The following is a 288,358-nucleotide window of genomic DNA, read 5'->3' as shown; positions in this document are numbered from 1 at the left end:
CACCAAGCCACATCTTTTCATGACAGAAAGACTGAATAATAAAGACTATTTTGAGGTGGGATGTAACCAATTGGTTTGCTTAATGAAATGTACTGCCCGACATGGAAGAAACCACATAGAAGTCATTCTGCAGAGTCCAGTGGACACACGTAAGCTGATGGGTTGGTTGGGACATAGACTGCCCCTAAGATCTAGCCAAGGTATTCAGGGAACATGCCAAGGAATAAAAACTACATGAGAAAATAAGGTCAGTCAAAGGGAAGAAACGAGAAGCACTTGCTTTGGACTGTTGGGGCAGTCCTTTGGGAAGGAGGAGATGTGAGAGACCAGGCTTTTAAAGAAGGATGAGCATAAAAAGGAGGCAGCTACACCAAGCTCACCTATAAAGATTTCTTGTTCCTGAGAACTAAAATTCACAATAATTCTGTAGTTGCCACATGAACTTTTCCCTAGTTGGTACAAAATCCAAGGACCAGAAGCTGTGCTCTAGCTTAGTGAGAAGCTGCATTGCCCTAAGGGAGGAATGGAGGAGTCTGTTACTGATTGAGTTCACTCTGGGGGGAGGGGCCAGATGTGAAAAACATCTGTCCTGGCCAGCAGAGGCCTGAGGCCCTTCAGGGAGGGCCTAGCCAGGGAGGAAGGCAAATAGCAGAGCCACTGAGCAGCAAAGGTCGGTGCAGAAGCGGTAGCAGAGAGAGCAAAAGGCCTCTAAGATCTAGAAGAGCAGCACAGAAATTGCTGACATGAGAAAACATTCTGAAGAGATTATAGTTCACCTGACTTGACCAGCTCAGGAGAGGGGAGATGACCTAGGATGGTCAGGACAAATGATAGCCAGAGAAAGATAGAAGAGGTGAGGATACATGTTAACTGAACACCCAAGTTTGAATGTCTTTCCAAACCTCGGGGTGAAATGGTTATTCAGAAGACAAAAATGCCTATATTTTTATCACCTTACTGAACATTCTGGAGAATCACATACTAAATTCAATCAGGAAACCAGTGTCCAATTATTTTCCCCCATAAAGCCTGATTCTGATTGTCTAATATCCCAGCAGTAGTTCTAAACTTTGCCTAAACTTTAGAAGCACGTGGAGTGTTTTTTTTTTTAAATACTGATGCCCAAGGTGCATCTCAGATTAATAGAGTAAGGATTTCTGGGGATGCCACCTAAGAATTCAACATTTTAAAAACTATTCATGGTGATTCGTTTTTTCATATGTAGCCAAAAGCCAGTGACCAGTAAATGTAATTGAACGTGATATTATGATCTAAAATGAAATAAGCATAGAGAAATAGAAATTAACTAAGCAAAACTAGTTGTTATTATTCAACTTGACTGCTTTGCATGGAATTGGTTCTTTTTTATTTTTTGTCACTTAAGAAAGTAAATATTTGGGAGAAGACAGGAGTGCCCCCACCTGGTCCAAAGAGAACACTTCATGCTTTGTTGTTTTTAACCAAACAACAGTTTGGGATGACCCTTGGGATAAAACTTTTCTTTTTAGAAATGTGTTTATCTCTGGTTATAGTAACAGAAACTGGGTAAGACAGAGATAGATACTTCAACGACCATTATCTGATCATTCTATATTGTGTGCATGTATTGAAATGCTACCTGTACCCCATAAATATGTATATTTTTTCTGAGCCAATTAAAAGCAACAGTATATTAACAAAAAGAACAGACAATATTACCTTAGTATATACATATATATGACTGCATGACTGATGTGATTCTACAGCATGTACAATCAGAAATATGAGAAATTATGCCCAATTTATGTATATCAAAGTGCATAAATGCATTCTACTCTCATGTCTAACTAATTAAAACAAATTGAAAAAAAAAGAATATCCCTTGGACATACTTAATGGGAACTGAACACAAGTTAACAACTCAATAATTTTAGAAAATTTCTTCCAGTGAACACTGTTTTTACTTGATTAATTTACAGAATCCCCAGTGTACTGTAGAAAACCAGGAAAATTAGGTGGTTAAGAAAGGAAAGCTGGACCCCACTGCCTGCCACCACTAGTACCTTGGGAAGTTACTTAGTCTCCATCTTCCTTAGTTTTATCCTCTGTAAAATGTGGATGAAATCAACCTACCTTACAAGGGTATTGTCAGGATTAATCCTAATGTAAATAATAAGTGTAGGACAGTGCCTGCCTGGTGCAATGGACGTCAGTTATCATCATTAAAGGGATTTGTTTTAAAATATTGATGTTTCACATGACCCAGATATAGATATACCACTCCATAGTGTTTATCCTATAGAATTAAAATCATCATACTATAGCAATATATGCATACCCATGTTTATAGCCGCACAACTGACAGTAGCCAAACTATGCAACCAGCCTAGGTATCCATCTGTGGATGATACACACACACACACACACACACACACACACACTGGAGTTTTATTCAGCCGTAAAGAAGAGTGAAATTCTGTCATTTGCAGGAAAATGGATGGAATTTGAAATCATTATGTTAAGCAAAACAAGTCAAACTCAGAAAGTCAAGGGTGGTATATTTTCTCTCATATTTGGAAGCTAGAGAGGAAAAAGAAAAAGAAAGGTAGGGGATGGTCTCATGAAAACTGAAGGGAGAACAAGAGAGGAAAAGGACCAGAGGGAGGAAGGAAGAGAGGGAAAGGTATATACTGGAGAATGATATTAACCAAATTATTTTGTTATATTGAATGCATGTATGACTATTAACAACAAATCCCACCACTATACACAACTATAATGCACCGATAAAAGTGTGGAGAAATAAAATACAGATGTTTCCATGAGCATTTCTTATTTTTTATTGTGCTAAGGAGCACATAATATAGACCTTACCATCTTAACAATTTTAATTGTCCATTTCTATAGTTGTAAGCATTTTCACATGTTTATGAAATACTTTCCCGGATCTTTTTCATCTTGCAAAACTGAAATATTATACCCATTACATGCCTACACTTTATTCTCTTCACCTCTTTCAATCCTGGACAACCATCACTTTCCCTTTGTTTCTATGAATTTGACTACTTTAGATACAATTGGAATCAAAGTATTTTTTCTTTTGGTGACTGACTTCTTTCACTTAGAAAGTTCATCCATGTTGTAGCATGTCATTATTTCCTTACTTTAGAGGCTGAATAATATTCCATTATATGTACATGTTTTAGTCAGCTTTTTTTTGCTGCTGTGACTGAAAGACCTGACCAGAACAACTGTAGAGGAGAAAATGTTTATTTGAGGACTCACAGTTTCAGAGGTCTTAATCCATAGAAGGTCAGCTCCATTCTGGAACTGGTGAGGCAGAACATCATGGTGGAAGAGCGTGGCAGAGGGAAGAAGCACACATGATGATCAAGAAGCAGAGATCATTGGTCAGCTATGTACTCCAAAGCCATGCCCCCAATTCCCACCTCCTCCAGCCACACCCTACCTGCCTTCAATTACCACTCAATTAATCCCATTAGGTGATTAATTCACTGATTGGGTTAAGGCACTTACAACCCAATCCTTTCCCCCTCTGAACCCTCTCACATTGTCTCATACATGAGCTTTTGGAGGACACCTCACATCCAAACCATAACAGTACATGACATATTTTATTTATCCTGTCATCTGTGGATGAACATCAGGATTTCTTCCAACTCTTGGTGATTTTCATTTTATTTGAGTCCATGTAGTGAGGATATTGGTGCAGAAAGAAGTTTGTCCCTCCAGTCTGATCTAGTCACCAATTATTATGTTGGTCCATTCATTCATTCATCCAAGCACCCATCCACCCATTGATCCAAGCAATCTTTATTCCCTTATTCGCCTTCATTTTTATATCAATCAGAATAAGATGGGTGTTGCTACAATAACAACTCTAATCTCAGCAACTTCACACAACAAAAAAATAATTTATCATTTATACATGTCTAATGTGTCAGTGAAGAGTTTCTATTCACTTGGTTGGGTAAAAAACCCAGTTTGACAAAATCTTTATCTTGACCTCTGCTTCCATGATTCCTCCATCAGTGGGGAAGGAACGTACCAATTCGAGCACTTGAAGTTTCTGCCTGGAGATAACATGTGGCATCTGTGTGTGCCCTTAGCCAAGGAAAATCATATAGCCATATGGCAATGCAAATAGTGCAGGGAAGTCATCCTACCACTTGCTCAGAAAATAAAAACTGAAAATAGCTGTCAAATGGTACTAATGACTACAACTACCCACTCTAATATGCTCATCATATGTCTTCTTTCTCTTCCTCTCTGCCATAGTTAATTCTGATTTCTACTTAGAATAACAACATGAAATACAAAAACAATTAGATGAAGATTAGAATTTGTATTCTTGCCTTCATCTTTTATTAGTCTGGAACATTACTAATTTTTATGAATCCAGTTTGCCTCATCCACAAAATGATTTTCTCAAAATTATTGCCCTGTCCTTTTCACATGATTCTAAAACTCAATGGACATTTTTAATATAAAAATAATCCATCTAAAATTTCTATTTACAAGAAAAGGGGAATTCAAGATATTATTCTCCTCAATGAGATATTTGTGCCCTCTGAAGTATTAATAATGGCAAGTGCTTTAACCAATTCAAAAGAGAAAATTTCTATTATTTTTAAAAATGTTTGCTGTTCTAAAAACAGAATTTTAACATTCATTGTATCAATTAATGACCATGATATGGGAGGGCATTAGAAGTACCATATTTACTGTGGACACTTTCTTCATGTGAGACTGATGATGTGGAGAAAATGAACTTAAAGCAAAACTAAACAGTGAGAATAGAGAAGTGAAAAAGAATAGAGAAGAAATATTATAAGAAAAGCTTGGATAAAACAAAACAAAAAAAATTTTAAGTCACAATTGCAACGAAATGCTCCAGCCTCATTAGCAATATTTCATACATAGACTTTCCATATTTTAGGATTTATATTCTATATGCTGGAAAACTTTTAAAATCTTTACACTGGAAAGTTGGATTCCATAAAAAGGATATGACTAAGTTTAAAATATTTTAGGTTTAAAATGACTCACATACTCTTAAGATTAACAGAACCTTACACTGTATTATGATTTTGTATATTTGCACTTCAAAATTCTCAAAGGATTTAACAGTCTGAGACCAAAGGCTGAATTTTTCCAAATCACACAGAAGCTTTTAAATCCAAGTTTAGTCTAATTAAAGGATGAATGCGGTGAATTCCATGAAACTTTCCAACACAATCATGTTGTGCCAACTGAAGAAGGATTAGTGCAAGACTAACACAGATGTTTCCAAATTCAGTAAAGTAAGGGCAGGTCTGAAGCAAGTCAATAACTCTTTTCCAGGCCCCTAAAGTTACTGGTTTAGCTTTTTTGTAAATCTTTCGTTAACTTGTGTGAGAAGTGTCAAGTTAACAACAAAAGGTGTTAATTCCATTGGAATTATCAGCAGTGTTATTTCCCTAGCATAATCAGACTTTGCTGAAACAACCTGGATGACATTCCACCCTCTATTTCATGTGATTCCCCAGACAGACATGTTGTGTCTAAGTCTAGCACGGTTGTGTGGGTCGCCATCTACTATCAAACCAGAGCCTGTCTGGAGTCTCCCTTCCAGACTTGGGATGGGAAATGATTTGAGAAGGTGGTGAAGCACGTCTTTGGAGCCCCTCTTGCCTTCTTTTTTTTTTTTGTAGCCTTGGGTGACTTCCATGTTTCCTTCTCAGGTATTAAGCTCCATCCTATATCCCTTTATTTATTAACACTGAAGTTTGTTATTAGCTTTTTTGTTTTGTTTTTGTTTTTCTAAACTTATCAAGACTCTAAGCAATACAGAACAGAGTACATGCCCCGGTCATGCCAGAATTTCTGTGCAGTATGACATTAATAATAAAGAAACTATGTTTTTTGATGCAGCAGTACCTAATGATAAAAATTTATTAGGGAATTTTGGCGTCAGAAATATACCTAAGGGAGTTGGTGATATAGCTTAGATGTATAGCATTTGCCTAGCATGGACAAGGCCCTGGGTTCCATTCCCAGCACCACATAACAAAGAAAAACAGAAAAAGAAAAGAAATACACCCAGGGTCGTTAGTAAGGTCAATTGAAGTGCAGAGAAGTTTTCTAAAATCCCATCCATCCTCCACAAAGGCGGCTCTATATTACCCTCCATCTCAGACTGACCCAAAGGGGCCCTGGCTGAACACTCGAAGGCCCCATTTAGAAATATAAAAGTTACTGACGTATTAGTTTGCCTCTTTAGGCTTGTCTGTCTCACAAGCATGATTCCCACCCTGCCTTCAATGTTCAAAACTACCAGATTCCAAAACACATCTACCCAATGTTGCTTATCCAGCCCCAATTACAAATCTGGAGTATTTCCACTCTGCTTCCTTCCAGGGCATAGCCTTAATCCTAGACCTCTGGAAGCCTAATGGAGCTGCCTATCCTGCTGCTTCCTGCCTGGCTCCTGGCTGTATCTCTTGGTGTCTCTGACAAAAAAAAAAAAACTGTCTTTGTGATTCCAGTCTGTTCTTGTCTCTCCCTTTCCTCTTTGGTGCCCATCACTCCACCTTTCCAGTCCCTAGTCCAAGGCACCCCCTCATTTCATCTTCTTCCTCTTCTTTTCATAACCTTCCCTCTAATCTTTCATGTTCAAAAGAGCATAAGTGATACAGGAAGCCTTTCTTCTGGATGCATTTGGATTTTACAGGGTATTCAAGCTCAAGAACTGAATTATTAATAAGTAATTTCAAATATCACCCATCAGTGGGCTCTATCCACCTAGACAAAAATCCTAAAAATTACAGAAACATCATTTCCCACCTCTCTTTTAATATCTTGTTAGATTGGGTTTTACATCAGTTTTGATAATTAAGTTGCACAAAAAGAGATGGTTGTAGTGATATAGAGCAGACAGACCCAGTGCATATTGGGTATCTGATAAAAAGATCAAATGTGAACAAACTTCTACACACTCAAGAGGAAGAGAGACATGTAGAATAAATTCATCAAGCAGCTTAAAAATCCTCTTCTGATTAAAAAAATCAGCATTTGGCAAAGATAGTACTTCTGTGATCAGAAGCATCCTTTCTGTGTTCCCAGACAAGAAAAGAAATGATTACAAAGCCTTGAGCAAGCCAAGACTTGATTATGGGACGGTGATGGTTTGGTTTCCCCCGCCCCTATTTCAAGCCAGAAGCTTGTAAGAGTTACTGGGGTGGGGAGAAAGAACACAGGTATTTGGGTCAGATCTAAATTTCTACCCCAGTTTTCTCTTTGTATGACTATGAGAAAATTACCAGTGATCCTCTGTTTCCTTATCTGTAAAATAGCAGTTATGAGGGTACTAAGAGGATCAAATTACTACATCTGTGCTCTTGGTATGCGGTAGGCATGCATGCAGTTGACACCAGGTGACTTCTGTTGTATGTCCTTCTCCCTCCCCAATAACTTACAGCAGCTTTTCCAGATTTAAGCCCTTTCTTTTAGAAGTTTAGAAGTTCCCACTGAATGGCTTCTCTGTGTTGTCAGAAGTGAGGCTACCTACGAAGGTGTGAGGAGAGTAGAAAAGGTTCAAAATGATTGGCAAGGAGCTTATGGAATTCAACCAACCAGGAAAACGTGGAGCTGGAGGGAACAGAGTTGAGGACACCACTGTGACCAGGGATTTAGAATGGCACTAACTTGGGTGTTTGAGCTATTTTCTGAAGAAAGATCAGACAGCCCCCAAGGCCACTTCCAGCCTTCTTACCAGTACTTTGTGCCTTATCCCTGAGATATCATGATCATTTGTGTCTGGAGAGTAAAATTGGCAATAATATAGGTTAGCTTATTGAAATTAAACCTATATTCCCCAAGAAAAGTACATTTAATCTGAGAAACAGCAAAAAATAAATACAGTATAAGAATTGTTAAAAAGATCAGATTGATTTTATTCTCTTTTAAAGCTGAGTAAAATTCCATTGTGCACATATGCCACATTTTAAAAATCCATTCATCCACTGAAGGGCATCTAGGTTGGCTCCACAGTTTAGCTATTGTGAATTGTGCTGCTATAAGCATTGATGTGGTCATGTCCCTGTAGTATGCTGTTTTTAAGTCCTTTGGGTATAGACCGAGGAGAGGAAGCACTTGCAAGCAAATGGATGGTATTGGAGAAAATAATGCTAAGTGAAGTTAGCCAATCTCCAAAAAACAAATGGTGAATGTTTTCTCTGATATACAGAGGGTGACTCATAGTGGGGTAGGGAGGGAGAGCATGAGTAGGACTCCATGGCAGTTATATTAATTATTCCTAATTCTAGATAGGGGAGAGGGGTGGGAGGGGAAGAGAAGGGGAAGGGGATTAGCAAGGATGGTGGAATGTGATGGACATCATTATATGAAGTACATGTATGAAGACTTGAATTGGGTATCAACATACTTTATATACAAACAGAGATATGAAAAATTGTGGTATATATGTGTATTAAGAATTGTAATGCAAAAAAGTACATGTATAAGGGCATAAATTGGCATGAACTTACTTTATATACAGATATGAAAAACTGTGCTCTATATGTGTAATAAGAGTTGTAATGCATTCCACTGTTGTCGTGTATTTAAAAAATGATAATGAAATCAATTTAAAAAAGATCAGATTCAACACTGGCTCATCACTATAAAGTTAATGTTAGATGAATACATAATTCTCTTCTCTTTCCATCACATAAGGTGATTTAGTCAGCCGTGGGGCCTGCCGCAGACAGGACCAGACCATTCATTCCCTCAGAAGTTTGGGATAGAAGCCTAGGTGGGGTCAGAAGAGGGAACACAGAACAAAAGGGTTTGAAGTTGCAGAGAAATAAATAAGAATTAATATCGAAGAACTGTGGAATACTGCAGATCTGCTGCTTGTCCTATTGACCAAGTTATTAGATTGGGTAAATAAATCAGGACTGCTTTGCTGTAAGATCTGGTTCTTAAATAGAAAACAAGGGGATTCATTTATTTAGGAGTAATTGTAGGGATCCCAATAGTCTTGCTGACACCACCTACTTTTCCTGTCTTTTAGGGCCACCAAGGAGGTGTCTAAAGCAGAGAATAGACTAATGGGTAGGACTCCATGGCAGTTATATTAATTATTCCTAAATCTATCTGCATCCAAACTCATCTCCAAGCTCTGGTCCAGTCACTCCAACTTCCTACTAGTCATCTCCTACCAAATGCCCCAGGGGCAACTCAGCCTGTCCTCTTCTGCAGCAGAAATTATGAGTATCCACCAGGATAAATTCCCATTTAGGTGAATGTGTATCAAGCAAACTGAGCCAGGTTCTCCTCTGATTCATCCCCGCTAATACAACAAGTAACAAAAGTGTATATGTACCACCTCCTGAATATCTGTCTCCTCCAGATACTACTTCTCAGCATTTCTATTTCCAAGGTATAGATGGGTCTGTGTGTTTCAAAGTATAAATGAAATGGTTTGGGTAGAAAAGCCAGGAAATAAAGCAAGACTGTCTCTCAATCAGAGCAGTTGGGAACCACAGACAGAAAAGGTAGAGATCAATTTCTGAATTTAATCTAGATGAAATGTTTTTCTGGAAAGGGAATCACTTCAAGCATGGAGAAAAATCACATTTTAATCACATGGAAGGTGCATAAGCATACTAGCTGATCAAGTTCCTTTAGAAGTTGGCCTAATTTTTAGATTTCATTTAATTTAAATTTTCTAATATGTAAGTATGCTACCTTAATAACTGATTAATTACTAAAATATAATTAAAATGTTTTATCAATAACTCAGATAATATACCCTTGAGAAACTTCATTGACAGACTTGTTGGGAAGAGCTAAGATACCCCAACCACCTGGAGGGACGTTACCCACATTCTAGACAAGGCACCAGAGGGAAACAGCATATCCAAGGGTAGCATTTAAAGTTCAACCCATAAAATTGTGGCCACATCACAAATAGTAAGTAGTCCACGTAGGGTTGGAACTAATAACAGTTGAGGATGTATGTGAACTTATGACATTTCTACAAAGCTATCCTAAAGAAATAATCCAAAATTTGAGAAAAGGACTGTACATCTATTCTTGTTTTTTTTTTTTTCTAATATCAAAAAGTTAAAAGCATTTTGTTCAGTGACAGAGGCTGGGCATTCAAATTGGTGAGCCACAAAGACTGGAGAACCATAAAAATTATTTTTGACTTAGCATGTCAAGAAAGCACACTATGAGTAGTAAAAATATAATTGTAAATTTACAACCTAAAAGATGTCGGGCACACGCCTGTAATCTCAGCGGCTCAGGAGGCTGAGGCAGGAGGATCTGGAGTTCAAAGAAAGCCTCAGCAAAAGCAAGGTGCTAAGCAATTCAGTGAGACCCTGTCTCTAAGTAAAATACAAAATAGGGCTGGGAATGTGGGGTTGAGTGCCCCTGAGTTATAATCCTCGGTACCCACCCCCCAAAAAAACCACCCTAACAGACAAAGATTATAAGCAGATTATATTCTATTGCTGAGGGAGAATATAAGCATTATTTTTAAAATTTCTGTGTTTTATATGTCTATGATGATTTTTAATTTCAAAAATGTTTGCCAATCTGATTTGTGATCAAATACCAATTTCGTTCTTATCCTTTGGGTTTCCTATAGAGTTCTCATAATATTCCCCCGCCCCTATTAATTTCCTCCTAGAAGGTTTATACATAAGCTATTGTAAACAAGCATTCCTTCCTTTTGACTGCTTTTGAGGCCACTGGCCAAGCATGGTGGCACACTCCTGTAATCCCAGCTACCTAAAAGGCTGAGATAGGAGCACTGCAAGTTCAAAGCCAGTCCGGGCAATTTACTGAGACCCTGTATCAAAATTTAAAAATTTTTAATGTGCTGGGAATCTAGCTCAATGATAGAGTACTTGCCTAACATGTGAGAGGCCCTGAGTTCGATTTCCAGGAAGAAAACAAAAAAAGAAGATGAAGGAAAAAAAAAAAAAAAAAAAGAAAGTCATCTGGAACAGTGAAAGGAGCCAAAGCCACCTGGGAAAGATATGCTTGGCCACCAATCACCAACTGACTAGATTGTTTTTGAAGAGTTACATCACCTTCTCAGACTTTCATTTGCTTAGGTGTAAAATGAACTGATGAGTCAAATTACTAAGCTCCTTGACAGGTTCCACAATGTCGATGGTAGGTACTTGGTTTGGGGGGTGGCGGTATTCAGGCCTCCTGGGCACAGTTGGGTTAAGGGCTGTATTAGTCAACTTCACATCACTGAAATAAAATGCCTAACACAGCCTACTTATGAAATAAAGAAAGGTTTATTTGGGCTTATGGTTCTGGAGGTTCAAGTCCAAGGTCAGACAGCCCCATTGTCTTAGGCATCTAGTGAGGACCCTGGATAGCAATGGTGGGAGCCCATGTCAATATCTAGAGCCAGGAAGGAGGGTGACAGGTGGGAAAAAGTGGATTCCCACAATCCCTAAGAGATCATGCCCCCAGTGGCTTCAGGACTGCACAGCGTCCCTAATACTGCCACTCTGTAACAAAGCCTTTCTACACAGACCTTTGGGGGACACACAAACATAACAGGGGCCATGACTATGCAGGACAATGAGGGAGCAAGTGCCTGACAAGGGGAACCCAGAGGGAGCTGAGGGTCCCAGGAGGGTGATATGGGGTGACATCAAAAGGACCAGGCTTCTTACATTCCTCAATTGAGTGATGGAGATGGCCTGATTCCTTTACTTCATGAAAGAAGTTTTGCTGTTGACTCAGTGATGGTTTATTCACGAAATATAAAAAATTTATGGAGCAATATTCAAGTCTGTACCATAAAATTTCTTTTTGTATTTTATGTTGCCTTCATTTAGTACCCAATTATCTCATTTAAAGATATTCTCAGATTGAAAGATGGTCTTTCCTATCACTTTCTTATCAATCACCCTATGCCTTGCATAAACACTAGATATACAAAAGATGCTTAATAGACACAGAACGAACAATCTTTCATTTTTACATTTCTAGCTTACTGCAAAGAGGTAAAGCCTCCTTCATCCACACTTTGACAGTAAATATTATGTCATACTTCTAGGTGGAAGGACAACACCTTCTTTTTGATATATAAGGGAACAGAGATATACAAATAAAAGTTATTGTCCTCAGAATCTTTTGCTAGTGAGAGAATAGAAATGGATTCCTATCCCCTAACTATGGTCTCAGTCTTTGTCTTAACTTCTCTCTGAAAATCCACTCTGGGAACACTACAGAATCTGATGAATTTGCTTTAGCCTAGAAATTTTTATATTCTTCTAATGGTCATTCCCACAAACCATCTTTACAAAATTACTGAATTTTCAATTCTGAAGGAAATGAAACTAGATATGCTTACTGTAAACTGTAGTAATGCCTGAGGCTTTGGGGGGATCAAATATCTCAGGTGAGAAAGACTAATTCATAGACATTTAATTCCTTCTCAGATACCATTTCTGAGATCAAAAGAACTTTAACTTTCTAAAGTATAAGAAAAGGGGAAAAATTAAACGGGAAAAACACATTATTTCATATACCGAGAGGGAAAACCCTACACACCTTCACAGAAATCTAATTTGACAAAGTATAGCCAAGAGGGAGTTTTGTAGCTGCTTAGTAAACAGCTGGAAGGAGGAATCAGAAGGGAAGGAAGAGAGAATATTTGTGTTCTGTTGGAATACCTGCTAGTCAGCTTTCCAAGTACTGGCACCGTGGGGCTTGCAATGTCTACCCAGTGCCACTATTGTCTCTCTTGGCTGTCACTTTTTATTACACACCCACATCTCAAGGCAAACCTCTGCAGGAAAAAACAGGGAAAAGGACAATCAGTTGCTTGTGGGTAAAACAAAGAAAATAAATCCAAGACAAGGGGCTGCTTCTCATCACCAAGAGGATGAAGTAAAGTCTTATTAAATTATCTCCTTCCCATGAGACCGGGTTGCATACAATTTTGCAAATCCCATGATTGCTCACCAACTCTATTATCCAAACAGACCTAATAGAATTCCTACATCTTCTGCTGATGATTCTTAAATCCTAACTTTTTCTGGGCAGAGATAAGAGAGGAAAGAGGTGAGTGAAAAGAATGGGTTACAACACATGATTATGAGCTATAACACAAGATAACAACAAAAAAATAGGTGATGTATGAAGAAAGTCAAAGGTATTTTTAAGTCCATGGATGTCTTTCTCCTTAGGCAAATGTATGGTTACCAATTCCTGGAGAGACTTGTTTACATTAATCCATCAAGTATCTCTGGTTTCACAGTCCTGGAACCACTTCATGGTGACCCACAACGATGTCCCTCTTATGAAGCTTCCATGTCTAGCATCCAAGCTTCCCAACAAGCCCACAAAGTATGACAGGAGTTACTTGCTCCATACAGGACTGAGAAGAGGAAGATTCACAAGAGTTGGAATGGCACTAGAACTAGTGACTTCTCACTAGAACTTGTCCTACTGCAGTTTTCTGGTAGCTGATGTATTAAGTTGATATTTTCAAAGTTTCGTAAAAAGAAACAGAAGCAAAAGATTAATTGAGATGCAAGGTCAACACTCAATAAATACTAACTTATTGACTTAGCTCCACGGATTTGAAATCTTATTTCTCAGACTACTGATAAAACAGTAAGGTGACTATGTGAAAAACAAGAAGTACCTCCTAGAGAGATTGGAGGGAAGAAACCAGTCCTGTGACACACAGGTGATGTGCTGAGAAAACTTTCAGCTCTACGATGGCCAAAGTCAACGACCAATCAGTGTCATGCAGGGAGAGTACAACCTGTCGTGAACTCCTCTGTTCCTCCCACTTGGGGAGAGAGGAAACCCTTTTTATTAAAATCTGGTTTGTTTTTTGTTTGTTTTTGTTTTTGTTTCAGTGCTGAAGATTAAACACAGCACTTCTTGCACTTTGCTAGCACTCTATCACTGAGATCATCCCCCAGTCTCCTTATGACTTTTAATTTCCTGAATTTCCCATGAAATGCATTTCAACCACATTCAGTTTATTAGATAATTCTATAGAGTTCTTTTGACTTTACTGTGTGCCACTCACCTCTCTCAGGTCAAATACAGAGATGCAGCTCAAGCTGAAATTTCCTCAAGGAAGGGATTTGCTCCATGCTGATAGGAGGGAGGAAACACACACACACACAACTTACAGTGTTATACACACACAGACACACACACACACACACACACACACACACACACACACACCTTACAGGGTTACAATGCAGGGGCAGGGGACTGGAGGAAGGCATCCAATTCCTTCCTAGGAAATGTTTATAGCACAGCACAACCAAAACACAGCTGGCAGGATTTACCAGATTCTGCTGCTAACACAGCCCCTGGAGTTGGAATGAAGTTGTAAGTGGAAGGCAGGTACATAGCAAGTCTGCACCTGAGAAATGCAGATGTCCCTTCTCCTTGTCTCTAAAGCACAACCCTCCCCAACTCTTCTTGCCTGAAACAAAATTTATACCCAGAAAAATTGAAATAGGCTCTTACAGCAGATTGTAATATCCTATTAAAAGTGAGAGTTGCATTTATTAATGCGACTCAAATAATTCCTCCTTTGGCTGAGCACAATGTTTTATCCTCACAATCCCCTTGATCCTCATAATCTCTCTTTCATTTTTGTCTCTGCAGGTAGCCAGCTGGAGGTGTTGGTTCAGAGTTTGGATTTCACTACTGGGCTCTTGTCAGTGCTGGGTCACCTTAGAATCTGCCTGGGAAGAGATTTCTGAGAAGTCCTCAGCAAGTTGGAAAACATGAGTTTTTCATACTGTGCAAAAACCAAAGAGTTACACTAAAACACACAAGTGTACACTCACTTAAGCCAGTTGCAATCCTTTGTTATTTAAAATGATTATCATTAAGAAGATAGCCCCAAGGTAGAAGAGATTTGGGTTGTAGGCCAAATTTAGTCAGTTCACTTTATCTTTTCTCTCAGATTTTTATTCCTAAAAGAAATATCACTAGATATGCTTAGCAACTTTAATAATGCCCAAGGCTTTTTCAGATCAAACATGCTATCTAAGGACCTGAGCTTAGCTTAGCTTTTCCTAGGAGACCAGTATAGTGGTCACTAGAATTTAACAAATGCATCTTACAGGGCAGGTATCCAGAAAGATGGTCCTGTCTGGGACAAACACTGGCTAACTGCTCATCCAAATGTTACCTCCTTCTTTCTAGCTATTTTTCTCAAAAGTTAGAATTTGGTTCTACTCAGAGAATGTGGCCAGTTGAACCAATGCCCTTTCTATGAGGCCCCTTGTTATGGTTTGGATGTGAGGTGTCCCTCAAAAGCTCACATTCGATAAACTACAAGAAGGTTCAGAGGAGAAATGATTGGGTTGTGAGAATCTGAACCCAATCAGTGAATTAATCCCCTGATAGGGATTAACTAAGTGGTATCTAAAGTGGTAGGGTGTGGCTGGCTTGGGGGGTATATATTTATATCTGCATAGTCGTCTCTCTCTCTCTCTCTCTCTCTCTCTCTCTCTCTCTCTCTCTCTCTCTCTCTCTCTTTGCTTTCTGAGTTGCTTTTCTCTGCCACACTCTTCCACAATGATATTCAGCTTCACCTCAAACCCTGAAGAATGGAGCCAGCCTTCTATGAATTAAGACCTATGAAGTTATGAGCCCTTAAAACTTCCTCCTTCAAAATTGTTCTGATTAATCTGGGTATGGTGGTACACATCTGTAATCTCAGAGACTCGGGAGGCTGAGGCAGGAGGAACTCAAGTTCAAAGCCAGCCTCAGCAAACACGAGGTGCTAAGCAACTCAGTGAGATCCTTTCTCTAAATAAAATACAAAATAAGACTGAGGATGTGGCTCAGTGGCCAAGTGCCCCTGAATTCAATCCCTGGTACCCCCTTCCAATTGTTCTGGTCAGAAAGCTGACTAAAACACTCCTCTTTTCCCTTCCTCAGCAATTATGGCACTGTGGGCAGAAGATGTTAGAACTAGGAGATCTAGGACCCCCCCCCCCCGCCAAGTCACCACCTAGAGCAGAGTTGCTCCTCAATCATGAACTTTACAAAATTTGTACTTTATAAAATTTCTTCTAAAATTGGGGTTTACCTGTTAGAACAGCTACAATCACTATAATTTGCATGCTATCTCTGCCTTAGGCAAAAGGAACTTGGTAAACCTCTGGGGTGAGGGCAGGGACTGAACCTGTGAATCATCTTTTATTCATCCAAAGTTTCAAAAAGAAGTAAATTAAAATCTCAAAAGGAAATGATAGCTACATGATTTTCTACTCGTGCAACCTTTTAGGTGTAGTCTGGGTTTTGTTGAAGTTGTTTTTGTTTGGTTTGGCTTGGTTTGGTTTCCCTTATATGACCAGGGGAAAAAAAATTAAGTCTTGAAACTCTAAATTACAAAACCAGGGGAGATTTTCAGTGTCCTGCGTGAAAGCAAAGAAAAGAGGAGGGACTCCTCCATCTGCATGTCCCAAGGAGTCATCCAAGGTCCAGAAAACCCAATACCTCTTCTGCAACCTTGCTCCTCGCATGATGGGGCAACATCAGAGGTCCTCTTTCTCCATCTAGGTATAGCTCTAGATGACCTGGAACTGAACCCAGAGTGAGTTGGTTTATACTGTCCCACAGCAGGTGCGTTCTCTCATCTGCCCAATTTAAGGCAGCAGTAAATCTAACACAGATACATACTTTAACTGGGGCAGTAGCTAAATTAAAAATCACAGTGACATCAGGAAGTTCAGAGACACACTTGGGTAAAGTCCATCCCAAGGCCTAGGGCAGCTGTTTCCAGTGTACACACAAAAAAAGCACAAACTGGGACCGTGCTCCCGTGACACTCATGTTTTTCTTTGTCTGATCCATGAGAATGTAAACACTCTCAGAGCAATCTTAAAGTGTACAATTTTCTAAAGGGCACAGGCAAAACCTGGACTGAAAAACTTGTGACAAATCTGTGACCACTTATCAACAGTAAAAATATTCCTTCTACAGGGTGAAGGAAGCCATTCAGCAAACACTTAAGTGACACCTCAGGAAACCATAGGGTCACCCCCATCCTGTGCACCCTATGTCCACATGCAATAACAATATAAGATGGCCCCCCAAACAAATTGCTCATGAGTTATATTTTCTGCATTGATCATTTCTCCCTTAACACAAGGGAGTATGAAATGTGCCTTCACAATGCAATCATCATGCTTTTTATTAAAGTTAAACTAGTTGCTCTCTATTGATGACATGCATAACTAATGTCTCTTTCATCCTAGCAGGAAAAAAAAAAACCTCATGATATTTCACCAGAAAATATCAAAATATTAATGAGCTCCATTAATGTAAAAGAGCATGCTTTACTTAAGCAAATACCATGGAAAAGAATAAGATAACAGGATTTCTGAGAGTGTAGCATATATACCAATCTCATGATAATCAGAAACTTTACAGTCTCCAATTAATTATTTCAGCCTGATGCAGGCATTTCAGTGTTTTGTTGTTGTTGTTGTTGTTGTTTTATTTGTTTGTTTGTTTTGTTTTGTCAACAGCAAGCATCATCCAAATTGAATCTGTACCAGAGTCTTCCAGGAAGTTCATTTTTCCTTATGCCAGCTCACCTGTCTGCTTGTTAATAAACTACCAAGTGACAGATTTCACACCTGCTGAGGTGAGTATGTTTCTTCATGGCTGTGATCATTTGCACAGGACAGTGACACCCATGCTGGAGAAGTGGGCTTGCTGGGCTGTGCATGACAGTCTCTCTTCATACCCACTCAGACTTTTTGGTTCTCAGGTGGGGGGTGCTGCCAGAGGTGGCCAGCCGGTCAGTGAGCTGTAGCTGACTGCTTGAGTAGTGCTCAGCCAGGTGGCTTCGAGAGACTGAGGGCTGCTGCTCTGACCTAGCAAGGCCTTTGCTCCTGGTGTCCTGGGTGACTTCTCTGTGGGAACTGCCCCCAGGCTCTTTGTGAGCCATGGCCAACCTTTCACTGGCTGAGGACATCACTTCACTCCCATCTTCATCGGGGGTCTCCACCTGCCCCAATTTACTGCTGGGGCTGTTGGCATCCTGCCCTCTGGTGCACACACCAGGGAGAGTGGGCACCCCCTCTTCCCTCCATCTGCCATCCTCATCCATCTCACCTAGCCTCTCCCCCAGTCTCTGAGAGGTCTCACATCCCTCAGTGTGGTGAGGAGGCGAAGTCATGGCTCCACACTCCTTCCTGACAGGGGAGGAGTGTCCATCCCTGGGGCTTCCCTTCCTGCCCCTCCGTTTCCGAACACTGCAGATCAGGTCGATGACACTGAAGAGGAAGGAGAGCACACTGACTGCCCAGATGAAAAGCATCATAATGGATTTCTCTGTGGGCCGAGAAACATAACAGTCCACCACGCTGGAGCAAGGAGAGTGTGTACAAGAGAATCTCTTAGGGACCAAGAATCCAAAGAAGAAGTAATGCAAGGCCCCGAAAGCTGCTTCCATCAAGGTCCGAAAAAAGAGGTGGATGACATAGCCAGAGGAGAAATCTGGCACACTCAGGCTACACCCCGCCCTGCAGGGCTGTGGGCAGTGCCTCTCCCCAGGGGTCAGGTCAGAAGGCTTATGGCTCATGGCAACTCCATTCGACCAGCAGGCTCCTTGGGCTGCAAGCTGGGCTCCTTGGTGGAGGACATAGACACTGAAAACCACATAAGGCAGAAGAACAGACACACTCTGGATCAGCCAGAACCGTAGATGGGACACAGGGGAGAAGATGTCATAGCAGACGTTGGTACATCCTGGCTGCAGAGTGTTACAAACAAATCTCTCCTGCTCATCCTGGTAGATGGGGTACCCTGCCAAGATGAGCACCACCATCCTCAACAGTATCATGAAGATAAGCCAGATCTTTCCTGGAAAAGAGAAAGCAAGAATGGTCTCATCAAAATACAAACTCAGTTCCTCTAAACTATAGTTTTTAAATACTGCCTGGGGCTGAGAATGGAGAACTGATAAATCAATAGATAGATATTTAGTCAGAGTAACAGTATCAGCTAGTTTGTTCATTTGATAAATAATTACGGAGCATGGGGAATGTACAAGAATTATTTGCACTTGAACTCATTTGTACGATGCTTCCAAATGAGCAGATTTTTAAAGATCATTATATACCAAAAATGTTTCAATTTGACTCAAATTTTTGGGCATAGCTCTTGGACTAAAAGGCCCAGAAAGAAAATTTGGCTAAGCAAATCAATGATGTAAGTAAGATCTTATTCCTTTTAGAAGAATAAGCTTTTAAAGGGTTTTAGCATATTCCTGTAACTGTGTTGAGCAAATACATGCTGCTAATTTCAGTATCCCCCTTATTTACGATAATAGCTCACAAGTTTGCCATTCAATCAAAGGGCTTGTATTTAATGTGCTCTGTGGTCCTTGAAATTAAATTTCTTTACTAATACTCATTTTTTCAGTAATTTAGAATTCCTTTCTCCCATTCCAGTCACTATAAATTAAAACGAAGCTTGTCTTTCTTTAATTTAGCATTGATGAATGAGACTAATCTAGGAACCCAAAATAACTTTAAAGCTATACTTCCATGATATGGATAAACTATTTTGAAACACATTTAAAACATACCCAGGATAATTTATAAATATTGTGTTTTGTGAAGAGATAGAGAAAACATCACCTGACATCAGAAAAACAAAACTCAATTATAAGAGAAGGCAGTTAAATTCAAAAAATATTATCATTAGGTGATAAAGTCATCTGCTTAACTTTTAACAGATTGATTTTCTTTAAATTTTACAAAATAATGAGTAAGGAAATTATCAATGACATCTCAGGCATATATCAGTCCTTTTGACAATCCCTTTTGCTATGATCCTCGCACCTCTCTGAAAATTTAATTCAATTGCATCCAGTGCAGACGTCTCTATTATTTCTTTTGTTTAAAGAATAACTAGGAGGCTGGGAGAATAACTCAGTGGTAGAGTGCTTGCCTCCCATGTGCAAGGGCCTGGGTAACATTCCAGTGTTGCAAAAATGAAAAAAAAAAAAAAGTAACTAAACTACACTGCATGTGTGTGGGGGCGAGGGCAACAACTGGGATTTGGTTTAAAATGTGTAAGAGAAATTACTAATCTTTACAAATTAAGCTCCAAGGATAAAATTGAAAAAGATAAATGAGAAAAAAGCATAATCCAGGCATTATTTTCTCATGAGTTCTTACTGAATTGTTTCTTTTCCTAGCAATGAAGAAGGGTTATACAAAAATACCCCCATCCACCTGCTTCAGCCTTCAGATTCAACACCCACCTGTCAACAAGCAGAAACCCTGTGATAGAACAAAGCCCTCACCCAACACTTCCTTCCATGATGGTGGAACCATGGAACAATTAGAGGAAAGCTGGTACCCACAGCTCCCTTACCTCTGGTCTGAACAGTGGCCTTTCTTTGGGGAGTGGGCCAGGCAAACTGAAAATTAGGATACACACTGACCCTTTAAGAAAGATTCAATGCAAACCTAAAAACAAAAGCAGAACAGGAAGGGTTTCCCAATACTCACCCACGATGGTCACATTGCAGTTTAATGTGATGATGAGGAAGCCCAACAAGTCCAAGTTCTCCATGCTTCCAGAACGCCACCACGGACTCAAGGCTGCTGGAGATGTGGAGGCCGGTGTTCACCAAGGAGGTGGAAAGTTCTTGCAGAAATAAATGTATTTTAGCTACAAAGGTGAGAGTTGTAGCTGTGAAAGGAAAGATTTGAGCCCAGGCTAGGAAGCAAGTCTCTGCCTCCAAGTTGAGACAGCCCTAAGCCACTTGCTTGCCTCTGAGGCACAGCATTCCTGACAACTGCAGGGACCAGAACGGCGGGAGTCATTTCTTATTATGGCTATTCTTACCCTCTTAGGATATTCCAGGCCTGTGGCTGTACTCAGATGTCTCTACCAGGACAGCCAGACGCTTCAGGATATAATAGAAGCACTACTTTTAGCCAAGAAAAAAAAAAAAAAAACGAACTTTTGTTTTCTAGCCAAGCAAGTTTCTCTATTAAAAAGCCATTTCCTCCTTGCAAATATTTCCACAACCACTTCGTTTGTGAAAGAAGCCCTAAAATGTTTATTTTGTCTTTTCTAGGAAGCATAACCCACCCATCATCACACTCTCATACAAAGATCTTGCCCTTATTCCGAATTCTTATGCCATCAATGCCTGCATAAATCTGCACCTCAGTTGTGTGTCCCCATTGTGGATGTAGACTCTGACTCTGTTCTTCTCTGACTCCTTTCTGGGCAGGTAAATGATAAGAGCTTTTCACTGAGAGACTAAGGGCTTGGTGCAAATCCCAGGGCATTGAAGAAGTCACTAAATATCTCATAGATATTCTCATCTTGCAATAAGAAGTATCAGCATTCATGAGAGGCACAAATCAATTGATGACACTGGCAGCGCCTTGCATATGTGTGTGGGGGTGAGGGCAACAACTTACATCAGTAGTCTTCCAGTCCCTAACTGGCCTATAAAACCTCCAATAGAGTACATTTTCCTTTTGCATCTCCTGGCCTTATCAAATTCTAGGATTGCTCCCATTGAATCTGCTTAATAAATATCATTAAGTTTATAAGAAGATACCATCAACTGAACTTGGTGACATCAATCACAGCTCCAACAAGATCTTATCAAGGCAATTGCCTTTATACCTAGAAATGAACCCATCTTGCAAGGCCGGGGATCTAGCCTCAGTGTAGAAGTTGTAGACTTTAAAAGGAATGATTTCAATTTTCCATGAAAGCTAGTCTTTTATCCCTATCTATTCTTCATTTCTGATCTATTCTTGACTTTAGTAATATCCCTAGAAAGAGTCCCAGAAACGGAGCATAACAAAACTGCTTTTATCTTCACCCACATGACTGATTCCCTTCATGACCCCCTTGAAATGATCAGTGGTTTTGCTATATTTTAGTCAAATGCTTTGACGTGATCAATAAAATTAAAGGCAGTTGTAGTTAATAGTATTGAAACAGATATGTGGTATAAGTTTTAAAATAAAGGAGAACTTTTTTTTTTTTTTTTTTTTTTTTTGCCTTGTAGACTGTTCTGGACACTGGCTTAAAGATTGAAAAACTGAAAAATTGCTAAATTTTGCTACATGATAAAAATAATCTATCCCAAATGTGGAGTACATTAAAAATGCATGACCTGGAGCAGAACACTAGCAGGTTTCATGCTTCAATTTTCTGATCAATAAAATAGAAAAAGAATGTGCCTTTCACATATTCATAGTTATGATATGCAAAATAAGATTATAGACATGAAAATTATTTTAAAATATAAAGAATTACATAGGTCTTATAGACACATCTCGAAGCCTGTTGCTCTGATTCCCATCCTTATCTTTCGGTTTGCCCCAGTATCTCTTTTGGAGCAGCCAACCCTGCCTGTCCCCACCCCATCCTGTTGCTTTTGCTATTCTTCCTCCAGGTCCATTTTTCTCCCCATTCTTTGTCTTTCTTCTCTTTCTCTTCTTTTTATTCTCTCTCTCTTGGCAGGAAATGTTTTTTTGCTTTACTTAGAAATCTTGACCCCAATGGCTACCAGAAGCAAGATGGGAGCAAGAAAAGAGATAGAGGAGAATGTGGCTGGAGCACCCAGCATCTGGCTACCTCCTATAAAATTATCCCAGAATCAATAGGGAGGTTTCCACTGGGCAGCTGTTGGGAGTAGAGAGATCTGGGAGAGTGCTGTGCAGAAGCCAATGTAAAAGAAACCCCCGGGCAGCAGGGAGAGACCGATAGGGCTGAATTGCGCAAGATGCCAAATCAGGATTAGTTCACAAAATGGAAGCAGTGATCCAAAAGGAAAGAAAACAACAGGACCTCCTACTATTTGGCTTTGGTTTTACCTCTCTCTTCCTCAGTGACATTGACAAATTATCTAGGCCTCAGTTTTATTACTTATAAATTAAGGATAATATTACTTGATTTATAAGGTTGAGAATTAGGGTCAATTTAAATAAGCACATTTATTTTTTTCCTATAACAAACTCTTAGACTGGGCATAGTGGCACACATGTGTAATCCCAGTGACTCAGGAGGCTAAGGCAAGAGGATTGCAAGTTTGAGGCCACCTCAGCAACTAACAAGACCCTGTCTCCAAAAATGTTTTTATTAAAGGGCTGGCCTTGCAGTTCAGTGGTAAAGTACCCCTGGGTTCAATCCCTAGTTGGTACCACAAAATAAATAAATATATATCTCAATGGTCGATTCTCATTATTTGTGGTAATTAAGCTCTCTAAAGTTGTCACAGACTCTGAATTAGTGAATATTATGAATCCTTGGGGAAATACAATGTTAGGTTCTATGTTAGCCAACTTTCCATTGAAGTGAAAAAAAATATTGAAACAATAAATTTAATAAGAGAAAATATTTATTTTGCCTCACAGTTTCAGAGGTTTAAGTACATGGTAACTTGTTCCTGTTGTAGCAGAGTTCACCACGGTTGGAGGACATGGCTATAGAGGCCTATTCACTTCATGGTGGCTGGGAAACAGAAAGAGAGAGGAATATTCCCTTTAAGGGAACGCCCTCGATAATCTTATTCTACAGGCCCCACCTCCTAAAGGTTCTACCACCTTGCAAAAGCACCACAGGCTGGAAACCAAGCCTTCAACATATGAGCCTTTGGAGAATATTCAAGATTCAAACTATGAACTGTTCCTATGAGCCCCTGGTCACAACATTTTCTTACCAGTCAACATATATCTGTGTGTGTTTTTGTTCATCGACCTTATTTAGTATATCATATAACTCATGGCCATCAGCATTATAACTCATGTGTGAATGAAGTTCATCAAACTCATATGCCTCAGTTTTCTTGCACCTAGAAACACTAGACAAGAGGTTGTGAAGGGAATGGGAAAATAAACAAGGAGAGAAATGAATTACAGTAGATGGGGTAGAGAGAGAAGATGAGAGGGGAGGGGAGGGGGGATAGTAGAGGATAGGAAAGGTAGCAGAATACAACAGTTACTAATAGGGCATTATGTAAAAATGTGAATATGTAACCGATGTGATTCTGCAATCTGTATTTGGGGTAAAAATGGGAGTTCATAACCCACTTGAATCTAATGTATGAAATATGATATGTCAAGAGCTTTGTAATGTTTTGAACAACCAATAAAAAAAAAAAGAAACACAACATTTCAGCATTATACTTGGGGCTGTTTAACACAGCAAAATCACCAACAAAATGCACTAAAGTGAAAAAGACATGGCACTAAATAAACTATTTGGTTTATTTACTAAAAACTCATTTATAGTGTAGGAGGAGAAATAAGAAAGCACAGCCTCATCTGTTCAGCTTCAGCTGCAAATATGTATATTGGGTGATGCCAATTTTTCACTGTACTGTTTGTGTCCAAAAATGACTTTGACAGCACCACAAATATTGATTTGGGGTTACAAATGAACTTCGGCAAGAAGGTGAATTAGCGAATATGGAATTTGTGCAAAATGAGGTCTGAGAGCATTTAATAATAGGAATCTACTAGAGAGAAGCTCAGACAAATGAAAGGGCAATTTGGAAAAGAGATGTGTCCTTAGGAGCCCGAGCTATGAAGACTCAAGAGTTATAAAAGGTGGGGTGAGTGATGGAAGCTCCAGACCCTACCCACTCCCACTCCTCCTTCAGTCAAAATATTTCCACTTCTATTTGTTATTATTTATGCTTTGACCAAGTCTCACCTTGCATAATGGTGTTTGCATTGAGAAAGAAGTGTTACAAAACATCTGGTCTTTGAGACAGTAATTATGGGTAGCATAGATTATTAAGGCTAAGGGTACAAACTCTGCAGTCTGATGGCTTGGATCACACAGCTTTGTGACTGTGTGATCTTGGAATTTCCAGTTTCAATACTAAAGCCCTGGAATGATTGTGAGGTATAAATGAGGAACTACCTAAAACATGTAAGACAATACCAGACAATCATGTTTCTCAATAATCATTCTGATTATTTCCAAGAATAAAGTACCAGTGAAAGTTGAGGAGTACAGGGTCTCCATAACCTGGATTATTCAGTCCAGAAAGCTCGCAGGAGAAAAATATTTCCCCCACCTTTAAAATGCCAAATGGCACCAAGGGAAATAGAGTTCAGTTTCTGGAAGGTTTATAAATGATGGTATGTCCTGTTTTGCTCTGTGTTTGTGTTTAAAAAATAGCTTAATTATCTCATTTCAAAAATGAATGCTTTTCTTGTACTTAAAATTTAAATGACTTCTTCAGTACTGTGGATAGAAAACAAATGTTCACCCACTGCACCAGCAGATGAATCATGCATAGAGTTGTGTTCCATCTGCATATGTAAATCTACTAAGAAAATACATTATAACGGATTCCTTTCCTGAGAGTCTAGTTGACCGCAGACACGGGTGATCTAGGGTGAACTGCCTCTGTGTAGTTCCCCAGTCCCAACCCACACACACTAGACTTATAGAGAAAAATCAGCAACTGGGACAAGAAAGAAAGTGCCCTCAGCTGAGTCTTTTTCTTCTCCTAAGGTCTCACCATCATTGTTGGACTGCATTTTCAACATCAGTTCAATTCAACATTACAGCTTCCCAATGTCTTTTGCCCTCCAAAATGGCATCGGTCATCTTGTTTTTATGGCACTTGGACTGGGTTTTTATAAGCAGAGGGGTATGGCTTCTCTACCAAAGGAGGTAAAGAATGTTCAAGCATTGTTCTCATTTAAAATAAGCTTAGGTAAAATCTCTTTTTTTTTTTTTCCTTTTGGTGTCAGGGATTGAACCCAAGTATACTCGATCACTGAGCCACCTCTCCAGACCTTTTTATTCCTTGACAGGGTCTTGCTAAGTTGCTTAGAGCCTTTCTAAGTTGCTGAGGCTGCCATCAAACCTTTGATCCTCTGGCCTCAGTCTCCTGAGCCACTAGGATCACAGTTGTGCACTACCAAACCCGGAACTGGTTAAAAATTTTAAGAAACGCTGAAGAAATACAAATTCATCCTCTCAATCATAACACAATGACGCACCCTCTCCAAGCCAAAGGAGGGCATGCTTACCAAAGAAGCCCCTGCTTACAATCTTTAAGAACAGTAATTAATTAAACATTTGGCTTTGAGATGCAAACCTACCAAGCCAATCACTTCCGAGGCTGCCCGTCAGTCCACAGAACTACATTACTCACAAGGCAAACTGGCTCCGTAGGGAATGCATAGGACGCCAAAATTCCATTTTCCACAGAACTGTTGAGCTATGCATCTTTGGAAATGAAAGTTTCTTTAAAATCTATTTAGTCTATCTTTCTAATTACAGATGAAATTAAAATGTGGCCAAGACCACCCAGCCTCAGTAGAGAGCTTAAATGATATTTGGTGTTCCCTCTCCTAACCAGAGAATTTTTGACACAAACCATATTAAAAATGAAGAAAAAAATTTTACCTGTCGAGCATGTTAAAGAAATACAAATATCTGAATAGCATAGTGTTAGCCCTTTAAGTGTTTGACAGTCTTCAGAAACTGAGCAGACAAGCAAGGCAGATCTTGTAGGTAGAAGGGGAGCACAGGTACCTAGCAGTCTCTCAAAATTTTGGATTTTCTTTGTGAAGAAAGCAAAAGACTCCACTTTAGCTTGCTTTTTGTTTATGGTCCTGGGCAATGTGTGAGAACACACTCCTGTAATGTCAACTGAAATCAAATCCAACATATTTTCCCACCATTCAGGCAGACAAAAAATGATCCCCTTCCTTGTCACTGTATCTATCAATGTCCTTTGACTTTCAATGCCTTCCAAAATATTATTAGTAGTACAAGGAACATAGTTCACTTAATAAATATTTACTAAGCATCTACTATTTCTCAGGCACTGTTCTTGGCACTAGGGAAATGGCAGAGAATGAGACAGAGATAAAAATCCCCTTGAACATGTATTGTAGTGGGAAGCTTTAACAATAAAGGAGATAAATATCTTCAGCAAAATAAATTAATTAGATGGTGATAAATACTAAGGAGAAGAATAGAGCACAGAAGGAGAGAAGTGAACATCTGAATTTCATGGGGTGGCCATTGGCAGCCTCCCTAAAGGGGCACATTTAAGGAAACATTAAAGCAGGTAAAGGAGGCAGCCACACAATTATCACAAGCCACAATCCCCTCCTGGCCAATTCCTACCCTCTTTTCTAACTCACTTGGACCCATGGCCAGGTAGCAATGTTGTAAGAGTTATAAAATGAGTTATGCGCATATGGACCAAAATACCTTCCTGTAGCCTCTCAGGAACACCACTGAGAATCCTGCTCACAGGTAGAAGTAGTGGAGGAGCCCCACTGCAGACAAGGACTTAGTGGAAGTATTCTCAGGTATTAACAGTTTTCTCATGTGAACTGCATAAGTGTTCAGCAGCATTTTCCACACTTGCTACAAATAGGCCTATTCTTTTACTGATGGAATATTTAAAACTAGAATAAAATCAATTAAAAATTAATCATCAAAGCAATAACTGGTAATCAAAGAGGTAATAGGGATGAAAACAGCACAGACTTCAAAGTTACAGAGAATGGGATTTAGTTCTTGTTCTGATTGCTTATAGTGTTTGAGCAAATATTAATCTATCTGAAATTTTTGTGTCTTTGAGATGAAAAGATGGTGCTTACTTTAAGGAGTCATGAAGATTCATTGTATTAATGTATTAAGGCCCAGCTAAGAACTCCATCACGTCTTGGAAACTCAATCAAGAAAGAGTTAGATTTTTTTACCTTCAAGAGAAAGATAGGGCTGGGGATGTGGCTCAAGCAGTAGTGCGCTTGCCTGGCATGCGTGAGACCCGGGTTCGATCCTCAGCACCACATACCAACAAAGATGTTGTGTCCGCCGAGAACTAAAAAATAATAAATATTAAAAAAAAATTCTCTCTCTCTCTCACACTCTCTCTCTCCTCTCTCACTCTCTCTTTAAAAAAAAATAAGGAAGACTATTGGAAAACATTGTGTGTCATTACTTACATTAAAAAAAAAGAGAGAGAAAGATAGATTTTAAACCCAGGGGCACTTAGACACTGAGCCACATCCCCGGCCCTATTTTGTATTATATTTACAGACAGGGTCTCACTAAGTTGCTTAGGGCCTTGCTAAAGTGCAGAGGCTGGCTTTGAACTCACAATCCTCCTGCCTTGGCCTCCTGAGCTACTGGGATTATAGGTGTGCGCCATTGGGCCCGGCCAGATACTTGTAAAATGCAATAAATGAGCATGGGGTGGCTGAAGTTTAGGGAAAGTATGGAGTGTTGCTTTATGGGAACTCAAGAAAAACTATTCAACTCATAAGTGATTTAGGGACGATCTCCTGAAAGAAGTAGCCATTTTGCTAGGATCTGAAGTCAAGCTGTGACACAGTCACCAAACTCCTCCCTAATTTAATGTTTTGCCCTTATTATTTTGGAAAAGTTAGAGGAAAACTGGAAAACAAAAGTGGTCCTATCAGCATCAACATCCTAGAGCTGAGCAATTGATGGTGGGCATTGAGCAGACAGACCCAAAGGGGCCCAACTTTGGCTTTAACAAAGAATTAATTAGACTAAACTAGATAACTCAGTGTTCTGTCTTGAAGGAAAAAAAATAAAGTTGCATCTTAGACACAAAGTATATTTAAATATTTCTTCTTTTTTAAAGCTCTCCAGAATCAATAAGATGATTTTGGCCTCTAGTATATTTAATATAATTAGAATTTTCAGGAAAGCATTGTGTGGGAAAGTAGAGTGTCAGCTCCAGTCTGGACATTGCTTGGAAAGCTTACACCTCAAATGTACATGTCCAAACCAATGGCACTTTCCCATGTTCTCTCTCTAGATATGTGACACCATGTCATCTAAAGGAAAAACTGGTACTCCATCTGCTTAGAATACTTTATTAAAATGCACTGCTTAAAGTTCATCAGCAGCCACCCATTACCTCACTGAGACTTGAACTCACCTTGACTTTCCTGCTTCATCTTCTAGTCTCCTACCCTGTACTCCACCCTCTAGCAGAATTAAACTTCTTGCCTCTGAGACCTGCCAGGGCTGTTTCTTCTAATCCAGGTACCTGATCTTCTTTCAGGATGGCTTCTAGTGACTTTGTTCTCCTTCGCCTGAGGCCATTGGATGTGCTATGCTCACTATGACATGTACCACCAGGCAGCCTCAGTTTAGCATCTTCCCCTGCCAGCCACTTTCCCCTGCCACCCTGGCCCCACCATACCCCTGTCGGGCTTAGATCTCATCCCTGTCTGACGACCCTTTATACTCACTACTTCTCCGCTGGGAGAGTACTTTCTCTACTCTTCATCAAGAGTAGAGAAAATACAATAGAAGGGTGTGGACTTGAGCCTTAGTCCCATCAATTCACTTGGGTCTTACTTGGTTGCAAAATGGAAATAATAACAGCACTTAGTTCTCAGGGTTGTTAAGACAATGCCTGGCACAGGGGAAACATTCCATTAATGGAAGCTATAATTAAGTTCACCTTTTCCAGTCTCTCCCTGGCTCATTACCTATTTTTTACATAGAGTGCTGGCCTTTTGGGTATGGCCAATTTATGGGAAGCAGTCACAACACACTGGATGCCATTTCTCGAATCTTTAACCCTTTCTGACTCAACTTCCCTTGGAATTAGAACTGCAATCAACCACTTGCCGCTACCTCTCTGTGACTCTAACAGTTTCCGAAGTCCAGAGGTATAGAAGGCCAGACATTTTGTCCAAATCTTAATTACCTAAAAACAAAATATATTGCATGGTTTGTCTTAGAGAACAGTTTACATTGCCCCCAGAGCACACCTCCCCATGTCCCATGGAAGCTCCAACTGTCACTCTATGTTGGCTACTCTCGTATGGTGCTCTGCAAGCCACAGCCAATGTGCTTTGCAATCACAGGTTTCACCTGTTCCCGTGCTGTGTGTGTGGAGATGATGCCCTCTCTATTTGGGACTAGTATATAGGCTTTGTTTTTTAAAACATTTGAAGGTATACACATTTATGTTTGTGTTTTTCCAAGTAATAAAAACAGATGAAAAAATAGAGCATTGTATCAATTATTTCCCTCCCTGGATAACTCAAAGGCAACTTCAGGGGCCCTGGGTAGGACCACCTGCTTTAAAACATCTCATGTCTAGCCTTAAATGTTAGCTGATTGAGATTCTTTGACTTTTAAAATGGATCAAAGTGAAAATGCTTATGAGAAAAGCAACTCACTGGTTTTTATCAGTCATCTTCACTATGAAAAACCATTCCTTAAAAGCAGGACTTTTTTTTTAACAAATGGGATTTTTATTTGTTGGTATTTATCTGAATTTTAAGCAGATTCTTGGACTGGTGGTTCATATTCATCATATTTCATGTCCTGTCTCATCCCCAGTAGCTTTTCCAAAACTACCACCTTCACCAATGAAGCTCCGTGAGTTTTCCCAATTCAAACTTGGGCTTCTTCAGCATTTTTACATTTCTAACAAAGACAGAACGAAATAATCTGGCAAACCTTTTCTGTGTCGTTCCCAATGCTGTCTGAAATCAATTTACTGATAGCTTTTTTTTTTTTTTAAATACTGGGAAGTGAACCTAGGGGTGCTTAACAACTGAGCTAAATCTGTAGCTCCTTTTTATTTTTTATTTTGAGACAAAGTCTTCCTAAGTTGCTTTGGGCCTCGCTAAATTACTGAGGCTGTTCTGAAACTTGTGGTCCTCCTGCCTCAGTCTCCCGAGTCGCTGGGAGACGACTAGCTATTGTGTCTGGCTATTGACGACTTCTTGCAAATCAATTTGTCTGCTCCTCCCAGGTCATGATTTCCATAATCTTCTTTTGGACTTGGTAGACCTGATGGTACTAAATATAAGAGGTCTTCTATATCTGATTATTGTAATTTTTAATAAAATCAACACAGAACAGATGCAACAAGTAGTCTTGACATCAACATGAGCTTCAATCATGAGCTGCCTTTTTTTTTTTTTTTGACCAAGAAACGAATTTTGTCACAGATAAGATCCATGACATGGAAGTCAGAGCAGTTTTTTTTTTTTTTCTCCTCTGAATGTCTTCAGTGTCCTCAATAATTAGCTTGAGTTTTCTAAATGCAACTTCATCATTCTGCAGATCAGCAAGACTCAATTTTTATTTATTTACTTTTTAACAATTTTGAACCCAGGATCTTATGCATGTCAGGTAAGCTCTTGACCACTGAGCTATATCCCTAGTCCAGCAAGATGTACTTCAAACACATGACCCTTGAGACCCTCAGATGCAATTTTGGTTCTTTGAGACATTGTGACTAATGTTTTCTCAATATTTCTTATGTTGAATATAGTTGGTGCTTTCACATCCTATCAATCTTTGTTAGAAAATGGATCAACCACAGTGAATTTCACCTTTATATATATCTATAAAGCACTAATTTATAAAAAACTAAAACAAAAGGAAGGCCAGTAGAGTGGAGGAAAGGAAATAGGGGAGAGCATGGAGGGAGGGGAAAGGAGAGGTACTGGGGACTTCACTGGAGTAAATTACAGTCCATGTTTTTATGATTATGTCAAAATGAACCCCAATACTATGTATAACGATAACACACTAACAAAAGAAAATGGATTGACCACTTTATTTTGGGCTCCCTTGCGGCCTTTTGTAGGTGTGTTTATGATTACCAACCATCATGGTGCTGCTGGAAGAGCCAAAAGGCTGGAAGCAGGATTTTATGTGAAGGTAAGGACCTTGGTTAGGGAAAGGGGGGGCCAGTGAGTGTCTGCTACTTTCTCATTTTGCCAAATTCCAGCCCTTTAACACACACAGTCCAAGGGCCAAATCTAGGTTTAGTTATTCTTCATATTTACCTCTTATTTGTTTGTCTGTTTTAGGCAAGAGCAGAAAGACAGAAGGAAAAAGAGAGAGAAAGAGAAGGAAGGGAGACAAAAGGGGAGGAGGGGGAAGGAAGGAGGGAAGGAGAGAAGGAAGGAAGAACCGTGGGTGGCTGTGACTGCAGTGACTTCAGCACTGGGCGAGGGAGTCTTGTTAAGGACAGATCGTGTCTTCTTTGATATAATGAGAGCAACTAAGGACAGAGCAGGGAGGAAGAGCAGGAAGAAAAGATTAACATTAAACAGAGACATGAGGTGGGAGGGAAAGGGACAAAAAAGGGAAATTGCATGGAAATGAAGGGAGACCCTCATTGTTATACAAAATTACATATAAGAGGAAGTGAGGGGAAAGGGAAAATAAACAAGGAGAGAAATGAATTACAGTAGATGGGGTAGAGAGAGAAGATGTGAGGGAAGGGGAGGGGGATAGTAGGGGATAGGAAAGGTAGCAGAATACAACAGTTACTAGTATGGCATTATGTAAATATGTGGATGTGTAACCAATGTGATTCTGCAATCTGTATACGGGGTAAAAATGGGAGTTCATAACTCACTTGAAGCTAATGTATGAAATATGATATGTCAAGAGCTTTGTAAGGTTTTGAACAACCAATAAAAAAAAAAATACAAAAAAAAAAAAAAAAAGAAGGACAGATCAAGCTGGGCACGGTGGGGACGAGAGGATCTCTTCAGCCCGTGAGTTGGAGACCAGCCTAAGCAACAACACAGTGAGACCCCACCTCATAAGAAAGGGGGAAAAAAAGGGGCTGGGGATGTGGCTCATGGAAGAAGACCTTGTTGATCCCTAGCACTGTAAAAAATCAAGAACAACCCAGTTTGTGATCCCATTATATATGTTTTTCTCTCTCTCTGCCATGAAATACTAGAAGGGGAAGGAAGGAATTGGATCTATTTTTAAAACTCACAACTGTGACACACTCACCCTCCAAACATTCATGACCACTTTGATTTGGGACAAGTGATAGCCTGTTTGTCCCAAATGAAGGATATATTCAGAGGACCCAGACACTGGTATTTCAAAGAGCCACTGATGATTCCTCTCTGAGCTAATGTCCCACCCTTTATGCCAGTTTGTTTTTTTGTACCAGGGATTGAACTTAGGGGCACTCAGCCACCGAGCCACATCCCTAGCTCTATTTTGTATTTTATTTAGAGACAGGGCCTGACTGAGTTGCTTAGCACCTCGCCATGGCTGAAGTTGGCTTTGAACTTGCAATTCCTGTGTCATCCTCCGGAGCCACTGGGATTAGAGGCGTGTGCCACTGTGCCTGGCTGTATGCCAGCAATTTGAGAGACAGGAATCTCCTCAAGAGGTCTTTTTAATTCTTGTTTTCTCTTAAGGAATGAAAAAGGAAAGGAAGGTAGGGGACATCCCGTTGTGTTTGTTGAGGTGAAGTTGATGCAGACTGGACCTCCACAGAAATTGGCAATGCAGGTACCAAGCTCAATTTCCACATGAAAGCAAAGACAACAATGAAGCAAAAAAAAAAAAAAAAAATTACACTTACATAGGAGAAAAATAGACAAGAGTTTAAAATAGAATGACAGGTGAAAGAATAGAGTTGGATCAGGTGACATCAACTGTCAGAAAGATAACTTTTTTTTTTTTTTTTAAACAGCACTGGGAATCAAAACCTAGGACCTGGAGCATGTTAGACCAGCTCTCTACTACTGAGCTGCATCCTCAGCCCCAGAATGATCACTTTTATATCTAAGAGACTGATCTGGGTAGGAGCAGGGACAGGAGAGGGACAAAAATGCTCTGTATCTCTATGAGCCATTTACTTGATGGCTCAAGTTTACCCACCTGGTAAATGGAGGAGCTGGCACCCAGCTAGGTGCCTGATGTTAAAGCTCTTCACCCTGCATCCCACAGAAGCGCTGTGGCCTCAGTTTCTGCTGTAGTTTGGACCTTAAGTATCTCCCAGATGTCCATGTGGTAAAGGTTTGATTCCCAAGGTGGCACTATGGGAGGCAATGGAACCTCTAATAGGTGGGACTTCCTGGGAGGATTTTAGGTCATCTGGAGTAGGCCCTTGAAAGGGACAGTGAGACCCTGGCCTCTTCCTCTTCTTTTTTTTATGTTTCTGATAAAGAATGAGGATTTCTTTCAACGGAGTGTTTTAGTTTGTTATCTAAAATGTCCCACAAAGGCTTACAAGTTGAAGGCTTGGTCCCCAGCTGGTGGCACTCTTGGAGGGCGATGGAAACCTTAGGAGGGGACCTAGAAGGACGAAGTTACGCCACTGGATGCATGCTCCTGAAAGATTCATTTTGTTCCTAGCCCCTTGATCCCCCCCCCTTTTTTTTGAGAGAGAGAGAGAGAGAGAGAGAATTTTTAAAATACTTATTTTTCAGTTTTCAGTGGACACAACATCTTTATTTTTTTATTTTTATGTGGTGCTGAGGATTGAACCCAGCGCCCCGCGCTTGCCAGGTGAGCGCGTTACCGCTGGAGCCACATCCCCAGCCCCCCTTGACCCCTTTCTGCTAGTCATTAGCTGACAGCTTTCCTCTACCACGCCCTCTTTGTTATGATGTTCTACCTCACCCACAGGCCTAGAAAGTGGAGCCAGCCATGATCGGAAATATCTGAAGTGGTGAGACAATATATATTTTTTTCCTCCTTTAAGTTGATTTTCTCAGGTATTTTGTCACAAAAACAGAAGACTGATTCAAACACTGAGCTTCTACTTCATGCCAGACAATGTGCCAGGACTAAGAGCACAGGTGAATAGACAGCCTTTCCCGGAGGCAGACAAGTATATTTCTAACAGTGAGAACACTGACCAACTTTCCGGACCCCAAGAGTCAGACATGGTCATGTGATGAAAATAAATAGCAAAGCCTATAATAGAGTTATCAGAGATCATTAAGGAGAGAACTAATATTTATATTATATACACACACCTGTAAGCGAGGCAGATCATAGGAAAGGATATAAGGCTTCATGAGATTTCAAAACTGCCTAACATCACACAGGTTGGAGGTGGCAAAATTGGGATTCTATCCCAATTTATTTAACTCCAACAAAACCTGGCAAAGCTATAAGGAGAAGCTCTCCTCATCAGGCAAGACTACAAAAGATCTATCTTTGGAGGAGTTGTTTTTCCTTTCTTGGAATCAGCTAAAATCTAAAGAAAGAAATGGCATAAATCAATTCAGTCATTTATTAAGGGCAGCAAAGAGCCCTGCCTATTAGCAGAGTATGTGTTTTTTAAAAAGGAGTAATCCATTATAATTCTAACACTACCTCCAGGGCGGTTTCCTTGGGAAATACAACCAAATTTTAAAAGATTAAGTAAAGTGGATATTTTAGAAAGATTTTTTCTAACTAATAACAATTTTTTAATCCCTAAATGGGTTTAATTAGCAGTAACAAGTGTGAATCATACTGAACCCTAATTTTTTAAAGAAAAAAAAACGTATTCTCAGAATGCAAGTGCATTGACAGCTCATCGCTTGTTTGGAGAATGGGTAGAAAGCAGGACAGGGGACATGCAACAGCTCATCCCAAGACTGACTGAGACCCTGAAGAAGAGCACTAGTTTTGTAGAATGTTAACAGTGATCCTCGACTACACTTCCAATGTTATGGGTTCCACCTGAATCAGAATAAGGGTCATGGAGCCATGTGGGCCTAGCAGGGATGGCTAAGAAGCTCTGTGACACTTGTGAGGCCAAGCAGTTGATACCTCAAGATGGAAAACAGCCAACAATAGCTTAATAATTTATTTGATTCAAAAACTGAGAGGTGGAGTTTAAGGAAAAAAAAACATATATCTTTTGATCTCTTAAATCTGTATTTTAAGCTTTTTGTGAACTTCTTGAGGCCAGAATCAAATCTGTTAAACTGCTTTCCTGTCAGATTAATGCCCTAGTTTAGTATCCTTTCCCAATAAATCTAGCTGAAATGACTTGGAAAATGTCTGTGTAGTATTTTCCTTTTTAATTTAATTTAGTCGTGGGGAGCAGCTGCTTGACAGTAGGCTTCTCCAGTCTACCTCTTGACTCCCTTCCTTTTTAATTTAAAACAACAGGTATAAATGTTGTTTCCAGCCAGATGGTTTTCATGTATTCTGAAATGTTGTTTCCAGACTGATGGTTTTCATCATCTGAAATGTATGTAGCTCCCTCCTCTATCTTACCCTACACATTTCAGCTCTGTTGATCTCCCTAAACTTTGATCTGTGGCTTTGTCAGAGTGGATCTAGGTTAGCCCTATCACCAGAGTAATACAATTGTTGAGTTTTTTATTACTATATTTTCATATATTCTGAAGTTTTGTTATCAGATGTGTACATTTGGGAAGTTTTTGTCTTCTTAATGAATTCATCTTTTTGTTATTATGAAATGTCCTTGCTCATCTCTAGAATATTTCTTGTCCTGAGCATATTTTTCAGATATTAATGTAACCATTCTTTTTATTATATATTTTTAAAATTTTTTGGAGGAAAATTCTTTTTGTTTGTTTTTTGTTACTGGGGATTGAAGCTAGAGATGCTTTACCACTGAGATATATCCCCAACCCTGTTAATTTTTTTATTTTGAGTCAGGGTCTTATTAAGTTGCAGAGGCTGGCTTTGAACTTGTGATCCTCCTGCCTTGGCCTCCCTGTTGCTGGGATTACAGGCCTGTACCACTGCATTTGGCTATGTATTTTCTTTTAAATCCTTAAATATATTTATAGTAACTTGTCTGAAAGTACTTGAGTGGGAATTCCATCATCTAGATTATTATATCTGAGTCAATTTAAACTGATTGATTTATCTCATTATGGTTCACACTTTCATTCCTCTTCATGTGTCTAGTTATTTTCATTGGATACTAGGTATTGTGTATGTTATATTGTTGAATGTCTGGATTTTATCTTCCTTCAAATAGTTTTGAATTTTGACTTGACAGTCAGTTAAAAGGCTTATTTTAGGCCTTGTCAGAGTGGATCTATGCCGGAGTATGGCTGCAGCAAAATAACCGGGGGGTGACGAACAACTTGTGTACGTTGATACAGCAGGAGAGGGAGCCATTTATTGTTAGGACCGGAGCGATATTTATACATTCCACACAGCTTATCTTAATTAGCATAAACTAGATACATCAGTCAACCAATAAGGAGTCTCCACACTTAATGGCTCGCTGGCGTTACTTCACAAACCACTTCCTCTGGCATTTTGCCAGGCGCCATCCAGACTTGTTTACAGACTCTAACAGATCTAGGTTAGCCCTACCACCAGAGTAATACAATTGTTGAGTTTTTTATTAAATTTCCCAAGTGTTTAACAAGGTCTATGAACTGAGATTGGCCAGTGCTTAAATGTCTCCCTGCTACACATAAGACCTATGAATTATTTAGCTTAACATTTCCTTGAAATCCATCATTTTCTGGCTCTATGGAGTTTCACAGTTTGCATAAACAGCTTAATATTCGCTAAAGACTCAAGGGGACATCTACGAAGATCTTTAGATTTCTATGTAGCTCTCTCCTCTATCTTACCCTACATATTTCAGCTCTGTTGATCTCCCTAAACTTTGATCTGTGTCTTCTCAATTCATTCAATAATACATCCATGCTCTTTTGGGTTGCTTTCTGGGATCAGTTCTAAAAGTACCTCCAGGTAAAAGCTCAAAGCATTATAGAGCTCACTTCATTTGTTTATTTTATATCAGACATTATGATACATTGCTGCCTATTTTCAACGTCTGAAAAGTTTTGCTCCAAATTATTTTTTAAAAATAATAGCACTGCAAGCAAAATATATTTTTTCTTTGACTAGAGTTATTATTTTTTGACCTTGCACAAAATACTGTTTATCTTACTACCTTCTATTTTTCAATAAATAATAAACCATATTGATAAAGTCGGGTCTCTTAACCTTTACTGGTAAGGAGTTATATTTGTAATTTGACACCGAATTCTCTCCTGTGCCAAGATCCTTCTTACAACACAGGTGTCATGTGGTGCCTCTAATTTGGGCCTTCATTAGACACAGATTGGGAAACTCCTTACTGTGTCTCCTGTAAGAATGTGAACTTATTGTTCATTCCTCTACAATGAACCCCCTTTCTGCCGCTCCGATTCAAATCAAATTTGACAGATTTTTGTGATGTGAAAATATTTTAACTTAAGAACTCAAAAAATGAGAAGTTCTCAATGAAGACAGTAAATCTTGGCATTGAAGTGATGATGTATGTTGGAATTCTAGGTGTGCTGAGAACCCAGTTAACACATTATAGTTCCTTACGACTTCTGCAGCAAATAGCTTTGCTATATGCAGTTTATGACATCAGTACATGATTCATCCCCAAAGCAACAGGTGCTGAGTTCTCATTCTTCCTTATATTCCAGACTTAGCTTTTAAGAAAGAAACCCTCACACTGTTGCCAGAGTTCTTGAAAACTAAGGGTGTGCATTTCTGATAAAACACAGATGGATTGAAATATAAATGTGTTTTTCTTGTTGAAGTTGTTGTTTTTGGTTTTTAGCTGGGGGAGGAGGAGCCCTTATTTGATATTAAAAAAAAAAAGAAAGAGAGAGAAAAAAAGAAACTTTAGTAATGGACCAAAATAGGATGGGAATTGCACAGAATTTCTATGATTTCTTAGGAACAACCCAAATTTAAAATAGTTGCTTTCTGTTTTTTCTTCTTTTCTGTTAAATTGGAATATTTTGGCAGACCAGGAGCTAAAGATATCAGAAGATATCTCAAAGTGTGACTGTTTTAATATGGTGGTTGTGAACAACTCAAGTGACCAAGTATTGTACACACATGAACTTCAAATAGTAACTATGTGAATGCTTACTTTATTTGGATCTGAGAGAAAAAAAACCCCTCTCCCGAAGGATGATTTCAACCAAGAATTTCTTTCACCCACCCACATAAGGTCATTTTTCTGTGTGCTGGGTTTTCCTGGTGGGTCCACAATCCTCCATATTGGAAGTGGGGTAACACTCATTGATTCTAACCTAAGGTGGGACTGTTAGCAAAAATGGGAGCCATTTAGGGCCCATGAGGTGGGGATACATTTTGTGATTCACATACTCAACACCAGGGATCTGCCTCTGCCTCCCATCAAGTAGTGGTTTTATTGCATCTTCAGGAGGGATCTTAATTACAAATGCTGTGACCTGCAGGAACCGCTGCACACAGTGGCCACATTATGGCTGGTTCAATCATCTCATGAGACCCCACCTTCCTTCTCTTCATTAACTGCCATCCTGAAGTCCAAGCTGTCAAGGAGAACCGCTCAGATAACCTTGAGAAAGGCAACATTATAGTAGATGAAGTAGGAAAGAAGTTATCTTCAGATAGAGAAATATATGAAGGAAGAAAACAATGTGGCCCCTGCCGTCTAATTATTTATGATTCCATGAGACTTCAGGAGAAGGAAAAGCCCACACTCTTAGTCGGCAGTTGTGGGTATAAAAAGGACTTTAGAAATCATTGGCTGAATCCCTTCGGACATCAAAGAGCAAAAATGAAGTTAAGAAGTGTTATGGGCTGAATTGTGTCCTCTCCAAATTTCTGTGTTGAAGCCCTAACTCCTAGTACCTCAAAATTTGACTGTATTTGGAGATAGGGTTTTATAGAGATAATTAAATTAAAATGAGGCCACTAAGGTGAGTCATAATCTAATCTGACTGGTGTCCTAATGAGAAGAAATTAGGAAACACAGAGAAACACCAGGGACATAGATGCACAGAGGAGAGCCTCAGGGAAAAGATGGATATCTGTGAGCCAAGGCAAAAGGCCTCAGCAGACACCAACCCTGCTGACACCTTGATCTTGAACTTCTAGCCTCCAGAACTTGTGAGAGAATAGATTCATGTTGTGGAAGCGACGAGTCTATATTCAGTTATGGCAATCCTAGCAAACTAATGCCCAAAGTGAAGGAATTTGCCCAAGATTATGTAGGAATTTGGGTTCAGAGCTGACTCGTCCAGGACCGCCATCTTTCCATTTAACCACAGAACCATCCATACACATTTGCAGGCAGGTGTGCACGTACAGGGGACTCATGCAAACCTTCAGAGGCTCTTACTCTAACGTGGTTCAATTCAAACAATACTCATGGTGTTCCTAAGAAGCCTAACAGTGCAGACTCAAAGTAAAAGCAGAACTTGTAGTACGGCATTCTGAATCTGACTTCTTGGATGTGTGTGTGTGTGTGTGCGTGTGTGTGTGTGTAAGAGAGAAAAGGAGAGAGAAGAGTATAAGCCATGTAGATGATACTGTCACCATCAAGCACATCTAGCTCAAGGTGAATACTTTATTTTCCTGTAGTGCCTGAGAGCTTAGATCAGGGCTATTTTTGGAAGACCTTCACAAAGGAAGAATAAATAACTCCTATTTTCCTCCATGCTGTTTTGAAGTCAACTGTCTAAATCTATGGATGTTCTTCCATAGATATAGAACTTCCACAGGGCTCTCTCACTACCTCTGGTCAGAATCCCCCACACCTCACCCTTTCCTGGGCTTTTTATACAGTGCAGGTCACCAGCTCAGCCTAGAGTGTGTCAGCTTCTTTCCATGGAATGATCATTTCCTGTTAAGTTAGTGTAGCTAATTTATTTTCACTGCTATAACTTTTCCTCCACAAAATGCCCTTTTTGACTTTTAATATCCTTTATATGGACATGATGTTTTGCTATTTTCAGAGTGTTTTGCAACCCAAATACCCACCTGTCTTCCCATGGGACAGACAGTGGACACCGAACATCCATACTTCCATTTGCTCTGAACCCTAAGGTCACTATATTAGTTAGGGTTCTCCAGAGAAACAGAGCCATTAGAATATATTACCCCCCCCCTCTTTCACACACAAACTCATACACACACATTTTATTCTAAGAGGAGATTTATTCGGTTGGTTTACATAGTCACAGAGGCTCAAAAATCCCACAATGGTTACTGCAGTTTGGAGAAACAGGGAATCCATAGTTCATTCTTAGAAGCCAAAAGCCTCAGAAAAGAGACCAATATGCAACTTCAGTTCAAGCTCAAAGGCCCAAATCTCTCTGGAGCTGATGCAAATCCACATTTAAGGCTGAAAAACTCAGAATGTGATGTCCAGGAGCAGAAAAAACATACCCACTCATGAAGGGAGAAAATCAGCAAAAGAGCAAGCTTCCTGCTTCTTGTACTTCTTCATTCTATATAGGCCCCCAGCCTATTGAATGGTGTACCCACCTTCAGAATGGGTCTTCCCCTACTCAATTCACTGACTCACATTCTAGTCTTCTCCAGAAACACTAACATACACCTGAGGCATCCCTTAATCCAGTCAAGTTAACACCAAACATCAACCATCACGGCCACCTTTAGCATGCCTGCTTTCCAATCTTTCTCTGCCCCTTAATCTTGGTGGGAGAATAAAAATCCACCCTTCTCAAGGCAAGATGCTTTTAAAGTACTCAAGTTCTATTAAGGTGCTGTTTTTCACTCAGTGAGTGACATATGCCAGGCAGAGTGCCTGGTCCTAGAGCTACAATGGTAGACATGTCTCTGCTCTGGGAGATCACCAGGTGGAGTGGGAGGCAGAAAAGTCACTTGTTGATTACAAATGTAAGGGGACAGTATTGGGGCTAGGGAAGTCTTCCAAAGGAGGGGCTTGATTGCCTCTGGAGGGACCAGTGCTAGTTGCAAGGCTAAGATGATTTGGGTACCTCAAAATTTGACTGTAAGCAGCATGTACAATGGCCCAAAGCTGGACATTGCTCCAGTGGGTATAGGGAACTGCCCATAATTCAGGATGACCAAAGCATGGGTTAGGAGTAGGCAGCACAACGGGAGTAGAAGTGGCTGGAAGCCTCGAAGGGCTCCTATTTGATACTAGAGAGTATGGGTTTCAACTCCATAGACAGGGGGAGTCCTAAAGGTCTATGACAAAGGTGACACAATCAGATCTGCATTTCAGAAAGTAGCACTAACCTGCTATGAAAAGAATGAGTCAGAAAGAGGCAAAACTGGAAATGAGAGCTCCTACAGCTACTATAGTGATTCTGAGGTGAGGTGATGGACATCTAAATTAGGTGGGAGATAGAACCATGGAATCAAGGGTATTAAAGAAGCCAGGTGGAGAGGGACAGGTGAGGATGTGCATATGTGTTAGGATGAAGACATAAGAGGAGGAACAGATGTGGCACAGAGAGCTGGAAAGAGAAGAAGCGTGCCCTCAAGTCAAATAGAGATGTCTGTGACAGATATGAGAATAACATGAGTTATTTCGCAGAATAGCCTGAGAAATTTTCAAGTGTAAGTTTACTGAAGGCATCTCCTTGGTTTTTCAGTAAGTTTCCATCTTCTCTTGTATCACAGGTTCTTATCAAATGCAACTTCCCTTCTTTCAGGTGTACAGTGAGATCACTACTTTGGCATGTACGGTATCAGCTCTTTGTGGAAGGATTTGTTGACACAGAGACACTCATAACCTAATCAAAAAATGCCCTTTGTGGAATCTTTATCTGCTTTATCCCCTTCTTTCTTCTTCCATCCTCCTCCCTCTACATGCATTTACTCCTGTTTGCATCTTAAGTGGCTCATTTAAGTCTTTTTTGCTAACAAGAATGATGTTATATACCTCAGGCAGCAAGGTGTGCTTTCAGTATCAGCCACTTTTACACACCCTTTATCTGCTTAGACCATCCCTGGGGGGTGGGCAATCTTGTCTTCAGAGCCACAGGTCTCCTGAGGCTTAGTGAAGAGTAATGCTCAGTAAGTGGCAATTTGTTTACCTTGAAAGGTCTCCTCCAAGAAAAGCCAATAGTGAGTTTTGTTCTCTTACTTCAAACTCTGGGCCCTCCCTCCTCTGCACCATACTAGAATTTCCTCCCTCCCCCAGAGACTGCTGGCCCTGAGCATTCAACTTTGGGCTTCAGCTCTAAATAAATAAACTGCAATGCTGGAAAATTCTGTGCTATGCTATGCCCAGTTGTTCTGGTTATTTCAAGACATTTTCTTGCTAACACGCTGACCCTAATTGCCACAAAATTTTCATAGGGGCACCAATCAAATTCATCTAAAGAAAAAAAAAACTCTTCAAAGTTTGAGAATAGAGCTGGTTTACTCTCACAAATATCATACGCAGGCAGAATCTGCGTGGAGAAAATGTCTTAATGTCTTAAGTTGTAGATCACTTAAGAGAATGAGATGTACATATATGTGAAAATATATAATCACAGAATCAAAGAAACTACAGCAGTTAGGTACATTCAGAATCCTTACAGCTTGCTTGTATTTCTTAATACAATGATGAATTTACCAAAGTTTTAGGAAGCAATGTCAAGCAATTTACAAAACTAAAGGTCCTGTAGTGGAGATAGTTAAAATATAGAATTTGTGCATGCTTTGTTGTGAGCAATTTCTGCTACTGACCAGAAAGTGAAAAGATGCTGTAATTGGAACTGAAACCTTCAATCTCCCACAAATGTACTTCAAGCTCTGCTTTCCAATGTCCTAATCATGAGATACACCTGCCCCCGCTTTACTAAGAGACTATAACTTAGCAGCTGTTCCTTGCTTAGTGAGCAGTAAAGTCAGCTTTCAGTTGTGGTAGGTCTGCCTCTGATGGGGAGTCAAACTTAATCCCTAAGTATATAATCAGGGTACTATATAACATGCTACTAAATAAACAAACAAAATAAGGGTAATAGTGAGTGATGGGGTAGTGATTGGTAGTGAGTGAGATGTAGTGATTGGTGTTACTTTTAGATGAAGTTTCCAAGAAAGGCCAATGAAGAGGTGACTTCTGAGTTGAAGCAACCAATGAAAGTCACAGGATGGACACATTTTGAGCTAGAGAAAGCAACTCAAAAACAAGAAGTTGCAAGTGCAGAAAAATAAAAGCACAGGCCAGCAGGATCCATACCTGCCAAAATAGGGGCCATGGCATCAGATGCATGAAATCATCAAATGTTCAGGGTCTTTAAAGCTCCTAAACTGAGACTTGAAGGGAAGGAGACACCACTTGAGGGTCATGCAGCAATTCTGAAATAGCAATTCATAGACTTCTTTCAAATGCCGCTAATAGGACAGACCACACATCTGTGTGGTTTCTACATTTAGCAGCCATAAAAATAACAGAATCCCTACACAGCACTGGTGCTTGTAAGTACATTATTTACTAAGTATTTTTTAGACTAAAATATTGCAGCTGTCTTTCTCCAAGGACTACCCATATGGAGATGTGACAGGTGTAGCTTGCCTTACTCTGTGGTTTGAGGGGCAGCTGTAGAAGAAATGGAAGACCTGTTGGCTGGTGGTGGTGTGAACTTTGCAAAGTCACTTAATATTTCCAAACTTCAACTCCATGTAGAAAACAATCAGTGTGATTCTTGGGAGATGAAGAAGAATGTTTTGTGAATTGGAAATGTCTCAGAACATAAGTGATCAGTATTGTTTCTAGAAAAAAATATTAGGTTTAAGCTAAGTATTTGTAGATTGAATGACACTGTTCAAACTTCCTTAGTTGACTTCCAAAGTCTCCCACATTTGTGACATATATTTGTGACCAGACTTTCTACCACTACCCCTCAGCAATGCAGGGAAGTGGGTAGGGGAGAATTTCTGACTTAGGCTCTACATTCCCTAGGCTAGAATTCCTTTCCTTCCCATTTACTGAGATTCTACACACACCTAGTTCAAGCTCTGTTTCTTTCCTTAAGCTACCTCATGGCTCAATTTCTTCCCTTAATTTTAGTTTTGACAAATACTTTATATATATATATATATATAGGGTACCATGTGATGTTTTGCTATATCATGGAATGATTAAATCTAGGTATTTAGCAAATTTGCCACTTCACATACTTTTTGAGATAAAACATTTAAAATCCACTCTTTGGGCAGTTTTGAAATATACAATGTATTATCATTTATTGTAGTCACCATTGTGTGCAATAGGTTTTCAAGCTTATTCTTCCTAACTGAAAACTTGTAACAATATCTCCCATTGCTCCATCCTCCTCCCTCTCCCAGCTTCTGGTAATGACCTATTCTACTCTCTACTTCCATGAGTTGGACTTTTGAGGTTCCACATGAGTAAGATCCTGCCACAGTCAGTCCTTCATATCTGAAATTTGCATCAGTAGACTCGATCAACTACACACGAAAAATAACCCCCACCAAATGCTCATTTTTACAAAATGCAGACTTTTTTTCTTGACATTCTCTAAATGATAACAGTATTTGCATAACACATTATATTATGTAGTTTAATTCATCTAGAGATGATTTAAAATATACAAGAGGATATGCATAGGTTATATACAAATGCTATGCCACTTTTAAGGGGCTTGAGCACCTGTGGATTGTGGCATAACCTGGAACAAATTCTCCATGCATACACAGGGACAACTATATTTTTGTTTATCTTTCTGTGCCATTTATTTCACTTAGCATAATGTCCTCTGGATTTATCCATTAGTAACAAATGAAGTAATTCCTCCTTTTAAGGCTAAATAGTATTTCATTGTGTGTAAATACCACCTTTTCTTTATGTATTCATCTGATGATAGACACCTAGATTTCTTCTATATCTTGGCTGTTGTGAACAGTGCTGCAATAAACATGGAATGCAGATGTCTCATAGATATCCTGATTTTAATTCCTTTAGATACGTGCCCAGAAGTGAGGTAGCTGAGTCATCTGGTAGTTCTATTTTAGTTTTCTGAGGAATCTCTATACTGTTTTCCATAATGGTTGCATCTATTTATACTCCCAGCAACAGTGCAAGAGTTCCCTTTTCTCCACATCCATGCCAACACTTGTGTTTTATCTACATAATAGTTATTCTGACATATGTGTGAGATGCTATCTCATTGTGGCATTGATTTACATGTCACTGATGATTAGTGATGATGAGCAATTTTTTATATCTGTTGGCCATTTGTATGTGTTTTTGTGCAATGCATCCCACTGTATTATTTTTGCTCAAAATTACTTTGACTACAGCTCCACTTTGGCTCTTATTCTCTGAACTTGGGCACTACACCATCCACTCACTCAGCCACTCATCTAAAGGCCTGGCCGGTGTTGAGCACTGGGATGTAGAAGGGAATGAGTTAGTCAAAACCCCCATCTCCCTGAGTAGGTATTCCAGGGACAAGAGAAAGACAATAAACAAATGAACAAACAGACAGGGCAAGAGGGAAGGGGTTGTTACCTTCTATGGGGGATGGTGTCAAGAGCAGGTCTACAAGAGGACATGACATTCAAGCACATATCCCAAAGAGAAGAATGAGCAATGTAATTTCAGAGGCAGAAGGATGCCAGAAATAACAGCTCAGAGAAGGATGCTAGACTGGGAGAGAGCTCGGTGTGCTTAAGAGCACATTGGACAAAGGGGAGAAGGGACAAAGAGAGATGTGACATTTTTTTCAGTACTGTGACTTCACACTCAGGAATATGCTATGTCTCACCCTTCAGATCTGTTTTGATGACTTACAGTAAAATTTAGGATTTCCTTTATTTAGATACTTAGGTATTATATGAGTGTTGGTTTCCTAGGGCTGCCATAAACAAGTTTCCACACATTGGATAGCTTTAAGAGAAAATTTATACTCTATTTTGGAAGCTAGAAATCAGCAGATCATGCTCTCTGAAAAAAACTCCATAGAATTCTGCCTTAGCTCTTTCAGTTTCTGGTGTCCTTAACAATCCTTGGTGTCTCTCTAATATCTGTGTCCATCCTCACATGGTGGTGTCCACATATCCCTGTATACCCGTGTTTCCAAATTTCCTTCTCTTTGTAAGGACAAGTCATAGGATTTAGAAACCATCCTTTTTAAATAAATAAATATTATCTACAAATATATGCATATATATATACATACACATGTGTGTGTATATATATATATGTGTGTGTGTGTGTGTGTGTGTGTATTCTGATTGGGTTTATATATGACAGCAGAATGCATATTGGTTTATGGTACACAACATGTACCTAGGGTAATAATATCCATCTCATTCCACCATCTTTCCTGCTCGTATGCCCCTTGCCCTCCCCCACCCTTTGCCCAAAGTTCCTCCATTCTTTCCATGCCTTCCCCCTCATTATGGATCAGCATCCACTTATCAGAGAGAACATCTGGCCTTTGGCTTTTTGGGATTGGCTTACTTTGCTTAGCATAATATTCTCCAACTCCATCCATTTACCTACAAATGCCATAATTTTATTCTTTTAATGCTGAGTAGTATTCCATTGTGTAGATATACCACAGTTTCTTTATCTATTCATCTATTGAAGGGCATCTAGGTTGGTTCCACAGTTTAGTTATTGTGAATTGAGCTGCTATAAATATTGATACAGCTATATCACTATAATATGCTGATTTTAAGTCCTTCAGATATAGACCAGGAGTGAGATAGCTGAGTCAAATGGTGGTTCCATTCCAAGTTTTCTAAGGAATCTCCATCTTGCTTTCCAGAGTGGCTGCACCTATTTGCAGTGCCACCAACAATGTATGGGTGTACCTTTTCCTCCACATCCTTGCTAACACTTGTTTCTTGGTAGTTCTTGATAAGTGTCATTCTGTCTGAAGTGAAATGAAATCTCAGTAGTTTTGATTTGCTTTTCTCTAATTACTAGAGATGGTAAACATTTTTTCATGTATTTGTTGATCAGTTGTATATCTTCTTCTGAGAAGTGTCTGTTTAGTTCCTTAGCCCTTTTATTGATTGGGTTCATTTATTTTTCTGGTATTAAGTTTTTTGAGTTCTTTATATATCCCAGAATTAGGGACCATCCTTATGGCCTATCTTAATTAGTTACATACACAAAGATCCTATTTCCAAATGAGATCACATTTGTAGGTTTAGGGTTGACCTGAATTTTGAAACACTGTTCAATCCACTGTAGGCTTAGAACAGGACCATGCAAGAGGGAAGGCATTATCTTCATGGGCAGGGTGGTGGTGGTGGTGGTGTTAGACAAGATCTCTAAGAGAACAGGACATTTAAGCAGATATCCCTTTATTGATGTATTTCCTACTCATCAGAGGCAGTAAATGGCCATATAGCAGTGATTAAAAATAAGCCCTGAAGTCAGGTTTCTTTGCTTTATGGCTTATGGATCAGGTTTTTAATCTTTCCAAGCTGAAACATCCTTATCTAGGAATGACAGCAGCAAGTATCATCACAAAATTGTGACAAGGAAGGATTAAAACATGTACCATGGGCTTAAATTGTTCTGAACTCATGGTAAACACCTGATAAATGTTTTTGTTCTTAAATATGTTATATAATCTGTTGCTATTTCGAATGGCATCTTTTCTCCATTATATTTTATCTTATTGGTTATTGCTGGTGAATTGGAAAGCTCTCAATTTTTGTGTATGGATCTCTCATAACTGCCATCTTGCTAACCTATTAACTTTCTAAATATTTCTCTTAGATTTTCATCATGGCAATCACATCAACTTCTAGGTCCTCAAAACAGAGTTATATGTAATATTCAATAAATAGCTGTAGATTTATATGTAATATTCAATAATAACTGTAAAAGCCATGAGTACCTGTCCAAAACACACCTTGTGTACATTTCCATCACCAGAGACAGGTTCTGGTAGTCTGCTTCATGCCCATAATAGAATAAGCACATATTTATTTTCATTATTGTTAAGTCAGAACCATTAATCCATCCCCCAAACACTAGTTTTAGAAAGGCAGGGGCCAGTTTTTAGTCCTGATATACTCCTATTACATCCAATACTTGGTAGAGTGTAGATTCTGTATTTTGAAACTTTATAATATAACTAAATAATTGATAAAGGAATGGGTGATTCTTCCTAGTTGTGTAGTGAAACCCCATCTTATGAATTTGCTAGTTGTTCTTTTCCTGTGTATAATCTATGAAGGTAGGAACAATGTTTCCTATGCCCCTGCACACCACAACAACATTTGGCAGAGTCGAATATAATAAATAGTACAATCCAATTAAATGTTTCAGGAGCATTCTACTGGACTCAATATCTGTGTTCTTGGGGCTGGAGTTGTGGCTCAGTGGTAGAGCACTTGCCTAGCATGCGTGAGGCACTGGGTTCAATTCTCAGCACCATGTATAAACAAATAAACAAACAAAGGCCCATCAATAACTTATAAAAAAAATTTAAAAAAAATCTGTGTTCTTTGCCAGGGTCTGCAAGGCCCAATTCTTCTCCACCCACATCTCCAACTACCTTCCTTTCTCTCTAAGCTCTTCCTTTTCCAAAATTCTTCCATGGTGACCACTACTCACAAGGTCACTTCCACAAAGTTACCCCTGCACATTACTGTCACACCACCCAATTTCCTCCATGACATGTATCACAATCCAAAGTATGCTATCTGTATGGTGTGTAGTGACTTGATTGCCCCACTAGAATGTCCGCAAGAAAAGCAAAGACCTCATCTCTTCTTGTTGTATTGGTCTCTAACACATACAAGACATGGTGTCCAGCATAGCCCCTGGTCAATATTTTTTGAATGGATAAGGTAAAGCCTTCAATAAAATTCACTCATTACGGAACAAATACATACATTTTCTTGAAAATACTTTAGAAACTGTTTCCTGTTTAGCTTACACTAAGGAGGCCGCTGCTCTGCAGGATATTATAGAGAATGATTGAAGGGATGTAATAGGCATTTGGGACTCTGGATGCTTTGCTACAGTCTAATCCACTTTTTTTTTTTTTATTTTCCAAAGATTACAGGGGTAAGCAAGTCTGTGGTTAAGACTCTCAAAAGTGTCCAGAAAAATCCCAGAATAACTAGGTCATTAATAGAATAATTTAGTGTTAGGTGTGGGAAGGATCTTCAGAAATTTAAGATGATGAATTGCCAAACCATGTCATTCATGTCACAGACCTTATACTCAGATGTTCTGAACTTATACAATGATCATTTATTTAATCATCATACCTCAAATGCTGGTCTTGTCCTTGGAGGGGACAACAACTTTCAGTACCAACAACTTTCAGTCCTTTCACACAGTCCCCAAGAGCTGATGATCAGAGGCAAATATAGGAAAATTGAAAGTGGCTGCTTTTCACCTTCCTGGATGAATAGCAGATGTCATAAAAAAGGAGCCAAATTCTTTCCTTCCAAGGTTGGGCTTCCTAAGCTCTGGTCTACAGGACTGCAATAAGCATCAATCAATGGTTAACCATGATGCAGCACCCCTTTCAGGACAGATTCACTTTGAGATGGACCCACACATTCAACTTTGCTGTTCCAAGGTTTTCTGCATCTGCCAGTATGGGTAAGAAATCTTATCTAGACCCAGGAAAACCCAATTTAAGGACAAGCTGAAAGCTGAACTGCATCAGGAGAGACCCAAGGGAAAATGGACAGTAGCTGAAATTTGGATACCCTTCCAATTTATGTAAGATCTGCTGCATCTACCAATGGCCACTCTTCTCTGGGAGGGGACATTAGAAAGATGATTGATTTCCCCCAGGGAAATTCAGTCAGGCTTGTACTTGTCTTTTATTAGGCCCGGCCTTCCTACATGTATCCAACAGTCATGATGTGAGAATAATTGCGCACAGTGTGTTCAGAAACAAAGCAAGGTGGCAAAAACAACCAAGCAAGATTAATAGCCCAGTTCACTGAAAAGTCCAGAGGTGAAGCAATTTGTTCAAGATTACACTATAATTTAGACTGAGATTCAAAACCCAAGTTTTCATTACAACACGGATCAATACCAATGTTAACAAAATGTTATGCATAAATTCAAGTTCCATTTAATATTTTTTTCCAAACTGTATTTATTTTGAAATAACATTCTTTTATCCCACATTTATCGATACCTGTAAAATCCAAATGTCATTCAGACACCATGTGTGAGTCCATTTCTTACGTTAACAGGTTCTTCTAGAACATTTTACATAGATCTGCAAGGGACATATATAATTTCCAGCACCAATCTGTGTCTGGGTGCTTATGCACAGCTTTGACTTGCAGCAGTGCACACATACAGCAATCTCCAATGACTATTTCGCTTGGACATTTAATAAAAGCAGATCATTTTGGTAATGACAACCAACTCCTGAAGAAAATTTCTCATGGGAAGTGGCACATGAGGACCTGTAGTTCCTTCACATATACAGACTCTCTGTAAGGAAATCTAACCTGAAAAACTGAAGAGGAAATCTGCTGACTTGGTCAGGTCCAAATACCAAATACCAATTTTGTGGCTGCAAGCACTCCTCGTCATCTCCCTAATCTCTATAGGAGCTTTTTTGGTACCTGTGGGGCAATCTGTTTTCAGGTGCAGATTTTCTCAGCATTCAGTAACAGCAAATCATTATCTTAATGATATCTGTAGGGCTTTCCTTGCAGTCTGCAGGGTATAAGTGTCCTTTTCTCATCTCAACTCAGGGCCAGGTTTCTTATTTCCTTTTTGTTTTCCAACAAGGATGACTCCCTATGGTTGAGATCCACCCAGTATAAGTCTTGAGATGCTGATTCCAGTAAGTTCAGGGAGACAGTGACTTAAGATAAAACAGGGCAGTTAGGCCTCCATCACGCAAACATTTCCATTGATGGAGGATTCTAAGGAAGTCTCATCCTGTTTTGAATCTCTCAAGACTCACAGAACTCCCACTGTTTTTAAAAAGAATTCATTTTCTCAGCACCCACAATATCTGTTGATTTTTATCTCAACATTATAACTAAAAAAAAAAGCAGCAGGAAGGCAGGCACTATTTGTTCTATGTATGTTTTTATTTATTTAACACTTATTAAACACCTAACAATGAACCAGGAATCATATTTTATTTTTTAAAAAATTCAAAGCCATAAAATGTGGCTTTAGGTGAGAGGTTACCCAAAAGCAGCAGGAAAAGTCAAAATCGCTCACTCACCCAAATTCTGCCTTACAACTCAGCTAAGGGGCAAAATGCCAAGAACCAAGAAAAACCCCAAGATGGAGACACCCCTGCCAAAGACCAAGAGAAGAAATACAAGAGAGCCAGCCTGAAAGAGCAGACAGGCGACAAGATGAGGCTGAGCCCCAGGCCTCACCTGGTACATTAAGGCACCAGAGCAGTTCCCAGGGCTTGCAGATCTACCACCTTGCCCACCAACTTGGTTTTAGACCCGACTTCCTTTCCTTCCCCAGTTAAAGAAAAGTAAAACAAAATTCTTTGGGATGTATATTTATTGTCCCAATGACTTGTTGTTTAAGTCAAATCTAAAATTAGAGTCAAAGAAATGTGTGGTTTTCTTCACCCTTCATTAATGACAAAAATCTCTCCATTCAAATATTACATTAAGACATTATATTCTTAAGTATCATCTGGTTTTAACTGTAGGGTATTGAATCACCCTGCAAACAAATTACAGTCCCTAATATTTACCAATAGGTACTATACCGATTTGGGGTTTGGTTTTGTTGTTTTCATCTTTTGGCAAACTTGGAACAAACCAGAAAACAAACTTTATGTCTTCATCATCCTGTAGAAAAATAAAACCAAACCTAAGTTATCTACCGATGTGTCAAGTGATTCATACTGCAAAGGTAAAACTAAAAACTACACTTACAGCAAAGTTTTAAAAGTCCTTAGTGCAAGAAACATAACCAGTTAATACAGATCAATACCAATTAATGAATATGGAAAAATTTCCTATACAGAGGTAGAGTCCAGTGCACAAGGCTAAAACAATATTCAATAGTCTAAACAAGACTGAGCCAGGTTTTACGGAATCCACTTTAAGTTTCAGGTATCAGACTGTATGTACATACATACAATAAATAGACTATACAATTTTTTAAAGTAGTTTAATAAACTCCACAAAATTATAGTAGATGCATTGAAATATTTACATAGTTCAATTTTCAAATCTCTCATTCAAATAAAAGGGATAAAAATAAGATTTCTGCTATAAAGTCAGCAGAACCTCTTTCCTGAAATGGATCAGTAAAATAAGATATTTTACATGAGAGGAACAAATTTATGTCTAAGAGGTATTCATATTCAGCTAAGAAAATATGTCCCTTTTGAAGCTATATAGAGATTAGGGAATATAAAACGATACTTTCTACATTTTTAGACATCTGTTTAAAGTTCTAAATTCAACTCTTACTTGAGAGAAAGTGATTTTGGTACTCATTCAGAATAAGTCAACACATTTACATGGGAAGGTAATTAACTCTTCATTTTCTGCTTGTCTGAAAGTTCAGTCCAGGGAGAACCTGATCATATTTCTGGTCTGAACAATTATGATCATACATAACACATACTCCATTGAAACCTGACTAGCACTTTTGGCTGGGTGTTCTTGAGATTTTGACTTTCTGAGTCCCCTCCATTTCCAAAGCTTGTTTCATTGAGAGTAGACATGTTGGAGATTGGGGGTACAATTTTAAGGTACTCAAGACTAATGTAAGAGTCCAAAGTTTTCCAAGCTCACATAGAAGGGAGGTGAAACAGACCAACTGCTGCCATTTGCCTCAGAGACTTGAAAAAGGAAAAAGCTCAGAAACTTCAGTCACTGTTACCTAATAAAATAAGCAAAATCCAAAGTGTAAATGACTCAGATTCTCAGGCTTCATATCAAATTTACTATTTGACATTCTATCTTTAACCTTTTTACTTTTTTTGATATAAAAGATTCTTATCTAGCCCATAAGGAAATCAGGGATAGTCAGAAAATGACAAAGTACGGCCATAATTAATGAAGCATAAGCCTTCACAGTTTGAATTTTGTATAACTTCTCTAAGCACCCACAATGAAAATGCAAGTTGAGTTGTTTTATTCATCATTCTGTGAAAAATACCTCAGTAAATAGTAACATTTTCCCTTCAATGGTCCACCCACTGGAATACCCCACCCACCCCATTTTTTTTTAATTTTAGATTTTTAAAAAATTTTATACAAATAGACTAACTTTGATTTAAAGTAAACATATAAAAATTGAGAATAATATTGCTTGCAACAATGGACATGGAAGTAGAAGAATGAACTAGGCTGGGAGTACAAAGAAATGGCTCCTACACAATGACTTAGGCAAACACTGAGCTCCCTGGGAAAGTTCTCAACCAGAGGATGCCCTTGGCTGCACATTGTTTCCTTCAGTCCACAAAGTCTGACTGATTTTTGTAACTAAAACTTCCGTCAGAGGGGGAAAAACAGCAACTGCGAGAAAATTGGAAGGCACAAGCACCCATATGATCTAGAATTTCTTGGGGTGAGGGGTAAGAAGGGCAAGGGATACTTTTGGTTCAGCACTACAGTCAAGTTAATTTTGCCATGGTTGAAGAAAAACTGTATAAAATAAAGATGCACAGAAATATAACAAGCACAGCCCACTTGTGAGGAAGAAAGCTCAGAAGACAGCTTGCAGAGTAGTGCAGAGAAACAAACCAGTACTATTTATTTGGATGTCTGTGCCATGGTGGGTACAAACTATATTCTCTGCTCTGTGGGGCCAAAATGAATAAAAACAAACAAACGAAAATCCCCCAAATCCCAAAAAAGCAGCAAGAAGGAATGCAAGAAGTCTTACAGAACATACTGATCCAAGTGGGGGTGATAAACGTGGCACTCCTGTCTTTAATGCACATCCAACTCTGCTATCTAATGTGTGGTTTTTTTTTGGTTGTTGTTGTTTTTTTGTTTTGTTTTTTTGTCATATTCATCTAATGACCAGATGGGGGACTTAAGAAATGGCCAAGGCGTTCAACCATTTTCCCTGCCTCTACACGACTTCCCTTTCCCTTTATTTCCTCCTCCAGGATTAGAGTCTGTTTCCTCCACGAAGGAAGTGCTGTTGATGATGGGGAGAGGCATGAAACAGGATTTCCACAATACTGATCTTGCTTCCTCAAAGCCTTGCTGCGTGCAGTTCACACAGCGTGGAGGAGGTCATGAAGGCAGCCTGATGGAGCTATGAGTTAAAAAAGAAAAGGAAAGGGAAAAACAAAAACAAAACCACCCCAAGTTCGTCTTTTCTCAAACTAAAGGAGAAACTGAGGGATGGTGCGGCCTCCATTGGGGACATCCATGGTTAGGAGATGATGGCTGGGGACCACCTCGCCAGATTTAGATTGTCAGCACTTGCTGACCGCTTCCTCGTGGATCTTCTCAGGTCCTTGTACTTGTCCTCGCAGAGGCGAGAAATAGCCTGAAGAGCAAGAGAGACAAAGCAGGTCAGAGATGGACTCCCACTTGGCCTGGAAGCAGCTCTTCCCTCAGCCAGGAGGGATCTGCAAGTCCAATTTCTCCCCTGCTTTTGTCTTTCCATGAACACCATGCACTCAACAAGGCTATGGAACACAGCAATTCCCTGGTCCTACTGCACTTTTCTTTTTTACCACCTTCTAACATACTAGCCAATTTATTTGTTGTGCTTATTGTTTGTTCTCTCTTTCCAGGAGAATGTAAACTCCCCAAATACAGTTTTGTTTCATAGTGGTACTCTTGTGTCAGTGTGCTGACTGGATGCGTAAGTTCCAACAGAGGCATGACACAACAGAGCATGAACACAACAGGGGTGTGTCAAAGCACCTGGAAGCAGAGAGAATGAGCAACTGACTCTATTCTGAGGGCACATTCATGTCCAAGGATGGAACCAGGCTTCCAGGGATATGCCTGAGGAGAAGGAAGAGGAGGAAGAAATTGCCAAGAGGGTGAGAATATCCTCAGCAAGGGCAGAAGGTCCCAGCCACATGGTGCTGGCATGGTACGTGGTGGGCAAGGCCAGGGCTCAGGGCTACCAAAGGACAGCAAGGGACAGAGACAGCAAGCCAGTTGCGACCAGATTGAAAAGGCCATCTACCATACTAGCTGGCTCAGGCTTTATTCTTTAGGTAGCACAATCTGCCCGTGATTTTAGGACAACATTCTAAAACCCCAAACTGCATTTTAGAAACATAATTCCTGTGATAGCATAAACAATGGACTGGAGGAGAGCTACAGGAATCAAGGATGTCTTCTGTCTGAATGAGACATGAATTAGGGAAGCCAACAGATTATAACAGAGAATTACTCATCTAAAACATATATAATACACATTATATAGAGGGCATATTTGAAGAAGAGAAAATCAGATTCCTTAGGGGCAGGAGAGCTATCCTTTTCAGAGCAAATTCTTTTCATTTATTTAAATTTCCTAAGATTACCATCTGTTGTTTCTCAGCTTACAACATTTAAAACGGAATGTAATATAGTCACAGATTAATAATGTTCTACCTTATCCAAGATTTTATTATGCAAAGTGATGTTAGCTTTATTCACATCTCCCACATGTGCACAGGCATACTAATTTATTTCCAAGACAAAACCTCCTCTCCCCAGTACTAAAGGAACAAGTGGAGCCCATGGCAGTAGACCAAGGCCAACTGTATGGACTGAGAGAGGGTCATGCTCACCAGGAAACCCTAGTTGTATTTCATGTTTGCAAAGATCTGAACATGTGCCTTGGAACAAATCATTTGGAGGGAAGGGTTTCCAACTGAACAGGTGAAAAATAGACCACATGAGTATTTTCATTCCAATGGCTGGGACAGGATCACAGCAGAATGACTTGAATTCTCAAAAACCTCTTCTGGATTTTCGTTTAAACCCCAGTGCTAGGCAGCCGGTTTTTTCCAATGTTTTACCAGGTTTCCTTCTTGGGATTAACATATTATTTCCTTTTAAAAATGTTTGCTTTCCTAAATCTATAATCCATAATAATTCTCTTCTTCTACCTCTCAGCTTTGTTTCATTCAGTTTTTAGCCCTGTTAGACCACCACGCTGCCCACCTGACACCATACTGAAAAGGGATAGCATTTCACTTTCACATGGATGGTGCAGCAGGCAGCACAGGACCTCTTGATTCTTACCAAGCCTGGGAAAGGACTATGTCATCTATCACGTTAGTCCAAGGCTCTCTGGAATAAAACCAAAACGTTGAGTGGTAAATTCCAGAGGCAAGAGACCAGAGCCTCAGCACACCTTCTCTGGAGGAAAGTATCTTACCAGTGATCTTCTTACTACCCTGCCATTCCCTCCTGTCTAAAAGTCAGAATGGATGAGCTTGGTGAAAATAAAAAGGTGAGCTCCATACAAATACACTGTGATGAGACACAAAAGACATTCAGGTTAATAATGATGGCTCTAACCCAGACCAAGATCACCAGGTGCAGCTCGCTCCAGCTCTAACTGAACTATAGAACAAATATTTAAGAAAAAAGGTCAAACTTTATGGATTGCTGATTGTTAAAGTCATCTGGTAGTGTTCCCCTATTAAGTGCATGCTGGGAAATACCTTTTTTGAAGGGGCTTATAATTTTTTTAAAGACCCTATTTATAAGGACAAGGGTTTTAAAAAATCTTTAATTTCAAAATAGAATCAATACATATGACATTAAGAAGGTTATTAGGCAGTGGGTTCCATCCTTAGCACCACACAAAAATAAACAAATAAAGGCATTCTGTCCATTTATAACAACAAATAATTTTTTAAATAAAGTTTATTAAAAATGTAAAGCTGTGCAAGTTATAATCAACTAAATTAACTGAGCAGCAATAACTCCAAGGACTTTGTCCTTATTTTACAATAGCAAATGGGAGACATCATTGTGGTCACATACTTCTGTGGAATGAGAAGGTATATCTGCAACAGTGCACTAGAGGACAATGTCTTAAAACATCTTACCTCAAGCTTGTGGGCCCTTTCCCTGCTCAGCGGCTCCAAAGGAAAGCTCAGGTTATTTGCTTCTGCCAAAGAACGAAGATCAAAATAATACTTGGCGTATACACTGGAAGGGACGTTGATGTTGAACTGGAGCAATTCAAGAAACTGTCGCTCTAGCTCATTCCTGCAAAGCAAAAGCAAAAATAGCACACATTTAGCTGCCCACCAGGCTGTGTGGCCTGCCAAGCTGCTGGAGACCAGACTCCAGAAAACTGCCATCCTCCAGGGAGAAAAATGATCTAATTAATTGCCTGGTTGGACACCAGAGATGCAGTTTAACCACTAAATTGGTATTAAAAACCGAATCTGCTTGATCCAGTGCCCAGAAGGATGAAGCCTGATTAATTGGGATGATTACCAGGAAGTGCTTCAGGGTGATTCATTTCACTGACACCTAACACATACACAGCAGGCCTGGCTGCAAATCTCAGCATGAACAGTCTGCTCGAACGATGTGGCCTGCACCTTGCTTGCATGGCAGACAAGATGAAGCAGTCAGGAGCTGTCAAGTGAAGTCTAGTGAGGGCCTCATGACAGTTACACACAGGAAAAAATGGCCTCTGTAGACCTAGAGAACTGGGATTTCTCAAAGGCTCTTTCCTACTTTTTGAGAGAAAAAAGTGTAAGAACTGTTAGAGGCTTCTCAATCTCAAGGGGAGAAACTGCTGGAAAGGTTTGTGGGGAGTGTTCAATCCCAGCCCCAATCCTTAAAGGGAGCTCACAGACCCTGAAGAATCAAAGCAGCAGTTTCCTAGTTTCAGTATGCATGAAAGTCACCTGGGTGACTGTGAAAGCATGTTTTTTGGACTCCCCCCTCACACTTGGACTTAGTAGACCTGGGGTAGGCCTGAAAACATCACATTTATAACAAGTTCCCAGGTAAAAGTGATGCTGAGGCTGTTGGGCCCTGGCCCACACTTTGAGAACCAGTCAACTAAAGAGATGGGTGAGAAAACATAGTGTTGTGATACATCTTGTCAGTCCATTTACATTTTGAGGAAATGTTGAGTAGCTGGAAGGGGAGTGACAGATAAATTTCTTAAGCACTGGTTCTGGACAAAGTGCTCCACTTCAATACCACCTCCTCCATGAAGCATCTGGTGATGCCAGGCTCACAGGACACTGCAGTCTTCTATCTCTGTCCTTTATCACACTACTCTGTAATTGTTGTTTTACTCAATCTCTCCTATTTGTCTCCTCATAGCCAGGAATTGTGACATCTGACTTGACATGCCTGTTCCCTGAGCTGAACTGATTTTATGAAAGTGTGAAGTTCTGGCAGAAAGGAACAAGGGTTCATGGTGGGGTTCTTCTGGCTGAGTAGGCCCAGTATAGGAAGGTAGGCCATGTAGACACCATATTCCACAGGTAAAGCTCAACACTGGCAAGCCCTATTCCCAGTGGTGGGCCTCTGTCCTCCAGATCCCATTCTGAGTCGTGCTCTGCCAACCTCATTGAATATACAATTTGATTTTTGGGATCTCAAATTATCTCAGCACTATCCTTTTCCCATGGTGTGTAGAGTGCCATCTTGCCTGAGCCTGGTGGGTCACCTAACTGAGATAGTAGAGGCAGAGGAGGAATGTGCCTTCATTTCATGCTGTTGAAACAAGGGACAGAGCATAAAGAAGAAAAGGGAGGCTGATATCTGAATGATGGCTTTGGTGGGACAGAAACTATCAGGCACATAAGAATTTCAAAACAGTGAGTTGCTGATGAAAGCCTAAGTGAAGTCATGTGAATGAGGGTCTTTCAGTGAGATAAAGAGAAGCATATCTTGCTTGCTATTTCTATACAGTCAAGTGAAAAGAATTAACATGCTCCAAATGTACAAACTGTTCTGAATCTTATATTTTTAAGGAGTTTACTTTTATTTGGAAAAACTTTTTAATTTTAATTTACTTTTATTTTATTGCTTCATTTAAATGAAATTTAGTAAGAGATCATCCTGTAAAATACTGGAATCCAGGTAATATTTCAATGAAACAAGAGTGTCAAAAATACTGCCAAGGCCAGAAGTGCCAAAAGGAATGGGTTAGGAGCAACAGCAAGCTACCTGTGGAAAGATCGCCGTCTGGTGGCTAAGAAGTGCCACTATTCTCCCAATGCTAAGGCAGAAAATTCTAATTTTACATTTTAAGAGAACTAGTTTAATGATCCTATCCAAAATGGTATATGGACAGCCATGTCTCCAGTTGGAGGTACACACAGTGGGCAAATTCAGGATGCACTCACTTAAGGTAAAAATAATGCTCCAAGAATGTTGGGGAATATAACATTAGGAAAGAGATTTCTAGATCTGTAATTCTGTCAGAGAACATATCCAAGGGAGCAGGTTTTCCTGTCAGCTCTGTCTCTCCTAGTTATTTTTCCCCTGCTCTGAGAGGAAAGACGCCACTCATCCATACTGGCCTAAGATTCACTGTCCCAAGGCAAAAAATCCCCGAGGAGCTAAGCAAAGAGTTATGGTACCATTTGATGTTGTACAAATAACTACTGACCAGTAATAACTGAAAGGAATCCTGATTTTGCTTTCAACAATTTGAAGAAGAGGCTGGCAGACTTATTTAAATAACTTTTACTAATAGGTGACTATGTAATTTTACCATATAGTTTGGAAAGACTTGAGTGATGCTACTATAACAAAACACCTTGCAATTTCATCTACTTATATGAATATATTCCTCTCAGCACTTACGTTACAGAAGAAAGAGAAAAGATAAATGGAAATAAAACTTATGCTAAATTATTACTTCATCCTATCAATAAGTAACAATCATAAATTAAAATATAAATTAATGGAGAAAAATAGGTATACTGATCTCATTAAGAGATCAATTTCCCATAACACTTTTCTTCTTCTATTTAATATTTTTATAAAAATGTGATATATTGTTTTGATCAACTGAGTACTATGAACTCAGGCCTGAATATTTTTAATAAGTTAGAGCATTAAAGTCCAGAAAATAACAGTGCAGTTTTAACTTGTATGTACATTTTTTGTGATGGACAATTTTAAAGAATATATTTAATGTGGGAGAAAACTAGAAAGGAAATAATGATTTTAAAAAGAAAAAGGAACAATATAAAATGCTCAACTCTAAAAAAATGGATGATGGTGGGAATCATATTGCTATGGTGTTCAGTCTACAATGCATACTTTTAACTTTAAAACAATATAACAGGGCTGGAGTTGTGGCTCAGAGGTAGAGAGATGTCTAGCATTCGAGAGGCAGTGGAGTGGGTTCAATCTTCAGCACCACATAAAAATAAATAAATAAAATAAACGTGTTATTTAAAAAAAAATATATAACATACTGCAAATGATCGCCTTTACAATTATCAAAACTTATGGTGAAAAAATTTCAATATCACCATAAAAATGAAATGGGGAGACAAATTTTTCTATATTTTTCTGTGATGGACAAGCCAAAATATGTGAAGAGCTTTGATGTCATGGTTATCTGGCTTGTACCTCCAGATATGGAGATACAACTGCTCTGAATACCTCTGTATAATCAGGAATTGTAAACATGATACAAGGGCACTCTTTTGGCTAATACCCCCATACTTTTAGTAGATACCTCTTGCTTCCTTCTACCTTTTGTCAGGGAAGAAACTGTAAATTCCCGATTTCACATATGCAACTGTTTGATCAATTCCTCTTTAGGAGAATATATAGTCTTTTATGGGATGTTAATACATATACCATTGATTAAACAGAATATTAAAAATGGACCACCAAGGAAGAGGGCATCAACCCAGTTTCTTCAGGAAGACTTTACAATCTGGTCTTTAAAGAACAAAGCATTCCCTGCATGCATTCTTCCTCTGCTCAGCCTTAGGCCTTTGAGTCATTAAATACTCAAATGTATGAATTAATGAGATTCAGCCAGTGGCTTGCATGATGATGCAGCAATCTAGTCACCAACAGGTTTCAAGGAAAGAACAAAAGCCAGGCTAAAAAAAAATTGTCAATCCTCTATGGACAAAATATGGAACAGAACTTTTGCACTACAGTACCTGTTTTTTCCAAATAGTAAATAATGCAGTGGCTGGATTCAATAAAACATTTATTGTTACTATTTTGCTCTTGAAAAATAATTTAACTTCACTATAATGTAGTAATTGCCTGAAGTATTGATACTATCCAACAAAAACCAAATACTTTAAAATATCCTCATCAAAACAAATCTCTGTGTGTGTGGTGGTGGTGAGATGGTATTGGGGAACAAATTCAGGATCTTGTCACAGGCAAGCAAATACTCTACCACTGAACAACACCCCCCTCCCCCAAATAATTCTTGATAGAACTTTAATTTCGGCTGCACAAACTCTGGCCTAATTTTTCAACTTCTTTATGTAGAAAAGTTTTGACTTTTGTTAAGGTTTATATATGAGGTGTGAGACAATACAAGTGAAATGATTAGGTTATGAGAGGTTTGACCTAATCAGCAAATTAATCCACTGATATAGATTAACAGAAGGGTAACTGGAAGGAGGTAGGGTGTGCCTTCAGACTTTGTATCTTTTAATCGTGAGCAGAGTTCCCTCTGCCTCCTGACTATTATCTTGAGCTGCCTTCCTTCCACATGCTCTTCTACCATGATGTTCTGCCTCACCTGAGGCCCAGAGCAACAGATTGAACCTCTGAAACCGTAAGACAAAATAAACTATTCCTCCTCCACATTGTTTTTGTCAGGTCTTTTGGTCATGGCAATGAAAAATCTGACTGAAATAACTTTCAAAAAATAGTTGTCATTTTTAATTATAAAATGCAATTTTAACTTATATGTACATTTTTGTGATGGTGGCTAAGAAGTGTCACTATTTCATTCTTCAAGTTCATGAAATAGATAAATGAAACAATTCTAACCTAAACTGCGAAGAGGAGAAATATAAATTCTGGCTTTGTTACTTAGTAGCCAAGTGGCCTAGACATCCTACTTAACTTCCCACAGCCTCATTTTCATCTGTAAAATGGGAATAACATTAGTAATGAATCCAAGCCCTTGTCCCAGGAGAAGGAGCAGTGGAATAGTAGCCCAGGTAGGCTGGAGTGTGGACAGTTAGCAGTGGCTGCAGCAGCATGTCAGTGCAAGCCTGAGACAAGGTGAGCTGGGATATGCTGACCTATCATCCCAGGCAGCTCAGCCAATGAGCAGCAAGAAAATGGAAGTGGGGCAGATCTGAATGAAGATCACAGGGCTAATCAACAGCACTGGTACTTTTCCAAAGCCTGATTAGTGTAAATGTGGACCACTAGTATTGACACAAGAGTGATATAAATCCCTAGACTAGCACACTCAAGTGGCAACCTGCTATCAGATTTCCTCTCGCCCTGAAAGAGTTCTGTTTCTTTTCTTTCCACTTGAATAAATCCTACTCTTTTACACTCAAGTTTCCTTGTCTGTGGATTTCATTCTTCAAGTTCATGAAATAAGAAACTGTCAGTGAGCTTCTGGGGTCTGCAGCAACACTAGAGAGCACAGCCTGCCATTAAGAGCTCCAACAAGCCACTCAATAGTAGTGGAGAAGAATCCAGTTTGGCCAGCAGTGACTGTCAGAGCAGGGTGTGATTAGCTGCTAACACCAAAACAGGCTTTCTTAGCTGCACAGGCTTACAACCATACGCAGACCCCATCTGCTAACAGAAGAAGAGAATATAGTTTTATCTCAAACTCTGCTTTTAGTACTCCTTATGGGCAAATATGAGAAATGAATTAACAAACAAAAATTTTTCTTTACTGAGCTAAAAAGTGCTCAATAAATGATAGTGGCTATCATTATTATTATTATTACGGTTGTGGTGGTTACTATTGTTATTATAAATATCCCTAGTAGTTAGTTTTTCCTAATTTAGTCATTTAAATCTTCAATGAATAGAGCCTAGATACTTGGAATTACAAATTACTTGTTATTTTTACCCTCTCATTCTTTTATTTAGGGAGAGAATAACAAATTAATAAATCTCATTTCAGGCACTTAATTAAAACATCTTCATGCATAGTTCAGGGATTGATACACATCATTTCTATCATTTTGTCATTTGGCCACTGTATAATGAATGGTCATGGGTTTGAAATGGTTCTCACTTGGGGAAACTTCCCCACTTGGTTATTTGGATGGATCATTATTTAAACTCTCCAGGCCCCAGTATCCAGATCTGGAAAGTAGTATTATTAAGTACATATGTATATGGTTAATGAGAAGATCAAATTGAGACATGCATGAACTGACAAAGTGGGACTACTCACAAATATTTTACAAACATTTCCACAAAGTTTATTTTGTTGTTTTGCAATGCTGGGGATGAAATCCAGGGTTTCTCCCATGCTATGCAAGTGCTCTACCACTTTCTCAAAGTTTTAAATAAACTTTTCCCTTATGCTAAGTTTACACAAAAGTTCAGTTTTGCTAGCACTTTGGCAAGTTAAACCCAGTGGACTAAAGAAAAGGACATAAAAGAAATCTCCTCCTCACCTCTAATTCATCTCACTATTGATTTTTCTTTGTTCTACTGTTTTAATGCTTCTGAGGTATCTGCAATTTGCATTTGTATCTCATTTCCTTTGAGAAACAACTGGGATATAAATGATAAAAATATTTAAGGCCCAAATTTGACTTCAGCAGTTACTTTCTTTAGATTTTAAATGGACATGACTACTTATAGTGCTCTTATAGAACTTGAGCATCACCACTCATGCCAAGTCACTGTTTGCATTATATAATTTACACAAGCAGAAGGGACAAACAGTATGTAATTCCATGGCATATGGTTCAACATCAAATGATATCAGTAAGTTAATGAAAGAATAACCCTTGATGAAAGGACACAAGCCAGAATTTCTTACCACCTTGTACCCAAAGGCCCATCTCTTTTATGGTCTAAATGACTACTACTTTATAGCTGTTTTCACCTTGAAACATGATCAATAACTTCATTTTCCTTATTATATTATTCTGGTCAAAACTTGCTTCATGTTCTTCTTACCATGTAAGATAAGGGTTACAGGCACAAAAGGAGATATAGGTCTGTCTCTACAATGAGATCCAAGAGCACAGTAGATGTGTTCCCAAAGGCCCAGGAAACCAGTGACCAGAGAGAGGAGGGCCATAGACTAGTGAGGAGCCTGGGAACACCCTTACACTGGTGGGGTTTTATAATGATCCTATATCCCTGGGGTTGCTAGGGTCCAGGGTTGTGGGGGAAGAGGGATTGGGATTCAGGAAGTTACCTTCCCTTGTCTAAGGCTTCATCCAGGAGACTTCTGGAAGAACTAAGCCAACAAAAAGTACCAGAAACCTTTTAGCAAGTGACTATAGTCACAAGGCATTCTAAATAGCTCATCCTGGTTGAGTGTTTCTATAACTCTTTCTTCCTAAGAGACTCTGATCCTATTTCCTGCATTCCCTGGCCCCATAGATTAGCAGACAACAGTCTCAAAATCTACTATTAATAATTCTCACTGGAATTTGAGGACTGACCCATCTGAGAAGCACTAACACTGCCTTCAGGGCTGAGGATGGAGAGCTGTTTTCCAGGTTGGTAGTACTCCCATTGAACTGTGGGGAGAACATTAGCCCTGATGATGACAACACAGGACAAGCCCCAGAGAGTCAAGGCTGATTTTCAGCAACTAAACTTGCAAAAAAAATGTCAAAGCAATGAAAATGTTTTCTTGGAAACTAAACAGACACAGGTAATATTTTAGCTCTTGCTTTGGGGGCTGCTCTGGCTGCCCACAGAGGAATGTATGAAGCATTAAAGTTTTGTTATCAGTCTGCAGTGAAATGAGGAGCCCAAACATAAGTCTATACCTACACCTTCCTAATTAAAGTAAAAGAATGTTTGCCTATGAATTAGTTTTAATAAACTAGTTTTATACAATCAGAATTCATTACCAATACCTGTTCATAATCTGAAAGTAAGAGAAATATCAGTTTTCTGTATTTCCACAACTGTGTCTCTGTTGCGTCAGCTCACAACAGACATATAGCCAAATCATTCACTTTAGCTATACAGAGCATCCAAAAAGAGTGTGAGTTCCTTCCCAACCACTCTTTTGAGACACGAATGACATCCTCCACTTACATGTCCTCCACCGTGATGTCTTTCAAGATCTGGCAGTAATCCACATTCCACACGGCCTGGTCATCCCATACCTTGGAGGCCAGAAGGATCGCCCCTAGAACAATTCGCTTCCAGTTGGCCGGACAGATATCTATTTCTGCATACGTTAAAAGTCTTTCAAGGTATACCTGCAGAGACACAACAATGCCAAAGCTAAATACCTCCAGTTTTCTCCTACATACCAGTGTACTTCTTGACCATCCTTAAAACAGGGACTTCCTAATCATATTTATTTCTTAAAGGCCAAAGGGCTCAATGAGTCTGATGAAAAATGAAAAATCTACACTCTAAACAGTGTAGATTTAGCTGGACCTTAAAAAGACTCTAAGGCAGGAACAATTCTAGAAGGCACAGGTTAATTTCTTACTCCAGCAACTATGATATCAATACAAATTCAACAGATACTTCAACAAGTGAGCAAAGAATGTAAAGGAAATAAATCCATATTTTTTCATCTATAGTTTTATAAACTGTACTTGTAGAGGTAACTGTAGATTTGCTTGTGATTACTGACAAAACTATTTTATTATTGTGGTAAAATATGCAGAACATTTACAATTTAACTATGTTCAACCACACAATTTGTGACATTAAATATAGTCACACTGTTCTAGAACCATTCCCACCATCCGTTTGCAGAACTTTTTATCATCCCAAACAAACTCTACCCATTAAACAATACCTTCTGAGTCCTCCCTTGTCCCAGAGTCCCTGAAAACCACCACTATACTTTCTGTCTCTATACATTTGTCTATTCTAGGTATTTCACACAGGTAGAATCATATAATATTTGTTTTTTTCATGACTGGCTTACTTCATTTAGCATAATACCTTTGAGATTCATTTATATTGTATCCCAAGACAGAATTCCTTTCTTCTCAACAATGAATAATATTCCACCTACTGTATGCAAGTACCCCATTTTGTTTATCCATTCATCTGTCAATGAACATTTCAGTTGCTTCTTCCTTTGGCTGTTGTGAATAATGTTGTTATGAATAATGATGTACAGATATTTGGTCAAATCTGTGCATTTGATTCTTCTGACTATACACTCAGAAGTGGGATTGCTACATCATATGGCAATTCTACTTAAGTTTTTAAGGAGCCATTGTATTTTCTTTCACAGCATTCATACCAGCTTATATTTCCAGCAATATCAAAGGGTTCCAGTTTCTTCCCCTCCCTAACACTTATTATTTTCTGTGTTTTTTGGGAGGAGGAGATAAAAAGTCATCCTAATGGGTATGAAGTAGTATCTCATTGTGATTTTGATTCAATAAATCTATTTTTAAATAATTAAAATGAGATCATTCAGCTGAATTTAGAAAATGAAACCAAATAATATTTTTTTTAATTGGCAGAATTTAGTTTGAAGATAGACACCAGAAATAGCCACAAAGCATATCACTTAAGTTGCATCAGAGGTAAGATTGCCTTTTCATTTGCCCAACTAAAAAATCTGTTTATTAGGATGTCCTATACTCCTTTAAATCAGAGAATATTATTTTTATAGTTTTTATCAAATACATTTGCACACTGGAATTCTGTATCAGAAATAAATGAAATTCAACAAACATCATCCACTCTGTTTTAAAAATCTGCTTTCTAAAACAGATGAAATATATGTAATAATTATTCATAGTATATAATGTCTATAAAGTCTTAAATATTACAAAATGCAAAAATGGTGCCGTGTGGAAAGGAAAATGTTAGACTCAGAATAAAGATTATTTTCAGTTGAATAATGACAATGTTCATAATGTTCAGTTATTTCACTTGGGGCTCTGGGGAGAAAGCTGAGTTTCAGGAAGTTCTTGAGAAAGAGGATAATTAACACTGGGAAAGATTTCTTAAATGATGTGAAAGCATAAATAGAAGCACAGGATTATGCCAGAAGTAGACTAATAATTATACCACAAAAAGACGAAGGGATGAGAACATATAAGTGAGAAGTGCATGCACACAATGAATTTAATTCACCATTCACTGTCTACCCAGTATGCACCACTATGTGGCAGGCACTGTGTAAATTGCTGCAGACATGGGAGGGACAGGGGTGACTTCTCTGGCTGCAAAGTGAGGAAAGGACTGGAAAGGAGCATATATCCAGAAGGTAAAGGCAGCCTGCTTTGGAAGACTTCAGGCTTTTGGCTTATGCCACTGGTGGTAAATGCTATCCTCTGAGACTGGGAGCACCAGGAAGAGAGGCGGTGAAAGATAATCACAGGTCTCATTCTAAACATTTTATTTCTGAGATGTCCCAAAGATGTCATGTAGGCAGTAAACAAGCTCAATGGAAAAAGCATTAATATGTAAATTTAAGATTCTGTGACATAAAAAAATGAAGACATGGGTTTGGATCCAGTGGCTAGGGGAAGAGTCGAAAGAATAAGCCAGCCCTGAGCCTTCTAGGACCTTCCTATTTGAAGGGCTGGAGACTGTACGAAGGGGCAGTAAAAAAGGAGGAGGAATAAAATCTAGTATGTTCTACTTTTATTAGACTTGTCATAGTTTAGAGTACTTACAAGGCAAAACTATGTGCTAGAGAGTGCCTGAATTAGGCTCACTACACTACACCGTTGAGAAGGAAAGAAGCAGTTTCTTTCACAATAATAAATAAAATTAAAATAAGTGATCATGTGGGTAAAGAGGGACAGGTGAGGCAGTAGGAGTGGGAAATGAAGAGTAGAGAAGAAAGAAGGAGGAAAGAAGAAAGGAAATGAAAGCGATATCCTTAATGGAACCAAAATTCTGGACAGATTTAGAAAAGTCAAATGATCTGTGAGTGCAGGGTTGCCAGGCTTGACTGACTCCTCTGTAGAACCTCCTCCAATCCCTAAATTATAGACAAGTGAAGTGTTCCTCCCAAAGCAGCCAAAAGCTTCCTTATGTATTATTTTGGATCTAACAGTAAGCAACGCCCAATGAATTTGGCAGGACATGGGAATTTAGGACCTTGTCTGCTTTTTCCACTGATATGGGCTCTGCCAAGATGCAGTGTTGGCACTCAATTGTTTGCTGAATGAATAGATACATGGGTAATACTTCTTTTGCTCAGAGAGATTACTGTTCTGTGCTTTATTAATGAAAAGAAAGTTTGGAAATCTTTTTTTTTTTCTTCAGGACTGGGAATTGAACTCGGGGGTGCTTTACCACTGAGCTACATCCCCAGCCCTTTTTATTCTGAGAAAGGATCTCACTAAATTTCTAAAGCTAATCTCAAACTTTCAATCTTTCTGCCTCAGCCTCCTGAGTCACTGGGATAACAGGTATGCACCACTGCATCTGGCAATTTTTCAAATCTTAGAAACACATATTTATTTTTGTGGTGGGAAAGGGGATTGAATCCAGAAGCGCTTAACCACTGAGCAGCAGCCCTTGTTATTTTTTATTTTGAGACAGGGTCTTGCTAAGTTGCTTAGGGCCTCACTGAATTGCTGAGGCTGGTTTTGAATTTGTGATGGTCCTGCCTCAGCCCCCTGAGCTGCTGAGATTACAGGTGTGCACCACTGTGCCCCACAAAAAAGCCAGATTCTTATGGTTAATCTCAGACGTCATGTGTTCCAAGCATAAATGAGAGGTATTTTATTTAGCAAAGAAAAAAATTGTGAACTAACATATTTCAAGTCACAAATATAAAACAGCCAATGTGGTAAGAGGTTCCAAGTTTACTGAATAGTAATGAAACAGGAAATCATCAGGAGGAAAAGTCTACCAAATCAGTTCAGGTGATGCTTCCACATGCCTCATTGTTCCATGTTCCTCAGCATAGTTTAGTTACCTTTTGGCCTGTCTCTCCCCCTAGTAAATGCTAAGTTCCCTGACACAGACACCTCACTTTACCCCCACTGTGTGCAGCACACTGCTAGAGCAGAGTGATACCTCCCTTGAGAGCCTGCTTAGTGCACAGATGATCCTAAAGAAATGAATAAAGGACCACATCCACATAGGAGGCACTAGCAGACTCCTGGAAAGGTGGTTACAAGAAGGCAGATTTCTAGTGCAAGGAAGTTTAGCAGAGATTTGGCTAGGAAAACGACCCAAACTAAAGGCATCCAGGAAGGATAGCTGTACTGACAAAGATAGAGTAAACCAAAGGCAGAACTTTATTGGCTTATGAGACAGGTACAGTGAAGAGCAAGAGCAATGAAGTCCAGATGTAGCAGCACCAGGTAGACAGGGTCCACTCTGCTGTGCTAATAATTAGCACAAGTGAGAAGCCTTCAAATAAGGCCCAGGAATTCATAAAGCACTGTATTCTAACTGCACTATAAAAATCTTTGTGGGAGGCTCTAAATATCTTCTTCTGAACTGCAGTAGCAGTTGACAACTACTAGCAAATAAGTAGGTCATTCAACTGAGCACAATAATCTTATTAATTTTTGAAGATTCTATTTTTTTTTGGGGGGGTGTGGTACTGGAGACGAAACCAGGGCTCTGTACATGCTAGGAAAGTGCTCTACCAACCAGGGCTCTGTACATGCTAGCAAAGTCCTCTACCACTGAACTATATATCCCCAGCCCACTTCTTTTTTTTTTTTTTGGAAGAGGTTCTTGCTAAATTGTGGAGACTGGCTTTGAGCTTATGATTCTCCTAGCCTCAGCCTCCAGAATAGCTGGAATTACAGGTGTGCACCACCACAACTTGAACTAATGTTTTGGATCATTATTTTTATTTGTATGGCAAAACACAATTTTTCAGATAAAGATCTAGGTGGGGCCCACAAGAATTTCAGCTGGGCCCTGACCTCCCCAGAATGCATATTTGCAAAGGTTGAAGACAAACTATTTTCAATCTCCACTGAGAAAGAATCAGAAAATGTGTAATAAAACTGGACTGCAGAAAACTTTGGACCTAACTAAGCCTGTAAATCTTTCAATCAATGGAAAAAAAGGAGACTGTAAAGCAACATTCTCCTGGATTCTGAAGATTCTAGTCCTTTTGTATATGAGCTATACAAATCTCTCCAATGAAATAGATCTTACTGGCTCAGAGCAAAAAGGTGGCTACACAATTTTCTTCTGACTTAATTAAATTACCTTAGTTGATAGATAGTAATAAACACCATAGATAATATTTAATGTTCATAAAAACCCAGTCATGTACATATGTGGTATCCCATCAGGGCCAAAGGAAGGAATGAGACACTACAATGCACACTATATCTAAGGGAAAGCAGTTATGTTGGGAGAGAAGACATTTATAAGAAGCTCTACACTTAACAGTATGCTATTTAGCAGAACTTGTCAGTAAAGAGTCAGTTGCAATTTCTTTAGTAAGCTCCCACGTGGGTATTTTAATTCTCTGCCAAGTAAAATAATGTACAATTGATTTGTGTAACAATATCCATAGACATTGCTATTAACTAAATTTGCACATTTAAATTCATGAGAAAGGCTCTCTTAAGGAATCTCTCTAGAAAACACAGATTAATAAGCAATCTTAGAATTAGGAAGAGTATTCAGTTGATTGCACAAAACAAAACTGGTCAAAGGCCTTTGGGGGTAGAGGATAAAATGCAAACTGATGGAATCAGGGATATATAATAAAATCCCACTGATGCTGAAACTATTTCAATCTGATTTTAAAGAACTATAGTAGGTCAGTTAATAGTTTGAATCTACACAGATTCAAACTATTAACTGGGTTTTAATTCTGCTGTCCTTATAGCTATTTGACTTAGTCAAATACACCATGTTCTAATAAGGCCTTAGTCAAAAGCATAGGTCAAGACTTTGTAAGAGGAGTTGGTAGCTTCAATCTATTCTTAATTATAACCTAATTTCAGACAGCCATCTCATAAGCTTAACTATTTTTGAGTCTGAGAATAATTACCCAAACTCATAGCATTTAAAAATGCTCTATGAATTATCACTTTCTTGGTCAAAAATTAAAATAAAAAAGTTTCAAAGGAATGGTTATAATTTCCTGTTAATAAAATTTCTATAACTTTCACATTTGGACAATTTTAGTACTTGATGCTATAGAGTTTTCCAAAAGCCCAAACTATACATTTATATCATGAATGTTAATAAATTGATACAACAATAATCTCTTTAGTGGTTCCTGTGAAGAAATTTTCACAAAACACAAGCATGAATGTATAAATGTCCTGTTGTTATGGGCTGAATTGTGTCCCTTGAAATTCACAGGTTGAAGTTCTAACTTCCAGGTCCTCAGAGTGTGACTTTATCTGGCCATACGGGTTCTACAGAGGCAATCAAGATATAATGAGGTCAATCTAGTGCTCCCAAATTCAGTATGACTGGAGTTCTTCTATGAAGGAAGACAGACAAGTACACAGGCAGAATACCATAGAAGCAAGAAGATGAGTATCTATAAGTTGAGGAAGAGAGGCATGGGACAAGTCCTTATACTACAGTCCTCAGAAGGAATCAACCCTGCCAGCATCTATATTTAAAAGTTCTGGCCTCTAGAACTTCTTTTCTTTCTCTGCTCCCTCCTTTGAGACAGGGAGATGCTCAGGCCTCAAACTCCTGGGCTCAAATGATTCTTTTGCTTGGGCCTCTTAAGTAGCCATTAACTAAAGGAGTGTATCACTGCACCCAGTTAAGTTTCTACATTTTAAGCCATCCAGTTTGTGGTACTTTGTTATGGAAGCATGTCTAAAAACCTTTGATGACTCCCTACTGCCTAAAGTAAAATTGGCAGCTCACAGTTTTTATTTGGCTTGGAGCATCTGTTAAAAAATCTGAACTAATATTAACTGAGAATTCTCAAAAGTCCAGATTTCCAGTTTATCTGTGACCACTGTAAGACCACAGCCCCATATTTTCAAATGGTCTGGTCATTAAAAAAATCCAAAATTACTAAGGGTAAATTGCACATCTGTACACAGACACACAAACACACACTCTGCCCTTTGTTCTATATAACAGTAGATCTTGGCAGGCCAGGAAATGATCCCAATCATATATCTAAAGAGGTATCAGCAGAAGAGAAAGAAGGAGCCCAGTGAGCAGACCAGAGTGAACACAACAGGCCTGAGACTGCTATCTTTAGAAAAGGACTGCTTCCAATTTGTAGTTCCACCAGCAACGTATGAGTGTGCCTCCCCCCCCACCACATTCTCACCAACACTTATCGTTATTTGTATTCTTAACAGCTGCCATTCTGAGTAGGTTTTGATTTGCATTTCTCTAATTTTTAGAGATGTTGAACATTTTTTTCATATATTTATTGAATGATTATATATCATCTTCTTAGAAGTGTCTGTGTTCAGTTCCTTAGCCCATTGACTGGGTTATTTGTTGTTGTTGTTGTTGTTGGTGTGTGTGTGTGTGTGTGTGTGTGTGTGTGTGTTAAGATTTTTGAGTTCTTTATATATCCTAGAAATTAGTGCTCTGATGTGCATGAGGTAAAAATTTGCTCCCATTCTGTAGGCTCTCTATTCACTTCACTGATTGTTTCTTTTGCTGAGAAGAAGCTTTTGAGTTTGAATCCATCCCATTTATTGATTCTTGATTTTAATTCTTGCGCTACAGGAGTCTTATTAAAGAAGTCAGGGCCTAATCTGACATGATGGAGATTTGAGCCTTTTCTTCTATTAGGTGCAAGTTCTCTGTGTTTAATTCCTAGATCCTTGATCCACTTAGAGTTAAGTTTTGTGCATGGTGAGAGATAGGAGCTTAACTTCATTTTGTTGCATATGGATAATGCTAAATGAAGTAAGCCAATCCCAAAAAACCAAATGCAAAATGTTTTCTGATATAAGGATGCTGATTCATAATGGGGATGGGGGGAGCATGAGAGGAATGGACAAACTGTAGATAGGGCAAAAGGGAGGGAGGGGAATGGAGGGGACATGGGGTGAGGAAAACTGGTGGAATGAGATGGACATCATTATCCTAAGTACATGTATGAAAACACGAATGGTGTGACTCTACTTTGTGTATAACCAGAGACATGACAAATTGTGCTCTGTTTGTGTAATAGGAATTGAATTGCATTCTGATGTCATATATAAAAATTAGAATAAATAAAATAAAAATAATAAAAAAAAGAAAAGGCCTGTTTCCAAGGCTGGTCCTCCATGAGGATGTGGGGACTTAATTTCAGAAGTGTTCCCATCATTCCCACTATGTATTAAAAGTATCTCACTGTACCTAAACCATTTGTACAAACAACATAACTTATGCTGAACCTGTTTTTTCCTTCTGGGAGTTGGGAATTTTGGTATGTGCTAAGCAGAGGATGTCTATGTGACCAACCTTCAATAAAAGCCTTGAGTGCTAAATTTCCAATGGGGCTTTCTGGTAGGCAATGTTTTATAATTATCATCACAAAACACTGCTGAGAGGTTAAGTGTGCCTTAGGACTCCACTGAGTGAGGACACTTAGAAGCATACCCTTGGTTCCCATCAGACCTTACCCCTAGCATCCTCCCTGTGCTGATTTTGCTTTGTATCCTTTCACTGTTGTAACATGGCAGTACCTACATGATGAGTGCTATGAGTCCTTGTGATTCATTAACTGGGGTGGTCATGGGGACTCTCAACATTGTATTTTATAAATTGTGAGTTGTAATTTAAAAAAAATACAAGACAATAAGCATTTTAAAAATGAAACAGAAAAAAAGTGTCTCAGATCTGGCAAGTTAAAGTATTTGTGAAATCTTGGGAGGGGAGTGTGCACTAAGATGAATATAATTTGTATTTTCTACTTAAAGCTAAATTGAAAAGTTTTAAAAAAAATCATTGCCTTAGACTCCTCTGAGTCACTCAAGAAAAAAAAAGCTCAAATGAGTGAAATGTAAAACAAAAAAGAAGACATTACAGACTACATAGATAAAAAGAATCATAAAATAATATTAGGACCAACAAATGGGTAAGGCAGATGAAACAGCCAAATTCTTAGAAAGACATAAACAAACTCAAGAGATAACAACTCATAGACCTATAACAAACAGGTGAAAAGACTAAATTGGTCATGTAAAAATTTCCAAAAGAGAAAAATTCTACCCAAGATAGCTTCACTGGTGAATTCTAGCAGAGATTTAAATAAGAATTAACACAAACCTTTCACAAATTCTCCCCTGATTGCAGTTAAAAAAAAAAAAGTGGGAAGAACACTTCTTAATTCAATTCGGTATTATCCTCCTCACCCCCACAACATCCCAGTAGCAGGGATTGAACCCAGGAGCACTTTACCAGTGAGCTACATACATCTCTGTTCCTTTTTATTTTGAGATAGAGTCTCACTAAGTTGTCCAAACTGGCTTCAAATTGGGGATCCTCCTGGCTCTGCCTCTGAAGTATTTGGGATTACAGGAGTGTACCACTACTCCTAGTGAGACCAGCATTATCCTGATATCAAAACCAAAGCTACTACAAGAAAACCACAAACCAATATTAATTACAAATATATACATAAAAAATCCAACAAAATACCAGTAAATTGAGTCCAGCAATATGTAACAAGAATTATATACCCCCACGGACAGGGGGAAAATTAAACACCACAGTCAAGTGTGATCTACCCCAGGAATGCAAGGTTGATTTAATATTCTAATTAAATAAAGGACAAAACTCACACTATCAATCTCAATAGATTGAGGGAAAATATCTGACAGAAATATATTGCCTTTTCAAATAAAAAGGCCCCAGAAAGAAGGAACATAAGGGAACTGATAGAGGGCATCTATGAAAAACCCACAACTAACATAATTAACTGAAGACTGAAAACTCTCCCCCTAAAATCAATAAGACAAGAATGCACACTCTAGGCACTTCTACTCATCAATGTAACGCAGATACTAACTTTAGGACAACTAAGAAATAAAAATAAAACACATCCAGATGTGTTTTACAGATGTGTTTTACATCTCTATTTACAGATGACACAATTTTGTTTATAAAAAATTTAAAAGAATTGACTTAAAAAACAATGCAGACTAATAAATGAGTCCAGCCAATGTGGCAGAATACAAGATCAATAGAAAAATATCAACTGCATTCCTCCTGTACACTAGCCATAAACCACTGAAAATAAAGAAAGCAATTCCATTTAAAATAGCATGAAAATGAATTAAATACCCAGGAAGAAATTTAACAAAAGAAGTACAAGCAATGTACACTGAAAACTACAGAACACTGTCAGAAGAATTAAAGAAAATCTAGGTGGAAAGACACCTCTCCTCTTGGTTAGGGATTGGAAGACTTAATATTGATAAGACTGGCAATACTCTCCAATACACCACATATTCAATGAAATTTGTATCAAAAATCTCAAAATGAAAGGCAATGGCCAGTCATATCAATGAATGGTCCGAAGACAAATGTATATGTAGACTCAAAATAATGAATTTGGACTCCACCTCACAAAAATTAGCTCAAAATACATGATGGACCTTAAGGTAAAAGCTACAGTTATAAAATTCCCAGAGGAAAATGGAGGGGTAAACCATTATGATCATAGGTCTCACAATGTGCAGCAGGCTCTTGGATAAAACACCAAAGCAAAAGTAACAACAGAAAAAAATAAGGCCGCTGCTACAGACACCAGTGTAGCAGTCGCCACTGGTGGACCTGAAGGTCTCTTCTCTGGGCACAGCCTCCGTGGCCTTGGTTACCTCAGTCGCAAATTCCAACCCTATCTCCGCGGTTGTTGTCGCTGAACCGGAAGTGTCCTGTCAATCAACCACCATCCGCACAGCTACCACCACTGCAGCCTCTGATTCCGCTGCTGCCAGCCTGAGATCACCTGGAGGTCTTTTATCTGGGCTGCCACAGAAGTCACTGCAGTGCCAGGAGGTCTCATCTCTGGGCACGGCCTTGGTTACCTCCTACGTGAATTCTCTCACTACCTCTGTGGTTGCTGCCACTGAACTGGAAGTCTGTTAATCAACCACCGCCTGTACCACTCCCACCATTGCTGCTGCCTCTGATTCCACTGTTGCCAGCCTGAGATAACCTGGAGGTCTTCTTTCTGGGTGCTACTGCCACAGAACAAACTGCTGCCCTGGATGCAATTGAAGCTGACACTGCTGCTGACCCCCGGAGATCGCCTGGAGACTATGGCCCCCACAGCTGCAGTTGTAGTTGCCTGCTACTGCTGATGCCCTGCCTGCTGCCAATAACCACCGCCACTTCTACTGTACCACAGCCTAGAGGACTATGTTGGGGGAGACTCCAGGTTTGGTTACATGTGACTGCACCCATTTTGGATGTAATAACCAGGCCGGGGGCCTGGGTGCCAGCAGGTTTACCACCACAAGAGCCTCTGTCTGGAGACTCCATCTGGGACCTACAGGTCCAGTATGGGCCTGCAGGTTTGGAGGAGCCTTGGGTCTTCCTGCTGAGAGTGCTGGTTGCAATTGTCTTGCTGCTGCATCTTGGGGTTGCTCCTTTGCATGAGGGTATCCCTGTGGTCTCTCTGCAAGTAGGAACAGCATTGAGATCTTGGGACTGCAGCGTGGCTGATACTAAAGTATCTGAAGTCCAGATCAGTGGGACAGAGACTGGGTTTTCGAGGCTGATCTGAGTTTGGTGATCCCAAGAGATGTCAAAGACAGGGCTGAGAAACTGTTTAACATTGACAGAAACAGTTCGACTTTCTAGCAAGACTTATTTCATTTTGTTTTTTGATTCACTAATCTCTCTACCATACTTGGAACAGGAGTTTTTTTATGCATCATTGTGTGGAGGACAATGATATATGGTTGGTGTTTTGCATTTTTATGGTATTCTTATATCTTTAATTTTTTCTCTTTGTTCGTATTCTTCCTCTCTCGTCTAGTTTCTTAGATTTTTTTCCAACTTTTCTCCAACTAACAGCTAATCTCTGTCAGCTACTCTTCCACTCTTCCTGTGAATTTTTACTTCTAGCTTCTATCTTCCTCTCTCATGAATATTGCATACTACACTACCTCTGTTCTCTCATCTACCATTTGAATTGTAAATCGGTTTAACAAATATTCTGTTTATACTATAGACAACTATTCAATTCTTCATTTTGGTTCAATGCAAGAAATGAGCAAACACTTCAGGGGAGCTATTACGTTTAAGGCTATATATTGTGCTCACTGGGTACTGTTGATATTGGTCTTACCAGTAATAGGTGAAGCGCTAGAAACCTTCAGGGACACTATAGGACTACAGGGTATAATATATTCTGCCTGAGATCCACTCTTTTAGAGGGAAAATACACAACATGAAAAAACAAGGGAATAAAGACCCCAAACAAACCAAGATGCTTCAATAACAGAAGCCACTGAAAACACAGTAGAATAAATGTCCAAAAAGGAGTTCAGATTGTATATAGTTAAATTGATATGTGAAGTAAAGGACAGTATAATGAGTGAAATAAAAAAAATACAGGAAGTGAAAGAACACTTCAATAAAGAGTTAGAGATCATGGGGAAAAAAAAGAAGCAGAAATCCTTGAAATGAAGGAATCAGTAAATCAAATTAAAAATTCAACAGAAAGCATCTCCAACAGATTAGACGACTTGGAAGACAGAACCTCAGACAATGAAGACAAAATGAAGACAAAATATATAACCTCGAAAGTAGAGTTGAACATGTGGAGAAGATAAAGAAACCAAGAATTATGGGATAACATGAAAAGACCAAATTTAAGAGTTATCAGAATAGAAGAAGGAGTAGAGATACAAACCAAAGGAATGCAAAATATTTTCAATGATATAATAACAGAAAATTTCCCAAACCTAAGGAACAGAGTGGAAAATCAAATACAAGAGGCTTACAGGTCCCCCAAATTTCAAAATTATAGCAGACCCACAACAAGACACATTATAATGAGAATGACTAACACAGAGAATAAAGATAAAATCCTAAAGGCTGTGTGAGAAGAAAATCAAATTATATATAGGGGAAAACCAATTCAGATCTCAATTGATTTCTCAGCCCAGACCCACAAAGCTAGGAGGTCCTGGAATAATATATTTCAAGCTCTGAAAGAAAAAAAAATGTCAACCAAGAATTTTATATCCAGTAAAATTAAGTTTCAGATTTGAAGATGAAATTAAAACAAAAAATTAAAAGAATTCAAAACTAGAAAGCCTACAGAGCATTCTCAACAAAATATCCCATGAGGATAAAGTGAAAACCAGCAAAAGGAGGATCTACACTAAAGTGACATTCAATGAAATGAGAAACTTAGACTAATCAAAAACCAGAAATAAATCAAAATGACAGGGAATACAAATCATATCTCAATAATAACCTTGAATGTGAATGGCCTAAATTCATCAATCAAAAGACATAGACTGGCAGATTGGATTAAAACACAAGAGCCAACAATATGCTGTCTTCAAGAAACTCACCTCATGGGCAAAGACATCCACAGGCTGAAGGTGAAAGGATGGGAAAAAAAACCTTATCACTTATATGAACTGCGTAAATAAGCAGGGGTTTCCATTCTCATTTCAGATAAAGTAGACTTCAAACCAAAGTTAATCAGAAGAGACCAAAAAGGACATTTCATACTTCTTAAAGGAAGTATATATAAGCAGGACCTAACAATTATAAATATTTATGCCCCAAACAATGTAGCATCTATGTACATCAAACAAACCCTTTCAATTTTAAGAGTCAAATGGACCACAATACAATAATACTGGGTGACTTTAACACACTTTTCTCACTACTGAACAGATCTTCCAAACAAAAACTAAATAAGAAAACTATAGAACTAAATAATACAATCAATAATTTAGACTTAATAGACATATATAGATATTTCATCCATCAACGAGCAAATATACTTTCTTCTCAGCAGCACATGGCTCCTTCTCTAAAATAGACCATATCTTATGCCCCAAAACAACTCTTAGTAAATACAAAATATAGAGATAAGACCCTGCATTCTATCAGACCACAATGGAATGAAATTAGAAATCAACAATAAAATAAAAAATAGAAGCTACTGTAACAAATGGAGACTAATACACAATTGAATGATGAATGGATAGTAGAAGAAACCAAGGATAAAATAAAAAAATTCTTAGAGGTAAATGAGAACACTGACACAACACATCAAAATCTCTGGGACACTAGAGATAAGACCCTCCATTCTATCAGACCACAATGGAATGAAATTCGAAATTTTTAAAAAAGTTTTTTTATTTATTTTAATTAGTTATTTTTAAGTTTATTATTTATTTTTTAAGTTTTTTATTTATTTTAATTAGTTATATACATGACAGTAGAATGGATTTATGCACTTTTGATATCTCATACATAGATGGGTTACAATTTCTTATTTTTCTGAGTGTACATGTTGCAGAATCATATTAGTAATAAATTAGTAATAATAAAACAGATATTATTACTATATACATATAGTAATAATATCTGTTTTATTCTACTCTCTTTCCTATTCCCACATCCCATCCCCTCCCCTCCAATCACTTCCCTCTACCAAATCTAAGGTAATGCCATTCTTCCCTAGTGCCCCCCCCCCGCCTTATTGTGAATTAGTATCCTCATATTAGAGAAAACATTTGGTCTTTGGTTTTGTGGGATTGGTTTATTTGCCTAGCATGATATTCTCCAACTCCAACCATTTACTGGCAAATGCCATAATTTTACTCTACTGTAAAGCTGAGAAATATCCATTGAGTATATATGCCTCATTTTCTTTATCCATTCATCTATTGAGGGACACCTACACTGGTTCTGTAGTTTAGCTATTGTGATTTGAGCTTCTATAAACATTAATGTCGCTGCGTCATTATATTATGCTGATTTTAAGTCCTTTGGGTATAAACCAAGGAGTGGGAGAGCTGGGTCAAATGTGTTCCAATTCCCAATTTTCTGAGGAATCTCCATTCTGCTTTCCGTAGTGGTTTCACCAGTTTGCAGTCCCACCAATAATGTATGAGCATACCTTTTCGCCACATCCTCGCCAACGTTTATTGTTGCCTGGATTCCTATCCGAGTTCTACAAGACTTTCAAAGAAGAATCAATACCACCACTAGATTGATTGCCACTCTGAAAGGAGTGAGATGAAATCTTAGAGTAGTTTTGATTTGCATTTTTCTAATTGCTATAAATGTTGAACACATCCATATATTTGTTGATCCAGTTGTATTTCTTCTTCTGTGAAGTGTCTGTTCAGTTCCTTAGCCAATTTACTGACTGGGTTATTTCTTTTCTTTTTTTGTTTGTTTGTTTTTTGGTGTAAAGTTTTTTGAGTTCTTTATATATCCTAGAGATTAATGCTTTATTGGAGGGGCACGTAGTGAAGATTTTCTCCCAATCCGTAGGCCCTCTCCTCACTGTATTGTTTCCTTTGCTGAGAAAAAGCTTTTTAATTTGAATCCATCCCATTTATTAATTCTTGATTTTCTTGCACTTTAGGAGTCTTGTTAAGGAATTCAGATCCCAGGCCAAAGTGGTAAAGATTTGGGCCTATGGTTTTTTTCTATTAGGTGCAGGGTCTCTGTTTTAGTGCCTAAGTCTTTCATCCATTTTGAGTTGATTTTTGTGCCGGGTGAGAGATAGAGGTTTAATTTCATTTTGCTGCATATGGTTCTCCAGTTTTGCCAGCACCATTTGTTGAATAGGCGATCTTTTCTCCAGTGAATGTTTTTGGCACCTTTGTTTAGTGTGAAATACCCATATTTATTTATATGGGTTTGTCTGTGTGTCCTCTATTCTATATCATTGGTCTAAAAGTCTATTTTGGTGCCAATACCATGCCATTTTTATTACTTAGTTCTGTAGTATAGTTTAAGGTCTGGTATTGTGATGCCTCCTGCTTCACTTTTTTTGCTTTAGCTATTCTGGGTCTCTTATTTTTCCAAATAAATTTCATGATGACTTTTCTATTTCTATGAAGAATGTCATTGGGATTTTTGTAGGAATTGTATTAAATTTGTATAATGCTTTTGGTAGTATGGCCATTTTGATAATATTAATTCTGCCTATCCAGGATCATGGGAGATCTTTCCATCTTCTGAGGTTTTCTTCAGTTTCTTTCTTTAGTGTTCTATAGTTTTCATTGTAGAGGTTTTTCACCTCTTTTGTTAGATCGATTCCAAGGTTTTTTTGTTTTGTTTTGTTTTTTGAGGCTATTGTGAATGGAGTAGTTTTCCTAATTTCTCTTTCAGTGGATTCATCGTTGATGTATAGGAATGCGTTTGATTAACAGGTGTTGATTTTATATCCTGCTACTTTGCTGAATTCATTTATTAGTTCTAGAAGTTTTCTGGTGGAATTTTTTTTTAATCTTTTAAATATAGAATCACGTCATCAGCAAATAGTGATAATTTGAGTTGTTCTTTACCTATTTGACTCCCTTTAATTTCTTTCTTTTGTTTAATTGCTCTGGCTAGAGTTTAAGGATGATGTTGAATAGAAGTGGTGAGAGAAGAGATCCTTTTCCAGTTTTTAGTGGAAATGCTTTCAATTTTTCTCCATTTAAAATGATGCCTGCTTTGGGTTTAGCATATATAGCTTTTACAGTGTTGAGGTATGTTTCTTCTATCCGTAGTTTTTTAGTGTTTTGAACATGAAGGTGTGCTGTATTTTGTCAAATGCTTTTTCTGCATCTATTGAGATGATCATATGATTCTTGTTTTTAAGTCTATTAATATGATGTATTACAGTTATTGATTTTCATATGCTGAACTAATCCTGCATCCCTGGGATGAATCCCAGTTGATCATGGTGCATTATCTTTTTAATATGTTTTTGTATGTGACTTGCCAAAATTTTATTAAGTATGTTTGCATCTATGTTCATCAGGGATATTGGTCTTAAGTTTTCTTTCCTTGATGTGTCTTTGGTTTTGGTTATCAGGGTGATATTAGCCTTACAGAATGAGTTTGGAAGAGTTCTCTACTTTGAGGAGTAGTGGTGTTAATTCTTCTTTGAAAGTCTTGTATAACTCGGTTGAGAATCCATCTGGTCCTGTGCTTTTCTTGGTTGGTAGGCTTTTGATGGAGTTTTCTATTTCATTACTTGAAATTGATCTATTTAAATCATGTATGACCTCTTCATTTAGTTTGAGACTCTAGAAATTTTTCAATGTCTTTGATATATTCTATTTTATTAGAATATTAATTTTCAAAATAGTTTTTAATTATCTTCTATACTTCAGACGTGTCTGTTGTGATATTTCCTTCTTTATCTTCTATTTTAGTAACATGAGTTTTCTCTCTTTTTCTCTTCATTAGCATGGCCAGGGGTTCATCTATTTTTATTTAATTTTTCAAAAAACCAACTTTTTGTTTTGTCAATTTTTGAAATTGTTTCTTTTGTTTCAGTTTCATTATTTCAGCTCTGATTTTAATTATTTCCTGTATTCTACTGCTTTTGGTGTTGATTTGTGGTGTTTTTCTTCCCCTAGGGCTTTGAGATGTAGTGTTAAGTCATTTATCTGTTGACTTTTTATTCAATTTTAATGAATGCACTCAATGCAGTAAACTTTTATCTTAGTACTGCCTTCTTAGTGTCCCAGAGATTTCGATGTGTTGTGTCAGTGTCCTTATTTACCTCTAAGAATTTTTTAAATTTATCCTTGGTTTCTTCTAATTTCTTCTAATTCTTTCTAATTTCATTCCATTGTGGTCTGATAGTAAATACAAAAAACAGAGATAAGACCCTGCATTCTAAGAGTTGTTTTGTGGCATAAGATACGGTCTATTTTAGAGAAGGAGCCATGTGCTGCTGAGAAGAAAGTATATTTTTTCGTTGATGGATGAAATATTCATGAAAATGAAAAGCTATGTTGTAAACAGTACTACTATTAAGAAAATGAAATGACAACCACAAAGACGACGATATTAAATAATTTGTGTCCAGAACATATAAAAATGTTTATTACTCAACAATTTTAAAAGCCCAATTTTAAAAATGGGCAAAGAATTTACTTTTTCTAAATAAAATATACAAAAGGTCAATAAACACATGAAAAGATGGTTAGCATCATTAATCATCAAAGAAACATAAACCAGAACCACAATGAGATAACACTTCATACCCACTTCATACAATGCTGAAAATATAAAAGACAGATAATAACAAAGTGTCAAAATCAATGATGTGATATAATGTGGAGAAATTGGAAATCTCATAAAATTACCAATGGGAACACATAATGCAACTTTGGAAAATAGTCTGTTCATCCAAAAGTTAAACACAGCATTACTAGATGACCTGCAATGCTGCTACTATATAGGCACCAAGAGGAACAAAAACCATACTAACCCCATACTAAACACAGATATCCTCAGAAGCATTATTCATAGGAGTTAAAGGATCTATCAGTGAAATATTGTTTGGCAATAAAGAAGAATGAAATACTATTCCACAATGCAGATGAACCTTGAAAACATTTTCACTGAAAGAAGCCAGTCACAAACGATCATAATATGATTCCATTTACAATAAATATCCAGCATAAGCAATTCTATAGAGATAGAAAATGGGTTAGAAGTTCCCTATGTTTGGGATAAGGATTAGGAATAAGGAGTGGTTGCCCAAGGGTAAAGGGTTTCTTCCCAGAATATTATGAAAATATTCTGGAATTAGGCTGCGGTGATGCTTGCACAATATCCTGAACACTGCAAAAGTGCTCATTTTAAATGGATGAGCATTATGGCATGTGAAATATATATTGATAGAGCTATAAAAATTAAGGGATAAAAAGAGGAAACACTATCTCCTCTTATCTGATCAGTTCTCAGCTTGCAATCTGCATTTCTTCTTGATTTCCCTTTACTTTCTGCCTAACTCCTTTCTATAGATTACTAACTTCCCCTTCCATTGTTCATCAACTGCTGCTTTACTCAGAGAACCAATCTTGTATGTAACACTCAATCAGGGGCTATGGTCCCCAAAGCTAAAGAATTTGCCACCCTCCCTCCAGAAAGCTTACCTAAGTAACTCAGGCAATGAAGTAGCAGATTTACTGGTATAAAACTATAGGGTAGGGGTAGATGATAACAAAGAGTTATTGAACAGTTCTTGTGCTTCAGGCAAATATAAGATTCAAGACCATTTATGCTACTTCAGCAAGTAGGCAATTATTATCATGCCTGCTTTATATGTTCAATAAGTATTTATTCACTAGACTGGCATTTATTCATAGATTGGCATGCACTATGTACCAGTCTATGCTGGTCATGTTGTAGTGAAACAACCAGACAAAAAGACAAAAAGCCTTACCGATGGAGCTGATAGACAAAACAATGAAATAAATGAAATCTAAAAAATGTTAATAAGTGATAAGTACCATGGAGAAAAACAAAGCAGTAGATGATAAAAAGGAAACACGGAGGGAGGAAGGAGATTTCAACTGAAAATATGTGGTCATGCAAAAGCCCCACTGAAGCACCACGTGCGTAGGTGGGGAAGCGGAGGCAAATGCAAATATTCTGAGGCAAGAATGTGTCCAGCATGTTTATTAGGGAATGGCGAGGAGTCAGAAGGCAGCAGCAGCATGCCCCTGTAGAGGGTGAGTGAAGGCAGCTCAAGTGAGATAAGAGGAGGCCTACTCCTGCTGGGGCCTTTGTGTTCTCCTGGAAGGAAGACAAGGAACCACAGCAGGATTTGAATAGAGGAGAGTATAAAATGACAAAAAAAAAAAAAACAATGGCTTGGGACTCCTGCACCTTGGGATCATGACCAATATTGATCTACAGGTAAACATCTGATCCTAAAGGAAATGGACCAATCAATATTCATCCCCTCTCCAAAAGCTGAACTAAACAACTGGTGTTTAGCTAGTGTGGGACCTTAAATGGGAAAATGGCATATGGTAGGACTGGGACAGCTGCTTTCCTACCACATCCACTATTAAACATTTAAAGACAACCGAAGGTTTATGCCACAGACCCACAGGCAAACTGAAGGGAATGGGAGAGGGAGAGGGAAACCTGTCATTGATCTCATTATATGTTCTGATGTACTTATGATTCTCAAGGACAAGCGATATATGGGATACTTCTGTTCTTTCCAGGCCTCTCTGTGGGTTTCTTATCCTTACAATCAAACATCTCTGGTTCAGAGACAGAGTGAGCTTTCTTTTGTCATTCAAGTACTACATGAGACTAAAAATGGGCATCTGTTCTAAGTACCACCCAGCTTGAGTAACTCCTGTGGGAAAAAAATGGGCCACTCAGAGGGGCAACCAAACAGATGTTATGGCCTTCTATTCACCTCACCACAACGGCTCCATTTTCCCTTGGCTGTTGTTCAGAACATTATAAAAGTCCTATGTAAAAAAAAAAAAAAAACCTAGCTCAGCAAGGTGAACTCAATTATCTCACCTCTAGTTTAGTTTCCTCCTGTGTCAATGTCATTACGAGAGTTTTTAGCATATTTTGAAAAGCTAAAAATTATATACTTGTGATACTAAGTTATTGTTTTTCTTCTTCTTCTTTTTTTTTTTCCTTGCTTTCCTTTTTTTGTGGTGTTGGGGATTGAATCCAGGGTTTCACACATGCCAGGCAAGTACTCTACCACTGAGCTACACCCCCAGCCCTATTGTTACTCTTAAAATAAAGTCCATTAAACTCTGAAATACCTGGCTTTGGATTAATGAGGCTCTGGAAGGGGCACAGGCTCTCTTACCACAAGCAGTCTGCAGTCCTGTTCCTTATGGACAGCAGGGCTATAGCTAACTGCTGTCCTTCCCCCTGCCTCCTAATGGCAGCATGCCAGTCATCTGCCAAATATATGTCCAAGAAAAAAGCAAAGATAAATGCATCTTGGTTAACTCTAGACCACATTTACCCTGAATGGCTTCTTCTAACTCTTAGGGACACAAGCAAACAAACTAGGGTCTCTGTCAGAGCATCAGTCTGTCTGCCTTTTGCCCACAGCATTCAAAATGCATCCTCATCAAGGTAAGCAACAGCCAGAAGATGGCTGCAGTGGTAAGCCACTATATAGGACTCTAGAACTGCTCTTCTCCAGGTGGTCATCACAAAACCGCAATACAAACTAGTATCCTACCTAAGCTGCCAGTTTACTTGTAGGGCAAGTGAAGACTTCAGTAGTTATTATTATTCACAATGTGCCACTCCTACATACTCCAACGACATGAACTTAGTCAATCCTTCTGTCACTCTCAGTGACATCAAAGGACAATGGGGGATGTACTACTTTAAATGTTCTCTCCAGAAACTGGGTGAACTGCAGGGATTTAAATGTTAGCCCTATATTCCACAGGTCACTTACCTTCTCCTTCACTCTAATAATAAATATAAACAAAGGAAATCAGGTCATAGTCAGGCCTTATTTTTCATAGGAATTAAAGGTTGAAAAAAAATCACCATTTTTCACTGAAGCAGTTTCAAAATAAATCTTTCTTCATGACATGAATTTTAGTCTAATTTCATTGATAGTTTCATCTGATTTTTTTCAGCCCTTCAACCTAATCTCTCTACATAAAAAATCACAACCCTGTTGCTCTGTTGTATGTTTTTGTCAGAACCTGAAATCCTTTGGGGGGAAAAATAAACACAATTCTCAATTACAATCTCAGAACCTATAATCATTCCAAATCACATAATGATTATTTGAATGTCTGTTTTGCCCTTTAGCCTGCAAGCTCAATGAGAAGGAATAAACGAACAACTGGACGAACAGATGAATGAAAAAGCAAACTGGTTTACTGTTAAACTAGCCCAAGTGCACAAAGCTCTTAATGTGGCAGGGATACCAAAGTCCCTAGATGCCTGTAAAATTTCTGTTAGACAATAATCTCAGAAACTACAGGGAATGGTATTCTGATCTATAGGCCAGCTAGTCACAGAAAAAGTTTCTTATCTGAGTTTCACACAATATAAAAGGTAAGGGACAATGAATTCCACTATAAAATATAATTCCCAAATGAGATTTGATCTTAAAAGTCCATAAAGTTCTAAGAATCTAAGAAAAAACATTTTAGTTTTTCCTCTTAAAATGCAGATTACTTTCATATAATTGCCATATAAATGCAATTATACAAAATTGACTAATCAGAGGCTAGAAATATATATATACTCCTTCCCACATAGATGTTCATGTAGGATGAATGTATTCATCATATCATACATCATTCATGTACCATACATCTTAGGATGCATATATTTGTCATAACTTATTAACATCATTAAAATCAATGTAAAGAATGAACAAGAGGAAACCAGATGTTAAGAGGAAGTGACCTTGGTCCTTATTCCCCCTGAGCCAACTGTTGTATTTATCATCACTTAACATTTCAGCATTTACTGATGCTGAATGTGATTCCACAAATGACTTAGGTGGGAACTATACGATAGACTTCACACCCTCTTTTCAGAGATCCATATTCTAATCTCCCAGAAAAGACCACTGAAATTTATACCATAGTTTTCCAAGGGTAACCTTGTAAAGATCCCCTATGTGCCCCCCACATTGTTGAACTACAGATACAGGCTCACGCCTAGCCAGTGTGGAGACTGTTGCAGTCATCCTGAATGCACTCACCAGGGTGACAATGGCACATTCGGCCGTCAGCTGAGCAGCACTAAACAGTGTTCGAACAAACCGGTAGATTTGTTTCTGCTCTGGGTTATGTTTGTCATAATCTGGTGGCACTTCGGATTTCTGAGGAAGGAAATATTTTCAGATGATTTGTCACTTAATAGGAGCAAACAAAAAATACACAATCTCATGAAACACACAGAGGAGATTACCGAAAGAGGATGAAGGTTTTCATCAAAAATATCTAAGAGCATCCTTCCATCTGGGTCCCTGGTGGCAAAAATAGTAGAAAAACAGAGTTTACTTTCTGCAAGAATAAATATCATTAAAAATAAAACAAACACATTTTGACTCAACTATTTCAAGAGACAGAAACAGTGCTAAATTTAAGAGATGATTTTGGTTTTTTGTGAATAATGAGTTGTTTCTCTTGGATGCAATATTTAAGTATTTTGTTTAAAAAAATACATGGACATATAGGTTATGAACTGAAACATTTAGGTAAATGAAGCAAATATTCAGATTTTCTGAATTTTCAAATGAACCCAATATAAGCAAAAGACTTAAAGTTCCTTTAACGTCTTATTTCTGAACAAAGACTGACAGATCTAGGTAAGACATTACCCTATGATGGTTGATGGGAAATAATTCCAGATTAGCAACATTCATTGGGTCCTAGAGTTCAGTATAGGCAGCATTCACAACATGCAGTTTGGCAACTTCACTAAGTTTTCATAATTTTATGTTGAAAACACATTGAATGAGTATGCACTAAAAATTCTTTGTGTGGGGGAGGGGAGGGTACTGGGGATTAGAACCTAGGATCTTGTGCCTGCAAGGCAAAAACTATACCAACTGAGCTATATGCCCAGCCCTTCACTCAATAATCTATAAACCTATAAAAGAATGAGTGGTTGTTACCAGGCTGGTAATGTATAAGACCATTTAAAGTGCTGGTTCACTGTCTACACAATGCCTCAGGCTGCTGGCCTCTGCAGGGACCACCTGTATCTCACCAGTGACAGCTCACTTCATCTGTTTTATGTAATTTGAGTTCTGCCTAAAATTTTTTCTTTAAAAACCAAATTCGGAAATCAGTGCTTATGGGTTACAATATATAATTACCATATTCTGTGCTTCCAATGTCAGTTAGATTTACGAACATTAGAAGGCTTACAAACCTGTCCCTAACACACATTCAGCATGTCAAATGACAGTTTTTGCTTTATAAATTTACCATCTGTGTAAAAATAAAAAGGAAAGGGCTAACAAAATGGCTCAATTTCATTCCTGCATATGCATAATAGGCACTGTATTAAACCCTGGGCATGAACACCTGTACCCACCTGCACCTGACAACATGAAAAGCATCATCAACTGAAACAGACTTCAGTGAAAGAAGAGTTTAACCTGATGGTGGAGTCTTGAAGCAGAAACAGCTCTTTCTGGGAGCAGCACCAGGCTATGTACACTTCCAGCTATGAAGAACCAGCAATGTTCTATGACTTCCTTATAGTCTTGTAAGACACAAAGCCTGGCCTACCCACCCCCCATTTCCTCAGGCAATCAAGGGCCCTGTTCAATTTTCCTGATGAACGAAAGCTCCTGAAAAGTCATCTAGCACAGTCATCTAGATACAGTCCCCAAAAGTAATTTTAAAAATGAAAACAGAAATTTGAAATACAAATGAAGATGAAGAACATGAGCTAACTCTGGGGAGAAAACTGTATCCTCTTGAGAAGTAGACTATTTCATGTATCCTAGATGAACAGCACCATCTCTCTCAAGCTAATGGATCTACCACTAGCACCACAGGTGTTCAACATGATTTACTGAGGAGGTCTGCATATAGTTGTGCCTCCCTTTCCCAGAGACTGCAGGTTCCACTCTGCAGGTTAATACTGCTTATTCATAAATGTTCACTTTTTCAAGTTAACTTCCTACATACTTCCACTCACTTTTGGCCCAATTTATCACCATTAATCTAGAAGAGCAAAACAAATACAGTTCAAGGTGGTAGACTGGTTGGATTCAATTCTGAATTGCCCAATTTACTAGCTATATCATCTTAAACCTATTATTTAACTTCTCTGTGCCTCAACTTCCTTACTTATAAAATGGAGACACTATCAATATTACCTCTTGGAGTTAATAAAACTAAAATGACATAATACATGTAAAACAGACAATAGGAGTTTGAATAAACATTTCATAAAATTGGTTCTTACTATTATCAATTATGGCTAACTAAATTTGGGATCCATGAAAGTCTAAGAACCAATAAATATGAACTATGGGTATAGCTCAGGGATATAGTGTGTGTGCCCATCCCTGAGTTCAATCCTCAGCATAGGGGAATAAAAACCAAGAACTGAGAAATCTCTTAAGAGATGCTAATGCAAAATTAGTTTGAAAGCACATCTGAGTTTCACTAATGATATTGCATTGTTATTGAATGCTTAAATGTTTAAAAAGTTTGACCTTCTATCATAGAAATAACAAGACAAAATCTACACTTCCAGTTATCTACTTCAAGAGTTCTAAGACTATTCCATTTGTTAAGTTCTTACATCCAAAATTCTCAAGCACCATATAGAACCATGATCACAATTACTATCTAGAAAATAAGTTACTCTAGAGAACACTTCCCCAGGTGTTTGCTTCAGTTTCCCAGAACACATTCAAGGGAAGCACTTCCACACACCCTACACTTCACCAGCTTCCCACAACTCTCCCTGTTGAACAAGCTGAAGGTAATCTGCACCCACCAGCTGAGATCCATGCCTACCATATTGCTGCTCTGCTAGTTCCCAAACCAGCTCACACCAGTTGTACTTGCTAAACTCTTATATATGTAACTATTCCCTTAATCAATAAAATATAACTGCAGGAAGAGTGGCTTTATGCTTGTGCAAACTAAGAGGACACTTTAGGGAAACTCAATAAAAGAAAAATCACTGAAAATAAATTTGCCATAGAGTAGATGTGGTCAAAACCTAAAAGATTCTACACTCAGAATGTTTTATGAATGTCTTTAAGCTTCCCACTTTCAAGAAAAAACAATTTGGAAAAGATGAATTATGAACATGGCTAAAAGTCCCAAGCTTGAAGCAACAGTTTTTTGACATTCAATTTTTTTTTAATTCAAAAACATATGTATTCTTACATGTTTATTCTTACATGGAATAAATATTTAAGGTAGATTTTAATTTTATTCCCTATTTGAGCTGACTTTTTAAATTAACTGAACCACCTCCATATACTTGTACACCAGGACTTCTACAATTTATACCTAAGCGTACACCAAAATTTTCTTGACTGAATTCAAACTATAGTTTTTCATGTTAATGTTTATGGAAGAATTCTACATAATGCTTAAAACATTCTATAGAAAATAAAGAATGAAGAGGAAGTTGAATATTATCAAGTACTTTTGTTCCATTTTGCTGTTTCAACCATAAACACCCATTTGGGTTCCTCTGATTCAGAAGTAGTTTAGTACTTACCTGCAAAGTTTTGGTAAATTATACTACTTTTAGAAATTCTATAAAAACATAAAAATATAATATTCAAAGATTGAAGCAATTAGAACATAATAGGAAACAAAAGGAAAAATATATGTGTGATGCTTTTAGTACAAAGTTAATTGTACACATACCTGTTTTTGATGTGATAATATATTGCAAGAGCTACACTGTAAAATAAAACAGAAGAATTCAACATTTTATCGGTGTATTCAAACTTTCAGGTATTATCTACTATCAGTCTGAACATCAATATTTAAATTTAAATAAAAGTCCAACAACCCATCTGAATAATGCCATTTCATTCAGAATGCTGCTCAACAGAATGCACTCTTCAAATTAAATCAGTCTGGTACTCATCCCCAGAAACTGTTAAATCTTTTCTAGAAACAACAGAACTTCAAGTGACATTTAGAAACAAACTGCTCTATAAGAAATTTTAAGCTTTTCTCACTTGCAAATACAGGAATTATGTAAAAGACAGGTAGTACAAATTAACATCTTTAGAAATCTCCAAGTCATTGTCTACTGAGGTTTAGAAAATTAGTAATTTCTTTATAACTACCAGAAAAATGTATCGCCTATAGCAGTTTGCTATTTTTTCTCTTAAATCAATAACCTCTTAGCAAACTACACATTTTCTTTAATCACTTGCTGAAATGGCACTTATTTGTAGCACTATCTTAAAATTACATTCTAAAATTGAAAAGATCCAATTTAATAAATAATTGCATTCTCTTTTCCCTGAATTTTTCTCTTATAAAATGTTATTTGACAATTAAATATATTATATTCATCATATAAATTTATATTCAGCATAAAAATTTTTGAAACTATAAGGAAATATAATACAGAAAACTATAAGAAAAAATAATCCCTTTGCCTAAAGACAACTGTTATTAGCTTGAGAAATATAGTTAGCTATTTATACACACACACACACACATATGTAAACAAAAAGTTTATTTTCCATTTCTATTCTTTTCATGTTAAATTTTTTCTGATCATTAAAATATTCTTCAAAACCATGATTTTAAATGGCTGATTATATTTCATAATGTACTTAACCATGCCCCCTACCATTATACATTTGTTTCTCACATTCATTAATTACAATTAACACCATAGTGAACATCCTTACAGATAAATATTTATGCAATCTGTGACTATATTATTTCACAAGAAAATATCCAGTAATTGGAATTGCTTGGTCTACAGTCATTTTAATAATTGTAGGACTCCCAGTATATACTGCCAAATATCTTTGCAGAAGGCCTATATCAACACAACTCCCCAAAAATGTTTGTTTTATCTCACACTTGTTGACCCTTACCTGGAAAAAAAAAATATCTCCAACTGGATAGGAAAACAGTATTTTGATCATCTATTCAAGTTGGCAGAATTATTCATATGTGAGTGGTGCAAAGGATTGAACCCAGGGCCGTGTACACACTAAGCAAGTGCTCTAGAACTGAGCTGTACCCGAGCACTGGCCAATCTTTTGTAATTCCCTTTTTAATAAACTGTCAAGATTCTTCTACTCTTTCTGCTTTACTTTAAAATGTACTAAGGCAGTCAAAAATTTTCTTTTTAAAAAGTTTTAAAATTTTTTATATAAAAAGAGCTAATTGGCTACATCAAACAGTATAGTTCTCTCAAAGTTCTAGATCTTTCAAAGCTTGAAACTCCCAAGCAGGGAACCAACATGGAGAGATGACTACAGAGCCACCAACTCAGAGATTTGAATATGTATCTCTAATTCCAAAGTGCTTAGCTGTTTATCTATAGCCCAAAATGATGATAGCTAATCGTGCTCTAACACAGAACTTATATTTTTCCAAGTCTCATTCTAGATCTACACATGGGAAAATGGTAATAGATTCTCTTTCTCATAACTCTCCAAAGCATTTAAGCTGATGAGGGAATTCTAATTGGTGTGAAAGAGCTTCAGAAGCTTAAAAAAATAATAATGATTATTATTAGGATCATAAAATGTTTTCACATATACTAACACCTCAGTCTTGTTATAGAAAATAGTGGATGTTACTGATCCTTTTTTTTTAAATGAAAAAAACTCAGTTTCAGAAAATAGATGCTAAGATTTCTGACTTATATAATGGTTTTGTACCCTTCTGTTCTACTATGTTGCCTCTTTATTCATTTAACAGTCACACTGGGAGAACTGCTTTTCTAATCTAATGTCAGATTTAAATAGAATGTTTTATATGACTAGGTTTATTGTAGTGATTAGTTTAATATCTTTGATTGATTAGAAAAAAAATGTTCCTTGCTCTTGCCTGCAAGGGAACATGACACAGGAGAAATATACCCATGGACTAATGTCAGACAAACTTGGGTTCAAAACCCCAGGGCTAATTTACTTCTCCAGACTTTCATTTCCTCACCTATAAAAATTAGGACAATACAACCCACATTACAGAGTTGTTATTATGATCAAATGAAATAAAACAAAATGTATTAAAAGCATTATCTCAAATATAAATTTATAAAATAAAAGTTTTTATTATCATTGTTCCCTATCAAAAGGTCTCTGGTTTGTGCAGAATGGTGAAACTCTTTATGTCAGGACTCCAAATAAACTCCTTAGGTCATCTCCAAAGATAAGACTGGGCATTATCATGGCCTAACATATCCTGAGGAAAGAGCTGTTCTGTAGACCAATTTTCATTCAAGGTTATATCTTGGAAAGTGAGGACACTGTGCAGGGGATTCATGCATAGTACAGCCCTACAGACCAGTTTAGCTAGTCTTTCTAAATGATGCAATTGCTGGGGAAAAGGGCAGCTAGTGGACAACCAGGTCAGTCTCAGACTATAGGCTTCATTCCAAATGACCAGCTTCAACAGCCTGGTCAGTTCTGCCACAGCCTCAAAAAATGGTGAGATTTCATTAGGATGGCCTGGAGCCAACCTGGGAAACAGAAGTATATTTGGACTAAAGGGTTTGCTCAGCTCCTTTTGCCATATAGAAAGGAAGAAATGCTATTTTTCAATCCAAGAAAATAAAACAGATTTGTGATTGTTGGCACTGCCTCTGCCGTATTTCTTTCCTAGAGCTAAGTTATTAGCAAACAATATGGCATTCCCAAGACCTCTTTAATCTAGAAGTTGTAGGTTCTATTAGCACAGAAGGGATGACCTTGGAGACAAAGGTGGAAGGTAATTATCTATTCTTTAACCCCCAGAGGCTAAAGGCCACAGACAACTTGGCTAGTTGTGTAAATGGGGCTCTCTACCAACCTATACTCTGCTTTGATCATAATGCCTATAACTGTTACAGAATTTGGTGCAGAAGAGTTGGCTGTGGAAGCATGGAGTGTAGTTGGCAAACTTTAAATTCATACCACAGCTGTTGGCATTTAGGGCAAAGATGGGCAAATCAAGTTCTCAAAATAAAAAATTATGCCTACAAAAATAATGAGCATTGTTTTGAGTGCCCAAACTTTTTATACTTTTTGATGGTTATACCACCCTCAACCCTCCAACCTGAGTCTTATTAGAATATGTAAATTGTTAAGTTTTTCAATCCCCAATTTTCAGATGGTTTGTCTTCCAAACATCGGTGAATGAACCAAAGGTTTAGAACTCAGAGCATACTCTCACAGAAACAAGGTTATAATGGGTGTGGGATACAAGTTCAGCATACTGATGACCACAGTCAGAATGAACTACAGTATTAATGACTTTGTTATCAATTTTAATGTCAAAGACAAGGAGTAAGAGGGTCTTGAATTTAGGAAGGCAGAGAAAGGAAAACAAGAGTTTCTGATTTGAGAAGTATAGGATAAGTTTTAGGCAAAACAGTAGATTGGGTTGGCATTCAGATCTTCTCCCTTCAGTGTGTCCCCTTCTTCGTACAGTATCAAAGGCCCTGGCTGGAGAACTCAGCCAGACCTGCTAACACCTGTTTATTTTTTTACTCTTCAGCTCTTTGGCCATAAACAAAACAAGTGAGAGATGGTGGTTTTGCCAGAAGAATTCTAATGGCACCACTTCAGTAAGGGCTCACCTACTCTGATCCCAAACATACATTTTAAGGATGCTTTTTAGAGAAGCTGAACTACTGACTAAAGGAATTTCAAGTTTTGTGGTACAGAGATGTCTTTTGAGTCAGAGAAGTCACCGTTTCTACAGAGCCCTTGTCTCCAGTCACCTAATCCTAACTGTTCTTGCTTTCAGTTTCTTGTCCCTCTACTCATTAACCAGTTAATGTTGGTGGGTGAGGGGAGGGCAAATGATCCCTTACATCAGGAGTCCTCAACCTTGGCTGCCTATTATGATCTTCATAGGTGGATGAAAAGTCTAGATACCCAGGCCACACTCCAGGACATGTACAGGGACACATGAAAGGACATCAAATGTCAGTGTGCTTCTTAAGTTCCCAGTGCTGCCAAAGCTGGAACTATTGACTCATTTACACACTTTTGTAACTTAGGTGCTCGCACTTTCCATATTTGAGGACTGAAATATAAATTGTCACCCAGTTTTCCCCACCAGGTTCCCAAGTGTCCATGTTGAGAATTGAGTCAGATCTACTTAACAATCTCAAGAGCTCCCACTAACTACCCTTCTCCTCTTCTCTGCCTCACTTCCTGGGAAGAGGACCTCAGTATTACAGGAAAGTGGGCAGCTTTCATTCTGGACTCTTCAGAGTTTAAGCAGGTGCCAAGAGCCAAATGGTACACAGATTTTCAGGGCTTCCCACTTCTCTCCCACAAGTCCTAATCACTTAATCTAGAAAATACCTCTAAGAAGTACTATACTATTCATTTTCCAGTAGTAAGCTTCTGCTCAAGGGTAATGAGGGCTCTACCTTCTGTGTGCAAGGTCACACAGATAGCTGCACAGCATAGCCAGAATACATCTCTTTCCAGCTTCAAGTGCTAACTGTTTGGGTTTATGCCCAGAATCCTTTGGGCAAAATCACCATCTCTCGCTTGTTCTGGTTATGACCAAGGTGCTAAGGAGTAAAAACCATTTACCATGCTTCTAAATGCTGGGGCAATGAGGGAAGAGACTACATTTCCATTTACATCCTGGATGCATTCAACCCTATACGAGAGAAGGGAACTCTACATCAGGCACCTTCACTCAGTGGTCTTGTCTTCCACCTCTCACCCAGACTGGACTCTGTCCATGGAAGATGCTTACAATCCTTACTGTCTGACAGAAGCTGTGATTGCACGTGTGGTCCCATTCAGAATAGGGCTTCTAAATCTGAAAATGTGGTCATGGAAATAGCACTCTTCCTATTTAGAAACTGCAACACTTATTCCATATGCTAACATGAATTGTTGTTAAATGTGTACTTTCTTAAACAAGTAGAGAGAGAAAATATCCCAGATTTTTCATAGTTGGGCTGCTGAGTACAGACCCCAGCACATCAAGTTATCTGTGGTACCTGCTAAAGGTGGCTGTTCTCACAATGCTCAATAAGGTGGAAATCTTATAGCAAAGACCAGTATTCCCCTGGTTCTTAATGAGAAAACCAAAGCTTTCAAAGGGAAAGGATGTGACTGAAAGACTCTACTTTCTCCCTCTTAAACTCCATTTCAAAATAATGAACTAAAAAAAACCCACAGAGGGCTGGGAATACAGCTCAGTTGGTAGAGTGCTTGGCTCATATGCAAAAGGCCCTGGGTTCGATCCCAGCACCACACACACACACACACACACACACACACACACACACACACACAGAAAGATTCTACTCAAATCCTTTGTCTTAGCAAAAGTCAGATCTCCCAGCTCTGGCCAAGTACATTCTCATTGTGCCAGGTGGGCTTCCTACTACAGCCCTGATCTTAAATTGGGACTACAGGAGCCATGTTTAGTTAGAAGGTAAAATATTGGCAAAGATATGCCAGGATAGTATCAATCAAAATGAAAGGATAAAAAGTATACACAAAAATTAAAAAATATACATTAGGTTATGTATGTTTAAAATAATTTAAAATGTTGGCCTTTGATATAAATAGTAAAATAGCTTCTCCTCCCCAGCCAATCTCATCACTCCAGATCCCATTACCAATCAGCTTAGCCATCAAATTAAGAAACAGAAAAGGCATTCAGTTAGGCAAAAATCTGTATACCCACCATTTAATTGTATACTTGAGGTTTGGTTGACTGACTGTGCTATCATCTAGGAAAATAGTAGAGCAGGAGCTGTATTTCCTTGTAATTTGTCCAGGAGGATGCTAGAAAACAACAGCAACAAGACAAAGATAATTACAGAGAGCTATAAATTCTTTCAAGGAGTATCACCCCCTTATTTGAGATCAGAACACAGAGGAAGAATGTCTTAGTGAGAATCGTTACCACCACAAACAGAACAACAAAATTTGATTATAAAATGAGTCGCCAGTTCTTTCACACATAAGTCTCCAACACCATTCCTAGTCCCAAACTTTCATGGGAGAACAGTAAACCTATGCAATCAAAGAGTACCCTTCAGAGTCCATAAAAACCATCTGCCTTGGGGCCTGAGTAAAACATGGAGTACACTGCTCTCTATGTTAATGAAAGCCCATAATTGAGGTGACATCTTATTTTATGCACTAAGATCAAGATGAGAATCCATTGTTGGGGTATAGTTGATTTATGGGCCATGGAAATGCAGCCAAGGTTGATTTAGAATCTCCTTGCTAATCCACTTAAATTTTTGCAAGTTACAAAGAAATGTATATCTTTGATAGGAACAAAATTATTTGAAGGAGGAAATTATTTGAAACTTTGGAAATACAACCAGCTTATAACCTGTAGGTAGTATACTTGTACACTTTTAAAAAGTGGTTCTTTCACAAATGTACAAGTTTTGAGTTCTGCAGAGAATTTTAGAATGGAGAACTACTTCTGAACAGTAATGATACAGAAAACAATTTTTAAAACTGTTTATTGATTTCACCTACTTGAATGCTAAGTGGACTTTGGATAACAATTTGGGCACCTGCCTGGCTTGCCTACCTCCAGCAAAACCCTCAGTTCATGAATTTAGTAAAGAAAATCAATTAAAGACCAAAAGCCCTGGTTCCAAATGCCAAAATTCTTTGCCATTGCCATTTACTTCCTATTTAATAGGTTTCCTCTGTAACAAAATTATGAAAATGTGCAGCAGCCTGAAAAATACACGGACAATATTATAATTTCCTCTCAAAACTAAATAATCAATGCTAGTTACTATTTTGTATACCTAGTTCCTTAAAATACAGCTAGAGGGCACTGCACTACTGATGCATTATAACCCTGTGAGCACTGGTTCTAACATAAATACCACAGGTCAGAAGGAAATAACCAGAGTCAGGAAATGGAAAAGATCAGACTTGTTCTCAGCTTCCCACTTAAGCTTGCACTTTTATACATAATGAAAGGGCATGAAGAGAGTGTAACAGTTCAAATTATGACTTTAAATGTTAATTTTCACATGACATCTTTCACATCTATCAAATTAATCACAATAGTCTCATTAAGACAATCCTAAAGAATTAATACAATTCTCCTTCTTGCTTTAATTTCTTGATGTAATTATATAAGAAAAAATCAAATTCTAACAAAAGCTGTTAAAATGGGTGGCAAGCTTTAAAAATCCTTATCAAAATTTTGTTCCCCACAGAAACGAAATTTACTACAAACAATAATCCCAATAGATACAATGTTTGACACAAAAATCCAGTTATTAACTGATGTGTTTGTTAATGAATTTGCAGAAATATAGGATAATTTTAATAATCCCAACGACAAAGCAAAAAGACAGTATTTCACACTTTCATTTCTTGTGAGGTTTCAACTATTTCCTCTGATACAAATTCCTTTAACATTAAAATGTGATGGGAACTTCAAAGAACAACTAGCTTCCCTAAGAAGACATAAGCCATGAAGTCAGGGAGAGGAAATAGGTGATTCACTTGGGTGAGTACAGTCTGCATCCTCATAATCTAAGAAATCAATTTTGTGACCTAAGGGGTAGAAAGACCCCTCTACATGCAAAGTCCTAAGGGTCAGAGGGTTAACTCAAACCAGTCACACTAAGGAACCCGCCCAGTCCTGGCCTCAGAATCACCCCAGTTGTTCAGTTTGTGCATCCCAAAACAAAGGGCTAACATAGCAAAGCCTTTATTTTCCAAGGGGACACCAACTCAGCTTTCAAACTATGTAACAGTTTCTAAATTTAATAAAAACCATAAGCGTTAAGTTATAAAGATTTCTGGTTTCAGGGTGCCTCTACAATGCAACAAGGAAGCATTATATATGTTCACCAGGTGTACTGTAGTTATTAAACTTTTTAAATTAGCACAGTGTGCTGGCTAGTGCTAGGTTTAGTCAAAATATTTTATTAACTCAGTTGCCCCATGATGCTGAAAAATCAGTGTGTTTCACATATACTTACAAGCATAGCAAGACCCTCCCACTTATTTTCTAATCTTTGCTAAAAACAAACGACGACAATGACAAAAAAAAAAAAAAACAGCATTAAGATACAACTCTTTTGTGTGAATCTAACCCACTGTAACTACCTGTGTGACCTGGGAAAGCTACTTAGCCTCCCCTCTCTGCACCCAAGTTTCCTTACCCGTAGAAGAGAGATGAAAATAATAGTCCCTTCTATTATCATGAGGGGTCATTATGAGGAGCACCTGAGCTAATATTTTATGTACTCAGAGCAGGGCTGCAACATAAGCTATAGATATTACATCTGTACTTAATGAGTAGGAAAAAATGTGTTAGCCATGTCTAAAAGAGTGATGGTAATGTTTTTATGCCTAATGTAATAATGTTTTAGAATATAAAAAAAATTCCCAAGACAATGTTTTACCAGAAAAGAATGGGCATACAGTTACAGAGATGTCTATAGATAAAGAGATTTGCCCAAGAAGGACAATCATCTTGACGAGAGAAAGGTATCACAGGGATAAACATAACCTCTATTTAGAAGGGGAACAGGAAATAGTTGTTAGTGAGAAGACCAATTATGGATCATTCCAAAGAAATTAAAGTTTATGTATTTGAAATAATGTATATTTTACAACTTAAAATATGAATATGTTGAATAATAGAATTTTAGAGCAGTACTGAAACAAGATTATTTAGCCTACTTATTTACATAATGTCTCTAATACAAAATAGTTTTATTATTTACATCAAGATCCCCTAATGCATAAAAACTGTTAGACCACATATTTAGTTGCCCAAATAAAATTATAAAAATATGAGCCAGCAGTGTTCTGGGTTGCATCAATTTATTTACAGCATATAAACACACCCTGCACAGCATGTAGAATTCCCATTCTACAGACAGTCAAAAGAAGTCAAAGAAATGAGGTAACATTTCTAAGATCAAATCTAAGACACCTGAGCTCAAAGCTTCATTCACCTCACTCCTTCCTAAACTGTAGTTCTTCACACATCGGTGCCCTCCAAAACTTTTCATACCACACCCCCAAATGTCTTTGTCCTTCCCTGACCTCACTCATCCTTCAGAACTCAGTCCTTCCCCAGGATGTGTTCCACCACAGGACCATCTGGGCTGAGGGTGCCTCCTGTGTGTTCTGTGTGCACCCTGGCTTGCCCTCCACAGGACTGATCACATTCTACTGTCATTTTCTGCCCACTCATGTATGTTCTGCCTATAGCCTAGACTCTAATGGTCTTGGAGGTACAAAGTGGATAGCTTCCTTAAATCAGCAACTAAGGAAAAGATCCATCCCTGGACTGATGTGTGCTCATACGCCTGCCACCAACCCAGCAAGTCTGCTTCCATGATGGCAGCAGGGACCTCTGTGAGGTGGTAATGACAGCATGGTTGCAGCAGTCACAACACAGCAGAAAAGTGTGAGTGTGTCAAACAGCTGGTACACAGGAGTTCACTGAAGAGGGCTGTGCCATTGGGCTGTGAAATGCTGACATGCTCAGGCACGTTGAAATGCAGCAGTAGCTGGCAGAACCAAGGAGTCAAAGGTAATGTGGTAAGACCCCATATATAGGCTGGGCAAGCATAGGGCTGGAGTCAGAGGACCTAGTACCTAGGTTTAGTTCTGTCACTGATTAGCCACATGAATTGGACAAATTACTCAAGTGGAACTCACATGTTCTGGCTTGCTGGGGTTCATCCTAGTTTACCCCTGTCTTCCTAGAATAGAAAGTAATAGCACACCCTTTCACATTCAAGTATCCTCACTTGGGAAACAGAATACAAGGTCCCCTTAGGCTTAACCTCGTCAGTGTCCTCATTTATGAAATACAGAAATCAGAACCTGCCCCTTACTATGATGCTGTGAAGACTACACAGGATAGTACCTAAAAATGCTCAGCACATACAGTGCTCAATAAACAAGGTTAGGCCACTGAGTAACACTCAAAAGAGTCTCTGTGTTTTAACGTAATTATAAATGAATGAAATGGCCCAACTTCTTAGGGCTTGAGAAGACCAAATAAAAATTAAGCATCAAAAAAATGAGGTACTATTATTAGAGAAAAGCAACTGGAAGGCTGGGTTTGTAGCTCAGTGGTAGGACACTTGCCTAGAATGTGCAAGGTGCTGAGTTCCATCCCAAGTAATGCCAAAAAGAAAAATAAAAGGTGGTGAAATTTTTTTTGGAAGCGCTGTTAGTGAACTCTCTAAAAACGAAAATTCTATAATTTTTTGTTTAATTCTAATGGTAAGGAAGCAATTTATGAGCTTCACAGAAGACACATGATTCTATCTGCAGCTTCTTTGGAGCACAAATGAAATCTGAACTAGAGTTCTTTTATTAAGAACTAACTTAAGGGCCAAAGGTGCAGAACATTATAGGAAAGAGCACAGGAGAAGTGGAGGAAGAGGCTGTCTCGCTCACCTTCTGCCACAAACTGAAGCCTCAATATACAGTCTCCATGGAACCACAAAAGAGACGTGTCTTTCCCTCATTTTACAAGAGTCTCTCTTTCTCATTCACACAGCTATTGTGGGGTAGAAGTGAACTTGAGGGCAGTTTGGCATTGTGAAGCCTACACAAACCCAAGGCACATATCAGAAAGGGCAGAAACACTTATAGTCAGGAGAATGTGCACCCACAAGGAAGTCTCTGGGTGAGGAGAGGAAGGCTCCTCATCATCCTCCTATACCACCAGGTGCCACACAGTCACAAAGAAGGGAAAAAAAATAGAAAAAGAAACTCACATCCTTGACCTCAAGATGTTACTAAACTAATATTCCATGGAAAGTAAGAAAAGGAATAAGCAGCTTTTAGCAAGATCAGTTTTTAATAGCAAGGAAAGGCAGAAAATAAAACAAACAACCAACAACAACAAAAACAACCACTGAGCCATGGAGCTAAGGAAAGAGGAAAACTAAACTAAAAATTGGGAAAATGCCATCCTGAGACAGAACTCTGTTCTACTGTGAGTCAAGCATGAGGAAACTACAGAGCAATTACATTCATAATTTACTTCAATCCCAAGTCAAGTCTTGGCTTCATGACGGCTCCAGGCAAAACATGCATTACTTCTAGAATGAGAAGTAATTTTTCTCATTATAGCTCTGGCTATGAGGTAGAATCCAGAAATACAGTCATCAAGGACTGGCATGATATGAGGCAGAGGTGCTCGTGATGGCACTGAGGCTGCAGGCAACAACTCCCAGCTCCCTCAGGAAGCTTCCCCTCAAAATCTCAGAGCTTTCTGCAGCCATGAAAGAGATTCACCAAAATAACATTTTCTACTATCTCATCAATTTCTGAATGCAATGATCATATGTATTTTAACTTATGGTTTTCAGGCCAGGGTGGGATGAGAAATAAAGTTAATCCTTAATGCTGGGGTGAAGGTAGATGTTTATCAAATCAAAGGTCTTAAAAAAGTCACTGGTCTTAAAATTTACTCTGTAGAAAGACTCAAAAATGAGTGAACCTTGAAGATACTATGTATGAAAGAAGCCAGTCACAAAAGGCCACACATATAAATGAATTCAGCAAAGTGGCAGGATATAAAATCAACATGCATAAATCAAAGGCATTCCTGTATATCAGCAACAAAACTTCTGAAATGGAAATGAGGACAACCACCCCATTCACAATATCCTCAAAAAAAATAAAATACTTGGGAATCAACCTAACAAAAGAGGTGAAAGATTTATACAATGAAAACTATAGAACCCTAAAGAGAGAGATAGAAGAAGATCTTAGAAGATGGAAAAATGTACCCTGTTCATGGATAGGCAGAACCAACATCATCAAAATGGCGATATTACCCAAAGTTCTCTACAGGTTCAATGCAATGCCAATCAAAATCCCAACGGCATTTCTTGTAGAAGTAGATAAAGCTATCATGAAATTCATATGGAAAAACAAAAGACCCAGAATAGCAAAAGCAATTCTAAGCAGGAAGTGTGAATCTGGAGGTATAGCGATACCAGATTTCAAACTGTACTACAGAGCAATAGTAACAAAAACAGCATGGTACTGGTACCAAAACAGGCGGGTGGACCAATGGTACAGAATAGAGGACACAGAGACCAATCCACAAAATTACAACTTTCTTATATTTGATAAAGGGGCTAAAAGCATGCAATGGAGAAAGGATAGCATCTTCAACAAATGGTGTTGGGAAAACTGGAAATCCATATGCAACAAAATGAAGCTGAACCCCTTTCTCTCGCCATGCACAAAAGTTAATTCAAAATGGATCAAAGAGCTTGATATCAAATCAGAGACCCTGCGCCTGATAGAAGAAAAAGATGGTTCCGATCTACATATTGTGGGGTCGGGCTCCAAATTCCTTAATAGGACGCCCATAGCCCAAGAGTTAAATACAAGAATAAACAAACGGGACTTACTTAAACTGAAAAGTTTTTTCTCAGCAAGAGAAACAATAAGAGAGGTAAATAGGGAACCTACATCCTGGGAACAAATTTTTACTCCTCACACTTCAGATAGAGCCCTAATATCCAGAATAAACAAAGAACTCAAAAAATTAAACAACAAGATAACAAATAACCCTATCAACAAATGGGCCAAGGACCTGAACAGACACTTCTCAGAGGAGGACATACAATCAATCAATAAGTACATGAAAAAATGCTCACCATCTCTAGCAGTCAGAGAAATGCAAATCAAAACCACCCTAAGATACCATCTCACTCCAGTAAGACTGGCAGCCATTATGAAGTCAAACAACAATAAGTGCTGGCGAGGATATGGGGAAAAGGGTACACTTGTACATTGCTGGTGGGACTGCAAACTGGTGCGGCCAATATGGAAAGCAGTATGAAGGTTCCTGGGAAAGCTGGGAATGGAACCACCATTTTACCCAGCTATCGCCCTTCTCGGTCTATTCCCTGAGGACCTTAAAAGAGCATACTATAGGGATACTGCCACATCAATGATCATAGCAGCACAGTTCACAATAGCTAGACTCTGGAATCAACCTAGATGCCCTTCAATAGATGAATGGATAAAAAAATGTGGCATTTATATACAATGGAGTATTACACAGCACTAAAAAACGACAAAATCATGGATTTTGCAGGAAAATGGATGGCATTAGAGCAGATTATGCTAAGTGAAGCTAGTCAATCCTTAAAAAACAAATGACAAATGTCTTCTTTGATATAAAGGGAGCAACTAAGAACAGAACAGGGAAGAAGAGCATGAGGAAAAGATTAACATTAAACAGAGACGAGTGGGGGGAGAGAAAGGGAGAGAGAAAGGAAACTGTATGGAAATGGTAGGAGACCCTCACTGTTACACAAAATTACATATAAGAGTTTGTGAGGGGAAAGCGGAAAAAAAACAAGGGAGAGAACTGAATAACAGCAGATGGGGTAGAGAGGGAAGATGAGAGGGAAGGGGAGGGGGGATAGTAGGGGATAGGAAAGGTAGCAGAATACAACAGTCACTAACATGGTATTATGTAAAAATGAGGATGTGTAACCCATGTGATTCTGCAACTTGTATTTGGGGTAAAAATGGGAGTTCATAACCCACTTGAATCAAATGTATGAAAGATGATATGTCATGAGCTTTGTAATGTTTTGAACAGCCAATAAAAAAAGGCCACATATTGTGATTACACTTATATTAAACTTATGTGTTTATATGATTACATTTACATAAAATATCTGCACAGACAGAAAGTGATCACCAGAGTCTAAAAGGAGAGGAAGAAGGAATGACTGTTAACAGGTACAAGATTTCTTTTTCAGATGATAATATTTCTAAAACTGGATGTGGTGATAACTATGATTACACTATAATCACTGAATTGTATACTTTAAAAGGGTGAATTTTATATATCATTAAAACTGATAAGTTTTTCAAAAAAGAAAAAAAAACAGTCAAAAGACCAAAAGATAAGAAAAAACTTTATGAGACCCTGGAATTACAAAATTAAAATACCACATTAATCTCCAGGATATATAAAAAAACTCAAAAAACCTAACACACACACAAAAAAATCAAAAATTGGTCACACGAATTGAACAGACACTTCACAGAAGAAGAAATACAACTGATCAACAACTATATGGAAAAACATTCAACATCTCTAGCAATTAGAGAAATGCAAATCAAAACTACACTGAGGGGCTAGGGTTGTGATTCAGTGGTAGAGCGTTAGTCTACCATGTGTTAAGCACTGGGTTCAATTCTCAGCACTGCATATAAACAAACAAATAAAATAAAGATCCATCAATAGCTAATAAAAAATTTTTTTAAACCCTACACTGGGATTCCATCTCACTCCAGTCAGAATGGCAATTATCAAGAATAAAAGCAATAGCCTGCTATCATGTATAACTAATTAGAACAAATTTTTAAAAATTTTTTTTTAAAGAATAAAAGCAACAATAAATGTTGGTGAGGATGTGGGAAAAAAGGTTCACTTATACATTGCTAGTGGGACTGCAGACTGATGCAACCACTCTGGAAAGCAGTATAGAGACTCCTCAGAAAACTTGGAATGGAACTACCACTTGACCCAGTTATCCTACTCTCCTTAGTATATACCCAAAGGACTTAAAATCAAGCATACTACAGTGACACAGCCACATCAATATTTATACCAGCTCAATTCACAATGGCTAAACTATGAAACTAACTTAGATGCCCTTCAACAAATGAATGGATAAAGAAATTATTGTATATACACATACATATATATGTGTGTGGTGTGTGTATTTATTTATTTATTTATTATAGTAACACACACACACACACACACACACACACACACAATGGAATATTCCTTAAAGAGGAATAAAATTATGGCATTTGCCCATAAATGGATGGAACCGGAAATTATCATGCTAAGTGAAATGAGCCAATCCCAAAGAACCAAAGACCAAATGTTTTCTTTGATATGCAGATGCTAACTCACAATTAGGGAATTGGAATAGGAGTTGTTTGGATTAGACAGAAGGGAGTGAAGGGGATGGGGGGGATAGGAATGATAACAGAATGAATCAGACATTATTACTCTATATACATATATGATTTCACTGTCTATATCACATACAAATGAAGTTATACTCCATTTATGTATGGTGTGTCAAAATGCATTCTACTGTCATGTATATAACTAATTAAAACCAAAAAAATTTTTAAAGTACCTGTATGAATATATGACTTTTGAAATATCTTTTTTTTTTAAGAGAGAGTGAGAGAGGAGAGAGAGAGAGAGAATTTTTAATATTTATTTTTTAGTTCTCGGCGGACACAACATCTTTGTTGGTATGTGGTGCTGGGGATCGAACCCGGGCCGCACGCATGCCAGGTGAGCGCGCTACCGCTGAGCCACATCCCCAGCCCTTGAAATATCTATTTCCTAACTACATCTGCTGAATAGGCCATCAAGTAATGACACACCCACAGCAATGAGCACTTGTGGTATCCAGATCTTGTTTCCAACTTCTGTTTGCTACCATAAGGAATCTGAGTTCCTTGGAGAAATGGCTGATTTGGGTTAAAGCAAAGGAGGTACAAGATGAACCTGGAATCTTTTACTATGTCAGAAAGCAAAGGAGCATGAAAGGAGGTCTGTCAGGAGACTGATTTGAAAAGACTGCCACTATCCAACTCTAGAACTATGGGAATGTCAGAATAATTAAGGACAGGAATTAACTATGCAGAAATTTATGAGTCCATACTAAAGATGAACAAATTGATGGATGGACAGACAGTTGGGAAGAGGAGGTTCTCCCTTGGAGAAGAATGTAGAGTGACATGTACAGAGGGAGTGGTGAGGCTAAAAATTACCATTTGGTAACCAAAATAATAAAAATTGATTCAGGCAAAAAAGATCAACAAATGCTAAAATAAAGGGAAGCTTTTTGCACACTTAGTAGGTTCAAGCGGGAAAATCATAAATATACAGTGGAGAATCCAGGCAACACCCTGCCTGGCAATCAAAATCCACATTATTGATGGGACCCAGATGGAAATTACAAGTCTCCAGATCTGCTGCCCTAAAAGGAAGCTTTCCATGTAGTACTCATCTGATTGTAAATACTCATCTGAATCAGAGACACAGAAAGGCTCCAGGGACACACCCACTAAATGTCACATGTGACCCTGGACTAAAACTGGTATTAGAAAATAAAATGCTACAGAGGACATTATACAGCCAACTGTAATACAGGCATTTAATCAAAAAGAACTGTATAAAGTTAAGTTCTTAACATTGATAATAATATTGTGGTTATACATAGAATAGTATTTAGTCTTAGGAAATACATGGCAGAGTATTTGAGGGTAAAAAGTATGATGTAGGCAATCTACTCCCAAAAAAATCAGATCAGAAAATTAGTAGATGTGATAAAATACTAATTTAAGCCTGGTGTATCTGAGAGAATATATGAATGTTCTGTATTACTATTATACCTGTTTAGTAATTTTGAAATTTTTCAAAATCAAAGTAAAAAAACATACCTATAAAAAGTCAAGAAAGCACAGGGGCTGGAATTGTGGCTCAGCAGTGGAGCGTTCGCCTAGTACATGTGAGGCCTGGATTTGATCCTCAGCACCGCATTTAAATAAATAGATAGATAGATAGAAGATAAATAAAATGAAGGCTTTGTGTCCAACTTAAACTAACTAACTAAATAAATATTTTTTTATAAAAGTCAAAGCACAGACTATAATACTCTGTTTGAAGGCTCAGGGAAAGTCTGCTTCTTAAAGGGCTTTTTTACAAAGTCCCCTCTTGAAATACAAAGTTTGTGCCTTCCCAGACAGACTTCACATTTTTCCTTTCCTCTCTATTCCAGAAGTCCCTTGGCAAGATGACAAAGCTGAAATTTTAGGTTAAGAAATGTGGCACAACGAAACAACATGCAAGACCTTGAGTCCAGCTAGCTTAAGGAACAGCTGGACTCCCCCCTATCCTCAGATAATGGCAGAAATGGAACCCGAAGCCACAAACTATGGTAAAAGCTGGCTAGCTCCAGCTGAGTGTAATGGAACATGCCTGTAATTCTAGCCACTGAGGAGGCAAAGGAAGGAGGATACCAAATTCTAGATCAGCCTGGGCAACTTAGTGAGACTCTGTCAAAAAGGATAGTAGATGTAGCCCGGCAGTAGAATGTTTGCCTAGCAGGTGTGAGGCCCTGGGTTCTATCACAGGCAGGAAAAGAAAAACAGAAAAAAGGAGAATCTTTTTACAGGTATAACCAATACACTCAAGGGGCTCACATCCTATACAAACTTCTCATCTGCCCCAGCACTTTCATGTGTATAGCATTTTCATTTTTAGAAATTCTGTGAAGGAGAAGGAGGAATAAGAGAGAAAAGAACAAAACATCTATCACCTTTCAATATCCTGAAGTAGACTGACAGGTCTGAGACTAAGTATCTAAGGTTCCTATAGTAACATGTGAAAATTTTGTACTCTATATTATTACTGCAATTTTTCTATCAACTTGAAATTATTTCAAGAAGAAAGTTAAATTTCCTTATCTTAATGGATTTTTTAAATTTTATGAAATTCTAATCTTACTTTCACATCCTCCAAGTATACTATATTAATGGAGCATAGTAGCTGCTTAATAAACTTTTTCATAAGAGCACAACTCTGGTGGTTCACGCCTGAAACCAGCTATTTGGGAGGCCTAGGCGGAAGAATCACAAGTTCAAGGCCAGCCTCAGCAACCCTCTCAAAATAAAAAGGTCTGGGGGTGAAACTCAGTGGTAGAACACCACTGGGTTCAATTCTTAGCATCCCTCTACCCTACCCCACCCAAAAGAGCAAATCTTCCAGAGACAAAAGCAAGGTTTAGAAATTTTTTAAATATCAGTTTCTGGCCAGATGCAATGGACATGCCTCTAATCCCAGAGACTCAGGAGGCTGAGACAGAAGGACAGCAGGTTCAAGGTCTGCCTCAGCAATTTAGCAAGACCCTGCCTCAAAATAAAATAAAAGGATGAGGATGTAGCTCAATGGCAAAGTCCCTCTGAGCACTGGGGATACTCAATCCCCAGTATCCGATATGGACCTCTTCAGCTCCATTTCTCACTTCATTCCTTAACTTCTATAACTTACAAATTAGAGTATAATCAGAGTACACACCATTTTATAAGGACTTCTATTTCTATACCACTCAAAACTAAAAGGCAAAAATCAGTTCAGAATTGAACTAGTAAAGAGGTGCAAACTAAGTCAGTATTCCCAAAAGGAATTGAACAGAATATACCCCCCTTGGGAGTCCAGGTCTTAGTAAGTGGTGGGGTAGGGACTACAACTATACTCAAAATACAAAAAAGACTTTATCAGTTTTGAAAAACTTAAACTAAATTTACCTAATCTCCAATGGATAATAACATGAACATATGTATCTGGTACTAAAATCAGTTTACAAATTACCTTCCCTTCATTTGAGTCAAGCAGGCCAAAGAGTTGTGATCCATCAGGGAGAGAAGAGAACTGAAACTTGAAGACATTTCTAAGGTCACCCAGTTATCAAGTGGCAGAATTAGAGTCTGAGAAAAGTTCCTTTACACTTACTGTAGTTCCATTACACTCAACTAACAATGTGATTCTTGCATAAATAATTGCTTTATTTCCTCACCAAGCTTATAGAACAATCACCTGTCTCAATGCTGAGACACATGCTTTGAATTTTTTTCGTAAGTATGGGTGACCCTAAGTAGCACGCCATTTGGGCTTTCTCATTCAAAATGTATCAACAGCAGAAGAGAAATAAGGGAGGTTAGCTACTGAACTCCAAGTTCATTTTATTTGAATATCCTTTTCTTTTTTTTTTAACTTCTTTGATCATATGACTTTAGGTATGCTGTCACCATGTGGCAGGAAAATGTCACAGAAGAATTAGGCTAAGGTAAAAGGCATGAGTTTCTCCTAAGTTTCAGGGGTAATTCTAGACTACTGCTACTTACAAAGTCATCTACAACTTAATAGAGATTTTCACACGTAAGACATTAAAAAAAAAATCAAAGCCAAATGTCAGCAAAATTAAAGCATAAACTTTAAATAAAGTTTGTTACAAGCATTTAAAAAATGCCTTTCATAATGCATTAAAATTTTTCTAAAACTATTCATTCTAATTACACCTAAAACTTAGGTGCTGATTAGACTATTAATCTTTATAAATCACCCTGATTTAACTTGCTGTCAAAATTCTCAGATCTTTCAGAAGCTGCCACCTTTTACTTAATCCCTTAAAGACACTAGGGTGGTTTTTTTTCTCTCTCTCTCTCTTTTTTTTTTTTTTGGAGCCAGTCAAAGGCCTACCCCCTTAACCTGCCTGCCTGGGGTTCTATCCTCTACTGTCCCCACCCACCCCCAAGAAGGTTCTGGGTCTAAGTTTATTCTTTTCACTTGCTAATATGTGTTTGCAGAGAGCCAGAAAAACTTTCATTTCCCCTGTAGTTACCATTTATCCTAGGGGTACAGCTGAACCACCCCTACTTCTCTTACTTGGCTTATGTATATCCACTTCTTCCACTTCTCTTCAATATCAGCTTCTTATAGATTACCTAAGCAACAGGTACTAAGTAGGCTATTCAGAAACATGAAGATGAAAATAAACAAAATCTCTCACATTAAATAAAATATGGTCAAAAACAAAGAATCTATTGTTCTAGAGTTAAACAAGAAATTAAAATTATAATTTTAATTACTAAGGATCTTTATTCAGAAATGAATCCTATAGACTGCCCTATAAAAATTTAATTAAGATTATACTATCTAACTTCAGATAAGCAAATTAACCCCTGTCCCAATGGGAACTGGTCTTACTATCTGAGAAATGTACAGATGAATGCTGCTAAGTTCCAATCCTGGCTCCACTGTTATTTGGCTAACTTCTTTGCACCTCAGTTTCTGTATCAGTAAAGTGGGAAGGATACACACATAAACCCAGCCTGGTTACTATGCTAAGTAATTAGTGAGTGCATTAAACCAATCAGAACAGAGCCTGGCACCCAATCAGTAAAGCACTGATTACTGCTATCCCTTATCTTTTTTCTACTGTTCTAATTTATTAGACCCAAGTCACAAAACCTGAAAAGCACAGTTAGTTTATTAGCCTAATTGAATCTGCAGGTAATTTCACTCAAACTGTATTTCAATGGGTTGGAACAACACACTCCAGTGGCTTTTCCCAGCAGTGGCAGGGCATACGTGCTCATTTGCAGCTAGGTCTGTTCAGGGATTGGAGGGTCACGCTGTTCCAGGGTCATCTGTTACATAAGACATTCAGCACAGAGTTTTCTTCTATACAGGAACAAGTTCATGTGAGAGATCTCAGCACCTGTGTGATTTCACTCTTTGTGTCAGTAGATGAGAGGTTTTACAGAGTTTGAAGAGTGGGCTGAGTTGCAGTGGATACCTAAAGTTAGAATGCATTGCCTACTCCACCCTAATCCATATGCTGGTCCATGGAAATTGACTCAGTGTGTGGCAGGTGCCAGGACTGTGCAGGGCACAAAGTGTGAGGTTAAGTGAGACAGCATATGAAATAAATGTGCAAGTCAGAACTATGAGAGCACACCTCTGTCTCATTAGCTACAATCACAGCAGAGTGGCATGGACAAACTCCTGTTCTCTTTCCTCACTACACCCTTAATGGAGCTGTAGTGAACTGCAAAGGTGGACTGGCTGCTTTTTCAGCTCTTCCTTCCCCTGCAAACTCCTTAGCAAACATGCTAATGGAAGGGAAAGAAGACAAATCACTCGTCAGGTAAAAAATTGGAAGCAAGAACTTAGAGAATTAGTTTCAGTCACTCACATTTCTATATTCATGCATGCACTGCTTTCAGAAGAAAAGGCATGGCAATTACATCATCTTTTCTTTGTGACATATTATGATTTTACAGATGCTTTATACTGATGCTTCAAAATTTGAAGAGGTCATGAATTGCTTTAAGGATCTGATAAAAGCTATAGGCCCTCTGACACCTAAAGAAGTATGTATGTTCATATATTTATTGACACCGTCCACAGAGGAATCACTCTCCTAAGGATTGCCTAAGATCCCTATGTGGTGCCCAACCAATGAATCTTTCTCACTGCATTTTGTCCAGATTTTCAAGGGGCAAGAAATACAATATTATGGTTCTAAGTCTCATGAATACACAGCTTTAGTGCTAAATATTTTATGATCTACAAATATTTAAATGCAGACAGACTAAGAATCCTGGGAAAGATCTCTGTGAGGTCAAATACATCATTCTTATTTTCATTATGAGGATTTATAGCACACTTATTTTGATAATTTACCTATTTCTTCATACCATACCTTGTGATAGTTTTCTTTCCTAAAGGAAGAGACACTTCCTGAGAAGGAGAGGAGGAGTGGGTATAACTTTCCTGGTGACAAGCTTGTCATGAAGCATGGGGTGGGAACTGGAGGCTGGATACAGCCAGCTGCACCTGCTGCTGCTCAAGGTGGGTGGACTGGTGACAAAGTATCTCAGTGGAACACTTTCCACCTGGCCACCAAGGGAGGGGTATTCTGCTTAGAATAATCAAAGGACCAGAGGTGAAGTTTTGAAAACTTTTAAAATAATAAAGTATTAAAAAAATGTTTCTCCTTTCTTTGGACACCCCAAAAATGCACTCTATTGTGTCAACAAAAAGTGAAAATGAGAGGCAGATAGCTTATGAAAAACAAGTATGTGTTCTTTCAATTGGAACTGAGCTACAAAGAAACAGTACTTTGGGAGTGTAAAGAAAATTAAGGATTAGAAACTAAAAAGAAGTGCCTTTCACTTGGACCTGTGGTTTTTACTATGGCATCATTCACACATCTCTTATCATTAACAACATAGCTTAGGGAATCTGGAAAAACATTTGGGACAGTGTATAAATGCCAACTGAAGCTTGTCCAATTATACACAAAACTGAGCACTGTAACATTTTCCACATTTTTTTTAAGTATTGACAATACAAGAAGCATTTTCACCCATCAAACACATAGTTATTTAAGCTCTTTATACCATACAGTCATTATGAAAAACATAGGGAGACAACTTCACTTACATGGTTAATGAAGAGACTCTTGCGTTTTTCTCTCACTGTGAAAACAAAAGATGCAACAGAAATGTTACATGCCTGCATGCCAACCCCTGGCAGGTTGCTAAGGACTGGGCCTCAATGTTGTGGACCCATCCATCCACCAACCAATATACCCAGTTGCTCACTCAACAAATATAGGAATAAGGAATCTGCATGAATGCAGATCTGAACGTGGCTGACAGAAGGAAATATAAATCCAATTAAACAACAGCACCCAAAATAACCAACAATAAAATCAATTAAAGGGCAAATGATCTCCATTAACTGAAAAAAAAATTTATTAATTAGTAAATCGAATAAAACTTATATGCACCAAATACTTTAAGATGATTAATTAACAAGTAATAGGACATTTATTTCTAACCACTGGACCCATAAAGGTTCATATTATATTAATGAAATAACAACAATATCCATAACAGCATTAACATACATGACAGATGATGTATATCAGAAGTGTTCTTTATTATGGAAACTGACTCTCTCTATGCTGTGCGCTGATGAACAGGATTGACCATCTAACAGGCTTCCTGGAGCATCCTGCAGCACCCCCTATCCCAGGGAGACGGATAAAAAACTCAGTAGTAATAAACACTGCTCCCTTAACAAGACTGCTTCTCACCCTGCTGTCTGCACAACCTGGCTGTACTAAGTGACTCAGCTGCCAGCACCCCCAAGTCTCAGTGTTTGTTAAACAGGCTTTTAGCCCCAGGGATGCAGTAGAGCTCCATTACAGTAAATCTAATATCATTGAATTTTGCATTTTTGTTCTTGAAGACAAGCTTTTGGAGTATATAACACTTTATGAGTAGTTCACTATAAAGGATATAAAGATCAGGTTTCCGGTAAGGAGACGACATTTTAGGTGACTACCTTAGGGTATTCTAAAACCCTACGGTGCAAATCTAGCTTATCATCTGAGGAAAGTTTATTTTGTTTGTTTTTCCCCTGCAGTCCATATCCCAAAAGTAGTTTCCCTTTAGTATTCAGAAGTGTTCTGGCTAATCTGCCAGAGAGCCCAGGAATTGTTTTCCAGTCCTTCATATGCAATTCTTAGATTCCCAAGGTAACACTTGTCTTTTCCTTAGGAATCCTATTCTCTGGGGCTGGGGCATTTGTAAACTCAGCGATAGACACTTATCTAGGCATGTACAGACCCTGAGTTCAGACTCTAGCATTGGGAGGGAAAAAATCCTATACTCTCTGGAATGACTGCCATTTACCTTCCTATCTCAAAGATATTTGAGATACAAAAGCCAAAACTGGTCTAAGGATGCAGTTGGTTATGTTAAAGAAATAGACTAAGAGACAGACGGTGTCTACAGCTAGGGGTCAGAAGGATCATCTGTAGATGATCAGGTGAATTAGCCCCCTACTGTCACAGGATAGGGAGGTAGGTACCAGAGTGCAAGGTGCACAGGCCATACCTCAGGTCAGACCAACATGCACAAACCAGAGTGATAGAAGAATGTGCCTGCTGATGAGGTAACATGACTACTTTCTACCTAACTCCATGTAAATACCCACACATGAATCTTAACAAAAGAAAAATGATGGTGTGGCTGGAACAGCTGGGTTCTAACTTAGGAACATTTGTGTACAAGTGTGTGTGAATGTTTGTGCATGTATACATATGTACATGTTTTTCTTAAACTAATCCATTACTATTCTACTAAGCATGTAGCCAGGAACAGGAAGTATAATGACATTGCTGTGGTGATTTCCCATTGACTAAATGGATGTGGAAACACTCCACATTGGCCACAGATCTAAAAGAGTTTCCAGCAAATTTTATAGATGACATCTAGCCTTTCTCAGAGGATTCTAACAATAGTTTTATGCAAAAGAGACTTTATGTCTCCCAATTATGGGACCCACTTTAGATTACCTTAGCCTTCCTAAACCAGGTCCTGCCTCCAAAAATATGTGCCTCAAGGAACTGTTTCCCTTAAGAAACACTAGAGTTTCTCATAAGGATACTATTGAGAAGATTAAACATTATTCAAACACAAGAGAAAGGGATAAAAAACAGATCCTTCGATAGTTCAGACTGAAAGTTTTACCTAAAAAGTTTAACAACAAACAGAAATAAAACCATAGTATACAAATAGAAATATTATAAAAGTATATGCAATTCTCTTTGTACATTACCTACAAAGATCAACCTCAGGGATGAATCAGGCCATTTCCATGAACTCTAACTAGTTCCAATTAGAATAGCAAAAACCAGAAGTTCAAGAAGACTATTATAAAATACTTAAGGTTAAGGTATCCAAATCTGTTACAGAATCTCTTAGGCATTGACTGATTTTCAACCAAATTAATTCCTATATTCTATCCTATTTCCTTCAAAGCAACTGGGCTTGCATAATCTGATCTGAAACATAGGGCTCTCAGACCAAATCAGGTATTACTTTCTTCTGTTACTTTGTAGTTCCTCTTACAGGGCCTTTGCAAGACAATGTCTGCAGTCTGAAAGACCTTTCCACACATGCATTCTTTGACTGATTTCCTTTTTGAGTCTTCCAAGCCTCAAATGAACTACCAGTCGTTACACAGAGAAAAACTCCTAATATCCATGTTCTGACTAGGTGGCCCATTTCTCCAACCTACTACCTGGATTAGATCATTATAAAACACTTCAGGATAAGGTTACCCTAGCTGGGCTAATTCTCTCTCTCTTAATAATTCGAAGTTGGAACTGGCAAGAAGCTAGTTCATTACAGACAAAATTACTCAAACCTATATTTGTCCTTGAAATACATTTGAAACCATTTGAGGCCATTAATCAGCTCTGAAATTCAAAATGCTTTAGCTATTTTATTTTCTATAAGCAATACATCAAAACTCATTATTAAGAGTTTGGCTTTAATCATTTTTAGGACCTTAATATTTTTGGTTTCGAGAAATATACTCATCAAAATCTCTGGAGTTTTCAGAGTTCCTACATAATTTAGTGGACTAATAGTCATATATTGCTTCATTAGAGAAACAAGCAATAAATTGATGTGGCTCATAAGTCTTCTCCTTCTTGGGAGAAGAATAACAGTGATATCCTTTGATCCAATCTACAATAGTTTGTTAAGAGGATTTTTTAATTGGCTATAACAACAGTACATAATAACAAATAAAAAAATGTACAAATGGCTTTAAAAATAAGCCATCTAAAATCATCAAAAGCACTACTAAAATGGCATTAAAAGTCTTCTCTAAATAAAATGGAAAGCTAGAAGTAAGTGGCAGTGTTTGCAATCTGAGGGACAAACAAAATTTCACTTAAGTTACTAAGAAACACTCCTTTACCACAATATCACAGAATAAATTTTTTTTAGTCTTAAAAATAAAGCTTGAATTGGGTGGCAACATAATTCATATATAAACATATAAAATTGTGGTATATATGTATATTAAGAATTGTAATGCAAAAAAAAAAGAATAGCATTACCTTAGATTTAGGTAGAGGGAAGTGAAAGGAGGGGAAGACAGGGGATGCAGGGATAAGAGAGATAGTAGAATGAAAAAGACATTATTACTGTATGTATGTAGGTGACTGTATTACTAATGTGATTCTACAATATGTATACTCAGAAAAATGAAGAAATATATCCCATCTATGTATGATATATCAAAGTATGTAAGTGCATTCTACTGTCATGTGTAACTTATTAAAACAAATAAAAATTTTTTAAAAAATACAACTTTTTGGAAAAAAATCTAGTTCTTAATTATTAATAAGGATTTGTTATCATCTAAAAGCTATTTCAGCTAACCTCTTTTATAGACAGGACTTTAAAAACTACCTTGGTTTCCCATCTTCCTTTTCTAAAATAGACCTTCTAGTGGCATATGTCAGCCATAGGATATTAGGACTAAAGAGGTCCTAATATACTATCTAATCCAACATCCTTCTCTTGGATATGAGGAAGCCACCCACACAGGTGCAGACAAGGAGTGACTAGAAGGGGTAGGAGAGAAAGGTGAATTAGCCCACTCCTGGAAGGGTTTGCTGGGCTCCTGGGGCTCCATCCTTTGCACTACCCTTCCCTTGAAAGCATCAGTGATGGTGGAGGCTCTTAGAATCTGCATGAAATTAATACTTTTTTTAAAAAACCAGAATGATAATTAGGATCCAATATAAACAGAGCTAGGCTATGCTACAAAGAAAAATTATTTAGCTTATTAATTACTCTGGATATGAAGAACTGGAAGTCACACAAGCCAAAGATTTCAACTCTGATGTAAAGAATTATGGCATCTAGTTTGGAGATGTAAAACTGAGTGCTGAGATAGCATAGCTAATGTAGATTATAAAAAGCTGGTTCAAAAGAAAGATTTTATGTCTCCCCTTTTTTTCCCCTGTGGTTAACAGATCAGTAACATTTATCTAAGTTTGAGATTACCACACAATTCCTGCAGGTTTCAATACTGAAATGGATTTGTTTACTTAATTCAAAACACAACTAATAAGCCCTCATTTAGATACTACTAAAGTTCCTGCCTCCCTGAGCTCATAACCTGACAGGGAGCTCATGAAACACAATGAGCAGGACACAAAGTACACCATGGGAGGACAGCACCCCACACTTCCCCGAGCAAGGCATCCTGATGAGGTCATTTCCATGAGGCATATCTCCTTCACTTCAGGAAGAGATCTCAGAACTGCCAAAGGAACGTGTTTATTTCTAAGTTCAGCACTGAGGAACAGGACATTCTGTGCAATTCAAATGGAAATCTAAATAGCAGGGCAGATGAAACAATAAGGAAAACAAAAGGAAAAAATTCAATGTCTAGGGCAGATCCAGTCACAGAGAGGAAAAAATTCTAGGAAAGGGAACAGGAGACAGATGCTGGACACAGGAGAAGATACTCACAGAACAAGTATCTGTCTAAGCTGCCAACCTACCTTAAGACATTTTCTGTTTCCCATGGAGAAATCCTAGGACCAAAGGATTTCCTCAGAAGCATAGAAACTTCAATTAAGTGGGATTCTTTTAAAACTATTTTATTATTTTAAAAATGAATGCATATACAGAAAATTTGGAACATACTGAGCAGTAAAAGGAAGAAAATATAATTACAAATGAAATTAAAACTTGGAAAATACACAGATACATAAAGAAAAAAATATAATTCAACAACCCAGAGGTTCTCTAGTTGAATTTTGGTATGTATCTTTCAATTCTTTTCCTTGTGTATACTTATACAGATGTGTTATGTGCACTAATGCAAATGGATGCAGTCACATGTAAACACACCAAGAAATATGTCTACTGTATTAGTGTGTTAGCACTTTCATTGGTTATACATTATTTCATTAAAATATAAGTATTCTAAATCTTTGTATCATGTACTATGATATTCCCCCCACATAACATAAAGGGGTGAGAAAGCCACGCAATACGATGAACACGATAAAACAGAGAGGTATGCAGACTTAATGGAGGCAGAGGACTCAGGGGACATCTTCTAAAATGAATCAGATTTATTTTCCCAGAGCTCCTGAGTATATCGGGTTATGCCAAGTACAACAAAATTAAAAGAGTAGGAAGAGGTAAAATTTAAAGTCATTTTGTTTCATCTGGTAACGCTTTTTTTTTTTTTTTTTTTTTTGGTACTACAGAAAATGTTAGAGTAGCTCCTATAACTTTCACAAATCAAATCAAGTGGATTCCAATTATTTACTGCCAATAAAATTGAAGGAGAACAAGATTGAATTGTAGCTGAGTATTAGGAATTATTTTAGAAATCTCTGACATACAAACCACATAGTGTAAAATAATTCAGTGATATTACTATAACAAAAGTCCCTCTATTCCTATTTATGTGTGTGCATAAAGGTCCTCGGCACTTCTAGAAATAAAGGCTTTGATGGTGAATATTCAACCACAGAAGCATCTTAATAAGAAATGTTATTAGTGAACTGGGATTGTGGCTTAGTGGCAGAGTGCCTGCCACAAGCAAGTGAAGCACTGGGTTCAATTCTCAGCACCAAATAAATTTTAAAAAAGGCATTGTGCCCATCTACAACTTAAAATAAATACATACATACATACATACATAAGCAAACAGATGAATAAATAAATAAAAGATTTTTTTCTTTAAAAAATCCACTTTAGTTTTAATACTCATTAAAATGTTAATGTTTGTATTCTGATCAAATGAGTAGTGATAACTATAATATATCTTTAACATTCTGAGCCTTATAACTGCCAGAAATAAAAAATTAGATTTAAATTTAACTCTATATTTTTATATAAGAAGTATGATAGTATGAGAAATGACTTTCAGAAATCAAAACCTACTATATTAGGATAAAATCCTGTGGAAAAAGAGAATGAAAATACAATGTTCAACATGAAAATGGAATGATATGAAATTTCCTACTGCTAAAGAAGAGCATGTTCATACATTTTGAAATGACTTAGTGGATTATCAAAAGATTACAGTAATCAAAATTCTTTTGAAACTCATTTTTAATGAAGGGTACTTTTTAAAAAAATATCAGTATTTATAATACATCAGAAAATATATCCCTTGATAGGATGAAAATTTTTAATATCAAAACAAAAATGTTTGAGGATTTTCATAGTTTCTCAAAATTATTTTCAATGGTATGTAAGCAAAGAGAAAAAAAAATAAAGAAAATCGCTGATATAAGACATTTGATTCCTATGAATGCTTCAACATCTGACTACAGAATTCTTCCCTATAGAGACTGACAAGCTCCAGAGGAGACACACAGAGTGACAGACCAGGAACTGGAACAGGGCACCCCAACACCCAGTGTGCAAGAAGGTAATAATGACAGCTGAGAAAATGTAGGTGAGGGAAAGGCAGGAAGCTCACAGGAATGAACCAAGGAAAGAGGGTTCATTCCCGTGACAGGACACACAGGCTCCTAATGCCAGATAAAAGGAAGACAAAAAGGTTGGTCCTCTTTCTATGTAAAGTTCAACTATGCCCAGGAGCAGACACATCCCACACAGAAATGGCCATAAAACATCACTTCAATTTTAGTATCTCTGAAAAAATTTGCAAAGAAAAACATGGCTCATATTTTTATTTCTGAATTTTTTGTTTCTACTTCAGATTTAAGCCACTCAAAGACAGTTTTCATTCTGTAATTATTTCTAAGGATTCTTGAGAAACATACAGAATTCCCTCATACACACAGGCATGCCTGCGCAAACACATGATTTTATTTTTGTCCAACTTCTTTTTTAAGGCAAAGGGCTTCTAATGAAAAGAAACATGATGTAAATTGGCTCTTTTCTCCTATTTAAGCATAAGCTCTCATATCTTTGAACACAATAAATTAAAATAGGTGTACAAAAGGAGCAGACAACAGAAAATGCATGCATTTCTTCCCCACAAGCAAAAGTGATCTTATGAAAAGGCAAGGCAGGCCAAGCAAACTAATTTCTCTCTTTCCTCTGGCAATTTTCTCCACCCTATAAGAAACCCTTGGTCCCTTCTTGGTTGAATGGCTCTTTTACAAAAGAAGTTTGCAATGACAACTCATTTGTGCAAAGAAATGACAGAGAGGGCAGTCACTCCAGCTTTGGATAAAATACCCCTAACTTCAAGCTGGAAGGGTCTAATTAGCAAGCACTCTACTATCACTCAGTTTTGCTGGAGTTTCCAGTATCTTTTTGAAGAATGAAAAAAAGTTTCAAAGTCCAGCCTAAACTTAGCTCTTTGATACCTAGACAGAAAAGGAAATTAACAATCAAGAAACTCTACTTATTGCAGGTTCCATCTAAATCAGACTAATGAATAGGTGGTAGGTGGAGCATATAGCCCACAGAGCTTGTCTATCAAGCACTGGAGAAGGAAAGAGGTTGAGGGGACTGCAGAGGAGAGCAAGCTGAAAAAACCATAGAGCTACAGGCTGTGATCTGAAAAAGTAGCTGCCCTAACATAACTGTCATCACCACAACAATGGCTTCCAACCCCCAAACTCAAGACTAAACCACTGAAGTAGTACATGAACCTGAAGGAAAGAGAAATCACCAGGTTCAAAAGAAAATAATCTAATAGTGGTGTGGGCCTTGCCGTCTCAGATTACAACATTTCTTCCAATTATAACAAAAATAGAGTGGGTAGGTGGGTAGGACCCACAACAATGAACTGCTATGGAGTGTCATGCAATGGAAATAAGAATTTATCCAAGTGAAGAACTATAACAATCAAATCAAAAATGTTTACTGGCTCTGTCATTTTTCCTTCTTTCAACCAGTTGGGCTGGCACATCCACAAGCACTAAGGGAAGCTCAGGGAACATTATTCCTTGCTCTCTAGGAGTTAGTGGGTGGCACAGACAAGGCCAAAATCCTAAATACCCCAATTTGGTTCTGACTACAAAGAAAGCATTCACAGGCTGCTGCAGGAGCTCACCAAAGGCCTATCTAACCCAGCCTGAGGGGTCAAGGAAACCTTCATCAAGGAAGTGATGGCAGAAGTGAGCCTTGAAGGCAGAAGAAATGAGCCATGTGAAAGACAGAGGGGAACTCCAGGCAGAAAGCAAGTGTCATATTTGAGAAACTGCAAGAACACAGAGACACACACACACAAAAAAAAAAGAAAAAAAGAGAAAAGGTAGACTGGGAAGGAAGGCAGAGGCTGGACCATGAAGGGCTTTATATCCCAGACTGAAGGTTCTGCAACTTAGTTCTAAGGCAACAGGGGAGTTGTTTTAAAAAACTAAGTAAAGAAGGCTGGAGTCATGGCTTAATGGTAGAGCTCAGTGGTAGAGTGCTTGCCTGGCATGTGTGAGGCCCTGGGTTCAGCAATGCATATAAATAAATAAATAAATAAATAAATCCATTGACAACTAAAAAATACTTTAAAAAAACTAAAAAGTGACATAATCTTATTTGATTCATACAAAGTCCCTTCACTTAATAGCAACACAGACCTGGGTCTGAAGAGGGATAAGGTCAAAGCTGAGAAGACCAACCTAGGGGGCTGCTGCAGTAATCCAAGGGAGGAAATTTTGAGCCCAACCTAAGCGGGCAGCAATGGGAATAAGAAAGTCAATCAGATTCAAGGGCTATGTTCTTATTGCTTGGTAAAAACTCAATATACCTTAGATAACCTATATGCCATGGTGTGCTGGAAAATGTTTTTTAAAAGAATGCCCTGATTTGTAGCATTTCCCAATTTCTGTGGTATAAGTACTCCCAGCACGGTGTCACTGAAAGTGGAGCTAGGAAGGTGTGTGTGCAGTGCAAAGTCAGCTCCAGCATGGGTGCCTACTTGTGAGAACTGAGAAGCAGGCAGAGTCTAGGAAAATGCAAAGCCTTCCCTGGCTTAGGGACCCCAGGCAGGGTAGGAAATGGAGGAAGTTAACTGAGTTCCTAAGTTCCTTTTGGAACATACTGAGTTAAAGGAACCTGTAACCTTTAATTGTAAATATGTCTAGCAGGCAGCTGGATACACGGGTTTTGAACACTGCAAAGAAAAAATCTGGTTGGATGTTATAGCTAAAATGAAAGTTAAAATGAACTGTGAAAAGACCAAAAAGATATGAGAGTGGAAGAAAGAACTCTGGGAAATATCAGAATTAATGGGATGAATGGAGGAAAAGAAGCTTATTTCTTAGAATGATGGCTAAGAAAGAATTTACAGAAAGGGAGGATTTCTTGGAACCAATTTGCCAAAAGCCAATTCACCAAATAGTCAATTCTCTGACAATCATTTCATCAAAAAATTCAGTTACCAAAGTTTTGTACTAGAGATCAAACCCGGGGCCTTGAACATACCAGGCATATGCTCTACCATTGAGTCACATCCCCAGCCCCAATCTATTTCTTTTAATTGTGGATAAAACAATTGCTTATTAGATGGACTTATTCTCAGCAAATTGGCCTGGTTGAAGATGGGAAGCCAAGCAGAGCATGGTAGTGCATACCTATAATCCCAGTGACTTGGGAGGCTGAGGCAGGAAGATAGTAAGTTTGAAGAAAACTCAACAACTTAGTGATATCCTAAGCAACTTAGTGAAATCCTATCTCAAAATAAAAAGTAAAAATCACTGAGAATATAATCTAGTTCAGTGGTAGAATACCCTTGTGTTCAATACCTAGTACCACCAAAAAAAAAAAAAAAAAAAAAAGGACAGGAAGTAAAAAGTTTTAAGAAGCTTGGGTAAGTGGGTGGTGGCAAGTGCCACCAAAGAGGTCAACAGCTCTGGGATGGAAAATGTCCTCTGGTAACCTTACTCCACAGAACTGAAGTGGAAAGGAAAATCTCAGTAGGAATGTGAATGGAAAGGAAAAGCAGGCAAAGTACAGAAGCACACAGGAGTAAAGGAAAACATATAAGAGGAAAGAGTATTGGTTATTTTTCTTTTCACTTGTAACATGTATGTTCACAGCATATTTCCACACTGAATGGAAAAGATCTAGCATTTAAGAAACTAAAGTGATAAACCAAGGGGTTAAAGTAATTAATGCCTGGTGTTCCAGAAGAGGAAGAGGAAGGAGTATGTCCCTAAGCTATTTCTGGAGCAATCCTTCTTCTGTTGTAGCAATCAAGATATGTATCATCCACCTAGAGGCCCTGATATAATTTCATGCAATCCTGTCAGAACATTTTTTAAATGACGCTAATATATATAATGAATTCTTCTATCCTTCGTTTTTCATTGTCCCAAACTCTCATCCTCACTGTCATTTTCCTTCCCTTGTAATATTCTACCCCTCCCAATGGCCTCCCATTTCATGAGGGGAAAATGTGGTGTTTTTTTTTTTTTTTTAATGTATCCAATACATTCACAACTGCCTTCACAAGTATTTGATGCCTATATACTTTACTCTTAACTTTTGAAAACATTTATGTTTCATAACTACACCAAAGTCTTTCATGCTTAATTACAGATACCCAGTATCACATCAACATTTTGCCTTGCCAAAACTGTTAACCTAATCATTGTTAAGGAGTTATCAATTTATTATGAACTTACTGTTTTAAACATGCTTGGCTTTTTTCTAGTCACTTCAGGATCTTCTCTAAGTTAGTACTTAGCAACTTGCCAAAAAAGCCAAGGACAGAACCTATAGGACTTCCAGATCATAAAATAATATCCTATTATAATATATAATCACATGCCATACTTTTATATAGGCATCCTACCAAGATTTATGACCACTGAACCATATAAATGTTATCTTATTTCCCCTTTGTAGCCAAGGGCCAGGGAACAGTGACACAAGCCAGAGGCTAAAAAAAAAAAAAGAATAACCCCTAGGAAAAATCCCACATACATCTAGGATAAACACAAAGATCCTAGGCTCTTTAAGAACAAGCTGATTAAAAGCTTAGCAAAAAACAAAACATCTGCATCTAGTGTAAAGGTACAATTCAGCACTTAAGCAACACAAGAGAGAGAGTGGTGCTTTTACTTAAGGTTTATATTTTGCTTTCTTTTATACACTGTCCAATGTAACAAACCTGTATGATCTTTTGAGAACTGATGCAAGTATCAGTTCTTCAAGGTAAATTCCTGACTCAGAGTACAAACTCTAGCTACAGAATATGTATACAGATAATCCAGCTAATTGGCAAAATTAAAAGAATTATTTCAAATGGCAAATTCTAAAAACAACTCATTACAAAAGAAGGAAAACGAAAAGGAATAACCATTAAACAATATACTTCAGGGTCACTAAAAGGCATTCTATTTTACATTGAAAACAGAAAAATCAAGATTTAGGCTAAATATAAACATGGGCTTTTTTTGTTTAAAGAAACAAATAAATTAGTAACATACCGTCTGTCTGAGATTTACTGAGGAATATTGTGCTGGCCCGGGGATGATCTGAAGGATTGAATTCCATGTTCAAATCTTTAAAGAAAGAAAAACAAATTGTGTGAATAACCATCTGATAACTAAGGAGAGCCAAGATTAGTTTTCAATTTTTTTCAACCTTAATTGCTAATATATCTCAAAGATTCTGGAAACCTACTATTGTTAATGGATTCCTTTGATTCAATTAAAAACACTATTCTTTAGAAATATGAACAAGTCCCATATAAAAATTAGACATTAAGCTGGAGATATATTAGCCTCAATCTCTATTTTCTTTTTAAGAGTGTGTTCTACACCCAAGAGACCATAAAAGAGAAATACCAGTTATCATCTGCAATTATGATGAGTTATACACTGCAACAGGTTTGTCTGAACTCCACTATTAAGAGGTATTTCCTTGTCAAAGGTGACTAAAATAGGATATCTCAACTGGTTAGGCTCAATCAGCACCCACACACTCTGCTTGGTTAAAATTATTTTGAAAGGCAAAACTTATCCCTTAAGTAAACACTGCATATTGGCCATTTATGGGCCTAATGTGGGCCACACATGTGTTCTCTTTGATCCACAATTTGGAAAAACAATTCAGGCCAACATATAAAAAAATCAAGAGATATCAAACACACCACCACAAGGGGGAAAATTCCCTATTTCCAGCTTCTCTGAAGAAATCAGATCACTTGGTAAGACCAAAAGCTCAGGCCCCAGTCCTTTCCCCTTCCTGACACTCAGTAGCACTCCTTACTTTCCTTTCTTCCCACTCCCAGGCACTTGGTTTTGCAGCAGTCCCTGCATTAGAACAATTTCCAAAGGTTAAGGGCTTGTCAACTTAGAATCACACTATAGAAGAATAATCAGTTGAACACAAAAACATAAGCAATAGCAACAAGAAGCTCAATCTGATTCTAAAGGAAAAGATTGGTTAAGCAAACCAAGAGAATTAAGTTAGGGGAGGAAAAAGAAAACATCTTTTTAAAAAAATCACTTCAAATCATCTTCAAATCAGCTTACATCATCAGAATGAAAACTATATGGGGTTAAATTATTTCAATAAATTTTAAAAAACCAAACAACACCAATAAAAACAGATGATGCATATGCTTAACTTAAATAGCTAATTAAGTCAAAGATAAAAGGAAGAAAAAACAAGGATGGTCATGTAGACACCAAAAGCAACACTGCATCACTTATCCTCAGCAAATCCCTGACATGACATAGTGTTCTCACATAGCCGATCACATTCTGAATTGTACTTTCTAATTTTTCACTGGGACTTGATTTTAAAAACACCCACTGAATCTTAAACCCATGGTACATCAGTTAGCTGATCCTTCAGGTATCACATAATTTGTATTAAACTTACACCAGAGTTTCACAGTTAAAGGGCACTGATGGATTTTGATGGACGGAGAAAGATGGCAAAGAGAAACAAATTTTCATACCCTTTAATTTAAATCTGATGAAGTTAGGCCAGAAAATTCCTGGAGAAAATGATTCTTTGTGGGAGGGTTTCCTGCTCAATCAAGATCATGTTTATTTTTTTTAATAGAGGGGTATTTAAATAACAAAGGTGTTAATTGTTTGAGGACCTCTATATATAAAAGTGAGGGCAATATGTAATTCTAAGCACACATGGATGCAGAAATCTTAATACATAATCCCCTCGGAGAAAGCATCAGCTCAGAGAGAATGAGCACATGGTGCCTACATGTTCCTGGGGTGACAATAACAACCCAATGCTCTGGCCTCAAACAGTATCAAAACCACAAAGCCTTACTTCGTTGTGCTTTTTAATCCCTCACTTTTTTTTATTTGTTCTTTTTAGATACACATGACAGTAGAGTATATTTTGACATACATACATGAAGTATAACTTATTTAAATTAGTATTCCATTCTTGTGATTGTACATGATGTGAAGTTTTCCTGGTCATGTATTATATATGAACATAGAAAAGCTATGTCCAGTTCATTCTACTGTCTTTCCTATTCCCATCCACCCTCCCTTCCCTTCATCCCCTTTTGTCTAATCCAAAGTACTTCTATTCTTCCCTCCCTCCACCCCTCTTGTGTGTATCATCCACATATGAGAGAGAAAATTCGGCCTTTGTTTTTTTGGGACTGGCTTATTTCACTTAGCATGAAGTACTTGCTCCAGTTCCACCCATTTGCTGGCAAATGGCATAATTTCATTCTTCTTTATGGCTGAGTAACATTCCATTTTGTATATATACAGTATTTTCTTTATTTACTCATCAATTAAAGGGTACCTAGATTGGTTCCATTGCTTAGATTAGCTATTATGAATTGAACTGCTATAAACATAGATGTGGCTGTATCACTATACTATGCTGATTTTAAGTCATTTGGGTATATATCAAGGAGCGGGATAACTGGGTCAAATGGTGGTTCCATTCCAAGTTTTCTAAAGAATCTCCAAACTGCTTTCCAGGGTGGCTGCACCAATTTTCAGTCCCACCAGCAATGTCTGAGTGCATCTTTTTGCCTACATCCTCACCAACATTCATATGGTTGCTTTTATTCTTGATAATTACCAATCTGGAGTGAAATGGAATCTCAATGTAATTTTGACTTGCATTTCTCTGCTTGCTAGAAATGTTGAACATTTTTTCATATATTTGTTGATTGATCATATTTCTTCTTCTGCAAAGTGTCTGTTCAGTTCCTTTGTCCATTTATTGATTGGGTTATTTGTTTTGTTTTGTTGGTGTTAAGTTTTATGAGTTCTTTTTATATCCTGAAGATTAATGTTCTATCTTAGGTGCAGGGGGCAAAGATTTTCTCCCATTCCGTAAGCTCTCTCTTCACATTATTGTTTCCTTTAATGTAAAGAAGCTTCTTAGGTTGATACTGTCCCATTTATTGATTCTTGATTTTACTTTTTGTACTTTGGGAGTCTTGTTGAGGAAGTCAGTTCATAAGCTTACATGATGGAAAGTTGGGTCTACATTTTCTTCTCGTGGGCACAGAGTCTCTGGTCTAATGTCTAGGTACTTGATCCACTTTCAGTGAGTTTTGTGTAGGGTAAGAGATAGAGGATCAATTTCATTCTGCTACACAGGGATTTCCAGTTTTCTCAGCACCATTTCTTGAAGGGGCTATCTCTTTTCCAGTGAATGTTTATGGTGTCTTTGTCTAGTGTGAGATAACTGTATTTATGTGGATTTGTCTCTGTGTCTTCTATTCTGTACCACTAATCTTCATGTCTGTTTTGATGCCAATACCATGCTGTTTTTGCTACGATAGCTGTATAGTATGATTTAAGATCTGATATTGTGATGCCTCCTGCTTCACCTTTCTTGCTAAAGATGCTTTGGATATTCTAGGCCTCTCATTTTTCCAAATGAATTTCATGACTGCTTTTTCTTTTTCTTTCTTTCTCTTTTCTTCTTTTCCCTCCCTCCCTCCCTCCCTTCCTTCCTTCCTTCTTTCTTTCTGTTGTAGATGGACACAACATCTCTATTTTACTTATTTATTTATTTGTATGTGGTGCTGAGGATTGAACCCAGGGCCTTACGCATGTGAGGCGAGCACTCTACCACTGAGCCAGAGCCTATGAAGAACATCACTGGAATTTTAATAGGAATTGCATTAAATCTGCATAGCGTTTTTGGTAGTATGGCCATTTTGACCATATTAATTCTGCCTATCCAAGAACATGAGCGGTTCTTTTCATTAATTTCTTTCTTTAGTGTCCTGTAGCTTTCATTGTAGAGGTCTTCTACCTCTTTTGTTAGATTGATCCCCAACACAAAATTACTTCTTTTGAGGCTATTTTGAAGAGCGTTCCTCATTTCTTTTTCAAAGTTGACTCATCATTAGTGTACAGGAATGCAACTGGGTGTTAATTTTATATCCTGCTACTTTGCTGAATTCATTTATGAGTTCTAAAAGTTTTCTGGGTCTTCTAAATATAGAAACATGTCATCATCAAGTAGGGCTCTTCTTTTCCTATTCATATCCCTTTTATTTCTTTATTTTGCCTAGTTGATCTGGCTAGGGTTTCAAGGACTAGAATAGAAGTGGAGAAGGGGGACATCCTTGTCTTGTTCCAGTTTTTAGGGCACTTTTTTCTCCTTTTAGAATGATGTGAGGTATGTTCCTACTATGCTAGTTTTTCTGGTGTTTTGAAAACAAATGGATGCTGTATTTTGTCAAATGCTTTTTCTATACCTATTGAGATAATCACGTGATTCGTGTCTTTAAGTCTATTGATGTGATGTATTACATAAATTAATTTCTGGAGGTAGGACCAACCTTGCATCCCAGTCATAATCACCATTTGATCATGGTGCACTACCTTTTCATTAAGTTTTTTGTGCACTTTGCCACTAATTTTATTAAGAATTTTAGCATCTATGTTCATCAGGGATACTGGTCTGAAACTTTCTTTCTTTGATGTGTCTTTGTCTGGTTTTGGTATCAGCATGATACTAGCTTCATAGAATGGGTTTGGAAGGGTTCCCTCCTTTTCTACTTCATGGAATAATTTGAGGAGGTTTCGTGTTAGTTCTTCTTTGAAGATCTGGTAGAACTCAGCTGAGAATCTGTCTGGTCCTGGGCTTTTTTGTACGTAGGCTTTTGATGGCAACTTAAATTTCATTGCAAAGCTTTACTTTGTTCCTTAACACCCAATGTCTACTCATCAATCTTACAGTTTCTTTAAGACCCACATCTTAATATTAAAAGCTATCAGATGGGGTTTTTAGAACACTACAAAGCACGTAAAGCTTCCCTGTTTGGAGTCAAAACTATATAATACTGCCATTTGTTTCAGAATGAGAACCTGCTTCTAAATCCTAGAATGTCTTGGAGATTAAAATTCTTTACCACAATGCATACAAGCCCCCCAAATTGCTAAGAATGGGGATGTCACAGACTCTAAGAGAGAGCTTCCAACAATAGGGCATTTGTTATAGTACATAATAATATATCAATGTTATGGTTTAGATATGAGCTGTCCTCCAAAAGCTCATGTGTGACACAATCCAAGAAAGCTTAATCCAGATAGAGGATTAACTAAGTGGTAACTGCAGGCAGGCAGAATGTGGTTGGAGGAAATGGGTCACTGGGGGAGTGCCCTAAGGAATGTATCTTGGCCTTATTGAGCAGAGCTCAATCTTGCACTTGTACTCACTCGCATTCTCTCTCTCTCCCTCTTTCTCTCTGTTTCCTGGTGCCATGGTTCCAGCTGCTTTCCTCTACCACACTCTTCTACTGTGGTGTCCTGCCTTACTTTAGGCCTTGAGGAATGGAGTCTGCAATATACGGACTGAGACATCTGAAACTGTGAGCCCCCAAATAAACTTTTCCTCCTATAAAATTGGTCTTGTCAAGTCTTTTGGTGTCAGCAGTGAAAAAGCTACATGGTGAAATGCTAAACCACCATTTAAAAATCATACAAAGAATATTTTATTGCCATAGAAAGCCATGTGTCATTAGGTGAGGAAAGCAGTGTGATACCACCTTGGGGTATATGTACAGGCACATAAAAACATATCTAAAAGAATATACACCAATATTCCTTGAGGGTTTTTTTTTATTTGTTTTTGGTTTTGCTTATCTGTGTTTTTTAAATTTCAACATTCAGCACACTTTTGTTGGTTTGATATTTACACTTTTGAAGTTTGAAAAAAAAATTTATGGCAACTTGTGAAAACTGATTTGAAAGTCTTCTATCCTCTTAGATGGTGGTCTACTTCTCCAGCTCAAGCTAGTGTTCACAGGAGATGCCCAGAGCTCTCCTGGCTGTGGCTGCAGGACACTTTCCTGAAATCAGTGGAGACTCATGCACTGCCACTGGGATGAGTCTGCTCACCAGTACTGTGTACTTGCTATTGGAACTCTGAACAAGAGGGACCTCTGAGGGAGGTGCCCTTATCCTCTAACAACTGCCACTGTGTGTCTTCATTCTTCCTGCTTTAATGGGCCCAAAGGCCAAACAAACAAAACAATAGGAAGCCTGCTTTTTCTCCTATGGGCAAACCATGCAGCAGGAATTTCACTTTACACTTTCCCCAAGAGATGTGTATACCAATTATGTTTCTTTCAAGGCCATGTCATACTTCTAGGTCTGATCATAATGCTCACAGTGGCACAAGTGGTTTCCTGATGGGGACAGGCATTGTCTTGACCCTGTTCTGTGATGAAGAACAAGTCATGCTAACATCAGAGAAAATGAGATCAAGGTCTGCTGTGATGAGGAGAGTGTAGCTGCAAAGGATTAACTGTCCACCTGGGTGGTGAAAGAACTTGGTCCAGAACGCTGGCCAGAATCTTGGAATCCAGAGCTCTCCTGCCATCCCTGCTAGACCATGTCTTACCTGAGATCCTGGCTAACCTACAAGGACTGAAGCCTGCATTAGAGGTGAGGCAAAGATTGATGCAGAGGGAATAACAGGGGCCCCTAAAGCTGAATTCATATAACACAACAATATTCCTCAAGATCTCCCTGAAATTTAAATTTCAGAACCAGGTTTCCCCGGGGTAGGGGGTGGAAGGAGGGGAATCTCTAGGAATTCTCAGCTTCTGAACACCATGGCACAAAATGCTGAGGGGAGCTTCTGAGGATATCACTAGTTTTTATTTCAAAGCATGTTCAGATGCTTCTAACTTCCTGTACATTACTAAGAAAAAACATTTATGCTAATTGTCAGCTTTTCATCTTTATGATGAAAATACCTGACAAAAACAACTTAGAAGAGGAAAAGTTTATTTGGGCTCATGGGTCACAGAGGCATCCCAGTCCACAGCAATCAATGCCACTGCTCTTGAGCCAAAGTGAGGCAGAATATCACAGCAGAAGTATGTGGCAGAGAAAAGTTGCTCAGCTCATAGCAGCCAGGAAGCAGGGAATGAGAAGGGGGTCAAGGAGAAGACAGACTCTTCTAGGGTAACCCCCAATATTCCTCAAGATCTCCCTGAAATTTAATTTTCAGAACGTACTTCCTCCATATGGGTCCCGCTTCTCAGTAGTCCATGCATCTATCAGTGGATTAACCAATTGATGGACTGATAAAGTTTCAGCCCTCCAATTCAATCATTTCACCTCTAAACACTCCTTTATTACCTAACAGATGAGCTTTTGGGGGAACATTTCATATCTACACCATAATAGCTAGTTTGCATTTTCTCTAAGCCTAACCCAGATTTATTTTCCAATAAAAGAGCAAAGTAATGAAACACAGTGCCAAGTACAAGTCAATAAATAGTCTATTTTTGTATAGAAGTCAATCTGAGGAACTAACTTACTTTGAGTACCTGTAATGTGAAGGTGGGTGCTATGGACCGGATGTGGTTTGTGTGTATCCCCCAAGACTTCCTGTTTAAGTTTAATCTTTATTGTGATGTATCAAAAAGGCAAAACATTTAATCCAACTATACGTTTAAAGGGCCTTTAAGAGGTAATAAGTATTAGATAAAGCCAGTAGGAGGGATCCCCATGATTAAATCCTAGCAGCAAGAGGGAGAAAAAAACAGAAAGACTCACATATGCATGCATGTTTTCTGTTTCTGCCCCCCCCCAAAAGTCATCACCAGATGTGACCCTTGACTTTGAACCAAAATTGGGGGCCAAAATAAACCTCTTTTCTTTATAAAGTGACCTGTCTTGAATATCACTATATTTCATTACAGGAATAAAAAAATACACTAATACAGAGGTCCGACCATAATAATAATCTTGATAGTTATAATAATCTGGCTTATCAAGCACAGGTAAATATCCAAAAAGGCAGAGTACTTGTGTGCAGAACTGTCTGGTTGTTCTTAAGATTTGCATATAAGAGAACAGCTGGTTGCAGTGGCGCATGCCTGTAAAATCCCAGCAGCCTGGGAGGTTGAGGAAAGTTCAAAGCCAGCCTCAGCAAAAGCAAGGCACTAAGCAACTCCATGAGACCTTGTCTCTAAATAAAATACAAAACAGGGCTGGGTTGCTCAGTGGTCAGGTGCCCAGGAGTTCAATCCCCAGTACAAAAAAAAACTTAAAGAGAGAAACTTCTTGAAGAGATACAATTATTACGATATTACAACTTCTTAGAGAACTGAAAATGGGGGAAAAAACAGCATTCTCACAAGCCAAGCAAAATAAACCTGTTGTATCATTTAACACTCCCAAATCCAGAAAAAAATGGTACCCAAAACATGTACGGGTTGGAACACATTTGGGAGAGCATCATGATATTTTCGGCTTAGCTAGATGATGTTTCCAAATGACAAGAATTAAAAGCAAGAAATTCATGGAATATGAGTTTCATATCAGAGATTATGGATGAAATGAACTTCATAGCTAAAGGATGCTAATCACTTTGCTAAAGTCAGTTCTAATGCCATTCAACCTATTTTTAAAGTAAAAATTTGAACTCTAATGGTCCACATAATCCTCCCTCCATCCAATAAAATATCCCTCTTCTTTGCAACACACCCTCCCCAGGAACTTCACACTGCCCCAGATCTAACCCTCGACCTGCCTTCCCAGAGCACAGATAGCTCTGACTTTCCTACCTGCTCCTCTTCAAGGACCTCACATGCTAACTTATCCAGAGAAGAAAAGTGTGAGACATGGTTTATCCTACATGAACTCACCACTTTAGTCAGGCAGATAAGATGGAGTACATAACACATTAGAGCACAGGACCAGCTAGAGAATAACAAAGAATGAACTATCTGTCCAAATCCTGTGAGACAGAGAGCAGTATGCTTAAAATTAATGAGCTTAAACAAAACAATGGACTCAGAAAGGGTCAAAAGTGAATATTTTTTAAAAAAATTTTTATACCTTTATTTATTTTTATGTGGTGCTGAGGATCAAACCCATGTGCTAGGCAAGCACTCTAACACTGAGCCACAGCCACAGACCAAATATTGCTTTAAAAAAAAAATTCCTGTCAAGGCCATTCAGCTGAATTCAGTTAAACAAAATAAATATGTATCAAGTCCCTGCTATCTGCTAAGTATTATGTTCAATTCTATTGCTACTAAAAGACTATTTTAGGGAACTAGTCAGTCTCCTCTTTCCTACTCATAATTCTTTCCTATGCATGGTCATAAGAACACATTTTTTTATTTTCAAAGGGCTAATATCAATAATAGACAATTTTAACTGACTTCAAAATGCATCATATTTCTAACACATATTAACCTTTGCATTTGCATTGTGATGGCATAAATCAGTATTTGATAACAAGAGTATACTATCAAGGCCAACCTGCCATGATTTTCACTCACTTATTCATTCATTCAACAAATAGTCACTGAACATCTCCAGAAGCCAGAAAGCTGCTGGATTCCAGGTGCTGAGAATATAGAAGTGAACAAACTAGGTCAAGTCCCTGCCCTATTTGAGCATCCTTCTAAAATGAAGATGCATAAGAAAACAAATAACCCAATCAATAACAGACACTTCACAGAAGAAGAAATACAGTCAGTCAACAAATATATGAAAAAAATGTTCAACATCTCTAACAAGTAGAGAAATGCAAATCAAAACTACATGGAGATTCCATCTCACTCCAGTCAGAATGGCACTTATCAAGAATATAAGTAACAACAAATGTTGGCAAGAATATAGGGGAAAAATAGTCTCATACGTTGCTAGTGGGACTGCAAATTGGTGCAGTCACTCTGGAAAGCAGTATGGAGATTTTTCAGAAAACTTGGAATAGAACCACCATTTGACCCAGTTATCCTGCTCCTTGTTATATACCCAAGGGACTTAAATCAGCATAGTATAGTGATGCAACCACATTCATGTTGATAGCAGCTCAATTCACAATAGCTAAGCAATGAAACCAATCTAGGTGCCCTTCAACAAATGAGTGGATAAAGGAAATGTACATATGCTCAATGGAATGTTACTCAGCCATAAAAAAAATGAAATTATGGCATTTGCCAGCAAATGGATGGAGAGTATCTTGCTAAATGAAGTAAGTCATTCCCAAAAACCCAAAGGCTGAATGATCTCTCTGCTATGTGGATAAAAACACAAAAGGGAGTGGGGGAATGGGGTGGGCAGAGAATGGAAGTTCACTGTATTAGACAAAGGGAAATGAAAATGAGGATGGGAATAGGAAACACAAGAATGAATCAGACATTACTTTCCTATGTGCATATATGATTACAAGACCAAAGTAATTCTTCATTATGTACTACCAGAAAAATAAGAAGTTATACTCCTGAAAAAAAAGAAGTTATACTCCATATATGTATAATGTCAAAACACATTCTACTAACTAGTAAAACTAATAAGAAGATAGATAGATAGATAGATAGACAGACAGACAGACATATACATAGATTGAAAGTATAGAGCACCAGTGAAGAAAATTTTTAAAAAGAATAAAATCCTTAGGAAGAACTATAAACTCCATAACCCACATTCAGAAAGCTGAGAGTAGTCTGTACTGGAGGCCCCTCAAGAAGAAGCTCAAATGGTAAATAGAAATATCACATTATAAAGTGTAAAAGACCTAGATTTGAATTAAAGTAAATTGTGATACTACTCTGGGTCTCATTTTCCTTATTTATAAAGTGACCTCATAACAACTAACAGAAGATTCCTGCAAAGATTGGAAGTCATTTATATAAAGCAATATGTAGTAGAGTGTCTACCATGTAACATATGCCCCATAATTAACAGCTATTAAAATGGGTATAAAAAGCATTATAGCTCAGTGCTAGAGGAATAAAACACGCATATGTTAAAGTCCATTTCAATCTTCATTACACAATTTGTTTTTAATTCTGAATATAATTATGTAGCATTAAAGTTAAGATTGTTCACTATGATGGCATCTTAAAATTAAAAAAAACTATTACTAGGGATGGGGAAAAAAAAAGAATACTGGCTTGAACTTAGTATTTAAAATTTTGGTGATTCCTATCCCTTATAGAGATTTTCCCACATCTTCCTAAATGATCCACAAACCAGGCTCTAAGGCACCACTTCTTTAGAGAGAGGCAATTTTAAGGAATGTCATGGAAGTTGACTTCAATCTAATCTTAAGAAGCAGAGTTCCAAACCATTACTTCTTTATGATTATGATATCTATTTAAGTAAGACACAATCAAATTAAAATATTAACAGGATGAGTGTTCTCAGGGCCTACTGCCAAGCTTTAAGATAACAAAGTACTTGGTCATATTGCTTGTAGTCCATATCTCTGCTAAGCGCAAAGTACAACACTATCCCTGTATTCAAAATCTGAAAGTAAACAACATGCTTATTAAAATAGTGTGGCCAGGCGCAGTGGGTGCATGCCTGTAATCCCAGCAGCTCAGCAGGCTGAAGCAGAAGGATTGCGAGTCCCAAGCCAGCCTCACAAAAGTGAGGCACTAAGCAACTCAGTAAGATCCTGTCTCTAAATAAAATATAAAACAGGGCTAGGGATGTGGCTCAGTGGTCAAGTGCCCCTGAGTTCAATCCCCAGTCCCGCACCCCACCCCCACCCCCGCCGCAGCCAAAGTGTAATTTAGCAGTATTCTCCTATGTCAGGCAACATGATTTTCTTCTGTCCTTTCCACACATGTCACAATAATAGTGATTTACAGTTGCTTATCTCAGATTTTAAACCAGAACCAAGTGTACTTACAGTCTTATAAAAAAATTCAGGAAATAAAATGACTAGGCAAAGTGAGAATTATTACCTATCACTGGTAGTCTTGAAAATCAGTAAAATGAAAACAGAAAAGTACAGCAGGGTCTAAAGAGGACAAAAGAGGAGACTCTGCACAAAACCAAAACCTCCGTCCTACTCTTTCTGCACAGCTAGGCTCCAAGATGATCACTGTTTCCATCAGTCATCAAAAAAGATTACCTATCCATTTAGGTCTAGACAATGAATCTAAAAGATTCTGTCTGTGGTTCCATGATAGTTTTTAGAACGTCATGGTGAAAAAATCAATTTTTAATTGGAGGCCAATTGTGACCAGCTGACGATCCCAACAATAAACTCAGATGATAACACTACATCTATTTCCTGTCTTTTGACAACTATTTAACATGGTCAAAATATCAAACTTTTAATTTCAATTTTAGGTGGTTACATTTCCAAATTTGATTTGTGAGGCAATGATGAAATCTACAAATGAAACCTGTTAATTTGAAAATATATTGGTTCCTTTAAAAAAACAAAAACAAAAAGTTACTATTGACCCACTGACTGAAAATCAGTAATTACCTTCATTCACTAGTGTCAATGAGACCAAATCAAGAACCCAACCAGTTGGTCAGCAAGATGCAACCAAGCAGCCTATATCAGCATCCTTAGAAACAGCACTGCTGTTACTGCAATTCTGGCTAATTGTGAAGACACCTCTTCTACTCCCTATGATCTCAAGGGAGGGAATATTTTTTGATTATTTGATTATTTGTTTTTGATTATTTGAATTAGTGCAACACACTAAAGTCTGGTTATTTTCTATTTTGCTCTTTGCTGCTCATGTCCCCCTAGGTGATCCACATGTGTGTCTTTGTAAGTAGTTGTCTCTTTGACCACATATCTATGTGTGTGGTCTCTAGGTCAGTTTCTCTATGGGTGGGTTCATGTCTGGACTTGCGCTCATCTCTCTGAAGACACATATCTGACTCTCTTTCATCTATTCTTTATCTGCTTCCTCATCTCTTTCCAACCTGCTCTCTCTTTACTTCTTCTCTTTTTCTCTCCCCATAACTATTCCTTCTTTCCTTCTCTTCCTTAACCCTCTTTCTAATAGTCTCTTAAGGTGTATAATATTCTTTCTTAAGAGAAACCAAAGACAATAACAATCCTAATACTAAAAGTTAAGACAAATTGTTCTGTCAATAAAGTAGGTAAAATAGCCTAAAGGTTCTTATGCTACAAGCACTGAGAAATGTGATATAAGAATATGAGACAGCCTTTTACACACCTAGGAGAGTAAGGCAGGGAAGCAACATAAGGGATTTGAGGCCATAATGAAAAAGACTCTGCAGTCTTCCAGCAGGGAAGGGCTAGCCAGCTGTGCAAGCTGGGTATTAGATTTAAAACAAAGGTGACACACATCCTGATTTACACGGTTAAAATCCTGGCATAATTACTAACTGTAACCCTTTTATGCAAAAAAGTGTCTGGTTTGGAAATCACCTTATTTTAATGTTCATGCAGGACAGGATACACGTCACAGGTTAGAACTAACATTTCTATATATAGTTGAAACCTTCAAAGGGCTATAGTCTCAGTGAAAAAACTAAACTGGAGAGGGGGGAGCGGGGGTCATGGGGGGGGGTGCAACTATGTACTCAAGAGGAGGAAAAGGCTGAACCTAGCATCCAGAGATCTTCCAGTACCCCAGTAACTGATAACCATTGGTCTGTCTGTATCCCTATTCTGGTGTTTGGCATTCAACTCCACTCCCATACATGTATTCAGGAAATCCCTGGACAACAATTTACTCCAACTGGTCATCTGCAGGGTGCCTGCCAGAAGCGAAGATACCCACTCTGGAGAAGCCTATCTCCAACTCCACTAGATTAGGCCCATAAAGACAGGCTCACCATCCAAAATGGCAAAACAATGGACAGAATATCTGTAACCAGCAAGAAGCAAGATACTCAACCAACACCAAGAATTAGGCCCTCAAGAAGTTGAAATAATAGAATAAGAAAATAAAAACCACACACAAAAATATGTGCACAATGATTAAACACAAAAGAAATAAAAACATAAGAGAGATATTCTAAAAAAGAATAGGTAATTTAAAAACAAAGAACTGTATCCATATTTGTGTTAATATATACATATGCAGAAATATACATACTCACAAACACATACTGCTCAACACTAAATATTTGTGCTCCTCCCCAAAATTTCATAAATTTAATCCTAACCCCCAATATGAGGAAAGAGGGATCTCTGGGAGTTGATTAGTGCAGAATGAAATCAGTACCCTCATTAAAAAGGCCCCAAAGTACTCCCCTGGTCCTTTTGCATGGGAGGCTATAACAGAATATGCCAGAAGTGGTGGCACATTCCAAAAGGAGGCTGAGGCACAAAGATTGCAAGTTCAAGGCCAACCTGGGTAACTTAGTGAAGCCCTGTCTCAAAATAAAAAATAAAAGAACTAGGGATATGATTTCATGGTAGAGCACACCTAGATTCAATTTCCAGAATCAAAAAAAAAAAAAAAAGAAAGAAAGAAAGAAAGAAGGGAAAGAGAGAAAGAAATGAAATAAAGGAAAGAAAAGAATATGGCCATCTATGAACAAAGAAATAGACCCTCACCAGCCCCTCTGCCAGCCCCTTGATCTTAGATTTCCTAGCCTCTAAGAACAACAAGAAATAAATTTCTATTGTTTAGACTCTATGGTACTATGTTATAGATGCCCAAATGACTTAATATATTCTGGAAATAAATTTTTTTTTAAAAAAAGTCACTGAAGTCTAAACCTCAATATGTGAACTAAATCACAAATGAGACACACTAGAACACAGAACTAGTGCCCTAAAACACAGATCTCAAGAAATTACTAAGAATGAAACAGAAAAAATTACATTGTACAGAATGAAAAAAATCCCAACTTATAGTGGCCCTACATTCCATAACCATTCAGGATAAAAGACTCTCAGCAAACTTCTTTAATCTGATAAAGGCTATCTGCCCAAACCTACAGTAATCCTTATTTTTAATGATTAAGTATCAGATGCCCTCTCTTTAAGTCAGGAATGGAACTGGGATCCAGCCACCTTCAACTCAACATTGTATAAGAGATTCAATCCCTTGCTTATTCTTGCTACCACATTGTTTAAGAGGTCCTCGTCAATGCAACAGGACAATAGAAAAACTGAATTTACTGGATTGGAAATAAACAATTGTTATTTATATAATCTACACAGAAAAATACCAGGGACTTTAAAAATCTATTGATGCTAAATGTAATACAACTTTACACATAAATCAACTTCATTCATTTATTTCAGCAATAGTGCTCAAATAAAGAGTACTGTCATTCCCTTTAACCTGCAGGTGTTTAGAAAACCCACTTGCTCTAGGTTGGAACATCTGGTTCAATCTGGCTCCCAACTCAAGTCCCAAGTCAACTCTTGTTCTGGAAACTTTCTTCAACTCACCCAGGATCACTTTCCTGCCTCCTCCACTTGCACCCGCCTAGTAGGTGCCTGTGTTCTACTAAACTTCTATGTCCCTATACATTGGTTTGAATGCACATGCCTCAGTTCTTCAAAATGGGTACTGAATGCAGAAAAGAGTAAGTCAATGAGTTCAAATGTGTTTTATACACCATTAAAGGCATATGCCACTAGACACATGGGTTGACACAGGTATTTCAATACACTCCCTGTTCTCAAGGAGCTTCTATCTATCCACCAGCAAACTCACAAATCTCAACCTTTATATCTCACCCTACACACACACACACACACACACACACACACACACACCAAAACAAACAAACAAAAAAAACTCCTTAAGCAAAGCAGAACGATGTAATGATCACATGTACTGCACTGACAAGACATGTTCCAGGTTTTACAAGTGAAGGAAAGATGACTGCATAGAATAGATGAGATTTCCAGAAGCCTGAGGAAGAGCTAGATTTTTATTTGGAGGAATCTGTTCAGAGGAGGTGCGTTTTGGCCACAATGGGGAACAGACCCGAGCACATAATGGACAGAGAAAAGCTTATTAAGGGACAGTGGGTAAGTATATGAGGATGAATAGAAGCAAAGCCACCACAAAGGAAAAAGGGAAAGGCAGACTTGGGCCAGACTGTGTAAAGCCTTGAGTGCTTGAAAAGAAGTTATACTTTTCCTGTGGACAAAGAGGGACAAGCCACTTGATGACATTTCAACAATTCAAGTTTGACTGCTAGTATTTATGTGTAGAAAGTTATCCACTGAAAGAAAACCGTGATGGTGAAGTGATTAGTTTAAATTCAGAAAAAGGAGGGAAAAAATTACACTTCAGAAAAATATACATGTCAGCCTCATGTTTAAAGTTCAAATGCTTCATAATAATTAACAAATAAGCCAAATAATAGAAATAACCTTAAAAGAATGATCAAGTAAAACAGTTCCTCTTGACAACTTAGGGGGAGAAAGATGAAGAAAAAAAAAAAAAACTGGCAAGGACCAACCATTATCTCACATACAGATAAACTCAAAAGAGAAAGAATCTCCTAGCAACCACTCTCTTCTGGAAGGCATTAATTAACACTATCATTGAAACAGGAAAAATACCACTTGGAACACTGATATTTCAATACCAGACAAATAACTAGGTCTTTTAACCATGGAGCAACACTGATGAAATCTCCTATTGTAGATAACTAAGAGAGTCTGAAATGACAATCTGAAAGCTAATAAAAAGAACGTTTAGTCCCCTATCATTATTTAATTCAACAGTCAACAAACACTTAACTGGGAATCAATTTTGTGTAGGCACTACATACAAGAAACATAATGGTGAAAAACTCCGCAAGCCCCAGAGTTTGAAGTCTGTGGTGAGGTGTGAGACAGCAAGGCACTTGGCAGTGACAAGTATTTTGCTAGGGATCAGTGCTATGGGAAAACCAAGGAAAAAACTGAGACTTGCTTCTCTCAAAGGGGAGAAAAGAAGAGAAACAAAAACATCAAACATAAAAAGGGCTTATAATTTTTTTAAAAAGCACACAGGGCCTTTAAGACACACTATGAGGGAGGAGAAGTAATATCAAAGAGTTCATGAAGGATTATGGATTTTATCTCAATGGCACCAGGGACTCACGAGTGACCAAACACAATCTTGGGGGGAAATGTTACTGCTGCACACTAGGAGGGAAATAAACCAAAGGAGGACAAGACTGGATGGCAGGATGGCAGCAGGTGGGAAGTAGGCTGAAGTACATGGGTTTGAAGATGCTGCAGAAGGGACAGGATGCACCCAGTGGATGATGAGAGGTGGAACACAAGGACCAAGAAGCAGAGAAGGATGGCAACCAATGGTTGACAATGGGACGATGCACTGAGATATGGCACAGAAAAGGCAGCACAGAAGACCCAGTTCCATTTAGGGATAGATATGCAGCTGGCTGGGTTTAACTCTCCTGTGGAAACACTGTGGCCTATTTCTCCAATTAATACTATACACTTACAGCTATGCCAAATATCTTCAACAGTCCATCTTTACCATTTCCTAGAACCTTTTCTAAACAAGATGGCCTGTTACTGGCTCCAATACTGAAGAGACACCTAGATAGGGCAGAAGTTTTCTATACTTTCTCTGGCCACTGTAAATCATGACCTTCCATAACCCCACTTCTCTATTGATCAGGGGAGGAAGTCAATGTCACAAATTTTCTTTCAAAAACAGGTTCACAGCTGCTGCTGCCCAATCAAAAGAAAATGTGAACTTTAAGCGCTAAAGCATTTATCATTTGTTTATACCTTTAAATTACTAAAGGTACTTTTGATTTTATTTTTACTTTCTCTCTCCACATTGAAAATGTGCTGTGAATACACCCTTTAATAATCATGTTTTTAAAAAGTACTCTAATAAAACTTTCTAATAGTTCTACTTGAAATATGCTTTCTGAGGTGTTGGTACATGATGTCATTTATTATCAAATGTTACTTTCCTAGCATCATTGACTCTTGTTCCTTTTCAAACTTGGTGCTGCCAATGTTCCATTAGAGTATTTATTACTCTCCCCTAACATAATCTTGCCAAAAGTCATTGATTCCTCCTTGTATAAGATTCAATAGTTTATACACAAAGACATACATTCTGCAGTCTATTTTGGACCATCTGAGTTAGCATATTCCATGTCTTTTTTACTGTAATAGGTGCTTTTTAAAAGTTAACTCTATGGTTTCCCAAGAGCAAAGGAAAGAAACTAATGTTTACAAGCATCTACCATGTGCCAAATGACATATTTAATCCTCACAGACACCCTTTGATGTAGACATTATCAACCCTGTTTTTTTTAAATTTTTTTAGTTGTAGTTGAATACAATACCTTTATTTTATTTATTTATTTATTTATTTATTTATTTGTCTATTTATTTATTTATTTTATGTGGTGCTGAGGATCGAACCCAGCACCCTGCACATACTAGGTGAGCGCTCTACCGCTGAGCCACAACCCCAGCCCCATCAACTCTGTTTTTTAGAAAATAAACACAGGATCTGAAAAGGTAAATTATAGTAAGAACTATGATTCTACATCTAGCATGCCTGAATGCAAAAATATTAGTTTGAATGCCTCTGGTGAAAGAAGTCAATCAGAAGCCACTGGAGATCAGGAATCTCCATCTGGCAAAAGTCGATGCTAAGGAGTAAAACTGTAACATTCAATGTTCAGAAATCTCCAGTTTACCAGTGGTTATGGATTCCAACAGTCTTTACAAACTAACTTTTTAAATTTCATTTCCCCAAACATCTCTGATTAAAGCATAATGTAGCAGATACCCAATATGATTCTGGGAATGCAAAAAAAAAATGCAAATCCTCTCTACCTTTCTCATGGCAAAGCAGCAGGACAATGTGGAGGCACAGGATAAAAGGAGTCCCTTCTTAAAAGGGCACACAAACTACACTGTGATCTTGGATGTGACTTGCATAGGCTGCTGGGAGGTGAGGGCTGGAAAATGTCAAAGTATCAAAACCCTGGGGGGTGCTACCTGCATCCTTCCAGACATTGTTATCCCCAAAGAAGTCCAATTCTATAGTAAAGTATACATAAAACATTACTTTTACCCTTGTAGGGGAAGAGGTAGGTACTGCACCCAATTTTCTTTTTAAACAATGAACATGTATATAACATGTCCTATTCTCTATCATCCCTAAACTAAATAAGAGAGGAAAAAAAGAACCCCTCTTGAAAAAAAGAAAGGGGTGGCACATGCCTGATAATTCCAGTGGCCCAGGAGGCTTGAGGCAGGCCCTAAGCAACATGATGAGAACCTATCTCAAAATAAAAAATAAAAAGAGTTGGGGATGGGATGTGGCTGAGTGGTTAAGCACCCTGGGTTCAATTTCCAGTACCAAAAAAGAAAAAAAAAAAGGAAGAAATTAAGTAGTTAAAATAACATTAAGAAAGAATTTCAGAAAGAATCTAACTCACATTCTACATTTATGATATCCCTGTAGGAAAGCTTAAAAACAAAAGTCTGAATTTGAACTATAGTAAAATAAATGTGAAGATTTATCATGAAGATGAAATGCAGATCTGGTTTATGATTCAGTTATAAAATAGATTTCCAGCAAAGTGTATCACTGGTCAGAAGAAACTGAAAGCAAGGCCTCCCTGGACCAAGATGTGCCCATCTAACAAGGACAGTGGGAGTATACCCTATGGAGACCTGTGGATAAAATGATGGAGATAGCCTGGCACAGTGGTGCATGCCTAAACTCAAGAGGATCTGAGGCAGAAGGATCTCAAGTGTGAGGCCAGCCTGGGCAATTTCACAAGACTCTGGCTCAAAATCAAAAGTAAAATCAAAATATATTTTATTGTCATATATAACTAAAAAGAACAAATTATTTTAAAAAAAATGGCTGGGATATAGCTCAGTGGTACAGTGCTTGTCTAGCATTGTGAGGCTCTGAATTCAGTCTCCAAAGAAAGGGACACAGACACAGGAAGGGAGAACATGAGAGCCTCAAGGCAAAAAATGAGGAAGGGAACACTGATGACCATAGTGAGTTAAAGTGAAGCAGTCACCACCAAAGATGTTAATGAGGCATCAAGAACAAATTAAAACAGGAAAAGGTTTATTTTAGTTTGCTGTTTCAGAGGTCTAAGTCCATAGATGGCAGAATCTATAGCTTAGAGCCAAGGTGAGAGCATGGCCGAGGAAAGCTGCTCAACTTGTGACAGCCAGGAAGCAGAAACTCCAAAACAAGGACAAAATACACTCCAAGGCATGCCCCAGTGCCCTTCTTCTCGCAGCCCATTAATCCATTCAAGTAGACTGATTAAAAATCCACCAATCAGATTACAGCTCTCATAATCTAATCATTTCACCTCTGAATATTCTTGCATTGTCTCACACTTCAGTTTTTGGGGGGAACACCTCTTATACAAACCATAATGAGGGGTAACAGCCAAAGCAGATGGAGAAACACCTTAAAAATGAAATCATGCTATATACGCAGAAATTATTTTAAAGAGAATGAAAAGAAGAAAGCATATAAAGAAACAAAGACTATAAACAGCTATCACATCAAAAAAAGTGAAAAAAGACCATGTAATATAGGACAGAGTAGAACCAGCGTGTAAGAAAACCATGGAGGAATAGCTAAACCAAATTGTGAATGCTAAGGTTATTTCTTCCCAGCATTGTCAGAAAAGAACAAAGAATTGGTTCACTATTTGAATCAGATGACATAATATTAACAAAGTGATAAAGAAAGCAAAACACTCCACCCTCTCTTTATAGTCATTGGTAGACCACAGAATCTGAACATTACTTTTCAATCTGCATATGCCATTCCAGATTACTTCTATAACTCTAACAAATCCATTACATTTGCAAGTGAGGTAATCATATATCAATATTTTACTCACTTTCAGACCTGATAAGTAACAAATTTTAAGGAGAAAGTTAAATATAGATTTTTCTTTCTATCTCATTCTGTAACTACAAACCTGCCTTCCAAACGTTCTGATTCTGGGGAAAGTAGAGAGAAAGGGAATATCACAGCCTTTGTCACTTCATACACAAGGAAACGTGATGCATAACTAATAATAAAATTTAAGATGTAGTTAAGCAAGGCAGTACTATTCTCAATTTAATCAAGTCTGTCAAGCTTCAGAGGGATGAATAATAGGCAGCCAGATGGACAAGATTTGCATTCAGAAAAACTACACTGGAAGATCCATATACATGTGCTTCAGAATTCTGCCATCAAAGATAAGCTCCCCAGTTTAATAAAATGTGAATTAAAACAATCACAAAACCGACAGTGTTTAAACAATACATTTTGTTAGTGAGGCAGAATAAATAATAAGGCAACTCGCCCAGCTTCTAATTCTTTTTTGTTCCATTTGAGTGCTCAGGAAGCACAGTACAGCCACATCAGGCCCCCACCCAGGCTGCACTGCAAGACAGAGGCCCCTAGAGTGAAAAAGATGACATGTATTCTCTATTCCAAACTCTCTAGTGAAGGATGAATGAAACTTTACAACATTTAAAACAGGTATAAGTGTACCTGCACACATGTCAGGGCACACAACAACTCTTACTCTCCTGCAAAATCTGAGACATTGAGATAAGGGGAAAACACTGAGAGGAGAAAACACTAGGCTATGATGTAGCCAAGTACCTAAAGTTTACCATTTTAAATCACCATGACTATGAAAGAAAAATAAAGCCAGATTTTGCCAAGGTAGATTTTACTGACACCTTCAGAGGGTCTCTGAGATTTCTTGGTTTGTTAATCTAACATGCCAAACACCACGGGCACAGCACACTGGTCCTGGTTTGTCTCCTCTTAAAGGAGGGGAAGAACAAGAAACTGACCACTACAGAACCTTCTCCATCTGAGATCATGCCCAGGGTCCTGGAGTGTGCACTTGAAGAAACAGCAATGCAGGGTGGGTCACTTGCCCCAGGTCCAAGGCCACTAAGGAGAGCTGAGATTGAGAGGCACTCTGGGCAAATTCACTAACTGAGCCTTACGGTACTGGCTCAGTTGACAGTGACCCATGGAGAGCCTTTTCCTTTTTTCTTTTTCTTTCTTTTTTAAGAGGAAATAGTTAGTGACAGAGCTCTCTGGCAGATTTCTGTACCAGAGAACAGGAAAAGGAAATACACATTTATTCTGTTTTGTTGTTTTTGTTTTTTCCCACTGCAATCTGCCAAGTTTGATAAAACTTAATTTTTAAAGCAGTACTTTTATCAGCATTCCAGAAAATCCAAGATCAACACTGTACCCCTACTTTCTATTTTTAAATTCCAATGGATACGATTATGTTAAAAATAGGAAATACATTTATTTGCATGATTTGATAAACTTGCTCTTTAAGAACAGAAAATGTTATTAGTAATTAGCTTCAATTTCATGGTTTTACCTGGTGAAGGGAAGAAGTATTTTCTTCCTTAATTAGGAATGTCCAGAACAGCTAATTACATTCTATTCCAGGAAACATTTTCAGTTATATGAAGCTCTCTTGAAAATTTCCTAGGCAAAATGTATCTTTCCACATACTACGCTCAAATGATCACCCACATTGTCCTTCTGAGAAGTTAAAGTGAAGCAAGGATTTGTTGTGACTGCCAGCTTTCCCCCAGAAGCATGCTCAATATTCTTGTATCCTGGCAGAACCATTTAGATAAGGAGGACAATTCAAGCCAAAAAAAGCCAGAAGGCAGGCAACCTATTGCCAGGATTATCACCAGAGAACACATGCCATCTTCTAGGCTTACTAAGGATGCTTCATTAAGTAACAGGTACTGAGGTGAGGTCTCTGTTGTCCACTGCATCGTGCACATAACACCTCCTCTCACACAGAGCCCTGCCAGCAGTTAAAGGGAAAGAGCAAGGGGAAGCCACTCAGGTTAGGAAGGCCCAACCAAAGCTATCAGTTTACATTAGATGATCCTTCAAGCAATGGTGGAAGATACTCCTCCACTGTCCAACCATTTGTTTTCCACTTCTAACTCTCTTCTATATTCAGGATCAGGTATCACTTTAAGGAGCAAAAGACATGTTTTTCCCAGGTATACCTCCACTTTTTGTACACAATACCTTGGTGAGTTTCACAGTCCATTTAAAGTGAAGTCCATTTATCCTTTGGTAAATACAAACTTAACCAGTGTGGCCAAGTCTTTCCTGCATACCATGTGGTTCTTTTCTGGATGCCTCTGAGCCTTCTGGGACCCCACAAGCTGAAATGTCTTCTATGTCGCCAAGTGTAAAGGCTTCAGACTACTGGACTGTAAAACTCAGTGCAAGGACCCTGAACCCAGGAAGCTGCCACCAATAGCTGCATGTCCTAGGACAAGCTATTTAACTTCCATAGGTCTCAGTTACTACTTGGATGAAAGACTGAAGGATTCCTACCACCCACAGAAATAGTAAAGGTAGTGTCAGAAAGGGGAAAAAACAGGTTTCATTGAATTTACTATCTGTTACACAGGATAATAGAGTGGTTTTTCAAACTGCAAATTGAACCCCTCAGAAGATAAAAAATCAATTTAAAGGATTGTGCCTCAGCCTTTTAAAAAGTTAAATAAAACAAAATAGGAAAGTTTGGAACATAACAAAAAATATGAAGAGCATAGATATGATTTCATGCATGCCTACCAAAATGAAAAACAGATTTGAATTCAAGTAAAATATATTTGCTTACTTTACTTCACTCTGAAAAAACTGGAAGGCCACAATTACAAGAATGAAACATCAATATGGTTACTGGAGATACTGCCCAAGTAGACAAAAAGCCTTAAACATGCAAGATTTTCTTCAACTTTCTGATTAAAATTCTTTAAATATCAAATCACTTGAGAGAAGAAAATAATTTAAAAGAATAAAAATAAGCCTGCCAAAAGCTGCCCAATTTAGATAGTCAATAAGTAACTTGATAATTAATTAATAATTCTAATATTAGTATCAGGTACCTAGTCAGACAGTAATTTCAGACTGCATCTGAAACTCTGAGTCATGAATTCTATTCCTGAGATTATCCTACAGAGATGATCTGATATGCAGTGCAGACAATTTTTTAGGTACAAAAATGTTCATTAGTGCATTATTTATAATAGGAAAAAAGAAAATGATTTAAAAAAAATACCTGTCTAGTGATAAAGGACTGAATAGCTAGGTGACAATTTTACCATGTGGAAATTATGTAGCTGATAAAAATAATTTTTAGGAATAGTTTATTACATCTTGGGGAAACATTTCTGTTTTTCATGCTAAGTGAAAAGACAAAATGCAGTGTCACCACAATGACATACAGGTTTTGGAAGTTTGGGGTTTTATTGTTTTGGTAGAAGTGGTTTTATATTAAACAATCCAGCTTCTGAAATTACTAGAAGAAATTATACTTAAATGTTCATAATGGAATAATAAAGATAGTAGAATGAATCACTCATAAACTTCTTGTTCACATATAAATGCATAACCAGTATAATTTCACATCATGTACAACCTCTAGAATGGGAAATTATACTTTATGTATGTATGTATGTATATATGTATATGTCAAAACATTCTACTGTCATATATATCGAATAAGAATTTTTAGAATTACAAAAAAAAAATAAATGAATGTTCACAATTGTTCTCTTCATATAAAACAACCACAGGAGCTTTTTTTCTTAACAGGCAGATAGTAAACCCCCCTAATCTGAGGTTTCACTTTCTACACTTTCATTTACCCATAATCATGGTAAGTGTAAAAAAAAAAAAAAAAGACATTTTGAGAGAGAAGACAGAGATCAAATTCACCTCACTTTCATTTCTTTCATTATACTACTATAACTGTTTAATTTTATTATTGCTCATTTCTTACAGTACCTCATTTATAAGTTAAATTTCATCACAATCATTCGGTATGGATAGGGTCTGGCACCATCTGTAATTGGGGTATTTCTTTTTTTTTTTTTTGCAGATAAGGGGAACTACTATAATTCATATTCAAAATGGAAAGAATGATAACAACCTTTTCTTTGTAAGTACACCAATTCAATAGAGTTTTTTAATGTTAACAACATTAAATTTTCAACCTCAATGCATAAGAAATTTGTTCTAAAATGATGGAGACTTCAGCAGCCACTTGTAAAGGAAAAAAGGCTGGTAGAAATCTGACACTATGAATGGGGTAATAAACATTAAAAATTAAACAAGTAAAAGTTAAATTTGCCAGATGCAGTGGCACACACCTATAACCCAGCAGCTTGGGAAGCTAGGGCTGGAGGACTGTGAGTTCAAACCAACCTCAGCAACATTTACCCTGTCCCTAAATAAAATACAAAATAGGGCTAGGGACATGACCTAGTGGTTAAGTGCTCCTTGAGTTCAATCCCCAGTACCAAAAAAAAAAAAAAAAAGTGAAATTTATTTACCTCTAAATAGGAACCAAAACCAGGGCTGGGATTATAGCTCAGTGGTAGAGTACTTGCCTAACATGTATGAAGTACTGGATTCAAGTTTCAGTACTGCATATATATAAATAAAATAAGGTCCATCAACAACTAAAAAAAAAAAAAAAAGGAATCTTTGAAGGAAAAAAAAAAAAAAAGACCAAACCAAGTGGAGTGTAGCACCACATGCTTAACTGAGGCATGAAGTAGCACATGCCTGTAATCACAGCTGAGGCAGGAGGCTTATAAATTCCAGGTCAGCCTCAGCAACAGAGTGAGTTCCTGTCTCAAAATTAAAAATAAAAATAAAAAGGCTAAGGGCCAGTGGTTGAGCATGTCTGGATTTAATCCCCAGAATCGGGGCAGGGGTCAAAAACCTAGTATTATTATTAACCTAACAGGAAGGAAAAGGCTGGCTTGATATCTGAGTGAAAGGGAAAAGTCTGTATTCATTTCCCATTTCTGTAGCATTGAATGACCTAAAGTATATGTACAGACCAACAAATATTCTCAGTCCTAGAGCAAATTAAATATTACAGTAATTGTTACAATCACCATAAGACTCAAACCTGGAATGTAGCACAGACTATTATGGAGGATATTTTCAACAACACAGTAAATAGCTGCATCTACAATATATGTAACCTCACTATTTACCATCTCTTTTTCTCTGATACTCAACATGACAAATGCTACACTACCCCTTCACTTGCTCCCTAAATAAATTAATTCATGTAGAAACAAGAAGAAAACTATTGAACTAATAATCTACTAAATATTAAATAAGCTAAAATACTAATATTTAATAAATATTAAATATTAACTACTAAAAATAAATCACTAAAGAACAAAATAAAGAAAAGGCAGTGTCTTATCAAATCCGTCCCTAGAATACAAAACTGAAATAATTTTCTGAGTGAAACAAAATTCTAGCCACTGAGGAATGTACACAGGTGTTCCAGAGGGTAATTAATGCCCATGGCTTGGGGTGAGGATAGACAGGACAAAGCATGTACTACCTACTTCTTCCTACCCAGGCCATTCCTTGGGGTTAGGTAATAACTACCTATAGAGAGCTGCACTGTTTAAGAGGTTGAAAGAAGAACTCAAGAGCTTGTTCAGCGTCAGTCTGTCTCAAAGTCTATAAGGAACTAAACTCAGTAAAATCCTAGATGAGTAAGTGATCAATGACATTTTATTTCTCAAATCAAACCACCTCTGTTGAGTGCTATATAGAATTGACCCTCTTGAGATAATCAACAAAAGAGGAACAAAATCAAAACTTTCTTGGAAAAGTACTCTGGTTTCATTTGTTAAGTACAGTGTGGCTGTACTCTGGAATCAAAAACATCTTGTTAATCACTGATTTTCACTGAATGGGTAATTTTCCATTCATTCTGATCTGAGGCACATGGTAACATTTACCATTTCCCAAACACATGCCCAAGGGGATGGGAGCGTAGCTTAGTGGGAGAGTGCTCACCTGAAAAGCACAAGGCCCCTGGTTCAATACCCAGCACAGCAAAAACAAACAAACAAATGGACAAGAAATGCATGCAAATAAAGCTAAAAATAATGCAGCAAGGTCCAAGCCCACCAAGCAAAACACCTATATCCAGGCAGTTAATTAATGCATGATAGTGCAAATCATTTTTCTTCTCTCCTTCTCATGACTTCAAATTCATTTTTGTAAAAAAAAGAAGGGGAAAAGGCAGAAGATGTTTCTGTAATTTATATAAACAACATATTAATTCTGAATGCTCTGTAAATTTTTAGCAACAATCCCTTTTATGCCAGAAAATATGTGTTTACTCTGCATAATACTCTTGAAAAAAATACTGATTTGCATGAAGTTTAAAATTTATTTAATGTGAAATAAATTGATTTAAACTAAAATAAATTCACAAATTTTTAAAAAACAAAAGATACTTGAGATCATGACTGCAAAAAGTTAATTTCAATAAACTAATAGAATAGGGTTTAGGATTATACAATTAAACACTCTTCTCTCCAACACATACCTTTTTTAAAAGTAGTGTCAGAGGAAGCCATCTTTCCAAAGTCATAGGTAGAGGTGACCATAACACAGATCCCTGGCTCCCAGCCCACTGCATTAACAGTCAAAAAAAAAAAAAAAAATCTCCCATTGAATTTAAATAGGTACCACTTAAAAAATAAATATGGATACATAAAATGCAGGGAGGGGGGAAATTCCCAGTACTACTGCCTCTCCCCAAGTGTTCTACCTCCAATATTCTGAAATAAAGCGGCAGCTCTATAATATATAATCCTGGCAAAATATCCTTCCCAGTACAAAATCCTCAATAACAAACTCTTTCAGTAAGAATGATTCCTTTGTCCTGTTTATTTCATAAGCCTGAACCTCCCAGGCTATTCCCTATCATGCTACTTTTGGCACCTGAACACTCCAAATAAATTCTACAGGCATCTTCCAACACCAAAAACCATTCCCCAGAGCTTTCTGCAAATCACAGCCCATCCTCAGCAAAATGCCCTATGTGCTCCATCCTCTATTACCAAAACCCCTCTATCCCAAGAATGACACTTCCGTTCCTCTTTTTCCGGCTGGAACCATGGAGGGTGCCGAAGAGAAGAAAAAGAAGGTTCCTGCTGTGCCAGAAACTCTTAAGAAAAAGCGAAGGAATTATGCAGAGCTGAAGGTAAAGTGCCTGAGGAAGAAGTTTGCCCAAAAGATGCTTCGAAAGGCAAGGAGGAAGCTAATCTATGAAAAAGCCAAGCATTACCACAAGGAATATAGGCAAATGTACAGAACAGAGATTCGGATGGCTAGAATGGCAAGAAAAGCGGGCAACTTCTATGTACCTGCAGAACCCAAATTGGCATTTGTTATCAGGATCAGAGGTATCAATGGTGTGAGCCCAAAGGTTCGGAAGGTGTTACAACTTCTTCGCCTTCGCCAGATCTTCAATGGCACCTTCGTTAAGCTCAACAAGGCTTCAATTAACATGCTGAGGATCGTGGAACCTTACATTGCATGGGGGTACCCAAACCTGAAATCAGTGAATGAACTAATCTACAAGCGTGGATACGGCAAAATCAATAAGAAAAGAATTGCCTTGACAGATAACGCTTTGATTGCTCGATCTCTTGGTAAATATGGCATCATCTGCATGGAAGATCTGATTCATGAGATCTACACTGTTGGAAAACGCTTCAAAGAAGCAAATAACTTCCTGTGGCCCTTCAAATTGTCTTCTCCAAGAGGTGGAATGAAGAAAAAGACCACCCATTTTGTAGAAGGTGGAGATGCTGGCAACAGGGAAGACCAGATCAACAGGCTTATTAGAAGGATGAACTAAGGTATCTACCATGGTATTTTTGTAATCTGGTCAGTTAATAAAACAGTACCTGCTCTCAAAAAAAAAAAAAAAAAAAAAAAAGAATGACACTTCCCAGCAATGTCTAATGTTTCCTCCTGAACCTCACTGTCACATTCATACCCCAACTACTCCCTCCAGCCCCTGACCCTGACCCTCACCACCACCTCTCTTATACTACTTGATAATTCTTAGTTATTTAAAGTTCTAGATAAGTGTTCCTGCTACTTCCTTGGCCTCTTTTTGTGACCTTGTCCTCAACTCTACCCCAGTTTCCCATCCCCCATTCAAACATTCTGGACCTTGCAGTCACCAACAGCAACTCTCCCTGAGAGCCAAACAGTCTCTCCAACTACAAACTCTTCTGAGCTCACTGTCTCTAGTATTTCAAACCCAACAATTTTTCAGCCCATCAAGACCATACCCAGGTTGAACATCCCTAATTTTAAAGTCCAAAATTCTCCAAAACCTGAAACTTTCTGAGTGTTATTATTCATAAAGTTTTGGATTTTGGATACTAAATTTTAGGGATTAGGGAGGCTCAACCAGAAAGGCTAAGTAAATATTCCCCAAACAAAATCTGATACACTTCCAAGCATTTCAGTTAAGGGTACTCGCCTGAATCCTGATCCTTCTACCTCTTTATCATCCCTCACTCTCACTGTGTCTTCACTTCCGTCTTTATCCAACTCTTAAGAGTTGATGACTCAACATTATAAAAGCTTCCTGGTATACTCACTTGCCACCATGCTCCTCTGTCTCTAAAGAACTTTCCCACAAACTCCAAAGCAGGTTAAATCTAACCATCTCTCCTACATCTGCCCCAAGAAGCTTGACACAGCTGGAAGAAATGCTGACTGGTCCCACTTTAAATTCTTGAAAACCCCCTCAAGTGGTTCCCTTGTAATGCCAAATAGCTCTTCTACATCTGCACAGTTCATAAAGCCCTCTTCTTTTTCTCCTCAATCCTCTAATGCACTCTCTCACTCTCAACTTTCTGCCAATCTAACTCAGGAGACGGAAGCCAGGAGAACCATGGCACCCACTCTGCTTCAACCCTACCAACCACTGCACTCCTAGTTCCCAAGAAGAGCTCTGTGCTCTATTCCAAGGCCACCTGTCCAAACTGCAATGGACCCTTACCCCTCTCATCTCTCTCCCCTGCATCATACATTTTCCTTCCCATCAGCACAGCCAAACACAGTAATTGCTCCTTTTTCAAAACAAAACTATAGCCAAGTATGGTGGCACATGCCTGTAATCCCAGCAACTCAAAGGGCTAAGGCAGGAGTATCATAAGTTTAAAAACAACCTGGACAATCTGGGAGACCCTGTTTCAAAATAAAAAAGGCTGAGAACATCATAATGACTGGGAAAACACTGAACGTACTTTCTCTAAAATCGGTAACAAGACAGGCTGTCTACTCTCACCACTCCTATTCAATATATAGTCCCTGAAATATTAGCCAGAGTGATCAAGAGAAGAAACACAAAGAGGAAAAGAAGTAGTCAAAACATCTATTTGCTGATGACATGATCATATAGAAGAACCAAAAACCTCCATCAGAAGACTTTTGGGGATTATAAATGTATTCAACAAAGTAGCAGGATACAAGATCAACAGCATTCTTATATTCTAACAGTGATCCAGGTGAGGAAGAAATCAGTAAAACCAGCCTGTTCCCAATAACCTCAATAAATAAATAAATAAAATGCACTTGGGAGTTAACCCAACCAAGGAGGTAAAAAAAAAAAAAAGAACTCTATAATGAATATTACAGAACACTTAAGAAAGAGATTGAAGATGACCTTAGATGGAAAGATATTCCTCCCATGTTCATGGATAAGCAGAATTAATGTTGTCCAAATGGTCAAACTACCAAAAGAAATATACAGATTCAATTCAATCCCATTCAAATAACAATGACATTCTTCACAGAATCAGAAAAAAAATTAAATTCATTTGAAAGAATCAGATACCCAGAAAATAGGCAAACCATAATTAACGAGAAAAGTGGAGCAGGAGGCATCACAATACCTAATCTGAAATTACATTACAGAGTTTTAGTTACAAAAAACAGCATGGTATTGGCATCAAAACAACCTGAAGACCAATGAACAGAACAGAATAGAAGACACAGCAGAAATGCATGCACCTATAGCCATCTGATACTCGACAAAGGTAGCAAAAATTATATTTTGGAGAAAAGACAGAAAAAACTGGATAGCTATATATAAAAAAATGAAACTAGATCTTACATCCTGCACAAAACTCAAATCAAAATGGATTGAAGAATTTGGAAACCTTGAAACCAGAAAACTGCAACTACTAGATGTAAACATAGGGTCAACATTCCATCATATAGGTGCTGGCACCAATTTCCTTAGAAAGATCCCCAAAGCACAAGAAATAAAACCAAGAATCAAGTGGCATGCTATCAAAGTCAAAAGCTTTGGCACAGCAAAGGAAACAATTAAGAATGTGAAGAGAGAGCTTTCAGAAGGAGAAAATTCTTGGCTTACTACTCCTCCAATAGAGAATATACAAAGAACTTAAAAAAAAAAAAAAACTTAACTCCAATAGAACAAATAACCTACTCAATAAATCAACTAAGCAAAAATTACTTACACACACACACACACACACACAAATGGCCAACAAATATATGAAAAAATGCTCAACATCTGTACCAACCAGGGAAATGCAAATCAAAACTAAAATTTCAGCCGGGCATGGTGGCACACGCCTGTAATCCCAGCGGCTCAAGAGGCTGCAGCAGGAGGATAGTGAGGTCAAAGCCAGCCTCAGCAAAAGTGAGGCACTAAAGAATTCACTGAAACCTATCTCTAAATAAAATACAAAATAGGGTTGGGGATATGGTTCAGTGGTCAAATGCCCCTGAATTCAATCCTCGGTACCAAAACAAACAAACAAACAAACAAAAAAACAACTAAGATTTCATCTTACTCTACTCAGAATGGCAATGATAAAGAATACAAACAATAATAAATGCTGATGAGATTATGGGGGAAAATGTACACTTGTATATTGTGGGTGGGACTGTAGACTCATACAATCGCTCTGGAAAGCAGCATAGTGACTTGTTAAAAAAACAAGAGATAGAACTACCTATGACCCAGCTAGCCCCACTTGTTGGTATTTTCTTTAATAATCTAAAATCAGCATATTGTAACAATACAGCCACCTCAATGTTTATAACAGCATAATTCACAATAGCTAAATTATGAAATCACCCCAGGTACCCATAAATAGATGAATGGATTAAGAAACTGTGGTGCATATATACAATGGATTTCTACTCTGCCATTATGAAGAATGAAATTATGGCATTTTCTGGTAAATGTATAGAAATGGAGAATATTATACTAAGTGAAATAAGCCAAATTCAGAAAGTCAATGGTCAAATGTTTATCTTATATGTGGTAGCTAGAGTAAAATAAAGGAAAGGGGGAGTAAAGGACAGGATATCATAAAGATAAAAGGAAGATCAGTGATATAGAAGAAGATCAAGAGTCAGAGTGGACAGAAAAAGGAGGCAATACAGAATGAATTCTTTAAAAATCATGTTATGTGCATATATAAATATACTACAGAGAATTTCACCTCTATATATAAGTAAAAGGAACCAATCAAATATAATAGATGAGTGAAAGGAAGTCTAGTAGAGAAGGAGGAGGAGAATGTGGGGAGGGTCATAAACTGAAATCAAATTCCATGCATGTATGAGTTTGTCAAATTGAACCCAACCACTATGTAACTACAGAACTCTAATTTTAAAAAAAAGTTGGGCATAACGGCACATGCCTAAAATACCAGTGGCCCAAGAGGCTGAGGCAGGAGGATTGCAAGTTCAAAGTTAGCCTCAGTAACTCAGAGAGGCCCTAAGCAACCTAGTGAGACCTTGTCTCCAAATAAAATATAGAAAACGGCTGGGGATGTGGCTCAGTGGTTAAGCACTCCTGGATTCAATTTCCAGTACCCGGGGTGGGGGGGATGAGGGCGGGGGAGCTGGAGATGCCCCAAGTCCAATCCCCATTACAAAAAAGAACAAAACAACATAAAAAACATAGGTCTCAAGCCAGCCTCCCTTCTCCAGTTTTCTACTTCTCTGTTTCTCTTTCCAGCAAGGCTCTTTAATGCTCCAATTCCTCTCCCTCAGCCTTTCTTGATCCCTGTCTAATCAGGTTTTTTCTCCAATCACACCAGTGAACTGGCTTTCATCAAGATCATTGCTAGTAGCCAAATTTAATCCTGTCTTACTACAAGAAGATTGTTCACTCCCTCCTTGAAATATTTTCCTCATCTAGCTAGTAGTTCTTGGCTGATCCTTTGGTATGTCTCTCTCCCTGTCTGTCTCTACATTTGTCTCAGCTCCTCTTACCATGCTGCCAGTTTCTATTCATGCTCCCTGGCTGCTTCCTAGTCTCCAAGCTCTTCCCTCCCCACCTACAGTTGCTTACTTGATGACCTCAGTGAAAGACTCTAAAAAGTCTCAATATGTTAACTCCACACTGTCAGGTCCGGCACTGACCTATCCCTGAACTCCCATGCTGCCCATTCAACTTTCCCATTGACACCTAAAACATAAAACAGGTTTTACACCTGCTCCTTCCAGCCTATATCAGTTCATCAAATGGCAACACTATACTTCATAGCCTGGACAGCTCCTTAATTCCTTTCTTCTTCCTATACCCACAATTCAATCCATGATCAAGCCCCATCAGTTTCCCCTTTGGCACATACCCAATCATCTAACCACTCTTCACCACCCACACAGCCACCACCCTGGGTGGAGGCCATCATCTCTCCCTGGTCTCATGCTTCTGCTCTTGACTCTTCTGTTGTCCATTCTCTCCATAGCAGCCAGAAGAATTCTGTCAAAACTGAATGTGAATCATGTCTACTCAAATTTTACAATGGTGCCTATTCCAGAGGGCAAAGTCCTCACGACGGCCACAAGGCTGGGCACCATCCTCCCTGCTACCTTCACAATCTAATCTACCACAGATCCCTGTCAACCCTGGTTCCCCAACCTGGGTTGCCTAGCAGCTTCTCAAACCCACAGGCAATAAGCAAGCTCTGCCTGGATCTTCCCCCAGATATCTACAAGTTCATTTCCTCCCACTCTTCAGGATTCTTCTCAAATGCTGCCTTACATAAAAACAATACAGGGGCTGGCGTTCTGGCTCAGTGGTAGAGTGCTCACCTGGCATGCTTGAGGCAGTGAGTTCGATCCTCAGCACCACATAAATATAAAATAAAGACATTGTATCCACTTATAACTAAATAATATATATTAAAAAAATATAATAAAGAAAGTCACCTTATATAGTATTGTCATAGTAATACCTAACAGTGGTTACATGTCTGGTACTGTTGTAAGAACATTAACTTCTTTAATAACAAACTGCAATTAGAATGTGCTTACTGAGTTGTGCTCAGTGTCACAAGTCTGTAATTCCACTAACCTGGGAGGCTGAGGCAGAAGATCACAAGTTTGAGGCCACCCTCAGTAACTTAGCAAGCTCCCTAGCAATTTAGTGCACTATAACTCTCTTAAAATAAAAAATAAAAAAGAGATGGGGTTGTAGCTCAGTGGTAAAGTGCCCCTGAGCTAAATCCCTAGTACTTTAGTGGCTAGAGAATAACCTGGCAGAAGTACCCACTAGGAATAAGTGCTTTTCTAGGAGAGAAAAATGAAGAAGCAGGTTTACCACGAGCAGCCCAATGTAGCCACAAGCACCTCTATCACAGAAAATATGAGAGAGAAACCTACACATTTTGGTTAAAAGCATTATCTTTTGCTTCCTTGAACATTACCAAACTGTCAGAGGTCACAGCCACATTTTCCAATCAAATTACTGGTGAAGTACAAATATCCAACTTTGTTAAACAGATTAAGCCAACTAAAAAACAAAAATCACATGGAGTCCCAAAACTCCCCCAAAGTGTCAGAGTTGCTTATTATTTCTGCCATTACAAAGCAAAAATGAGGGCCTGGGGATATAGCTCAGCTGACAGAGTGCTTGCCTTGCATGTACAAAGCCACGGGTTCAATCCCCAGCACCACCACAAAAAAAAAAAAAAAAAAAAAGACAAAGCAAAAATGATGCATTTTAGTTATTATGTATAAATATTTCAATCTGCTAAGATAATACTATTGCCAAGTTATATCTTAAACCACCTGAAATCTTGGAAATTAAGATTATTATTAATGTTATTTCAAGTGTGGCACAAATTCCATTTTTCTTCAACTTAGTGGTAAGCTTTTCAAAATCTGTACAATCAAATTTATGTAAGAATTACAGAAAAAATTAACAGAGTGAATTTTACATCTAAAACTTACTTCATATGCAATTCTGACGATGTCAAGAAATGAATAGTCTGCTTACACCTAAGCACCGATCTTTATCCTCTCTTCATCTGTTCATGGAAATGGAACAGCCCTGGGATAACATCTAGAGAAGCCATGGGCCTTACAGACCCCACATGAGTGGGAACAGAAGGAACAACCCAGTACCGTCAGTCTCTGTCTCTCCTAGCTCCAGTGAACCAGTGCCAAAGACAGGCAGGCACAAAAGGACCATGACAATCCACAAACAATTAGCCCAGTAAAGAAGGAAAAGATGCAACTGAAATTTGATATGATAGAACTCATGAACAGGAATACAAGCTATGTTTAAAATATGCATTATACCTAGCAAATATATATTACCACACTTTTGTTTAAAGAACAACCAAGGAATGACTTCCTATAAACAAATATCCTAGAGGTAAGTTTTAACTTAGGACAATTAAGTACTATTTAAGTGAAATAAAATATTCTATGTTTAGAAGAAAAAAGAACCCTCATTTATTTAGTGTCTCAACTGGGAACAACATTTGCTATTTATTTGACATAAGCATTTTGAAGAGACAACTTTTGAACCTCACTGATTTGTTATTTCATGTCTCAGGTGATAAATAAATATTGTTCTGTGGAACTGGACATTTGCTATTATTTGAAAAAGGCTCAAATAGCCATCATTTCCTTCCACCTTTTCTGTTGATCAGCAACCAATCAAGTGAGACCAGTATCTCCAAGAATAATTTGTACTTCAGAAGTCTCAAGTAGAGTCCTTGTCCCAAATTTTCTGTTTTAGCTTCCTATGAGATAGAAAACCACAAATTTTTTTTAAAAGCGGAGGGGGTGTTCTAGTTATTTTTAATAGGACTTCCCAATGAACTTTCCTAATGAGAGTAAAGAATATTAAATATAGCTCATAAAAAATAAAATATTTAGAAGGAAAAACATCTGCCTTCAACCCATTCTCAAACAGTTCAGGAAAGAAATAGTATATATAAGAAAGAAAAAGAATTATAAAGCAAATGTGGCAAATGGTAACAAATGGTGACTACAATTGATGTTCACCCTTTTATTCCGATTTTTCTTTAGATCTGAAATATTTTCCAAATAAAATGTTAAAGAAAATATACAGGGGCTGGGGTTGTGGCTCAGTGGTAGAGTGCTTGCCTACCATGTGTGAGGCCTGGGTTTGATCCTTAGCACCATATATAAATAAATGAATAAAATAAAGGTCCATCAACAACTTAAAAAAGGGAAATGTATAAACAGGATTATCACACAAAGAAGTGTTAATCAATTTACAAGCTACTTTTTATACACACTGCATCCTTCCTTACTTTGGGGTTCCAACCTACCTACCTTCTTTCCTAGTCAAGCTTCTAGGAAAAGTAGTCTCTCACCTCCCACTCCTTGCTCTAAATAGTCTCAAAACATGGGTTTGGTGTCCCTCTCTCAATTGAAACTTTCTTACCAAAGTCATCAAGGACTTCCTGGTTCCCAAATCAACCAACAGATTTTAGCTCTAACAGCAACCAAGTCTCCTGGCAGGGATATGGATTACACTTCTCTGCTCAGTCGATATGCAAAATATTCCTCTGACACTTTTCTTTTGTTGCTGCACATAAGATGCACATTTTGCCCTAACTCCTGTCAATTCCTAGTAAACTGTCTTGAGAAAGAAAAGTCCTGAAGATCCCAAAGGCTCAGAGAGAAAAGTGGTCATCATTCAGTGCCATCTGCCATGGGTGCAGATAGGAAACACGAGGGAAATAGCAGCAGTGTGCCTCCTGGGATACTACTCCTGGAATTTGACACTACTTCCTGCTCTACCTGGAATTTGACTTCCAGCTCTAAAAGCTCTCCTTCCTTAAAATTCATTTCCTCCTGTAATTCCAACTGTTTATTTCCAGTATCCATCAAAATCCATCCTTTTTAAAAATATTTATTTTTTTAGTTGTAGTTGGACACAATACCTTTACTTCATTTATTTTTATGTGGTGCTGAGGATCAAATCCAGGGCCCCGAACATCCTAGGTGAGCGCTCTACTGCTGAGCCATAACCCCAGCCCTCAAAATCCATCTTTTAAGGCAAACTTTCCTCACTGACTTCAAGATCTACAATGCCAGCCACTGGCAGGCCACTCCACTGACTATCCCAACAGGCATGGCATGAATTCAACCACTCCCAAAACACACTCTTCTTTCCATAATCCCAAACTGAGTTAAAGGCACCACTGGTCTCCCTAAATTTGCTAAGTCACAAATTTTATAATCTTCTCTGATCTCTCCCTCACATCCAAATCTGGTATCCCTCCTATTTAACTGTACTTGGAGGCTATTCTTTCCCTATTTCTACCACCTTAATTTAAGTTCTCATCATCTGTCATCAGGATTATTCAATATCCTCCTAATTTATCTCTCTACTTCCCATCTCCCCTTACCCCTCCCCAAATCCATTCTCCAAACTGGTTATTAGGATTACCCTTTTAAAATGCAAATCAAAGCAGGACATCTTGGCATACACCTGTGGATCCAACTATGTGGTTAAGGCAGGGGGATCATTTGAACTCACAAGTTTGCAACCAGCCAGGGAAACATACACAGACACCATCTTATGAATGAATGAATGAATGAATGAATGATCCTTAAATGGTGGGGGCGGGGAAATAGGGTTGCCAGGGATTAAACCCAGAGATGCTTAACCACTAAGATACAATCAAGCCATTTTTTTTTTTTATTTTGAGACAGGATCTCACTAAGTTGCTGAGGTTGGCTTTGAATCTGCAATCCTCCTGCCTCAGCCTCCTGACCCACTGCCACCACATATGGTTTTAATTTGTTTTTAAAAAATAAGACAAAAATATTTTTTGATAACAAAAAATCAAGACCATGATCCCATCTCTATAGTTTTTCACCATCCATCATGAGAGGGAATGGATGACATTCCTCTTTGATACTCCCTATTTCATTACTCATACCCTATATGTTCCAAACATGACAATGTCTCTACTCTACAAATATACCCTTTTGTTTTACACCTCTGTATTTCAAATGGTTCTCCCTTAACCACACACACACACACACACACACACACACACACACACAAAATCCCTACAGGCAAACTCCTATTTATCTTTAAAACTATGTCAAGTTTTATCAGTAGACCTCCCTAATTCCCACCTCCATGCAATTTATTTATGTTTTTGGTCTCATTATTTTACCACCTTTTAATTAATCTCCCCTACTACACAAGAAACCTAATTCATATAGTGCTATGAGGCTAATATGCACTAGATGTGTGCTTATGATTGCTAATAAACTATGAATGTAATGTCCCTTTAATGACATTGCTTGAGCTTCAAAGTTTAACTTTCAAGGCTACTTAATCTACCCCTTATTTAATTCACCAACTTTAATTTATACTTAACTTTATGCTTTAATTTATCCATATCTTTCACATCACAGAATTGATGTACTTATTCATGAACCATCCCCTATGTGATCAGCAAAGTCTCTCTATGAAGGACCAGTATTATAGGCTTTGTGGGTCTACAATCTCCATAGTAACTCCTCACTCAATTCTGTGTTGCAGAACAAAAGCAGCCACAGACTACACTTAAATATACTGGTGTGGTTTTGTTCCAATAAAACTTTATTTATAAAAGCAGGCATCCAGAATCATAGTTTGCCCTGCCCCAAACCAACTTTTACCTTCGAGGTTTGTTGACACCAGTCCTCTAAGCCTAGAAAGGCTTGCCTTTCTTTTCTCTTCTGCTTGCCTGCTTGAGTTCCATTTAGCTTCTACCCACTCCCATGTGCCTTTGCTCAAAGAAGCTTGTATGGTGCTCCTCCTTTCCAGTTCCAGTGCTTATCTATCTGACATTTAACCCCTGCCACCTAAACTTGTTAATTATCTCTGAGCATAAGAGCCATTTCTCCAAATTTCTACTGTAAGACCTTGAGGGGCAGGAAACCTTAATTTAGAAATCTACAGGTCCAATCCAAGCATGCTGCCCTGCACATCAGGAGTAACATCAACTCTCTGCTAGTTTTACAGGCTTAGCGATATCCCTTGGAATACGTGCCCCACATCTTTACTCACACTTTTAAACTATTATTTAAAATTAACACTAAATATGGCTTCTTTAAAATTATTTCATAATCTTCTCTAAAACTATAAATGGAAAACTTTCCTTTCATATATTCTTTTGTAACTACTGGGAATTCTCTTAAGTAAAAACTATTTTAAATCACAAAGCCAAGTATGTTTTCCAGAGAAACACATTTTATTTTAGGAGTAAAAAGGGAAACAGTGTCATTAACTGAAATGAACTTTTTATTAAAAAGTTCATCTAAAACCTTAAAATAAGATATACTAGGATTAACTCTATCAAGTTTATGCTAAAAACCTACTGCTTTTTCCATTTAAATTGCCCAATTCCTAAGCTAAAGTCAGATTAGCAAAACACTAAAATTAAGAAACAACAACTGTTTCAAACTGTTTCAAAGAGTGCGCGCGCACACACACACACACACACACACACACACAGAGGAAAACTATGTGCCACCCTATAAGGCCACAAACACTCACCATCTGGGAAAGCTCTCACTTGTCTTGTCACTGTTCCTCCCAATGTGAAAGTATTTTCAAAGAAGACTGCTTCTGCTTCTTCACTAACAATAGCTTAAAAGCCAGCTTGTTCTTGGCTTACAATGGCTCCATTAGCCAACATGGTAAAACAAGGCTGCATTCAGAAGGAAAAAGGCAGTGCTGCAGCAACCCCCTCAAACCACACCAGGCCCCATTTTAGTTCCTTAAAGAACTAAAGGTCTCTGCATTGATATTTCAGTCAAATGGAAATGAGTTTTATCAGAGAAGTGCTGCTAATAACATAGAATGATCTCTGAATCTCAAGGGCAATACTCACAGCTGGAGAAAAATCACATGACTTTTCAATGTCTCAATCCCACAGGAACAGAATAGGAATAAGGGCACTCATGCTTAAACACATTCATGGAAACACTATTAAAACAAATGATGTGAGAAAAGAGAGGTCTTAAAATAGTGTTGCCACATGAAAATCTAGACGTATTTCAGTTTAGTTAATTTATAAGATAGTCTATCTCTCTGTGGCATAATTAATGAGCATTATTCACAAATGGACATGATGCTTATCAGAAAGATAACTTAAGATGCTTAAAGATAACTAGAGGTTGAAATTCCAGTATGTTCCATTATGTGACATTTTATTTTGGAATCTGCTTTTTAGGCTCTATCAATCTGCTGCTCATCACCTAGCTATCTTGAAATTTCTTTTCTTTCCATAGGCAATTGCCACTAATAGAACTGGTTCAAGCTTCAAAAGTTCAAAACTGGATGCCATGGGCAGGGCTCTATTTCAGTGGAATAAGTTGCACTCAAGAAATTCAGAGCTCATTTTGAAAACATATTCAGGAAACTGGGAAATAAGAAGAGAAAAACATGCTGTCAGTCCAGCTTTTTTTTTTTTTAAGTGATGTTTATGTGGAGCATAACCAGGGCATTTGCTTACATCTTCTCTAGGGTTGCTTATGAACAATAATGGCAGACCCAAGTAGCTGAAACAAAGATCATATGGCCCTTTTCAGAAAAGATTTGCTGACCTGTGGTCTAGAACTAAAGAAAAAGTCAAGACTGGACAGGTATTGTTTAGGAACTATCTGGATACATGGGATGAAGACGTTAATTCTCTGAGAAAAACAGAATATCTAAAGTATAAGGTGTGTAGAAAAAGAGAAGCAAAGGCCATACCAGGCTGCTTTCAGAATAATCCCATACTTTTTTCTGACTCCCACCTCCCAAATACCAATCTTCACACTGCCTTCAACTAAAGCAAGTACTTTAGTTCTCATAAACTCCTAGTAAGGAATATGATGAGAAACAGAAAATAATTGCGTTTAGCTGTCTCAAAACCGTGATTTAAAAAAGACTGTAGTCCAATCTTTTTATCCATGTATGGAAGAAATACAGCAACATTTCATTTATTCATCTCTTACTTTATCTTGTTAAACATCCTCCAAATTTTCATACGCAAAAATTAAAGTAGGCATTTTATATTCCAAACATTGTTTAAAAAAATTTTTAGATACTTTGCTCACACGAGGACCTTTTCTGTTCGCTTGCTACCACTTTACCTTTCCTCTGCACACAATTTTAATAAATGGGTTTGTGTTTGATCTGTTATGTGTTTGATAAATTAATAAAATCGTAACGAAGCTAAAGAAACCCTACAACGCATTTTCATCCCCATTTTACAAATGGAAGCTGAGGCTTAAAGAGGAGAAATGTGCAAGGTTGCCAGCTATAATGATATGGAACCTGGATTTGAATTGAAGTCTGCTAAGTTATAATGGAGTAAAAAAAAATTTAATATGATTGTATACTGCTTGTTAAGAATATTAAGTGGAAAAGACAGAAAAACCCATAAACTTAAGAAAATTTCAACCATTCAGACTAACATACTAAAGAAACAAAGGAAATTCACAAAATGTTCAAAGTAATTAAAATATCTGAGGAATGAAATTCAAAGTATTTGTTTCTTCTTTGTATTTATAATCAATTTTTCAAATTCCTTTGGTGACCATTTATCATTGCTATAAAAAACAAACTTAATTTTTACAAGCCACAGTTTTAGAGTATAGCCTTTTAGGTCAAATGAAGGTCGGAGCAAATAGTCCCACACATCTCAACTGAGGCTACAGATAGCTCTGTATTTCAATATAGTTAAATATCTGATGAATCATCAAGGAGAAGTTGAGTCTTAAATAAAAGATTCTACACTAGAAAACAAGACAGCTCTTCATTAATGACATTTACTAGCTTACTTTCAGAACTGGAATGGACCTTAGAGATTCATCAACCCCCTTTACAGATGAACAAACTAAGCCCAAAAGCTGAAAGGATTTCCCAAGGACTTACTAAATAACTATTTTATTTTTGACTACATCATATTAGAATGATTTCCATCAAATACAATCAAAATTAAAAGGTTCAAGATTCTGAGTAGTAAACTTCAATTCTTAAACAAACATGTAGACAATTAGTGTCACTCCCTAATTAGGCCAATAAATAAGACACTTCTCATTATTTCTGAGTAGTTATAAAAATAAATGAAAGTAACTGCTGTTTCCGCCCTGCCTTTATAATTTCACTAGCTCTTACTCTGCTTCTCCTGCCAGACTGCCTGTTTATTTTCTGTATTTGTTGCTGGAACTGAGAATAGCATCTGTGCTTTCCCCAGAGCCCTTCTCCAAGCTAGATAAAGACAGATAATCATCTGTTTCAATGCCAGCTTGCTGCTTCTTTCCTTTCTTGGCAAAACTGGATCTGTGGATACTAATAGAGAGTTCTGGATTTTGTAATTCTGTTTACGGCTTTTAGTGGCAATGAGAGAGCATCAACATTGGTTTCCCATCACTCTCCCGCCCCTCCATACAGATACTTTTCCTGTTGCTGGTGCAAGTACATTAACACACATAGCTCATAGCAGTTTGAGGTCATAGTTCAGTTTCAGTGGCATGCTTGGTGAAGGTTAGGCAATAGACCTCTATAGAGATGCCAGGGCAGTCTTTGTTATCCTCAATCCTCTAGATTCTGAGCATCCATCTAAGTAGAAACAACAAATCTCACAAGGACTCAGAACAATTCTCTCAAGAAATTCAGACAATAATCTTTCACAATGAATGATTACAAATTCATGAGTCCTTCTTTGGAGACTTGATAGTTGGCTAGAAATGCTCCCTGACAAAAGAAACTAACCACAAACTATGCTTTCAAAACAACCTTTAAAAATCTGAAAAAGTAGACAGCTGCAGTAGAGTCTCAGGAAAGAAATAAAAAATATAAAGAAGTATCAAATAAATAATAAATTTGAAAAAAGCTCAGTAGATGGGCTCAAGAGCAGAATAACTGAAAAAAGAAGAATTAGTAAACTAAAAAGACAGAACAAATTACCCAATCACAACAATACATGGATGCAGAACAATATGTGATAGGTGGATGCTAACACACAACAAGGGGTTGGGGAGGAAAAGAATATAAGTTCAGTACATTAGACAAAGAATGAAGGGAAGGAGGGGAGTGGATAGGAATAAGAAAGACAGTGGAATGATTCTGATATAACTTTCCTACATACATATACGAATATACCATGGTGAATTTCAACATCAAGTACATCCACAAGACTGGGATCTTAAAATAAGACATTAAAATAAGACATAATCTTATTTTAATGTCTTATTTGTATAAATATGTCAAAACTGATCCTACTGTCATGTATAAACAACAACACCAAAAAAAGAATCTGACATTAGAATCACAAAACTAACTTTAGAGCAGGTGTGAATCTTCAAAGATCATCCAGTTTAATTCCTTCCACTAGCAAAAGGCAACTGACACCAACCCGCTAGTGAGTTGTATCCCCAGACCAGGGTACAAGGTGCCTATACTCCAGCCCAGCACCTATCACATATTGTTTCCTGATGTTATACATCATGAAGAGTCCAGAAATCAATCTTCCAATGGCACAGGGACAAGAAGGGGAGGAAGAAATAGCATGCTACTCACATGTGTCACCCTGTGTCTATCCTTGGAGCATTTCTTCTTCTCTGTTTTTCTAGTTGAAGAAAAGGGAATGGAAATGTAGGAATTTCAATTTCATGAAAAATCAAATAAGGGCATGCTGAAATTAAGTGAGCATTTACCAGCCATGGAGAACACTGCTCAGTAAGCCTCTCTGGCTCTCCCACCAGGGCATTAAAACCAAATAGGACACATCATGTGGCCTTTGATACCTGAGAATTTTCTGCTTTCATAAATTCCAAAAATGATCCAGGCATTCTATTATATTCCTGATGGGAAATGTAAATTCAATGATAGGCAATTGGGAAATAGCTATCAAAATTTTAAATGCATATACCACATCTACCACCAGGATGTTAGAGCAGAGTGTACATTTTAAGTATACACACACACACACACACACAAAAATAAAATAAACCTGAACATTATATATAAAACAACTTAAATATGAAAAGATAAAACAGGCTGGCTACCAATACCAGGATCAGCAGATATGCCTCATAAATCTCAGACCTGTAGCTAAAACAGCAGACAACAAAAATAAGACCTCTTTCTAGCCAATGGAACAGAAAGGGGCCCTTCCAGCAAGTCAGAAGACTTTTCAACAATAACCACTCTACTTCAGATATGCACCAAAGAAAAGGCTGTGGCCTTAGCCCCTCCCACATCAACTGGGGATCCCAAACTTTGACCTTTGTGAGGTAGGCCCCAACACCCCTCCTAGGACAGAGTCAGAGGGGGCTAAGTAGGGGGCCGGCACGTTCACCCTCCACCAGCAAGGACTACTATCCCATACCCTTAAAAACAAGGTGGGGAGAAAAGACTCCAACCAACCATAACAAAGAGTTCCACCCCACCCCTGAATGTCAGCAGTTTAAGTGAGAAAAGTGGGGAACCTCAGCTTCAGTCTCACCTGGCAGGGCTTCTCCACACCCTGCCAGGGCAATGACATAAGTCAACTAAAACAGAAGGTTAAAATAAGAACCAGGATCTCTTCCTTAATACAAAAATGTCCTAGACTGGAGGGTCTGGCTCAGTGGTACAATGTTTGCCTAGCTTATGTGAGTCCCTGAGTTTCATCCCCAGCACAGACAGAGAAGAGAACAGAAGTCAAATATAGGTTTCAATCAAAAAATTCACTCATCATACCACCAAACTAGAAAATCTCTGAATAAAGATAATATATGCCAACACCAAGATGATAGAGATGTTAAAATTATCTGACATTTTAAAGCAACCATGATAAAATTCAATGAGCAATTACAAGCCCGCTTGAAATCACTGAAAAAGCAGATGGCTGCAGCAGAGTCTCAGCAAAGAAATAAAAAATATAAAGAAGTATCAAATAAATATTAAAATTTTTAAAAGCTCAATAGATGGGCTCAACAATAAAACAGAAGGAAAAGAATCAGTAAACTTACAAATTACCAATCTCAACAACACAAAGAAAGAGAGAAATTGCCTTGATTTCCATGCCGCCGCCTCCCCCCCAAAAATAGAGTGTGATTATTTTAGCACAAAAACAACCTTTCACATCACTTATCCTCAGGTAAATCAGTCATCCCTGCAGATTGGCACATGATCCTATAACACAGCCTAGTCTAACAGCCACTAAGCCATATTGTTCCCCAGGGAAAAGACAGATTTACTCAAAAGTTGGGTCTGATCCTTTATGAGGGCCCTTTAATGTATTATACCTTATTCCACTTTCCCATTAAGTCTTTGAATAGGCAGAATTCATAGTTATTCCCATTACTTTACAGATGAAAAAATTAATTACCAAATAAGTCAGTCACTATCTGCAGCTACTAAAGACCTAGGCCTGGCAGGAATAGGGTCCTAGAATTTGTGACTCCTCATCTCATACTATAGCCTTCAGTGGACACTATCCTCTACCATCTTTTAGACTGACCAAAATCCACATACTGACATCTAATTTCCTACCCAGGCCACAGTCTCTGAGACAGGTTCCTAGCCTTGAAGTCTCTCCCCCTGGCTCTCCCTCAGGGCTTGGCATGGACAATCTGTTCATTTACATTCCAAACTCAAGTTAATAGTGGGGGCAGGGGTGCTCAGGAAGCAGAAGATAACACATTAGAAGGCAGAAAGAAGAGTAAGGAGTATAAAGGGAGAAAAATAGAACCAACAATAATCACAGAAACAGAAAACCGTTTATATCCAGTAGCAGTCACAACTCAAAACTGCAAATTTGCCTAGACTTGGATAACAAGTAAAATCATTCTCAGAACTGTGATATGAAGAAGGAAAACAGGAAAAGGAATTCTGAAGATACCTACCAATTTTTCTTAAAGCAGAATATAGAGGAATACTTCATAAGTTAAAAAGCGAACCCTGTTTTTAAATTTTAAGGCAGGAGAGGAGGTATCTAAAAAAGGAACACATATGGATAAAGTATACATATACTAAAAGAAAATAAAGTTTAACATTATCCACTTCCCCTTTAAGGACTTTCAAAGATACCATATGTCAAATAGCACAGACCCACAAAATTATAAAAATCACCTAGAAGTAAGGAGTTTTGGTTCTATAAATAAGAACAGGACAAAATGCTCTAGTCAACAGCCAGTCTCCTTCCACACTAAGGATAAGCTACTCTGCAGTCTGCACAACTGGGCCTTGGAGGGGGGGTGGGGGTGTTATAACTAATTCATGAGGATAGAAAAATTACACAGCCATCCCTTTTCCCTGAACCTGTTACGCCCAAATCCCCATTTCAGACAGAGGGAGACAACATAATAACTCATGGCAGTGCGCCAATCTTTTCTAGACTTAAAGCCTTTGTGGGGAAAAAACCTAAACCCATAATGAGCGCCCACGTCAGAATCACATTAGCAACTCAGGCTGATCTTCCTTCAAGTTACATGTCACTTTTTTTAACAGCCTAAAGGGAATGAATTAACTGAAGTTTATATTCCAACAAAGAAAATCCACAGCCTCTTGCTCCCCCTTCCTTTTCTGTCAAACACAAGAGGGTGAATATGACTGACAAGACTTGTAGCACTCTAATTCACATTCAAGAAAATATTGCCAATCCTGATCAAACTCTTATAAGTAAAAGGCATCACGTTCAAAAAGCACAGATATATAAAAATACACTGGAGGCTGGGGTTGTGGCTCAAGGGTACAGTGCTCTCCTAGCATGATTGTAGAACTGGGTTCGATCCTTAGCATCACATAAAAAATAAAATAAATAAAAATAAAGGTATGTGTTGTCCACCCACAACTAAAAAAATATATATTTAAAAAAAGTACATTGGAAAAATCTGTGGTTTTTTATCCACAATAGTTAACACGTCTGTTTAATTATTTTCCCACTTTGGAATACTGAACATTACCTTCCACAGCTTTTCTTTGGCAAGATGGGTCACTATTTGACAAATACTTGTAAATAATCATACTTATATGAGTTCTTCCCAATGCTACTGTTTGAAAAGAAGTTTCTAATATGGTTTTATTAAATAAAATGGGAAAAGTATGTTCTGGAAGTTAAAAAAAGTTAATTTAAAAGCTAAGAAGAGCACAAGAAGAAAAATTTTATTTTATTCAAGTCTTAGGGGAAAAAAAAACCCATCTTAGTTTATCTTAAAGAGATGTTAATCCATGTGCCAGACTGAATTCTCATCTAGCTGATAATGGATAATAACATGCCCAGAAATCACACATTAGTCCAACTCAAAATATTTACACATGTTTCAGGAGCCTTAAAGGATCAAATAAAAAGGCACTGACAAAAAAAGGTGAGTTTCCAAGTGTGGTGTGCACCTGTGGTCCAGCTACCTGGAAAGCTGAGGTGGTAAGATCACTTGAGTCCAAGCATTCAGAAGATGATGATGATTCACAAGCAAATGACCACACTTAGCCCTACAGAACAGTGCCTACTGGGAAGGCCACTCAAGGGAGACTACAGAGGCTGAGTCAGGCCGCCTCTGAGCTCTGCTACTAACTAGCTGTGACCCTCTCTGATCACCAGTTATCTCAGCTGTGAAATTTCTTTCTGTTTTAAAAATATACCTGGTGAATAAACTGCTAAAGAAGAAACAAAAGAAAAATTGGGGGGGATTCTTGCCCTTTCTCACACTCTAGTTAAAAGATCTGTTTTGTCCTTCACATTCGAATACTGGATTTTCACTAGAACTAAAAAGTTACTTATTAGAAAACATTTTAATTTTCAAACTTAAGCATAATTAATTTATAAAGTCCAAAATGTGAATCTAGGGTCTTTCACACACTCTCATTTAATCATCCCAACACTTTCTTTTTATTTGGGGGGGGGGGTACTCGTTATGTTTTTTCTTCTTTTCCTTTTGTGTTAGTATATTATAATTTACATAATGGTGGGATTCATTGTTACATATTCATACAGACATATATGGTATAACAATATAATCTGGTCAGTGCTGTTCCCAACAGTCTTCTTAGGAAGCTATTATTATTATCATTTTATGTAGCAGAAAACTAAAGCTGAGAAAAATTAAAACATTTTCCCAAAGTAAAATAGAGCCAAAATTCTAACACAGCTCTTCTGACTCAGATTAACTCTTTGCCCTACCCTCAATCAATATTAGCCTATACTAACAAAAATGTGACCATGACTCAAATATTCAATTACTGACATACCACAAGGATTCTCACACTGACATTCTCACCACAATATTACCTCCTCATCTGTGTTGATTCCATTTCTCAACAGGAAAAAATGCACCATAACTTTTCCTAGCCATTGTACTAAATACCTTTACACATCTCAATCCCAACAAACCCATGATGTAGATATTACTGTCTCCATTTCATAAATGCAAAAACAGAGATTGAAGATAATTCAAGGCTAAGTACTCACACAAGGCCACACCTAAAAGTAGTATACTTAAGTCTAACCCGGTGTTATGAGACTGCTTGGCCTGAACCCAGGATGCCTCATACCAAGATGTTTCTCCTTCCTCCAAAATGAGCAGAGCTCTATTGGATTCTGAAAACACATGTCAAAACTTGTAGTTTAGCCAAGGAAATAAAAAAGTACAGCATTAATTTCTTAAGTATCTACAGCAAGACTGGAGAGAATTTAAAAATTACAGAATTGTTAAATTGTAGCTATATGAGGACTGACTCTCTCTCTCTCTCTCTCTCTCTCTCTCTCTCTCACACACACACACACACACACACACCCCAGAGTGGGGCAGAAGAGGTAAAAAGCTGGAGAAAGGGGGAGGGAGACTTAAGTATGAGCGATTTCACTTATAAAATCAAAGACAGGGGACTATAGTCGTGGCTCAGTGGTAGAGTGCTTGTCTGGCATGTGTGAGGCCCTGGGTTCAATCCTCAGCACCACATATAAATAAATAAATAAATAAACAAACAAACAATCCATTTTTAGTTTAAAAAATGATCAAAAATTGGTATAATTTAAAATATTTTAAAGGACAGTAATGGACAATTTAAATTATGCTTCTCTACAATTAGTAGGCTTAGTTTATAAATATATTCCCCACAAAGGTTTATCCAAAGGACCAAAAATTAAACCCTTTAAATTTTCAATAATTCTATACACATAATATTTTGAAATATCCCCACTGCAAAAATTATGTTCACCTACAGTTATGCTAGTGATACAAATATAAACAAGAAAATTTTTTTCTTCTTAAATTGTGTTAAACTTCAAATAATCATTATCCTCAATTCCAATAAGTATTCAGCTAACAAGTAAACTTTAAACTAATTTTCACTCCTCAGTTCTTCTCTATTAAGTAGTTAACACTCCAACATCAAAGTTGCTATCATATGGCCAATCTATTTTTATGGTGAAAAACTCCTATACAATTTAAATGGTTACCTCCCAATTCATCTATTTGATAACTTCAGTCCCAAGATGATCCACCTTCTCTTTTCCGCCCACCCCTTCCTTTCGCCTGTGTCTTAAAAAAAAAAAAAAAATGAAATTTACTTGGCAGGATTTTCAGCATCTGATCATATTGGGATTTTTTTTTGTTTTTGTTTTTGTTTGTGTTTGTATTTTAAACAACAAAATGAGCCAGACACTTGGCTATAATCCCAGCAACTTGGGAAGCTGAGGCAGGAGAAACTCAAATTCAAGGCCAGGTTAGGCAACTTAGGGAGGCTCTAACCAAATTAGCAAGACCCCATCTCAAAATGAAAAATAAAGATGACTGGGGATGTAGTTAAGTAGAAAACACCCCTGGGTTTAATCCCTGGGAACAAAAAAGAAAATGGAGATTTAGCTAAGGCAACATAGCTCATGTGTGGAAGAGCCAGTAATAGGGGTAGAAGAACATGCAATGTCTTCTATGTTCCAACACTATTCTTTAATTTTAGGCTAAAACTGCAAGTAATAGAGGCTGTCATTACCAAACTGTAAGACAAATACCTAAGATTAGCTCCTGAATAAGCAAAGATTATTTCAAATTACACTCTAGGTATTTTCCAGTTCACCTAATAGGCATTTATTAAACAAATGCTCCACCAGTATCTCAAAATCTATACTTCTCTCATAATACATAGTCACATATCTAAGACAGTTTGCAATACATCAGTTCTTTTCAAACTCTTCAGCCGCAGAAACCCTTTATAACTCATTTATTAAAGACCCCAAAGGACTGTACCTCTGTGGGCTTTATCTTTCAAAATTTATCATACTGGAAATTAAAACTGAAAAACTTAACATTTCTTTATCTATTTTAATTAATAAAAATAAATTCATTTATGTTTTAATAAAAACCTGTTCCTACAAAAGTGACTATATTTCTCAAAACTAAAATTGAGAATGGTACTGTCATCTTTGCAAATCTTTCTAACATCTGGCCAAAGAGAAGACAATTAGGCTCTTCTATCTGCTTCTGCATTCAATCTGCTACTATAAGTTGCTTTGGTTGGAATTTATAAAGAAAATCACAAAATCAAAGAATCCATTCCGTTACCCAAACTTTGTTATTTATGAAGTCAAAGTGTATAAAAAAAAATCCCTAACCCAATCAAACATAAAAGAAAAAACTATTAACAATTAGATACAGTATGCCTACTCCTCAAGTTGTTTAGGTTAAAAAATGTGTGGGGCTGGGGCTGGGGCTCAGGGGTAGAACACGGGTAGAGTGCTTGCCTAGCACGTGCAAGGCACTGAGTCTGATCCTTGGCACCACATAAAAATAAATAAATAAAATAAAGGTATTGTGTCCAACTAAAACTAAAGGGGAAAAAAAAAGAAAGAAAGTACTTGTGACTTATCTTGAATTAGTGGCCCGAGGATGTTACTGTCCTAGAGTGGGCTCTGTTGAAAATTTCCCCTAAAGATTGGTTTATAAACTGGAGATGTGGGCTGGGGATGCAACTCAAGGTAGAGCACATGCCCATCAAGCAAAAGCCCTGGGTTTCATCCCCAGCAAGAGAAAAAAAGAAAGAGAGGAAGAGGGAGGTGGAAAAGGGGGAGGAGCAGGGGCAGAGATAGATGTGGCACTTAAAACACAGAAATCAAGAAGCAGCTACACATTAAAAGTTGTAGTTAGTTTCTGAAAGGACTTGATTCATGTGGGTATCAATTCTTACATGTCAGGAACTTGACATTCATCTAGGTGAGCTATGGACAGTCACAGGCAGGCAGGACAAATAAATAATAGGTGGGTGTTTTTGCCTTCTGTGCTACCACTCACAGGTATCAAAAAAAAAAAAAAAACCTGATAATAAAATACAAAATACAGTCACACATTGCTTAAGGACAGAAATACATTCTCAGAAATGCATTAGTAGGGGACTACATCATTGCATAAACATCATGGAGTGTACTATACAAACCTAGGCATGTTGTCGATTACTTTACAGGCTTCTTTTTCTCTGTGTATGCGCATGCACACACAACCACATGTGTGTGAGTACTTGGGATCCAAACCAGGGCCTCACACATGCTAAGCATGGCAAAATAACCTCTTGATACAATCAGAAATGATAAACACAAGATGTAAGTGGCTACTACCAGCATAATATGGCATGCTGTTTTACAGTAAACTATGTCTAAGTAGAAGGAGTATATAATCAAAATATAATAAAAGTAAAACCCAAAGGACTATACAGATTCAATGTGATTCCAATTAAATTCCCATCATCATTCCTTATAGAAATAGAAAAGGCAATCATGAAATTCATTGGCAAAGAGACCCAGAATAGACAAAGCAAACCTTAGCAAGAAGAGTGAAGCAGGAGGCATCACAATACCAAACCTTAAACTATACTACAAAGCTACAGTAACAAAAAATGGCATGGTATTGGCACCAAAATAGACATGTAAACCAATGGTACAGAACAGAAGACAGAGACAAACCCACATAAATACAGTTATCTCATACTAGACAAGGGCACCAAAAACATACAGTGGGAAAAAAAAGATAGCTTCTTCAACAAATGGTGCTGGGAGAACTGGAAATCCATATGCAGCTGAAAATAAATCCATATCTCTCACTATGCACAAAACTCAAAGTGGAAGGAATTAAACCAGAGACCCTGCGCCTAACAAAGGAAAAAGTAAGCCCAAATCTTCATCATGTCGGATTAGGCCCCGACTTCCTTAACAAGACTCCTAAAGTACAAGAAATAAAATCAATAATTAATAAATAGGATAGACTCAAACTAAAAACCTTCTTCTCAGCAAAAGAAACAATCAATGAGGTGAAAAGAGAGCCTACATTTTGGGAGCAAAGTTTTGCCACATGCAAGTCAGAGCACTAATCTCCAGGATACATAGAGAACTCAAAAACCCTAACACCAAAAAAAAAAAAAAAAAAAAAACACCAACCCCAATCAATAAATGGTCTAAGGAGCTGAACAGACAACTTCTCAGAAGAAGATATATATTCGGATCAACAAATATATGAAAAAATGTCAAAATTAAGATTTCATCTCATGCCAGTTAGAATGACAGTTATCAAGAATACAGACAACAATAAATGTTGGCAAGGATGTGGGAAGAAAGGCACACTCATACATTGCTGGTGAGATTGCAAATTAGTGCAACCAATCTGGAAAGCAGTATGGAGATTCCTTAGAAAACTTGTAATGAAACCACCATTTGACCCAGCTATCCCACTCCTCAGTTTATACCCAAGGACTTAAAATCAGCATACTATAATGATGTAGCCACATCAGTGTTTACAGCAGCTCAATTCACAATAGCTAAACTGTGGAATCAACCTAGTTGCCCTTCAATAAATTAATGGATTAAAAAAAAAACTGTGGTGTATCTACAGACTGGAACATTACTCAGCATTAAAAGACAATAAAAGTTATGGTATTTACACATAAATGAATGGAACTAGAGAATACTACAAACCAGAACTAGAGAATATCATGCTAAGCAAAGTAAGCCAATCCCCCAAAAAACTAAAGGCCGAATGTTCTCTCTGATAAGTAATGCTAATCCATAATGGGGGGTGGGGGCATGAAGAAAATGGAGGAACTTTGGGCAAAGGGAAGGGAATGGAGGGGAAGGAGTTTGGGAGCAGGAAAAATGGAGGAATAAGATAGACCTAGGTACAAGTATGACTGCACATATGGTGCAATGCTGTATTGTGTACAAGCAGAGAAATGAAAAGTTGGTCTGCAGTTGTGTATAATGAATCAAAATGATGTCATATATTCCTTTTTAAAATTAATTAATTTTAAAAAGTAAATGCTTAAATCAGTAATAGTTTATTACCAAGTATTATATACTGTACATAACTAACTGGCAATACAGTAGTTTGTTTATACCATCACCACCACAAACACAGAAGTAGTACACTGTGTTATGATGTTAAGATGGTTACAGTATCACTATGCAATACAATTTTTCATCTCCATTATAATCTTATGGATTGCATGCATCTGTCCTACAACCATCCTATAGGCAATATGCAGTCTGTCACTGACCAATAACATAGTTTACACAATGAATGACTGATAATACATCATATTTAGTAGTAAAACTAAAATTTCAAAACTGTGCAATCTTTTGTACAATTTAAATGTCATATGCACTGATATTTGAACAAAAATGTATACTTATCATGTTTTTAAGTTAAAATCCATAAGATGAGAACTTTAAAAACGAAAACAGGGCCCACCATTATGCCTCTAAAAACTTACCCAGACACGCTTGAACAGTTCAAGTCTGTTGTAGACTCATCACCATGGTCAAGCAAAATATAGCTACAAAATTAATTCATTCATGCTCCAAAACAGCTACAATGGACATTTTCACTTTCACTGAATACAGAAACATCATTTTAAGTAAATGATATTCAGTGTCATGTGTCACCAGTAAATGCTTAGTTATTTTCAAATAAGGAAATCAGTGTGAGATGTTCTCTCTGATTAAGTGGATGCTGGGAAATTATGAACTTGATGTTTCAGCCAGCACACAACTGTAAGGACCCAAGTTTTAAAGATGTTAGGGCCATAGAAGAAATTCTATGAATTTCACTGTATTCTGGGAATAAAACTTTCATTTATATTTATGTCCTGTCTACTAGTCTGACTTTTAGACACGTTTTAGGAAAACCATTACAAACAAATGAAGCAGTCATTTATAATCTATTGCCAAAGTCACTGGTAACAAATTGAAGAGGTGTTTTTTTTTTCTTTAAAGCAAGCACCAGAATACTAAAGGAATTGTAAAATTAAATGAAAAATCTATAGAAAATGGTCATTATCTCTGAAATGTCTGTTTTTCTAAATCTTTGTTTTTATGAAACTTCATATTATCTGTCACAAAAATAAATCTTGAGCCAAAAAAGAAAATGAAAATCTAGAGTAATACCTCCACCATCCTTCATACTACAAACCAGAAAAAAACTGCTATGAACCCTTTTGTAAGCTTTATTCCAGGGCCTTTATTTGCCCACGATGCCATAGAGGGAGACATTGGGCTAATGAATGCCGTTCTCAAACCACCATAGAGGGTACTCCGTTATCAAAAAATGAATAAGGACCAGGTGTCTACCCATGATATCATCGAGAAAGGCATCGGGCGGGCTCCATCGCCAAAAAACGAACAGGGGGCCCAATGCTCAGGGGCCCACGACCACAAATATATGGGGCACTGGAGGAACCCAGCAACCCCATCAGGGTAGTGCCCAGGACACATTATCCATTAGATCCCTCATTAGACAAACCAAAGGAAGCGCAGGATTGGACATCTGCGCCTCCGCCAGAACAGTACTAACTCCAGAGATGGGAGTTCAAATCATTCTCACAGGGGTAAAAGGGCCTCTTCCCAAAGGAACAGTAGGCTTATTATTGGGACGCAGCTCTTCTACTCTAAAAGGACTGATGATAAGTCCTGGGATAATTGATCCCAATTATGAAGGTGAAATAAAAATTATAGCCAGTTCTCCAAGGGGTACATCAGTAATTTCACCAGGAGATAGAATAGCACAGTTACTAATAATACCCAGCCTACATGATAACTTTTCCAGTCGTACTGTAGAAAGAGGTTCCAGGGAATTAGGCTCCACAGGTGTAGATTGGGCTATGCTTTCTTTAAATTTAGATTCTCACCCCATGCTAAAACTAAATATTCAAGGACATGAATTTAATGGGTTACTGGATACAGGTGCAGACCTTAGCATCATCTCTCGTCAAGAATGGCCAAAACATTGGCCATAACAACAAGCCACTCAAACGCTTCGAGGCCTAGGAGTGGCGACTAATCCCCATAGAAGTGCAATGGTCTTAGATTGGAAGGATCCTGAAGGATGTGAAGGAACTATACAGCCCTATGTATTAGATCATCTTCCCGTAAATTTATGGGGACGAGATATCCTAGATCAATTAGGACTAACATTAACAAATAACAGCAATTCAAATGTGTCCACTATTATGGCTAGACAAGGTTTTAGGAAAGGAAAAAGATTAGGAGAACAAAAACGAGGTATAGCAGCACCAATACAAATAGATCAAGGAAGGAATAGACAGATATGGATTGGATTTTCAGGAGGGGTCACTGAGACAATAAAAATTACTTGGAAATCAGAAAGACCAGTATGGGTTCCTCAGTGGCCCCTGACTAAAGAAAAGATACAAGCAGCCCATGATCTGGTCAAAGAACAATTAGTGGAAGGACATATACAACCTTCTGTATCTCCCCATAATGCTCCCATTTTTGTCATCAAAAAGAAATCTGGTAAATGGAGATTATTGCAAGATTTAAGAGCCATTAATAATGAGATGGTTATTATGGGACCTGCTCAATCGGGGATTCCTCAATTGTCTGCTTTGCCAAAAACCTGGTATGTTTTAGTTATAGATATTAAAGATTTTTTTTTCAATTCCAATTCATCCTGAGGATAGTCCACGTTTTGCATTTACTATCCCTGCACTGAATCATGAAGGTCCTGATCAGAGATATGAATAGAAAGTACTCCCTCAAGGGATGGCTAACAGCCCAACTATGTGTCAAATTTATGTTAACAAAGTAATCCAGCCACTTAGAAATCAAAATCGTGAACTACAAATATTTCACTATATGGATGATGTATTATTAGCACACAAAGCTAAAAACACATTGCTAGAATGTTATGCCACACTTACAAACTTATTAAAAAATTATAATCTAGAGATAGCAATAGATAAAGTACAATTAAATTTTCCAATTAATTATTTAGGAGTTCTATTATCCTCAACCATGGTCTGTCCACCAAAAATTCAAATACGAGTAGATCAACTCAAATCACTTAACGAGTTTCAAAACTTATTAGGAGACATAATTGGATAAGGCCTTATATAGGCAAACCAACAGGAGAGTTGGGACCTTTATTTGATATCCTAAAAGGTCCATCAGATCCAAATACACCCCGCACGTTAACGTCTGAAGCAAGAAAGGCATTAAAAATCATTGAAACATATATGGAAAATATGCATTTGGATAGAATTGATGTAAGTTTGCCTTTATTATTTATTGTACTACCAACAAAAAATATTCCTACAGGAGTATTTTGGCAAGAAGGTCCATTAGTGTGGATGTATTTATCTTATTCTCCTAACACTATTCTTACTAGGTATCCTGAGGCTGTAGGACAATTAATACTCAAAAGAATAAAAGCAGCAAAGGGAGTGTTTGGAATTTCTCCCAATAAAATTATTACTCCATATACTATGGATCAAATTGATGAGTTAGCTAATGAGCTAAATACTTGGGCAATAATCATGTGCAAATCTAATGTTTCATTTGATAACCACTTACTATCTAATCCTTTATTGTCTTTTTGGTCTTTGCACCCTGTAATTTTTCCAAAAATGACAAGAAAAACACCTATCATGAATGCTCCAAATATATTCACTGATGGGTCAAATAATGGTACAGCAGCAGTAGTTACCCCTGATCAAACTTTTACATTTTAATACCCAAACAATCAGCTCAAAAGGTAGAGCTTAATGCAGTATTACAAGCTTTTGTGATGTTTAAAGATTCTGTATTTAATTTATTTTCCGATAGTATATAGTTAATGCTATAGTATCCCTTGAAGATGCTGGTAGGATTTCCCCTTCCTGTACTGTTTTCTCTTTGCTTTCCACTATACAAAGTCTGATCTGGGACAGAAAAGATCCATTCTTTATAGGACATATCAGGGCACATACAGGATTGCCTGGAGCCCTTAGTTTGGGCAATGATTTAGCAGATAAAACTACACATGACATACATATTTTCTCTACACTAGAAGAAGCTACAAATTTTCATAAAAAGTTCCATGTCAATGTTAATACTTTACAAAAGCGTTTTAAAATAACTAAGGAACAAGCCAGACAAATAATAAAACAATGTCAAAATTGTGTGACCGTTTTACCACAAGTTAATCTTGGAGTCAACCCTAGAGGACTGATACCTAACCATATTTGGCAGATGGACATCACACACTTGCCAGAATTTGGAAAATTAAAATATTTGCATGTTACAGTTGATACTTCTTCCGGATTTTTGATGGGCTCCCTTCATGCTGGAGAAAAAACTAAAGATATTATAGCTCATTGCTTACAAAATTTTGCCACTGTGGGTGTTCCAAAACAGTTAAAAACAGATAATGCCCCTGGTTATACTTCTACCTCTTTTAAACAATTTTGCTCATCATTTGGCATTACTCATATAACAGGAATCCCATACAATCCACAGGGACAAGGCATAGTTGAAAGAGCTCATCAAACTATTAAAATGTACTTATTAAAGCAAAAAGAGGGAATTGGGAAGGGGTATATATTCCCCAAAGATACTTAAAATAACCCTTTTTACTCTAAACTTTTTAAATTTGGATTCATCAGAGCTTACTGCTGCGGAAAGGCATATGTGTCCAAAATGTACATAAACCCAAGGTACTTTGGAAGGATATTCTAACAGGACAATGGAAAGGTCCTGACCCTATAACTGTCTGGAGTCGGGGGTCTGTTTGTGTGTTTCCACAGGGAGAACAGCAGCCGATTTGGATTCCAGAGAGATTAACTAAAGCGATTTCTACAGACCAAAAAGAAGATGATTTGGCTCAAATCCATTAACAGCTGATATCCAGAACTCCGGTTTGGCTATCCTTACATCTGCGACAGAACCAGGATGCTTTTTTCAATATCTATTTTATTATTGCCCTTTCCCACATCATGAAGTTCTATTTTGTTTTTTGAGCTCGTACAGACCTAGGTTAATATTTTGCTGATCAGTTCTATTTTATGACTATAGAGTTTTTAAACATTGCAATGGAGATTTCACCTGTAAAAAGTTATAAGGCCTTTACTATTATGGTATGTGTTGTATGTATTATGTGTGCACACTTGTGTTTTGTGTTGTATATTTGTATGTACGTATGTCCATATATCATATATGATGAGCACTCATGAAAAAATGAATCCAAATATTTTTTTTTTATTCACGTGATTTAAATGGTTTAATTTAAATTGGGTAAACAGCTGTTGAGGATTGTTTTAATATGTGAACAAAAAAGGAGGTTAACAGATCTGTTTGTTTACTTTCACCTTTCCTTTTCATTATATTTAATAACTCTGTTCAGGATAATGTAAATTGTTCAGAAAATTGTTTTCTTTTAGTGCCTGCTGGAATGTTACATAATTTTTTCTTTAGCCCTTACTGCCAGAATTCCTATCTTCATCCCAGTGCCAGTGAAGACAAAGATAAAACCAAACTACAGCTTCTACAATAGCTATCACTGAACTGCTTGCAGAACTTGCCTGGACTCTGTATCACTTGTATGCATTGTGAACTATCTGTTGGTGCAGTGACTTGTGGTAGTGCCGGGGTATTTTTGTTGATGGTGTCATTGGTGGCACAATTTTTCCAAAAGGAGCCGTCAATTGGCTTGGTGTATCCTCCTTCCTTCTGCTTGTGATGGTCATTCAGCTAAAATTTGGGGGCCAACAGAGGTGAGGCAAAGAACCTCACCCCCCCACTGGTACAAAGGCCTATCCACAGGTGTGGCTGTATGCTGGACTGGTAGTCAATGACAGGTAAGATCCAATTGCAATGGTACCAACCTAAGACAGGAGGCTGACGCCTTGAGGTCAGCTCATCAGATGACAGGTAAGGACTATATGTAGTATTGGACAACCTAAGGCAGGCAGGGTCCCTAAGCCACATGCTTGTTGTTTAAACAGAGAGGGGGTGATGTTGAGAGCCACAGCCGAAGGGGCTCCAGCAAACTTCCAGCTGATTGGCTCACCGTGGCCCCAGCAAACTTCCAGCTGCCAGCTGATTGGCTCCTCTGCAGTGATGCTCATTGGGCTGTTTCTCTGCCCTTTCAGACCACGGAGCAGCTCATTGGGGGACTCTTTTGGCTCCGCCCATGTGGCCCAGCCAACCGGCCTCAAGAGCGGGAAGATTGGGGTTTGAGAGGCTGGCCGGAATACCGGTGGTGGCAGTTAGGCTCTGAGGGAATTCCTGAAGAGCTTGTGTGGTGCGGGCGTGTGTGTTCTAAAAATAAAGTTCGTTTCTGCTTGACAAGTGCACCTTAAATAAATAATATATACAACATATAATATTTTATATACTGACTTCTACTGCCTATTTTCTTAATTTTACCAGTATCATATGCTCACTGGAGAATATTGAATAATTCAGAAAAAATAAAATGATCCCCCAAACCTCCATTTCATCAATGTTTGCAGTATTTTCTCCCATTCTTATTATTAACACAAAGTTGTACTTACATGAAAGAACATTTTGTGGGGAATGGGGAGACATGATTTTGCTATGTTACTCAAGATGGTCTCCAATTCCTGGGCTCAAGTGATCATCATGCCTTAGCCTCCTGAGTAGCTGGAGTACAGATACTTCTACCAAAAGATAATTAACTTTAAGCACATTTAACACTGAAGTTTCCTAAATGCTAGGTGGATGGTAATATTAAAAAGTACTTCCTGAAAAAAAGCATGTCTCTAGGTTTTGTTTTATTTTGTTGTAGAAATTTTAAAAAATTTAATGATGTTCTTTTAACATAGAAACAATTAGCTTTCTTGGCAAAGAAATCATCATGACATTAAATTTTTACAAAATTCTAATTTAGTTGAAGGGGGGCAAAATCCTATGTAATTATCTTCTGTTAGTATGTTTTGGTATAAGTACTAAAGGAGATAAGTCTCTTCCACCAAGGTACTAGAATCAAAAAACACAGTACCTCCACCTTTTTTTTAGTCTTTATTTTAAGACAGGGTCTTGCTAAGTTGCCCATCTGACCTTTCTTGATATCCTCCTGCTTCAGCCTCCCAAGTTGCTAGGATTGCAGATGTGTGGTCACTATGTCTAACAGAAAGTTCAACAGTGTCTTGCACTGGCACTTTAACATCTCCTTGCCCATATTCAATGTGTTCTAGTCTCTTGCTTTTAAAATGAGGAGGAGAGACTTTCCTTTGATCCAATATCTCCACCCTAAACCCCATCTAACAATCTCTTTCCCAAAGATCTTAAAAAAGTCTCTACAGATGCCGTCTTCATTTTTCTTGACTCCTACACCCTCCTTAACCCACTCAACTTTCTTATCATGCTGCCAAAACATGCCTACCATGTTTGCCACTAACTATCCTGTGGCCAAGTGCAAAGGACTTTGCTGAATTCTCCTCCTGACTTGCTAGCATCATGTATCTACTCACCTTGTACTCCTATGACTCTATCTCCAGGATTGAATCCTGCCTGTCTAGACCCTCTTCTCAGTCTTCTTCAAACTCAGTCCTACTCTGCCCTGGTCACTAAGTACGAAATGGGCCAAAGTCACATGCCCATAGACCCCTTCCTGGCTCATTCTTATCCCTCTCCTTTGGCCGGGTTGCCTATCTCGGAGAAGACTCAGAATTATACCTCCATCCCAGACCTATCTTCCATGCTCAAGAACCATTCTAACCAAGTTTTTATTGTTCATGTCCATTTGGATGTCCCAAAGACAAAAAGTAATCATATATATGCCTGTCTGCCCAACTTGACATCTTCTCCACTGTTTACCCAAGTACATGGAACCACCATCCAACTGTACAAACCAGAACATGACTCCCTTATACAGCTATTCAACATATCCTCAAACCAATATTACCACCTAAATCTGAAACACATTCACTTCTCTTTATTTTCACCATCATGTACTGGCTAAGAGGCTCCCACTAAGAGCTGCTGCCAGGCACAGAAGGGGGCTACAGTCCAAGATACAGCTTTGGGTCTAGGTTCCTTCTCAATGGATGGCAACTGTTCAACACTTGGTTTGCTCTTCTTCCTTAAATCTCAATGGAGAAGATAATCTGAGGCTTGAAGGCTGCCTATCTTAACAAGATCTTTGGCAGGCTCCTACTGATGCGGTACCTTATTTTTTGGTAAATTTTACAGGTTAATTTCAACTTCCTTGTGGACTAATACAACTCTCTGGATCATGTTTCTCTTCTATCTATATGTAATATAAATGTGTATGTAGCCTAAAATATTACACTTATATACACACATTCACTAACATTTATGGGGTATTCATGTGCCTAGCATAATACTAAAGGCTTTATCTATGTTATTTCAATTCATTGTTGAGTCAGGATTTTACAAAAATTCTACTATGATACTTTCTTTTTGACAGGGGGTGGGGTGGAGATAACCAGGAATTAAACCCAGAGGTGCTTAACCAATGTGCCACATTCTCAGCCCTTTTTGTTTTTTATTTTGCAACAGGGTCTCACTAAGTTGCTCAGGTCCTCACTAAATTGCTGAGGCTGGCTTTGAACTTGGGATCCTCTTGCCTAAGCCTCCAAAGCCATTGGGATTACAGGTGTGCGCTACACCTGACTTATGATACCCATTTTTAAATGAGGAAACTGATGGTTTCCATATGAAGGGATACATAACTTGCCCAAGATCACAACGTGGTAAGGGCACAGCCAGCACTCGACCTGGCTGAACATTCCACTCACATGGGAAATTTTAAAATACACTGAAACTTGCATGCCACCCCAAAAGCTTCAGCACCAACAGGACTGGAATGAACTCAGGCACAGTAGTTTGTAAAGCCACTCTGGGGAATTCACAGACAGCCAGAGTTAAGAAGTACAACTGGAATTAGCCTCTGGCAGGGCACAACACTTGGCCACTGCTATGAAAGATATACTGAGGCCACCATGTCCAACCACACAATGCTTCATTCCAACATTTTAAAGCCTCTGTCTCTCCAGGTATCAACTATGTTTTACTGTCAAAATTGATTCCATCTAGCATGCCCTGGAACAGATCATGCTGTGGCTTAACAGCTGATTTTTTTATGCAGGTTTGGGTGTAAGTATATGAGAACAGGCAAGTGTGTGTTGGCATATCAGGGGAGGAAGAGTCAGGGTTTTATATGAACAAGGGCCAGGTGGCAGAAGACTGTTTTGCTCCTTGGTGCTACAGGCCAACAACAAGGCTAAGAAATCTTCCCCAAGGGCCAGAAAAAAGTTGCAGGGCCCTCCTACAACCTCACAGCAACACCAACACGGTTCCTCAGAGGAGAACCAGCATAGGGCTAGTGACTGAGGAAACTGGCTGAGTCACTGATGGGGACAATAATTTTTACCTTTTAGAATGCAAAAATAGACTGCAAAAGCAATAGATATAACTATTTAAACATTTATACAATACAGAAATTAAAAAGTTATAAAGGAGAAAAAGTCCTCCATTGTAACATTTATATTCCCTCTACCCAGGAATGCTCTGAACTCTTAACTATGAATTTTTTCAAACCCTATCATTCATTTTCTCCCCAGTATACTGCCACTGCCTTCTTGCCAGGTATATCATAAATAAGCACTGGATCATGCTTATCTTACTATTCTTCAGTAAAGCTTACTTTGGGTACCTTTTCGTATTAGCATTTTTCATTCATTTTAAGCCACACATAACACCCCAGTGATTATACAATAATGTAACCAATCTCCTATTAAAGAGTTATTATAAACAATGTTTTGATGGAATTCCTATGTTTTTACAAATATGTACAGGTATTTCTGGGATAAATTCCTTGAAGTGGAAATTCCTAGGTCAAAAAGCATGAATAAACTTAAACAGCTGCCTTCTAATCAGGATGTTACCAATTTAGGAGACCTAATTTTTTCTAATCTACTATAATACCATTGAAATCACCATCACACCTATCCAAAGTTTCTGATCAAAACAGGAATATAAGTAACAAAAATTCAGTCAAATGAATGAGCTATCATTAAATGTGTGGAAACTACAATGTCAAAGCCTCTTTGTAGAGTGGCAGCTCCTACATCAGATTGGCAACTTATATAGTAAAGGAACAAATGTGTTTCCCTGAACATCCAGCAGACATGAGTGCACATGTTCATGGTGCAAAAGAAATTTTTCACAGCCACTCCTGGGATCAAAGCACACAGCATAAGGGATTCTTCAGAGACAAATGGAAACCCTAGAGACTGAGGTTGCAGGCAGTTCACTGGAGTGGGAGGAAGTTATTAGTGATATGAACCATGGTTCTGTTTTGTTTGTTTTTATAACCAATGCTCTAACTTAAATTTTTTGCTTCTATTTCCCAAGCTGGTATGGCTGGAGGACAATGTGGATTAGATATTTCTCTAAAATTGTACCTGAAAGCAAACAGGTTCTCAGTAAAGGCTCTAGGATTGTTTAAACATATGCAATACACCATTTTTAAAGCATGAAATCTGGAACCTTTATGTACTTGCTCAGGTACACTTAAGGACATAACACCTTGATTCTCACATGAACTCTTGAACAAGAGTTCCAAGTGGCTCATGCCTGTAGTTCCAGTTACTCAGGAGACTTAGGCAGGAGGATCACTTGCATCTAGGAGTTCAAGACTGGTTGGACAAATAAATAGTGAGATCCTATCTCAAAAAAAAAAAATTTACAAGACTGGGTTTTGGTCATGCCACTTGAGACCTGGGTGACCCTGAGCAAACAATAATGTATACCTCTCTGAAATGATTTTTAAGCACTGAATTAGACAAGTGAGAAAACACACTCTATAAGCCATGAGGCACTGTGGAAATGAGGTCACTATTTATTTCCATTTTTATACAAGTAACACTTGAAAACTTATGATGGGCTGGATGCTGTTCCTAATGCTCTTCATATATTAACGCATTCAATCCTCACACCTACTCTGAAGGAATAGGTATTATTACTAACCCCTTCCGGAAGATAAGGAAAGGATACTCTGGGAATTTAAACAATTTACCCAACCAAGTTCCTGTCGCATTCAAGCAGCTGGGCCAAAATACAACCAAAGCTCAAGCAGTATGATTATATAGCCAGGTTCTTTCTTTCTGCCTGGTCACCTTATTACTGGCATGAGAATTATCTTCTCCCAGCCTAAATTTTCTCATTTACTCATTGAGAGAGTCATCTCAGATGCTTTCTAAAGGATTCTAATGCTGATGTTCTACTCTATGATTTCTATCAGATGAAGAATAAGTGAGCTAACTGAAGCCTTACTGGAATTTGGGGTGGGGGGGATGAGAATTATCAGAGGCCTGTGTCCACGAAAAGAGTTCTGTTGTTTTTAATCATTTACCTAATTTTGTTAGAGCCAGTAACCCAGGAATTAAGGCAGACCAAAGTTCTTCTTTAACAAAAGGTTTCTTTATAAGATTCTCCAAAAGGATTCAGTCATTGAAACTAAACTGAGATATTTGCTGACATTTGCCACCATTCAACAAACTCCAGGATGGGGGTTGTGGGGTTCCTTAATGTTAATTTACAATGTACAAAAACAACCCGCTGCTTATAACCAACAACACCTTCAATGCACATATCTAAAAGCTTCTTTCAGTAGAAAATCGCTATATAAATGAAAGAAGACTATAGAAATCTGAGCTGAATTTAAAGGAAAACATCACACAGACTAAACACCACCCAAGTGATCAGTTATTTTAGGAGACTAAAGGAGGTAGAGTGTTCAGCACATAAACATACATTATATAAAACATACTCACAAATCCTGTGATTTTTTTTCATTCCCTTTAAGGCAGTAAATGCGGTTCAAGATAACACATTAGTCATGTGGCTGGATTTAGTACAAAATTTGAAGTCAATTTCAAAGACTTAATAAATTAAATAAAACAAATACTATTTTAATGTGCTTTTAAAGAAAAGTTTTATGAGTATCCTTATTCTAGCTAGACAACAAAATGTGTCAATGTTTTTTTGTTTGTTTGAGGGGCAAGGGATCAAATCCAAGTCCTTATGTTTTTAGGCAGAAAATAAACAGGAAAACAAGATGCAAAAAATAAATAGATTAACACTTAACTAGATGTTAAAAATACTGTCCTTTTCTACTTCCTTCCTTTCCTTTCTCCCTCCTTTTGCTGGCAAAAGAATCCAAAGACTTCAAGCAAGTACACATCTACCTCTGAGCTATATCCACAGTCCCAAAAGTATTTTCTCTTAAATGGCAAAGCTCACGCCTGTCATTTAGTTCTTAAATAAAAATAAATTAATTTTAGAAAAGTAAATTAAATCCTTACTTGCTCCCTAACTGAATGATTACAAGAACTCTCTATCTTATAAACCCCATCAATTATAAACCAGAACTGACTAATCATAAACATACAGTAATATATTTTTAAAGTTAGTAACAGTTCTCAAGTTTTAAAATTATAATAGCTGTCTTTATCTGATTGTCTTTATGTGCTAAATTGCTCCGATTGAATACTGCCAAATGCTTATGATTTAGGCCATATCATAAAACAAGAAAACTGGGGTCAGAGAGACTATGTGTTCAAGATAACACAATTAATCATGTGCTGGAGCCAAAACCCAACATCTAATCTAAGCCCAATATTTCTTTTTTCAAAACACCACAACTATTGTGTGTGGTAGCACAAACTTTAATCCCAATGACTCAAGAGGCTGAGGCAGGAGGGCCATAAGCTCTGGGCCCTCTTCGTTCATTTAGCAAGACCTTGTATCAACATTTTTTAAAAATTTAAAAACTGGGGGATGTAGCTAAGTGGCAAAGCACCTCTGGGTCCAATGAAAGAGAGAAAGGGAAGACCAACTGACCAACAAACCACAATTGCTTATGTAAAATTGTAGCTAAATATCATATGAAGGGCTAACTCGTCCTGGCAGCTACTGGGCCAGAGGGAAGGACAATTCCTGAGAGAAGAACCGCAGACTAATAAGAAATATAGTACCATGTCTAAGAGAACAGATTCTGGAGCCAGGTTTTTTCAGTTTAAATTCTGGCTCCCCCACTTTGCAACCGATACCTAGGGCAGTTACTTAAACTTTATTTGTGGTAAAAGGGCCACTAGAACAAAAAACTAAATAATAATAATAAAGCACCCCTGGCTTCAACCCCCATTATAAAAAAGAAAAGAAAATCATCTGAAGAAATGCAGAATGACCTGATTAGGACCAAAAGGGCCTGATTATTTGCACAAGGACAGAAAACAAAAATAAAATGAAAAACAAATAGAAACAGAGAGGTAAGAAATGGCATCTCCAATGAGGATAAGTGGCTCAGCTCAGGAAAATAGGAGTTTATTACAGACTCCAAGTTAGTGGAGTCTAGGTAGGATTATATTGGATAACTAAGGATTACCATGGTGGCTTTGAAAAAAAATATATATCAAAGGTTACTAAACTGAGCCCCTGATTAAAAACATGTAACTCCTCTAAATATGAAAAAGAAAATGACTTGGCCTAAAACTAGAGATAAGGCAGATCAGCAAGCTTTATATCAGAGGTTCTAGAGCAACACAGAAAGGGGCACCAGGAAGGCACTGGTGCAGTAAAACTGCATCAAGTTAAGCAATGAAAGAGTTGGGATTCTCTGCAATTAGAGAGAAGTGTAAAACATCCATGTTTTGTTAAAGATTAATGGTGCCTTTGACCCATCCTACAGTATGGAGACGGTAACTTCTGGAGAAGAGGAAGTAAGAGATCCATGAAATCAGGAATGCCATCCTACAGAAATTTCTATCCTTTTACACTTTGCGCCTTAGGAATGGAACTCAAGAATGGCACCCGAGAAGTGTGCTGTGTTCCCTGTCCTCAGTCAGATCCTCATCCTGAACCTAAGGACCAGCCTCAAAACAGAGCAGCACTGGCAGGAGGAAACAAAGTCTGACTTCAGATGACAGCCTATCAATTAAGCTGGCTGTGATATTAAGAAATAAATGAAAATATGCAAATTTATATGTGGTCATGACTCACTCAAATTTAGCTGAAAATGATACAGGTTATGATTCTTATTTAGTAAATAATGACACATTTTTCACCTCAGTCAACCAGAGTTCAAATAAGATTTTTAAATTAGAATTCAGACTATCTCCATTTAGACTCAGAATTAACAGTTAACAATTGATATCTACTCACATTCAGCTTAGGTTTGACAGGCAAAACTGCCAAAAGAAAGCATTTGTTTTTGCAGTTTAAAAGTCTATTAAACAATTTAAAGTTTACTACACTATTTTTTAGGTGACGCTTTTTATTTTCAAATGAGTTTCTAAAGTAAAGAAGGTGATGTTTTTCCCCATGAATTGACCATCAGAGCATGGAGAAATGAACTTGGAGCCCATACTCCACTCACCAGAATCCCCATCAGGTATGTTTTACGTCATTCATAACACACTCCAGATAGTTCCATCTATTTCTGCACCTCAAATTGAAGATTTGCAGGAGTAGTAGTTGTAAAGTCTCTGAAAAGCTACTGGAGTCAACTCAGGGGCATAAAAATACCACAGCAGTTTCACACCTTCACAGGAAGCAAATGGGAACCCTTTGGGAAAAAAAGAATATCCAAAAAGACTAGTTTCTAGAGCTATCTCCATGAAGGCCACTGGGGTCAGATTCCACAACCCTGCCTCCACTACTTACTAAGGCACACAACACCAAAACTCTACATTCTTCTTGTCATATAGCAATATATGAATCATTCAGCATTTCTGCATATTCTTACATGCAAACAAAAGATGCAGCATGATCATGCAGATTTCTTTAGGAAATGAAGTAATTTAAGTTAAAACTTCTGGAATTGTATATACAGGTTGAGTATCCTTGACCAAAATAGTTAGGACCTGAAGTATTTCACATTTCAGGTTGTTGTTTTTTTTTTTAATTGTGGAATATTTGTATAGACTTTCCTGGTTGATGGTGTTCCTGATATGGAAAATCCAAAACCCAAAATGCACTTCTTGCTCAGATTTTGGAGCATTTCAATTTTGGATTTTCAGATTTGAAATGTTCAATCTTTGTATGATGATGTCTCTACTAGTGTATTTATCGAAGAAAAGAGTCACAGGGTAAAATCAAGCAAACATACCCACAGGACACAAATTAAGAACAATAAAAAATTTACTAACAGGAATCACTAAGACTATTCACATAGAGAGAAACAAAATTAGATAAGGAACAAACCATCTGTGGGGCCATAAAAGCATGATTTTATTTTGAACTGTGCTATATAAAACACCAAAGCCATATTTCTTTTAATAAGAAAAATTTATCAATGAGTAGTCTTGTCAAACTACTTTCTAATTTCAGCAAAGTAAGGACAGTCACAATGTTTTATCAATGCTCTGAAAGTATATACACACCCACATATATATGTTTACATGTATATGAACAAAAAGCAAGATATAAATCAATACCAATCTATATGACTAAGGATAAAACTAAAATGGGAGTTTAGTTTTGGGTAATGTCCAAATTATCTATTTAATCATTTCCTCAAATTTACAATTTACCTTAAAAACATTCACATTTCATAAAAAGAAAAATGTCTGATTAAATCCACCCCTTCTTCTGTGCTCCCATTGCTACCATCTGGTAAATATCCTGAATCACACCTGTATTAATTAATCCAGCAAGTTCCCAGTCAGCCTTACTGCCCCAATTCTCCTTCTACCTTGGATCCATTCTGAACAATTCTGTTAGTGTTCCAAAGTGATTAGTGTTCTCTCTAAACCATCATTTCTAAGCATTTTAATACTTTTTTTTAGTTATTGATAGACCTTTATTTTATTGATTTATATGTGGTGTTGAGAATCAAACCCAGTGCCTCACACATGGCAAGCAAGTGTACTACCACCAAGCCACAGCCCCTAAACATTTTAATAATTTTAGAGCAAGATTCAACCTACTTTTTATTAACTTTTCTTCAAGAATTCTCAAAATAAATGATAATACAACTGAGTACTCACAGCATGTCAAAACATTATACTTTACATACATTAATTCTCAAGTGCATTATTACTAGCATTATTATCCCAATTCTAGTATAATTCTATTAATATTAGTATTATTATTAATCCCAATTTTATAGAAAAGGACACCGACCACAGTGAAAGAAAATCTGTTTCCTATCATGAACAAGCAATGAGATCATGCTGGAACCAGGCATTCAGATTCCAGAGCCATACTCAGAACCACTGTCTCTACCCTCCACTGCCTCCATACACACCTGGAGCTCTCTATTCTCTAAGCTCCAATGGCACAGTCTCAGTTATCACTTATTCCATTTGTTATCATTTTTATGTAGGAATATTGCCATACTAGCCCTGAATGTATGGTAAATACCTTATAGTTAAAGAGTTATATCGAAACTCTGCTGGCAAGCCCAGGGGCTCTCAGCATTTGATATATGATACTGGTTAAACAATTTCTCTTCTTTTGTCTTGTCCTCTCTAGTTTCTCACTTTTAGAGAATGTTCTCTAGCACAGTAACCTTCCTTGGAAAGATCAGTGAGCAAGACTTCCTAGCTGGCATCCCTCATACAAGTACACACTGGGTATATATAGACCATGTTCATAAACTATGACTCTTGGCCACAAAGGAAAGTTTCCTATTTTTGTGCTCTGGGTCATTAGTGTTCAAAAGCTCTGATATAAAATAGAGCATTTAGCATCAACTCCTAGCTCTTCACTAAAATGGAAGCTAAGTGATTTGATTTCTACTTGCAGCACAAATCCCATTTTACACTTAACAACCTCAGCCTGGAGCTTTACTGATGATTTCCCCTAAAAGAGATACACTCCAAAAGGCCACAGGTATGGCCATGAGTGCAGAGGTTTTTCAGACTGACTGAAAATGGTATTAGCTGAGTATCACACAACATCTTGCTGGAGGCTTTTTGGATGAGGAAACAGAACAGACTACTAGAGAGAGAAACTATTCCTAGTACTTCTTCATTTTCTTAGTTTTGTCAACCCAGAAACATGATAAGAGGTTCTTAAAACATGCAGTGAAATATCTTACAATTCTCTGGAGCAAAGGAGAGTCAGCTCTGATAGGTGGCGTCTTCATTATTACTGAGCATGTGAGTTAAAAATAAATTAATACAGTTAAAAGATGCAGTTTTGATTCCCTCAAAAACCTAAGAGAAGTCACTAAAGACAAACACCAATAAGTTAGACCAACACAACCAAAAAGTTCATACAAAGCATCCAGGTTTACACAAACTGACTTTTTAACTTTTCCCTTCATAAAATGGAGAAAAACATACTCAAAACATTTTAACTGAAATTGGCCATAATTAATTCCCCCCCCCCCGCCACCATTAGAGAAAACTACAGACACAATTTTATATTTTCAACAATCCCATTAGTGACCACATTTTACCAATGAAAAAAATCAAGGCAGAGAAGTTAAATCATTTGCCCACGATCACATAGTAAGTGGTAGAGGCCATATTCTAAGCCACCTCTGGGATCAGCTCATTGTCTTATTCCCTGAAAGGCTCTGACACCTCTTCTATCACAGTTCCTTAACAGGAAAGTTGTTATGAGAGGTCAAAACAGTGCAGCGGGTATAGCAAAGACTAGGGTTGTAGGTGCCTCCCTACATTTCCTAGTCAACCCTGTGATAAGCTAGAGCCATGGCACTGATTCAAATCAATGAAATGTAAGATGTGACTGACTCACTTACAAAGTAACGCAGTTAAGTGTGTCTCTTCCATCTCTCTTCTCATGCTGAAGTGACCATGGAGAAGGCAGCCACAAGATGGAGAGCCACCTAAACTACATGGGACTTTGCTTAAGCAAAAAATGAACTCATACTGTATTAACCCTAAGCCTTGATGTTGGTGGATTATAAAAGCTAGTATTAATAACCCTGACTAATGTAAGAGGCATGAAAACATGATGCTGGGCTTGAAATTCCTTCCTGCTGGCTAGACTCAGGCAGGACTTTTTCTCTCTCAGTTTACTCGAGTTTGGTCCCACTACCACTTCTGTGACTCTGTGAAGAATTTATTTTACTCCTAGAAGCCACACCAAATCACAGCTGGAGTGATCTCCAGGACACAAGGCCATGTAAGCAGATAGTTCAAGGTCCTTCTTCCAACTATCCCCCATTCCAATCCATCTGTCAAAAACTGTTCACGTTTAAAAAAAGACAATCAAATAAACCACTGCCACACAGCTTTAATAATGATGATTATGATAAATAAATAAATACACAAGCCAGCCCAGGAGGCAAGAAGGAACCTTGCTCTTTGTTGTATATTCACTGCCATTTTGCCATTTTCTCAAACAAGTTTTTCTGGGAGGGCAGGGGGGCAGAGGGAACGCAGGGGGGACTGGGGGTTGAACCCAGAAATACTTTACCACTGAGCTACATCCCAGTCTCTATTTGCAGAGGCTGACCTCTAATTTGCAATTCTCCTGCCTCAGCCTCTAGAGTTGCTATTATATTCATGTACCTACCATCACATCCAGAACAGGCAAATCTACCACAGTCCAAATCTAGAAAGTTAGATAACTGGGTAACTAATATGGTTTCATGTTTTTTCCAATTCTTGATTTGTTTTACCACCCTTCCCAGAAATGAGATTCCAGTTTCTGCTCAATCTAAATGACTCCCCATTTTAAATAGAGTGCAGTGTCCCTTGCTGAGTCCCACATTGTAGATCCCACAAATGTCAGCTTCATCAAAGTGGTGGGTAGCCAAGAACAGAGGTAACACTTACACCATACCTCACACAAACACACACAATCATAAGCTTCCAGGGCATGTTATATGATACTGATCTGTATACTTTATTCCCAGTATCATAATTGGCCACAAATGCCTACATTTTTCCCCTCTTGAAAATCAGCTGCTAAAAAGATTGTTTAAAACTGCTTTTTAGAGAAGGATGGGGCAAATAAAAAATCATTTCTTCTTGATAGCCAATATGCCAACCCACATTAAGAAAAGATGTCTTTTTTTAAAAAATCACTGGTTTTTACATTTAAAATTCTCTGTCATAAGCTACTTTGTAAGAGGTGGCGTTGCCACTCACCTGGCCCACAGAATTATTGAGCCCCAGCATTAGAAAGATATGACAGGAGGGAACTGGCCTATAATGTTACTTGGAAGTTGGCAGTACTGATTCCTATATGGGGTTTTGTCTCCTGCCAACAGCAAATGAGGCAGTTCTAAATGACAAAAAAAATATCTGTCTCTCTGTCATCCCACCCTGGCAGCCTGAGATACCTTTACTTGAAGCACAAATCTAATCCTAATTCTCCTGATTAAAAGTCCTCTATTTCCTGGGAAGTTACACGCCATGTATGTATAATATGTCAAAATACAGTCTACAGTCATGTATAACTAAAAAGAATTCAAAAAAAAAAAAAGTCCTCCATTTCCTTTGAAATGGTACCTACCCTTATAGCTTCATTCTCCCCTCCTGACCTAACACATCTTAAGATTCAGTCTCATGAAACTGCTAACCTTCTCCACAAAATACACCATGCTTTGTCAAATTCCTGTATCTCAGCTCCTGCTACTTCCTCTGGTAAGAATGATTAGCTTAATCCTAGTTTCTCAATCTACTGGGCAAAATCTCTGTATTCATCAGAGACATAGCCTGAGGCTCTGACACTACTGCCCAAGCTACTCCAAACAAGATATTTTTGTCAAACACTCCATTTCTAATCAGATTGTTACCTTATTTATAGTCCCCTTTAACCTATGGAAATTCTGGAGCTAACACTTCAAAATTCAGTTCACATCTCTTCTGGCAGTGAATGGACCTTCTTCCAAGGACCTCAATTTGCTTAAAGGCATTTTTCAAAGTCAAGATTATGAGATGTACTATGGAGATCTACTTGGAGGAAGGCTGCTTCTAAGATTGTCTTCACTGGCATTCATACATTCTAGGTAATTCCCTTTCCTGAGGGGACGCAGGGGGACATGAGACTCACTTCTATCAACAGCATGTGGCAGAGGTGATGCTACTCCTGTGGTAAGGTTACTCAGGGCAATGACTTCTATCTTGCCACATGAGTTTCTTATTAGCTTTGATGAAATTAACCAAGGAACTGAGGGCAGTCTCCAAGCCAACAAAGAGCTGTGGCCTTCATTCCAATAATCTGCAAGAAATTGCATCTTTCCAACTCCCAAGATCCCTGAGTGAACTTAGAGAGCTATCCTTCCTCAGCAAAATCTTCAGATAACAGAAGACTGTGAGGCCCAGGACCCAGCGGAGCCATGCCTAGACTTGTGACCCACAGAAACTGTGAGATTAATAAATGTGCATTGTTTTAAGCTGTGAAATTTGTTGTTGTGTGTTACACAACAAGAGAAAACTAATACCGAAGGAACGTGTTTAAAAGGCTAGAAATCCTTGGGCTAAAAGATTAACATCTGTAACTCTACCTCTGACAGTGGCTCATCAGCGGAGGGAAAGGCGAGTTTAACCTCCGCTGGCTCTGCTCCTCCCCTTTATGGAGGAGAAAGAGATGTGTCTACTATCATTACTACTATTTCTGTCTTTTACTTTTCAGTCTAGTCCTGACAAGTGGTCCTCCCCATCTCTATCTCATTTTCTATTCAAGTCCCACTGGTGGCTCAGCCTTTGCTTATCTGCCTTGTTACAGCAGCATGACTGATAGTCACTCCCTCTTTGCTTAACACCCTCCTCTACACAGACCATCACCTTATTTCTCCTCTCACCCAGAAAACATTCCCCTCCAATCTCCTTCAAACAGCCTCCTTGCTGCCTACCACACACTATGTGTCCCCAAGCTTCTGTCCTGGGCACTTTTCAGAGTTTACAGTTTTACTGGGCAACCTCATTCATTCTTACAGAAAACCACCATTTATGCACTGAAAATTCTTTTAGTAAAACCACCATTTCTATGCTGATAATGCTCAGATGTGCTTTTTTAAGATAGAATCATACATTTCCAATGGCTTACTAGACACCCTCACTGCAATACCTCACAGTCACCTCAATCTCTAAACAAAAAACTTAAATCACCTTCTTTCCTCTTACTCAGCTTACATGTGCCCTACTTTCTCCTGTATTCTCAACATTGATATTTCCAGTACCCAAGGTCCACTGAGTTGCCAATGGATTCATCCCAAACTACTATCCTTAAACCTCCCCACATCTAACCACCCCTAAATACCCCTTGAATCTGCCCCAATCACCTAACCTTCCTTCTGACCTTCACCACTTCCCTCCTACAACTCTTCTCACTCTAGTCTTGGCCTCCCTCCAACCTAACCCCCAAAGATCACATCAAAAATGTCATAAAAATTATCTCTTGGCCTCTCCTGGTCTTTCCTTCTTATCCCTCAACATAACACCAAAATACTCAACAGATCACTCTCATTTAATAGGCACTGCTCCACATAGGGGAGATACAAAAGAGAACAAAACAGCCATGGCTCCTTGAAGCAGCCCACAATGTTGTGCCTCTCAATGTATTTAAGACTGTTCCTAATCCACAATCCACAACCAACTCTCATCTCTTACCATCAACAAATCTATGATAAGTTGAGTTATTGTTTCCAACTATCTGTTCCTTCCCCTAATTAAGGTGCTAGCTCCCAACCCCTGTCACAGGCTATATGCCCTCATATCCAGGAGGAGTACACTTCTCTACCTCTCTGGCAGTGTGGCACCCTTAACCAACAGAGTGGCTGAAACATGGTGTCTTCTTCATCTCTGCAGAACCTACAAATAAAATTGCATGTTTTTTGACAGACTCTTCTGCACTCCTCCCCTCATCCATGAAAGTACAACTCAGAGCCAACAGGAGCTCCTCCTTCCTCAAGATCCTAAGAAGACACCTGGAGTCAACTGCAGCCCTGCAGACCCACAGCACACCTGTCACCATCATGTTTGTGACATGAACAAGAAATGGTTTGTTCTTGTAAGTTTCTAAGATACTGGTGATGTTACCACACAAAATCTTCTCAGATTTTCCAGATCATTACAGTCAGTAGGTCTCAGCTTGCCACATCTAGCAACACCTTCATTGCTTTTTAAGGAATTACACTGCATTGTTATAAAATGCTTCTTAATATTTATCCTAAACTTAACATTCCATCAGTTTTTAGCCTTGGACCTTCTTTTATCGACTGGTGTTACATAAAACCCACCTTCCTTCCTTTTATTTGTAAACAAACAACAAATAATCTCTTAAATAGTCTCAGGCTAAACATGCCATGTTCCTTCCACTATACAGACAACCTCTAAAAATTTTGGTCTCTTCCCCTCAATATACACTCAATTTTGTCAAAATGTTAAATCATGGTACTAGAGTTCTACAAAACACTCCAGAAATGGCCTGACCATGACAGAAATCCTTTAGAAGAACATAAACTTTTTCTTGGTTTTTCTTTTCTTTCTCAGGTTAGGGTGAAAGAGAGATAGTGTGTCAGGTGGGATAGAGAGAGTCTACCATAATTTTATTTCAAATAATACCATGGTCAACCCAATCCCTAAGACTTTATTCCATAAGATTATTTTCAAGCCTCTTGCATGTAACTAGCTGCAGACATGTTATATTTGCTAAACCTTTCCAACACGCAAAGTTCATTTAAACTAAACCTCATTCAACCATTCAACATCATTAGCTATCAATCCTAATTTTGTGGTGCTTCAGAATTAAGAACTATGCTTATCATCTTAGTTCCTGATTATTTAACACAACCAACTTCACTATTTTTTTCTAGAAGTTATGTCCTCCTCAAATCCAGCAACATTAAATAAACTGGCAGAAGTTCATGAGATTAGCAAAGTCAGTGTCACCTAGAACTCATTAGAAATGTAAATTATTGCCTTACTCTGAACCTCTAGATCAGAAACAAACATTCAGGTCATTCTGATGCAGCTCCAAGTCAAGAACCAGAGGTCCTGAGCATTCCATTGGCTGTCCTGTCTGGCAATCCTCTCAAAACTGAATATAGTACACCTGTGCTGATTTCATCTATTTGAAATTACATGTGTTCTAGGTTAGTACTGGTCTCCTAAACACCCAACACTAACTGCTATATAAGACTTTTTAGTTCTCCGCCTGGAAGTAAAGTCATACTGGTAAGTCCACAGGGAACAGAAGCTGTCTGTCCCTTTAGGAAAATGAGTACATGATTTGCTTTATCTTATGACTGTATATAAGAACTCATGAATTACTTTTTCACATACGGATAGAATATCTCTATTGATACACAGACCAGTGTACATTATTTTTTAACCTTATTTTAATTCAGTGTGAGCTCTTTGACCTGTTTCCTATACTGTGTATTTCTTATTAGGAAATCACCTGAAAATGAGGGTGATTAGGGTAATTTTTTTTAATTTTAGAATTACATTTTTCTGTTCCCAGCTCTGTTCCTCAATCTCCTGTCTCTCTGCCACAGTCTCCAGAAAGAAGGACACCAGGCATTTTCTGTTCACAGCTGTTATTTCCCAGCTGCCTATAGTCACTTTCACGATGACTCAAACTTCTTGGCACATGCAGCTGCCCTGCCTCAGACACCCAGACAGCAGCTGGGATGGCAGCATGCCGTTCCCCATGGCCAACACCCATACCCAACTAAGCATGGTAAACTCTCCCAGGCAGAGGATCTGAAAAAAAGGCAGCAAAGCAGCTTCATTGTTCTGACCTGGGCCCACCACAGCCAGCTCATCGGCCTGCAGCTGGTGAGGAGGGAATTGCGCCAGTGTTCAAGTGGGATCAGCACAGCAGATGTGGGCCCTATACCATCAGGCAGCTGGCCACAGTGCACTGCAGCTCACAGATGGACTGGTGTCAGAAGCTTGATAATTCCTGGCTACAAAGCACAACCTAGCAATCCTTGTAGGAAGAAACAGACTCCTTAATATAGTTTCTTTCACTGCCTAGTAATGGGCTATTAAAATAAATTTGACTTCTGCTTTCATCTCTGTGTTTGGGTTGAGGCGAAAAATAATTCTTTATTTTTGTTTTTCTTCATATCCAGAAAACAAAAACAAGAATTAAGTGGTAATAGAAAGAAAGAATATAAGTGGAGCTATTAATGATGAAACAATCTGCTCTGTTCATTTTAATCAACTGCTAATCTAAGCCCTGTTTACCCTGCCTTCCCTAGTCTCCAGTAAAGCTAGAGATTTTTTATTTCTTCTTTGTTTAAACAACAAATTTTCTTAAACCCAATTATATTATACTATATTACTCCTACTAACTTCGAGCAAAAAATAAATTTTTTCCCCCAGAGGGATAAAGGAAAGATGCTTTTGCTTTAAATTAGCCACTTCCTCTCTCCCCTCCTCAAAAAAAAAAAAAAAAAAAAAAATACTTTGGGGGTTGGAGCTGCAGCTCAGTGGCAAGAGTGCTTGCCCAGCATGTGTGAGGGAGGTGCTGGATTTGATCTTTAGAAACACATAAAAATAAGCAAATAAAATAAAAGCATCTACAACTACCAAAAAAAAATTCTAAATACTTTGGAAAATTCAGAATTGATCTTTCTCCTAGCAAAACAAATTTTTGCTTCAGCTGTTCACAGAGAATGACAGGTAATCATTAATTTGGGAATAACAAGCACAAGGCCAGAGAATCTTCTCTGGCAGATTCTAGGGTTTCAATATCATTCCCCATGCAATGATGATTTAACTACACAGATAAATATTATCACCAAAAAAACACTTCTGTAGCCTTCTCTCCTGCATGAGCAAATTTTACACAGACCTTTGCACCCACCTCTGCCCTCAACTGCCTTTCTCCACTCTTCCTAAACTGCCCGGCCATCACAAGGGCAGTAGAAGCCAAGGACTTTAAGCACATGGCGTTCACTATAAAATTCCACAAAACTAGAGACTATGCTGCCCAACATAGCTAAAACTCACTGCCTCCTAGGCAGGCGTCTCTGTGAAACTCTGGATGCCTTCACTCTGGATGATTCTGTAGGTCCCTCAGACTACAGTTTATTTCAGAATTTCAAAGAGTACACATTCTAAAGTCTCTTTTCTTGCCTACTACCTTCTCCTTCTCTCAAAAGAAGCAAAGAAAGTGCACATTGAAATAACAAATCAATGCCATGATATGCCTACTATGAAAATAAGAAAAACAAGACAATCTAGAAATTTATACTAGGGTTTCCACAGCAACTGGTCCTTGCCCAACTTGTATCATCAACCATCCCATTCCAAAATGCTTTAAAACTCCAGAAGAGAGAGGGAAAATCAAGTTACAGTCCAGGGAGAGGGAAAAGAAGCTCCCTCATTTTCATGTACTTGAACTCTCCCTATTAAAAAATATTGCTTTGGTCCATATTGTACCATTAATCTGGACTAAATTCTAAACTCTGGAAATATCATCTGGTAGTTCTTTCAGTTGGGGGTGGGTAGAGAAGTTGATGAAGAAAAACACTTAAGTTTTCTGAAACAGAAATTTGCTTTCCCAACAAAGCATACTCTTAAGCAAGTACATGAGGTTATTTCAAGGAATCCAATCCAGTAAGCAATTACAGGGCTCCATACAAGGATGGCTTATGTTTTCCCCTTGTGAACTAATTCAAAGAGACCAACTTAAATGCCCCAACATTCACTCCCAAGGTGGGTTAAGGCTGAGAAGAGGTAACTGCACAGCTCTCTGCAAAAATGAGAACAGAACACCCAGCACTGTCCCAAGGAGATTCTGAATAAAATGTCTTTTCATCAAAATACAAGAATGAGTTTTGCAGTGTTCCATAAATTCCAACAGGCTTCCTCTATAAACTGCCCACATCACGTAGTGTTAGAAGGAAAACAAATACAAAGAAAAGCTATCTACGTAGCTTAAATCAGGCAAGAGGAATTTGGGTTGGGAAGTGGAGAGTTGTCAGGGGATACATGTGGCATACATATCCTAGAGGCTTCACTGAGACTCCTACTCCACATATTTTTGTGTTCCCATATTAACCAATATGCCTGGCCTTTCATTTCAATTTAATTTTATTTGTATTAGACATGAGCCTTATTCTGAAAATAAAAGCAAACACGAATCTGGAGGTCAATCCTGTTTAGCCAGAATGTCCCTAGTCTACAGAAGAAAGCTTTCTCAGGATTCTTAAAAGTAATAGTAGTAAAATGATGGACATACAGATAGAACTAAAGGATCATGGGACCCCAGTGTTTCATGTGTCTACCTCCATGTAAGGCAGCTTTGTCAGGCCAACCAGGCCCTCATAACTATGTTTAGCCTGAAAACCATACCTGCCATGGTTTTCAGGCTAAACACCCTTCCAGAACAGCTTGGTGAAACCTTACTCTACAAATGAGCTTTGGTTAAACTATAAAATGGAAACTAAATACATGTTTAGTGGTTTTTAAAGAAAAAAACATGGACTGACGAATTTCACCTACAAATTAACTACCCACTTCAAGATGGTTCAGAGACAAAAATTTATGTGCATTTTATAAAATACAAGGAGACCCACTGCAAGAGCAGTTAGCAAAACTATAGTCAGAGGAGTATGAATTACAGACTGACATATACAGAACTGGATGGCAAATGATTTTAACCATTGGGAATTTGACAATACCCTAATCACACAAAACTGTTGGTCCCAGTTGCTACAAGTCAACTGGACAGGGCTCTATAACGATAACAAAATTACCTGCTTAGAGGAAAGAGCAGAAATTCTTTATACAGGAGACAAAAGTTGATAATTCCTGAGGAAAGCAACTTGTATCTAGATGATGTTTACTCAGGACCCTGCTGACTGATGAGCCACTTCTGTCTCTCTGACATTTGTTCAATCTTACAATTTAGAGTATCAGAATCAAAGCTGGACGCAGTAGTAGGGCATGCCTGTAGTCCCAGCTACTCCAGAGATTGAGGCAAGAGGATCACTTGAGCCCAGAAGTTCAAGGCCAGTTTGAGCAACACAGTGAAACTCCATCTCAAAAAAAAAAAAAAAAAAAAAAAAAGAAAAGAAAAGGCAGGAGCAGTGCTGGGGGGAAGGGCTGGTATGAGGATCATAGCAGTCTCCTCACTCACTACAAAACAGGCAACAGCTCCCAACCAGAGCCCAGGCTCCAAAGTAGCACATGGCAGAGAGAGACCTCCTACTGGCCTATGGTCACACTCCTTGATCACCTGACTCTACTTTCAGTTCCACAGTACCCAGGAAAGCCCAGATATTACTCTCAGGCTACCATCACCAACACCAGCTCCATATGTGGATTAGAATGTTTCTCCTTCCCCAGTACTCGGAGAACAGATTATAGTATCACACTTTTTCCTTTCCCTCTAGTCCTGAAACCAAGCATGCAACCAGAGGGAGTCACTCCTTATATTTTAGGTCATAATTCCCTCTGAGAATCTTAACCCAAAGTGAAAATTGGCATTTTAAGATCCTCTCTTCAATCCACACAGGAATCAAAATGAGATGCCTGATGAACAAAGTGTCTCAAGCCCATAATCCCAGCAACTCGGAAGGCTGAGGCAGGAGGATTGCCAAATTCAAGGCCAGCCTCAGCAACTTAGCTAGGCCCTGTTCTCAAAATAAAAAATAAAAAGAGCTAGGGATGTGGCTCAGTGATAGAGCATCTCTGGGTTCAATCACCAGTATCACCAAAACAGCGGCGGGGAGAGGGGGAGAGAGAGATGCTGAAGGAAAGTGGAAGGGAAAGGACATGCACACAGGCCAAGTGGAAGAGAACACAGTTCCCACGCACCGAAATGGTGTCTGGTATCTCGTACATAATCACAACTTTTCTTTCTTTAGTTTGGTCCATCTCAACTAGGCAGTCGGTTCAAAGCAACATCCCTGAACTATGGCAAAAAGGAAAAAGGTGATAGCTCCTTAGGATTCCCAAGGGCCAATCTTTGCTTCTAAATAATAACAAAACCTACTGCATTTAGTTGGCAGGACTTCAGACAACAAAGATAAAGCTATCTATGTCCATAGGCAAATGTGAAGCAAGGAAGCTATCAGAGACATCACTGCAGCCTGCACACAGGCTTAGCCCCAAAACTCCTCTGAACATCTGAGTTTTGTCACAGTTTTTCTTCTTCAGAATACAAATATTTCCTGCTGGCTCCAAGTTTATCTTGTATGTTCTGCACAAGAGTCCACTTAGCACTGATGAAAGGACTCCAGTCTTGGGAAGGAAAAGACAGGAATATTATAAAGTGTAGGGGCCAAGTGGGTACCTGGAGCTTCCACATATGCGTTACTTCAAATCTACACCTGGAAGCTTGACACCAGAATTTCAGAAAGCAAAAAAAGTGATCTGACTCATGAGCTTCATATTTCCCCCACCCAAGTAGCAATGGGATCACAACCCTCTATGACTTTATAATCCTTTATGACTAGAGATGGTAAGAAACACAGAGCTTACAGGAAACTTACAAAAGCCATTTACCCACAAGAAAAAGAATGTTCCATATGTACATCCTCTACTAAAGGACGTGAATACTACCTGGAGAGCTTCCTGGGGGAGAGCAAGCAGAGAACTTCAGAGATGATGCCACACCATCCCCAGCAACATCAGATATCTGCCAGCAACCACTCCCACAGCTGCATGTGCCCATCCTCCTCCAGGAAGGAATGCTCTTCTCTCATTCTAAATGTCCCTGCAGCCCATGTGAAACTGCCTTGAGCATCTCACAAACCCCACAGAGCAAAGCTAGAGTTCTTTTTCCTACCCAACCCAATAGAACAGAGAACCCAGAAGGGAGGAAATAATTTCTTTGGGGAGCTGGTGGAAACACCAAAGTACCTGGCCCACTGATGGTACCATATAAGACTGCATATCATTCAACAGCTTAGAGCTGAAAAGAGCTAATTACAGAATCCAAGGATTATCCAGGCCTCAAGATTCCTTCTCCTCTTGGCAGCCTGCCCTTTCTCATTCTTCAACTAGGAAGGATGAGCACAAATGAGGCAGGTGAAACACCAGCTAGTCTGGCAAGTAGCTAGGGAAGAAGTGAGAATTAAACTATTTGTCAAGAAAGTCTTTTCTGTATCTCAAGCTCTATCTACTGTTTTCTGTATTCCATGATCCCTGATGGCATTACCATGGATTTTAAAGAGATAAGTCTAATTTCCAAAAACCAGCAGGTATTGCTTCATGCACTACTATAGTTTGAATGTAGTTTAACTATGTCTCACCAGGTTTATGTGATTAGAGGCGTTGTCTCCAGGGAGGTACTAGGGAGAGGAGTTGAGCCTCTAAGAGGTGGGACCTACTAACAGGTTCTTAGGTCAGTATTAAGGTAGCTCTAATGAGACCCCTGAGTTCTTGCAAGAAAGCTGTTATAAAAGCATAAGCCTGGCCCCACCGGGCTCTCTTTGGTTCCTGTCTTGCCACATAATCCCTTCCTCCTACATTTTTCACCTTACACCATAAGGCCTTCACTAGGGTCTATAATATGTATACTATTTGGACTTTAAGCCTGCAAAACTGTGAGCTAAATACACCTTTTTCTTTCTGAAGTTAGCTGTCTCAGGCACCTTGTTGTGGTGACAAAAGCTGACTAATACAGTATTTACTGGTTAATTGCTATGTGCAGACCACTATATTTAAGAGATATAAAAGATCTTACCAAGATCCTAGTCCTCTGGAAAACAGCTTGCAAAAGGGGAACACAGAAAAAGATAACTGCAATGCTATACAGCAATTTACATGCTGAGAGCAAAATCCTTTCTTGGGTGCCTCTCCAGCCCTACAGACCCACTCACATACCCACACACTGGACCAGCTGAGGGCATCTTTAAACTTCCCCCTGCAGAAAATGAGTTCTCTTGCTCCATGGATAAGCAGTCACCAATTCCCCAAACCTAAACCAAGCCTTTGAAAAGCACCCAGGGCAGCCAAAGGTAAAGCTTTCAAGACAAAAAAATAAAGAGCCCAAAGAAACTAAAAATAACACACAGTCAGACACTGATGAATTGCTCCTTGACCAAATTCTAGTCAGGATCCTCTGAACCCTCTCCCCAACTAAGCTTCAAGACTTTTGGACTTCTGTGTCCTCTCCACCATCCAGCTTTCACAAGAATCCTGCTAAGGAAGTATAACCAAAATCCCCCCTCTTGATATCTCATCACCCTTGATACCTAGTGAGGTTCTTCATTCTCCACCATCTCCCAGATGATGTCTGATCACCTCATCCTATCTTTAGCAAGAATCCTACTAGGTAAGTTTAGCTAGAATTCCCATTACCCTGAAGTTTTCTCTTAGTAATTTTCCATCTACTGACCATATCCCCCATCCCTGCACCTGCTCCTTAGCTATAAATTCCCACTTGCCTATGCTATATTCAGAATTGAGCCCTGTTCTAATATTGGGATGCCTGTTCCCTATTGCAATCGTTTTCCTAAATAAAATCTGTTTCTACCATCTAACTTCTGTCCAGCTTTTTTTTTCCTTTTTTTTTTTTTTTGTTGTTGTTGTTATTGTTGTTGAACCCAGGGGTGCCTTAACCACTAAGCAATATCCCTCATCCTTTTAATTTTGAGACAGAGCCTTGGTAAATTGCTGAGGCTGACCTCAAACTTGCAATCCTCCTTCTGCCTCAGCCTCCCAAGTCAAAAGTCAGAATTTGTTATTTTAATACAGAGTCCTCCAGTAGAATATATTCTACTGGATATACTGGCCATGTCATTTTATAGAGACCATGGTGGTCACTAAGTAAGGCTAAGTCAGAAATGAGAAACTTGCTCTAAAAATGAAACAAAATTCCTGGACTAAAAGGTGTGAGTAGTCACAGATACTTTAAATATTAACAAGGGTCCAGGTCTGCATGAGAAAACATCAAAAAGACTAGTCTGGCTGAGAACCAACTGCGATGTGGGCATCACAGAGCCATACCCAGCACCCCTGACTGGCCCAAACACTGCACAGGGCCATGTACCAATGTGACCCACATATTTCAATTTGAAATTTGATTCTCAGCCATCAACCAATTGCCCCTTTCCCTATGATGTCTTTTTTTTTTTTTTTTAACAATTGCAACTCTTGAAGTCTGCAGTCAAATGAATGGTTTTGTCAAACAATTTAAATCACAATTATTAGGCTTTTCACAGTGTGAAATTCTTAAAGACAGCTGAAAATGCAAATGACCCTGTGAAATTCTTTTAAAGACAGCCCAAAATGCAAATGTTAACTTAATCAGGGCAGTTTGGGCAGTTCCTTTCAGCATTCTCTCCTTTAACCCATTCCTATAAATTGTCCCCATTAGGCTTCTAAAAGTGGAAGAACTTTGGTAGTTAGAAATCTGAAAACATCCAGATGGTTCTAAGAGGAGAAGTGGGGAGATCACAGCACTAATGAGCCTCAGACTCAAATGTCTGGAAGAAGGCAGGAGGTAAGGCACTGTGTGCAAGGAGTCCATTTCCCAGCTCTGATTAAAAGAATGGCACCCAAAAACAAAGAACAGGTTCACCGAACCAGACTTTCAAAGAAAGGGTCAACTCATCCCAGTCACCCAGAGTCATACCCCTGCCTCAATACAACTGTTTTCTTAAATGTCAGCAGACATCTCCACTGCCTTCTCCTCCTGACTACTTACCAAATAAAGCCTTCACTACCATTTTAAAAAATAAAATAAAATAAAAAATGCAAGCAGGAGCTAAAGCTGAGATAGCCATGACCAAAACACATAGGTTCTAAGGCCTAGTCCATAAAATTGTTTGTTACTCACTAAAATCTTTCCCTATCCTACCCATTCTTTCAGTAGTGTATGGATTGTGCCTTTTCCCCTCTGGGTACAGGTACAGGATGATGTCATCAAGATGCCTCCAAGAATTTGTCCCTACCTTAACTACTCAATAAAAAGCTAGCCCCCTTCCTTTGTTTGTGGCCAGCTGGTCTCCTTCTCCTGGAGGTGAGCCCCCTCACCTTTTTCCTCTACCCAATTAAAGTCTTGCCTGTGTATGGTACTCTTTAGCCAGATTTCATTTCCATTGTCACTGGATGAGAAGTTCTTGTCTCTGGTTTCACAGGTACAGCTCGCTGGTCAGCTGCCTCTTGACATTGAGAATGGATGAGAACCAGAGAAGAGAGAAAATGTGAGAAAAAGTAAGGGAGATGAAAACTAGCTGCATGGGGCCTACAGATCAATACTAGTCTTTACATAAATTCTCCAGAAAACATCCTATGAGTAAGACAAGTGTTCCTAAGACACGGGTACAGAAAAAGTGGAAGGTGGAAAGACAAGGGATAAAAGGAAAGGAAGGGAAGAGATGTACTAAATAGCACAATTCACACTTGACTCACAGATAAGCAAGTAGGCCACAATTTCTCTCTGAATAAATAATAGCACAGGATACCACTAAGGACAATGTCAATAAAAAGCCTAGGTCAACTAGGAAGAAAACACTTGTATTTGATCATTTCCTTTTCCTAACGCAAGTCAACTCTATTTACCATGTATTTATTAGAGCATCCCTCTACTAGATATATGTTAAAGAAAAAAAAAATTATTCTGAGACTCATTAAAATGGTAAAGATGACTCTAACCAGACTGTTGTTGTAGATATCTAGACTACCATTAATATAGAAGAAAGATCCAGCTCAATTAAGAACATACAAAGACAACTGGGGATTTATAAACAGTTAGTAGAAAGAGGGACCAATGGATAGAAAATCACAAAAAGGAGAGACATATGAAGGGTAGGAAGATTTTTGTTAAAACAATTTAACAACATGCTTACCAAGGGTTGGGAGTATAGCTCAGTGGTATAGCAACTGTCTAGCATGCATGAAGCCCTGATCAGTTCAATCCCTAGCAAGGAGTCTTACTAAATGTACTGAATGCAGGACAGAGTGTTCAGATGAGGCAGGAATCTCCCTAAACTGACTTAGCAATATTCCTAGTAAAACTAGGTAGGCTAGACAGGCTCAAGAAAGAGGCTTACCTAAAAACAGGGCTCAGAGGAGCCTGACTAAAGTTTGGTCAGGGAAAGAATGTGACCTGGGATAAGGCCACACAAAGTCTTCTTGGCTTCTATGTCCCAAGCCTCTCTGGCTGCCCTATTACCTGGTCATCTCATTTCTCCACTCTCATTCTGCAGAATTAACCTAAGACTCTAGGCAGGGCTCTCCTACCTTTCTCCCCTTCTCCCCTGCTCTTCTACCAAGGAAAAGAATGCTCCCTTTCCTTTCAGTAAAAAAAAAGAGTAACCCAAACATGTCTTATACTTTCCTACACCCTCACCTTTCCCCTACCCATCTCCCCATCACCAGAATGTTCTCTGTGTCCTTGTGACATCTATAGAAAATTCTTACTCACTTTAAGAACAGATTTTAATCCCAGTGCCTTGAAAGTCTTCCCACACCCTCTGCTGGACCTACCTCCTCATCTACACAAGGTATTGTACCTAATCACCAACTATATTGCTTTTTAAAGCACTCAGTCACATATGAACTGTAAACTCCTTAAAGAAAGGAATCCTTTCCAGGGCCACTTGTATCTCTCACAATACCTAGAACAGTGCTTTTCCATGGTCTTTATGTACACAACTTCATGGGAGACACTTTTTCCTTGTTTGCCCCCCCAAAAAAAAATCAAAATTTCTTTCAAATTAGCTAATTTTTTTAAATGCTCATAGAATGAATAGGTTTTCTCTATGATAAATATCATTAAGCATGAAGTGAGTTATTCCTACTATACATGGTGATGAAAGGAAAAATCAATAAAAAGAGAGTTCCTGGGAACACTCATTCTATTTTATAGAAATGAGGTGTTACCCAATTCTAAAATCACAAATGAAAGCCAATTAGATCATAAACTAAATTAAATTACAAATAAAAGTCAATCAAGATCTATAACAAAGTGAATGAGAGATACTGTCTTTAAAGATCCTGTAGTTATTTTCTTTTAGACTGTTACAATTTGGATGTGGAATGACTCCTCAAGGCTCATTTGTGGAGGGCTTGGTTCCCAATGGACAAGGTTCAGAGGTGAGGCCTTTGGGAAATGACTGGATCGTAAGGGCTCTTCTCTGTTCTCATCAGTGGGTTAATCCACTGATGGATTCACAGCTAAATAAACTACAGGGGAGTGGTAGAAACTGCAGAAGGTGGAACCTAGTTGAAGGGAGTATACTTAGGGACATAACCTTGGAAACTACATCTTGTTTCCAAGCCCTTTCTTCCCCCCAACCCCTGCTTCTCTGTTTCCCAGCTGTCATGAAATAAGTAGCTATGCTCCACAATGCCTTCTACCATAATGTACTGTCTCACCACAGGCCCAGAAACAATGAAGCCACCTGACAATAGATTAAAATATCTGAAACCATGAGTTAAAATAAATTTTTCCTTGGTTTTTCTCAGGTATTCTGCCACAAGGATATAAAGCTGACTAACACACAGGTTTAGGTATTTTTTCTGCAATAAACATAATATTTCTTTTATAATACAGAAAATGCCATTCTGAAGACATTTTCACAAAATAAATAATAAGTATTATAGAAATTTAGAAAAGACTGAGAATCATATATCTAGCATCAGGTGGTCATAGGAGAAGTAGCCAGTACTATTTAGGCAAATAAAAACAGGAAGGAGGAAAAGGGGAAGTGTAAGAGAAGTAGAACAACAACGAGAGAGAGGAAGGGGCAGACAAGCAATCAATAATTGCAACTACCATTTATTGAGAATCTGCTAGACACCAGGCTCTCTACAAACATCATCTTATCTAATTTCTCAACTACTCAGTAAGGTATATATTATAATTCCCATTACAGATGAGAAAACTGAAAACTAGAGTAACTTGCCCAAAGTCACATCCCGCCCATCTAGTAGGCCACAAATACATGTGATAAAAGCAAGATCAAGTTATGCTTCTGTGCTATTTTATATGCTAAATTTTGTAGTGGTTAAGTGGTATGGAGTACACTCTTTTTACTCTGCTAGAATTTTTGGCCTGGGTTCTGTGTTTCTAACAGGGATCCTTAGATGCTTGGCCTCAGGCTCCATCTCTCAGCAGGGAAGGCTCTAGGTTCCCACTTAGCTTCAACTTGAGCAGTCTTACTTTTAATCCATTTAACATATCTTGAGTATTTGCATAAGATACTATTTTTTTTAAATACAAGAATTCCAGTACTTCCAAAACTAAAACAATTTGAAAACCATTGCCTTATGCCATATTGCCAACCACAAAGGCCCTAAGGGACTCAAGATATATTTGGTAGGTATGCTGAGCTGCAGAATACTGAAGGAAGTAGAGTCCTGCCCTGAGCATCTGCTGGGAAACAACGGGAAATGAGACTGAAATATGAGGGCCCAGAAAGTTCCAGAGGCTCTAAGCTATGGAAGCCCTCTTATTGGTTGATTACTGCCTGCTATTGGCTTAAACCAAAACCAAATCTGCAGATATATCTTCAAAGCAGCCAGCATTTAAATTAAAACTTGAAAAAGCCTATTATTTTCTTACAGCTAGCTTTGATATAATAAATTTCAACATCAAAACTAATACAACAAAAATGCAACTCTATTTTAAAATCATCTCAAAGTATGCCAATCTTAAGTTGGGTTTTCTCAGCATTCCTATTCCTGGGGTGAGGACACTGTCTGCTGGTGCTGCAGGCATACTGGGCAACTGTTTCAAGGTGTTTCTCCAGCCTAGGTTTGTCTCCTACTTATTAATCTTTGAAGCCATCAAAAAGGAAATGTAGAAAAAGTGAAAATTAATTGATGAGAACTTATCTATACTCAGATACAAATATATATGATAAAAGCAAGATCAAGTTATGCTTCCATGCTTATTTATATGCTATATTTTGTACAAACAAAATCTGATAGTTCTCACTTTCAGAAATTATAATTCTTAAAAGCAAACCAATAAATGGTGTAAGATTTTCCTCATTTTCCATTTACTAAATACTATTATAAGTGATATTCTCTGTTTAGAGGAGAACAGTTTTCAGATACACAGCATAGATTCATTTTGTTTATTTTATTTTACACCCATGACCAATATCAAATGCTGCCTTTATGAAAGCAGGCAATAATAATGCATTCTTATTGTACACATAGGTTTCATTCTAAGCACAGAAGAGCCAAGTCTGACACTTACTGGTTTTATAAAGTCAAGATAAAAAAGGATTTTTGAATTCTTACTACTTTGTTATAAAAGTTACAATTCTCTAGCTCTCAGTTTGCTCATAAATAAAATCAGGAGGTTGAAATTCCCCAATGGCAAACACTGAGCAGTAGGTACTGTAGTAATGCTGGGAATTCAAAGATGAAACATAGTGCTGGCCTGGAGTTTATGAAATCTAGTAGGAGTGATATACATGTAAATAGGCCACTTCTATATAACTTGGTACACATCAGGGTACTATGGAAAAACAAAAAAGCTTACAGAAAGCAAAATAATGGCTCCAAAGATGACCATGTCCTAATCCCTGGAAAACTATATATTACCTTACAAAACGACAAAAGGGGATTAAGAATTCAAATAGCATTAAAGTTTCTAATCAACTGACTTTAAAATAGATTATCCTGGATAATCTAGGTGGGTCCAATGAAATCCACTTAAAAATGGAAGAAGGCAGCAAAAGAAGAAAGAGATGTGATGACAGAAACAGACTAGATGCTAGGTTACTAGCTTTGAAGATTGGAGGGGACCAGCAGCCAAGGAATATAGGCAGGCTCTAGCAGCTGAGGAAGGTAAGGAAACAGATTCTCCCCTAAAGCTTCCATAGAAGAATGCAGTACTGTCTACCTCTTGATTTTAGCCTAGTGACAACCCCATGTCAGATTTCTAAACTATAGAACCACAATATATCTGTATTGTTTTAAGCCACTAAGTCTGCAGTAGAAAATACACAGTCCTTTAGTAAGCAAATGCTATCATTTGTATGTCAAAAGAGAACACTCTTTCTTACAATTATTTCATCAGCCATACTTCACAAGGAGATCAAGGACATCAACCTACAGCTTGATGCATAAACAAACTAAATAATACACATTCACCATGTTAGATTAAGTCTCCAGTGCCTGCTTGTAAACATCCTTCACAAACTGACCAGTCAAAAGAGCTGTGATTTGGGAGACAAACTACTCGCCAATACAAGGTCATGCCTATTCATACCAAAATGGCCAGTATTACCACACTGCTGACTTAAGTGCCACATATGCAAATGCTTCTGCAGGCCTTCTGAAATGTCTACTCTGAGATACTCTATAAATACAGATAGAATGTAACATTCAATGTGATACCAGGAAAAACTGCAGACTCCTCTGAAGCCAGAGTGTGATCCTCTGGAAATGCTCTCATGAGGAGTCAAAAGAGCCCCACAGTTATCTGTAAGGCCACATTCTGAAATATTAGAGACCATGAACAAACACAAAGGGGTTGCTTCCCTCAGGGTATAAGTCCTATATTTGTTTGCTTACTTGAGATGACTCAGAGGAGCAAAACCTGGACAGGTCTGAGGCCAAATGAGCAAGGGCCACACCTGATTTGATTAGTTTCATGAAAGCTGCACTCCACTGTGAAATTCTACCACTACATTCAGAATCCATCAACCATCTGTGGCTTTTAAATACTATCTTGTGGATCCTGGCAACCAGAATATTCAGGAGGAAAATGTTTAACTCTACGTGCTGTGCATTAACTACTAAATTTATTTATATAAACTCCAAAGATTTAATCTTGCTTTTTTGAAAAAAACTCTGAAAAACTGGCCACAATAAGTTTTAACAAACAAGGAAACTGTATGTATATAATCACTTTTAAGAAAAGGTGTACATGTATATTCCCTCCTCCCTCTTCTTAATCTCTTTACTCACCCTTTGTTAGGATTATCACTTGACATCCTATTTTTCATATGGAATAAATGGACTGTATGAAAGCCTTCTCCCCATCCCTGTCCTACCTCTGCACCAAACAGAATAAAAAGTCTTAATTCAGCCTAGGGTTTCTTGGGTTTCTTGGTTACCGTAAGTGTAGAGTAACCTCTTCATTTCTATCCTCCATGGGCCCAAGAACCATCATTCTAACCTTATGTTTTCTTTTGAGAGCTCCTCAGCTCTTCAGGACAATAAAGGGGAAAAGAAGTCAACATCCTGAGAAAAAATATCACTTGCCATATTATCTTGTTTTTTATTATTTATTTGTTATTTTTAGTTACACATAAAAGAATTATTGTGACATATTACACATACATGGAGTATAACTCCCCATTTTTGTGGTTGTATATGATGTGGAGTTACACCGGTCATATATTCATATATGTACATAGGAAAGATATGTCTGATTCATTCTACTGTCTTTTCTATTCCCATCCCTCCTCCCTTCCCCCTCATTCCCCTTTGTCTCATCCAAAGTACTTCTATTCTTCACCCCACCCCCACTTATTGTATGCTAGCATCCACATATCAGAGATAACATCTGGCCTTTGATTTTGGAGATTTGCTTATTTCATTGAGAATGACAGTCTCCAGTTCCGTCCATTTACCAGCAAATGCCATGATTTTATTCTTCTTTATGGCTGAATAATATTCTGTTGTGTATATATATCACATTTTCTTCATGCATTCATCCACTGAAGGGTACCTAGGTTGATTCCATAGTTTAGCTATTGTGAATTAAGCTCTATAAAACACTGATGTGGCCACATCACTATATTATACTGATTTTAAGTCCTTTTGACTATATACCAAGGAGTGGAATAACTAGGTCAAAAAGGTGGTTCCATTCCAAGTTTTCTGAGGAATCTCCATACTGCTTTCCAGAATGGCTGTACCAATTTGCAGTCCCACCAGCAATCTATGTGTACACCTTTTTCCCCACATCCTCACCAACATTTATTATTACTTGTATTCTTGATAACTGACACTCTGACTGGAATAAGATGAAACCTCAGTGTAGTTTTAAGCTTCATTTCTCTAATTGCCAGAGATGTTGATATTTTTTTCTTATATTTGTTGACTGACGATATTTCTTCTTCTGTGAAGTGTCTGTTCAGTTCCTTTGCCTATTTATTGATTGGTTTATTTTTTTTTTTTTGTGCGTGTGTATGTTAAATTTTTAGAGTTCTTTTTATATCTTGGAGGTTAATGCTCTGAGGTACAGGTGGCAAAGATTTTCTCCTATTCTGTAGGCTCTCTTTTCACATTCTTGACTGTTTCCTTTGCTGTGAAGCAGCTTTTTAGTTTGATTCCATAGTTTAGCTATTGTGAATTAAGCTCTATAATATATTGATTCTAGGTTTTACTTCTTGTGCTTTAGGAGTCTTGTTGAGGATGTCAGTTCCTACACCTATGTGATGGAAAGTTGGGCCTACATTTTCTTCTCACGGGCACAGAGTCTCTGTCTAAGGTCTAGGTCCTTGATCCACTTTCAGTTAAGTTTTGTGTAGGGTGAAAGAGAGGAGTTCAATTTCATTCTGCCACATATGAATTTCCAGTTTTCCCAGCACCACTTCTTGAAAGGGCTATGTTTTCTCCAATGAATGTTTATGGCTCCTTTATCTAGTATGAATAACAGTATTTATGTGGGTTTTTCCTGTGTGTCTTCTATTCTGTTCCGTTGGTCTTCATGTCTGTTTTGATACCAATACCATGTCATTTTTGTTTCTATAGCTCGTTAGAATAATTTAAGATCCGGTATTGTGATGCCTCCTATTTCACTTTTCTTGATAAGGAAAATTGCTTTGGCTATTCTGGGCCTCTTATTTTTCCAAATGAATTTCATGACTGCTTTTTCTATTTCTGTGAAGAACATCATTGGAAATTTAATAGGAATTGCATTAAATCTGTATAGCACTTTTGGTAGATAGGGCCATTTTGACAATATTAATTCTGCCTATCCAATAACATGGGAGATCTTTCCATCTTCTATGGTCTTCTTCAATTTCTTCACTTAGTGTTCTATAGTTTTTATTGTAGAAGTCTTTCATCTCTTTTGTTAGATTGATTCCCAATTTTCTTTTTTAGGCTATTGTGAATGGGATAGTTTTCCTATTTTTTCTTTTAGTTGATTCATCACTAATGTATAGAAACACAATTGACTTATGGGTGTTAATTTTATATCTGTTACTTTGTTGAATTCATTTATGAGTTCTAGAAGTTTTCTAGTGGAGTTGTAATTTCTTAAATGTAATCAAAAAGCAAGAAAACAATCCAATTTAAAAGTGGGCAAAGAAATTGAATATACATTTTTCAAAAGAACATACACAAATTGCCAAATGTTTAACATCACTAATCATCAGGGAAATGTAAATTAAAACCACAATGAGACATCATCCTACTACTGTTAGAATGCCTATTATCAAAAAGACAAAAAATTACAAATATTGGGGAAGATGCAGAGAAGAGGGAATCCTTAAACTGCTGGTAGGAATGAAAAATTAATATAGTCATTATGTAAAACAGTATGGAAGTTCTTCAAAAAATAAAAAATACAACTACCATATGATCCAGCAATCCCACTCCTGAGTATGTATCCAAGTCAATAGCAGGAAACAACTGAAGGGGCCAAAGACTTTTATTTAGGAAACATGAACATAAACAAAAGCAATACTGCACTTTAGGTAACTGCCAGCTTTTCATTTTGATGCTTTCAGAGAACTATCCCTACCCCAACCCCATGCAAACACATACAACAAAAGCACAGGTTTCACTAGCCTAAATTATTAAAAATCAATTAAAGGATTTGACATTATCTACAGAATGAACTGTCCATACAGAATCAATCCTACCAAAGTAACTATATCATATTAAGATGAGTTCCCAGGAATCCACTAGAATTCCCTTCAAATCTGACAATACTGGAAGGCCACACAATGCAAAAATACTCACCAAAGTCATCACCCTGTGCACTCTCCAGCCATCCAGTTAGCTAAACCTGCATTCCCATACAGTAAAAGTAAAAAATTAAGTACCATATTCATGATGGAAGCTGGCATAAAAGGATACCGCAATATATAATTAACTTTTAAAGCTCCAAAATACAAATACTACCTAGACTGTCACTATCAAGTAAGAACTATAAGTCTAAGTTGAGCACCAGAGGCCCACCGTTTACCTGCCATTTTCTAAGAACCATGACACTTGTAGTTCTCCTGGGGGAGACCTACAAGCCAAAAATACTATCATTCTGTACTGATGATACCATTCTACTCTGATCTGCCTTTTTTCTCACATCAGGTTAATAGCAGCTAAGGATAACAGGCTCCAGACTCTCATAATACAAAGATTTTTAAGAAGGAAAAATTCACAGAGGGTAATAGATGACTTCTCAACCAGCCTATAAGAAGTTAAGCATCCCAGGTCACCAGCTCTCTTCTTTCACAGGAACATGACACAGATTTTCACCTAAATCTAATTTGAATTATACATCCAGAGGCCCTAAAGCACAACCAATTTCTACCCTTCTAATTCTCACTTCAGAATGCTGGGAAAGAAACAAGACACTTAAATCACACGAAACACCAACACAGAAATGTAATGATGTTAGGATTCACATGTATTCCCAATAAATTGTGTCTTCAAGTTCATTGGAATCGACAATATAAGGCTGATGTTTTCTCTTTCAAGTGCTCAGCAAAGGGCACTGACATTCTCAATCCAAGTAACTAAAAATCTCATTCTCAGAAAAAAATAATAATAATAATTTTCTCCTTTACCAAACAACCCCAATATCCAACACTAAATGTTTTTGATAATGCACATTACAAAACACAACTGAATTCTAAAATTTTTTTTATCTTTTAGAAATATAACAGTAAAAGTAAATTTTTTAATTGCTTAAAAATAAGTACCAGTGGTCCTAGGTACTCTGAAACAAGTTTTCTAAACTATCACAAGTCCCTGCTGGGCTAATTAGACCATATAACCTCTTGGAGATTTTTACTATGTCAGGGAATCCTCAATTTTAATAGTATTCCTAGGTGATTCTTAAGACCAAGCAAGTATGGGAAACAGTTCTTTTAGGTTTTAAAAGTATCCCTTTCCCCATCCCCAAGATGGATGTCGGGGGTTTTAGCCCCCCATTCCCTCCTGACCTGTGGGAGAGATTGGGGGAGCATGTCCAGACCAGGACAGGCCAAGAAAGGTAAAGGTCAACTGGCCGCCCACACCCAGCCCTCCCTCCCTGGAGGACAATCAGACTTGCCAGGGAAAACTGTCAAAGCAGGATCTCATTTAATAAGAAAACATACACAGCTAATATAATGTACAGAAGCCAATCGGATAAAGGTCAACAGGGTGGGGAGAATTTACATCTGCACCCATCCTCCATGAGGGCAGAAGGGTTCTAAGCCTATCCTAGAGGTGGTCCAATTCTTCATCACAACCCACCGCAATGCCCTCTGGCTAATCACTAGATGCTCTCTGAACCACTTGTGGCCCCAGGACTGGGAAGCGGGTAGCAGCCAGCAAGTTAAGTTTCCTCTTTTCTGATGCAACATGTCCCACTTTACATCATGCCCTACAGATGGCATCTCTTTACATTTCTCAGGCTGGCCTTGAACTCCTGGACTCAAGTGATTCTCTCACCCTCAGCCTTATGAAAAGCTGTGACTCTCTAGGGCTGTGCCACCTTTCTTTGCTTAAATGATTCCTTCTTAATGAATAACTCCAGGAATTCCTAGCTTAGAGTAAAGCTGGTTTCTTTTAACACTTTAATGAGGCTTTAATGTGGTAAGTTACATCATGCATTATGGGGAGTTGGAGTAAAAATATAGTTAAGTGCTGTTTCCCAAACTTATTTTACTATCCTCTTTTATTTAAACAGTAGCAATTTGATGTTCAGTAGATAAGGTACTCTGAAACAATCAATTACAACAATTCCCTTCCTACAAATTCTAGTTAAAGGATGGGACAGTTTTCCTGTTAGTATTTTAGCAGAATAGTTACTCAGCTTTGCACTGCTCCAGAAGATAAGCAGATGGGAGTGACCCTGCAGTGGTGGGGTGGGGTTGGTATGTGTCATGACTCACAGAGGAGTTCAACATGCATTGATTCCATCTGGGTCTACACTCATGCACTGAGATGGCTCCAGGCCAGTCTTATGCCTTTTCTCTTCCCCAGGGAATTTTTTTTGAAATTTTCAAAATAAATGTTTGAAGCTAGTTGTTTAGGTTCCTTACACTTAAGACACAGGAGAAATAATGATCTCTAAGGCCGCCTTCATCTTTTCTAGAACCTATTATATATATCCAGGATTAGAAAGAGAGCTCAATTTCCAGGCATAATAAGGAGTGAAAGAGTAAGGGAAGGACATTTCAGAAATATGCTTTGCCACCTTTCATATCCTAGAGTATTAAATACTCAATACCCTGTACATAAAAGCTTCAATAATTGGAAGTCGAACTGATTCCAGGTATTCATAACAAAATCAAAACCAAAATAGGACCAGCACTAAGATCTAAGTTTTCAGTGACCTGGAACCAGTGCCTGAGCGGCCAGTGGCCTTAATATTAAAAACACCTAAGCAGAGCTGGGAGTATAGCTTAGCGACTGCCTAGGAAGTATGAGTCTCTGGGTTGAAATTCCCCCAAAAGAAAACAAGAAGAAACAAAGCAAAATGGTGATCTGTTAGAATTCATGTCCTGCTTCCAAAAATCATCTTCCAAGTAACCCCTAACAAATAACTTAGACAATTTTCCATGTTTAAACCCTCTATCACAAAGCAATCTTCCATACAATCCATTGATTTGTTCACATTTCTTCACCAAGCTATATGAACTCCTTTAGGGACACCTTATAAGCATTAAATTCCTAAAGGGGAAGGTTTTGATTCCCCTTTTCTATGGTGGACAGGATTCAAATCAATCAACTGACAGGCAAGACTAATTTTCTTCCTACTTAATCTCAGGGTGAAACAGCTGGGGAGACAGAGGACAGAGATCTGCAAGAGATTTCTCATCAAAAGAAGCAGTGTCACTATATTTATGGCCTTTTCTGCACTACTTTATCTTTTTCCCCCACATGCTTCCCTTTTTTCCCCAACATCTAACAATCTCACTCAGCTAAAGTGAAGTTATAACATGTGCAGGGTTGAAATCATGCAGAATTATAACTGTAGCTAAGTCAACAAGTCCTGCCAGTAACCTACTTCATCACTCCCCTTGCTCCTCTATCTAAGCACTAACTTAGAATCAAACTTCTAGTTATTAAGAATAGACATCTCCTGCTACAAGACAAAGTCTGGCTCTATTTCTAATGTCTGAATGCTGACAGCTTTCAATCCCTACCACTCCCCTATCTTCCCCTTCTGGGAAAGGTGATAAAAAGACTTAGGACCCCCTTCCTTAGGCAGATGGAGAAAGTTCAAAACATCTAAGTCTAGGTAGGAAGCTCTGGAAGAAGCCTTCAGCAGTCCGGCCCTACCACCATCACCCCATCAGAATACAGCCAAGACAGTTTCTTCCCTCTCTCAAGATACTTTTGTACATAGTCTAGGGCCTGCCCTGCTCTCCCCCAGAAAGCCTCTATTACATGGAATAAGCCTTTCCAGATCTCCTCATGCACTGTGTGATCTCATTAGTCTTTGAATTATGAACAACTGTTGGGCAGAGTCCAACAGTCCCCAAGTGAAAGATCCTGCATATGCCATTAGACCTTCACCTGATCCAAGGTAGCAATATGATGCATCAACTTCCCCAAAGATTCCTTTGGCTCTATCCATGAGAAGCCTCCATTTTGTCTTCTAATAAAACAAGCCCTTTATAGTTACAAACACATCAGCACATATCAGGAGACAGGTCTAAGGACTGGTGCACATTCTAACTAGCCAACCATAAGATTTTAGATAATTCAACTGACATTTCTGAGTCTTGCTTTTTTTCATCTATAAAACAAATGTAATAATTAATATACTCTCCCAGTCTAACTGGTAGGATTCAAGGTAAGGATCAAAATGAGCAAGATCTGGAAGTACCTAGACAGATTCCCTGGGACAGGAGGCCCGTTTCCCTCCCCCGAAACACTCAACTTTGCTCTTCCATTCTCCTCCTAACTCCCCCTTCCTCTTTGTACTGAAGTTACTAGTTCACTAAAACAAACCCATCCACCTCACTTTTCTCAATACACATATACTCTACTCTCGCATAAAGAAGCAACATAAAGCAGGACAAAGTCAACCCCTACTAGGAAGTTACCTATATAAACAGGTTAACACCAGACAAAATTTTGCCCTCAAAATCCTTTATTTCTATTATATTATATTATAAAACATTCAAGATCACATCCACAAAAGCCAATCACATTTATCACACAGAAGTTAAAATAACTGAAAACTCTCTATCTACCACCATGAGCTCACTGAATGCTTCCCAAAGTTTTCTGATGGGATCAGTGATGATATTAACAAATGTGATTTTTAGGTAGCTAGACAACTAATGAAATGTGTCAATATTTAAAAGATCTGCATAACTCAGTGAACCAGCACTTTTCCAAATGAGGAAGCATGATAATTATAAAATATTGCAGGGATAAAAGATCACTCAAAGTACAAGCTAGATAAATATATTATTAAATGATTTTGTTCAAACTGCAACTAGCTTTAATAAACTAGCATTTGTCAAGTTTTGATGTATCAAAGAATATCCACATTATCTAAAAAGGCTATAACGCAATCCTCTTTCCTTTTCCAACCACATCTGTATAAAGTTGGATTTATATCATATATTTTAACCAAAGCAATATATCACAAAAGACTCACTACTAAAACATAAATGAGATTCTCACTATCTTTTATTAACCAGATAATAAAGACATAAAAAAACTCTCATTATATTTTTTATTTTGGCAGTATCAGTTTTTTTTATTTTAAAAATGCCATATTAATATACACTGGGTATGTTATAATGCTATTTTTTAAATTTAATATTTCAAATTCTCAATTTTATACTATGATAAATATCTAGACATAAAAACTCCTTGGGGTGCTCAAGAATTTTTAATTGGTACACTATACTTATACAGATAAGTGGAATTCACTGTAATATGTACATACATGCACATGATATAGCTTGGTTCATTTCATTCTGCTGTTCCTACCCTTTGCTATCCCTCCCCCAAGCCCCACCATTTTCTTTCCTCTATTCCACTATTCTCCCTTCTATTTTTTTTTTTTTAATTCCTTAACACTCACTAACTTCTAAGTATAAGAGAAAACAGGCAACTCTAGACTTTCTGTGTCTGATTGGGGGGGGGGGGGGGAGCCAGTGATTGAACTCCACATTCCCAGCCCTGCTTTGTATTTATAGAGACAGGGTCTCACTGAGTTGCTCAGTGCCTTGTTTTTGCCGAAGCTGGTTTTGAACTTGCAATCCTCCTGTCTCAGCCTCTCAAGCCACTGGGATTAGAGATGTGTGCCACCATGCCCAGCTCTGCATCTGATTTATTTCACTCAAAATGATGTTCTCCAGTTCCACCCATTTACCAACAAATGATAGAATTTTATTCTTCTTTGTGACCGAGTAAAGCTCCATTGTGTCAAGAATGTTTAACTGAGATATAATTCACGCACACCACAAAATTCACCATTTAAAAGTGAACAATTTGGAGCTGAGGTGCTTGCCTCGCACATACGAGGCACTGGATTTGATCCTCAGCACCACATAAAAATAAATTAATAAATAAAGGTATCATTGCCCATCTATAACTAAAATTGTTTTTTTTAAAGTGAACAATTTAATAGTTTTTAGTATATTCACAAGGCTGTACAATCATCACCACTAATTCATTCCAAAACATTTCATCACTTTAAACAGAAGCCAAATCCCCATCCTCCCCATCACTTCCATCCTCCTCTCCCCCATCCACTGGTGATCACTAACCTACTTTGTCTCTGAATTTTTCTACTCTGAACATTTCATATAAATGGATTCATCTATATATGGCCTTTTGTGGCTGACTTTTTTCACTTGGCATGAAGTTTTTAGGGTTCATCCATGTTGTAGAAGGTATTAGTACTTCCCTTCTTTCTATGACAAAATAATATTCTACGGACAGGTACACATTTTGTTTGTTCATTCAACCCAGACATTTGGGTTAGTCTACATTTGACTGTTATAAATAATGTTGCTATGAACATGTTCTCAATTCTCTACAGCATATACTGAATATTTGAGAAGCCCACCAAACTACCTCCCATAGTGCTGAGTAGCATTTAATGTTCCTATGAGTTTTTCTATAATTTTTAACACTATAAATGAGGTCCGTCCTGAGAACAAAAAGTTTGAGAACTGCTATGCTAGTTGAGGGGATACTGAGCTAACAGACAGTCCCTTTCTTCATTGAGGTCAGAATGTACTACAGGAACTCATATTTAGATTTAAAAACCACCCCAAGAGTTTTTGGGATACAATACAAGAATAGCTTTCCTGTCCCCACCCAATTATGCAAAAGTTCTTTCAACTTCCGTTCTGTCACTAGTGCCTATAGGGCTCTGGAGACATTGTTGTCCCCCTCCCTGACTCTCTCTTCTTATCCCTCTTTTATTTTCTTCATTACTGTCTTTTTCTCCTGTTGCCTCACTATGCTTCTTAGCTTCCCACAAAACTATCTGTCACAAACATAAACAGGCAAACTGAGCACTTCACTTTTTGCACTTATTAGGCTCCATTCCGTGCACCTGTCATAAGTCTTCACATCTTCACCTTTTGTCCCTTCCTAATTCTAAGAACCGGCTTCACCTATCAACACAGTTACAATTCCCTTTTTGTAGAGTCTACAAAAAGGAGCACTGCCTATTGACAGCTTGATTTTTGCCCGTGAGACCTGTGTCAGGCCCCCAATATAGACTACTAAAAAATTTTTAAAGTGTGTGTTGTTTTAAGTCAGTAACTTGTAGTAATCTTTTATGTCAGCAATGAAAAAAAAATCTAATCCTTTTTCTTTCCAAGAAATTATATTTTTAAGAATTCTGCCTCCCATTCTCCCTTCCCTCAGTTGCTTCCCCATTTCATAAGATAGAAGCACTAAACTACCCATATTCTTCTTCCTGAGCTTTTCAATCTCCCTTCTTATAGTCTGAACCCTTATCTTGAGGTTTAAACCATTTTTCTTTTAAGTTTATCATGAAGATTTGTTGTTCTCTATTTTTCTCTCAAAAAAGACAATTAAATAGTCATATTAACAAGAACATATTTTAAAATAATTGTACCCAATGTAATATGGAAGAATGAATCACAAACCAAATAATTTTAACTTTTAAATAATAGTTAATTTAAGAACAGAGTAGGGACGTAGAGCATGAGAAGAAGATTAACATTAAACAGGGATGAGAGGTGGGAGGGAAAGGGAGAGAGAAGGGAAATTGCATGGAAATGGAAGGAGACCCTCAGGGTTATACAAAATTACATACAAGAGGAAGTGAGGGAAAAGGGAAAAATAATACAAGGGGGAGAAATGAATTAAAGTAGAGGGGGTAGAGAGAGAAGAGGGGAGGGGTGGGGAGGGGAGGGGGGATAGTAGAGGATAGGAAAGGCAGCAGAATACAACAGACACTAGTATGGCAATATGTAAATCAATGGAAGTGTAACTGATGTGATTCTGCAATCTGTGTATGGGGTAAAAATGGGAGTTCATAACCCACTTGAATCAAACTGTGAAATATGATATGTCAAGAACTATGTAATATTTTGAACAACCAACAATAAAAAAATAAATAAATAAATAAATAATAGTTAATGCAGTTGACAGAACAAAACATGGGGGTGGGTAATACATGGGAATCTTTGGGCCTAAAATTCATTGGAAGACTTAGAAGTTAAGGGTATCACAAAAAGATAGCAATGGCTTTGTTTCCAACTTTCCTTTTATACCCTGTTACAAGGTTAGACTTATTGCTGACATTCTACCCCCATAAGTTCTTGAATAAACAGATAAATGATGCTGACAAGTATAAGATGAAGTATAAAGACCTTAAAAATCATTCTTAGAACAAGTGTGACCTTCATGATATTTGGCAAGGATGCATATTAACTTAGTGATTTAAATCCTAAAAACAGGTTACATTTTTAGGAGGTAGTAAATGAGTACAAAAATTTTACCATTTGGTCACTCCCCTCACTTTTGGCTTCAACCTTGGAACGTTTCTCATTCCCCATTCTCCCATTAAAGCTATTAGTTTTTCTAGCACTCATTACCAAAATTTCTAGACCTGGAGCTGCCAATATATTTGTTTTTAAGAAGTTTTAATCCACCAAATGCACCCAATAATCAGGTGTCAATTTAAAACATTTTTTTACTTATTTAGTTATTAATTCTACTCAAAATAAGAAAACTTAACATGAAAACGTCTATTAAATATTCCATTTACAATTCTCATGTGTCATAGTAGTTTTGAACTGATAAACTGTACTATATATTGCAACTGTATTACCAGTGTTAACTGAAAATAGGCATGTGGTTAACTAAAAATTTAACCTATTAACCAAAAAAAAAAAAAATTCCACTTACTCCCAAAGAGTTATATTGTGCTGATACTCCACAGATAGTATTACAAAAGGATTCCAATTTTGCAATAGGCTGGGTTCACAGTGAGTATGTTAGTACCAAGATCATGTGTTTAACATTACTTTAAGAATATCATTAGTGGAATATATATATATAAGGCATGTAAAAAACTAGCATTAAAGCTCTGAAGGGCAACAATCCAAACTGGCAGCTGCTAGAAAAGGTGTTGCTAGGAATTAAAAAAAAAAAAAAAAAAAAAAATTGAAGAAATTTAGCACAAACCGGTTTACAGTGTTTTTCTAATTAAATGAATTAATTCACAAAGACCTCTGCTTCAGGAACTAGCCAAAAAAAAAAAAAAATAGATTTTTACCCCTTCAACTACTAGCCCAATCTTGGAAATAGAAGCAATAACCAGCAATCTTCCACAGGGTGCTATTAGGAGCGGATGGAGCAGTCAGCAGGAAGTTCTGGTTGAAGAAATGTTGTTTGTTTCCATCAAACTTCACAGTTCCACTGGTTACAACAAGAACTATAGTCTGGGACTGGGTAGCTTGCACATGGTCTGGTTGGCAATCTAACATATTGATCTGGAACTCACTAGAAGGCAACATCTTGAAAAAATTACTTAGGGCATCCAGCCCTGTAACAACATTTCCATTCCATATTAAAGTGGCCTTGTCCACATACAGCCTGGTAAGTGTCCTTCTTCTTTTGTCCATTGTCTCATAGTAAATATTGACAAATTCCTCAGTAGCTCTACATGCCTGACCTATGTAAGTTTTAAAATCCACCGATATGATCCTAGGGGAGTTTGAATAAGTATGTTCCAGCTGTGGCGGCGTCACTATGTCCTCATGTGTCTGCCTCGCTCGGCTTTCTTCCTCCTCTGCAGGCTTCTGACTCTGAACCATTATTCTTGAGCTCTTTTTTCTGTCAAATGACAAACATCAGAGTACTCATTTATAACAAGTGTGGTCAGTATGTTCTTGTCTCCTCTGTATCCTTGTTTTAACAATCCAAAATTTCTCCCATGGTCAATGATTCCACTTTTTCATCACTACATTTGGCATATTACCTATTTTTCAGGGACACATGCCTTAGGTCTTACAGTATGCTCTGAACATCAATTGATCCAGAATGCATACCTGAGAGACCAAGAAATATAGATCTTCCGGCTGGGGTTGTGGCTCAGCGGTAGAGCACTCACCTAGCATTTGCAAGGCGCTGGATTCGATCCTCAGAACCACATGAAAATAAATAAAATAAAGGTATTGTGTCCAACTACTTCTAAAAAAAATAAATATTTAAAAAAAAGAAATATAGATCAAATCTGTATCACCATTCAGTGGAATACTTTCAATTGGCTCAATTAGGAAATAGCACCCCTTGCAATTTTTAAGTATCTCAGTACAATCTGTTAGATGAAAATGTCATTTGTCATTATTTAACATCACTAAAAATTAAAATGCAATCATTTATCACAGAGATTGGTAAGAGATAAAATCCTAATGACTGACCATGGAGTTCAATAGAACACTCTGTTAAAACTTTTATATTGATTGTCAAGTTCTCCCATAGCCAACTTTTACTCTTCCTGTTGCTATGAGGAGATACTTGTGTTCCTTCCGAGGAAATGGTAGAATGAGCTAACCAGGAACAATGTTAAATACCTTTAAAAAATATTAATAAAAAATTAACTCCATGGGAATATTCCATCTATGATTTCATAAGCCATATAATATGTACACTTCATATAAATGTCCTACTAAAGCTCTAGGCCCTACCATTGTTCTGAAAAGGAGAACACCAAAAACAAATCATCCAATAATGCCCAGAGTTCTGTGGACAAAAACAGACTTTAACTCAGAATTTTATATGCTGTACCCCTTGCTATAAATGCTATATGAGCATTTAATTTTGTGCTATTTCCAATTAGTTACAATTTTTTTTAAACTGTAAAAAAATGATACTGCCATCCATACATAAACTTTTCCCAGAATACTTCCGTCTATGCAACCATTTTTTAAAGTCATTTGCATAGAACACTTTAGAAAACAAATTAATATTGTCATAAAAAGGCATTCAGTTCCTCTTTACTTTATACACAGACCTGAAATTCAAAGTGGAATACACCAACCTTGCCCTCAGCAAAGAGGATGTGGAAACACACTAATCCTCTCTCTGCTTCTATTCAGCATCCATCTGGATGTTCAACCAAACACTGCTGGAAAGCAAGGAATCTAACAGTAACAACTATAGTGGGAGTCTATGAAGCACTTTGCTTTTCTTGTCTTGTCTCATTTAATCTTCCAACATCCCTATAAAGTAGGTTTCATTATTCCCACATGGTAAATTAAGGGAATAAGGTGGCAGGATGTAAACATCCAAAACCACAACCAGAATGAAATAGGGACAAAATTCAAAGTCAAGTATGTCTTAGGCTGTCTTCTGACACTTAAGTTTGCTTATTACAATTTAATTTATTCCTGGGTTCTAAAATCCTTTCTGTTCACAATCTAGCATGGGGGGGGGGACATTTTAAGCTATGTTTCAATTCTCTATTTGAGACACAGAATTAACAAATATAATGGGACACAAAAGAGACAAATGGAGCCGGGAAGGTTAATTCCCCGGAAAAGCCTGAGCCACAGTGAGCAAAGACTAACCAGGAGCCAGGGAATGTTCAGAGTATAAGAAGACAGAATTGGAAATTTCAAGCAACACACCAAATTGTCATCAATAACTCCTAAAATAGTGATTTTCTCAGTCTTCATCAACTTGCCTAAATATTCAACGTTACTGACCATCCTTCTTCATCTTGAAGTTCTTTCCTTCTTTCACTTTTTGACTGCCTGTCTAGGTTCCTGTGCTCTCTGCCCATTCTTTATATGTTTTACCTTGTTATTTGCCTCCAAATCATGAGACTGTGAAAGAGCTTCCATTCTGGCTCAACTGTCAGTGCCTTAGAAACACAGCATTCCTGCCCTGTCCCCATCCTCCTTCTAAGCTCAAATGCCACATTTAAAACTGTGAGGAAAATGACAAACACCTGTCATCAGTGGGTACAAAAAGGACAGGATGAGACATTTAGGAAGGCAGGGAAAGGCAAGATTATGCAGGGCTTCGAATGCCAAGGAGTGTCACTGAAGGCCACTTTGAAGGACAGTGAATTGTTCAAAGTAGTGTTTGCATAAAATGAGCCTGGCAAGATTATAAACAATAAATCTAAAAGAAAGAAACTAAAGCAAGAAGACCACTACATACATATTTAGTAAATAAAGACAAAAACTAGTATGGAATCCATGGAAAAAGGAAGGAAGGAGGTTTTCTCAGAGTCCAAGTTAGAGAAACGAGGAGCATTGCTAATATAAATGTTCAGATCACATCTCATCCATCAGTCATCACATGCAAGTATCACATTCCTCCCATGTCCAAGAACTGGGCTGAACAGAGGTATTACCAACATTATCCATGAACAATCCCTGCTTTGAAAGTACACAAGCTAAGGGTGGGGGCGGGGGGGAGACAGGCAAAGAAATCCAGCTTCTTTGTTAAAACCTTATAGAACAGCAAGTAAAACAAGCAACCTAATAGACAACAATTCACAAGGTTTGAGAGTTTCTGAGATTAGTTGGTGCAACAAAGAAAAATAATAATAGGGAAAATATAAGGCACTTCCCATTACCTGGTTAAGCCTCTGGAGTAACTGCACAGAAATACAAAGTCAGAAAAGATTCAAAATCATTATCATCCCAGGCCTATAATTAGCTAATATTTAATTTAGGCCTTGCATCTAGCCTGATTCGAGCATACCACAAAGTACATGAACACTGTGAGTATGGGTAAGGGATACATGAATCAATATAACAAAATACTTATCTTCTTTGAGCACATGCCCTCACTAGCAAAACTCTGATTGTTATGAAGTCTCTATAAACTAATAAAGCATTCAGTGATTTTCAAACTTTTGAGCAAATTATCTGGGCAATTTACTAAAAATGCAGTTCTCCAATCCTGTCTCTGCAAATTCTGATTTAGAAATCTCTTGTTTTCTAAATACAAATAGGGATTTTCTCAGTCTTCATCAACTTGCCTAAATACTCAACATTACTAACCATCCTTCTTTCACTTTCTGACTGCTTGTCCAGGTTCCTGTCCTCTCTGACCACTCTTTCTATGTTTTATTTCTTTATTTGCCTCCAAATCATGAGACTTCAAGTCCTGTCCTAGAGCCTCCATCCTCACTACCTGGGAAATTCTGATGCAATAAGTGTACAGGTCACATTTATTAATGTTCTTGAAAAGTCTAAAAATTTTAGAGTTCCAAAGGTCTGCATTCAAACATACTTATTAAGGCATTTGGTCACCTCTAATATAAAAGAATATTGACTAGAAATGAGTTTTCAGGAGGTCCAGTGAATTGGCCTCATATACATTAAGATTTTACACACACACTCACACACACACACACACACACACACACACACTTAGATAATGCTCTGAAGGAGAAAAACAAGTTACACATTAGTAGGCTTAATCTCAGAAACACATTTCAGTAACAGATTTTTATGTATCTTCAGCTCACTTAAGTGGTTGGTTCAGCACTTAAGTCCAATAAAAATCTCAGTCAAGATAAACTTAATTGGGGAAAGCCCCAAAGGAATAGTTTTCACAAAAGGGTATACTAAGCCAAGCACTAATTCTCTTAATTTATATTTTCCTGACTCTTTCATATAAAGTTTATTCAATTTTTAGAATCTTTTCTTTTCTGAAAGCAAAATCCAAGTTTTCGGAGACCAAACAATTCTGTTTAAATCTTATCCACAAGATTCCCTTATAAGACTATAACTTCCCTAAGTTGTGCTAAACCTTTTATTCTCAGCTTCAGCTGATTTGATGACATCAAATCTACCTGTAAAATCAAACAATGCTCAAACTCTTAGCAGTTCAGCTGATGCTTCTGGCTAATGAGTCTAAGGTCACAGGTAAAGTCTCAAGACTCACATGTCCTGCTCTGTCCCTCAGACACACTGATGCACCTGTGTGAAAATCAGTACTGAAAGTCACCAGAAACTCATATACTCTTGCCAATCTTGTCCACAGTGCTCTGCAAAGCTATTTCTGTTTAATATTTTATTTGTTAATCCAGACTCTTTTTTATATGTTGACACTGAACTACTTCCACAAAGTAAGGTAGGCAGATTTCCATGATGTCACATCAGCAAGAAGTTCCTCAAGGTAACAGTTCACTGCTGCTCTTTCCTGTACACCAAAAAAGTGAAGAAAGCTGGCCATTTCTTAAGACCAGTGGTGATAAGATCTCAGAATTCAGAAGCGGAAATACACCAGACTGGAGCCGAAAGCCCTGTTTACTCAGCCCTGCTGAGTCTCTTGCACACTCCTGATCTCAAATAATTCGAATCCTGATGAAGGAGGGTCAAACGAGGAGGATGACCTGACTCCCTTGGAGGATCTGACCTTTACTTTAATCCCAAATTAGATTAAAGCTTCTACTTTAATCCCAAATTATAAGGCATTCCTGTGCCATACTGCTCAGGCACAGAAGGGCCGGCCTGACCCTCAGGGCCCAGCAGTGGAGCAGACAAGAGTCCAAGGGAGTCCCTCATGTCTAATTATTCCATTAGTCATGATCTCTGGAGAACATTCTGAAAATACCATGAAAGGGGGATGCAGACAGTTCCGCCACAAACTAGAATCAGTTTCACTAGCAGAGATGTACCCATGACATCTGAACAGAGTATAAAATGACCACCACCAATCATGTCTGTGAAAAGTAACAAGAACACATATAAACACCTCGTAGCAAATAAAAAAATGACAAAAAAAGTTTAAGATAATTGTATACAATAAAAACTGAAAAAACAGAAAAGTTATCAATTCAATTGAAAAGTTTTTTTTTCAAACTAAAGAAGATTGATTATTCCATTTTAGTGGCAGAACAGTTTCTGAAGAGAGAAATACTGAGAGAGTTTATAAATAAATGCTAGAGATGAAGATGGAACTTGAAGCCTAGAAAATGTACAAGACTCACCCAAGGCCACACAGCCTAAGACTGAGTAAACGTTGAAACAGGTCTCCAGATTTCTAGTTATGTGACTCCTCAAATAAGCATTTTTTCATCTTCATTGTATTAACCTCCAGGCAAGAGGACTCCACACCATCATCAGTAATCAATTCCCAATTCTAGCCTTGCTTGCTCTCAAGTTTCCTTGGCATGTACATCATCTTCTGACCATTTTAACCTGCTTCTAATACCCTTCCAATTATTAGCCAGGTGTTTAAACCGGCATAATCAAAAAATTTTTAAGGGTGTGGAAGAGGAACAGTAAGTCTGTGACTGTTTTTTGTTCCTTGATACTTAGGAGAATGTACAAAATTACAGGTCCCTTGAGAGCAGGTTTGGGTAAATGAAATCTTTTACTTCTGTTAACTCAGACACCTTTCTCTGGTTTAGAAATTCTATTGTCCAACTGCAGACCTGTGAAGCTTTCCAAGACACTGACCTCACCATACCTGATAGTCCTGTCACGCTCAGATGCCTTGGCTCCAAGGTAGGAGCGGAGACATGTGCTCTGGTGATATCCAGAAGGCCACCTCTAGGAAGCCAGTTTCTTTCAGAACTGTATTCCAGAGATGTCTAAATAGCCCCTATTTTTAATGTTTGATAAAATCCATGACATCTGTACTCATGTAATCTCACAAGAAGAAATGTTCTTTACCTAGCAATATTATTAATAACTAATATTTACTGAGCACTTACTTTGTAAGAATCACTTTATCTTATTGTTTCATTTTATCCCTAATTTTATGAAGTAGATATTTTTATTATCCCCATTTTGTAAGAAGGGAGTTAATTAGCAGGCCCAGGTTCAAATGAGTGGCATCTAGTAAAGCAAGGATTCAAACCTACAGATAGACTAAAATTTAGATCCTCAGTTTTTCCAGGGCCCCTAAATCTTCCTGCCTTTCAGTTGTAACTTCAAGAGCAAGGACAGCCAATGGCACTGGGAAGTATTTACTTCCCTCTCTGCAGTCTCTGGAGTTCCTTCTCTGGAGTTCTGGTGTCCTTGCTTTTAACCTTTTCCTCCAATATATCCCTACTCATTAATTCCTAATGAATCACCTTAAAACTCCAACTTAATCACATCACTGCCTGCTGAAAAATCTTCCTCACTGCTTTGAGAATACAGCTCAAATTCCCTTCTTCCATGTGGCTTCAACCAATTTCTGCATTCTTTTCTTTTCACCTCTACATGAACCTTTATAGCAGCCAGAATTATTGTCTGAAACACTCGTTTATTTAAGAAGTAATAACTGACCACCTACTGTACCTACTCCATTACCATCCATTGAACATCCGCTAGCACCAGCACTATGTGGTAAATATGACTGATCTGGCTTCTGCCTTCACAGAACCTAGAAATAATCCTTGTTGGTAACCTCTCCATGCCTGGAACACTCATCTTCTCCTCTTCATCAAAATGCCACTAGGGTCCAACGCTCAACTTAAGCCCTCATGCCATTTCCACCCAGGCTTTTCCTCCTCCTCTGACATAGGTCCTATAGCTGGTAGCACTGTAGCACTGGCAGGACTATACACCTCGAGAGTGCCAGGCACTCAACGGTGCTCAATAAATACTAATTCACTCGTTTCTTGCACCTTCTTATCTAATAAAGATTTCTTGTTTTGTGACTTTTCATGTCTAGTTCCTCAAACAGTGATCATTTCTTTCTTATTTCTCACATAAACTTTCTATTCCTTGGTGAGTACTGTTATTTCTTTTTTTTAAAAGATAGAGTGAGAGAGAGAGAGAGAGAGAGAGAATTTTTTAATATTCATTTTTTAGTTTTTGGCGGACACAACATCTTTGTTGGTATGTGGTGCTGAGAATCGAACCCGGGCCGCACGCATGCCAGGCGAGAGCGCTACCGCTTGAGCCACATCCCCAGCCCCGAGTACTGTTATTTCTATCCTTATGCTATCCTGCATTCTGCACATGTCCAGTACTTGTTGAGAGGAAAAACTCTATCCATTGTCTCTAAAGCACTGCTGATTAATATTTTAGTACAGGCCCATTCCATCACAATTTTAAAATGACTGTTTAAAAACTGCAGGCCACTTTCTTTCAAGAAGGCTTTGAATTTGAGACCTTCCTTAAAAATTAAGACATCATTCTTTTATTTTTTAAATTTTAACTGGTTATGTTAAAAAAACACACTAATGGGGTAACATTGTTGTTTCAATAGATATACATATACAATGTTTAAATCAAGTTAAACATGTCTAGTTCCTCAAACATTGATCATTTCTTTCTGATAAAAATAAAACATAATTCTAACAAAAGTGTGAAAGAGAAAAGGGTCTCCTTTTGTCCCAAATTTAAAATAAGCACCTATTTTCAGTGCCAAATTAGAAGCATAGACCACTGACAATTGGCTAAATCCAGGAGATCAACCCAGAACCGTGAAAAATACACCACTATGCTTAGAGGTGAACTTCAGATTATAGAGGCAGACATGCTGATACCAGGGCAGAGTCCCTGTTCACAGTGGGTGAAGGGACAGCTACAGGGCTCTGGACTTGCAGTCCCAGAAACTGAGTTTCTCTACTGAGCAACACAAGAGGCAGCACAGCACAAACCACAGGCAGACAGAATGGTGGCAAGAACTCCAAAAGTCCTGCCACATTAGCCTCAACCCTAGTCAACCCCAAAAAGCCAAATGTCAAATACACCACACTGAGGGACACTTGTTTTTTCCCTGAGCACAGCAGAAATAGACCAAACAAAAGCTGTGTAAGTATATATATGCTACCTTATAGCTGCCAGTTCTTCAGATTACATATCAGAGGGTAAACTGGTACAACCTGGGGTGGGATGGGGGGGGGGGTTAATAATAGCATCATGCATTAAACAATAAAAACTCTAAACATATACCTAACTCTTGACTTGACAATTCTAATTTTTCCTAAGCAAAAAGACAAAGATGAAATGCAACCCCAATACAAATATGCATAATCAATCTTCTCAGAATTTTATCTAATATTAAAAACTCTAAAACAAGAACTCAGATAAACAATGAGACACTCAAAAATAAACTACTACCCATAGTCACTAAAAATGATGAGATACGGCTGGGTATAGCTGAGTGGTAGAGTGCTCACCTAGCATGCAGAAGGCTTTGGGCTGGATCCCTAACACAGGAAATAATATATTTACTGCCATGGAAGGGTTTGTAAAAAGTTAAATTTAAAATGGCACCCAAAAAGAATCTCTTACAAAATGTACCCCAAATACAAGAAGTCAACATGACAATATTTCTACAAGTCTATTAAAACTCTTTCAATGGATTTTTAGTTATTGTTGTTTCTTGTTTTTTCTTTGTAATGCTGGGGATCAAACTCAGGGCCTCAAGTATACCAGGCATGAAGTCTACTACTGAGCTACATTCCTAGTCCTAATGGAAATTTTATGTTAGAACAAAAGGCAATTCAGTTGCCCTATAAAAGTCTGTGTCCAATTCCTTCTCCAACATACCCTGGCATTCAAGGAAGACCACTGAAGGAGCTAGCAATAAATAGTAGCCCCCAATCTATGCTACTAATACAGTAGCCAGTACCACATATAACCATATAAATCTATTTCTTATAATTAAATAAAATTTGCCAGGTGTGGTGACACATGCCTGTCACCCCAATGACTCAGGAGGCCGAGGCAAGAGGATCAAGTTCCACACCAGTGTGGGTAACTTAATGAGACCCTGTCCTTAAAATAAATAAATAAATAAATAAATAGGATTGGGGATGCATCTCAGTGGTAGAGCACCTGTGGGTTCAATCCCCAGTGCCTCCAAAAAATTTTTAATATAAAATTTTGATCTTCAATCACACCAGCTACATTTCAAGTACTTAACAACCACATGTTGTACACAAGACACGACCACACTGGACAGTATAGACAGAGAACATTTCCATCTTCACAGAAAGCTCTAGTAGAGAGTGCTACCTTAGAACAAAAGGAAAAAGTGTGAAGATAACAAAGTATAGAAGTAGAGCCCAAGTTTCCAGGCTAGTGTCCACACTAAGCTTTAACACAGGCCTGAGTAGAGCAACTGCTGAAAAACCTTGGACTCTTTCATCTCTTTGTTAATAGAGGTAACAACAATCACAAATATAAATGATTAAGTATGCATATGATATCCTTTGACGTTAAAATTCACAAATGTTAGATTTAGTCCAATGTTGAGGCCACTGAATAAAGATGTGTACTATTCTTTAGAAATGAACTGAGCCAAAGGGCACAGTAGCACACGCTTATAATCCCAGGGATTCGGGAGGCTGAGGCAGGAGAATCACAAGTTTGAGTCAGTCTCAGCAACTTAGTGGACCTTTGTCTCAAAATAAAGAGCTGACTAAAAAGGGTTGGGGATATAAGTCAGAGTTAAAGCACCCTGGGATCAATCACCAGTACCAAAAAAAAAAAAAAAAAAAAGAAAAGGAAGAAAAAGAAGAGAGAAAAATAAATAAATTGAGCCAACTTATTTTTTTAAAATCATTTCTTAAGTTTAGATATAAATAAGTATTTAAAAACCTGATTACTCAACTTTTACATTAAGCCCCAAATCTATGCTATTTTCAAAATAAAATAATATTATTCTCAAAAGGCAAATGATTAGCACCATCTCATCAAGAAAACAAATGTGTAACAAGCTGTTATGATTTCAATATTAAGTCTCCCCCAAAAGCTCATGTGTGAGACAATGCAAGAAAGTTTAGATTGGGTTATGAGAACCTTAACCTAATCAGTGCAATAATTCCCTGGTAGGGATTTACTAGGTGGTGATTATAGGCAGGTACAGTGTGACTAGAGGAGATAGGTCAATGGGGACAGACATGCCTTTGGATTTTATATTTTGTCCACAGTGAGGGGAAGTCTATCTCTTTCACTATGCTTCATGGTGGCTATATCCTGAGCCATTTTTCTCCACCACATTCTTCCACCATGATGTGTTGCCTCATGTTAGGTCCAGAGCAATGAAGCTGGCCATCTAAGGACTGAGATCTCTGAAACTGTGAGCCTTAAATTTTTCCTCCTCTAAAACTGTCTTGTCAGGTCCTTTGGTTACAGTAGCAAAAAAGCTGGCTAAAACTTAAGCTAAAATGAAATTCTATAAAATTTTTAGAAAGTCAGTAAACTCATTTTAGAAGTACATGTATGCGTGCAAAATAATACTGCTCAGGTATTTATGCATATAATGATACATAACATGGAAAAAGAGAAAGAACAGGTCCAAGCTACAAAACACACTCTAATATCAGTATCTTCATCCTGAGACAAAGCATCAACTCTCAATTTTTCAGGTAAATAAAAGTGAACAAGGAATTCAACCATACAAACAAAAGAATCTCTGGCTACTCCTTACAACACAGAAATCGCTCCTTTTCGGTTTTATAATGCACTAATATTTTTGCAGCTGATAAATCAGCCAAATTGGTTTTTTTTTTTTTTTTTTTTTTGGTGGTACTGAGAATCAAACCCACTGCCTTACATGTGCTAGGCAAGCACTCTACCACTGAGCCACAACTCCAGGCCCCAATTATTATTCTTATTTTGAAATAATTTTCAGATTACAGGAGAATTATAAAAATAGTTCAGAGTTCCCATATGCCCTTCACTCAATCTCCTCTAAGGTTTACACTTTATATAGCCATAATACAATTTTCAAAACTAAGAAACTGACAGTCATATAATACTATTTATGTTAAAGATTTTATTTACACTTCTAATTACTTTCTCTTCCCCTAATATTATATTTAACTGGAAACTTCTAAAATAACAAGATTAGCAGAAGTAAAAGAGAAATAATAATCTCAAAACCCAGAAGTTAACCAAAAATATATCAATTTGCAATACGTAATTCAGTAGTGGATAATCTTGACAATAACAACATACAAATAAGGGAGACTCTTAGTTCTATTTTTCTTCTGCAGTTTTTTATTTCTGATGTTCAACTTCTTTTTATTTGGCAAGTAGGAAGCACAGATATGTCTTCTCAATTTTAATTTGAAAAATAAAGCAGAGAAGAAATTAATCTAGGTTCTGTATAAGATATTAAGGCTTCAATTAAAAAAATTCCACTGTAAAGAGACTAAAAACAAGTTTTACATCATGAGTACTAGGTTAAAACATAAATATGCATATATATATATATTTTCCTTTCTAGCTGAATACCAGATTTATGTTACTCTTGCTTTCTCTCCATTTCAAAAGTCCTGCAGTAAAGATAACTAATGTTCTCCAGGAAAGATAACCTATCTATTTATACCCCATAAGCTTCCCAGCTCAAGAAACATTACCAGGTACATTTGAGACAGGACTTATTATTAAGATATAAAACCCAGTGATAGAAATCTCTCATTTGCATTTGGAATTTTCCACCTTCCAAAGTCCTAGTGTCCAAAGTGCAACAGTGATGCAAAATACACTTAGGTCTACTGATAATTAAACATATGCTATTTGGCTTCTTCAAAAGTATATACATGTCAGTCTTGGTCTTAAGTAAGCAAAGTAAGCACTAGGAAAATTCAAGATAGAGAATTTCCATATTTCAGCAAGAGGACAATTCTCACTTAGAACCACTCCCCAAATTTAATTTATACCACCTTTGTTTTGGTAAAGATCTAATTTGTAAAAGATAAACTGTCTTATGTTAAGAAAGAGTTACTAGGCTAACTTATAAAGAAATTGAATTATTGAGAAAACGCTAAATCGGTAGCTGGAAAAAAAGTATAAAAACACAATTCACAGACATGAAATGCCTAAAAAGCATACTAATCTAAGTAATGGTCCTATTAAAGCTTATGTCACATAAGAATTCAAACTCAAAGATGGCAATATAATACACTGCTGTATGAATTCAAAAAGCATCCTAATGGTACTTATACCCTTTATCACAACTCTATTCTTAACTACATAATGTGATTTTTAATTAATTTTAAAACATGTCTGTGGATCAGAAAGCAACCTTCTAACATATCTGACATGTGGGACAAACAGCATGTAAAATTTAGTCAACTCTGTTAGTGGTGTTGATGTAGATCAGTGCTGGTCTGGAAAATTTGAGAAATAATCCAAATGAAATTTTTCAGTTTAATCTGAGTACTAGAGTTTTCCTGCTTTAAAAAAAAAAAATAGAATCACATGAGAATTAAAGGACTCCAGACTAACAAGAGCTGTTATAAACACAGATTCTCATCAAGCAAAGTGGACTATAAATCTGGGTCCTTCCGTCATCTCTTTGACAACAATTCACAATCAGAACATTCCGATCTTTTTGCATTACTGGAAGTAGAAGAGAAATTACATTTTTAACAGTAATATGTTAAAGTGAATTTTGGAAACACTAATTATCCTGTAACATTGAGAAAGATTACATAAACCTGTTCAAACCCAATATTTTTTACCGTCTCCCTCCTCAAAGCCAATCCCTCTTCCTCACTTCTCCAATTTTTCTATCCACTGAAACAGCATTCATCATCCAATCACCCAGGCTCCAAAACGCTCAAGGTCAACCCTGAGAATCCCCCTTTTCTCTATACCTCTAGACATAAAATTATATTGCTGTTTCTCTCATTCTTTCACTATGATTTCATTCCTACTCAGTGTCAGGCAGGCAGGGAATACAAAGATCTTTAAAAATTTCTGCTCTGACACAGTCCTGGCACATTCAAAGTATTGGGAGGGTGTGTGTGGGTGGGGGGGTAACAACAGCAGGGTTGCTTCTGAAACTTCTTTCCCACCTGTCTTACACTCAGAATTACTCATTGAACCAGTACAAGTTACCTCATCAGCTCTAGTCTTTTCCTATTCCCATCTGATTCTCCTATTTCCAATATAATCTTCCTGGGGCCACTTGGATCAGATAAGCCTACAACCCCAAACCTGGCACTCCCTCGCCTGGCATTCATAGCCCTACACCTCATGGACCCACTAGAATGTAACAGACCCAAAAACTGTCTGGATAAGTCACCCCAATCTTCTTCAGCAAAATGCTCACACTCACCATGACCCAAATAAATCCTGTATTTTTTCACATCTAGACTTTTCCTACTGACTTACCCCTGCCAGAAATGTTCTCTATGTTATATCTCTTCCATGAAACTGTTCCATATCACCCAAGCTAAAAGTCATCTCTTCCACTTTTGACATTTTATCACATATTCTCTTTTTGGTTTGATTTTAGCACCTACTTCCGTACAACCAATACATTTCTTTTCACGCATTTCCTTAAATGATAACATATGTGCTTTTTATCTTCCCAATTAGAGTTTAAAGACCTAGAAAGCAAAGGACAAATCTTATATGTACTTAAATTATTGTATGTACTTAAATAAAATGCCATCATCTTCGGTAGATGATCAATACATTTTAAAAAAAATAATGAAGACTCCTGTAAGCAAAATGCCAATTCTCAAATGTATAAGTTATTCACACAAACCTGAAAATTATCATTCAATATACTTCAAATTCTTGCCTCTTCAAAAGGCAAAAAACAGATTTTCAGAAAGCATCCTAGGTAAATCCCTCAATGACATGCAAACAAAATATTATGAGAGTTTAAAAAGAAAAACCTAAAGGACCAAAATCTAAGGACTTAAATTCTAGCATAATTAGTACTATTGTGATTAAATAAATTATGGAATTGATCTTAAATATCACAAATAGTAGTCAATAATCATGTTTTAGAAAATTACTTAGAATTATTCCTTTTACAATAAGAGAAAAAGAAAACTATAACTGGGACCATATTTACATCACAGTCCCAATTATATACACATAAATACATATATCAAGCAGTTCATGATGGCGCACACACCTGTAATCCCAGCTATTTGGAGACTGAGGCAAGAAAATCACAAGTTCAAGGCCAGCTTGGGCAACTTAGTGAGACCCTATCTCAAAAAATAAAAATGGCTAGGATATAGCTCAGTGGTAGCATGCCCCTTGGCTCAATCCCCAGTAATAAAAATAATAATAAAATAAATATCAGAAAGAAAATGAATTGATGAATCAATGAATGAATAAATACCTTTATCTAGTAAATTCACATGGTAAAAATTACATAAGTTTTCTTTCTGACCCATAGATATGGGTAGAAATTTTCAAACTTTTGAAGCTATACACTGTACATTCCATTAGGGTATTCTATAACAATACTAGTTTAAAATGTTAAGAACAAGCATTGTTCTCCATGCTTGTGAGAGTAAAGGTGATTTTTTTTTCTGTTTATCTTTCCAAAGTTTCCACAATTAATATACTGTTTCCATAATCAAAAATAAAAATAACAAATACTGCCTTAAAAGTAAATCCTAATTTAAAAATTTTTGGCTTCATAAGATATGCATAATATAGTAATCCAGCTTCTCATCACTTTTATTCAGATTAAATTTAACTTAAGTTATAACAATAGATTCACCAAAAATCAAGATTTCAAATCACAGAAGTCTATTCTAGCAATTCCACTGCTTGGTATAGACCCAAAAGAATTAAATGTAGGAACTCCACACCCTTGTTCATAGCAAAATTATTCCCAATAGCCAAAGGGTAAAAGCAACCTAAATGTTCATCAAGAGAAGAATGAATAAACAAAATGTAGCATACAGATACAATGAAATATTTTTCAGTCTTAAAAAGGTAGGAAATTCTGATATATGCTAAAACATGGATGAACCTTGAAGACATTAATCTGAGTGAAACTGGCCAACTGCAAAAAACACAAATATTTTAAAATTCCATTTATATAAGTGATGTACAACAGTCAAATTCAGGGAAAAAAAATAATGATGGTTGCCAGGGGCTGGGAGAGATGTAGGAATAATTATTATTTCATAATTTAGTATGGAAGTCTGGGAAATAGATGGTGGTGATGGTTGCACAACAATGTGCATGTAATTAATACCACCACTGAACCATACTCTTAAAAACGACTAAAATGATAAATTTTATTCTACATACATTTTGCCATAAAATTTGTTTTTAAAAACAAAAGCAAACAAAAGACAAAAACACAGTCATCTGCAAACACTGGGACACAGTCTAACAGCTCTGGATACACACAAAGAAGGCTGACCTAAGATTCTCAAATTTACTTGAGAATCCATTAGTTTAGGGTGAATATAAAGGACAGGGGCAAGAGTGGTGGTGCTTATAATCCCAGCTGTTGGGGAGGCTGAGGAAGGAGGATCCTAAATTTGAGGCCAGCTTAGACAAATTAGCAGTACCCTCTTTCAAAAATTTTTAAACGATGGGAGGGGATCTGAGGGATAGCTCAGTGGTAGAACATTTGCCTGGCGTGCTCAACACCCTGGTTTCAAGTTCAATCCCCAGCAATGGGAAACAAATAAGCAAATTAAAAAAAAAAAAAAGAAAGAAAGTAGACAGAAATAAAAGTCTGAAGACCCAGATGCAACAACCATTAATTACAGAACAGACCTACAGCCTGGTGCAACAGGACAGTGGTCAGCATAACAGGTAGGTGAGTGGCAGTCAGAGGCAACAGGACTATTTTTGTGTGAAGACATTAGTTATGCTGCAAATCCAGAAAAGTACAGGGGATTAGCTCTGCCACAGGGCTCTGTAAACATGCACTTACCTAAATAAGATATGCAGGCAAGGCATGAATCACAGTTTTCTGTTTTGGAGGACCACTGTATGTTGCCCCTGAAACACAATAGGCAAGAAACTTCTAGAAGGTCATATCCCATTCACCTCCCTATCGCCCTAATGGCTGTCAGGCAGCAGGTCCTCATGGTTTCCTAGGCTCTGGAAAAGGACAGACTTTGGTCCCTCCTCACTCTGCATCAAGTCAAGCTCCAGAAAATAAACCCCACTTGCTACACTAGCTGGGGCTCCTCAGTAGCAGAGTATCCCATAACTCATGCAGTCATCACCTTCTCATTTCAGTACTACCCTATCTGGTGTGCTCAACAGGGATTACAGAAAGCTGGTATCTTTGCCCTGTTCTTCTGTGTGTGATAAGTAACCATTCAAATCTGAAAGTTGTGTCTTTCTTCAAGCCTTCCCTTGATTTGTCTTTGGTATGAGCCTGAGAAGTAGTAGTCCAAAATCACATCAAATTCTTAAGACTGATTACAGCTACTAATCAAATGATAATCTTTTCTCTGTGTGTGGTACTAGAGATTGAACACAGGGGTCTTGCACATACCCAGAAATTCTTCTACCACTGAACTACATTCCCAGCACCCATCCACTCTCTCTCCATTTTTTCTTTTAGCAAGACCCATAGCAAGACCCAACTTGCTAAATTGCCCAAGCTGGCCTTGAACTACTAATCCTCCTGCCTCAGACTCCTAAGTAGCTGAAATTATGGACATGTATCACCATGTCCAGCTTTAAGTGGTGATCTTTACATGTAACCAGGTTAAGGAAGACTTTCAATTTCATTTGAAATGTTCTTATTGCAATACAGTCTTGTTTTCCTCCACTAAATCCCACCATCCCTTTGAGCAAATATATGTTCTCTTCTACTTTCCTTTGTTATTCTTTCTAGCTACAGAACAATGCTTTATGCACTTGAAGTACTCAATAAATGTTGACCATTTCTCACATGATTTTGTCTCTGAGCTGCAAATAAATATGCTGCTGCTTTTTGACTTCACAAAAACAGTAAGCAAAACCATGTAGGTTTTAAAAAATAAATATGCCAGGTGTGATAGCACAAATCTATAATCCCAGAAACTCAGGGAGCTAAGACAGAAGGATCTCAAGGCCCTTCTAGGCAATTTAAAAGACCCTTTCTCAAAATAAGACAGGGCTGGGGATGTAGCTCAGTGATAAAGCATTTATGGAGTCAATCTCCAGTATTGCAAAAATAAATATTTAGAAAGCCTTGCTTAAGGTCACATTTTCAGGCACCAAGATTGACTTTATGTTACTATGATGTTGTATAAACGGAAAATATTGCATCCATATGTCTTAGTGGGGGGGGGGGCATTTTTTTTCCTAAACCAAGAGAGAAAGAATTTCTAAAGAGCAAATATCCTCCCAGAAACTAAGGAAGTACTCAAGGAAAAGATAGGAACAGCTTGAAGAGAAAATAATATAAAGAGGCTTTCACCAACCAAATTTGGGACAATCTGAGCCGTAATAAGATAGAAAGAACAGATTACAACTTGTTGAAGGCAGTAAGAATCCATAAATCCATACTAACGAATATATAAGCTATGAGAAGAAACAGCTCTTCCTTACTATCAAATGCCTACTAAAAAATATGGAACAGGCTGTTATCAAAGTGAACATTTGATAAGAAGTAGACATAGTTACATAGTCTCAAAATCCCCACAAGTTATTTTCTAATTACAAAGGAAAACACAGCAACACCACATTGAAGACATTAGCAGATATTACATCTTAACCACATGATTCAAAATAAACATCAGCAGTGCAGGATTAAACAAGGAGCATGCATCTCTTGATATAATGCATCTCTACTGTAATATTCCTGATAAAATGCATAATTAGAATTGAATCAAGAGGAAACATTACACAAATCCAAATTGAGGGATATTTTACAAAATAACTGGCCTGTGCTCTTTGAAAATGCCAAGGTCAAGAAACAAACACGAAGAAAAGTTAGATGCTAAGTGAATGTAGTACCTCTTTTCATTCAACTTTTACTGAGTACCTACTATTAGTCAGGTACAATTCTAGGTAATGGGAATATCATGATAGGCAAGACAAACATAGTCCCTACTGTGATTAAGTTTATAATCAGAGTGCGGTGACCAAGGAATACACAAGAAATAGGCAAAAATAATAATAAGATAATGCCAGACTATCGTAAACACTGCATTAAAAAAGAAAAAGTAATAAGAATGATGAGACTGGAGCAAAGGCTTCTGGATCACATTTTAGGGAAAGACCCCTAAGTAGATGGCATAGGATGCCCAGGAGCCAGTCAGGTAATGATCTCTCAGAAGAGAGTGCATAATAGAAGGAATAATATGTGCATACCCAGAGAAAAGGTCAGATGTGTTAGCTTGAGAAAGGATCTCAAGAAGGCCCTAGAGACTGAGTCACTATATGAGAAAGGTTTACCTGGCAGGCAGCAGCTGGCAAACACCAATGACTGGGAACCCTGGGAAGGAGTTTGTGTAGTGCTCTAAACACAACTGGAGCCAGTGGGGATTATAAACAGGGCAGTGACAAGGTCATCTCCACATTCTTTAAGGAAAGAGACAGAATTATAAGAACAGATTAAAGAGAACAGCTCAAGAAGCAATTAACAAGAAGCCAGGGAAACTTGTTGCATCTTTGCAAAGATCCCTGTGACTTCAGTATACACAGTCTTTTTCGCTCTACCTGGTTCTAACAGTGAACAGCAACATTACTGCCAAAACAAAATCCACAATAGTGGAATACAAGGTAAATAATATGTGACTGGGTTAAATAGTGGGAATGGATTTTTCCCAAAAACTACTGCCCAGCAAACTTTGCTGAAGCATTCTTCTGGTCTCCACATCTATCTTCCCTAACGCCACCTTCCCTGCTTTCTCCAACAACATACACTATCAGCTTCCCTAACACAGGAGCCTGCAGATTGTCTAACAGGACTTTCCATTGTTTGGTAATTCCCAGAGACCACTATGCCAGTTTCACTTTTTAAAACTTGATTTTAACAAAACAAGATATTAAAAATGTACAAGTCTGAACCAGGGATACAGCTCAGTGGTAGAGCGCTTGCCTAGTATGTGTGTAGGTTCTATCCCCAGTACTGAAGGAAAAAAAAAAAGAAAAAAGATGTACAAACTTAAGTATTTCCCACATACTAACCTGTGTTCATCAATGCTATTAGTGGACTGCTCGAATCAAATTCCAAGGAACAAAACCATACAATCTGTGAACTGTCTTTACAAATAGGTTTCACAAAATTAATCTAATTTATCTACAAAGCAAAAAGAAATATACCTATACACCTTTAAGGAAAGGGTCTTGGTTTCTATCTTTATAATAAAAAAATTCTTGCAGCTAAATCAGAGTACGCATCATTTTTAAATGAAAATAAACCAGCATGCAAAAAGACAATGAAAATCCTTTCTACATCTCTATAATTCATTGAAGACAATTAAAACCAAAAGAAAAAAATCTATGAAGACACAAAATGGGCAGTTTTAGAACAGAAATGCTTATTTTATTTCAAGTTATAAAAAATCTAAGATGGGAAAGCTGACAGATGTTCACAACTTAAAAACATTTTTTAAAATGTGAATAAAGATGGAATTTATACAAGACAACTTGAGAAAGAAAAATAGTAACTTTAATAACCAATATGGTTTCCAGCTTAAGATAACAAAAGTCTCAGAGACTCAACCCCCGCGCATTGGGCATTAAATCCAGGGTCTCATGCATGCTAGGCAAGCACTCTAACACTAAGCCACATCCCCATCCCTCACAGACATTTTTTTTTAATTTCTTAATACAGATAACCTTGTTTTTCATCTTATCTCTACTATACTTTGCAATTCCTTAGGAAAAATAAAATATGGTTTTAAAAATAAATACATGAGAAAATCATTACAAATGATTTCTTCTCTGAAGTCTACTTCTACAGATCATTCATCAACCTCCTCCCCCTCATCCATTCTCCACAACAAACAAAAAGTAAAGTTCCTGTACTCCCAGGCATACCCTTGACCTCATCTTCCACCCTGTCCACATCCAATTGGACACCTTTCACAGAGGAGCCATCCCATTAACTGGGCTGTCAACTCAATCCTCTCTACTGGGTCACAGGGATTCCAGTCAATTTTTGAGGTCCTAGAACTAACGATGTTGGGAGCCATTTCCACCATGTATAGGCAAAGAAAACTATTTGATAAAGAATTACAAAAAGGTAAGCTCAAGACACAGAAAAAGATAAAACCAACTAAAACTGATAAGAGAATTTAAAATTAAGATACTAAAAAGGAGATAGCTGCCTCAGTTTCTACAGGCTGTCCAACTCCCTTCTCCAACTCCTAATGAGACTCAGGCTTCCTGCCCTTGGTCTCCATAGAAATTCCTCATACATAACTCCTCCTCTCTCCGCTCCCCACCTGTGTGCTCAAGTCAGTTTTAGTGAGCTTCTATTACATATGACCAACAGAATCTTAATTAGTGCTTTTCATAGGCAGCCTTCAAGATGGCCTCCAATGCATCTCCTGGTATTCACACTCTATAGATAATACCATCCCCCTTGAAGTGTGGCCTGGACTTTAGTGATTTGACTCTAACAAAGAGCAGTGGTGGAAGGTCAATTCTGGGCTTATAAGACTTCCCTCACTGGGGCAGGGAGGCAGGTGTCTTGTTCTCTCTTGAATCACATGGCCTGGTTGAAGCCTTGTTGTTTGCTGGTCTATGAAAGGCCAATGAGGGGAGGGGGAAAAAAATGATGTCTCCAGTCAAGAGTCACTGTGCACATGGTACCCACAACAGCCATGTAAGTAAGCTTGAAAGCAAGCACAATCACCCCTGCTTGAGTTTTAAGATGATTACCACCCCAGCTGACAGCTCAAAAGACAGCATTCTCAAAAGACACCAGAGCCAGAGGCTCCCAAGTAAGCTGTGCCTGGAGTCCTGACCCACAGAAACTAAGAGATAATTAATATTGTTTTAGGCTACTAAGTGTTGGGGTGATTTGTTACACAGCCTATAACTTCTCTAAAACATAGTTCTTCCTAGGATTAACATCACATATAACATTAATATGGGCCAGTTCTTCTTGAAGATATTTCACCATGCTATAGAAATCAGTTTAAAAAGAGGTGGAGCCTATTACAGTAAGAGCTCTGATTCCAATGTCAGGAGACTTGCTCTCAGACCAGAGCTGCCAATGAATTAGATGGGTGATGCTGAGGAACAACTCTTCTTAGCAGCTCAGTTGTCTTAACTGTAAAATGGGGGTTTCTACGTTCCTTGAGGTATGAACATTCTATGATTCTAAGAAAACTCACAAAAATAATGCTTTTTACAATTCTAAAGACATCAATTCTATGTTCCATACTACAACTTTGATCAGTTTCCAGAATCCAGAATATATGGGAAATTAAAAGAAAATCCATCATGAAATCTACTCTCCAACAAATAATCTTAATGGTTATATCATTAAATAAGTCTAATTCACTGCAAAACAACATGTTTGGGAACTAAGCCACTAAACAAATTTAATAAAGCCATGCATGGGTGTGCCAACCTGTAGTTCCTGCTAGTCAGGAGTCTGAAAAAGGAGGTTAACGTGACCCTAGGAGTTGGAGACCAGGCTGGGCAACATACTGAGACCCCCATCTCAGAAAAGAAGGAAAAAATCTTTCGGAAGCAAATATCCCCCTGGTGGCACTTACATGCCTCTTCCCCACCCACTTTTTTGACCTCGTGCATCATGCTGTCTTACAAATTTTCATTGAACACATTCCTTCATCACCCAGGGACAGGTAGGTAGTCACTCTGGCATCCTTCACCTCTGTACATAGTACTGTAATCATTTATTTGCATATGTGTCTCCCCTGGTAAACCATTAGGTCCTGAAGGACAAGGCGCAAATAATACTAATTTTTATGTTCCCAGCACCCAGCAGGGAGCCTGGAATTTAGTACTTGTACTAAACAATTTGTTGACTTACAAAAGAACTGAACCTGGGGGCATCAAATTCTGATATTTCTAAATAGTGTCCCCTTCCTCAGGGTTCACATATCTGTGGACCACCTACATTGGCCTTGGCTCTAAGCCTAGTCATCACAGGCAATGGTATCCTCTCTCAGCAACACATACCTACTGAACTCTATTTCCAACAACTTCTCTGTGATTGAGGAGAATATAATCTAGAAACACTTCCACATGAGAAATGTAACCACTCGGTAGAAATGATAGTTTAAAAGGAAAGGAAATCTACTAACTTCTTAGCTTGTCTAGTTCCTTAAAGTACTAGCATTTTGCTTATGTAACTTCTTTATAGGAAGACATCCAAACGAAAAAACTATCACCGTTTTTGAACTCTGACAAAAAAATTTAAATACAGCTTTGCAATCAGTTTTTCAGCCACAGCTAGCCCACACAATGACCTCAACATCAGCATTAATCTCATTAAAAAAAAAGTAATGAGACACATACTCTGGATAAAAATTTAAATGGAATAAAACAAGTAAACTGAAGGCCAAAACATCATACATCAATAATCTTAAAAGAAGAAGCAAACAAAACAATATAGCTGACTTAGATCTATTCTCAGCTAAACAGCTAACAGAATCACAACATTGTATACAAGAATGGCTCCTTAGATGTTTAGCTTGAAGACATTCATCAAGAGGAGCACTGATTAACATTATTAAGAAAATGTTATCTCATACTCCCTTACATATAATAACCTAATGATTAACTAATTACCTGTTCAACTTCTGCTAACATTGTTCCAATGGTTTTATGCATTGAAATTTTTTGAATGTTCCATAATCATAATTTTCCCTATTTCCAGAGTATAGCTCTGGTCTCCCCACAAACTACTAAGCACCACTGTGATGGTACTATATAATGTTCTGCTACATTTTCATTTTGTGCACTTTCCAGATTATTTGCATCTGAAAAAACAGATGAAAGAACTAAAAAACACATTTAAACTTGGAATCAGGCTTGTACTGGGTTTATTTAAATGTCAGATCCACTCTAAAAACAATATTCCAGGTCATTTTGGAATAAAAAGAGGACAGAAAATAACCAAGGTGAGGCTGCTTCTGCAGGAGTAACTCTCTGAACAAGAAGTTGTTCATTGTCATGACTCCAAATAAGCTACTAACTGATTCTACCCACATGGAAAATTGCCCTAGAAGTCACAATGCCAATCACTTGGTTACCCCCTCTTTCTTGCAGGTGTTTTTAATCCAAGTGCCTAAGGCCAAGCCACCCAGTTTCCTCTGTGCTCTGTAACAGGCATGTTGAAAACCACCTTTTTAATGACTCATTGTGCTTCCATAATGATAACTTTCCTAACAAATGTTTTGTGCTACATAGACAAAGCATGAATTGATAACACACTTTCAAACCTCAGCCCTTGGAAAACATCTCCAACTTCAAAAATCGTTTCCAATTGTATAATTTATAAAACGTTCACTTTTAAGGAACTGACATTTTTGTTGAATATTCTTGGAGGCAATACATAATTGTCAAGAATACTATGCTACCACATTTTTCAGAGCTCCTTTGACCTCGGCAAGCTGCAAATCCAGATTTGAATTTCTAGATCTCAATCTCCAGAAATCCATATTAGCATTTCCTCAACTCAGCAGCAATGTGCTTAAAGAAACTAACTCTTGAAATTGTTTAAATAGACTCATCTCTATTTTTTTTCCTTAAGATGCAACAGAGAATAACACTAGGGCTGTCCAGCCCCTCCCACAAAGTTTTCTACTAAAGATGTCCTTAAACACCAGATCTCTGAATCAAAAACATCAGTTCTATTCACCACCAGTCTCAGGAGGCCAGTTTACCGCACTGCAGTTGAAGAGACTTTGAAAGGTACACAAAAATATAAAATTGCACTGAGCCCTTGAATCAAGTCAAAGATACTACCAGAAAATGTAGTCAGATCAGAGTTTCACAGACTTCTCAGTCATTCCTTCTCTATGTTCCTCATCAGAACAGATTCTCAAAAGGAAAATCATTGCTGAGTACTACTAAAAAAAAAAAAAACAACTAGCTAATTTTAAAACTGAAATGAAAAATAAAACTGCAGGCTTAAAGAAGAAAAATATACCACTCTTTCACTATGATATACTGCACCAAAAGTGGGGGATGAGAGGTATAAGAGAACTTAAGTGAGTTATGAATCTCAGTAAAGAAATTCATAATTTGCATGTACAAAGAATACTACCCCATCATTCACTGTCAGAACTGCAAGGCAATGTATTTTCTTTGAATATTGATGTTGGTTCTAATGAGTTGAAATAAACAATGCAATCCTTTATAGAATTGAAGTAGGCATCATTTCCATCAAAATCAGAAATTACTGGTGCCCTGAAAAAGTGCAACCCAGAGTCTGTGAAGTCCTCCCTGAGACCTTGAATATGTGAGAGTGACAAACGCAAAGAAGAACCATTAGGAAGTCACTCTACTGAAGTAGTTTCTTCACCTTGAATCCTAGAGCTTGTCACTCATTCTCAAAAGGATTAGAGGAGTTTATCCCCACCAGGGAAATTTTTTATTGTCTCGACTGAGGTTGGGGCTATAAGTGGGAAGTTGCTAAACATCCTCCAGTGGACAAGTCAGCCCCAAACAACCAAAAAAAAAAAAGAACTCACCAAAAAAAGTCAATAGAGCTGAGGTTGAGAAACCCTGCTATAGCTTCATCATCATACTCCTGCTTTACTGAAAGTGACCCTGAATTTCACAAGAAGAATCTATACTCAGCAAATAGACTTTTACATGTGAATATGACTAATCAAGACAGAAATCCACTTAAAAAATTACTTTCAGGAATAGAACACTAAAATGTGTATAGCCAATTTACAGAGAATCTTCCTCCAGCGGACATCCATGTTGTACTTTAACACATTCCAAACCACGATAAAATTAAAATAAAAGCCAGAAATAAATGACATGTGGAAAAGCACATATTCAGTACCTTTACTATCAACCTTCCACATCCAAAGTGAAGGCACAGATACAGTATGAGGACACAGGAGACTGGCTGGAAGAATAAGGTTGCATTAAACCATCCTGCACCAATGAACAGACCAAAGACTGTATTCTACAAGCTGCTTTACCAAGCTCATTCACCTACACGTACTCTTTTCTCTGATTCTCACTTTGGTCAACCTTCTCCTTTTTGCAAACCCCTCCATTCTTTCCTTTTATTCCTGTCATTATGCTGTCCTATAATATTCTGGACACAAGAATAAGTTTCATTCTCAAAACACTCAGTTTACACTCCAACAAATGTTCCTCTCAGAAAATTTAGGAAAGAAAAGAAAATTTTTGTTCCAATAGCCGATTTCCTGGTTTCATGTCGGAGGTTCCCAGGAACCTGCAAGACTATCTAACTGACTCTGAAAATTGTCACCATGCTTGCTATCCAGCTCAAGTCATTCTTGGCAAACAAACCTCACCAAGAATAAAAGCACCACCCCACTACTGACCACCTACTTCCACCCTCTGGGGGCTTTGTGGGTTTCCCCAGTTGTGTCATGTTTTACATTTGGGTCATCCCTGACTCATCTCATCCCAGGAATGCCATCACATCTCCTCATACTCTTTGTCCACATCTTCTATTTCCAACATCCAGAGCCTGCCTGGTTTCATGAAATGAATTACCCAGTATTATTTTCCTGCCTCAGAAGAGAACTCTACAAACAGCCAACTGTACTTGCAGAGTACACAGGGTGCTTAAGATATGTAGCCTGTCAGACACAATCTTCCACAGAAGCCAAGAATATGTGAAGAAAGAACATGTTCCTGTCCCCTGGATTTATGCCCATATGGTAAATGCCCAAGGTCATCTCCCCCCAACACCTCCCAGGTACTGAGGACTGAACCAAGGTGGCAGCTTTGCCATCAAGCTACATCAACAGACCTTTTTGTTTTGAGATAGGATCTTGCTAAATTGCCAAGGCTGGCCTTGAATTTGTGATCCTCCAGCCTCAGAATCCCAAATATCTGGGATTACAGGCCTAAACTGACACCAGCCATGCCCAAGGCACCCTTTTCTGAATATAGTCATCCTTTGGTTTCTAAGAAGGTTTGGTTCCAGGATCCCCAGGGATACTAAAATCCAAGATGTTCAAGTCCTTTATATAAAATGGCATATTATTTGCATATAACCTACACTCATCCTCCTGTACACTCTAAATCACTTATAGGTTATTTACAATACATACTACAATCTAAATAGTTGTTTCACTATACTGGTTGGGGAATAATGACACAAAACAAGTCTGTACATGTTCATTACAGACACAATTTTTTTTTATATAAATTTTTTTTAATTTATTTATTTATTAATTTTTGGCGGACACAACATCTTTGTTGGTATGTGGTGCTGAGGATCGAACCCGGGCCGCACGCATGCCAGGTGAGCGCGCTACCGCTTGAGCCACATCCTCAGCCCCCAGACACAATTTTTAAACCCACAGATATGGAGGTTAACGTACCAACTTTGTTAGGCTTCCGCCAGACTTCCTACCACAAAAAAGAAATGAAAAATTAGACATCAAACTAATCTCGTAGAAAAATGAAAGAGTCAAACACATGCTAAAATTAAAGTGAATAAGCAACTTGTAGCTCTTCAATAACAAAACTGGCTTTCAGAACACTGAAGGCAAACTCTTGATATTACATAAACCATTTACTAACACTTTTCAAACAAAAGAGCAACAAGCACTATACATTCAAAAACGGTCATCATTTACACATGCCTTGAGAAAAAAAATGCCGTGGAAAAATAAGGTCTTCCCACAGATATAAATTGACAAAAGTAATGTTGTAAGTGAAAATAATTCTTAAGTGAATTTGTGAATTTGAAATTTTTGAAACTATATTAAAACATAGACATCATCACGACTTCTTTCTCATCCTGAACTTTGGAAAGGGACACAGACTGGGAATAACAAAACCTGCACCTTTAAGAATCACACATAGTCTATATTCACATATAAAAACCTATTATAAATGGGCTGGGGTTGTGGCTCAATGGTAGAGCACTCACCAAGAATGTTCAAGGTGCTAGGTTTGATCCTTAGCACCAATAAAAATAAATAGATAAATAAAATAAAGGTATTGTGTCCAACTAAAAAAAAAAAAAAAACTTTTTTTAAAAAACCTATTATAAGAACCAAAGAATCAGCATGGAGGCACATTCCTGTAATCCCAGCTTGTGAAGCTGAAGCAGAAGGATGGCAAATTCCAAGCCAGCCTGGGCAACTTAGTGAGACCCTATCTCAAAATAAAAATTTTTAAATGACTGCAGATGTAGTTCAGAGGCAGAATGCTCCTAGGTTCAATCCCCAGTATCACTAGTGCGGAGGGGAGAAAGAAAGAAAAAAAAATAATAACTACCACCACAGATAATTTAAAGGATAACTGTGATTATGCTTACTGAAATAGCATAATCCTGAAAGTCAATTAAAATCCTGAACTCCTAGGCTGGGATTGTGGCTCAGCGGTAGAGCGCTCACCTAGCACGGGTGGGACACAGGTTCGATTCTCAGCACCACATCAAAAAAGAATAAAGGCATTGTGTTGTGTCCATCGACAAAAAAAAAAAAAAAAAAAGATATTTTCTTTCTCTCTCTCTCTCTCTCTCTCTCTCTCTCTCTCTCTCTCTCTCTCCCCTCTCGCAAAAAAAAAAAAAAAAAATCCTGAACTCCTATAATAATTAATGGGCAAAATACTAAATTTGGAGTGCAATCTTTTCTTGAAAGGCAAAAAAAACAGGATCTCTTACTCTACTCATCAATGCACTGATTCTAGATTAATGGTAAATTTTGAAAGGAGTTTACCAATTATAAATAAGAATTTTTTTAATGATTTTTCTTTTCCCTTTTTGCCCACCAAGAACAGAAGCATTCATCCAAAGTAAAACACTTGCTTTTAAAAATGTTTTAAGCTCGACACTCATGGCTGTGCCACATATGTCTATGATACACATGAACTCCCATGCAGAGTATTTCCTATTCATCCTTCAGAGTCAGAGGTCTATAATCAGAGATATCTAAAACAGAAGTGACTTGCATTTCACCACCCAATTAAGACTGCTACAAGGCTTACAAAGCAAACTGGCACAGATGTAATTGTAGTTGCTAACAATTATCTTTAGTGTACCCCAGCTGTATTTCTCTCAGTACCAGGAGCCAGCTGTCATGTCTTAAAGACGCTGTTACATCTCTGCTGAACATGACACTCAAGTCTATCACATCCAATGAAGCCCCACTACACATCTTGACAAAGGAACAAAGATCGCAAAATAATTACCCAGGAATTAAAATTATATATCCTAGGTAACAAGTCTAAAAGCAATGAAACCTGGTTCGAAATCTCTTTTTCTCAGGAATGAAAATCAAACCCAGAACCTCACATGTTAGTCAACTACTCTACAACTAAACTATATCATCAGAGCAAAAATCTTTCTTCTTTTTTTTTTTTTTTTGGGGGGGGGTAACCAGGGCTTGAACCCAGGGGCACTTAACCACTGAGCCACATCCCCATCCCTTTTCTGTATTTTATTTAGAGACAGGATCTCACTGAGTTGCTCAGGGCCTCACTAAATTGTTGAGGCTGGACCCAAACTCACAATCCTCCAGCCTCAGACTCCCAAACTCCCAAACTCCCAAACATGCTGGGATTACAGGCATGTGCCACTGCACCCAGTTAGCAGAAATCATTTTTAACCACAGTAATAAATTCATGGAAGACTAGACACTTAGCCTAGAGACATTAGCATTGACCAAACATTTCAGAACTCCCTTTATAGAATTTCTTCAAACCAATTATTAACCATACTTTTTACAAAACTTTTAATTCTTTACAAAGTCAAAACAAATGTATAGCATGTCAAAATTGTGTGAAAGGTGAAAAAAAAAAGATTATAAGATTTTCCAATTCTGTATTTAAAAAGCAACCTCACTAAGAGACTTTTCAGGCAAAATCTTGCTGAATGCAGGGATATACCAATATGAGCATTGTCAGAGTGCTAATACTCAATTTTAGCTTCAGCGAGACCCCCTTTCTCCAAGAAAGCAGAGAGCAAAAGAAGTCCCTAGAAGAAGTAAGGGAACCACAGCAACAGCTATAAATGGCTTAAGTAGCTAAAAAAGGGAAAGAAAAGTTGAGTTAGATGTCTTGTGTGTGGTCTCTTCAACTGTGGATCTAAGACAAATAGACTGTTTCATAAAAGAAATTAACACAGATTGGCCCTGCTCAAGACTATGCTTATTTTTTTCAGTCCATCAGCTCCCCTTTATTGAAAGTAATATTTTAACAAAATTTACATTTAAATTATGTGCAATACTATGTATAATATTGTGTGATATTTTATTATTGTTATTAATATTGTTATTTATTATTACATACACATAATAATAAAATATTACACACATAAGGTAGAATTATGCACAGCTCTAAATCCCATTCTTTGAAGACTTTTCTTTAAAAAAAAAATTTCAGGACTAGGGATGTGGCTCAATGGTAGAGTGCTTGAGTAGCATGCAGGAAACCCTGGATTCAACTCCCAGCACTGGGAAATAAAGGAAAAAAGCAAGCTCCAGCTTCACCTTCCATCTAAGGGTGCATGCCGACATTCCTAGGAATGTGGCTCTTTTGATAGTCAATAAACTGCCCAGATATGCTTCCTCATCCCCAAGAGCCAGGAAAAAGCTTTCTCACATACTCATCACTGTGTGGTATCACATTTTGACTTTGGAAATGTACAACTCAGAAGAGGAGTAAGTGCTAGAAAGAAAGGTATTTCTATTCCAAATTATACAGCCAGTAAGATTCTCATTCAAAGGTTATACAGCTCTATATAACCTCACCCTTCCCAGCTTTAACAAGCTTTATGCTTCAGTACTGCCTTCAATGCCACGCTGATGTCTTTGTTAAGATAGGTCCCTTGGGCTCCTAGCTTCTCTGGGTATGGATATTTCAAAACAATTGGTTGTAGATCTTGGTACATACTTCACAAAATACAAAAAAAATAATAATAATAACACAAGAAAGTCAGTATAGATGCCATGTTCATAATGACATGCATTCATCTAGTTTTTCTGGTTTATTAAGCATTTTTGGCCTCATTTTGATTCTTGCATACCACTTTAGGATGTAAGGCAAGGCAGTTAAGCACATTTGTTAAGCAGAAGAGAGTGAGGCTCATCAGGATGGAGGTACAATTAAAAGAGGAGCCCCAGGGGCTGGGATTGTGGCTCAGCAGTAGAGCGCTTGCCTAGCACAGGCAAGACCAGGGTTCCATCCTCAGCACCACATAAAAATAAAGGCATTGTGTTGTGTCCATCTACACCTAAAAAAAAAAAAAAAAAAAAAAAAAGAGGAGCCCCATCTGGAATGCCAGTCTTCCAATTATTAGGCTCTTGCCCTTTGCCTACAGCCACACTTTATGGAGCTGTGTGCATGCACTATAAACCCCCTGAAGAGACTCCTCTCTGAATTTACCCTCCTTGGGCCTCTTCTCTGCTCCTCAGGAACAACAGAATAGAATAATGTTGGGTCTCAGAACACCGAGAAGAAATGGTCTCCTCACCAAGACCCTTAGCAATAAAATCTTCAACATGTCAAGATGATAAATGCTTCAGGGAAAGTGAACTCTAGCCTTTCTTCCAGCTACTAGCTGGAAATGATACTGAAAGTACTAGGGGGGTTTACATCAACTAATAATGCTGTGGACTGATCCTTCTTACCTAAATGTTGAAAAATGAAAGGAATCATACTTTGAAGTATGACAAGTATTGAAGCCAGATTTAAAATTAGGTAGTCAGTGTACTTAGGTAAACCCCAACATCCATCTATTTAAGATGATAGAGACAGTTTTGTAGAAGAGGGTAAGAAAATCTATCAATCCATAAAATTATAGAATCACCACTCCTCTCAAAAATTAGGAAGAAAAGTAAAAATCCTAACCACAAAGTATAGCTAGCCAAAAGCAAATTTGCTGTGATGGGATCCTCTTAAAGCTATAAGAGGGCCACACACCCGGAGGTTTGGATTCTAGACATGGATCCATTCCTAGTTGGCTGTCACAAGTCAGCTGAGGCATAGAGCTTTCACACAAGATGGCAGATTAACTGCTACTAACAAATTGTAGAACCCTGAACAAATTTCTTAATCTTAATCTCTTAAGGCTCAATTTCTGTTGCAAAATGGGGAGAATAATATTAAGAATAAAAAAAGATAATATAGGTCAAGTAATTAGTTCTTGACTCAGAATTAACCCACCACAAATTCAACTCATGATCTATGTGACCTAAGCAAGAGACTGCTACACCTCTCTGAGACTCAGTTTTACTATCTGAATGAGGGTGTAGAGCAAATGACTCCCTGTTTCTAAATTAAAGAGAAAAATAAGTAAATGGAAACAGAGAGGTCATGGAATCATCACCAATGTCATGAAGAACAACTCCCTGAGCAAATTTTTAAAACATATGTCTATACACTGCTAGTATGTAATGAGTCCTAAATCTCCTCTCACATCTTGTATCCAGTGAGGCTAATATCCTTCAATGAAAATCCATAGGTATGGTTTTACCCACCAGGACTAGTTTTAAGACAAGACTCAACAAAAAGAACACTGAAAACATGAGATTAATACAGATATTCAAAAAACCAAGAGCAATGTTTAAGCTAATACTATAAGAGACACTTAAAATTGTTCCTTCAATGTCCTACCCTTATGGGCTGGGGCTGAGGCTCAGCGGTAGAGTGCTCGCCTAGCACATGAAAGGCACTGGGTTTGATCCTCAGCACCACATAAAATAAAGGTATTGTGTCCAACTACAAATATATATGTATATAAAAATGTCCTAAACTTATAAAAGCAAATGTACTTTTTCCAACTGTCTTTCCAATTCTTAGAATGAGTCCCTTAGGTTTCCAGCTTCCCTATAAAAGATAAAGTACCATTTTACTATATATTCTGCAATACTTCATATTAAATACTAGAAAAGCAACATGAGGATAAGGCTATGTTGATAATTGCATATGTTCATCTACTGGTTTTGGTTAAGAATCTGAGCCTCACTTTGTCCTAAAAGACAAAATAAGAATACTATAGCTAAAGTCATTCACTGGAAGAGACAAGGGAAAAAAAAAAAACCAACATTTCACATTATTAAACATATTCCCGTTAGCCATGCTTTCCTGTCAGTTATGGTTTGGATTTGGGTTTGGGGGGTAGGAAGAAGTCATTAAAACCTTTCTTAAGTTTCATTTTCAGAGCTTTACCCTCTCTGCTACCTCTCAGGTTAAAATCGAAACAAAACCAAAAAGTTTGATATCTACCCTAGTTTCATTATTAAAGTCCTGTTCACTACCACTTCCCCACCCACCATTTCTCCCTCACCTAATAAACGTACATGATGTTGTGCTGACTCAGATATCACTAGTTCATTCAAGTAATCAGGCATTTTGTAGTCATTTGGATTATACCAGTGAACAACAACAACAAAAATACTATTGGAACTTCCATTCTAATCGGTGAGAAAAGCTGTTATTATACATGCACATACTTAACAGTTATATCATAAGCTGATACAGTAAATCAGAAAACAGTAGTGTGGAAAATGCATAGTAGGATTGCTGTGGGGTGGCAGGAGGGACGTTAAGTGAAGTAACTCAGATAGCCTTGCTAAAAAGTGAGACTTGAACCAAGACTGAAGGCAATGAGGACTTTAGCTAAGAGTAAACACAGTGAACAGTCCAGTCAGAAGAATAGTGCAAAGGCCCAGAATGGGTGGAGTGTCTGGTATGTTCAAGAACAGTGCAGAAAAGGTTGAGCCAGGCATGGTGGCACATGCCTGCAATCTAGTGGCTTGGGAGGCTGAGGCAGGAGGATCGCAAATTCAAAACCAGCCTCAACAACTTTATGAGGTGAGACACTGTTTCTAAAACATGAAAAGGGCTGGAGATGTGGCTCAGTGGCTAAGTGCCCTGGGTTTCAATCCCTAGTCCAAAAAAAAAAAAAAAAAAAAAAAAAAGATGTACAAAAGAAGGCTAGTATGGCTGGATTGAGCCAGCAAGTAAGTAAAGAGGGCAGGAAGATCACACAGGGCATATATACTTGGTGTATATTAAGAAGTCGCTGAAACTTTTTTTAAGTTGTAGATGGACCCAATACCTTTCTTTATATGTATGTGGTGCTGAGAATCAAACCCAGTGCCTCACACATGTGAAGCAAGTGCTCCACCACTGAGCTACAAAGTCACTGAAATTTTTTGGACAGAGTAATGGTATGTCTGAGTTTCAATTAAATCTCAAACTCAAAGGCTGATATGGTAAGAGCAGACTGCAGAGGGCAAGGGTACAAACAGGGATTCTAGGGAGACTGCCAGAATTGAACACAACCTAGATCTGGAGAGGTTTTAAGAAGCAATCAGATTCTAGATATATTCTGAAGGCAGAGAGTCATGCTTTCCTAACAGATTGGATCTGGGAATGAGGCAGAAATTCAGTTGTCAAGGATGGCAGGCAAGGTATAAAAGGTTGCAGTTGCCTTCAATCACTTCAAAGCAAAACCCCAAAAAGACACTATGGCACAGATGTTCCAGTAATCCTGATTTATTTGACCTCATCACATTTTAAAGTCTCTTTTATTCATGCCTCATGTCCTCCCATCTAATCATGGAAGTCTAGACTGAATAACTGTTGCAGACAAATAATTATTTTTTTTCTTTAAGAAACCATGGGTAAACCAGGTACACAGGTACATGTCTATAATCCCAGCAGCTCGTGAGGCTGAGGCAGGAGGATTCCAAATTCAAAGATAGCCTCAGCCACTTAGTGAGGCCCTAAGCAACTTAGTGAGATGCTGGTATCACATACCTGTAATCCCAGGAGGCTGAGGGAGGAGGAACCCAAATACAAGGCCAGCCTCAGCAACTAACCAACTTAGTCTCAAATAAAATATGGAAAAGGGCTGGGAATATTGCCTAGTAGTTAAGGTCCCTGGATTCAATCCCTGGTACTATCAGAAAAAAAAAAGAAAGAAAGAAAAAGAAACTATGGGTATAAATACATTGACAAGAAACACCCTATCCCAAAAGACAACCCCAGGCTAGACAGTGTATAACAGCTGGTCAAGCAACACTTGCCATTTCTCAGCTATGTGACTTTGGGCAACTCATTTCTGCTCTCCATGCCTCATTTCTTTGTCTTACAATAATAATATTACCCATAGGGTAATTGTGAACTCCTGAACAGAAGCCAAGCACTTAAGAGCAGCATCCAGAACAGAGAATAAAATGCATGCATATTCCAGTTATTAATGTCACTGTTGAGTTATCATCTTGTTTCTAAAACTCTGCATGACTTTATAAAAAATAACAGCTGGGAAACAGATGAGTCTAATAAAATTTCATAAACAAATAACCTAACACTAACATATTCTGAGTACAAAGACTCAGCATTATCACAGAACTCTACCTACCCAAACAGTCACTGAAATTCTATGGGACACATATCACTCCTTTTTGTGTCTGGGGGTGAGGTGAGGAAAACAGATTATGTGTTGTATCTCTGTGATTTAAAGAAACTGAACTATCATAGAAGACCCATAAACTCTGAACTTTTCAATACTGGTAGATGCTTGAGATGTTTTCCAGAATATAAGATACTTGAGCACTTCAGAGTTTTTTGTTTTTCTTTTGTTTTTGTTTGTCTGGGGGGGGGGTTGTTTGGTACTGGAGATTGAATGCAGTTCCTTATGCATGCTTGGCAAGTGCTCCACCTCTGAGCTATATCCCTAGTCCCACTTCAGTTTTTTATTATACTGGAATTGAGAATTTTTGAGATGTAGTTTACAATGTTAACTAGTAATATAACAGTCAATAAAAACAGTCATCCCTCAATATCTGCAGAACACTGGTTCCAGAACCCCAGCAGGAAACAAAATTACTTAAGCCCCTTATATAAAAGGCCTAATATTTGCATATAACCTACACACATCTTCCCATTTACCTTTAATCATCCCTATAATACTGAATACAATATCCGTACTATGCAAATAGTCTCAATTCAGGGAATAATGAAAAATTCAGGAAATAATGAAAAAGTTAATATGTATTCAGTACAGACACAAAATTTTTTGGACTATTTCATCTGCAGTTGGATGAACCCACAATTATGCAACCTAATGATACAGGGGGCCAACTGGAACTCAGAAACTCCAATACAAATCGACAAATACAGGTATATGTTGACATTAGTATACATACATATATAAATTACTTAACCTAAACAAATCTGTCCTCTTCTCCCAGTCTCTGACATCACAAGAACTTCTACTAAAATACCTCTGAATAGCAGATAAAACTTCCAATCAATGATTCTCAAGCCCAGATGCATCTTAGAATTTCTTGGAGAGCTTTAAATAAACATATTAATACTAAAGTCCAGCCCTAGATTTCTGGTCAAATGAAAACCAATGCTGAAAAAACTAAAAAGTAATAAAATCTATGTTGAAAATGCCAGTCAGATAAGTCCTGGAGTAGTATCTGAATCTGAGAGACAGAACATTATTTAAATGGTAACTTAAAATTGGAGTTTAAACTAGCATCATCAAATGAACCAGTATTAGCTCACAAGATGAAATGATACTACAAACCTAATTAGAAACTATCTTAACCTGCCCTTTGCACTCTCAAACAATCCCAAATCTGTAAAACAACAGTTGGTAGCTATAATCCCAGGAGGCTGAGGAAGGAAGAACCCAAATACAAAGCCAGCCCCAGCAACTAACCAACTTAGAGAGACCCTCAAAATAAAAAAATAAAGAGGACTAGGGATATATCTCAGTGGTAAAAGCACCCTGGTTTCTATCCCCACTACTACCACCCCCCCAAAAAAAGTTGTAATCTTCCAAAATTTCTCTAAAAATATGCTGAATGACTGAAACTTAGATTTCTTTCAAATGAAAAAACACATCATAGTACTGCATTGTCCACTGGCAAAATCCTTCTAGCATAGTGCCAAATAGCTGGTTACAGTTACATGCTACACTCACACACACCCCTTCATTGCTATAGTCCATATTAATAATATGCAGCTTAGCTCTTAGAAATGTGAAAACTTTTGTTTTCATTTTTCTTTTTTTTAAATCTACTGTTTAAAACAAGGTATCCATCAAATATTAGTGCACAACATAAAGAAAAAAATATTTCCAAATGTTGTTGCCTGTCCACATTGTGCAGGACTAGTTAACAACTTCCTATAATAAACTCATTCATTCCCTGTTTCCTTTAAAATATAATACTGAAACTTTATTAAATGTTAGACGTTTATTAAATGCTTGGGGCTATAGCAGTTCTGGCCTTGATATCCTTCTAGATGCTTTACCGCATATAAATGCCAAAATAAAGAATGCTGTTAGTTCAAAGACATCTAAAGAATAAGCTAAGGTAATGGACAGCTAAAGTAACAACAATAAAAAGGACATGGAACTAGAATTTACTAACAACCTATTATAAACCAAATGTTGTATTATTAGTCTATGTATGGTACTTATCTAATAAACTTGCCATCCTAAGATGAAATTACCACTTAAAAGAAATTATCAGAAGCCAAACAGTGAGAAAATTCTTTCTTTCTTAGTAATTTAAACATGGCTTTCCACATTACAGAGAATGTCCCATCTAATCAACTAGAAAGAATTAAAAGAGTTTTGTCAATTCATTCACAAGAAACTTTTTCAGGTTAATCCAACTAGATTTTAACTGTAAGAGGACTTGAGGGTTAAAAAAAAAAGAAAAATCAAGTTTTCATAAAAATATCTAATTTCAAATATTTTAAAGTTGAAAACTATGTAAACTGTATTTTATGTAGCTATTCATAGACCACAGAGCTTCCTGATAAAACAGTACTAACAAGGATACTGCACAACCATAAGATAAATATTATCAGACTCAGTAATGAGTCTTTTAACTTTTTTTTTTCCTCTGACACAAATTCTAGGCCAAAGCAAACATTACCCAGATGAATCAAATTCATAGGACTGTAACTCAAATCTACGCAAAAACTAGGAGACTTAACCCAAAGCCTTACGACAATCTTCTTAAAAGCATTTCGGGTAAGGTTATTTGACTGCAACCATACTCCTGTCATACTTTTTTTCCCCTGAATATAGATATAATTTTTTTTCTTGCAATGTTTTCATTTTTAACGGCATTAGGGATAGGGGACAGCCCAGTGGAGTCAACTGAAAAGTGACAGGGATACCGACTCGGACAACTGAGGTCCATAATTTCAAAATGGAAATTCACTTCTCAGTTTTGCCAAGGCTCATCTATATTCCTTCCCTTTTCAAAAAACACACTTCTACCCCGTGGCGCCTAACTTGGCCTCAGGCTACATTCTGTCAGTGCTTGGAACCCCCCGGCTCTCAGCCGCCGCCCTGGACGCTCAGGTCCGGACAAGGACGTAGTTCATGTCACCTCGCGACCTGCACACAAGCATTCCCCACGCTCGGCCCCGCGAGGACTCAGAGCCACGGCTCGCAAAGTTTCCCTGGCCGCTCACTAGGGAAAGCTTGGGGGCAGCTCGGAGGCTGCGGGAACTGAACGCCCGGTGGCGCGGACCAAGAGCCAGACAAGCACCGTTGACAGAGACCGGCTGAGAGCCGAAGCAGCCCGGACGCGCGGACGCGGGTTGTGCAGCTGAGCGCGGAGGCACAGCGGGTGGGGTGCGGGGCTGCGGAAGGGGGCTCCGCGGGGCCGCCGCCCGCGCTCACCGTCGATGTTCTCCCGGTCGCTGATGTGCTGCAGGTTGCAGCCCGTGTCCTCACGGCTCAGGTCCGTGTCGGGCCGGTAGGACTCCAGCCGGGAGTGGGCATTCCTCCGGAGCTTGGGGCTGGACGACACGCAGCACGAGGTAGTGTTCCCCATCTTCGGCTGCCCCCCGATTCCTGCTGCTTTCGCCTTCTTCCCGGTCCCCCGTGCGGGGCGCGGGGGCGTGGAGGGAGGCCCGCCCGCCGCCGCCGCGGGAGGGGGCGGAAGCCGCGGCCGGCCGCCGGGTTAGCAGCGGCGGCGGCGGCGGGGCCTCGCCATGGGCGGCGGCGGCGACGAGCGGACGGCGGCAGCGACGAGCGGACGGCGGCAGCGACGAGCGGGCGGCGGCACCGGCTCTCCTCGGCCTCAGTGCGCGCCCGCCCGAGCCTGGCCGGCCTGTCCGCGGCGGAGGAGCGCTCAGGTCCGCGCGCGACTGCGGCCGCGGTGCGGAGCTCACCCCGCCGCGGCCATGGCGGGCGGCGCCGCGCAGGCCGCCTCCACCCCCCGAGCTTCGCTGTCGGCGCCCGGTGCCCCAGCGGCAGCGGCGGCCTCGGCAAGCGGTTCCGGTTCAGGCCAGGGACACGCGGGTGCGCGCCAGGCAGCCGGGAGGACGTGGGCGCGGCCCTCCGCTGGCGCGGCTAGGTACGGTGCGGTGCGGCTGGAGGATGCTCGCGCCCGCCCCCGCCGGCGCGCCCGCCCCCGCCGCAGCCCCCGCCCCGCCCCGCAGCCCCTGCCCCGCCCCGTCGCCGCCTCTTCCCTCTGCCCTGGAAGCAGATCCGCAGCTTAGGGAGGTGCAGAGTCGCCCCGCGGCCTGGGCCTTAAGCGACTACCGGGAGTCGCAGGCTAGGGCGACGGGAACTCGGCCTCTGGAAATGCGTCCTCCTCTGCTGGTCTCGCTTCCTCCACGTCCCCCGGGTCGCCGGCATAAGAGGAGTGTCTGGCGGCCCCAAGGCTGGCCGGTTCCAGGACCCTGGGGAATATGCGGAGAGGTCAGAATCCGCGAGAGCACCGCAGAGGGACACGGTTCATTGTGGGGGACACTAGCACTGCCCCAAGAGCGCTGGGGCTGCTCCAGCCTCTCGGGAACGGCAGAAGCAGAAGCTTTTATTATTACCAATATTATTAAAAGCGTTTAAAGAAGTTAAGCCTTAATGGAAATTAGGCTCTTCTGTTTAGACCTTTTTTCTGAGGACATGATAAAGTGATCTTGTTTTAAATCCCAAAATAAATCTTGGGGACCCAAGAGCTATTTTAATGAAGAATTAGGCCCAAAGTTGAGTTCCTAGCGGTTCATTAGACAAGTTAATACATCTCGTCGACCCTTGTTTTTACTTTTTAAATGCCGTCGGTTTTTGGAAACGGTCTGAACTAAGGCCAGTTAACTAAGCTAAAAGTCTGTGAAAGCTCCTGGCACCTGGGAGGCATATCAGTAAAAGTCGGTCCCCAGTGCCAAGGATTGTAGAGACTATTGCTTCTTGCCTTCAACCTCACCCTTTTTCCAAATAGCGAAGGAATCATGAGAGGGCATTGATGTGGGGGATGTGTAATACCCTCCACAGATATAGTTAATAATACTATAATAATAAAATAATAATAGAAGAGAAGTAAGGGAGTTGGTGTTTACATAGCATCAGCAATGCTATAGACAGCTTTTCAGGTTTTACAGATTTTTTTTTTAATTCTCCATATCTAGTCTTTTTTTTAAATCTGCCTGTACCTCCATCAAACAGTAATTTTATAAATTTATTCGTCAATTTTTTTTTTTAAAGCACATGCTCCGAGCTGTGGTATTGGCATTTGTTGGGATAAGTGGCAGATGCCCTTGGGAAATAAACGACCGCAAAGTAGTGATGAGACCACAAATGTAAAAGAGATGTTCTAAAGAATTGCAGCCCGCCAAAGGAGGCGCAGATGGCAACAAGACAAAATAATGTTTTTACCTGTCCCGACCTTGTGGCCCAGAGAATGTGTATATTCCCATTTTCAGGACATAATGTGTGGTGGGTAAGGTGGCTGAAAATTGGGAGAGGGGTTTTCCATATTGTCTGTTTAGATTGCTGGTTTGTAATCTGGGGCATTGTGTGAGAGTAAGTAGCCCAGCATTGACCTGTATGTATAAAGTGTGTATCTATTCAGGCATGTGTATTTGATCAGGAAATTTATATTTATAATAAGTTAAGGTTTAAAGACTTTGAGGAGAGAAAGAAGGGGGCTCAAAAGCCAGCATAGCTGTCTACATGCTTCTCTATTGGGCAGTGTTAACTGAGAGGGGCATTCTGGAAGTGGGGTAGAGTGACTGGGGGTCAGGGGAGCCACATGCCCTTACCAAAGGATGTTCTATTGGTATTCAGGGATTTTTTTTTTTTATCCCACTGATCCCCTTCTTCCTCTGTAACATTCCAGCCATCCCTAGAACACAGAAAACAAAAGGGAAATGCAGAGTCAGGAAAGGGGAAAAAAAAACTGCTAAGGGTATAGCTGCCCTATTCATATCACCTGGTAGCCAGTTTCCTGTATCAATTACTAAAACATTTCTAAAGCAATTGTAGAATAACTAAGACCCTTTGTGTGTTGCACAACTGATGCTCTCCTATAACTCTTACTTTACAATGACCTTTTCTAATGAGGAATCCTTTTGATATTTGATGGGAAACAGTTATAGAGGAAGTATTTACTTTGATAGCTACTTGACCTTGACCAGTGCAAGGCAATTCATATATATACTGAGCCAGGCACCTTGGAGATAGAAGTAGATAAGATATAGTCCCTGTCCTTGAGAAATTCACAGTCCAGTGAGGTAAACAATACAAGAACAAGGTTAGAAAGTGTCCTGCAATGAAGATGCTTATAGACAGTTAATGGTAAAATCTGAAAATGCCAGCCTGCTACTTATAAATACCTACATTTATCACTTGTGCATGTATCTAAAATTTCACTATGAGATGGTTTATTCCCATGAAGTAACAAAATATCCAGAGATTCCCTATCAGAATGAAAATTCCCACAAGAAAATAAGGATGGGTGATAAATGTAAGTACTAGTTCCAAGTCTTTTGAACCAGAGTAACTGCCAGAAACAGGAACATTGTGTTGAGTATGAGGTTGTTTCAGCTCAGCAGAGAAGAGTGGTCCCATGAATGAAGTTGGGGGAAGATAGCACTTAAGCCACGCAGTTTCTATCCATGGAATACATGATGAAGCAGGAGGAAGTCACCTCTGGATATCTGGAAGAAGGAAACTGGTTAATCTACCTCACCATTGAGAATTCACCATCTATCCCCAGGCTAAATGGCCTTAAGAAGCCCAGTTTCTCTCTTGCCAGAATAGAATCTACCTTCATCCTTCTGGGCTCACCAAGAATGGGAATGGTAAGTGCATATGTGCTCCCTAAGAGCTAGTATACCTTTTTTTTTTTTTTTAACATTTTTAGTTGTAGATTAAAACAATACCTTTATTTATTTATTTTTATGTGGTGCTGAGAATCGAACCCAGTGCCTCACACATGTGAGGCAAGCAGTCCATCCCTGAGCCCCAGCCCCAGCCTGCTAGCATACTTCTGATAAGGCAAAGTAGGTAGAGTCAGGCATAAATCAGGGTGGAGGAGCCTACTGCATGCGCATCCAGTGTCCATTCTTCCCTCTCCCTTGGTTACAAGGCCTTCCATTTTGTGAGCAATAGCAGTTGGCCCCACTCAAAGAAGACAGTGAGCCCTATGACAAAGTGTGGTCTAGCCAATGAGATGTGAATGGAAGCTTTCAGGAAAACTCTGAAAAGGCTTCCACTTCTGTTTTTTTGGAATGTGGATATAATGGCTGGAATTCTGGTCCACTTTGGAATACCAGGTGACCTTGAAGATGGAAGCCATTAAGATACTGTTCTTGTAAGCTTTTACATAAGAAACAAACTATGTTGTATAAACCAGTGCTACTTTGAATTCCCAAGTTATATGCAGCCAAACCTTATCCTGATATGGCTAAGATTTAATATTTTTCTTTGATAAGAGTTTTATATATTCAAACCTGGGTGTAGTGGCAGATGTCTATAACCCAACAACTCAGGAGGCTGAAGGAGGAGGATCATTTCAAAGCCAGCCTCAGCAACTTAGTAAGGCCTAAGCAACTCAGCAAGACTGTCTCTAAATAAAACACAAAAAAGGGCTAGGTATATGGCTCAGTGGTTAAGTGCCCCTAGGTCAATCCCCAGTACCAAAAAAAAAAAAAAAAAGTTTTATATGTTCACATTGACAATTTTCACAAAAACTTGGGATAGTCATATGTACCTGGCTCACCATAGCAGAGTCCAGCATGGGATTGGAGCAGGCAATAGGCAAGCTGAGGAGTTAAAGAAGAATTTGGGGACAAAAGAAAATTGTTTGTCCAAAAAGCAGATTAATCCCCAAGGAAATAAAAAAAAAAAATTTGTTTGGGTTATTAGAAGTTGAACATCCCTAATTCAAAACCTGAAATGTTTGAGCTCAAAAAGTTTTGGGGGCTGGGATTGTGGCTCAGTGGTAGAGCGCTCGCCTAGCATGGGCAGGACCCGGGTTCGATCCTCAGCACCACATAAAAATAAAGGCATTGTGCTGTGTCCATCTAAAAAAAAAAAAAAAAAAAGATTCATATTCTCTCTCTCTCTCTCTCTCTCTCTCTCTCTTTCTTTCTCTCAAAAAAAGTTTTGGATTTTGCATTTCCAGATTAGGGGTGCTCAACAGATAAAGTCTACACATATATTTCAAAATTTGAAAAAAAAAATCAAATCTGAAACACTTCTGGGCCCAAGCATTTCAGATAAGGGATACTCAGCCTATACTTTAAAACAGCACTCCTTCAATATTCCCAGAAGTGGAGGCTCCCACCTACTTTGTTTTGTTTTTAAAGAACCTGCCACCTTCTATGCAATAGGCATTTCACATATCTTAAATTAACTGACCCTGGTTTCTAACACTATAAAACCTGACAGCATTTAAAAGTAAAACAAGAGTAGTTTATGACGTGCTAATGTATTGCCTCTATCTCACATTAGTAACCTTCAAGGAACTCAAAATATATTGCTGCTATTATTTGACATTAAAATAGCTCTGGGGCCTCTGTGAGCAGCCAAGTAGATCCTACAGACTGACAGTACAATCACTCCCCTGCTTAGAACCTGTCAATAACTTGTTGTTTTTAGAGTTTCAGCCCACTGGGCACTCAAGTCCACCTTCTCTCCAGCCAATCAGAACTACTCACAACTCACTTTTGTTCCTGTCATTCTAGACTCGCTTCACTCAGCTAACTTCACCCCCCTCAAGTCATTCTTCCTCCCCTGCCCCAGCTGCCTGTGTTTTAAATTCTGCTGATCTTCCAGATCTAACACTAGCAATGCTCTTTCTCTGTCCCTCATACTGGAGATCATAAACTCTCATGGACCAGCTTGGGGTATAGCTCAGAGTGCTTTCCTAACATACAAGGCCTGGGCTTGATTCATTTCTCATGGATTTTACAGGAAACTCTCAGAAGTTACTTTCCTCTTCCTTTTGTTGTTTGTATGCATTGAATTGCTTTATCTTACCATAAGCTTCCAAAAGGAACACACACTTCTTCGATCCCTCTGGCATCTAGGAGGTACCCAGGATTAGAAAGTGAATAAGAGGTTAGAGAAGTGCCTAGATAGGCTCCTTTTTTCTATCTCCTCTCAGTCTAAGTATTCTGGTACTTTTCTTTCCTTCATTTCTTTCTCAGCAAAGGAAAGACAAGGGATGAATTAGGGACAGGGAAGGTGTTGACTGTAGAAAGCTAGATTTTTTTTCCACTGGTAATTAATCCCCTTTTACTATAGGTGAAGTTTTTGAGAAAATATTTTCCATCATTTGCAATGTGATGCTTTTGAGATTCATAGTTACCTGTTAGCAATACATTCATTGCCTTTTATGATTTCTCTTTTAATTAGCCAGGGAAATAGCTCTGATGAAATAGAGTTATATAATTCACTAAGTTGTCTTTCTTAAAGGGAGCAATCAGAATTTCACAGCCTCAGCTGTTTTCTTAAACTTGTAAGCACACAAATCTTCCAGAAGAATGCACTGTACATACCTACTAATAAGCCATAAGTTTTTTTTAGTTGTCAAATTTTTTCAATTTGTCTAAATCAATGGTTCTCAATCTTAGGAAAATTTGCCATAAAAATTTTTATGTCATCACTGGAGAGGGGATACCGCTAGCATCTAGTGGGTAGAAGCCAGTGATTCTACCAAACCTATGGACAGAACAGCCCATACCACAAAGAACTATACAACCCAAAATGATGGAATGCAAAAATTGAGTTATTTACCCTGATCAAATAAATTTGGCAGTTATTCACTTCACATATATTCATTCTTTCCATCAGAACATACATTCAAATACTTTAAAATCTGAAAGAGAATAACAAACTACATTCTATAAAGAATGCATTCTGTCATTTAGCTTCCCACTGAAAACGGTTTGAAGGGAAAAATACTTATTTTCTAAAGAAAAAACAAAGGTTGTTAATTTCAAAACACTTCTTAAAATTAACTTCCTACAGAAGCGCTTTTTAAACAGTCATTCTGGTTCCAGTTGTTTTGAAATCACTCTAGAAATATGGATGTGAGTCTGGAAATCTGCCTAGTTTAGATAAGCAGGCCTATAACAGAAATTTTTTCCTTAAACTCAATGAGAACAAATCCATTAAGAGTTCAGAAGGCAAAGAAACTTTACTTTGTTGAGATCATGTGCAAGCATAGAAAACACTAGATTTATTCTGTTTAAAGTCAGAGATAATATTTCCTTCACATCATTCAATATTTTTCTAACATTTTTTTTTCCTTTTTCCCCCCCTTGTGTTACTAGAGATGAAACCAAGGACTTGCCCATACTAGGCAAGCACTTTAGCACTGAGTTACAACCGCAGCCCTATTTTTCCTTTCTAATGAGGCAAGGGAGATTTCTGTTGATCATTTGATCATTTTCCATATTTTTCTTTTATAATAATAATATCATGGGCTGGGGATGTGGCTCAAGCGGTAGCGCGCTCGCCTGGCATGCGTGCGGCCCGGGTTCGATCCTCAGCACCACATATCAACAAAGATGTTGTGTCCGCCGAGAACTAAAAAATAAATATTAAAAAAATTCTCTCTCTCTCTCTCTCTCTCTCCTCTCTCACTCTCTCTTTAAAAAAAAAATAATAATAATAATATCATGTAAAAATTTGGTAGCCTCCATGTTTTCTATAGCATCACAAATATTTTTCCATGCCAATTAACATTTTTAAAAACTATAGACTGAAAAATGTCATATTTATCTACCATAACTGATTTAACCATTCCCCAATTAATGAACTTTCACTTGTTTATTTTTCATCAAAATAAAAACATTTGAGATGAGTATTTTTGTATCTTAAAAAATACATTTTATACTTATATAAAAATATATCAGGTATATATTTTATAGATGATCTTTATCTTATTTCCATAAAAGGAATTAGAATTGCCTCATAGAGATTTCTTCCTGTTTCTTATTTATCAGACTTCTACCTTTCCTAGGGACTTTACCTGACAAAGTATACAATGCCAAGTTTTAATAAATGCTGACTAGTCAACATTCTAGACATTTATAAATGCCCGAAAAACAATGGATAATACAAAGAAAGAATTGAGGATCCCTATATTCTATCTTCATCTGGGCTATACTTGTATGCCTTTTTGCATAAGCCCCAGGGATTTGGGGGCTTACTTCCCTTCTGAAAACGAGATCGTTTCCTAGCATTGAATAGCTCTTCTTGCTATGGTACTGGAACTGGAAAGAAGTTGGTCCAAATATGAAGACCCCTGCTCACTTGGTGTTTCCTGAGGATGCAAAGACCCCCTCTTTTTTGCCTGGTGATGACAACCTCACTCCCTAACAATGTGCCCCAGATTCCCAGTTAACCATCTTTGGGAAACTTAAGGCCTTAACATTTCAATTTTGTTTTGTTTTGTTTTTGCTGTGTTAAGAATTGGACCCAGGGGTGCTATGTCACTGGGCTACATCCCAAGACCTTTTTTATTTTTTATTCTGAGACCGGGTCCTTTCTAAGTTGCCCAGGTTGGCCTTGAACTTGAGGATCCCCCTGCCCCAGCCTCCTGAGTTGCTGAGATCCCAGACATGCACCACTATGGCTGGCTTTAAAATCTAATCTTTTCTTTGTTAAGTGATATTGGGAGTATTCAAACATTTACTTGTCACAGTTCTGTAGTAGTGCAGTACCAGCAAATGGTTAGCCAGATGGTTCACATTGCAAGGCACTGAAGGAATGGAAGAACATAGGGAAGCATCTTTAAGCCTGACTTCCTCACCTAATAAGCTCTGAGGAGCTAGAGAAAGGAGTACTGAGAATACAAGACCTATCTGGGAGGGAAGTCAGACCCAGAGCCACTATGGAGGGTCTGGGGCACTCCAAGGACAACACAGGGGCGATCAAGTAGCCAGGGAACCAGGTAAGACCAGTAAAATTCACATAGGGCAGACTTTTGCCTAATATATAGTTAATAACTTTGCCTTGGCTTCTTTGTACACAGTGCCAAACAAAAAAGGAATAGTACTTGGGTCACCCTAAAATATGCATCATAATGTTATGAATGGAGTAGAAAAGGGAAAAGCCTTCTCAGGAAGTAAAAATACTTCCACTTTTACTAATAGTTTTCTTCACTCACAAATCTATAATACTAATTTAAAGGAAAAAATAAACTTGAAAAAACATTAATATGCATAGATGTTAAATTAGTTGGGAAAAGTATCTTCAAATTGTTACCTAATTTTTAATGAAAAACTGAAGCAACCTAAATGCTCACAGATGATGAGTAGTCAAGTAAATTCTGCCACATACAATGGTATTCAAATAGCAAAAATAAGGTTGTACATCATATTTGTTGTTATAAAGAAAGCCATGAAATATTGTTGAGAGTCAAAACAGATTACAAAACTGAAGGCACCATTTGATCTGTTTATGAAAAGCTATTTCCATATTAATATATGTGCAACCAGACAATGCCAGCACACAACTGTAATCTGAGCTACATGGGAGCCTGAAGCAAGAGGTTTGCAAGTCCAAGACAGCCTGGACAACTTAGCAAGACCCTGTCTCAAAAATAGAAAAGCAAAGAGTGCCCCTGGGTTCTGTCCCTCATACCAAAGCTATGAATGCGTGCATGCGCATGCACGCACACACACACACAGATGATTGTAGGAATATTCCCAAATAGACTATTGACAATGATTATCTTCAAAATACATAATTAAGGGGCTGGGGATGTGGCTCAAGTGGTAGTGCGCCCGTCTGGCGTGCGTGTAGCCCGGGTTCGATTCTCAGCACCACATACAAACAAAGATGTTGTGTCCGCCAATAAATAAAAATAAATATTTTTTTAAATACATAATTAATTTGATTTTGTTTTCTTTTGTCCTTTTTTTTTAACTTTTTACTTTAAATCTGTTTCTTCTCTAAAAGCAACAATGCATTTCCTCTCTCCAAAAAGAAAAGCCTAGCTAAATCCTTTTTATTTCAAGTTCTTCCATTCTGATAATCTAAACAATTGTTGTTTACTAAAACAGGATTGTAGAGTAAAATCCACACCCATGATAGAACAAAATTCAAGCTGGAGGACACCTCATCCATGACTGTAAAACCAGGAGACAAATGGAAGCAGCAATTCTGATGCAGGAAAAGAGCAACCTGGATTTTGACATCCTGTACAGAATCCTAAATCTTAGACTAAAAAAGCATCAACTGGTACAATTTCTTGCCCTTGAGCACTGATCATGTTATCTTCCATTTTTAACTTAAACCATAAAATTGTATTAGCTATGCTACAAATTAAGCTAAGCTGTCTTGTACCCAATCACTTCGATTCTGTCCTTTGGAGGGTGATTCTGTCCTCTTTGAGTTGAAAGTGAAGGAATTGGATTGTGCCTTTTACTTACTAAAATATTTTAAAAGATAACATCTCTAAGCAAACAGTGTTTTTTATTGAAAAATATTTTCCAAAGATCTAAACTTGAAAGACAACAAAAATTAAGTATTTAGTGTACAAAGGGAGAGTGAAAAGGAAGAATTTCAAACCCAGCAAACTAGGAACAATTCCTTTAAGAAACCTCCACTTAAAGGACCCTGGCACATATAGTTCAGAACCTTGTCCTAAATGAGGTGATAAGAGATTTCAAGTACCTGCTTTGTAAAACCAGATTCAGTCCTGTTACTGCCCACTCTGGAATCCAGGTGTCTAGCTGCTCAGCTAATGCCTGTTCCTCTACATCATCCACTCTTGACAAAAAAGCTGAGCTCTGTAAATTAAATGGCATGATTAAACAATATTAATCTGAATACCTACAATATTTCTACAGAATTACCAAAAATAAGAGTTTATTTTAATTGGTAGTGAAAGGCGTATAAACAAACTATTTGAATAAATCCCTTCAATTCAATAAATCAATACAACAGAATTACACGAACAGTTACTTAGGTATCTACTACGGTCTGAAGGAACTGAAGACTCCATTGAATAGTTTGTATGCATGGAAGAGTTACATTGCCAAATAAATAGTACACCTGATAATTTCTCCAAGGGCCAAGAAAAAGAAGCATCACTTTGGGCTTTAGTCATCTAAAGAAGCTTAATGGGAAAGTCATACTTACTTAGAAACAAAAATCCAAAAGATCAGTAAGGAATTTTGTCTTAAAATGCTGTTTTTGTGCCTGAAGCTTTTTTCTATAAGGTTGTAAGGTGAATCTGAAGAATAAAAAAAAGATTATATTTAACAGTGATCTTCATAAAGAATATTTTGTATAATTCTAATTCTTTGAATAATATTATATGTGCACACTTGTATATAGTCAGCATTCCAAAGTCTCCAATGAGAATATCCACATCATCCCAGTTCTACTCACATAACCACTGGGACAGATCAATTATTTTTTTTTTAGTTATTTTAGTTGCAGGGATTAAACACAGGGCCTGGCACATGCCAGGCACATGTCTGCCACTGAGCTACATACCCAGACCCAAAAGATTGGAATTTTAAATGTCGACATCCTAAAAAATGTAAAGAATTCACTAGCTTTGTAAATAATATAAATTGCTTACAAAAATTTTATTTGGAAATGCAGCATTGACATTTTTTGGCAATCCAATTCAGTTAGAATAACCATCACAGTCTCAGAGAAGCAGAACCAAATTTTAATTTGAACTAAAAATGTATACTTTATTATATTGGTAATGCCTCTTCTTTCCCTTTTTCCTTTTCTTAATTGGTCCTTTTTAGTTATACATGACAGTAGAATCCATTTGGACATAATTATACAAGCATGTAATATATCTTATTTTAATTAGGATCCCATTCTTATGGACGTACATGTTGGGGAGATTCACTGTACTATATTCATATATGTACATAGGAAAATTATGTCAGATTCATTCCACTGTCTTTTTCCTATCACCCTTCCCCTTCCCCTCATTCCCCTTTGTCTAAACTAATAAACTTCTGTTCTTGCTCTCCCTCCTCCTTTATTGTGGGTAAACTTCTACTATCAAGAAAACATTCGACCTTTGTTTTTTGGGATTTACCTTATTTCTACTAGCATGGTATTCTCCAAATCCATGCATTAACTGGCAAATGTCATAAAGTCATTCTTAATGGCTAAGTAATATCCATTGTGTATATATATGCCAAATTCATCTGTTGAAGGGCACCTAGATTGGCTCCATAGCTTAGCTACTTTGAATTGAGTTGCTATAAACACTGATGTGACTGCTTCTCTATAGTATGCTGACTTTAAATCCTTTGGATATATATACCAAGGAGAGGGATAGCTGGGTCAAATGGTGCTTTCATTCCTTGTTTTTTGCAGAATCTTTATACTACTTTCCAGAGTGGTTGCTCCAATTTGCAGTTTCTCCAGCAATGTATGAATCTACCTTTTCTCCACATCCTCACCAGCATTTATTGTTACTTATATTCTTCATAATTGCCATTATGACTGGAATGATATGAAATCTCAGTGTAGTTTTAATTTGCATTTCTCTAATTTCTGGAGAGGTTGAACATTTTTTCATATATTTGTTGGCCATTCATATTTCCTCCTTTGAGAAGTGTCTGTCCAGTTCCTTTGCCCATTGGTTGGGTTATTTGTTCTGTTTTTGTTTATTTATGTTAAGTTTTTGGAGTTCTTTGTATATACTAGAAATTAAAATCCTATTTGAGGTGCAGGTAGCAAAGATTTTTCTCCCATTCTATAGGTGCTCTCTTCCACTCTTGTTTTTCCTTCCCATTTTTAAAACTCAACTTTAATGAGGCACAGTTTACATAAAATAAAATTTAGCCATTTAACTATATATTTTGATGAGTTTAGTGAAATTAATACTCTTATGTAACCATCATCACTACAACCAATATTTAAAATATTTCCATCCCCCCCAAATTTCCTTGTACTCATCCAGTCTCCATCCTTCCAAGGGGAAAATCTCCCTAGATGGGTCTTGCCCAATTTGAGCAACAACTGCCTCCAAACATGCTCACCCATCCACTGACTGGGATACTTGAAGACAGAAAGTGACTCTCCTCACCATTTCCTTTCCCCAACTCCACTTTTCTCTGTGAGCCAGCACACCTGAGACTATAGTGCTCCTTCCTCCACAATGAGCAGCTGAGCCAGCCAGGACTTATGAAACAAAGCTCTCACTGAAACATGCTCTGGTGCTACCATGTTGAGAGGTGCCAGGTGTTGAGAAGGCAGGCGCAGCCCTTATCCAGTTCTGCCTTGGTCTCCCAGATTCAAAGACAGTTGAATCTGGGATACCAGATTCAACTCACAGTTTTCTGGGTTCTAACTCAAAACTTGGTCTAATTTTTGGTTTAAATCCAAAAGACTCCACAGGAAATCAGATTAAACGCATGGTGCTTGGTAATGCAAGTTGACTGGAATAGAAAAAAATAGCTATTGTCTTCTTTATCCTGAAAGCTAAGACCTCTGCAGGCAGAGCTTGCTGCCATTTCCCCAACTCCTGAAATAGGACCTAGGGCATAGCATGTGAACAGAAAATGTTTGTTGACTGAATAGAATGACATCTCCTACTCTCTGAATTCTTTTTTTTTTCACTTTTAGATCCACTTTTATTTTCTCTTTTCCTCCTCACATACAGAACTTCTCCACACACATTAAAATATGGAATGCTTCACAAATTTGTGTGTCATCCTTACACAGGGGTCATGCTAATCTTCTCTGTATCATTCCAATTTTAGTATATGTGCTGCCAAGCAAGCACCTCTCTGAATTCTTATAACCTAACAGCCTTTGTTTTATTTATCTACATTCTATCTTATATTCTTCCTGCATATTATATAAGCAAGTATAAAACATTATTTGAGGACTTTAGAAACCTTTCATAACTTTGTTGATATTAATCTCTCAAATCATGTTAGAAAGGTACAGTTATACCAGCTAGCAATTACATTTGAAGTATTCATGAAACAAGGAATCATAATATGTTAAATATATGTGGGGAGAAAGTACTTATTTAGAAAGTACTTTCATAACGGGTGTGAAAGCTATATTAATGGGATGCTTTCTGGGGTAGAATCAGATTATTAACAAAATGTGGTGCATCAGTTTGCTGGGGCTGCCATAATGAAGACTGGGGAGCTTGAGCCCCAGAAATTGATTTCCTCACAGTTCTGGAGCCTAGACATCCAAGGTCAAGGTGTCATCAGGGTTGGCCTTTCTCCCTGCTTGAGAATTGTCATCATCTTATATCTTCACACCATCTTCCCTTTATGTCTGTCAGTGCCCTATTCTGTTCTTATGAGGACATCAGTCATACTGGATTAGGCCTACCAATATTACCTTATTTTATTTTAATTGCCTCTTTAAAGATTCTGTCTCCTAATATGATCATTTTCTGATACACTCAACATATGGATTGGGGGTATAATTCATCCCATTATATGGGAATAGAGAAAAGATTATACTACAATATGTAAAATGTTTTTGCTAATGTTACCAAGTTTTAAAATACTAGATTACCTTGGCAAGCTAGACTTGTGATGTCAATCAAATTTTATTAGCAGCCAGTATCATAGATGGAGGGAAAGAGGACATAGAGATTAAATCCTACTGAAACATCAAGATGCTATTTCCCTAAAACCTAGGATTCACCTCATAATCTGTTACAGAAGGATTGGGTAATTGGTCCTGTTTTCAGAAATGAGCCTAAGTTTGAAAGCACAAGTTTCCTTTATTAATATTTAATAAATTCTTACTTCTAAATGTTGATCCTGGCCCAGGTGATTTGTTTTGTTGAGATGGTCTCATTATGTTACCCAGGGTAGTCTTCAACTTCTGGGTTCAAGCAATCCTTCTGCTTCATTCTCTGGAGTATCTGGAACTGTAGGCAGCACTGCCATATCTCATTGATTCTTACACATTATAATCTAAAATATCTTCTCCCAATACCTTAGTCATTGAATTCTTGCCTATAAGAATGACTTATTGGGCTGAGGATGTGGCTCAAGTGGTAACGCGCTCGCCTGGCATGCTCCGGGCGCTGGGTTCGATACTCAGCACCACATAAAAATAAATAAATAAATAAATAAATAAATAAATAAAAATAAAAGATGTTGTGTCCACTGAAAACTAAAAAATAAATATTAAAATTCTCTCTCTCTTTAAAAAAAAGAATGCTTTATTAACTCATCCTAGTATTCAGTTGTGATTGTAGTACTCTGTCTTGCTAATTTTCTGCTTTCATGCCTCATTGCATTCACTATTGCCTTTAAAACAAACAAAAAAACTAACACAATTTCACAACCATCCAAAAGAAGCCCAGAAATAGTAAAATTTTTTGGAAAAGATATCTGTTATACCAATTAGTTCAGTGTAAGGCCTATTTGCTTTATAACCTTAGATTTGTGAAATTCTGCCCCTCCACAGATAATTCATTGCTTTCAAACATGCCCACTTCATTTAATTCTAAAAAGAAACAAAGATGACCCTTCTTTGGTTGACTCACAGATAGAATCTCCATCACCTTCATCCCTCCTCCACCTACTTCATACTGACCTCCACCCTCATGGTCTACTGATCTTTAAGTCTACTTCCACAAAGCGCCCAAGTAATAGCCTCCTGACCTAACCTAAGAGGACCGTCATTTCTTCTACCTCTCTCTCTCAATTTTTTTTCTGTTGTCATACTAGGGATTGAAACCATGGGTGTTCCACTACTGAGCCACATCCCCAGATCTTTTTATTTTTTATTTTGAGACAGGGTTTTGCTAAATTACTAAAACTGACCTCAAACTTGTAATCCTTTTACCTCAGCCAACTTAGTCACTGGGATTACAGGCATGTGTCACCATGCCTGGGTCAGAAGACCACTGTTTCTTGAAATACTTATGTTTCCAATTTTCTTGTAACCATCTAAACCAATCATTCCTATTGTCTTTGTGCCCACTTTCTGTTATTTTGGGCCCCGAGCATGAACATTACCATCACTGTGGAGATGTATCCTTTTTCTCTGCGTGGTTGATTCTCAAAACTTTTTCTGCAGCCTTGATCTTTCACAAATACTCCAATGTCTGTTTGTCCAAATGTTTACAGAATTTCTACTTTTTGCCCCAAGCTCAGTATATGTTAAACAAAATGCATCTTTTTCCACTTGTCTCCCAAATTTTCCCTTCTCTATCAGAGACATTATTATTTTCAGGACTGGAAGAGCAAAGAACTCTCAGATCATGTTCAATCTCCCCTCTCATTTATTGTCCTCATTCAAGCTGTCACCGAGACCTCCATATTTTCTTTAAGGAGTCCTACATATTTTATGGCTTCCTCTCTCTGGTCTTTTTGTCACCCCACCCTACATCTGCACCTCTCCTACTTCCTTTTACCTGGCTGTCTTCCTTCAAGCTGAAACTTACCCTTCCAGTCTGCCACTACCCCACTATCCTCCAGGCAGACTAAATTTGGTAAGAGTATATTTCCTCACATTATGCACTCCCAGGTTCAGGGGTTAGTACCAGCTTCCCATTGTTACCAGATCAGGTCCCAACACCTTAACTTGGCTTGTGACATCCTTACTAAGCAGAATCTCCTAACCTCATAGCAATCCCAGTTTATCACTGACTCCCAATCGCTGGCTCTGCTCCCATTAGCATATCAGCTTCATTTATTCCCTGCCCTCCACTCCTCTCAGTCTCCATCTCTGCTCTTTAATACCCTACACATTCCTTTTGCCTGCTCTGCCATTCAAACCTGTGCTCCCTTCTCAGCTTCCATTTGTTAGTGCTTTGACCTTAGACAAACTACCCACTCTGGAACCTCAATTTCTTCCTATGTAAAATGGAAAGTTTAACACCTACTTCTAGGATCATTGAAAGAATTAAATGGTACATTATGTTGAAAGCTGATTCAGCCTACCCCTCTCCCCTGCCATGCCCCATGTACCTACCCATAATTGTAACTCCCGTTAGGATTAGCAAAACATGATCAGGAGAATGAATGTCATACAGTAAACACAAAATTGGGTGAGTAATAGGAGTAATAAATGCTTAATATATGTTGATTTAACAACCTATAAGCCCTAACATTATTTCCCTCCTCTATTTACATTGCCTGACTGCTCACACACTGAAAAAGTTCTTATTTCTTCAATTGCACAACACTTTTTTTTGTAATTCTTTCATATGTGTTGTTCCATCTCTTTTGCAAAGACTTTGAGGATAAGAATAGTGATATTCCTGTAACCAACATTTGGTGATTGTGGACTATGGAGCATCACTTTACATGTATAAAATCATTTAACCTTCTCAATAATTTGATGAATGTGCTTACCATTGTTATCCTTGTGCATAGAGACCCAGGATGCTAGCAGATTACCCAAGGGCACAATATTAGTGAGCAGTAGATCTGAGACCCGGCAGGCTGGCGCAACAGCTGGTTGTACAACAGTTGACTACTTCCCAGGGGATGGGGTCACACTCACTCAAGTAAGTATAAGTGCATTCATTCATTGATTCCCTAGCTGGTACAACCTTCTCAAAGCTACAAGTTCTCTTGTAGCAGAAACTTGCACTCCCAGATGTGTTGTTTTAAGGCTATTTGAGAGAGCATTACTGTTGCCCTCCTGGCATCCTGAAAACTAAACTTCCTTTAAAAAGCATTTAAGAAAAAGAAAAAGAACCAGAAGTACACACAAAATCCAGGATTACTACTAAGCAAATGCTTTTGGTACTGAAGGCTATTTTCTCATGTAAAAAGTGAATGAAAAAAGAAAAAGAAAAGGGAGAGAGAAGGGGCATATGAGAAAAATAATGAGTACGATGTACAGAAAAAAAAAGGAAACACCAGGGAGGTCAGATCTTCTCATTCAGCCTCCACTATGATGGGCACCTTTTTCCAAATGACAAGAGCCTTTATTTACATATTAGTTTGCACTTACTCCTTTTGATGCCCTAAGCAGAGGTGGAGTTTTGATTTGAGAAACTGGAATGTATTGAAAGCTAGGGAAGATACTAGTGGAAACCCAAGACAGAGGCCAGTGGAACTAGCATTTATCAGGGAAGCTGCTCCTAAACTGAAACAATCCTGGAAGATTGAAACATTGCAGGAGGAAGCAAAATACTTTCTGCTGACTTTTGCACTGTGTCAGATGACAAATTCAAGATGGCATGTAAAATGTTAAAGTGCAAAACTACACAGGATGTTTTACAACACTAGAAACTAACTTTGAAAAATATGAGTGGATTCCCTTCACTTTGTATCAATTTGGTTTTAGAAAAATATGCACATTTGTTGTTTATTCCAATGGCATGAGTTAATAGTGTGTTCACTGTAACTTACTGATGTTGCAGCAGCATCTGGTGGCACATAACCACTTTAATGAGAAATGTATCAACCACTTTAATGAGAAATGAAACACAAACTAAATGATATCAGGCATATTTGTAAAAGGTGATAAAAGTGCCAGACTGGCACTGTGGTTCCAAGAGACCTTACCTGCAAGGATTGTGTATCAAGAACCAGATTCCAGTCAGGGAATTTTTCATACTGTCATCAGCATGAAGGATACCAAATAAACATCTACAAATAGACCTCTAGAAGTGTCCACAAACTCTAATCATCAATATTCAAAGATAGGCAGACAGTATGACTATTCTTTATTTCTTGCAGGGAATAAAAAAAATGAGGATTAGAAAAATGAAGCCATGACAACAAACCATAGGCAGTCCAAACCTTGCTTAATCTTTGCCTTATTTAACTGGGCAAAAAAGCAGTTATGTGCCACCGGATGCTGCTGCAACATCAGTAAGTTACAGTGAACACACTATTAACTCATGCTATTGGAATAAAAACAAATATGCATATTTTTCTAAAACCAAATTGTTTGCATCTGTTACATATTTCTTAGTCCTCTTCCCTCAAGCCTGTCTGAAAACTGATCTGATGCAATGAAATGCTACACATTTCAAAGGGTGGATTTTTACAATACAATCCTTGATACACAATACAGCAGGGGAAAATTAGAGCATCAACTTAGGAAAATGAATATACCATAAACCAAAACCTTTATAAAAACAAGATGACAGTTTTCATTAAAAGGTGCATGTTTACTTTTGGACTTTCCAGTTATATAAAGGATAAATATATTCAGGAAACTGCCCATAACCTTTTCCTAACAACCCTGACTATAGTTTTCTCCAAGTGATGTCAAGTTTTGTATTTTTCCAGAGAAGACAAACAGTAATACCACATGAATTGTTCCTTTGATTTTTAACTCAATACCACACAGCACTTCTATGTTGGGCTCTAAAATACTGCATGCAATTTTAGTACAACAATAATAAGAGTCACTATCCTAAGAGCAAATTGTGTTTGAATTAATATCTCCTCCATCTACCCTTTTTTTTTTTTTTTGGTTTCTTTGTATCTGATCTGAAGAATATTCTACTCAGCCTTTAATCAGGTGCTACTGGAATCTAATGTGTGTAGGTCAGGGATTTTGCTAAACATGTCACAATGCACAGGACAGCCTTCCTACCCCTACCCCCTATCCCACTCAATGAAAAATTATCAAGTACCAAATACTAGTTGAGAAATGCTAATACAACTTAGCCAAATTACTTATAATTAAAAGAAGAAGGAGGAAAAAATATCTTCTAATATCTTCACTAGCTCCTTATTTACTGGATTACAAATAGCAATCTGCTGAGCTTTACTTTCAACACCTTCCCCAATCTATTTCTAAGCTCCATTCTACGTGAACTGAATAAACATATGATGAGTTTTTGTCATGTGCTAGAGCTGCAAAGATACTAAAAGAGTAAGAGAGACAGGAGCAGTGGCGCACACCTGTAATCCCAGGGACTCAGAGGCTGAGACAGGAGGATCATAAGTACAAAGCCAGCTTGGGCAACTTAGTGATACCCTGTCTTAAAAAAAAAAAAAAATACAGCCTGGGCTGTAGCTCAGTGGTAGAGTGCTTGCCTTGCATGCATGAGGTCCTCAGTTCAAATCCCCAGCACCACACATACAGGAAGTACAAGAGATCAGTGTCCTCCAGAAGCTCACCTACTGATGCATAATACAGAGAAAATGAGACTGGCTAGTTCCCAGTAGGTGTCAAGGATGATCTTTCCATTCCTAATGTAGCTCTAATTCCAAACTGACTCTAATGAGTGTGGTGAAGAGAGCAATGGAACTTTGTCTCCCATATAAATCATGCTCTTGTCATTTGCAAATAAAAACTATTCATCAGTCACTGAACACACATTTCTCAGGAGAAAGATGACTGTGTGCTGAGACTTTCTACAATCTGCTCATGGAGTTGTAGGATAGCCAGCAAGAGCTAAAGAAGGAACAATGCAAATCAACCAACACCTTAGGAATTTAAATCAATGTATTCAAACCTATGTCACTAACATCAATTAGATTCAGAATCCCGAGGAAGAAAGAAAATAATTCGTAAATTCAATGTGCATTTGTTATATGGAGAGTACAATATAAACTACATGGTTTTCCTCTTCATGTTCCCTTTGTAATTATAATTCCCAATAAATAATATTTACTTATGCTGTATACTGGGTATGCAGTATTTACAAGAAGTCTTTAATCTGGCATTTATCAAAATGCAATTTCTACCCAGCCTTGATGGTCTTTTCACGTACATGATCTCTGCTCTTGCTGATAATTGAGAAATTAATATTTTTATCAATGGCTATGATATAGATTGAATTTGTCAGCCATAAGTTATTCATCCCAGATACCCTTGGGTTCCTGTAAATTGTTTCTCTTAGGTTGGCAGTTTTGCTCTTGGTTTTTAAATATTAACACATCAAAATATTGACCTGCTGTTTCAATAGAAAGATAGCAATGAAGACTTTTTTCTGGTGAAATATCCCATGTGGTCAAGGAATGAGAAGTTCTATGGATAAAAGCTCTGTGCAGCCAAGAATATTTGCAAAATATGGCAATTTGCTGTGAAACACATGTCTCAGCCCCATGGCCACATATCTGTTAAACAAAAACACTAAGCCTGTATTCCCGAAACAATTGCCTTGAAAGCTACTGTAGTATCATGGTTAAGATCTCAGCTCTGATTCCAGCTTGTCTTAGTCTAAATCCTGTTCCTGCCATTTACTAGCTGTATGACTTCTCTAAACTATCTTTCCTCCCACTTAAATAGAGATAATAATGAGACCTGTCATAGGGTTATGCTGAGCTCTATATTAATCCATGTAAAATTCTTAGACTGAACTGGTACATAATCAACATTCAGCAAATGTTATTTTATAATGTTATACATGAACTGTATCCACTGTGTGTGTGTGTGTGTGTGTGTGTGTGTGTGTGTGTGTCTGTGTCTGTGTGTGTGTATGGTGCTGGGGCTTGAACCCATCATCTACTTTCTTTCAGAATGAAAAATCTTCCTAACTATATTTGCTTCACATAGTAACTACAAACAACAACATAATAAACAGACATGAATAAAGAAGAAAGGAAAAAGTCCCCTCTGACCCTAACCCTGAAAAATAACCACTATTCAGAGCTTGGTGTAGATCTTTCCATGCTCATGCTCATTTACACACACGTATATACACAAGCTAATCTTTTTCTTTGAGGTTTCAGGCTTTGGTTTCTTCTCCAAAATTTTGAACACATTTATCTTTAAGAATTTAGTTACATGTTTAATTGTCTAATCTACTTGGGCTTTATTTTGGTATGTATGATGAAATAAGAATATAATTCTCAGCCACGCACAGTGGTGCACATCTGTAGTCCCACCTGCTCAGGAGGCTGAGGCAGAAGTATCA

General features: G+C 38.0%; 3 protein-coding genes, 1 non-coding gene and 2 pseudogenes across 5 annotated transcripts; 1 reads left to right on the top strand and 5 right to left on the bottom strand.

Annotated features, from left to right (window-relative positions):
- Positions 1-17,761: 17,761 nt before the first annotated feature.
- On the bottom strand, positions 17,762-20,722 carry Gjd4 (gap junction protein delta 4). Its single transcript, XM_026409116.2, has 2 exons — positions 20,547-20,722; positions 17,762-18,888 (listed from the first exon to the last, which is right to left on the bottom strand). The coding sequence occupies exons 1-2, from the start codon at positions 20,608-20,610 to the stop codon at positions 17,762-17,764; spliced, it is 1,191 nt and encodes a 396-aa protein (XP_026264901.2). The 5' UTR covers positions 20,611-20,722.
- Positions 20,723-30,324: 9,602 nt separating this feature from the next.
- On the bottom strand, positions 30,325-32,832 carry LOC113196980 (small ribosomal subunit protein eS1-like; annotated as a pseudogene).
- A 17,537-nt stretch (positions 32,833-50,369) lies between these two features.
- Ccny (cyclin Y) lies at positions 50,370-267,272 on the bottom strand. 2 transcript variants are annotated; one of them, XM_026409086.2, is made up of 10 exons: positions 266,992-267,228; positions 125,953-126,027; positions 114,144-114,178; positions 97,776-97,876; positions 91,794-91,829; positions 88,348-88,405; positions 88,139-88,258; positions 65,650-65,816; positions 57,516-57,678; positions 50,370-52,326 (listed from the first exon to the last, which is right to left on the bottom strand). In XM_026409086.2, the coding sequence occupies exons 1-10, from the start codon at positions 267,143-267,145 to the stop codon at positions 52,219-52,221; spliced, it is 1,017 nt and encodes a 338-aa protein (XP_026264871.2). In that variant the 5' UTR covers positions 267,146-267,228; the 3' UTR covers positions 50,370-52,218. The 2 variants fall into 2 exon arrangements, with proteins under 2 accessions (XP_026264871.2, XP_026264870.1); XM_026409085.2 differs by lacking the exon at positions 50,370-52,326 and adding an exon at positions 54,459-54,997 and having other exon boundaries at positions 266,992-267,272.
- On the top strand, positions 153,632-154,443 carry LOC113196977 (large ribosomal subunit protein uL30). The gene has a single exon (XM_026409087.2). It carries the CDS (start codon positions 153,649-153,651, stop codon positions 154,393-154,395), a length of 747 nt encoding a protein of 248 aa, XP_026264872.1. The 5' UTR covers positions 153,632-153,648; the 3' UTR covers positions 154,396-154,443.
- On the bottom strand, positions 228,861-229,205 carry LOC113196985 (NTF2-related export protein 2 pseudogene; annotated as a pseudogene).
- A 12,943-nt stretch (positions 267,273-280,215) lies between the features above and the next one.
- On the bottom strand, positions 280,216-280,321 carry LOC113196986 (U6 spliceosomal RNA). Its single transcript, XR_003302637.1, has one exon. It is a non-coding gene; the product is annotated as a U6 spliceosomal RNA (small nuclear RNA).
- Between the last annotated feature and the right edge of the window lie 8,037 nt (positions 280,322-288,358).

This window comes from Urocitellus parryii, chromosome 9 (genome assembly GCF_045843805.1).
Source record: "Urocitellus parryii isolate mUroPar1 chromosome 9, mUroPar1.hap1, whole genome shotgun sequence".
NCBI lineage: Eukaryota > Metazoa > Chordata > Mammalia > Rodentia > Sciuridae > Urocitellus > Urocitellus parryii.
Note: the sequence above shows the minus strand (reverse complement) of the source record. Positions and strands in the feature narration are given on the sequence as shown.

Excerpts from the sequence above, each read along its gene's own strand:
- LOC113196977 (XM_026409087.2), top strand. The coding sequence starts at position 153,649 with ATGGAGGGTGCCGAAGAGAAGAAAAAGAAGGTTCCTGCTGTGCCAGAA.
- Gjd4 (XM_026409116.2), bottom strand. The coding sequence starts at position 20,610 with ATGGAGAACTTGGACTTGTTGGGCTTCCTCATCATCACATTAAACTGC. Across the intron at positions 18,889-20,546 it reads CTGCAATGTGACCATCGTGG|GAAAGATCTGGCTTATCTTC; the intron begins GTGAGTATTGGG and ends TCTCTTTTCCAG.
- Ccny (XM_026409085.2), bottom strand. The coding sequence starts at position 267,145 with ATGGGGAACACTACCTCGTGCTGCGTGTCGTCCAGCCCCAAGCTCCGG. Across the intron at positions 88,406-91,793 it reads TATTATCACATCAAAAACAG|GGACCCAGATGGAAGGATGC; the intron begins GTATGTGTACAA and ends TTTTGCCACCAG. Across the intron at positions 57,679-65,649 it reads GACATCACGGTGGAGGACAT|GAATGAGCTAGAGCGACAGT; the intron begins GTAAGTGGAGGA and ends TTTGCTTTGCAG.